The sequence below is a fragment of the Cervus canadensis genome, chromosome 13 (assembly GCF_019320065.1).
Source record: "Cervus canadensis isolate Bull #8, Minnesota chromosome 13, ASM1932006v1, whole genome shotgun sequence".
Taxonomy (NCBI): Eukaryota; Metazoa; Chordata; class Mammalia; order Artiodactyla; family Cervidae; genus Cervus; species Cervus canadensis.
Window position 1 is genome coordinate 54,617,338 of NC_057398.1, and position 275,935 is coordinate 54,893,272.

The window sequence follows — 275,935 nt, forward strand, 5'->3', positions numbered from 1 at the left end:
CAGAGCATATGAGTCCTCTGGGAGATAATTCAGACCACAGAGGGACACGTCTCCAGGTCTGGGTTTACAGGTCCATCTCCTGTATCCTCCTGGCCTCCACTTTGGGGTCTGGAGCTTTCAGAAGTCTCAAATCTTTCAGCGCTCCTGGATGGTACAGGTACAAAAATGGGCTGTTCTCTTCATCTTTTCTTCCCTGTAGCTATCTCTGAGCTATGATTATAAATACACTCTAGCCTAGTCCCATTCTTGTTGTTACTCAATTTGACTCTTTGCAACCCCATGGACTGTAGCCCACAAGTCTTCTCTGTGCAAGTAATTTCCCAGGCAAGAATACTAGAGAGAGTTGCAAATTTTTTCTCCAGGGGATCTTCCCCACCCAGAGATGAAACCTGCCTCTCCTGCGTTGCAGGCGAATTCTTTATCGCTGACCCACCAGGAACGTCCCAGTCTAGACCCAGGCTTGCTACAATTTGGGAGTTCCGATTGCTGGCTTGGGGGCCAGAGCAGTAAAGGGTGAGAAGCGCCCCCCTGAGGCCAGAGAGGAGATAGCGGCAGCAATAAGTGAACCACTGCACGCAAGACGCAGGCGAGTCTTTCAAACCACCAACCTGGCCATCCTCGGAGGGTCCGACTTGGCGCTGACTCGGGAGCACCTCCCCATTACAGTATTCTTGCCTGGAAAATCCCATGGACGGTGGAGCCTGGTAGGCTACCTTCCACGGGGTCGCAAAGAGTCGGACACGACTGAGCGAGACCTCCTCCTCCTCCTCCTCGGGAGCACCTCCAGACATCATGCATAAAAGCAGAGAGCCACTTACCTCCTCAAAAGCATTGCAGCCTGTCACCACGATATTTGGCCTGAAATTGTTTATTTTCACTTTCTTCTCCACCCTGGTATTCAGATCTGCCAGGGAGGCTTCCGACAGGATCATGACCGGGCTGCAGTCCGGGTACGCCACCTGCGCCAAGGACACGGCACCATCAGGCCTCGCCGCCCGGAGAACGGGCTCAGCCCAGCAGCCAGCCCGCCAGAGTGCAGAAGGGGACAGCTGTGTTCAGGCGGGAGAGGTGACTCCGCGGGCTTGGAAACGGCCAGGTCAGCGCCGGAGCAGGGTTCCTGCCCCCAGCCCCCACCCCGGGGCGCAGATGGGGCTCCCTGTCCACACACAGAAAGCAGCGGGGCCAAGGCTACCCTGCAGCCTCATCTCTCGTTCCTCACGCCCACCCAGCAGTGAGTCCCCTGCCGCATCCCCACCGCCATCACCAGACAGGGGAAGGGTCTGCTGCCAATCAGCTCTGCTCTAGCCCTGATTTTCTTTAGCTGCGCCATTCACTCCCGTGCATTTATTACGCACCACCTATGCATCAGACACTGTTCTAGGAGGGGAAATAGCATGAATACAGCAGATAAAATCCCCTGCATTCAAGGAGCTTGTAGTTCAGGGATCGTGGGGAGAGACACCCCGAGATGGATTTTGAGCCTCATCTCACTGCAGAATCAAAACCTTTGGTTTGGGGGCTGTAGCTGACTCAGGGGAGGTGAGGTGCCTTTTAAACACCAGAAATGATCACACCCCACTGGTTGTGAAGGGTGGACTTGGATAAACTCTGCTTCTGTGACTTTAGAAGACTTGGATTTAGAAAACTTCATGGACAGAGGAGCCTGATGGGCTACAGTCCATGGGGTCACAGAGTCGGGCGTGACTGAATGCGCACATAAGCACATAAACCTCACTTTGGCCTGCCAGCTCATCTTCTCTGTCCTCGACACCTGTCCAGGTAGCGCCCTCAGTACCCCCTGGGTCATCCCTTAGTTCTGTTCAGTTCAGTCGCTCAGTCGTGTCCAACTCCTTGCAACCCCATGGACTGCAGCACGGCAGGCCTCCCTGTCCATCACCACCTCCCGGAGCTTGCTCAAACTCATGTCCATCGAGTTGGTGATGCCATCCAACCATCTCATCCTTTGTCATCCCCCTTCACCTTCTGCCTTCAATCTTTCCCAGCATCAGCGTCTTTTCCAGTGAGTCAGTTCTTCGAATCAAGTGGCCAAAGGATTGGAGCTTCAGCTTCAGAATCAGTCCTTCCTAACTGGGGCCCCAAGGGAGGCTCTTTGTGGGCCCAGAAGGAAGCTGGAAGGGAAGGGCAGGTCCCTGCAAGCTCACCTGGTAATTCTGGTCCAAAGAAGGGAAAATTTCATTTGCCGCTCTTCCCCTCATGTTCTTTTCAAACTGAACCAGCCTGAAAGCGTCCGTTTTCAAGAAGTTGGTGAACCACTGAGCGGCCTCGTCGCCACAGTCCCTGCCCTGGATGTCGAGACCAAACACCCTGGAGAGGTCACGGAGAGCAGGGGGTTACGTTCATACATCAACACACAGAGTGGTGGGGTCAAGGTGGAAGCGCTGGGCTGCTGGGGTCTGACTATCCTGGGGGACCAGGGAGTGGTCCGCGGGCCAAAACTGGGCAGAGGCAGAGCGGGAGGGAGCAGGGAAGAACTCGGCAGATGCTCCTAACTCATGCAGTTACCAGCTGAAATACCGATTTTGTTTCAAGAGGCAGGGCTGGAGCCTGCTGCTCTGCATTCCTAACAAGCTTGGGGATGCCTAGGCTGCTGGTCCATGGACCACAAGTTGAGTTGCAAGGATTTAAGATGCTTCAGAAAGGGAGAGGGACCATAGTGTGGTAGAGGCACCCTGAACTTGGATTCTGACAGACCTGGTTCAAGCTGGAACTCTGCCATCTCTAATCTTATGACGTTTAGCAAATCATTAAACTCCTCTGACCTTCTGTCTCAGTTACAAATTGGAAATAATAATATATTACCTGCTTCACAAGGTGGACACAGGCTCCACCAGATAATGAAGTGGTCTTCGAGGATTTTTTGCTTGAGCGACCTCAAAAGATAAAAGCTATATACCCCCCCAAAAAAGCTATGTACCCCTCACAGAACTGCTAGTTGACATGTGATTTCTTCTTTTTTTTTAACTGAAATATAGTTGATTGACAATATTGTGTTAGTTTCAGATATAAGTGATTGAGTTATAGATATACTTTTTCAGGTTATTTTCCACTACAAGTTATACAAGATATTAAATAAAGTTCCCTGTTTTATGGGCTTCCCAAGTAGCCATAAGGAATCCACCTGCCAATGCAGGGAGAGTTGGGTTCAATCCCTGGGTAAGAAAGATCCCCTGGAGGAGAAAATGGCAACCCAATTCAGTATTGTCATCTGGATAAGCCCATAGACAGAGAAGCCTCACGGGCTACAGTCCAGCGGGTCACAAAGAGTCAGACATGCCTGAGCAGCCATGCACTGTGTGTGTCCCTGTTCTATGCAGCAAATCCTTGCTGTTTATCTATTTTATGTATTGTAGTTCACATCTGTTCCTCTCATACTCTTAATTTTTCCCTCTCTCCCTCACTTTCCCCTTGGGAAACAAGAAGTTTGTTTTCTATGTCTGTGATTCTGTTTCTGTTTTGTATATAGATTCATTTGTATTATTTTTTAGATTTCACATATATGTGATAGCATATGATATTTGTCTTCCTCTGTCTGTGGTTCATGGGGTCACAAAGAGTCGGGCACGACTGAGCGATTGAACTGAACTGTCTGACTTTATTTAGTATGATTTTCTCTAGGTCCATCTGTATTTTTTATAAGTTTAATTTGTTATGAAAGATTAAATTTCCATTGAATTGTAAATATTAACATTTAAAGTAAAATTATATCATGATTTATGTGTTATACCTTAATATTATTAATGCATATAAATTATGCTTTTAAAAGCATGCAATGGAATTCAAATGTCAGGGTAGTTTGATAGCTATTTTTAAAAACTATTTTTAATAATACATGGTTAGGGACTTCTTTTATGGCCCACATTTTAAAAATTATTTTCAAATTTTTTCCCAATCTAAGACTCCCCCAGTGGTCCAGTGGTTAAGATGCCATGCTTCTGCTGTAGGAGGCATGGGTTCCAACCCTGGTTAAGGAAGTTTCACATGCCACCTGGGGCAGCCAGAGGGGAAAAAATGCTTTCTTAGTTTTACTGAGACATAATTGACATACAGCACCGCCTAAGTTCAGGGTATAAAGCATAACGACTTGACTTACATGTACTGTGAAATGATTACAAGTTTAGTTAGCAGTCCTCATCTCATATTTTTTTAAGTTCCTTTTTTCTCATGCTGAGAACTCTTAGGATTCACTATCTGCACAGATGGAATGAAAGAAGTTGATTTATAATAATTCCACTCATCCTTTGAATTCTTCTGTGATCTTTGGCACTTAGTAATCTTTCATTAAAAGTGTTTTTAATAATTTATCAGCAACAATTTGACTAGAGGTGCTTTCATTTTAGTGTAAGACAAAGACTTTGAACCACCATCTTGTGGAATGACTTTACCCCTGTCATTAGAAACATTCTCCTTTATCAATACCAGCAGGTTTTTCCCTCCCAGGGCAGTGCTGTCTACTAAGACAAGGGATGGGCAAGCCTTTCATCTGTACCAAGGAGAGGTGGAGAAGAGAACTTGCCCCCTGCAGGTAGCATCACAGCTGGAGAGAGAACCAATAAGATTCAGGGATCTGGAAACTGATTCCCTTAAAGGGATCCCAGCCCTCAGGTACCACGGGAGGTGTTTGCACTTCCCTGTGAGTGCCTCCTCCAGTCTGAAGGCCCCTGGGGTGATGTATGTGAGGGAATCCGAGGTGGACCATGAGATGCTCCCTGAGGCCCACAGACCTTGTCTGACGGCTAGACTCACCCCACCTCCTGTCAAATCTCCATGCAGTTCTGAAGTTTCTTGGACCTTTGCCTTCTCTCTAAACCCTCTTCTTGGAGCCACGGTTCGGCCTCTGACTAACCCCTGGCTCCAACCCCACGGTCCTCTCATGGTCCTCTCCCTCACCGCCCTCAGCCTTTCCCCTAAAATCTCCTCCACCAGTCTGCTACTCCATACAGATCTGCTCCCTGGGCTGAGCGCTTCCTTCAAGCCCTTCGGGACAGCCCTCCTGTGTAAGTGCACACACTTCCACCCACTCAGGTCAGCTTAGTGCGGGCTCTTTGAGAAGTAGAGAACACCCAGCGGGGCAGGGGAAAACTACTTATCCAGTGCCCCTGAAAGTTACTCCCCTCCTAATCCTCCCTCCCTCCCCTCCCTACTGCAGGCTCTACCCTTCTGTCATTCCACCTCCTGCAGTTCTCTCCAAATTTTATGAAAAGTTCACTTTCTTCCATATTTCTACATGAAATGTTCTATCATCAACACCCCACAGGAAAGAACCGCATCTCCCTGAGTGAGCATAACAGAACTACATTAGTTAGTAATCTAATTTAGTTCAGGGTTGAAGGACATCAACTCTGAATATTCACTGGAAGGACTGATACTGAAGCTGAAGCCCCAATACTTTGGTCACTTGATGCAAAGAGCTAACTCACTGGAAAAGGCCCTGATGCTGGGAAAGATTGAAGGCAGGAAGAGAAGGGGACAACAGAGGATGAGATGGTTGGATGGCATCCTTGACTCAATGGACATGAGTTTGAGCAAACTCTGGGAGGTAGTGAAAGACAGGGAAGCCTGGTGTGCTGCAGTCCATGGGGTCACAAAGAGTCAGACACGACCGAGGGACTGAACAACAACAAAGTTAGTGATCTACTAATTCACAAAGCAAAATAACTCACTAAAAATACTTGAGAAGACATAAAAGCTTGAACGGACTTTTACAAAGAAAATCTAGGCAGTTTAACTGGAAAGTTTCACTAATGATCAAAGAATAAAAACTATCAAATATAAATAGAAAAAAATTTAATTGTCATTTAAAATAGGACAAAGAGATAAGATGTCTCGGACTCAATCTAACAAGAGATGTACAATTCTATTATAGAGAAAATTATGAAATTTTGTTAAAGAAATAAAATAAGACACAAATAAGGGAGAAAAGATAACACATTCATGGATAGGGAGGCTATCGACAATAAAGATGATAACTATGTGAGACCTATCATTTATAAGGGCCTGCTATGAATCAGGAACTCTTTAAATAAATACATAAATTCATTTCAATTTTCTCTAAATGGAGCCTCAAATTCAATGCAATTCCAATCAAAATCCCAAAAGGATTTTACATGGAATTGGACAAGCTGATTCTCAAATTTGTAGGAAGCAATTCCTTGGCAGTCCAGTGGCTGGGACTCTGCACTTTCACTGCAGTGGGAATGGGTTTGATCCCTGGTTGGAGAACCAAGATCCTGCCTGCCACACAGTGAGGCCAAAAAAATAAAATAAAAACAATAACAATGTCCCATTGATTAAAAAATAAAATAAAGTGTGAAGTCCAAAGATGGTCAAGACACTCGAAAGATAAAATAATGAGGAGACTCACTCGATATCAAGATATAAAGTTAAAGAAATTAAGACAGTGATGAATAGGATCAGGAATGGATACAGAATCCAGTGCAAAGGACAGAGAGCTCAGAAAATAACTGATACTTCCTAAAGAAGCAAGTGGCTCAGTGGTAAAGAAGCAGGAGATGCAGGTTCAATCCCTGGGTCAGGAAGATCCCCTGGACACAGAAATGGCAACCCACTCCAATATTCTTGCCTGGGAAATCCCACGGACAAAGGAGCCTGGCGGGCTGCAGTCCATGGGGTTGCAAGAGTCGGACATTACTTTGCACCTGGACAACAACAACAAAGATCTTAAGATGCCACGATGCAGGTGGCATTATAGATCACTGAAAAACAAATGGGTTGTTCAGTAAAATATTGGAACACTTGATAATTGTATAAGAAAATCAAACTGAATTTCCACCTCAAATCACTATCAAAAATAAACTCTAAAAAATAAATAAATAAACTCGAGATGCAGAAACATAAGTGGAAAAGGCAAAACTTCAATAGTTTTAGAAAAAGAATAGTAGGAGAATTTTTTATAACTTTGGAATGGAGTATATTTATTAAGACACAAAAAAAGGGCTAATTTCCCCCACAAAAGATTAATTAATTTGAATATCATAAAATGTAAAATGTCTATTTTTCAGAAGATACCATAAAAAAGATTAAAAAAATAAATCACAAAGAAGGATTTTGCATCTCTTATAATTGACCAAAGATCTGATCCAACCTAAAGAACTCCGCATCAATAGGGAAAACTTGGGCATGAAAAATAAAAAATAATTTCATAGACAAAAAGAACACAAGGAACCAATAACTATAAAGAAAAAATATTTAGCCTCCAGATTTCAATGAAATGCCTAGGAATGCAAATTAAAACTACAAAGAGATACCACCTAATTCATTTTAAAGATACTTGCAGAATTAAAAATATAAGAAAAGCCAGAGGATGAGGACTGGTAACAAATCTAATTGATGAGGACAAGAGGCAATGAACCCTTACTCTGGTGAGGTATAAATTGCTACAATTTTGGGAACCGATTAGGCATTTCCTTATCAAAATTAACATGCAGATACCCAATGACTCAGTAATTCTATTCCTAAATTAATGCTCTAAAGAATTAAAGATACGTAAAAAAATGTTCTTAGGACATTTTTCATATTAGAAAAAAACTGCAAAATGACATGAGTTAATGGAGAAGAGCATAAAGAAGTTGTAGCAAAGTCATATAGTGGAAACTAGACAGCAGTGAAAAAACTCAACTACAGCTTCCAGCCACAAGGCACAGATGAATCTTACAAGGTTGAAAAGAACAAGCAGCTACAGAAAAATACATATTGTGTAATGACATTTTGTAAACTTGAAGCAAAACTTAACCATATATTATCTAGGAGCACATCCATATATAAAAAGAAGAGTAGCAGGAACCAGGAAAAAAAGAAATTGGGGACCCTGGTTTCTCTGAGGGGCAGGACATCATGAAGGTACTTGAAATAAATCTATTCATGTTGTATTTCCTAAGTTGGGTATGGTGCTACAGGTGTTTGTCTCAATGTCGTGTTTTATAACTTACATATGCTTTATGTAGGGCTTCCCTGATAGCTCCGTTGGTAAAAAATCTGCCTGCAATGCAGGAAGGAGACCCTGGTTCGATTTCTGGGTCAGGAAGATCCACTGGAGAAGGGATAGGCTACCCACTCCAGTATTCTTGGGCTTCCCTTGTGGCTCAGCTGGTAAAGAATCCATCTGCAATGCTGGAGACCTGGGTTCAATCCCTGAGTTGGGAAGATCCCCTGGAGAAGGGAAAGGCTACCCACTCCAGTATTCACACCTTGAGAATTCCACGGACTGTGTAGTCCATGGGGTCACAAAGAGTCGGACACAACTGAGCGACTTTCATTTTCATACTTTATGTAGATTCCTCACATATCAAATATTTAATTATATTATATTGTCAGTAGTCAATATATCTCATAACGGAATGAAACCCAGCTAGAGAAATTTCTTCTTCAAAGGAAACTATTACTTCAATTATAAAGAAAAAAAAAACTGTTGGACTGTCCAGGTTTGAAGTCATTTCTTTCTCCCACCTAAAAATACGTTTAGACTTTTTAGACATCAATCGTTCATAAATCCTTATGATAATTAAGAAGCCCTACTGCTCTACAATCGCTCTCAAAAAAATAAAATAACACCACACAGGGTGAATAGGGAAAGCTGGTTAAAGAAACTAACAATGAAAGTTAATCAAATCCATGACACAGCATCCCTGTCTCTATGGCTGTGTTAAGGAATCTCCTTCACTTTTTCTGAGCTTGGTCTCCTCATTTGTAAATTGTACTGATATCTGCCTCATAAACTTACCGAGATAATTAACTGAAATACTATAGTCAATGAATGATTGCTTCAGGCTTTCAAAACTGTAGAACCTCGAGTGATGGGTTTCACTTCAGACACTGCTAATAAAAGCACACCATGAGGGTACAGGGGGCATTCTGAGGCTCTCCAATTTCCACATGCTGAGAATTCTCAGGTTGTTACAAAGGGAGCACCTATGACAAGTGTCTAAGCCTCTAGGATGCCCTGCTAGCACAGGACAAGACCTTGAAAAGTCATGCAACTGGATGGCCCTGCAAGGGTCCCACAGACTGAAAGGAAACCTGGGCTTGAGGTGCATGTCTGGCCAGAGGTCAAATCTCATACCTCCTGATGGAGGTGCCTAAGTCTCAATCTCAGGCCTCAGGGGCCACGGAGTCAGCAAGAAAAGCCTCAGCATCCGTATCATTCAACCCAGAGATACAGGCGGGAACATCTGCACTAATGAACGCCCTTGTCTGCTTGGCAATTCTGAATAGAAGTCCATTCCTACGTGAACAAAAGGAGACAAATCCTAAAGACTGGCCCTCTGTATCCTCTCTATATTTGTATTACTTTTCCTATTTTTAATGCGTTTGATATCTTGGGACTTGGTGATTCTGAAGGAATGCCCCCTTCCAGGGCTAACCAATTCAGAGAGATAGTAAAACACTGGGCTTTCATATGCAAACCAGCCAATCCAAAGTCCTCACTCCAACCACCTCCCCCATTGCATTTTACACTCCGGCCACAGTTCCCTGCTCTAATCACCAGGGTCAGATACCAGACAACCAAGGACAGCCTCTGTGCCGCAGGACCAATTTTCCCAGAGCCTGCAGAAAGCAGAATAAAGACTCTTGGAGGTTCCCCTGCACCCTCTGCCTCCTGGCAGACTCCGGTATTTCCCCATGTGGTCCTGCATGGTTTCTATGTGGCCTCTGGTTTCTAAGCATGTGTGAATATAAAAAAAACCTTCTTTCTTCATGACAGTCATTTCTGTGTCTGCATGTCTTGCCATATCTAATGAAAACAAATCTAAATATCCTTAACGCAGTATTCTATTTCACCCACTCACACTTGACCACTGGCTTGATCCCAAAATGGAATAGACTTCTCTTAAATATTTCTGTACCAGTCTCATCATCTACTGGACAAAGTGTAGCAAGGTGGAGCACAGGGAGAGCCTAGATGGAAATGAGTCCTGGCACAGGTCCCCGGAGCCCCAGAGTAGAGCACCTGCAGTCATGGAGCTTGTTTGAAGAATGCAGCTTGGTCGGCAGAACCAGCTGGTCCACGCCTGGAGCCCTGAGGATCAGGCGGTCATCCTCAGAGGTGATGGAGATCAACACAAGGCGAGGCTCCTGCCGGCCAGTCACCATGTGTCCGTCTTCCTTTATCACCAGCCAAAACCTGCCAAGGAACCAACAAGGGCACACTCAGAAAAGCCTTTGCCACCCACTCCAAAGCTCCCCTCTAGCCTTCTATTTCATTGAAACCCTCCCTCTCTGGGACTTCCCTGGTGGTCCAGAGGCTGAGACTTCAAGCTCCTAATGCAAAAGACCTGGGTTCGATCCCTAGTCAGGGAACTAGATCGCACACGCCGCAACTAAGAGTTCACATGCAGCAACTAAAGATCCCAGGTGCTGCAACTAAGACTCAGAGCAACGAAATAAACATTAAAACAAAACAAAACAAAACAAAAACTCCCTCTACCCCCACTCAGGACCCAACAATTTCTAGACAATATCCAAATCTAGCCAAATTCTTCCGGTCCAAGAGATAGTGCTACCCCCGACCCCAAAAGGAGTTTGTTTGGTACAAAGAACACTGGGAAAGAGCATCTGGCCAATGTATGAAAATCCCCAGTCCCCCGAATCCTGGTGAGGCTGGTGTAGGAACCTCCTCATACATTGCTCACTTTGGGCCTTTGTTTTGGTCAGAGACTTCCCCTGGTTAAAGCAAAAGGTCTTCCAGGTCTTTCTGCTGTGGAACAAGAGGGCACTGACCAAATGACGGCTGGTCCAGGGGGACTGAAACTCTAGACAAAGGTCTTGAATGTGTGTGACTCCAGTGGATGCAAACCAGCCTCTGCTGGGTTTACCTTGCTGGGACACGTGGACCTTGATCAGGAAACCCGTAAACAGCCTTTCTTCTTCATGCACACATTAAAACTTACATAACATTATAAACCAATGCCATGTCTGTATGTGTGTACTCAGTTACTCAGTTGTGTCCAATTCTTTGAGACCCCATGGACCATTTTTAAAAAGAAAGAAAATGTGGTATGTCTATATGGTGGAATATTATTTAGCCATAAAAAGAAGGAAATTCTGCAATTTTTGACAACATCTATGAAATTTGAGGGTATTAATAGTAAGTGAAGTAAGTCAGACAGAGAAAGATAAATACTGTATAATCTCACTTTTAAGTGAAATCTAATAAGCTGGGAATTGCTGGAAACAGAAAGTAGGGCATTTCCCTGACAGTCCAGTGGCTAAGACTCCACTTTCCCAATGTGAGGGGCCCAGGTTTGCTCACTAGAAGGGGAACCAGATCCCACATGCCGCAGCTAAGACCTGGTGCAGCCAAATAAGTAAATATTTTTAAAAGAAAGTAACGGAGAGGAGATTGGTGGCTGCCATGGGTTGGGGGTGGGGGAAATATGTGACCACCTTCAGGTGGTCAAAGGGTACAAACTTTGAGCTCTAAGGGGAAAAGATGTCTGTAATGTACATTATGACATCTACAGTTAATAATACAGTATTTACACTTGAAAATTGTTAGGAGAGAAAATCTCAAATGCTCTCACAATAACAACAGCAACAAAATGGAAATTATGTGTAGTGAAGGATATGTTCATTAGCCTAATTACGGCAATCATTTCACAATATATGTGTGTATCTAATCATCACATTGTACACCTGAAACTTACTCAATGTTATATTTCAGTTATCTCAGTAAAGCTGGAGAAAATAAATGACTTAGGCAAATCATGTGTTAGATAAGAACTCACCTTCTACACAGTCCCCACCCCCCACCTCCAGTTCTGGGCTCAGCTTTCACTCTGTGTATCACATCCAGGGAGAGAGTGGGGTGCAGAGTGAGCTGAAGAATGGAATGTTAGGCTGGTTATGCTCTTATCTATAGGAATGCATATACTGACATTTTGGGTTATACCACACATATGATGTGATTACTAAGTGTGCCGCCCCTTGGGAAAATGAGTTTCAACATCACTGTTTTAGACAGAACAAGAGCAGTGGGTGAGGAACTCTGCAGACTCGGATGAGTGAACCACCACTGAAAGCTGAGGCCTCCCACACGTGAGCAGGATAAAAAGGACAGCCCCTGCTAGAATGAGGGAGATATTTCAAAATATGCCTGGAGCCAGATGGAATGGTGAGATAACCTGGTGAGGCAGGTCTCTGCCCTCTCTGCCTCTGGCAGGGAGTCTCCTCTCTGGAACCTCCCCTTCAGACAGCCTATCCCTGTCCAAGTGCTGGAGAACCCGCCTCCAAGCTGGCAGACCCGGGCTGGATCCCGAGCCCAGCTCCCTGGCATGCATGCTGCTGCGAGGGTACCACGGTGGCAGTGGCGATGGTGACAGAGCAAAGGCATTTTGGGAATTGCTGTGGCTACTCTCCCCGGAGCTGAGGATGCTGGGCAGTACTAGGTCCCCGACCCTCTGAGGAGGCCTCCTTTTTTTTTTCCCAGGCATCTTTGGCTTTCAGGGTTCCCTAGCCCATTCACCTGCAGGGTGAGAGTGGGTTCTGTGACCCAGGGCTTTCCTGCCTACCTTGTCACAGCCCTGAGATGCTGGGAAAGATTGAGGGCAGGAGGAGAAGGGGGCGAGAGAGACTGAAGTGATTGGATGGCATCAATGACTCAATGGACATGAGTTTGAGCAAACTCCAAGGGATGGTGAAGGACAGGGAAGCCTGGTGTGCTACAGTCCATGGGGTTGCAAAGAGTCGGGCATCATTAGCAGCTGAACAACAACAAGTCCCTCAGGGCTGGGCCGTTCCTTATTTCCAGCTTCATCCTTGCACACAGAGTCCTGGGTGGCCCTGCTCTGAGGAACCCCACCAAAGCCTGCACCTGAACTTCCAACATGGCCAGTCCTGCTCTGAAACGAGCCTCTCTCTGAGAGCCTCATACGACCAGGCTTATCCAGACAGGAGTCACACACCCCCACGGACCATTATTTCTAAAAGTCAGCCCTTCCCTGGGCCAAGTCTTCTCACCTCCCATCTTTCTCTTCACTTGAAACCCTGCAGTCAAGTGTCACCCTCAGCTTATTATATAATCACCTGGGTGTTAATCCCTGGGAGGAGGCAGAAGTGGTTGCTGGAAGTTCTGTGCTAACTTGCAATGGATGGAGCAAGAGGCAACTTGCAAGCAGCCTGTCACTGGGGCAGGATGATCACAACAGAGGATGCAAAGTGCTGTCAACAACACACATCAGCTACCCCCGTTACCCTGTAGCCGAAGTGATGTTATTTTTCACCTCTGGCACACAAATGATGCCCAGGAGTGAATAATGACCTCTGCTCTGCCAGACGGGCAAGAAAGGATCTGTCTGCAGTGTGGATTTGATCATGACCCACTTCTTCTCACCTGCAACCCTGAAAGCCAGCACCTTCGTTTTACACAGAAAACACGAGTGTGTGGCATGAAGAGCATTGCAGAGCCCAGAACTAAGTCTCCAAAGGAACAGCGATGCCCTGAACGACCCACAGCAGTGTTCAGGGAGCAGAGTGCAAGACAGATGGAAAGTGTCATTTCTAAACGGACAGACTGGCCTGGGAAGCGGGAAGGACTGAGCCAGCAAAGGCAGGAAAACAGGAGCCCCACCACAAGAGGGAATAGTCCGTGCAGAAGAAATGAAGGGCTGGCTTCGTAAAGGGCTGGGGTGGATTTATCAATGGGTGAGACATACAGTCAAGGAGGACAGCCCAGAATCTGTGCCAAACAGCCAGTGTGAGCGTTTTGCTGGACAGTCTTGAAACCAGCTCAAAGCTCAGGGCGCTCAGGCCCAGTGCTCACAGATATGTTAAAGGCTTTGACTAGAACAGCTCTAGAAATTGAAGGCCCAGAGCACTTATAGAGGAAGCAGTCAGCGTCTGAGAACAGTTCCAAAGACACGGGTTCAAAGTGGAAATAAATCAAGGCGGCCTTTTCCTACCTTCGTAGACTCTTCATAGTTTCATGATGGAAATCTCAAGTTGGGAGAATAACAGTGTTATAGCAAAGTTCTTTCCAGTTTGTTTTCCAGTTTCAGTTATCTCTTCATAAATAAAATATAGATTAGACAGGGACTTGGAGATCATCAAATTCAACCTCTTTAGCCAATAAAAAACAAGCTCGGAAGAGGTTAAGTGACTTCTCTGTAGGTCTCCTGAGACTTGGTGTGATCCTTGCCCTTGTAAATCACATACTGGCTTCACAGCAAGGGCATGAATGTTGCCCTCAGAGATCTGAGTTCAAATCCCTCCAGCATACAGTGGTCTTGTTGTTGTAGGAGACAGATGGGCTCCAGGTTAAATAGTTACAACTGGCCTCCTGTTTGCATTTCACAGGGGCCCAAAGAAGTGGGCTTCAGGCTGGATACTTACAACTGTTAGCATTTTCTGAGAGAAGAGATAGATGGGCTCCTGCTCATTAAGAGGGCTGCCTACACCCTTTCTCTCCACATTGCTAATAATAAACTTTGTATCAGCATTTACAATTTCTACCTCTGTGATAAGTGTGTTTTTCACTGGGGGTAAAGATCCAGGGGAAAAATAGCTTCTAGCCTCCAGCCCTTGCTGGCCTGGTGGCTAAGATCCTTGATTCTCATCCAGGCTACCCAGGTTCAATTCCTGGGCAGGGAATTAAGATCTCACTTTACTGCTGCCTCACCGAGATCACTGTGATCTCAGGTAAGATACTCATCCTTTCTGATACCATTTCTTTATTTGCAAAGTGGACACAATATCTAGCCCGCAAGATTGCTATGAGGCTTAAATTATATTATCTGTTGAAAGGTCTTAGTTCAGTGTCTGCTGAGTATGAACCACCAAATAAAAGTATTCCATTGCTTTCCCCTGCCTCACCCCAGTCTCCACACCACGCTATCCCATCTCAAGTATATATTGTTCAAAACAAGGGAACGCTGATACAGTTCCATCTATTTTCAGACGTCCACAGAGGCAGAAAAGCGAAGGAAAAATATTATCTTTCCATAGAAGCCAGTCACAGCAAAGTAGTGGCAACATGCAGTGGGAAACAATAGTTATTCCTGATGAAAAGCGGACACACAGGCAAGCACTGAATCTCTGTGAAATAGCATCAGTGCTTCATGTGAAGAAGGAAGCACAAGTGCTTTTTCTCTGGATGTGCGGCATGAGAATTTATGTCTTCACTCTGGCTCAAGTCTTCCCAGCAATCAGGAGGCTTTTCTAATCCTTCACACTTGAGGAGCTGTTTAGCTCAGATTCTTCTTAATGGTCCCAGAGAAAACCCTCTAATGATAGCATCAGAATCACCTGGGGAGACTTTCACACCTGAGAAGTGGAGTATTTCCTGCCATATCAGCAAACAAGGATGTCACGTGAGTGCTAAGTCGCTTCAATCATGTCCGGCTCTTTGCGACCCTATGGACTCTAGCAGACCAGGCTCCTCTGTCCAGGGGATTCTCCAGCCAAGAATATTGGAGTGGGTTGTCTGCCCTTTTCTAGGGGATCTTCCCAACCCAGGAGTGGAACCCGTATCTCTTACATCTCCTGTATTGGCAGGTAGGTTCTTTATCAGTCAGCAGCAATTTCAGCCCTCCATTGCGAGCTGGTGAACCCTGAGGGAACTCAGGAAGAATACCTGCCACTCCCTTGGTGAGCCCTGAGAAACTCAGGCTGTGAAAATAGGATGCTGGCCCCAGACAGGTATGGTGCATATCAGAGGAATGATTTCAGTGAGCTCAGACGCTTGCATCTTCCCATTATAGAAAAGCGCTAAATTCCTTAACGTGGGATATCTAGTTTTTTTTTAATTTACAAAAAACTTTTGACAATCGGACTGACTACCTGCCCTCTGTTGCAAAACTCCTATATAACCTGGCTCCTCTCTTCTGCCTCTTCAGAGCAGTTCTCTCAGGGTCACTTGAGATGCTATCTCCTGGGTTTGAGGTCCTAAAAATTCCCGCCAAATAGAACTCAACTTAGAACTCAACTTGTAGGTTGTGACTATTTTTTAAGTCGACACACCCTACACAAGCTTGTTTCACTCCTACTCCATAGGCCTGGGATGGGAAACTCAGGATATTACAGTCTTAAAAAACTCTCCAGGGACTCCCCTGGTGGTACAGTGGATAGGAATCCACCTGCCAATGCAGGGGCCAAGGGTTCGTTCCAGCCCTGGTCCAGGAAGATTCCACAGGGTGCGGGGCAACTGAAGTCCATGTGCCATAACTGCTGAGCCTGCACACCCAGAGCCTGCGCTCCTCAAGAGAAGGCATCGCAACGAGAACCCTACGTACAGCAAGGAAGGGCAGCCCCGCTCACCGTAACTAGAGAAAGCACGTGCAGGAAGGAAGACCCCAGCACAGCCAAAACTAAATAACTCTCCAGGATTAGACATCTGGGTGAAAGGGGTGGAAAATCCCCTGTGAGCTTCACACAACACTTTCCTAAAACAACCGGAAGTTTTTCCATGCCGTGGGAGCCCACATTTCTTTAAGGGAAGAGCAATCTTCAGCAAAGAGAGAATACACGCATCCCGGGAGTGAACTCAGGACAGCAGACATCCTCTGCTAGAAGGCTCCCTCAATGACCAGTCTGCAAACCTCCCTCCTCTAGACCCAGGACCACAGCTAACCCATCCCAGCCAGACAGCAAAGTGTCTTCATCCTAAGGAAGCAAAAAAGGAGGTTCCGTTCTTCCTTGATCACTCTTTCTAGGGTTTGGAATCCTCCCCTGTCTCAACTACCGATCGGCACATGCCAAGGGACTGGCCATCTCCCTCTACAAGGATTAAACCACGTGTTGCTGCAGCTGCTGACCTTCAACACCTCCTGAAAGGGGTCAGGGTGGAGAGCGGAGAGGCGCTCTGGGAAAAACTGCGAACACAGGTCCTCAGATGGTTAGACGTTTTCAGGGGCCAATTTTGTGAGCCCAATTTTTGTATCTCCTCACATTTGGAAAAGCACTAAAATCCTTGGAGGTGATGACTGTTCCTCATGACAAGCAAAGCTTCATGAGACTAGTAGAAATCTTCTGGAAAAATATGGGCTTGATTGCATGTATTCCCTCTTCCCGAAATCACATGCGTACTGACCTTTCCCCTCTGTCTCTTTGGAACAGTTTCTCAGAGCTATCTGAGGTTCTGGCTCCTGGGCAGCAGTCCTCATTTTGCCCCAAGTAAAACTTAACACTCACGTTGTGCATTTTTTTTTTTTTAAGTTGACACTTGCCAGGATGGCCTTCCCCTTATGCACCTGGCACCATTCTGTGTCCACGAGTATGTCTGTGGGCTCACCTCTAGGGGGAGAAAAATGACAGGGCACCTTTTCTGAGGCAGGAGGATGAAATTCTGATGTGTCAGGTCCTATGTAGATCAGGACTTTACCTAAAGTTCTTTGCTGAAGACCACTCTGCCTCTGGGGGAGGGGACACACTATTCTTTTAGTGGCAAGTATTACACGCACGGTCCACCTGCCATCTCCTCTCCCCCACAGAAGACTGCCCTCTGCTCATTACGTATTACAATGGGTCAGGGCCCCAACCTCCAGCATGTCTCAGGAACCTTCGCCAGGGATTGGAAATGGTGAGGGACCAGCCCTGGCAAGGCCAATGTGCTTGAACAAGCATTGGTTTCAGCATTGCTCCCGTCTACCCACGAGTGCCAAGAACATTTTATTTTTCTACTATTGTGTTCATACTAAGAATCAGAAAATTTAGAACAGCAACCTTGGAGATAAGCAATCAGACCCCATGTTTTTATACAGCCTCTCCTCCAGGGAGGGACAGAGACTTTGTAAGCAAGCAGGACCCTGTGGGACTTTCCCAGGACACTCCCTCCCCCATCTCTGCTCTAGGTCCTCTCTGAAGTACCCTGTTGTTCAATGGCTAAGTACAGACTCTTTGCAAATCCATGGACTACAGCACACCTAGATAACAGTATTTGATACATATTTCCTGGGCTGTTTTACAGATATAAAAACCCTCACCAAATGGAAGATATTAACTACTAGACGACCATGAGTACACAGCTCCAGGCCTCCTGGAGCCTGAGGAATGAAAACATTAACTCCTGTGACCCTCCCATGATACTTCACTGTAAGCCAGTCAAGAGAATTGTGCAGGATCTTATTTCTGACCCTGCGACACCCCCTCACCTGGCGTTAAAAATGCTCTGTCAGGGGACTTCCCTGGTGGTTCAGTGGCTGGGACTCTGATCCCAGTGCAGGGGCCGGGGTCTGATCACTGGTCAGGGAGGTGTATCCCACGTGCTGCAACTAGTAGTTCACCGGTCACAACCAGAGATCCCAGTGCAGACCAACAAATAAATAAAGATAAATTTAAAAAAAAAAAAAGCTTTGTCAAAACCTTTCCAGGAGAGGTTTGGGGGAGGCCTGTGACACCAGTCTCCTTGCATGGCCCTGCAATGAAGTTTTCTCTGCTCCAAACTCCAGCCTTTCGGGTTGTCTGGCCTCACCGAGCCCTACAGGTACAGAAACTCGCAGCTAACAGCTGCAATCCACTAGCTTTCCAAATCTGAACCAGACAAGAACTTGACCTTTACAGCTACAAAATCAGAGGCAGATGACCCAACAAGCAGCCCAGGAGAGCCACGCGGCAAACCTCTGTTCTCCTTCCCCGGGACAAGCCCCAGCTCCCCCAACCCGCCCCCTCCCCGGCAGGCCCCGCGCTGTTCCCGCGCCCGGCCCTACCTGTCCCGCAGGTGGCCGCTGCGCAGCCCCAGGGCCGTGCACTCGGCCGTGTCCACCGACACCCCCTTGCAGGACTTGACCGGGTAGATCCACAGCTCGCTCACCGTGCCCACCTGCTGCAGCCGCCGGCGCCGACCGGGCCGCGCGCGGCGCCAGGCGACGGCTCCCAGCGCCACCGCGGCCAGTCCCAGGGCGGCCACCCCCAGCCAGCGGGGCCCGGGCGGCGCGGGGAGGCCCAGGCGGGCCAGAGCCGAGGAGCCGGCGGCGCCCATGACCCAGCGATCGCGGGCGGCGGCCTGAGCGCACACGGGGCAGCGTTGGAGTGAGGAGGGCGCCGGGCGCTCAGGGCTCCGGGCGAGAGGGCGGAGCCAGGGCTAGTCCAGTCACCCGCCCCGGCACTCTCCGCGCGCCGAGGCGGCGGGACTGGCTGTGCGCAAGGAGGGGACCCCTAACTGCAGCGCCGAGGACCCGGCGGTAACCGAGGGACAGGAGACAGAGCGGGCCGGGATACTCAGACGCCCCTGGGGGAAGCAGGGATCAGGAAACCGAAGCCGGAGGCCTGGCTGCCCACTCTCTCTCTCTGACCGGTCACTGTCGCTTTATTGCTCCGTCTTCCTGGTGGCCTGCGACGCAACCCCTCACCCGCCCACATTCCACCCGCTCTCCACGGCCTCTTGGCTTCCTGCACACGGCCCACTTAACTGCGTGACTGGAGCCCAGCGAACAGGGAAAGCGGACGTCGAAGGGAGCATTTTAAATGTTTAGCAGCTCCTACTGGCAGATGGCTCTGAGAACTGCAGAACTTTGGACCCATAACCCGCTCCGTGGAAAAGTCTGTGCTGTGGGTAAACGCCACCATGGCTTCTTGCTGCATAAGGCTAAGCCCCGAGGATGACCCCAGCTTCTAGTTCAAATGCCTACTTGAGAAAACTCACTGCTGCCGGGAGGTTTCAGTGTTCTGTTCCTGCCAATATCTGAGGGCTGGCCCCTGGATCCCCACCTCCTTACCTTGTTTATAGACTTTTGCTCTGGGCCTCCTTAATCAATAGAAACCAGTAAGAGGCAGAGGGGAGACAAGAAATTCAGGCAAGGCTATGTTGGAACTTGAACTGCAGCACCAGGAAGCAAAAATAAGAAACAGATTCCCTCCCTTTGCTCTCTGAGGGGGTGGGGAGTGGGGGACTGCTGACCCCTTATGTGGGGTGAGGGCAGGGGTGGATCCAGGGGTAGAGCTGGAAGGGTAGCTTAAGTGGGTTGCCCGCCCTTCGGTGGTCCTAGGTGCGGGGTGCATGAGCAGTGCAAAAGCAGGGTGCAAAAGTAGACCCCTGCTTTTGCTGGGTTTGGGGTCTTTTTGTATCTTCTTGTTCCTAATTTTCCCCCACTGCACATGCACACAACTATTTTTAGTCCCTTGTAGTTTCTTTGTATTTTGTTGCTGCAGGAGACCTTTGTCCAGGAGCAAGCATTGCAGCAAAGGGTCCCAGGTCACAACCTGTCTCACTTTCAGAGCCCTTACTCGAAAGGCTTCACCACTGCGAATCCTCCCTCTGTCCTTTACAGATGTGTACGAATCTCCTACAACTCAGAAGTGTCTTTCTCAAGGGCCTGAGAACCATTCCTTTGAACTGTAATCATTACCGCCTGCCCAACACCATCTCATTGCCCCCATCCTTGTCAGTTTCACCTGAGACCCATTTCCTCTTATTCACCCTTTAAAACCCAGTCACCTCTGCATTCATGGGGATGGAGTTCAGTTCTTTCCCCTCTGTTCAGTCAGTTCAGTTGCTCAGTCATGTCCAACTCTTTGCAACACCATGGACTGCAGCAAACCAGGCCTCCCTGTCCATCACCAACTCCTGGAGTTTACTCAAACTCATGTCCATTGAGTCGGTGATGCCATCCAACCATCTCATTCTCTGTTCCCCTTCTCCTCTTGTCTTCAATCTTTCCCAGCATCAGGGTCTTTTCAAATCAGTTAGTTCTTCACATCAGGTGGCCAAAGTATTGGAGTTTCAGCTTCAGCATCAGTCCTTCCAATGAATATTCAGGACTGATTTCCTTTAGGATGGACTGGTTGGATCTCCTTGCAGTCCAAGGGACTCTGAGTCTTCTCCAACACCACAGTTCAAAAGCATCAATTCTTCGGCACTCAGCTTTCTTTATAGTCCAAATCTCACATCCATACATGATTACTGGAAAAATTCATAGCTTTGACTAGATGGACCTTTGTTGGCAAAGTAATGTCTCTGCTTTTTAATATGCTGTCTAGGTTGCTCATAACTTTTCTTCCAAGGAGCAAGTGTCTTTTAATTTCATGGCTGCAATCACTATCTGCAGTGATTTTGAAGCCCAAAAAAGTCTGTCACTGTTTCCATTGTTTCCCCATCTATTTGCCATGAAGTGATGGGACCAGATGCCATGATCTTAGTTTTCTGAATGTTGAGTTTTAAGCCAACTTTTTCGCTCTCCTCTTTCACTTTCATCAAGAGGCTCTAGTTCTTCTTTGCTTTCTGCCATAAGGGTGGTGTCATCTGCATAACTGAGGTTCTTCATTCCAGCTTGTGCTTCATCCAGCGCAGCGTTTCTCATGATGTACTCTGCATATAATTTAAATAAGCAGGGTGACAATATACAGCCTTGACATACTCCTTTCCTGATTTGGAACCAGTCTGTTGTTCCATGTCCAGTCCTAACTGTTGCTTCCTGACCTGCATACAGATTTCTCAAGAGGCAGGTCAGGTGGTCTGGTATTCCCATCACTTGAAGAATTTTCCACAGTTTGTTGTGATCCACACAGTCAAAGGCTTTGGCATAGTCAGTAAAGCAGGAGTAGATGTTTCCCACTGGTCCCATAAAATTCCTTTTTACTGCTTTAACTGAAGTCCAGGTTTGTTACTCCTTACCAGCTCCATTCACACAAGCTCTTGGGTAAACAGTGGATTTTCTTAGAGAAGTTAAGGTTTGAGGCCATTTGTTTATTTTTCAAAGACTGTCCTTTAATCTGCTGCCAGGTTCTGAAGAGTTACCAGCAGGCCACCTCCCACCATCAGGATTGGTCATTCACAGGAGAAAAAGGCTGCCCTCCAGGCTGGGAGGAGAGCAGAGGAGGGCAGGGTGCACAGGAGCCAAGCTCCCTTCCAGGGTTCCTCCTGCAAAGTGAAAGTCAATATCTCCCTGTAAACAGACCCTGTTGGAAACTCCAGGCCAGTGCACTCTCTCTCTTCAAAGAGCACATATTCTCATCATGCTCAGAGACCAAGACTTGGATTTCTTTTTCTAGTGCGGTGTTGTGAATGAGGTGTGTGTTTCAGCTTGCACCTGATCCCCTTTGCCTCTCCAGATACCAGACCCCCGAGTCTACCATCAGCACGAGGTCCTTATGAACCCATCCCCCACACTGCCCTGAGCTCCCAGACATGAGAAACTGTCTTGTTGATTGAGCATCTGTTCCTTTCCACACACACTTATTGCTCATTCCCCCTAGATTGGCCCTGGGGATTTAATATTTAGAAGAAGCTGCCCCACCATCCAGGAGCTTACAGAGCCCCTGGAAGACAGACTGGGAGGATAATGTCAGAGGGTAGGCAAGGTCAGGGTGCAATGCAAGTGAGCAGGAGAAGCAAGGAAATCTCAGGGCAAGTTGTGTCTTCAGAGGAAGGAGCTTTTGAGCTGTGACTTGAACAAAAAGGAGGGCTTTGGAGAGCGACCTGAGAGGGGATTCTGAGCCAAAGGAGCAAACTGAGAAAGGAGCAACGTGGAGAAACTGAAGGAAAAAGAGCCTATGGCGTGTTTGAACAGCCACTAGAAACCCTACCTGTGTCTGCAGCCAGGGAGTTGAGGTAGGACAGGTGGGCGGGGCCAGGCCACAATACACTTGTCTCATCTTTTTTTTTTTTTTTACTTGTCTCATCTTAACGTGAAGACCCCTCAGGATTCAGAACAGCAGTGAGGCGCCATGAGGCTCCAGTGTTTGAAGGTCACTCTGGCTTCTCTGGGAAGGAAAAGTGCCAAAGGTGGTTAAATGAGAGGCGCCCTAGTTCAGGCTGAAATAATCCCAAATCAGGGAAAAACAATGGAGGTGGAGATGGGGGGTGGGGGGCTCCTTGGCGGTCCTGTGGCTTAGGGTTTTGTGCTTCTCCTGACGGGAGCCTGGATTCCACCCCCTCGTCAGGGAACTAAGATCCCACAAGCCTCACTGTGTGGCAAAACCCAAAAAAGTTGGAGATGGGGCTGTGGATAGGAGAGATAGACAGACGGCAATTAGCAAGAGGTGGAGACAGATGGATCAGTGAGATTGAGGGAGAGGGTCCATGGTGACTCCCAGCTCTCTGGCGTAGCTATCTGGGTGTGGGTGGGAGGTGCCATTCTTCAAGATAAAGAATTCCAGAAAAGCTCGTATGGGGAGAAAGGTGATGAGCTCTGTTGGGAACAGTGAGTGTGAGTTATATGTGGAACATCAAAGGAGAAATAGTTACCTGGACAGGTAACTGACCTTCCTGTGCCATCTGTAAAATGATGACTAGAGATCTCTGAGATATCAGCTCAGAATTCTGTATTTCCTAGATCCATACTGGTTGGCATCAGTTCCAACAGCCAAATAAGAGAGGAACTTTGCCATAATGAGCATGAAGTCTCTGCTACCCTCACCCACCATCACCCAGCACCTAGGCTGCCCCAACTACCATTTCACCAGAGCTCAGGGTTGGGGTGATTTCAGGGACCAAGGGTATTCCTTAGTAGTAATGTGCACACTAGCAGCCCTAGTATCTTCATTGCTAGAATTTATGAGAAGCAATGGGAGGTTGAGGATCTATTCATTTTATTGGTTATTTGCTTTTCTTTTCCCTTTTGATTTGGAAGATTGCCTTGTCTGTCTTTTTCTTGTTGATTTATAAGAGATTTTTGTAAGTTTAGAAAAATACCCTTTTATCATAGGTGACTCAGAGTTGTTGACCTTTCCCCTAATTGGTCAGTTTGGGGGCAACTTCTGCTTATTGAGACATCACTGTCTGCCTTGAGGCGCTGATACATCTAAATAAAACTCAGATGATTAGAGTACCAAGCCAGGAAGCAGTGAAAAAGTCTAAAAGACAAATATTGCTCTTGCTTAGCCAGGCCTTTATCAGGAGTGTGGGTCCCCACCAGCCAACAAAATTATTAAGTAGGGCCACTCAGCAGTGTATCTCTCATGGGCAGATGTACAAATTAGATTATCAGAATGTGATGATAATCAACCTTCAGCTCACATAAGAAATCTTATGAGTCACATAGGCTAAAATATTTTAACTATCTCAAAATCGCAACAATCTGGCAAAGTAAAAGTTTATTTTTAACTCATATCCCAATTCAAGGCATATGGACAATGGAACCAGTAATTTATTGACCCAGACTTCTTCTAGGTGGTTGCTCTCCCTTCTATTCAGTTAATGAGAGGAGAAAGCAAGCAATGCTCTAGTGTGGGAGGTTTTATAGTGGGTTGATCTGGGAAGTGGTGCCAATGCTTCTAATCTCAGAGAGACAGCAGTGAGCAGTCCTGAAGAGAGATTGTAGTTCCCTGCCCAGGAATTGAACCCGGGTGGCCTGGATCAAAACCAGGAATCCTAGCCACCAGACCACCAGGGGATAGAGGTCAGAAGCAAAGAGGCCCTAGCTCTTTCCTCCATTTGAGATCAAGAATGTTTCAAAGAGGCCAAAACTCTAAAAAACAGGTACAAAGTTTATTATTAGAGACACAGCATAACTTGTGGAAGAGCACACACAGAATAAGTTTATTTATTTAAGACAGAAGCAAGGCAGAAATACAATCCCAGAGAGAAAGGGTGTGGGCATCCTCTCTAAGGAGGAAGAGTGCAGGAAGTCAGAAACTAGACAGAAATACACACTCAGAAAGGAGTGAGAGCGTCCTGAATGAGGAACACAGTTTAGAGGTGATTTAAATCACTTACATAGGACGGTCCTTCTGGGCTTACCTTTGTCCAATTATCTTGTTTGTTTTTTCACACCTGACTCGTCCTAGGACCCTCCCCAATATCCTTGGGCAACATTTTTTTTACTAAGATGAATCCCACTTCAGAGGCCTGTGGATACATGTCCAAACTTACTATGGGGAGGCACCCCTTCTTTTTTGGCTCCCCAAGGAGCCTTCCTGTGCAAGGGCAAAAAGGAAAGTTCTCCTTGACCTCAGGAGTAGTCATCTTACTTCATTTTACTCTTGACTTCAGCAGAGCTCAGCTTCTGCCACTAGCTTTGACCTTGGAGTGTCTGGGTGAGAACAAAGCTTGTTTTACTCCACCTGACAAATACCAGCTGTCCAACCCCCCTCTATACCTCACTTCTACTCCATCCAGAAGCCAGAAGCCAGTCCCTCAGTCACGTGGGTAGAGAGGTAGAGAGACTTGAGAGTGTGCAGGCTGTTGGGGACAGGAGGAAATGTAGTCTTTCTGTTCCCAGCAAACAGGGACTTTGGAACTGAAGCTAGTGAGCTCTACCACTGCTGGTGCCAGCTCCACAGCCCCTTTCTAAGAAAAGCCCCCTTGGGGTTATTTCCGTACAAATTTGTCCCCTGGGTTGAAGGAATCACCTTTACCACCCTGAGCACTAAACCAAAAGTTAACCATAAGGGAACCAACCATCTATGAAGTGACTTGACCCAAAACCTTATTTAATAAGAAAAATCCATATTGTGTAGCAACAAAGCGACCCAACTAGATCTTCTGAGAAGTTGGAATTGGGAGACACCCACAGGAACGGAGGCTCGCTGAGCGGTTGCCAGCGACGCCATGTTTTCTCCTCGGTGATTTTTCCGGCTCGTTACTTTGCTCACGTCCTCCTCCCTCTGCCTGCCTGTCTCACTCTGAGTGGGTGGCCTGGCCTCTGAATTCACAGCAGTAGAAGGCATCAGACACGGCTCCCTCAATCCAGCCCCTGAGTGTACACACTCTCCCGCCACCCATTTGCCCACCTTCTCCCTCTCCTCCTGTTCGGTGGGTTGCAGGCCTCCCCTGCTGCCGGAGGGCTTCCCTTATAGCTCAGCTGGTAAAGAATCTTCCTGCAATACGGAAGACCTGCGTTCGACCTCTGGGTTGGGAAGATTCCCCGGAGAAGGGAAAGGCATTCTGGCCTGGAGAATTCCATGGACTAAAGAGTCGGACACGACTGAGAGACATTCCCTTTCTTCCTTCCCGCTGCCGGAGGCTCATTCAGCCTCTGTGCATGGGGTCCTGTTTCTACCCTGGGATCTACAGAATCTTCCTTTTCGCCCTTTAAAGCAGAACCTCTGACTTTTCAGTGTCCACGAGCTTACTGGACTCAGGGAAGAGACTGATGATGAAAGCATTCTGCCATGTTATCTACTCCCAAAGAGGAACAGCTCTGCCGGCCCACAAGCTTGGGCCTCTGCGTGACTAACACTCGCCGTCCTCCCAACCGGCACTGAACTGGGAGACAGCCCTCACCGGGTTACTGCCTGTCAGTCCGGCGCCTCCTTCAGGCCGCGCGGAGGAAACACATCCAGCTTGCGTTCGAGTTGGGGGGCACCGTGGGGTGGGGCATTGTGGTAGAGACACCCTTGGAAGTTAGGCCTCAGCTGGCAAACGTGAATCCCAGAACTTCCAGAGGCTGAGGGCTCAGAAATCCCCGAGAACGAGTCCAGTGAGAGGAGAGCCGCTTTCATTCCCGCCCTGCTGTGGGCTAGACGCTGGTCACTAGTCTTTAGTAATGAGTAGTCTCAGATCTCAAGAGGTCCAGAGCCTGTGAAGGGTAAACATCGGTAAACAGGGAATTAGGTTCAAGGGGAGAAGAATTAAATGAGGGGAGGAGAGTCTTGGAACCCACTGGACCCTAGCATCACAGACCTGCTGAAGCCAGCCTGATGAGAAACATTTTGCTAAATAAAAACAGGGTGAGGGAAGAAGGTGACAGAGAGCAGGGCATTTTGAGGAGCTAAATTCAGCAGAGCCTGGAAAGTAGAGGGCCAAGGCTGAAGGTAGAGAGAGGACTGGACTTTATCCAGAAGATATGAACAGTGAGTAACATCATTTACTCAAAGAGATACTGGGTGGCTGGATACATGAGAGAGAGGAAAAGTTTTCAACTTGAACACACCTTTATACCCTTTGCATTTTGAACAGTGAAAATGATGACCTATTCAAAAAATTTAAAAATAAAACCATTTTAAAATGTATTTTAAATTATCCTACTTACAATAAATCTAGCTTCGTCCAGGCCTTGGGTGAGCAAAACCTACCCTATCAGCTTCTAATCTATGAGGTGTTTTCAACATTTTACATTCCGTCAGAGACACAGCCCCACCTCTGGGTAGATTCCAATGCCCAAGATGTATAGATAAATAATTATAATATAAGCAAAATGATTGTTATCTTAGAGATATGGCCTTAGAACTTTGAAAGCAGAGATTGGGAGTGGGCAGTTTACTATGCCTGAAGGCTTGAGGAGGTATCCTGTAAATGGGGTTTTGGTAGGAGAGAGCATGAAAACAGGAGTTGTCTTTTTTTTTTAAAGGATTATTATTATTACTTATTTGCTTATTTGGCTGCATCGGGTCTTTGTTGTGGCATTGGAGATCTTTAGTTGTGGAATGTGAGAACTAGTTCCCTGACCAGGGATTGAACCTGTGTCTCCTGCATTTGGCAGGTGTGGATTCCTATCCACTGTACCACCAGAGAAGTTCGAAATATGCTTTTCCGAAAAGGCCTGAAATGCTCTTGGAGGAAGATAGTTTGGTATGATGATCAGGACACTGTGTGAAATAGTAGGCGGTAAGGCCAGTAGGCAGGATGAGGCTAAATTGTGCAGGCTTTGTATGTGGTACTGGGGAGTATGGATTTCTTTCCTAAAATATTCAAATATACCCTCATGGGCATTGGTACTCTGGAAGCTGGTGAATAGGTACCTTTAAGATCATTTTTTTTTCCATAGAACAGAAAAAATGACAAGAATTTTTTCTACTTTGTGTTTTCCTCTCAAATTTTTCTAATGACGTCTCTGAGTTTCCCCTGGTGAATATAAGAAATTTAAAAAATCAGTGTAATAAGTAAATATGAATGGGAAACCTCAGAAGCAAGTGAATAAACCTGTTCTTTTTCTTCCTTGTCAAATATTTTCATAGTTGTGATTTTTACATTTTATATAAGATTTTCTGTTACCAAGACTGTTCCTTGTTTATATGTCGGGATTAACTAATATCCATGCTTTTCATCTTTTCCACGGAAATCAAAGCTTCCTGACGGTTTGCAGGCCCAAACTCTTGCCTACCGCTTGATTTCTTTGGCTTCTACAATTGGTTTTGGTTTTGGTTTTTTCAATAAGAAGTTTCTAGCTTGTCTTGGAAATCCAAAATAACTGGTAATGTGCGGTCTATATTCTGCATGACAATAATCAGTAGGACCTGACTGGAGCCTGTTCTTTGTAGGCATCGCCCCCCTCCCACCATGTAGCCCCCCAGTTCCAGCCTGCCCTAAGTTCCAACCTACTCCTCTGAGCCTTTGGGCTTGCCCTGGGTCTATAGGGCAATTGCTCTACATTTCCACCAGAGGGCGCTGTGATCAGCGTTTGGGCGAGGAGGGCGGGGAGGAAGTGCTGGGAGCTGGTTCCACAGGCTTTAGGAAAGGAAGCCCTCCTTTCCTTCCTGGAGAGAAGTCCTAAGGCACAACTTCCCTTGACCCAGCTCAGCGAAAAGTCAGGACCAAGAGCTACTTGCAAACCACGTGTTTTGAAATAAAAGGTGGAGAAACAAAGCGCCCTTTCTATTAGCCCTGACACTTGAATACTGCTTTGCAGTCAATACAACTCTTAGAGACACCTTGTTACTCTGTCCTCTGAGCGGTCCTCTGTCAGAAATAGGGTACGCTGTCCACCCCTGTACCGGTGACACTGGATCCCGTGTCTCGCCTAAGAGCACCTAGCCAGCAAGAAAGGGGCAGGTCCCCCAACACAGCTGCTTCCTCACACTTTCTCTTTGATGGAGAGACAAGGACCCTGGAAGAAGTCAGGAAAACAAGGCTACGTGGCTGAAGGAAGGAAGCGAGGACCGGGACCTGAGAAAGAAGCTGAGATTGTCTGTCATGGCTGACTTCCTCACTGTGAGACTGGCTGCCATCGCTGGGCTTGGGTGCCTACCTGTGTATCTTGGGCACAGTAGAATCTCAGTTTATATTTGGTGAATAAGTAGATTATCAAAGGAACTCACTGGGCCTCTTCATACTGGAAGGGCACTGATATCCCTTTGATGTCGAAGGCAAAGCTGGAGGGGGTTGGGCCGATGACCCTGAGGGCCAGGGACTGTCTCTCTGTCTCTCCTCTGGACAACCTGGTCCTGGGTGTCCCCCGGCCTCCTATAATGGCCATGACCATGCGTCTTGGAGGGTTTGATTCTGAGGATGTTATCAGCCAGGATGCAGAATCCTGCTTCCTCTCTCAGTTTTCAGTTGCTTTTTCTGTGTTTGTTTTCTTTGGCGGCTGCAGGGAGATTTGCTTTTCATCTGAGCAGCATGTGCTGTGCTTGGAGCGAAGGATGAAGCTGAAGCAGGATATGTGTGTCTGGAAGGGAAGAGAATCTCCTTGCTTGGGGTTGTCCTTGCCCAAACACAGCTGCTTTGCTGTATAGTAAGGGCTTGTCGCCGTGTCTCTCCAAAGTTCCTTTCTCCCGTTAATCCCCCGAGAAAATAAATATGCAAGATGTCTCCTCACTCCCAATTGGTCACACAATAACCTGTTTGCCAGGCTCCCATTCATTCTACTTTTTTAAAAAATTTAAACTGCCAAAGTCTTGAACACTTTAGTGTGTATCATATGCTCAGTCATGTCTGACTCTCTGCAACCCCGTGGATTTCCTGCAACCTCCCCAGGCTCCTTTGTCCATGGGATTCTCCAGGCAAGAATACTGGAGTGGGGTTGCCATTTCCTCTTCCAGAAGATCTTCCTGACCCAGAGATCGAACCCGAGTCTCCTGTGTCTCCTGCATTGCAGGCAAATTCTTTACTGCTGAGACACAGGAGAAGCCCAAACACCTTTAGTGAGTATGACCAGAAAATAATGACATAGGTATGATCTACTCTGCAACACTTGAGCTGCAAGTATTGTCAGTTTCTCTTTTGAAACTGAGGTGCAACTCATATACCATGAAGTTCACCTTGTTAAAGTGTACAATTCAGTAGGCTTCAGTAATGCCATCATCACCTCTAACTCATTCCAGAACATTTCCATCACCACAGCAAGAAACCCCATACCTGTCAGGAGTCAGTTCCAACTTCCTCCCCTGCTCCCTCTCCCTTGACAACCACTAATCTGCTGTCTACATGGATTTGCTTATTCTGCATATTGCATGTAAATGAAATCATATAGCATGTGACTTTTTGTGTTTGCTGTCTTTCACTTGGTGTAATGTTCTCATATTGCAGCATATTGTATCCATATTGCAGCCTGTGTCAGCCCTTCATTCCTTTTTTTTTCTTTTAATCTCCTATGCACAGGTAAGAGTGTTGGGTGTCTGGTTGGGGAAGGCTGTTAGAACCACTGAGACCATCCTACCAGGAAGCAGCACAGAGGGTTACAGCCTGGAGTTTGCCTACTCAGCACCCAGCTAGGGCTCTGGGGGCCTTCTTGGAGGGGGCAGGGGTGGGAGACAGCAATGAGGCTTGGGCAGCATTCAGGTCACAGGTAGAGTACTTGGGCCAGGGTGGGGCAGTGTGTGTGAGGCACTACTAAAGGTAGGGTCCTCTTAGGAGGGGCAAGTTTGAGGGTTCACAGGAGGTGATTAAGCTGTTTCTTTTTTTTTTTTAGTTCTACCACTTTATTGCTACCAACCCATCTCCCTCCACCCTCGTGCACACATGCTCTGTCATGTAATCCCATGGACTGCAGCCCGCCAGGCTCCTCTGTCCATGGACTTTTCCAGGCAAGAATACTGGAGTGGGTTGCCATTTCCTTCTCCATATTCCTTTTTTAAAAAATAGTTTTATTTATTTATTTTTGGCTGTGCCAGGTCTTCACTGATGCCCAGTCTCTTCTCTAGTCGTGGTGAGCAGGGGTTACTCACAAGTTGCAGTGTGCAGACTTCTCACTACAGTGGCTTCTCTCGTTGTGGAGCACAGGCTCTAGGACACGTGGACTTCAGTAGTTGTGGTTTCCGGGCTCAACAGTTGTAGCATATGGACTCAGTTGCTCCACGGCATATGGCATATGGGATCTATCGTCCCAGATCAGGGACTGAACTCCTGTCTCCTGCATTGGGAGGGAGATTTTTACCACTGAGCCACCAGGGAAGCCCCTTTTTTTCCTTTTTTTTTTTTTGGCCATGCCACTCAACAAGTGGGATCTTGGTTCCCTGACCTGGAATCAAACCCATGCCCCCTGGATTGGAAGTGAGGAATCTTAACCACTGGATCACCAGGAATTCTCCGTTCCTTCTTGTATAAATGTATGTACTACATTTTGTTTATCTATGCGTAACTTTTCACTTTGGGCTGTTATTAATAATGCTTCTTTGAATATTCTTGCACAAATTTTCTGAGGCAATTTTCAATTCACTTGTGTATATATTGAGATGGAATTGGGAGAGTCATATGGTAATTATAGTTTGACTTTTTGAAGGACTACTAAACCATTTTCCACAGTGGCTGTATCATTTTACATTTCCCACCAGTGATATATAAATTTCCTTTCCACTTTTCCCCAGTTTTCTTGAGATATAACTGACTATAACATTTTATTAAAGTGTACAACATAATGATTTGATATGTGTATATTGTTAAATACATTTAATTACCATCCATCACCTCACATAGTTACATTTTTTGTTTCTTTCTTGTGGTGAGAACTTTTAAGATCTACTTTCTTAGCAACTTCCAAAATACAATACAGTATGGGGTTTTTTTTATCTTTTTTATTGGAGGATAATTGCTTTACAATGTTGTGGTGGTCTCTGCCATACATCAACTCAAATCAGTCATAATTATATGTATGTGTGTATATATATATATCTCCCTTCCCTCTGGAGCCTCCCTCTTCCTACTATTTCACCCCTCTAGATAATCACAGACTGCCAGGCTGGTCCCCCTGTGTTATATAGCAGCTTCCTGCTAGCTATCTATTTTACACATGGTAGTGTATGCATATCAGTGCTACTTTCTCAATTTGTCCTACCTTCTCCCTCCCCTGCTGTGTCTGCCAGACCATCCTGTACGTCTGCGTCTCCATTTCTTCTCTGTTAAGAGGTTCATCAGTATTATTTTTCTAGATTCCATATATATGCATTAATATACAATATTTTCCTTTTTCTGATGTACAGTATTGTTAACTATAGTCACCATCCAGTATGTTATATCCCCAGACTTATTTATCTTATGACTGAAAGTTTGTATTTTTTTAAACGTTTATTTTCATTTATTTATTTGGTTGTGCTGAGCCTTAGTTGCAGCTCATGGGATCTAGTTCTCTGTTCAAGGATCAAACCTGGGCCCTTTGCATTGGGAACTCAGAGTCTTATCCATTGGATCACCAGGGAAATCCCAGAAGTTTGTATTTTTTAACCATTTTCATTCTTACCTCTTATTGTCCAATACCCGTTTCATTCTTAAACAAAACCATTAAGGGACTGTCTAGATAATCTTAGGTAAACTTTTGTTGTCAAAGGGGTTAAACAAAGCCAGACACCAGTTAAAATGGTAAGGACAGATTTTAATCCATAATAGATGTTGCAATAAGGCAGAGTCCAACCTGAACTGAATCCAGCTTTGATTTCTACAGAGGTGACTGGGCATCGTAGAAGGAGACTGAGAAAGAAGGGAAGGGAGTGAGCTTGGTCTTGGAAGAGCCATAGAAGTAAAAAACTACAAAAAGTGAGCCTGGTCTGTGTGGCAATCATTTGGGCTGCCCACTGTCTGCCTCCCACAGAGACTGGGACACAGAGATTGTATCTTTAGCTGTTGGCTGGAATGGACAGTAAATTCTTTCTTTCAGTAGCCTTGAGTTTCTCAGGCAGGCACGTGAATGGGGAGCTGGGATCACGCTTGCTATGTAGCCTTGAGCTGTTAGAAACTATGTTTTAGTGTTTGCTTCAGTCTTTACAGGCCAAGGTTAAGGTCTCCTCAAGTCAGAGGCACCTGGCTAGAGTTTGATCAAAAAGAAAATGAAGAAATGAGAGAGGATCTTTCTCTATTCATGTTCCCCTTAAAGTCTGCAATGAAACCTAACACTGATATCATCACTGAAAGTGAAAGTGAAGTTGCTCAGTCGTGTCCAACTCTTTGTAACCCCATGGACTGTAGCCCACCAGGTTCCTCCATCCATGGGATTTTCCAGGCAAGAATAGTAGAGTGGGTTGCCATTTCCTTCTCCAGGGGATCTTCCCCACCCAGGGATTGAACCAGGTCTCCAGCATTGCAGGCAGACACTTTACCATCTGAGCCACAAGGAAAGCTGATATCATAGCTAGTTTTTGTTAAAATGGGCTCAATGCATCCTGCTATGGAAATTCCATCAGCTTCATAGACAGCTCATATACAGCATAGCTCATCCATTGAGAAGTAGCCGGAGTTGCGTGTTTTCATGGATGTGGAATGAGAGGACAGAACTGAAATGTTAACACTGTGGGTAAGGTGTCCATCCGAGATCATCCTGGTGAAACACAACAGGAAGTACATTTGCCTGCACGATGTGCTAAAACATTGACAGGAGGAGTCCTTGCTGATTTTAGATTAAAACTTCTGACAAAGGAGCTTTGGAGAATGAATGTTCTTGGGCAGAGAATGCTACTTTAAAACTAACTCCACAATTGATACCTTTGAAAGAATCTTTCATGACAAACAGAAAGACAAATAAACTCTCACTTTGGACAACAGCCTCTGACAGCTTGAAAATGTGTATCTCACCCTCTCTCTCAGAATGAGAATAGAGAACCAGTAGGTTTAGTAAAGTGTCCCCTCCACCCCAACCCATCTCTGTCTTCCCTGTGTGAATCTCTTTTAGTCTTGTTTGTGCATCACAATCTTTAATATTGATATGCATGAATTATGGTTGAACATTTATTATGTTGGGCTTCCCAGGTGGCTCAGTGGATAAAGAATCTGCCTGCAGTGCAGGAGACGAAGGAGACACCGGTTCGATCCCCAGGTTGGGAAGATCCCCTGGTGGAGGGCATGGCAACCCATTCTAGTATTCTTACCTGGAGAATCCCATGGACAGAGGAGCCTGGCGGGCTACAGTCCATAGGGTTGCAAAGATTCAGACACAACTGAAGCTACCGAGCATGCAAGCGCACATTCATTATATGTAAGATTCAGTAGGGTTACAAAGTGAGTTTGGAGGCATTCTTCTCCTAGAAACTTACAATCAAGTGTATAAAATAAATGCATAAATAAAGTAATAAATAAATAAAATACAAGGTGAAAATCAGTAAAGTTATGTGGGAGTTTGGAATCTAGTTATTCAAGTGTTAGTTGCTAAGACATGTCCAACTCTTTGGGAATCTGTGGACTGTAGCCCACCCAGCTCCTCGGTCCATGGAATTCTCCAGGCAAGAATACTGGAGTGGGTAGGCATCCCTTCTCTAGGGGATCTTCCCAACCCAGGGATCAAACCCAGGTCTCCTGCATTGTAGGCAGATTCCTTACCATCTGAGCCACCAGGGAAGCCCCTATTGATTCAAAGGGAGGAGAAATAATTCTGGCTAGATTTGAAAGAGAGTCCTTCCTTGTTGAAAAAAGGCCAAAAAGTACCCGTGTGTGTGTGTGTGTCTGTGTGTCTGTGTGTGTCTGTGTCTGTGTTTCTTTTGGCTGTGCCACATAAGTTACAGGATCTTAGTTTTCCAACCAGGGATTGAGCCTTGGCCCTCAGCAGTGAAAGCAGAGTCCTCACCACTGGACTACCAGGGGATTCCCCTCGAAAGCACCCTTTTGAATGGGGGACTGACCATAGCATCATAGTACTAGCTATTTAGAGAAGTTTAAAAAGGAAATGCACAATCCCATAGTCAAATTTGGGATGACTGCGGCTAGAGGAAGAGAGCATTTTTACACCCGTCACAGGTAGGGATGTTTCCCCTCTTTTGTGGCTTGACTAATTCTTTTTTAAGGCCTAAAGCCTACCTTTTGTCCAACTGTTCCCCTAGTTAAAAGCTTCATAATGACAAACGCTTGCTCTCATACCCTACATTTTTCCTAATCTAATTACACTGCTTCTAGATAGTTTCTTCCAGTTCAAAGTATTTGCAACTTGGTTTTTTCTCTTTTTTTAATTTTTAATTGGAGGATAATAGCTTTACAATTTTGCGTTGGTTTCTGCCATACAACAGTGTGAATCAGCCATATGTGTTCATGTGTTCCCTCCGTTGTGAACCTCCCTCCAACTCTTCAACTTGTTTTAATATTGAAGAACAATGAAGAAAGGACCAGCTTTCCCCAATTATATGTGTAGGAATGTGTGTGCTTTTGGATGTTTATATTCTATGGGGAAGGTCTTATGGATTTCAAGTGTTACAGAGGTCTTATGACCTCTGTCGAGGTTACAGAAGGTCTTATGGATTTCAAGTGTCACAAGGCTAGAGCCTAGAACTTTTCTAGCTAGTTATTAGGATATCATTTTAAAAAATTTTAGGACTCAAAGGACTCAAAATATAAGTGTCAAAATATCCCCACACTGGCTGTTTTTATCAAGACTGGTTGGACGGTTTGTGGGTTCATGACACAGAGTGGGTTAATTAGGAGAAGATACTACAATAAGGAAACATAAGCTTCATCTTTAAAAACTTCAGGAAAGTTTCATTACTTTGTCTTGACTTGACATGGTATGGAACCCACTTCCACACCAATTATATCTGGTAGATGCTAAGCATCTAATGATAAACAGAAACGATCCTGCCTTCAAGGTGACCATGATGAGATCAATAACATTTCTCAAGTTCCTGTAGACCAAACTGATCACTCCCTTTTTTTTCCAATATCTTGAAGATCTGAGAGATCGATGACTCAAAGTAGAGTCTCTGACAGTTGTAACATCAGTTACTATAAAAACAGCAGTTTGGTTTATAGTAGACTAGTAATCTGCTGCTGTCGCTTCAGTCATGTCCGACTCTGTGCGACCCCATAGACGGCAGCCCATCAGGCTCCTCTGTCCCTGGGAGTCTCCAGGCAAGAATACTGGAGTGGGTTGCCATTTCTGTCTCCAATGCACGCATGCATGCTAAGTCGCTTCAGTCATGTCCAACTTTGCGTGACCCTATGGACCACAGCCCACCAGGCTTCTCTAGGTGAGAATACTGGAGTGGGCTGCCAGTTCCTTCTCCAGGACTAGTAGTCTACTATAGTTAATAGCAGACTAGAAAACTCAGACACGTACAAGCATGTTTTTGGAAACATTATTGGTAATAGCTTATAACAATCCCCCAAATGTCCATCAGTGGTGAAAAAGATACATAAATTGTGTGGATGTGTGTCAGTATCCAGAGTTGGTACAATATTTTTTTTTTTCATTTTAAATCATTTTATTGTTTATACCATAGTCACATGTGAATTCACAGAACTGTTCCCATGACAGACAAAACTGAGGCCTGTTAATCAAGGAAAAATAAGTGAAGGTTTTCATGAAGCTTGAGGAGAGACATCCCACAGTAACTAACACAAGGATGGCTGTAGCAATCTCAGGCAGTGGTGCCAAAATGTGCGCGTAGGTAGGAAGAAAGAGTGCTCCAGCAGTTGCTGGCCTGTGTGTGTTGGCCTGAGACCACTGCTGTTTTCTGAGGGGAATTTCTTAATATGTTTGGTAAGCAAATCAGTTCTAACAGATTGGTAAGTGAAGTAGGGTGACACTTCTGCAGAATAAATTCTACAAGTTTCTGGGCAAGTTCTACAAATCTCACTGGTGATAAATGGTTGTTGAATTATGATCCTGCAAAGGTAATTCCATAAATGGACATCCAGGGAAATTGTAAAGCCTTAGGCCAAAAATAAATATTCACACATACCTAACCTACACACCATGATTAAGATGGTGTCATGTTAGGCCTTCTGAAAGAGTCAGAGCAGGAAAGCTTATTCAAACAGAAGGTCCTTGTCTTTTTCTTTCAGCCAAGAGATTAGTAGGCTCCATCACCTCTCAGCTGCACTTCAATGCTCCAAGTCCTTCTCAGATTTTTCCTTAAGAATATTTTTCTTCTTCTGTATTTTTGCACTAGTGGTAAATAACCCACCTGCCAATGCAGGAGATGTAAGAGATACTGGTTCAATCCCTGGGTTGGGAAGATCCCCTGGAGGAGGGCATGGCAACCCACTCCAGTATTCTTGCCTGGAGAATCCCCATGGACAGCGGAGCCTGGCAGGCTATAGTCCATAGGGTTGCACAGAGTTGGACATGACTGAAGCGACTTACCACGTATGTGCATTTTCTTTAACCTGCAGAACTCTTCTCTCTCTCTCTCATCCAGTTCTGTGATGATATAAGCAATGGTACATTTAATCTGGGGAATGATGACACGTTCAATGGCATTTACACACCTATTGATTATCTTAATAGCTTCATCCAAAGGAACAAAGGAAGTCTGCAGTGAAGCCAGTTCCAGCAGTAGTTCTTTGGCATAATTCCTCTTCAGTTTAGCCAACTGTTCCCCACGTCTGGCTAAACCAGTCAGTTCATAGCTGTCATTTCTTTCAGGGTGATGTTCAAATACTGGCAAAAGTCAGTATTTTTGCTACATTATCTTTCTTTGCTCTAATCTTCACTTGGGTTTTATTTACATTTTGGATAACTGTGATGCTGAAGTCCACATGTTTTGTGTGGACATACATTTTCACTTTTTTTAAGGTATATACTTGTGAGTGAAATTGCTGGGTCACGTGGTAACTCCATGTATAACATTTCAAAGAGTCACCAAAGTGTTTTGTATAGTGTCTGTACCATTTTGCATTCCCACCAAAAATGTATAAGGGTTTCCGTTTCTCCACATTTTCAACAATATTTGTTATTATCTACCTTTTTGGTTATAGCCACTGGTGGTTCTGACATGATATCTCATTGTGGAGACTCTATTCAATGTTCCGTAATGACTTACATTGGAAAAGAATATAAAAGTGGAGTGGCTCAGGCGGTAAAGAATCTCCTTATGATGCAGGAGACCCAGCTTCAATCCCTGGGTCAGGAAGATCCCCTGGAGAAGGAAATGGCAACCCACTCCAATATTCCGGCCTGAAGAATTCCATGGACAAACCCTAGTGAGCTACAGTCCAAGGGGTCACAAAGAGTAGGACATGACTGAGCATATATGTATATAAATACCAAATTGCCCCAGCATCATTTATCAAGCAATGCATCCTCTCTACAGGGGTTGAAAAATGCCTCCATCATCACATAAACAGTAGCTCCAAGGAAATATGTCCCCTTGCTGCTGCTGCTAAGTCTCTTCAATCGTGGTTGATTCTGTGTGACCCCATAGATGGCAGCCCACCAGGCTGCCCCGTCCCTGGGATTCTCCAGGCAAGAACACTGGAGTGGGTTATGTGTCCCCTTAGTCTGTGGTTTTTCACGCTTCATGGCACACCACAGTGTCATGCCATTTGGAAAACACCTTGCAAACATTTTTCTCAAAGAGATAGTTGGAAACCTCCTAAATAAGTGATAATAATAGATTATGGTGCAAGCCGTACAATCACTTCACACAATGCTGCTGAAGACTTGACCTAGAGTGATCGGGCAAAAGCCCGCTCTAGTTTCCCTGGCTCGCGGAATTGCCAACGTTTTTCATTTTCCTCTTTTCTTCCATTCAAATCTTCAGTGACTAAAATATTCAGAAGACAAGCAATAAATGTTAATAAAACAAAAGCCCTTTCAAGAATTTAAATCGTTGACGGTTTAAAAGAACTCATGCACGGTACATCTGGGTCCAGCACACAGAGTTATGCTGGGTTCAGCAGCTGCTGGAGGTGTTGGTGCCAAAGTCCACATGCCAGGCTCCCCAAGGGACATCCTCTCTTAGACCCCTGGAGCCCTCCCATCCTGACCCATCAAACCCTACTTCCCACAGCTGGCTCTCCCCTCCCTCCTCCTCTTGAGACAACACCAGGGGAAGCATCCCTTAATTGCATAACACAGGCAATGGGGTGGGAAGAAAGCAGGACACCCCTTTCTCCAAGGAGCAGGAAGTCCACACACTCCCCTCTCCGTGAGGGCCAGTTGTCTTGGAAGCCACACAAAAGAGCTTCTACCTGAGCTTGGGGAGAGCCAACACGGCGACCCAGATCCCCTCCAATGAGAAGGTGCTGGAGGGGAGGGAGTTGTAGACTGTAAAGACCACTTGGATTTCCAGCATAAGGTATGTGGGAGGGTGGGGAAGAAAGGGTACAGGGCAAAAAGAGTGGTTCAGTCTCCACCTGGAAGGAAAACATGACCAAGAAGGTGGGGTTTGGATTTATGGGAATTAAGCAGTTTCGTGTAGGACTTTGCACACTCGTGAGGCCTCTCTGCCTCCGTTTCCTTGTTTTGATAATGGAGATAATAACATCTATATCATTAGCACAAGTTCATGTGCCTGAGGTACAGTGAGGTCAAACACACCAAAACATCCGAGTTTGGAGCGGAGAAAGGTTTATTGTGGGGCCATGCAAGGAGAAGGGTAGCTCATGCTCTAAAAAGCCCCAAGCTTCTCAAAGGGTTTCTGCAAAGCATTTTTTAAAAAACCCAGGTGAGGGCAGGGGCCACAGGGTATGTGAGTAGATCCTGCACAGTTGGCTGATGATGAGGGAATAGGGCGGGGTCACAGGGGTTAACATTATCAGTCCTGGGGCTGTGTACTCACGGTCATCATGTAGTTAGCATCTTCCATTTGGTGGGGGTTTTCACATCCGAGAAACAACTCAGGAAATGTGCATCAAATACTGTTCTCTTCAGAGAGGAGCTAAAGCAGAGGACAAAGGGGGAAGATGTGTTCTGGGAAGGCCCCATGGGGTGGTGCTCGGTTATAAGATCATTAAGTGACACGTGATATCAAGCACCCAGCAGGGCCCGGACTTTACTGAGTCGCATGTGTTCCTTCCCTCCACACGGCCCTCCTCACGTGCATGCACACAAGCAACCCTCCCTGCCCTCCGTCCCACCCCCGGGCATGGAATGCGCCTTTAAGCAAACCCGGTGCCAGCAGAGACCGGCAGGAAGAGTGTACACTGAGTCCTGGTCTCCCTTTGGGAGGCCAAGGGCAGGGACTGGGCCAGTCACGCGACTGCCCAGGCTCCAAGGTAAAAAAAAAGACCTCAGCCGTGCAGGAAATACTGTGGCTGCAGCAGAAAAACCGAGGCTGGTTTGTGTATATTGTATTTCTGGCCCAGCACATAGGCATTGTACAAATTAAACAAACAAACGGCGTTTTTGGCCTTGAACTCAAAAGACTTTTGGCATTCTTCTGTTTCTACCCCCCACCCCTACCCCCAGCTGGTACTTCCCCTGTTGTTGGGGCCAGAAGCCAGAGAATTCTTCAATTCCTCTCTCTACCTCTCCCCTCCCACCCTGGCAAGTCCCGCCACTTCTGTTTTCTAAAAATCCACATGTATCAAATCTAGAAAAAGGGTACTGACGAACCTATTTGCAGGGCAGGAATAAAGACGAAGACGTAGAGAATGGACATGGGACACAGAGCCGGAACGGGAGTGTGGGACGAATTGGGAGAGTGGCATTGACATATACACGCTACCTTGAGCAGCATTAGAGATGAAGACGGTGGAGAGCTGACTCGCGGATACAATGGGGAAAGGGGTGGGGGGGGACGGATGAATTGAAAGAGCAACGCTGAAACATATACATTACCATATGGAAAGTAGGTAGCCAGTGGGAATTTGCAGTGTGAGGAAGGGAGCTCAAACCTGGTGCTCTGGGACGACCTAGAGGGGTGGGATGGGGTTGGAGGTGGGAGGGAGGATGGAGAGGGAGAGGACATAGGTCTACCTACGGCTGACTCGGGCTGAGGCGTGGTAGAAACTAGCACAATATTGTAAAGCAATTATCCTCCAATGAAAAATAAAATAAATAAACGAATGAGAAACAATTCATTTTAAAAAATGATAGATAACTAGTGGGAAGCTGTGGCAGAGCACAGAGCCTAGCTTGGTGCTCTGTGATGACCTGGGGGGTGGGGGCAGGGGGAGACCGAGAGAGAGGATACAAGGACACAGGCAGCTGGTTCACTTTGTCGTATAGCAGAAACTAACACAACATTGTAAGGCAATTAAACACATACACAAAAAAGAAAAAGAAATTTAAAAAAAAAAATAGGACTCCAGTGAGCACTGTCCTTCCAGGACCCTGGCCACAGGCTCAGTCTGCAGAACAACCCAGAAGCCCCCCCAGGGCGGGGTCCACCCGGGCCCAGTCAGTCCCCATGGCAGCTAAGGGGGGGGGGGGGTCTTTCCAAACCATGGATCCCACAGCCACACCCCCACCCCTTCTGAGGACCAGCCCCTCCACTCACCCTCTCTACTGAGGCCCAGGGGCCCTTGGCTGCCGGCCTCTCACCTCTCCCCGGAACTCCCCTCCCACCCTCTCCCTTTCTGGATGCTCCAGCCACACTGGCTCCCCTTTCTCTGAGCCCCCTACCTCCTGCAGGTTGCCCTGCTTCTGACAGCTTTGCAAAGCTTTCTCCCTGGTGGGAATCCCCTGCCCCAAGGCTGTCCTGTCCTCCTACAGGCCTGGCCGCCCACCCACTCAAGGCCCCTCACTTCCTTCTCTCGTAGCATCACTTGTTTTTCCCTTTGGTCTGTCCCCGCAAGGATGCAAGGGGCAGACACTTGAACCTGGTTACTCGCAGGCTCTCCTATCTCAGTGTCTGGCCTAGAGTAGGTGTGAAGGTAAGGCTTAGTGGACAGCTGAGTGACTGAATACGTGAAAGATGGAAGAAACTGATCAGTCAATGACAGCAGACAGCCAAGCCCCCTTCTCTGACTCTCCGAGGGGCAATGCCATGGCGGGGTGGGGAGAAGTCCCAGGCAGACACCCACACACCAGACCACAGACTGGCTTAGAGCCCCAGGAACTCCCGTGGGAGCCTTGAGTACTGAGCCTTGGCGAGAACTCAGTATCAGGTGCTCCACACCCCCTCTCCAGACTGACTGCACTCTCTCTCCTTGTCCCCTCATCAGCAAAGCCTCATTGAACTCCTCCTGCACACCAGGCGTCTTCAAGGCACTGAGGATGCCGCAGGGAAGCAAACTGCCCCAGCTCTCATGGAGCTTGACTCAAGTGCAGGAAGGAGACCCCCCCTAAAGAGGGAGCAGCTGAGAGTGAAGCAAATGCCTTTTGGGGTGGCCCGGAGCAGGGCCCTGGGATGGAGGTGACACCCTCTGATGGCGGTGGGGGAGGGAGAGGGGTCAGGCAAGTCTCCCACCATCTCTGCTGCAGTATTTTCATCCATGAAACGGGCTGATGACAGCCCCTCTTCATAGGGACTTTATCACAGAAGTCAGGTCCCACCCTCACCCGTTCAAAGCCAGGAGCCATGCCTTCTGTCACTAAGAATCCCGCAGGATGTCCCATCGCCAGCTCCATGGCCCCCAGCCCACCTCCCTGAGCTCATCCGCTCCTATTGCACCCCCAACTCCCTCTGGGCATCCTGCTGCTCGTCAGTCAGGCCAGGAAGCGCGTGGAACAAACTCCACTCCCTTCCAGGTCATACCTAGGGCAGGCCCGTGACCAGACCCCTGAACTGAAGCTCAGGGCCTCACCCTCCCCGCCACTCACACACACAGTCCGCACGCTCAGCATGAGGGGCAGCTGAGGGCAGCCGCAGGTTCGTTTCGATGATTCTTCTAGAGCTGTCAGGAGTTACACAAGAACTTCATGTTCTTGTTCCTCCTTGTTCCTGAGCAGGGCTATCCCATGGAGGTGTCTGGAGACCATGCACTCTGCACAGATTGTTCTGGGTTGGCCAGAAAGCAATAAACAGGGACCAGTTTTGTCCCAGATGCACTGCCAGGCTTCCTGTAGAGCTTTGTGCTGTATCTATCCCTGCCTTTCCCACCACTAACATTCATCCAGCGCGTTTGTATGTGTGTACTAAGTCGCTTCAGTCGTGTCCAACTCTGTGCTACTCCATGGACTGTAGCCCACCAAGCTCCTCTGTCCATGGGATTCTCCAGGCAAGAATACTGGAGTGGGTTGCCATTCCCTTTTCTAGGGGACCTTGCCGACCCAGGGATCGAACCTGCATCTTTTATGTCTCCTGTGTTAGCAGGCTTCACTTGGGAGCCTCCCTCTCTCTCTCCCTTAAGTTGTTAAGTCGTGTCCGACTCTTGCGACCCCATGGATTGTAGCCCGCCAGGCTCCTCTGTCCATGGATATTCTCCAGGCAAGGATACTGGAGTGGGTTGCCATTTGTATGCAAGCATAAGGCTATGGGATCACCTGTATTAACAGCTAACTCTAACAGAGAGCAGAAAAAAACAGGGTGAAGACTTGCTGCTGTGTCCGGAAGAACCAATTCATTCAGCAGAGCTCAGGGAAGGCTGCATGGAGGAGGAGGCCTTGAGCTGAGCCTTGGGAAAAATAAGATAACTCCCAGTGCAGGACTGGGAGGCGGCTGCTGGAATGGGGCGAAGGCCAGAAGGTGGCCTCTCCTGGCCAATCCTGACCAATCCTGGCAGTCCTGGCCATGGGGAACCTCAGCCTAGAGGGAGAGGGGGCAGAGGGTGTGGTGGGGTTGGGGAGAACAGCCGTAGTTCCAGATAAACATCTTGGACACCTCTCATTGGCAGGGGACCCGGGCTGCTAGAGAAGCAATTCCCATTGTTTCTGTTTCCTCCGTGGGGGGCTGTTTGAAAGGAGGCAGCAGGCCTCTGATTGTCAGTGGCCTTGAGAGCTTCTTAAGAGCTCAAGAGGAAGGCAGAATAGGAAACGACCCCCTTGAAGAAATAAAAGCTGAACAAGGATCAAACGACAGTGCCCGTGGTTTTGTAAGAAGCAGGCTCTGAGAAAATTCCTCTGACTCAGATACCAGTGCAAAGAGGGACCATCCATTTCAAACTTATAATTTTACAGAAAAGGATGCCCAGTTTCCGGAAAGTGACGTGACTGGTTCAAGGCCACGCAGGCGATTGCTTTCCTGACCCCCTGTGCGGGGCTCGGGTTACTTCCTGAGGTTGAGAGCAGGCGAAAGGGAAAACCCAGGTCCCTTCTCCCTCCCTCCTGTGTTAGCAGAGGAGGGACAATTCCCAGCCAAGCCGGACAACCCCTGCCCAGGTGCCCACGAAGACTCAGGTCACAGGAAGGGCCTCAGCCGACTCTCAGGTGGGGTGGCTCCCTCACCCGCTTCCTGCCCACTGGCCTCCCCGGCTCTAAGGCCTAGGGTGTCTGCGATACCAGGTTCCAGCCCCGCCAATCAGGAGAGTGAAGGGCAGTGGTTGCACTCACAGCAGAAGGCACACCCTTGGCAAAGGCCTTCAATTGCCAGAGTCAGTGACCCAGGCAGGGGCCTTTACCCACTCCCCGCGCCCTCCCAGCGGCCTCTCTCCAGCCACCCGGGAGCACTCAGCCTTCTCTCACCTCTGGGCCTTTGCACGGGGCTCCCATCGCCTGAAGCCCCTCCTTCCTCCTCTGCCTGGGCAGCTCTGCTCACCCTGCAGGCCCCAGCTCTGTCATCCCTGCCTTTTGGAAAGCCTTCTCAAGATGGGTGGAGGGGTCCTCCTTTTGAGTCCCTGGGTCCCCACAGGCACACGCTTATCACATGGGATCCTCTGAAACCCTTTGATCAACTGCAAGTTCCCTCAGGGCCAAACTTTCCTTTGTTTATTCTAAAAATAGGAACACCACAATGACATGATATTGAGCTCTTTCTGTGGGTTTCACTGTGGTGAGAAGCAACTCACTCTCTCCTCCTGATGGGCTTCTCATGTGGCTCAGTGGTAAAGAATCTGCCTGCCAAGCTGAGGATAGGATGATTTCAGAGAAGAGCACTGAAACAGGTATATTGCAAGTTTGATGCATGAAATAGAGCACCTGAAGCCGCTGCTCTGGGACAACCCAGAGGGATGGGGTGGGGAGGGAAGTAGAAGGAAGGTGGGGGGTTGAGGATGGGGGGGACACATGTGTATCCATGGCTGATTCATGTCTATGTATGGCAAAAATCATCACACTATTGTAAAGTAATTATCCTCCAATTAAAATTAATTATTAAAAAAAAAAAAAAATCTGCCTGCTAAGCAGGAGACTCACAGTCATTCCCTGGGTCGGGAAGATACCCTGGAGAAGGAAATGGCAACCTACTCCAGGATTCTCCCCTGGAGAATCCCATGGACAGAGGAGCCTGGTGGACTACAAAGAGTGCCTGAACGATAGCGAGGACAACTCCTTCGAATAACTCCACAATGTGGGTAGTGGGAGGTGTCGGGGGCTGTGGAAACAGCAATGTACCACCCACATGTGCCTGCTGGGAGCACTGCGTGCAGACAGCTTTTCAGTGAAGAGCCCTTTCAGGATTGCCTCAGCTCCTGAGAGCAGCTTCAACTAAAGGTATATGCCCCTTTCTTCTTGGGGGTTGACCCCAAGGCGGCCCCAATAACCACCCTGCCCATGAATCTGCAACAGTCTGTCTGCCACCAGGGTACAGAGCAGAACCCCTCGTCCCGATGCCTCCAGGGGAGCAGTCCTACCACCTAGCACGGTGCCAGCTGCTGACTAGAAACTGGCACTCGCCATCTGCTTCTACAATGATGAAGTCACCAGCCCCTGCAGTCACTGACCTTCATCACTTCGCCTGAAAGGAGTTCAGGGAGGAGATCAGGAATGAAGCATGCTATACTCTTGGGAAAATGGGCAGAACAGACCTCAGATAATTAGATATACTCAGGAGATTTTATGAACCCAAATTCTTGCATCTTGTCCCATCTAGAAAACCACAAAAGACATCTGCTCCAGGTGACTAGCAGCAACCTGTGAAAATGTGAGCTTGCGTGCATCTTCCTTCATCAAAATCACATGTATACTGACCTCCCCCATCTCTTTGGAGCAGTTCCCAGAGCTATCTGAGAGGCCATCTCCTGGGTTAGAGTCCTCATTCTGCCCCAAATAAAACTTAACTCACAGGTCTCATGCATTTTCTTTTTTCAGTCAACCCAGAACACAGCACGCACTCGAAATGTATTTGTAATAAAGAAGACGTGATATCCACATACAATGGACTATTCATTCAGCCATGACAAAGAAGGAAATCCTGCTACTTGTGACAACACGACGGATCTTGAGAATATCATGCTGAGTGAAATAAGTCAGACAGAGATAAACAGATACTGTATGATCTCACTTATATGTGGAATCTAAAAAAGAAGCTAACCTTGTAAAAACAGAAAGCAAGATGGTGATTTCCAGAGCCTGGGGGCAAAAGAATGGGAGCGATGTTGTTTAAGGGCATATGTGCTTAGCGGCACAGTCATGTCCAACTCTTTGTGACCACATGGACTGTAGCTCTGTTGGAGGGAAAGAAAAAAATCCATGAGATTTTTCTAGGCAAGAATACTGGAGCGGGTTGCCATTTCCTTCTCCAGGGGATCTTCCCGACCCAGGGATTAAACCTGCATCTCCCGTGTGTCCTGCATTGGCAGGATTCTTTACCACTAGTGCCACCTGTTTAGGGGCACAGACTTGCAACTAGTAGATAACTAAGTCCTGGAGATCTAATGCACAGTCTAATGAATATAGACAGCAACATTGTACTGTTAAAAATATATATATTGTACTGTAATGATCCAACTTAGAGACTAAGTCTTAATTGCTCCCAACACACACACACATGCACACACACACACAAAGATAATTATGTGACAGGTGACAGAGATGCTAACTATGGCTGCAATGGCAATCATACTCCAGTATATAAATGTATCACACCAGCACAGTGTACACCATAAATTTACACAATATATCAGGTATATTTCAATCAAAAATATGTTTTGAACAAATGAATGAACATAAGCAAAGAGACTCCTTGGATGATTTAACAAAAGTGTGTATTTGCCTCCCCTGTCCTCACAGTTCATAATACCTAGACAGTAGTTCCCCTGCAGCTCTATGGTGGGAGGGAAGTGTCTCCAACCCTCCCGCACGCTCCTAAGCTTTCCCACTGATGTTCAGGCTGCCTGTTTGTCTTCTGAACACTTTGTGCCCCGGGGGATTGTCAGAACTTCTGGATCCCCGTGTTTCCCCGTGTTACAGATGAGGCCAGTCTGGGTGTTTGGAAACAAGGCCACTGGCAAACCAAATTGAAAAGAAAACATTCAGGGTGAAAGTCCAGAGTCCTTCCTCGTGGCTGGAAGAGACTAAAAACTGTAAACAGACCCTTTCCTATCCTTGTCCGTCCTCTGCAGCCCGTGACCCTGTCCCTCCTACTGCTCTTGCAGTCACAGCCCCAGCCCAGCCCAGCTCTCCTGCAGCCTGGGCTTGTTTTCCAGCAAAGGGAAAGTTGGGGCTCTCATGTGATCTGCAGGACCCTGGAAGCCACTCAAAGCAGATAAAGGATATATTTCGGGGCAATAGAGAAAAACATTAAGGGAGAATGGGGCGGCAGGCTGTCTCCCCTCCCCTCCCCATCCACGCTGCCGGGTTTCCTCCGTTGTAGTCTTCCCCTGCCTCCCCTCCGCCTCCTCCATCTCTCAGGCCTTCTTTTCCTTCCCTCCCACAGGTCAGGACACATGGAGAGCTGAGCTGAGGAACTTGCCCAGGGTCACAGGGCTGGAGGATGCTAGCGCTGTTCCTGTCCTACAGGGTGGCTTTCTGCTACCCTTGGGGCTTTGGCACGTGGCCCAGGGACCCAGGGACAAAGAAGGGAGGACTGGGTCAATGGATGCGCAGTTGCCAGTCAATGAGAATAGTAGCTGTGGTTGCAGAAATCATGGCAAGCAAGTATATGGGAAAATAAATTCAACCGCACTGGCTTGGGCTCACAGATCCCTCCTTGTCCGCACTCTATGCCTTGACCATGGCAGAGAGGCAACTCAGCCAGCACAGCATCTTGAGAATCCAGTGTGATGGGAGGGTAAGCACCTCAAGGTGGGTTTTTTTTTTAAATATTTGTTTATTAATTTGGCTGTACTGGGTCTTAGTCATGGCATGCAGGATCTTTAGCTGCAGCGTGGGAACTTGATCTAGTTCCCTGACCAGGAATCGAACCTGGGCCTCCTGCGTTGGAAGCTCAGAGTCTTAGCCACTGGACCACCAGGGAAAGTCTCCTTCATGGTTTTTTTTTTTTGTGGGGGGAGGGTTTTTACCTACTTGGATCCATAATGTCGGAACCAGGAATGCACATTGGATGTAATTCCGTTTAAAGCATCACTCTTCCTCATGGTTGCTGGTGGTAACAGGAGCCTGAGAGGAAAGGAAACGAGAGGCCGCTGAAACTGGCAAAAAAAAGGGAAGCTGTGGGTCCTGGTTTTAGAGCAGAATTCCCTACCTTCTCTGAGCTTCAGTTTCATTATCCATAAAGTTCAGATAATAATAATAGCTATCATGTTGATTTTGTTAATGAGAAGGAGATGAAATGGAGAATTAAATGGATGTCATGAAGCCATGGGCTTCTCGGGTGGCTCAGTGGTAAAGAATCCACCTGTCAATGCAGGAGGCGCATTTTCAATCCCTGGGTTGGGAAGATCCCCTGGAGGAGGAAATGGCAACCCACTCCAGTATTCTTGCCTGGAGAATCCCCACGGACAGAGGAGCCTGGTGGGCTACAGTTCTTGGAGTCACAGAGTTGGACGTGACTTGGTGACTAAACAATAATAACATGAAGCCACCCAGCACAATACCTTATTGACTGAAAGAAAAATGCAAAAAGCAGAAGTTATGAGTTAAGTTTTATTCATGGATCTTACTGAGGACTATGACCCAGGAGACAGCTTTTCAGCAAGCACTGAGGAACTGCTCTGAAGAGGTGTATGGTCACGCCACTCAAGAGGGCTTTTCTCATGCTCTCTGTACATCACACCCCTGCCACCCCACCTTCTGCTGGACCAAGGCCTGCTTCACCTACAGCCTACTCACATGACTGAGCTTCCTACATACTTGTCTCAGGCCCCAGGTAATGATTGTTCCCAATCACTTATGAAAGGGGCAGTGAAGGGCATGCTCCCTTGCAGATTTCCCTGGTAACCATGGTGCCATGCTGACCTAACTCCCCCTGTAACTGCTAACCTTCCTCTGCCCATGAGAGCAAAGGGTGTCATGACAGGACCTTGCTTCAGACATTCCCCCAGCCTTCAAACCATTGACATCTCTGTCACTGACTCCGGGCTCAGTCTTTGATCTCAGGGCAGCCCACCAAGAGGTCAGGGAGGTGGCAGGAACATTATACTGGGTTTCCTTGCTATCTGGAGTGATCCCATACCACAAGTGAGCTAACCACCTGGAGATAAAGTATAAACCTTAGAACTCCTCATTCTCCTGTTGCTATTGATGTACGTAATTAAAATTCCAAGTTAAAAGACACAAATGTATGCTGTTTTCTTTTTGCTGGGGAAAACATGCAATCAAGCATAAAAATATGATTGATAATCACAAAGATCAGATGTTTCAAGTTAATGGTTTTAGCGCTTTTCTATGCATGAGAAGATGGGAGAATCTCAGGTCATTGAAATTTTTCCTTAGATATGCATGTTAACTGTTGAAGCCAGTATATCTAAAGCATGGGCTGCTTCCTGCTTTTCTCCATCCTGAACTCCCCTCAGGGGCAGTGCACTATAGGTGGGCATCTGCAGTGGTTGGTGGCTTAATCCTTGCAGGACTGGAATGACAGGCGACAATTTTTTCTTTACAGCCTAGTATCTAGTACGTGTTTGCTGCATCTTGGTTCCCCTCTCTGATCCTACTGACAACAAAGCCATGACCGGGGGAGTAGGTAGCATGGAGTCCAACCACAGGAGGAGCTCACTGATTTACTGAAATGAAAATGAAGAAAGATAAATTCAAGTCTGATTTTGTTTGGAAAAACAATGGTGGTGACGAAAAGTGCATAAATCATCTATGCCCTTTTCTCTTCAATGCCAAAGACCTCAAAATACACAAACCATTGCCCACAATATAAAATGTCTCTGCTTCCTAGCTCCTTGCCTGTGGGTGTGATAATCCCTAACTTGTGCATGCTTGCTCAGTTGCTAGGTCATGTCTGACTCTTGTGACTCCAGAGACTATAGCCTGCCAGGTTCCTCTGTCATGGAATTTTCGTGGCAAGAATACTGCAGCAGATTGCCATTTCCTACTCCAGGGGATCTTTTCGACCTGGGGATCAAACCCACATCTCCTGTGTCTCCTGCATTGGCAGGCAGATTCTTTACCACTGAGCCACCTGGAAAGCCAAATACCTGACTCAAGACTCTTTAAATGATTAATGAAGTTGAACAAGTAAAGGGTTTTTCTGATGGATGGGACTTTCTGGGGAAAGGACGGAAGGAAAAGAAAGGTTATACCACCACCACGTTCTACTTCTGCAGCAATTCTAAACATCTTCCATAGGAACCCAAACAAAAACGATACAAGTGATCTCCCCTTCACTTTCAGTGAGGAAAGCTAGTCTGCATGGAAGTGGTTCACTCTGGAATTACAGGACAAGCAAGGGAAGAAAGCGTGCCCTCTCAGCTTTGTGTCTGTCAGCACGTTTGCCCTGATTCTTCCACCTGCTTTGAACCAGATACATTTATTTAGAGCCTTGTCAACAGATGCTGCAGAAGGAATCACCTGAGAAACACCTTTAAAAAAAAAGCAAAGCCAGTGCTTGAAGGCGCTGAGTTTCTGGTCCTAATGCCTGACTCTAGATGGACCTGCAGGGTGCATGGTCCCAGGCACCCCTGGGGGGTTGGGCAGGCAAGCTCTGCTTTTACCTCCAGGCCTCTTCCCTTGGCCTGTGCTCCTGTGTGGCTTATGTGCCCGCTGGGTTCCAGCACAGCACATTCTAGAAATTCTGAAGAGACCTTCTTTCTCTTTGGCTATGATGGAGTGGCTTGGCTCGAAAACAACTTTGCTTCTTAAAAACAATATCCCGTGTATTATTTTTTTGTAGTTTGCTTTTATTTTTTAAACTTATTTTTAATTGGAGGATAATTTTGATGTACAATATTGTCTTGCTTACCGCAGTGTGAATCAACCATAATATACAGATGTCCCTTACCTCTTGAACCTCCCCCCGCCACCTCCCACCCCATCCCTCCCCTTTAGGTTGTCACAGAGCGCTGGACTGAGCTCCCTATGTTATACAGTGACTTCCCATTAGCTATCTATTTTACGCGTGATAATGTATATGTTTCAATGCTACTCTCTCAATTCGATCCACCCTCTCCTTCCCCTGCTGTGTCCAAAGTCCATTCTCTATATCTAAGTCTCCATTCTTGCCCAGTAAATAGGTTTATCAGCACCATTTTTCCAGATTCCATACAGAAGAGTTAATACACAAAATTTGTTTTTCTCTTTCTGACTTCACTCTGTATAACAGGCTCTAGGTTCATTGACCTCATTAGAACTGACTCAGATGTGTTCCTTTTTATGTCTGAATAATACTCCATTGTATATATGTACCGCAACTTTGTCTGTTCATCTGTTGATGGACATCTAGGTTGCTTTCATGCCCTAGCTATTGTAAACAGTGCTGCTATGAACCTTGGGAGACATATGTGTTTTTCAATTATGATTTTCTCAAGCTATATGCCCAGTAGTGGGATTGTTGGGCCATGCATTATTAATTTTTCCCCATTTCCACTGTGAGTGGTCAGGGAGTTTGAGCTTTTCTTATTTAGGAGCTGCAAGAGACACTGGCTTGACTCCCTGGGTTGGGAAGACCCCCTGGAGGAGGGCATGGCATTATAAAATAAGTTTACAGGAACATCTATAACCATTTCACAACATTTTGGGGGATGCTGGCATCACAAAGTTAAATTCAGTTCATCTCTGCTCTTGCAGCGGGGTGGGGGAGGCATGACAGGTGCAAAACCTGTCAGAGTGGCTGCCTGCATCTAAAATTGCACTGATGGCTTCCCAGCCCCACAACCGCCTTCTGCTGAGGGCATTGCATGCCCAGGAGGAAAACTGGTGGATGCACAGGGAAGTGGGAGTTCAAGTCCTGCTTCAGGGCGCTTCTTGGTCACGGAAACCAGCGGGAGCTTCTCTGACAAAGCCCAGGTGCTGGGCAGGGGGCCAGTACGGGTGAGTCCAAGGCGACGGAAGACCTCGGGGATCTGGCTTCTGCTTTGTCCTAAGCCTCAAAGTGGGTTGACACGCGTGGCCCCTACCCTGCCTGGATGGGTAATGACAGCTCATCCAGACGCTCCGGTAGGGCTGAGTGAGTGTGCATGCTTCCTGGGCTCATCAAGCACTGGCACCTGACTGACCCCAGGTCCCATCTTGGAGCCCACTGGCCCATGCCACCTGCAGCTGTCCCTGGCGCCAGCATCTCCCAGTTCAGCCACAGCAGTGGCTGCTTCAGAGTCTTCTAGACCGTGGTAGAAAATGCAGATTCCTGGCCCCACTCTAGACTCCCTAAATCCAAACCGGAGGTTCTGGAAATCTTCATTTTTAACAAATGCATGAGCTGAGGCTCCTACACAGACACCACCTCTTCTACTGAGCTTCTGGGGAACTCACCCCCCCGTCTCACCTCGTGTCCAGGGAGTCAGGGTCCCTACCCCTCCCCTTGGTCTTGGGGAGAAGCCACGGGCTCCTGCCAGGGGCCCCAGGGAGGTGTCCCTCACTCTCCGGGGTGGAGGAGAAAAACCTCACACACAGAAACATTAGACAAATCAGGTCTTTTATTTACAGACTATGACGAGAAAAGCATACAAAAGAAGCCTCTTGGTCAATTATGTAAAGAGAAAGCTCTAAAATTCAATTTTCAGTAGAATGTGGATGCTGACATTAAAAAACAAAAAGCTGAAGCGAAAGAAAAGGCAGAAAGGTACGCTGCAGCATGGGTATCCTGTCTCGGAGGAAATGACAACTCAGCTGAGTGACTGTTGAGAGTGGTTCATCTTCTGTGCACAGACCTTCACAGGGATGGCCCTGGGAAGTTTCGACTTTTGAAATTTCTGGGTTAATTCTTAACCAGAATTCCAAAACGTCGGGGCCAAATGTATTTGGCCTTACTGTGTCTCTAACTTGGGGCTGGGGTGGGAGGTTCGCTCTTGGATGGGCCTTGGCCACTCTTGTCCCTCCCAGGTCACACTCGAGGTCCCCCGAGAAACTCAACAGGGTTCTCTGGGACAAGTCAGCAGCGCTGGGCCACCAGGAAGGCGTGCTCCCAACCCACACAGGCTCCTTCCCGCCATCTGCCTTTCCTGTGATCAGCAGTCCTGACTCTCTTTCCCACTAAACGAAGCTGTGCTTTTCTTTCCACTGATGTCTCCTTCTCCATGACTCCCAGTGTGGCCAGGCATGCTATAATTATCTTACGTGTGTGAAAATGTGCCATTGGCGCTTACACAGAGCCATTTCTAGTCTCTTCTCTGCACAAATATGAATGATGCAGGAGTTAGCTCCCAGCTCATCTTCAATGATGAGCCTCCAGGACGTGAAGCAGAATCTAGCTTCACAGCTACAACGCTCTCCCCTCCACTCATTCCTTTCTGTCCATCTGTCTGTCTGTCTTCCAACCTTCTCCACTTCCTGGTGCCACCTGGCTGGGTTTGACGGGTGAAGCGTGGACACTGAGCCTTCATTCCCCGGGAAAACTTCACGGGGCAACAAGTAGGTGTTGTCACCAAGCCTGCAGACTGGTTCGTAATAACTATTTCAAACTGGAAATTATTATTCTGGAAACCAGGTCCAAACAGGGGCCTGTGGTGGGGGTTGGCAGTGGGCACCTCCCTATCCGATGACTCAGTAGCAGTCCACAGATCATCCTCCAGGTCGAGGACTCTCACCCACCCCAGCTTTTTGAATCCAGCTGAGATGATGTCAAATTGGGCAACACAGGAGAGGAAAGGCTACTCCAAGGGCAGCCAATGTGAGCTCACGGGCCTCAGAGGGTCTGGAAGCATCAGCATGGTACCTCTGACCACCTAGCCTCCCCTCGCCCACATCCAGAGCCTAAGACTTTCCAACACTGATAACCCAGACCTGGTCCCAGTGCTTCCACTTCTCTCGTCCAGCATCCTTCTTCTGCTTCCTTCATACCTCCTCCTACTTTCTGGTTCCTTTTCTAAATCATACACTTTCCTTTCCAGCTGTTTCTCTCCCAAGACAGAGCACCTGCTGTCGGTTTGATGCCAAGGATGACGGGGCTGATAGTACCTTGTAGCTGGGTCAGGAAGCCCATGACCTCAGCTGGCTATCTGCCTGCAGGCGGGTCTGGCCAGCCCCACATGTGGCCGGGCCAGAATGGGCTGGACTGGGCCCGGCAGTGCTTAGGAGCCCTCCCTCCCTCAAACAACCTGCACTTGAACTTGCTGATCCTCCTTCCCTCATCACCACCTGCACATTCATGTCAGAGAAGGTGAAAGTGACAAGCCTTCATCTACTTGAAACAGTCATGACACAGTGTCAACATGGTTTTCAAAGCATCGGAGCCTTCAAAGAGATTTTTCTTTCTTCCTTCTTCTCAAGCCTGTAATTAAACTTCTGGTGGCAAAGGAGTGCAGAAAGGAGATGGGGGGAATGACTTTAGGAATAAACAGTTCCTTGGGTGCTCTCAGAACCGAGGCAGCCAGGGGCTGGGAGCTCTGTCTGCCTGAGAACTTTCCAGAATTGAACAAATTGGCTCACTTCAAATCAAAATCCCCCACCCCCCACCCCACCCCTAATCACCACTCTGCTGCCCACCCAGAGCACTTGCCAAGTATTTGCCTCTCAGCCACCCCCTGCAGCTCTGGGTTTGCTAATCCCAAACCTGACCTCAGCCTAATTCTCTGCAGGATTGTCCACCAGGGCCACCTGTGTCCGAGAGATGTGGAAGCTCAGCAGGTGGATGGGGATGACTCATCCATAACATTCATCTGATTCAACCAAGACAGTTTTTTCTCTTCTGAGTATTTTGTGGGTTCAAGTCTGAAATGCTCCTGGGTTCGCACTGTTCCCAGAACAGAGGCTTCCGATTATTTTTGCAGGGTCCGCCCAGGCAGCTCCCACTAGCGGACGAACGACACCACGCTGGTGGCCACGCCGAACGGGGCGGAGTAGGCAGCGGCAAATCCCTGCAGGCCAATCACGATGTAGCGGCATCCTTTGGTGATAAACTTCCCAACGTTCTATTTTTAGGAACAGAGGAGAAAAGCAAAGGGTGAGATGAGGCAACTTTGTAATCTTTCATGCACAACGGTGCCATACATACAGAGTCATCTTGCCTCACTTTCCCAGGGCAAACGAGCAAGTCAGCAATTTCCCACCTCTCTGCCACCCCACATGGAAGCCCATCAGAACACACATTAGCACCTTGTCAAGGGCTTTCCAGCCCCACAAGTTTCCAGATAATTCAAAGATCTTGGAGACAGCCGTGAAGCTGCTAGTTCTAGAACCAAACCAGGGGACTTCCCTGGTGGTCCAGTGGCTGAGACTCCATCCTCCCAATGCTGGAGGCCTGGGTTCAATCCCTGGTCAGGGAACTAGGTCCCACACGTCACAACAAATACCTGGCACAGCCAAATAAATATTTTAAAAAATTTAAACCAAACCAATAGTGTTGTATTATTCAAAACAAAGCCCACTCTCCTCTGTCCAAGTGAAGTCACTAGATCGGAGGAGGGCTGGGTCAAGTTTTCCTTCACTCATCTGACCTGAAAGTCCACCCAGTCCTCCCTCTAACCCCAGGACACGCCCCACCTGACCCACATTTTAGGTCTTTAAAGTCTCCCACAGCTCTGTCATTGTTGCGCCCGTGGTTTGGAGTTCCTAATACAATTCTACACTCTTTAAAGGTAAGGACTGGGCCTTCCTTTCTTGGTATCCATTCTTCATCCTCCTTGTCTTCAAGGCTTGGGGCTGGTCAGAGGGCATCCCAGGGATTCAAGTGGAGTCGCAAGAGAGAAATGAAGACCACCACCACAGACTAACACTGACTGTGCTGTTGCCCCTCCCCGCTTCTCCTGCCACCCCCAACTTATGTCTCCATGACAACAGCATGGAGACCTGGTAGGTGACCTGGACATCATCACACATCTTGTCTCTCCGTCCTCAGTGTTTCCAGCTCCAATGACGACTTAAAATCCCTGATGACAACTGCAAGCTTCACTTTGACACCAACACTGCCTGACCAGCCTGGTCTGTCGGTCCAGTAGGCTGCCTGTCTCTCTCTCCCAGGTGGGATTTCTTACTGCTTCCTTTCTCCACAAGCCCCCAGTGCACACAAACACACACTGTGTCCATACCCTATTAGATGACCCCACTTTACCTCTCACTGAAAGGCTCAGAAGTCACTGGGGAACCCAGTCATCCTCTACCACTGTCTACACCTGCCCTGACTTCTCCTCCCGCCTTGCCGTGTCCCAGTGGGAAAAAGTACCCCTGAGGCCATTCCCTTGACACTTGCTGTTGGCACACTCTTCCCCCTTCCCTCAGCTTTCCCTTCTCCAACATCATCACCCTCTTCCTCCCCACTGGATCATCCCCCTTAGCTTACACACATGCTCAGCTGTCCCCTTGACTCCACGGCCTTCTCTAGGTCCTGCCCGGGTCACGCCAAACCAATGGAAAGAGTCATCTGCACACACTGCCTCCATGTGCCCCCCTCTTATTCCTTCCTCCTCTACTCTGACCCATCCAGGACGGCTTGGTCATCTCCATCTGCCACTGCCATGTGGCCTGAGCCAATGAGCACCTTTCTGTCTTCCCCCGACTCTTGCCCACTTTGGATACTTCATGAAACAGTCATTGTGATTTTTCCCTTACCTCACATAAAGCGTTCTTCAGCTCTCTTTTCTATTTTTAAAAATTTTTAAAATTGAAGTATAGTTGATTTACAGTGTTTCAGATATCCAGCAAGGTGATTCAGTTCTATATATAAATAGATATATGTGTGTGCCCTGCTTAGTCACTCAGTTGTGTCCAACTCTTTGCGACCCTCTGGACTGTAGCTGGCCAGGCTCCTCTGTCCATGGGGATTGTCCAGGCCATATATATATATACACACACACACATATGTATACATATATACGTATACATAAAACAGAATCATTTGCTGTATGTCTGAAACACTGTAAAAAAGATATATATATCTATCTATCCATCTATATAGATAGATATAGTCTTTTTCAGATTTTTTTCCATTATAGGTCATTATAAGATATTGAATATGGTTCCCTGTGTTATAGGGTAGGTTGTTGTTGTTTATCTATTTTATGTACAGTAGTGTATATGCTAATTCAAAATTTCTAACTTATCCCTCCTCCTCCCTTGGTAACCATAAGCTTGTTTTCTATGCCTGTGAATTTATTTCTGTTTTGTAAATAAGTTCATTTGTTATCTTTTTTTTTTTAGTTTCCACATACGAAAGTGAAAGTCACTCTGCCTTGTCGGACTCTTTTCAGGCCAGAATACTGGAGTGGGCAGCCTTTCCCTTCTCCAGGGGATCTTCCCAACCCAGGGATCGAACCCAGGTCTCCTGAATTGCAGGCAGATTCTTTACCAGCTGAGCCACAAGGGAAGCCCCACATATAGGTGGCATCATATGATATTTGTCTCTGACTTATTTCACTTAGTATGATAATCTCTAGGTCCACACGTGTTGCTGCAAATGGCATTAGTTTGTTCTTTTTTTATGGCCCTCCTCAGGTTTCTTCATGGGATTATTCTTTCAACCAAACTTTAAAAATGTTATTCTTCAGTACTGTTCCTTATTTTTTATTTTAAAACATGTTTTGGCCTAGAATTTCTCCACAGGCGGTGTCATCCATTTCCATTGACTTTGAGTATTTCCTGTATAAATTCCAAATTTATATCTTTGGCTCCTACTCAAATATTTACCTCTCTACTTGAGGTCTCTACTTTTTGAGGCCTCCTGATTCCTCTGGCAAACACTCTTCCTTGCTGCAACAAATAGGCAAATCTAACTTGGACTGGCTACTCATATGTTCCTAGAGGCCTTTGGTTATTAGGCTTCAACAAGAAGGAAGCATCAAGGAGTTGAGTTTATTTGTGATTATACAGCTGGTAAGAGGCAGAGCTGAACTTCAATCCCAAAGAAATCTCATCTCAGGGTCTGTGTCCTTCACCCCCACATACACTTCCCTTCTTTCAGGAAGGCAGATGTAACCTTGCGGTTGCTTGTAGCCTGGGCTTAAAGTCCACCCCATCACTTACTTAACCTTCCTTGGCCTCAGTGTCTTCACCTATAAAATGGGAATATTTGGTAACCACCTCACTGGGTAAAGAAGATTAAACGGGTTTATGCAAGGAAAGTACTTAGAACAGTTGTTGCTTACTTGCTAAGCTGTGTCTGACTCTCTTGAGACCCCCATGGACTGCAGCCCACCAGGCTCCTCTGTCCATGCGATTTCCCAGACAAGAATACTGAAGTGGGTAGCCATTTCCTTCTCCAGCGGATTTTCCCAACCCAGGGATTGAATCCTTGTCTTTTGCATTGGCAGGCGGGTTCTTTACGAGCGAAGCCCACTAGAACAGTGCCTGGCACCAAATCAGGCAGGACAAATGCCCCCAAAGATCAGCTAGTTTTATTGGGAAATAACCTCTGCCTCTTTTTACTTTATAGTAGTTTAGGTTTGTGGTAGTAATTTTAAAATCTAAGATATTTCGTTATCTGTTCAGGGAAGTTTCTTAAGACTGTACTTTCCAAAAAAAAAAAGATTGTACTTTCCTATGATTTCTGGCTTATTTTGGCTTTCATCGGCCTCGGGATAACAGAAGGAGGTCCTGCTCAATGCTGTATGCCCAGCACCCAGAAAGGGCCTGGGTATTTCCTTTGCTTGCTCTCAGGCCAAAGGAGGAATTCTGGGAGATGACGGTAATTTTGATGGCTTCTTTAGACACTGATTCCTGGGACACTGTGTCATCAACTTCTCAATGGGACATTAGGGTGTATGTCAGGGGTAGGGAGGTGATGCTGCTAAAAGATACATCTCTACAAATGTGTGATAAGATTCAGTGGGAGAATTTTACTTACCTGTTTGAAATAACAACAAAAACTGTCCTCTAACAGTCCAGAGCACCCTTTAGAAGCAAAGCCCCTAGAATCATGGACAGCCTACATTAAACTTGACATTATGGGTATTTGTACATCCACTTCCTTCTGCCTGCTATTTTTAAAAAACTGCTTGTCACTTCATCTTTGCCAATGAGAAAAAGATGTTACTAAAATAGCTCATTAGCTAGAACATAGTCAAAACACAGAACTTGAGAAATGTGATGCAAAGAAATGCAAAATATTACCATCGACCAATTCAGTGTCACTGGATGGAGCAGATTTTGCAATCTTTGGTCCAAGTAGAGCTTTTTTAAACCAAATGATCTTTCAGAAGGGCAGAGGGGCCTGGAGGAATCATAGGACAGTGTGGAGGGTTGGATAATGCCTTCTTCAGGATAATGCCTGAGTCCTAATGCCCAGAATTTGTGTATAGGCCACCTCATTTGGCAAAAGGGACTTTGCAGACGTCAATTAATGAAGGATCTTGAATTGGAGGGACTACCATGGATTATGGATTATCTTGGGGAGCCCGATCATTATAAGGATTCTTATATCTTTATTAATAAAAGGATCCAAATAAGAACAGCCAGTCTTATAAAAGTGATTCTGGAGGACTCAGAGAGAAGGCACTCTAGTGACAGAAGCAGAAGGACAGAGAGAAAGAGGTCTGCAGATGCCATGCCAGTGGCCTTGAAGGTGGAGTGGGGTGGCGGGGAGGGGGTGCACCTTTAGAAACTGAAAAGAACAAAGAAACGGTTTTCCCCTGGAGTCTCCTGAAGGAATCAGCCTGCCGACGGTAGCTCAGAAAGGCCGATTTTGGACTTCTGGTCTCCAGGACTGTAGGAGAGCAAGTTTGTGTCGTCTTAAATCACTGTATTTGTGGTACTCTGTTACGGGAAATCTAATACAGGGAATGTGACTTTTCTAGGGGCTTCCAGGCATTCAACTAATCCCCAAAGATGTCACGGATTCCCTGCCACCTCCATTTTCCAAAAGGAAACCAGTTCTCAACAAAGGTCCTTTTCCCTGGAATATAAAATCCAGCCTTCACATCCCAGGCACAAAGCTGAGGTGGCTTGTCAGCTAAGTGTCAATCGCTCAGTCGTGTCCAACTCTTTGCGATCCCGTGGACTGACTGTATGTAGCGTCAGGCTCCACTGTCCATGGGATTCTGCAGGCAAGAATACTGGAGTGGGTTGCCATCTCCTTCTCCAGGGAGCTGACTTTTTCCCCCTGAGATACAGCTCATTAAACAAAATCAGAAAAGAACCAGTCGTACGGGGCCTCTCCTCCATCTCTTAGAAAACAGCCAACAACAGTCACAGAACCGTCATCACGTTCCAGGTGCATTCTAAGACCTCTGCGTGGATGAACTCATTCACTCCTTACCACAGCCCATGTGACAGAAGAGGAAACCAAGGCAGAAGGAGAGCAGGGCCCAAGGTCACACAACCAGCAGGAGGCGGGGCACAGCTTGTACCTGGCAGTCCGGCTCAAAGGCCCATGTCCTAACCCCCTACTTAGATGCGGGGACAAGACCCTCTTGAGCTCAAGGTCATTCCACACCCTGTGTTTTCCCCTTCCAACTCCCTGCAAGCAGCCCGATTAACAAAATTTAGTAACTTTCTTTACCCAGACCTCTCCCTGTGGCTCTCAGAGGTGCCTGGGCAAGGTGACCTCCTATTTGAACCTAAGTTTGGGGTTTGGTGCCCTTACCCCCCTCCTGCCTCCATCCTAACTGCTTCCGCACAGGCAGAGGCCAGGGAGGGTCCTGATGCCCAGCTTGGCTTCTCTCAAGCTGTGCGGCCTTGAACAACGAGCTGAACTTCCTGAAACTCCAGTTTCCTTCACTGCATAATGGGAGTCTGTGGGCTTTCCAAGGTCGTTAAGAAGAGTCAGAGCCATGGCACGTTGTGTGCGCCACGGAGCACCGGGCAGACAGTAAGAGCAGAGAAGTACTTCCGCCTCCCACACTCAGAAAACAGGCACTTTCCCAGCAACCCAGGCTCCATCTGAATATTCTGTTACTTCGAAATCAACTGGGGCCCCTGACCACCAAGAGTCCCAGGCACCCAGCCTTCGGAGCCCAGAGCTTCCTGCCAGAGGCTGGACCCAGAACAGCCCTGGGGTGACCCTACTCGGGGCCACGGGTTAGCAGAGGGTGGGGGTGCCTATCCTAGGACAGTTCACAAAAGCCAAACAAACACCTTTCTGTACATAGAAGCAGGGGGCCTTCCTTGGCGGTCCAGTGGTTAAGAATCTGCCTTGCAATGCAGGGGACATCGGTTTGATCCCCAGTCCAGGAAGATAACACATGCCGCAGGGCAATAAGCCGGTACACCACAACTGCTGAAGCCCAACTGCCTTAGAGCCCATGCTCTGCAACAAGAGAAGTCACTGCAGTGAGAAGGCTTCAGACCATGACTAGAGAGCAGTTCCTTCTCGCCAAGTCTAGAGAGAAGCCTGAGCACAGCAACAAAGATCCATCACAGCCAATAACAAATACTTTTTTTTTTTTTTTCAAAAAAGAGAAGCAGGAAAGCACCTGGATAAGTGCCTAAAAGATAGAAAGGAACTTTCTTCGCCCTTCCATGGAGCTATCTGCAGGTCACTTCTTACTCCCCTGACCCAAGTGAGATAAAATTTTGCCTGGTGTACCTCCCTACATTTCTAGCTGAGCCTTGGCTAGTCTCATGGATTTTCAACAAAGAGTGGTGGCTCATTTGCACCCTGGGAGTTGAGGGGCAGAAAGGGCATATCTACCTCTAACATGACAGCGTCCTCACCTGGCTTCCTGGTCTATTGAACCAGCGTGTGACCCTGCAGAGCTGTCACTGCCTCGCTTCTGCTAGCACTCTGCCATGTACCCCATCCTTTTTCTATCTGGTGGAATTCTTTCTTGGTTTTTTTTTGTTTTTTGTTTTTTTTTAGGTGAGGTGAAATTCACATAATGTAAAAGTTGACCATTGTCAAGTGAACAACTCAGTGGCATTGAGCACATTCACAACAGTACACAACCACCACTTCTATCTACTTCTAAATATTTTCATCATCCCCAAAGGCAAACCCATACACATTAAGCAAGCAGTCGCTCTGCATTTCTCCTTCCCTCCAGTCCCTGGCAAGCAACCATCTGCCTTCTGTCTCTCTGGATTTACCTATTCTGGATATTTTATACAAATGGAATCATATACATGATATGTGACCTTGGGTGTCTGGCTGCTTTCAACTAGCACCGTGTTTTATCCATGTACTTGATTCCTTTTTATGGCTGAATAATATTTCACTGTGTATGTGTACTACATGTTGTTTATCCACTTATCAGTTGATGGACATTTCAGTAGTTGCCACTCTTCAGCTATTGTGATGTGAACATGTATACATATATATCGCTTTGAGTACCTATTTTCAGTGCTTTTGGAATTACTGTAAGTACCATTGCGTATGGTGCGTGTGTGTGTTCATGAGTGTATGAGTGCTCAGTTGTGTTCAACTCTTTGTAACTCCATGGACTTGTAGCCTGCCTGCTGCCTCTGTCCATGGAATTTTCCAGGCAAGCACACTGGAGCAGGTTGCCATTTCCTCCTCCAGGGGATCTTCCCGACTCAGGGATCGAACCCAAGTCTCCTTCATCTCTTGCACTGGCAGGCAGATTCTTTAGCACAGTGCTACCTATATATATACATATATATATATACACACACACACATACTCTTTTTCAGATCCTTTTCCATTATAGGTCATTACAAGATATTGAATATAGTTCCCTGTGCTATACAGTAGGTCCTTGTGTATTTATACAGTAGCCATATGTGAGTTCTGTGTTTAATTTTTTGAGGAAATGCTAAATTGTTTTCCACAGCAGCTGCCCCATTTTACATTTCCACCAGCAACCCACAAGAAATCAAATTTTCCACATCCTCACCAACACTTGCTAGTTTCTGTTGTTTTTTTTTTTCTAATAATAATCACTCTAGTGAATGTGAACTAGTACCTCATCATTAACCTGTGAAGCCCTGACTCATCCTTCTGTGACCAGTTTCCATGTCACCACTAATCTGAGAAACTTGACTTTACAACCTCGTTCCTGAAGATAAAATGCCGAGGCTCTTGCCATGTAGCTCCAGGGCAGTGACCCATAGGCCAGCATCTCCCAGGAAGACTCTGCTAGGGCATGACTACATCATACCCATTTTAGATCTCTAATGCTCAGCACTACGTCTGGCACATCGTTAGAACTCCCAAAGCATCTTCAGCTCAGCCAGCCTCTGAGCTGGGATTCACACATGTATCAGTTCAGCAACGAGGCAAACAATGACTTTTTTGGTGCTCAACTGGTAAAAAAGGAAAAAGGATGATTCATCCTTGCATGACTCTAAGCCTGAAAGTTCCAATTCTATACTTTTTACTAACATACATTTATTAATATACTTTACCACTGCCTGCTTGTTTACTGGTCCCAAAGCTGCTGACACACCTTAAAAGAAGATGACAGAGCTCAGTTGCTAGGTGTGGAGACTGGTCAGTTTCAGGGATGATAAGAGATTGCCGGAGGACACAGATAACTGGAGGGACAGTAATGAGGTGGAGCCCCTGCCCTTTGGCCAAGACAGAGTGAGTTCTCTGATTTTTTTCTGGGTTGTCTTGTCCAACTCCAGGGGCCAGGGGCAGCAGTATCTTTAAGGGTTTCCAGGCAGAAGAACTTGGGAGCAGATTTGTGGCTTTTATCTCTGAGAAAGAAACTGCCGTTGTATCCCATATTCATATTCTCTCTCTGTCACCCCCACCCCCCACCCCCCATGCAAGTGACAGTATGTTTGCAGAGAAACACACAGGGAGAAAAGTAGATTCAACGAGTAGAATACTTAGGGACTGTTGCGCTCCAAGGCCCTGGAAATCACCTTGAGAATATTTAGGGGGAATAACGCCAACAATTCTCAGCTAGTGGGATGTCCTTGAGAGGATGTTGCTGGAAAACAGATAAAGTGGGCTGTAACTCCCTGCTTTCCAACTGGGCCATCTTCTACAAGTCACCGAAACACGCTAATTCTTCAGTGTTCCCATCTGTAAAACAGGGACACTGATTCCTGTCCTCCCGACTACCCCGGGGAGTGGGAAGACACCCCTAGGACAAGAACCACCTGGTAATCGACCCTTGAGAACGTTATTCACCCGCCAGCATGGGGGAAGCCGGGGAGCTGTGCGCAAGGAAACCTCTCGTTTAGTTCCGATCCCTCTCCGCAGTCACCTTCGCCCCACTGCCCAGTTCACGGAGCCGTTTTGGGGCTCCAGGAGGGAATGGCGGGGGCGGGCGCGGGAGCAGGGCAGAGAGGCTGAGAGCGTCCGGCTGTAGGGATCGGACTCCGGCTCTCCGTCGGGATGCCCGACCCAGGGCACTGGGGGCGGCGGAATGCCTACCTTGCCACACTTCTTCAGCTTCTTCCGGTACCTCTTCTTGGGCTTCTCGCTCGGCACCTGCTCCTCCAGCGGCTCGTAGCGCTCTGGGAGGACGGCGAGGTGCACCCTGCGCGCGCCCCGGGACCCCGTTCGCCGGGCGCTCGCCTCGCTCTCCGCCGCCTCCGCCCCGCTCTCCAGATGCTCCAGGATAGCGGCCGCCTCCTCGTCCCCCTCCGTCCGCCCTAGCCCCCGGGCCAGCGGCCCGCAGCGCGGGAGGCTGCCCGCCGCCTTGCTTCGGAGCCTGGCTCCCACCGTCATGATGCCGCGGGCCCTCCGGCTGAGGTCGGGGCGTAAAGACACCAACCTTTGCTCTCAGCCCGCACCTCCAGCCGAGCCGCCCGCCCCTGCCCAGCGCGACTCGGCCCAGCCCAGCCCAGGCCAGGCCAACCCGGACGGGGCGGGAGGACTTGGCGTCGCAGCGCCCCCTGGCCGTGGGGTCCGGGATGGCCGTGGCTCCACCGGGCCTGGCCTGCGGCTGGTCGCCCCAGCAGCCAGGGTCCCAGCCACTGGGTGAGGGATATCTCGAAAGGTCAACGCACAATTAACACGCAAAGCACGTTCAACCGCACTTAAAACGGAAGAAGTGAACTCCAACTACTGAGACTTCCTTTGCCCACGTGCAGACCGGCAGAGATGATGATGATGAAAAAAATGATAGTAATAAAGATCGTGGGCTTCCCGGGTAGCTCAGACGGTAGAGTCCGCCTGCAATGCAGGAGACCTGGGCTCGATCCCTGGGTCGGGAAGATCCCCTGGAGAAGGAAATGGCAACCCACTCCAGTATCCCTGCTTGGGAAATCCCATGGACAGAGGAGCCTGGCGAGTTACAGTTCCATGGGATTGCAAAGAGTCCGACACGACTGAACGATATTCAGTGCTGGTGAGGATATGGTGAAATGATGGTTATAATACAGTATTCAATGGGATGCAAACTAGAGGTAGGCTATTGGAAAGGCAATCAGAAAATATTTATTGAGTTCTGAAAAACAGTTGTAACTTTCCAGGTGTCTATGCTAAGGAAACATTCAGAAACACAAAGCAGTGAGTGGATGGTGTTCATCACAGTCTGACTCCAGTGAAAACGGGAGGCAAACCAACAGGGATGGATAAGTTAATTCTGGTGTGGGCATATGACATCATATGAAGTAATCTTTAAAATCACAATTTTCAAGAATATCACTCTGGTATACCTGCATTCTGAGATTACTGTGCATCTCAATCTGTTTGGGATATTTTACTTTCTTATGTAGGTGAATACCTGTTAATTATTGGAAATTTAGCATTAAATATAAAAACAATGTATTATTTCATTAATATTTTAATACTATCAAAATGTGTGATATGTTTAAGAACTGTTTGGATCTACTGCTTTAAGTATATAAAATAGTCATAATTTAACATAGAATATAAAAAATTAGTTTTGTGATTTCAACTTAAATTGTAAAATCAAATAAATTATTTAGACTTATAAGTTTAACTTGAAAGGAATATAAAAATAAGTTAATTTACTATATTTATGAGTTACATAGTCCTGTACATAGTTGAAGGACTTGAAAAGAAAATCACGTATATTAAGTTTATAAAAGTCACTTAAAATGTTTAAGATAATTAAATAAAGTGAATGATAAAAACCCATTACAGTGACTGTTAAATTTTATTAGGTTTGTAAATGAAATAAAACAGTACAGAAGGTTAAAAGATTATGGGAAACTTGATCTCTGGATTTGTAACTTTGCTAAGGTAACTATCAATTTACAAACAAAACTAGACTCTAATCGTCCCTTTTCTATTTGAAAAATGGACTTCAGGGACCCTCCCACTCCCAACTACATAACAAATGAAGACATAGGTGAAATGTCCGTGGGATGTGTTTTGTTTGTTTCCTATGGGTTTTTTTTTTTTTTTGGCTGTACTGGGTCTCTGCTGCAGTACACGAGCTTCTCATTGCCTCATAGCATGTGGGATCTTCATTCCCAAACCAGAGATCAAACCCACAACCCCTGCATTGGAAAGTGGATTCTTAGCCACTGGACCACTAGGGAAGTCCCCATATGGTGTGTTTTTGTCCAAACAAAATAACTTTCAAATATCACAACAACATTTAGCTTGCCTGTTAAAAGTAAAACACTTGAGCAATTGAAAATTGATCCCCAGATTAAGTCTCTATAATAAGTGAGCAAACAGGACTCAAGGAAGGAGATGTAATCAGAACCCATGTTATGTTGCTCACTATCATCTCTTTAGAAGTTATTCATAGTGCGGTGTGGTTCCCTTGTTTCTACATGACTACTTCATTTGCTCAGTCGTGTCCGACTCTTTGCGACTCCGTGAATCGCAGCACACCAGGCCTCCCTGTCCATCACAAACTCCCAGAGTTTACTCAAACTCAGGCCCATCAAGTTGGTGATGCCATCCAGCCATCTAATCCTCTGTTGTCCCCTTCTCCTCCTGCCCCCAATCCCTCAATGAGTTAACTCTTCCCCTGAGGTGGCCAAAGTATTGGAGTTTCAGCTTCAGCATCAGTCCTTCCAATGAACACCCAGGACTGATCTCCTTCAGGATGGACTGGTTGGATCTCCTTGCAGTCCAAGGGACTCTCCAGAGTCTTCTCCAACACCACAGTTCAAAAGCATCAATTTTTCAGCGCTCTGTTTCTTCCAGCCGCCAACTCTCACATCCATACATGAACTATGGAAAAAACCATAGGCTTGACTAGATGGACCTTTGTTGGCAAAGTAATGTCTCTGCTTTTTAATATGCTATCTAAGTTGGCCATAAGTTTCCTTCCAAGGAGTAACCATCTTTTAATTTCATGGCTGCAATCACCATCTGCAGTGATTTTGGAGCCCCAAAAATAAAGTCAGCCACTGTTTCCACTGTTTCCCTATCTATTTCCCATGAAGTGATGGAACCAGATGCCATGATCTTAGTTTTCTGAATGTTGAGCTTTAAGCCAACTTTTTCACTCTCCTCTTTCACCTTCATCAAGAGGCTTTTTTAGTTCCTCTGCACTTTCTGCCATAAGGGTGGTTGTCATCTGCCATTCTGAAAGGTTATTGATATTTCTCCCCGGCAGTCTTATTCCAGCTTGTGCTTCTTCCAGCCCAGCATTTCTCATGATGTACTCTGCATATAAGTTAAATAAGCAGGGTGACAATATACAGCCTTGATGTACTCCTTTTCCTATTTGGAACCAGTCTGTTGTTCCATGTCCAGTTCTAACTGTTGCTTCCTGACCTGCATACAGGTTTCTCAAGAGGCAGGTCAGTGGTCTGGTATTCCCATCTCCTTCAGAATTTTCCACAGTTTATTGTGATCCACACAGTCGAAGACTTTGACGTAGTCAATAGAGCAGAAATAGGTGTTTTTCTTGAACTCTCTTGCTTTTTCAATGATCCAGCGGATATTGGCAATCTGATCTCTGGTTCCTCTGCCTTCTCTAAAACCAGCTTGAACATCTGGAAGTTCTCGGTTCACGTATTGCTGAAGCCTGGCTTGGAGAATTTTGAGCATTACTTTACTAGTGTGTGAGATGAGTACAATTGTGCGGTAGTCTGAGCATTCTTTGGCATTGCCTTTCTTAGGGATTGGAATGAAAACTGACCTTTTCCAGTCCTGTGGCCACTGCTGAGTTTTCCAAATTTGCTGGCATATTGAGTGCAGCACTTTCACAGCATCATCTTTCAGGATTTGAAATAGCTCAATTGGAATTCCATCACCTCCACTAGCTCTGTTCATAGTGATGCTTTCTAAGGCCCATCTGACTTCACATTCCAGGATCTCTGGCTCTAGGTGAGTGATCACACTATTGTGATTATCATGACTACTTAGGCAGTCCTATATATATATATAGGACTAATTATTAGCAGGTTCCAAATTATTACCAGGAAGGAAAGATTCCTAAGGATGGGCTCTCAGGCCATTCCACTCCCTTTCCTGGGAGCAGAGGCTAGGAGATTATATATATATATATACATATATATACATATATATATATATATTCTGATCTCATAATCAAAACCCAAAGTTGCAAATATGTCCTCAATTTACATAATTTTAAATCTTACAATATCCAATTCCATGTAATACCCAGAGACTTGAACTTGATTTAAAATTAGTCCTCTCTCCTCCCTCAGAGAAATTCAACACCTGCAGGGCTGTGCTTACTAGCAGAAGCAGCTAAAACAGCAGAAACAGGGCTTTCATTCTAATCTGCCTTTTTTTTTTTTTTCTTTCTTTTTTTTTTTTTTTTCTTAAAAATATGGAACGCTTCACGAATTTGCGTGTCATCCTTGCGCAGGGGCCATGCTAATCTTCTCTGTATCGTTCCAATTTTAGTATATGTGCTGCCGAAGCGAGCACCTAATCTGCCTTTTAAAAACTCTCAGGAGTGCCCCTGATTATAAGTTAAGTTGTTAAATTCCCTTCAGTACTCAAAGGACTCTGGAGGATGCTCACCTCCTAGCCTCTGCTCCCAGGAAAGGGAGTGGAATGGCCTGAGAGCCCATCCTTAGGAATCTTTCCTTCCTGGTAATAATTTGGAACCTGCTAATAATTAGTCCAAGGGATAGCATGTTCCCAGGCAAGAATACTGGAGTGGGTAGCCATTCCCTTCTCCAGGGGAACTTCCTGACCCAGGGATTGAACCTGGGTCTCCTGAGTCGCAGGCAGATTCATGAAAATATATCATCAGTTATTGAGTTAAAAAAAATGCTTAAGATATCTCAGAGTCTTAAAAATAATTGTTTATTTGAATTAACTTGCATAAGATAGTTACAGATATCTAATTGAAAATAAAATTTCCATCTGTAGACCTATAAAGGCTTTATATCTTTTGTTTTGCAATAAATATATGAATTTGGAAAGAAAGAGGGGCTTCCCTGGTGACTCAGACAGTAAAGAATCTACCTGCAACAAGGGAGACCTGGGTTCGATCCCTGGGTGGGGAAGATGCCCTGGAGAAGGGAATGGCTGCCCACTCCAGTGTTCTGACCTGGGGAATCCCACAGAGAGAGGAGCCTGGTGGGCTACAGCATGGGGTTGCAGAGTCAGACCCGACTGAGTGACTGAACAGCAACAATAACACTTCCGATTAGCCCAAACCTCAAACTTCGGGGTCACCAGCGTCAAGAGCCCAAGGTGCTTGATCTTACAGGCCCCGGGGCTGGAAGGGAACTGGAGCACAGCGTCAGCATTTGTTCACCCCTGGCTTCAACTCCAGCAGGGCTCTGGCATCCACCACGGTTGGAAAGTTCGAGAAAGCCCACGTGCTTCCCAGCGCAGCCCCTTTGCCGCTTTCTCAGCACAATTCTGGGGATAAGGGAACCATCGCAGGGCCAAGTGATTTGTTTATTTTCTATCTGGGGCGTTTCCAGACTCCAGTCTAGCTTGACAGCCCCACGTAGCTAAGAGCTTGGCTCTTTCCTCCTCACCCGCAGGCATCGCCTCAGGGCCAAGCAGGCCCCCTCCTCTGGTCCCCACACACAGCTCAGCAACTTGCCCAGAAAATGCAGGCCGCACGCCTGCCTGCCCGTCCATGAGAGCTTGTCACTCTCTGGAGTCCATTCACCAAGACTGCCCTGTACCACCACCAGTACATCATTCTACATCAGAATTCACCTGCGGACAAAGCCTTAAAGGAGAACACGGAATAGTCAAAATCATCCTTCAACACTGTAATAAAATTGGATCTTATTTGGTTGGATTTATTCAAAAGCCACTGATGACTTGGAAAACTCCCAAGCTATTTGCACTGAATATTGATAACAGAAAAATGTATGTGTAGAGAAAAAAGTCAGAATTATGACCTTATGAGTAAAAAGAATATTTCTGATCAAACCTGAAAAACCTGCACTTATATGCACTCTCCTTTGCCAACAGTGCATCATTCAAATATTTTTATGTATAAATATAATATACATAATAAAAACATATGTATATACATTCTAATATCATAAATAACAACATTTTTCCTGAATGTGTGTTAAGACATCTTAATAACTGGTACTGTATTTAGAAAACGGCAACACAGAAAACTATTTTGGCTTGTATATAGTAAAACCAAATAATTATTTAGTTTGATATAATAATACTTAGCACGAATGATGCATTGATTAGAAAGGAGGAAGAGGTAAGAAATATGAATTTGGTAGGGGTAGGGAGCAGAGATTATCAAAAACTCTCATATTAGGATAGAATTTAGTAAATGAAAATTTAATTAGAGACATGAAACTGTAGATTCTAAACATATTAAGAGAAATTGAATAGGGTGAATTTGTCATCATGGGCTTGTCTGGGTTTGTTCAGAATGCACATATATAAATCTTACACCTTTAGCTATGCCTAGAGTCATTGTCGGTGAGCCGTAAAACGACTATATGAAATTCTTGGTCAATACTCAGAAGACTGAAATATTATGGTATTTCTACTTATCTTAATGATATGAAGTTATAAAACTGACTTACTCTTTGCCAGTGACTGAATATAGCCCAAAGTAAAAAGCAGGAACTAAAATATTAAGAACTCAGAAATGTCAAATGCTGACCCTTTCAAACTGAAAATGAATGGAAACATTTGGACAGAACTCCGCTAAACCACAGAATGAGGAATTATTTCAGAGTTCTCTAAACCAAAGGAATTTTACTCTATAACCTCTGGTGCACTCTAAGTACAAAAGCAAGTACAAATACAAATTTTACTTTCATTTAGCAGTTTAATAATTACTATTCATACTGTATTGCTATTTTGGATCTTTTTCCTTTTATTGGCAAGTAAAATAAATTAGTAATTCTGTTAGCTTCATTATAAATCAAGAGCTTCACAGTGACAATTATATGTGTCATTAATGATAAAAGAAAAGAAGGCATAATTATAGTTTAAATATAGAATTAAAAATTTAAACATTATGGTTGTGAAGTAATATAAGGACTAAACTGAAAATACCTATGAATGTATTACACACTTGTGTTTGTGGAGAGATAGATTGGGAGGTGGACATTTTTTTTCTGTCTACTGAAATGGCCCATAGGTCATATCATCCTAGTAGCATAAAATCAGATAAGCACCTCTCATGCTAATAGTTTGGTCTCATATCAATTTCCAAGGAAAGGTAATGGGGTTTGGGAAAAACTGACTGATTGCATGCCTGGGATGAGGAAGGTGTAAGATGACCTTGGGATATCTGTTTACTAGAAAGCAAAGACACATTTAAAAACTGTGCATTGTGGCTGGTGGCTCTGTGGACGAGAATCTGCCTGCCAGTGCAGGAGACACGGGCTCATTCCCTGATCCAGGAAGATCCCACATGCCGCAGGCCTGTGCTCCACAGAAAGAGAAGCCGCAGCGATGAGAGGCCTACACAGCACAACTAGAGAGTCGGCCTCACTTGCTGCAAGCAGAGAAAAGCCCGTGAAACAACAAAGTCCCAGTACAGCCAATATTAAATAAATATTATTTTTAAAATTGTGCATTTTAGGTTACATGGGCTAGTAGGCTACAAAGCCAGATTGCTTTTTAACCTCAACATGCACACACACACACAAAACTAATGACCACAAATAATTGAAACCAATTGAGTCAATGAAAAACCATTGGCTCATCACAATATTCTAAGAGGAAAAATATGTGCAGTATAAAAGAATGTAGTTATAAAAGATATGGGTATTTTAAAAATGTTATTTTAATATTCCTAGGGGTTTGACTCTGTTAGACTCACAAAATGTGAAAAGAATGCAGAATTCTATGAAGTTCCAGAAAATTTATGAAAGCATTACATTTTGAAATGAGGGATCCAATGGAATGAAACTGAGGTGTCTTTGTAGCCAGATTAAACAACCTGAGTAAATCAAAGGGCAAAATTCAACTGAAGCAGCAAAGGACTTTAGTCTCAAATCCATGAGAAGGCAGAAGAAATAAATATGTTCTTCATTAAATCTAGAGAACGTGAGCCATGAGAACAAGCACTTTTCAAGGGCAATGGGGTATCTTGTGCGGGCAGGTCCCTAGGATTCCAACCATTGTGGGTGGTAGGGTACAAATACTGCATCCCAGACAGGGGGTTTCTCTGCCCTCTAGTGGTTCTCTCTAGTAATAACTGGAAAGTGAAAGTCCTACCCGATGCATTGTGAACCCATGGACTTCTCGGTGCCATGGAATTCTCCAGGCCAAAATAGTGGAGTGGGTAGTCTTTCCCTTCTCCAGAGGATTCCCAACCCAGGAATCGAACCCAGGTCTCCCACATTGCAGGCAGATTCTTTTTACCAGCTGAGCCACAAGGGAAGCCCAAGAATACTGGAGTGGGTAGCCTATCCCTTCTCCAATGGATCTTCCTGACCCAGGAATCGAACCAGGGTCTCCTGCATTGCAGGCGGATTCTTTACCAGCTGAGCTGTGAGAGAAGCCCAAATAACTGGAACTAACAATTTCAATATATCAAAATTTTTAAAGAAATGGTCTGGCATTTCTGTGCTTTGGGCTGGGAATATTCATTCAATATGGGGGCAGGGGTTAATATCACCCTGACCTGAATCTTTGACTGACAAATGCATTATTAGTCCAATGCAGCTCAATAGAACAAACTTCTAAAGTTGGTTCCACCCTCTTACACTGTTGGTGGGAATGCAAACTAGTACAGCCACTATGGAGAACAGTGTGGAGATTTCTTAAAAAACTGGAAATAGAACTGCCATATGACCCAGCAATCCCACTCCTGGGCATACACACCAAGGAAACCAGATCTGAAAGAGACACGTGCACCCCAGTGTTCATTGCAGCACTGTTTATAATAGCCAGGACATGAAAGCAACCTAGATGCCCATCAGCAGACAAATGGATAAGAAAGCTGTGGTACATATACACAAATGGAATATTACTCAGCCATTAAAAAGAATACATTTGAATCAGTTCTAATGAGATGGATAAAACTGGAGCCCATTATACAGAGTGAAGTAAGCCAGAAAGATAAACACCAATACAGTATACTAACGCATATATATGGAATTTAAAAAGATGGTAACAATAACCCTATATGCAAGACAGAAAAAGAGACACAGATATATAGAACAGACTTTTGGACTCTATGGGAGAAGGCGAGGGAGGGATGATCTGGAGAACAGCATTGAAACATGTATATTATCAAGTGTGAAACTGATCGCCAGTCCAGGTTGGATGCATGAGACAAGTGCTTGGGGCTGGTGCACTGGGATGACCCAGAGGGATGGGATGGGGAGGGAGGTGGGAGAGGGGTTCAGGATGGGGAACACATGTAAATCCATGGGTGATTCATGTCAGTGTATGGCAAAAACCACTACAATATTGTAAAGTAATTAGCCTCCAACTAATAAAAATAATTGGGGGAAAAAAATAAAGTTGGTTCCACAAAGAGGAATATAAAGGGGGACTATAGTCTGTGGGGTCACAAAGAACTGGACACCATGGAATGACTAACTTTATTTGGGTTTCCTTGCTTGCTCAGATGGTAAAGAATCGGTCTGCAATGCAGGAGACCTGGGTTTGATCCCTGGGTGAGGAATATCCCCTGGAGAAGGGAATGGCTACCCACTCCAGTATTCTTGCCTGGAGAATTCTGTGGACAGGGGAGCCTTGTGGGCTACAGTCCAAAAGAGTAGGACACGACTGAAGCGACTAACACTTTCACTTTTTTCAACTTGTTGGTGAAGAATTTAGAAAGTACTGGCAAAACAGCAAGCTGGGATTCCAGAGCCCAGCGTGCAAAATCTTCCTGGACCAGACTGGATAAAACCACTTACAAAAAACATCTTTGATCTCTGTTTCCTCATCAGAGAAATGAGGGTGTGAATGAAATTATTTCTCAGGCCACATCTGTCCACGATATTCTGGGAATACAATGTTTACAAGAGTTTAAAAATCTGAACCAATTTCTCAGTCTGGATTTCTTTTTTAATAATTGCAAGAAAATAAATGTTTATTAAATCTCTGGATTGGAGATTTTTTTATGGTTGAGTGATGAAAGAAATTGTAAAGGATAGGCTAGTAATTCAGAAGACAGCAGAAGGAAAGTGAAAGGCAAACAGCTGAGAAATACTGGCAACAAATAAGAAAAATAATGACAGCAAACTTTCATTGTGTCTAACATTTATTAGGGTCTTACAAAGAGCCAGGCATAGTCTAAGAGCTCTATATGGAATGTGAATTCTCAATCACTGGGTCACCAGGGAAGTATTGGGGGAATGCCTTTTTTTAAAAAAAAATTGTAATTGAAGGGTAACTGCTTTACAGAATTTTGTGGTTTTCTGTCATACATCAATAAGAATCGGTGCTGTCTTTTTAAAGAGAGAACAGAAACCTTTTAGATGCTAGTAAATTTGAAATGCCATTAGGGAAGAATCTCCAGCATCATGTTTTCTAGTACTTGCCAGGTATTCTTGTCACAAATCAGTACACTTAAAGAGGGGACAAAAGGTGATTTTAAGATGCAAAGTTACCTGAAAGTATACAAAATTGGAATTACCTGCCTTGAAAAGGAAACAATGGAAGAGGCCTGCTAAATGAAGCCAATGGCATTAAATTATATATGCTGACTTTAGAAAACAATAGTAATTAAGAACTGTAAGCCTACAGTGAAGACATGACTCCTATGAGCTAAGTTTATTTCTGCCCTTTTTGTTGTTGCTGCTCTTCTTTTTGCTTAGTTGTGGTAAGATATGCATATACAACTGACTATCTCAATCATTTATAAGTCTAGAGTTCAATGTTGTTGAGTACATTCATGTTGCGCAACCCAATCTCCAGAATTACTTTCATCTTACAGAAGTGAAACTTTATACCCACTGAGCAACTCTCCACTTCCCCTTTCCCCAGCCCCTGGCGATCACAATTTCATTTTCTGTCCCTATGAAACTGACAGTGAGCTACATCACGTAAGTGGAATCAAGCAGTGTTTGTCTTTTTGTGACTGGTTCATTTCACTTTAGAGCATGCTGCCTGTGTTTTCTTCTGGGACCTTTATGGTTTCAGGTCTTAACATTTAAGTCTTTAATCAATTTTGAGTTTATTTTTGTATATAGTATTAAGAAAAGTAGTCCAGTTTGATTCTTTTGCATGTAGCTGTATAATGTTCTCAACACCATTTATGGAAGAGGCTGTTTTTTACCCACTGGCATGCCTCCTTAGTCATAAATCGACCACAAATACGTGGCTTTATTTCTGGGCTTTCTATTCTGTTCCACTGAGCTGTGTGTTTGTTCCTGTGCCAATACCATACAGTTTGATTACTGTAGATCTATAATATAGTTTGAAATCAGGGAGCATGATACATCTAGTTTTGTTGTTCTCTCTCAAGATTGTTTTGGCTATTTGGGGTCTTTTGTGTCCCCATACAGATTTTGGAATTATTTATTCTAGTTCTGTGAAAAATGTCATTGGTATTTTGATAGGGATTGCACTGAATCTGTAGATTGCCTTGGATAGCATGGTCATTTTAGCAACATTAATTCTGCCAATCCATGAGCACAGCACACCTGTTAGTTTGTGTCATCGTCTGTTTCTTTCCATAAGGTCTTATAGTCCTTGATGTGTAGGTCTTTACCTTCTTGCTTAGATTTATTCCTATTTTATTTTTACTGATGTAATTGTGAATGGGATAGTTTTCTTCTCTGATAAGTTTGCTGTTAAGTGTATAGAGATGCAAAAAAATTTATGTATGTTAATTTTGTACCCTGCAACTTCACTGAATTCATTTATTAGTTAAAATCGTTTTTGGTGACATTTTTAGGATTTTCTACGTATAGTATAATGCCATTTGCAAACAGTGAGAGGGGGCTTCCTTTCTCGTTCCTTAGAGAAAAAAAGTCAGGTTTTCACTGTAAAGTATGGTGTTAACTGTGAGCTTGTCATATATGACATTTATTGTGTTGAGGTATGTTTCCCTCTGTGCACTTTCAGGAGAATTTTTACCATAAATTGAAGTTGAATTTTGTCAAAAGCATTTTCTTCATATATTGAGCACATGAGTTTTGTTCTTCAGTTTGTTAATATGGTGTATCACATTGATTGATTTGTGGATATCAAGCCATTCTTGCATCTTTGGGACAAAACTCACTTCATCATGGTGTATTAGCCCTTTAATGTATTGCTGAATTCAGTTTGCTAATATTTTACTGAGGATTTTGCATCTATGTTAATCATTGATTCATGCCTGTACTTTTCTTCTTCTGTGGTGTTTTGTCTGGGTTTGGTATCAGGGTGATGCTGGCTTTATAGAACGAGTTCTGAAAATGTTCCTTCCTCTTCAGTACATTGGAATGGTCTGAGGATAGGTGTTAACTGTTCTTGAGATGTTTGCTAGAATTCACCCATGAGGCCCTCTTGTCCTGGACCTTAGTTTTTTGGGAGGTATTTTTTTAAAATTATTGATTCAGTTTCAACACTGGTAATTCTGGTCATATTTCTATTTCTTCCCAATTCAGTCTTGGGAGATGGTGTTTCTAAAAATTTATCTTTTTATTCTAGGTTGCACATTTTTATTGGCATATATTTGTAGTAATTTTGGGATATTTTGTGTTTCTGTAGTGTTAGTTTTAATTTGTTTTTCATTCCTGATTTTATTCAGGTCTCAATTTTTCTTGATGAGTCTGATGAAAGGCTTATCAATCTTGTTTGTCTTTTCAAAGAACCAGCTCTTTGTTTCATTCTTTTCTATTTTTTTTTTTTTTTTTAGCCTCTTTTATTTTTTGCTCTTATTTCCTTCTACTGTCTTTGGGATTGTTGTTGTTCAATTTTTCCTAGTTCTTTTAGGTGTAAGATTCAGTTCAGTTCAGTTGCTCAGCCGTGTCCAACTCTTTGCAACCCCATGGACGGCAGCACACCAGGCCTCCCTGTCCATCACCAACTCCTGGAGTTTACTCAAACTCATGTCCATTGAGTCAGTGATGCCATCCAACCATCTCATCCTCTGTCGTCCCCTTCTCCTTCTGCCTTCAACATTTCCCAGCATCAGGGTCTTTTCAAATGAGTCAGTTCTTCGCATCAGGTGGCCAAAGTATTGGAGTATTCAGCTTCAGTCCTTCCAATGGTTGGTTGAAATTTTTCTTGTTCCGTTAGAACTGGTTTTGCTGTGCTCCATAGATTTTGGATTGTTACGTTTCCATTTCTGTCTCCAGGTATTTTTAAATTTCCTTTTTCTTCAGTGACCCATTGATTACTTAGTAGCATTTCTTTTTAGCCTCCACATATTTGTGTTTTTTGCAGTTTTTTTCTTGTAGTTTATTTCCAGTCTGACAGTTGTGGTTGGAAAAGACCACCTATGTTTTCTTCTAGGAGTTTTATAATTTCAGGCCTGAGGTTCAATCTCTTTGCTCCTCAGGAGTAGCTAGGAGTTCAGTTAATGCTTGATTGCGACTCACAGAGTCACAGAGTGGGACTTATTGGGGGTTGGGTTACATATTTAGTTGTAGATTCAGTTTATCCATGGAAGTAGCCAAGTTCAGGATCCTCCCACATCACCATTTTAAACAAGAACCAGCTTATCCATGCTTTCTAAAATTTTGAACACATGCTGCTTTTTTAAGAATAAAAGTCTTTACCAACAGGATAGTGTATATGACTATTTTCATTGCTATTAAAAATTATTTTATAACTCCTGGATGGAGAAGTAACATTCAAGGGAACAGAAACAGTTCAACAGGTGAGATTTCCAAATTGCTGTAAATGTCCTTTGCAAAACTGAGCCAAGAAATAAGTGAGGCACCAAGACACTACCAAAACAGGTAAATGTTGGTCTCTAGAAAAATCTTTTGAGTAATGTAGGAAGTAATTACATTAAGATGGAAAATGAAAGATAACTATTATCAATTAGCATGGGTTCACTAAGGAAACCTTGTATCAGATAACCTTTCCCTTCTTCCTTTCGTTGTTTTGTTGTTATTACTACTAAAGCGTGTCATGGGAAGTATGTCTAAATTTAAGCTAAACATTTTGGAAAATCAAAGCATGAGTAAGCTGAATAAGAGACTACTCATGATTGTTAAATGAAATACATGCATATTCATTTCTCCATGTGCTTGTGCTTCAAGCCCATACCAGCAAAGGATGCAGCTGGGGGAGATAAGGATGGGAAAGAAGAGGGCTGTGCTTTGGGACATGGTCTTTTTTGCACTTTGCATCTGGCCCTGCAAATATTTAGAGCAGGCTAGCCTTGTCTTTGGAGCAGCAGCAGTAGCATGAGCAGTTTTGGGGGACAGCTTAGAGTAGATTCAGCATTGTAAGAGCCTTTCAATCCAGGATATTTTGATTCTTTGACCAAGTTTATTATCAGTTAATCTAGACATGGTAACAATTTTCTATACAAATTTCCATTAGAGTTGAAAATTTCATATAAAGTGTATGGTGGTATCAAATTTTAAAATATCTCATACAGAATTAGCTACAGATGGCATAAAGAGAAAACAATAAACCCAATATAACTCAGGTTCCACCTTAATAAAATAAAATTTTGAGAATCCATAGTTAACTTTAGTTGGTTTTGTTTATATGTAAGTAGACATGAGTTGGACATTTTATGTTTTAAAGTTTTTGATTTCTCACAATAAACAGGTATTAATTGATGCTTTTCTATCATTTTACTTGCTTTACTATTTCTATGACATCATCTAAGATAAAACATGACTTACCTAGAGATGATCTTAGTCTTCCTCAGCTTTTTTCAATTTCATATTTCAAAGTGAATATCATTAAAATTTAACATTTTTTTCCTTAGAAAATTAAGATCAAGATTGAAATATCATTTTCCATACATTTGGTCTATATTATCAAATGTAGTACCATCAAACCACTAAGGGTAAGCTAAGCAAGCAGCAATTATTTAGGAAATTTTACAGAACATGTCTATTTGCAATGATAATACAGTACAGCAATAGTTATCTAAGTTTCTTTTTCTTAAAAGATGATGTCTCTTGCATATGATATTCCATATCTACAAATGGTTTTGGGGGATTTATTTCCAAAACATACAGTATGTGCCAAGAGCATTGAAAAAATTGAAATATGCACTGGCTGTATTATAAATTTTTTTTTCAGATAATTCCTCATCATATACCCTTCTCCTTTACACATCTCTTGCTTTATACTCATGAACATGTACTGTTCTGTTACATGTACAGAAAAATGCAATGATGTTACAGCCCAACGAGATGAACGAAAAAAATTTAATTTTTAACCATGCTGACTTTAAAAAATTAAAAATGTGATATAGACAAGTTTCTACATAAATGTGTGATCTAATTTTTTTTTTTAAACAATAGTTCAGTTAGAACATTATTTGCATGCAGGAAAACTTTTGAATGGAGGCTAAATATTATGAATATTACCATGTCAGGTAATGCATCCTTTGTATTCCCATTAATATTCTTGAGCTCTGTTCTGGAACATAGTTACTTAGAAACAGTTCTTCCGGATATTGCTTCCTAAACTTTGTTAAGCAGTACTTAATCTAGGGTTAACTGGTTCCCACTACTGAGGCAAAACTTCTGAGTACTCTCCCCATGACCCATGAGTTATGAGGTTTTTCACTGTGGCTGGCTGGAGCAGGCACTACTTCTGTATGAGGTTTGAGGATCATTCCAATATTTCAGGTGGTCCTTTCACTGGTTTCATGTAGTTTTCTCCACGTGTGTGCTGATCTCTGCCTATCTCTGGAGTTTTGGTATAGCTGTCTCCCTCCAGACTTCAGCTGCCTCGGTCTCCCTGGTCTCCCAGCTCCAACTCCTTAATGAAGGTGTACTTCATTAAGTGGACTTCCACGTGGACTTCCCCTCCATGTGTCACAGCCTGGAAACTCTCTCCAGGCAGACAGCTGGGTCAGTCACAAGGTTCATGTCACTTGTTTCCTCTTAGGGATCACTGTCCTTCATTGGCTGATATACAATGTTTTGAAAACATTCCATCAAAATGACAACGCCGTTCGGATCTGTTGTTTCATGTTTTGTCTTTGTTTTCTTGTTTTATATAGAAGGATAACTCTAGTACTTATCCATGTTGGATGAAAGCAGAAGTCTTCATGTACCAGCTGACAACGCGAATCATTATGCCAGGAAGCTCTCCCTGCATTCCACTCAGTAGAATATGGGCCACATCCTACTCATGCTATCCTGTTGATACAGCTTTAGAAATGTCTCTCAAATATACCCTCCTTTCAATCCTATGCTAATCATCTCTATCTAGACTATTTCATCCACGCTTTGCAGCTAATAGCCTCTGAAAAGATCTTCCTGGCTCTACCTAGCCTTCAATCATCCCACAGATTTCTATTAAATACAGTTTTTTTTTTTTTTTTTAAACTGCTGTTTCCTCAGAACCTAGAATCTGATGTATATTGGTACTTGAAAAAATTGCCGAATTAATGAATTGTTCATTTACAATCAATTTATTAGGTATCTCCTGGGCTTGAAAAGGCCAAATTTCTTCCCTCTAATCATAGGTCAAGTTCAAGCTGAGGTTGCCAATCAATGCTTTACATAATCTTCTATCCATCAACCTAGGTAAACCCTGTCACATCACAGAATAAGTGGTTCATTTCTAAAATGTGTCTTACAGTCTTACTAACTTCCAGCCTTTTCTCACATGTTCCTTCCATTCACCTTCTTGAATTTTATCCATCCTCAAATCCCTCAAATGCCCTTCTTTTCTCATGCTGATACAGAACCCACCTCCTCTGAATTCTTACAGCATCTATTCTTTTGTGCTTATTTGAGCACTTTCACTGTTTTCTATTTGGGTATGTATTTTCGGTCGGGGTGTATTTATATTTTGTTTTCCCAAATGGACCAAAATCTTGCAGAAGTAGGAAAACCTCTTTTACAATTCCTTTATATATTTTAAGACACAGGAGGTCCCTCCAGGAGGTCCCTCAATAGATATTTTTAAAGTGAAAGCAGAGATCTTGATGGACAGACACATGCATTAAATCACTTATTTACAGTAAATTGGCATTTCACTCCATCACATGTCCTTTTTTTACCCACATTGTGAAATGGTACTGTTGGTGAAAATCACCTCACAATAAAGTATTTTGGGTTTTAAATAAAATCCCTTCTTAGATTATATTATTGGGTCAGGATTTTGGAGCATATTTCATCTTATTATTTATCAAATTAATACTGTCTCTACAAAATAATTTAATATTAGCAATGTTATATAAAATAATACTTAAACAGAAATGAAGGAAATCCTGATATTGCATAGTCAGTGAACATAATCTGGTATTTATTTATGCAAACATACTATAAAACGTCTCTAAATCTTCAAAAAAAGTTATGTTGCCATATAAAATGGAAAAACCTAAAGTGAATACTAATATTCATTTTTAGCTCATTAAAAAGTACTGAAGTAAAATTCCTTGCTACAAACGCAGAAGAGATAACCAGAGTGAGAAAATGTAAAAAGAAAAAAATCATTCAGCTTCTACTTTGGAAAAAGCATGTCTATTTTTCAAAAAATGTTTTAATTGATAGGAATTCCAATAAAAAGATTAATTTTTTTCTTGTCATGCCATAATGACATCTCAAATACCTACATAGATTTTACCCTGTTAACTAAACTTAGCACACACAAAAGAAACTCCCCATACAGAAGACTTCTGCACTGGAAAACAGGTAATTCACATTCTGACAAAGAGCAAAAGACAAGTGCTTTATTACGAGAACTGTTCAAGTAAAATTTCAGTGTGCACCAGTGAAAGTGAATAAAGATTTGCATCATTTTTTTTTTTGAATGAACACTAGGTTAAAAGGGGGCTACACAGTTGTTTTTTGTTTTTTGTTTCCAAACACCATCCTCTGCTAAGGCAAAAATACACTTCATTTTAGAACACAGCTGTTACAGAAGAAAGCTACATCACAGTACAGTACAGATCACCCTAGTCTGGAAGCCATCATGGAATGGCACATCACCTACGCTTAGAGCTTTCTAATGCAGGCTAGAATTACAGTATTTTGTCACAGCTTTATTTCTCTTTAAACTGATGAAATTGGAATACACTTTCTATTTCTCAGGAGTGTGCAGATGGGGCCCATATGCTGATATTACAGTAATTACAACATTAAATAACATTGCACAGTCAACCTCCAAGGCTAATTCAGTAGAAAATAACAAGTATTAAAATGTACCTTTACTAGTGGTTTTACATCGCATATATCACTAATTATGAAAGAAAAGTAGGCAAATGCCCAATTACAAAGCTGCACACTATAGGTATAATGATGTGGAATAAATACAAGAAATCTGGCAAAATATTAAAAACAAAACAGGTCACATGGGAACCAACTGAACAACCACATAAGCGTAAATCAATAATATACTATTATAAATAGCATGTTTTGCTCCAAAGTCTCTTATGTAATGACAGATAGTACTATGTCAGGGGTGGATGGAGAGGCTTGGGGGGAGCATGAGGCAAACGTTCCCAATGCCCATTAATTCCTGAGGTGGCATTATTTCTTAACTGATGCATTGTTCAACACTGTAAAGATGAGTTTGTGCTATGAAACGGTCCCAACATTATTATATTATACTTTCACAATTAATGTCATGGGATTTGGAAGGCAGCAAACCTAAGTGACACTTATATTATAATAGCCAGATAAAATATTGACTCTCTTTAATTTTGCCACTCCGATTAGTAGTGGGCCAGGAAACACTTTCAAGTTCAAAAGAAATTTGATGTAGATTTAACTTCTTCCCCAGGACTTCTTAGTTAGCTCAAGGCAAAGCTATTATTATTTTCATGTACTTTATTTTAAAACCTCTAAGTGCCAACACTGTAAACATTTTGTATCTTCTCAACTAAACCTTGTCTGATAACAAGGATAAGAGCAAAGATAAGCAGGAGTAATTCTGTGTATAACAAAGCTGATCTATTTATCAGCTTCTGGTTCAAATTTAAATATGGTTTAAAAATAACTTTTAAAAGTCCATGCTACAATTGTAAAGACTAGTTTTCTGTGCACTTTTTTTAACTCTGGACACAATTTTCAAAATTGCATGATGGAGGTAAGAATTTTAAAAACCCACCAGAATGTAAATAACAGAAAGAACATTTTCAACTCAAAGCATCAAACGTACATTTACGTGCAGAAATCTAGACAACTATACAAGTTTTTAAGCAATCATCTGTTTTATTATACAACTCTATAAACAGAAGATGAACAGAAATACACAATATACTTACCTGTACATGTGAACCTACTTTTTTAGCTACAGATATTTATTATAGTTCATACTGACTTTAATTTTATAGTTCATAACTATGTATAACCTTATTGCAATAAGGGCAAATTCTACATGGGGAGATTCACAGGCCAATCACATTAGGCATCACCAGTACATTCAAAAACTGTACCTCATATACGGGTGTATCTTCCCTGATCCTGTAAATTCAAGTGTCTTTACAGCTTCAGCTCATTTGCTACTTTAGATGCAATGTTTTTAAAGGCGATGGACGTCCCGGATATTCGTTTGAAGCGGACCCCATTGAGGGACAGTCGTGGCAACTTGCAGACTTCCATTTCCCACTGCACAAGGCTATCCTGCCTGGCATCACCATGGACGCAGAAAAGCAAAAACCTCTCTTTCTGTTCATAATCACAGTTATTTGCATCTAACACTTTGCGGATTTCTCTCATCATGTCATTGGGGTCCATTGAACTAGTGGTCTTCATGCTCCACGTGAACCGCAGAGAACGTGGCTTGGAATCTTTACCCTCCTCCTTTTCTCTTTCTTTTGGTTCCCCTGTTGTACTTCTGGAATAAGAGGACAGAGGGGGGAGGGGGGAAAATGAAGACAAAAACTCCTGTCAGCAAAGACATCAAAACACACAAAAAATATAAGCAGTCACAATCCAGGGGCTAATAAAATGACTGTTTGTAGACTACCTTCAAGTAGATACAAAGATTTGTATCATCTTGCTGTTACAAAAAGGAGATTCCAGGATGCCATCTGTTTTGACTCTTATTAATACCTTCCATTTAAAACAGCTTATTTTCTTAAATATATTAGTTTGTGGGAAATGTTTGCATCCAAAAGCAAACAACTTGATATTTTTCCTCCATATTTGTTTGAAAATGCAGATTCTCCATTTTCTATACATTTATACAAAATGGAGACCACAAGCAAGTTGCTTATAAACACACATTTTTGAAATATAAAGAAAAATTTTCTTTTTTTTCTACTTTTTTTTTTTTTGCACAGGAGGTCTGGGGACCAGAAGAACAGTAATGGCTACTGTGGGATTATTTGTACCTGATGATGTGGAGAAAGAATGTGGTTCTGCAGTGGGGTAACATGCAGGAGTGCAGACATCAGATTTCAATGTTCTGCTAAACATATCCTTCAAATAGTCTACAGGGCTCCAAGTGACCTATTATACTCCAACTCCCACCCCTAACCCTCCATCTATTATTTTCCTCCTTGCTCACACCCATCAAGACACTGGTTTCCATACTGTTCTCTGAACACACGGGGTGCGTTTTTGCCTTAAGGCTTTTACATAGGCTGTTCCCTCTGCCGTAAATGCCTTTTCCTCAGATGGCTGCCCACCTTCTCCCTGTGGTCTCTAGTAACTCTGCCTACTCTGGCAGGGCCAATTCCTTACCTTGCTCTATTTTTCCTCGACAGTACTTATCACATTCTTATATACTATTTAGTTCACTTATTATATTTATCGTCTGTCTTCATCACTAGATTGTAAATTCCAATAGGGCGAGGAGTTTTGTTGGTTTTGTTGACTAATGTATCTCATACATCTAGAACTGTGCTAAGCAAATAGCAGGAGATTAACGCACAACCTGTTAAATGAGTCAACGTTACTGGATTTTCCTTATAGGAGGTCTCCCCATAAATAATATAGTATCAGAAAACCTACTTCAAATAATCAAAGAATGGTAAAATTAATAATTATTTATGATTCAGAAGATGCTGTAATTAAATTTGTTGAGTAGTTATCCAAACAGGTGTTACAATTTTAACTTCTTAATCTAACTAACTTGCGTGTGATTTAAAGAAAAAAAAAGGATACAATTTGAAAGGAATTTATATTCTACTATATAAATATTTTATGCCTGTATGTACATTTTACATCAATATTATCATATAATGTATATTCATGTATATGTTTATATTTATACATTTTTATGTATTCATTTACATATCTGTTTTCCTCCTCATTCTTAGATATTTCAACAGACAAACCTCTGCCAACTATGCAAACTTGAAAAAATTGGGAAAAGAGTAAGTGTAGAAGACAAATTTCCAAAGACTATCAAGCAACTATGGAGAGCACTTATCTCAGTGTCTTCTCTATTAATCTCTCTTATTTGTTCACTAAATCTAAGCTATGACATCACAGGTCTCTGGGTGTGTGTGCAGATCCAACCAGAGTCATTCACCAGGACCATATGCAGAACATGGGCCATGGGGTCAGTGTGCTAGGGTGGGGAGGTACCCAGGAGACCATGTGATTGAACACAAATTTTAAAAACAGAACTGACAACTGGGAAACTTAAATCACTTCTCCACAGTGAAAAGCGAAGACTAGAAATCAGATGTTTTACTCCAAGTCTAGTTTTCTTTCCATTCCATCAAGGAAACCTGGTGACCTTAAGACAACAGGCACGTACAAGGTACTTTTCTACCTGTATCTCAAAGGCATCACCACTGTTGTAACATTAACTGTACAAAGTGCCTGGACATACTGACATCAAAAGTAACAGCTAACACTGACTTAGGAGTACTTACTGTGAAGTGAAGTGAAAGTCGCTCAGTCATGTCCAACTCTTTGCGACCCCATGGACTATACAGTCCATGGAATTCTCCAGGCCAGAATACTGGAGTGGGTAGCCTTCCCCTTCTCCAGGGGATCTTCCCCACCCAGGGACTGAACCAAAGTCTTCTGCATTGCAAGTGGATTCTTTACCAGCTGAGCCACAAGGGAAGCCTAGGTACCAGGGCTTGTTCTAGGTGCCTAACATGTATTAATTACTCATCTACCCCTTACAACAACCCTAGGAGGCAGTCAGAGTGAGGAAGCATGGGTGCAAAGGGTTAAAGTAACTTTCTTAAAGGTATACAGCGAGGTAAGTGGCACAGCATAGCTCACACCCATGAGGTCTGGCTCAAAGCCAGCACTATTCACCACCATGAATAGGACAAAACCTCACTGTAACAGGTTCGGTCCCACCGGTGCTCGTTACTGCTTCTTCATCTGTAAAATGTCTACTTTTCACTTGGCTGTCATGAGGATTAAACGACCAGCTGGTACCTTACTGATAGTAGGTATCTGATAAGTTTGTTCAAAAGCAAAAAAAAAAAAAAAAAAAGAGAGAGAGAGACATGTAGTCACATTAAAAAGATAAATGCATGCAGATTAACTGCAGTATCGGCAGCCACTTGTGACCTTACATGCTGTTAAATGTCTCAGAGGAAAACTGAGTAGAAAGATAGGATGAGTTGCAAGAAGGGGGCTCAAGACTAAGTGACTCAGCGAGGGAGGGGCTAACAGCAAGAGTCGTGCGTGTTTATTTAACAGGCAGACGGAGGCTGAAAATTGTTCTGCCTCCCTCTGGCTTCCTACTATGGTGACTTGGGTACCTAACCCCAAAAAAGAAACATTTCAACTATTATGATTAAACACATACACAGCAGAGTTTGTGAAAGAAACTACACAGGGACACTCAATAAAGCTTTTCCAAAGCTGACGGTGGTTTTTTATTTTGGCCGCATGGCAGGTGGGATCTCAGTTCCCCAACCAGGGACTGAATCTGCGACATGTGCACTGAAAGTGCAGTCTTAACTACTGAACCACCAGGGTTTCCAAAGCTCATGGTGTCTATTTTACAAGTAATTTTAAAAGGAGAAATTAAATTGAGGCGTGCTTAGCTGGTCAAATATAATCCCTGAATCCCAGGCCTCTGTTCTACTGAGGAACTGCTTGTCAAGGTTCTAAGGTTTATGCTGTACCCCTTAATGCTGGTGTACGTTCAAAATAATTAAACGTCTTCATTTCTTAAATTTCCCATTTATAAATACAACACAAGCACTAACATGTCACTAATGTGGTCCACACCAGTGGCATCAATGCCCCTCCCTGCCAATCACAAACCCTAGGGGTAGGGCCCAGCCACCTGGTTCATCCAGCCCTCCACCCTATTCTGACTGTGCTCAAGTTTGCAATCCATCACCAAAATGAATACACAAGCAGTATTAAGTGTCAAATAAAATATGGCAGGGTGAGAGTTTTGAAATGTGGTCCACCAATGAATAGTCCCCTAAAATATATTTTCTAATATCACAGCTTCCTATGTATTTGGTTACCTCCATGTTCTGGGTTATTTGACTAATTTTATTTACATCATTTTTGTGAGAAAAGGATCAGTATATTTTAATCTATTAATTCTTCTGCATGTTTAAGACATGTTTTTTAATAGGACAGAAAGGCTCTAAGGCATACAATTCAAAATAATGTTTAGAAAACACAAACAAAGCTAATAATAAATACTGGGCAACATTAGGAAAACCCATGCCAATATAAAACTATAAACGCACATTCTGTCTAGTTATCAGTTCTCTCCATGTTTATTAAGTGCTGTTAAGTATTTCAAAAGAGCGTCTTCACACACGGGGACCTAGCAGCGAAGTATTAATAGTGGCTCCTCACCTTGAGGTGTCGGCTCTGCCACTGGCTTCGCCTTCACTTGGATCCCTCAAAACAAAGTGAAGGTTGAGATTTAATGATAAAAGTGAAAAAAATTACCAAGAAAACCTGTATCTAAAATGATTTTAAAATTAACTTGTTGAGCAAATTTCTAGCATGACAGATCTCTATTACTAGTCAGTCTAATATCATTTATGTTTCTCATCATAACCACACTTGACTATCATTTATTGAGCGTCTACTGGGTATTGTCAGAGAGGACATGCTAAGTGATGGCTTAGGATTTTTACGTGATCTTCCAATTTCCAGCCATGACTTTAAAGTCATAATTTATCTTTTCACTTTTAGTTCAATCTAAAGTTAAAACTATTTAATAATTATAGCAGCAAGATTTAACTTCATAATGGTTATTAACCATAACTGGAGTAGTCGCTCAATTTAGAAAAATATAAATTAATCCTGCAGTGAGAAATAAAGCTCAACATGTAAGTATTTCTGAAAATAAATACTAGTTTTTAAATACGCAAGTAACTTATTTCAGAAATTATGCTAATGATTCATGCACATGATAAAATATTACAGCACACCAAACAGCCTATCCAAGCAGGTGAGTCTAAAAACATGAATTCAATCTTAAAAAGAAACACTGATCTTACCTGGATATCCACCTGTGAAATAAAACCAGGAAAACTCCACTAACTGTTCTTTTGTTGAATGTAATTAATAATTTTAAAGTCTACCAAAATTTTAACTATTTGTCATATTCAAAGGTAATTAAGTATCTACATAAGAGTATCAAGTTATAAACCAGCTGAAATATACTGAGATGACTTGTGGTAGCAAAACAGTACTAAACAGCTGGGAAAAATCAACAACTTGAATCCTTAAGTTAACATTTTCTTAATGTTTTAATCATTCCAGAAACATTATTTATGTAAAATGAATGCAACAGGAGTAAAATCAGTACCACTTTCCTCATCCCTCAAATTAATAACAATGCTGTATATCAGTACAACAAGCTCTAAAACTTCAACCAGTTAAAATGTGAATGCCTTATATACTTCTCAGGGTTTTTAACTGTAGGAAGTTCGTGACAGACGTATTAGGTAAAAACCATTTACCTATCTGAATTAAAAAGGAAAATAAGATAGATTCTCACATCCATATAGGTTTTCTTAAATTTATATTTTTAGTAAGTGGCATCTTCCTTGGGAAGTATAGTAAAAGTTCAAAGCCATTTACACAAACCCTTTTTTACTACAGCACACTGAAATACACATTTTTCAGGAGGCTCAAATGAAGCGTGCATTTTGAGTTACATGTAGATATACTGATAGATACTGAGGGGCAGTCTTTTGATTGGGCAAGAAAGATAATAATGCCGCTGATTCCTGCTGCTAAGATAAAATTCCTCTAACAGGAAGGGACCTACGTTGCACTGGACTTTTCTACGGCTGGCAGACTGCTGCCCACCTGTAAGCATTAGGAATGAAACACACCTTAGGCCCTACTTCCCTTGTGGTAACTATTTGCAACTGATTTGTCACATCGTTCCCCATATCCTGTTCGTGCCTGCCTGGATGCCACGAAGACATTGGCTGAAAGAATTTCTGCTATTTGGCAACGGTTTCAAACAGTGCATAAGTCAGCTCCAAGCAGCCGCGGAGGGAGGCACCTGGGGACAGGGAAGTGCAGCTGGCTGTAACAGCACATGTGGTGCGTGCGGCACGGTTCTCCAATATTGAAAAGTTTAAAAAAGCCACATATCTTATATATAATCAGCTGAACTAATCAGGTTATTCCCTATATAAGAACTATGAGGTTTGATATAATCTCCAGTCTATACAGGTGGTATACAGAACTCCTCCAAAACACATCATTCTAAACACTATTTAAGACTTTGGAAATAGAATGTCTACATCCTCCCCTGATGGATTATTCTAGTGTAAATCACTTTACTAATTAGAAAGTTCTTTCTTAAGCCCAGAAAACAACTCTTTCATGTGGTCATTCTGGCGTCCAGCTTCTTACTGGCCAAGGAGAACTACTAGCTGGCTTCTTTGTGATAATGGTTTTCAAATACATGAATGATTAACTCTGAACTATTCTGTATCCTTCTTTTCTTAAAGCTTAATAATCCAAATTCCTTTACTTTTTCCCTATAAAATCCTATTCCCCCCCACCCCCCGCCATCTTTTAAAGCCTTCAGTAGCACATTGACTGAGTTGGTTCCTGAACCTGTGAGGTGTCTTGGCCTGCAAGTTGGGTTTGAGCCAGCCCTGCCCCCAGCGCATGGGGTGTGGTGTGGATCCCGCGGAGGCATCAGCGTGTCGCTCCATATCTTCCAGCTTTAGGTAGAGTGAGGTGAGGAAGCCAAAGGGAACACAGAGAAAGGCTGGGCTTGAGCCCAGGACAAGCTTAAGAAGACAAGTGGGAAGGATGATAACTTGACAGTTGAGTTGAGAATATTAAATAAGGCACTGAAAAAGTTCTCTACTTTATCGCCAAGTCTCCAACACCCTAAAGCTCAACAGGCTGCAAATGCATAAAGATCAGCTACATGTCCAATCTGCCTGTTGCTAGAGAGTTCAGTGGGTTCATCCCTGGGATGGAAACTCAGGCTTGCCTGTCTTCCTGCATTCCTGTCTTCCTGAAGCAGAATCAGACGGCCCCGCCTCGAGCCACAAAATGCTACCCTTATGGCACTGCTGTGAACACAAACACATTTGTAAAGCCAAAGCTGTTCACAGCGTGACAAGTGACCTCCGAACAGAACTGAATTTCTTCTCTTCTCTAACCAAATCCAGAATTAATTAAAATATGCTAAAAATCAAGACATTAAAAAACCCTATTGGACTTCCCTAGAGGTTAAGTGGATAAGAATCCACTTGCCAATGCAAGGGACATGGGCTCAGTCCCTGGTCCGGGAAAATTTCACATGCCTTGGAGCAACTAAGCTGGTGTACCACAAGTAACAAGCTGCAACTCTACAGCCCGTGAGCCACAACTGCTGAGCCCACTTGCTGTAACTACTGAAGCTGAGGTGCCCTAGAGCCTGTGCTCTGCAACAAGAGAAGCCACTGCAATGAGAAGCCTGCACACAGCAAAGAATCGTCGTCCCCACTAGCCCCAACTAGAGAAAGCCTGCACAAAGTAACAAGGACCCAGCACAGCAGAAAAAACAAAAACAAAAACCCTCTAGTTTCTGACAAACAACAGCAAACAACCTCCTCCCTCAGATCTTTCTTTCTGCCCCCTCAAGCCCTCTACTAAATGACATTGTTCAAAGGGGAATAAGGGCATGGTGGAACTCGAGAAACTTTCATACTAGCACCCACAGAGGCTGGCTCTGAAACTTTTATTCCCTCAACCTTGTCCTCTCAGGACCTGTTTCCTTCAGCGCACTTATCAGAATGCTTAATAACTTTCTTTACTTTTTAAACTGTCCTCCACATTATTCATCTACTCATGGGATAAAAATTTACTGAATGCCACACTGCACGTCAGAGGAAGCATTCACTGTTCAGCAGGAGATTCAGCATAGAACAGAGCAAGCCAACCACAAGCCCCTGTTCTCACAGAGAGCATCTTCTCCTTGGGAGAGATACAAGACGAACAAGTCAGTCAAGGAAATCCACTATTTCAGGTAGTGTCAAGTGCTGTGGTGAAAAATAAAGCAGGAAGAGGGGGTGTGGAGGAAGAGGTGGTGAGGTTCAACAGGGAGTTGAGGAAGACCTCCCTGAGGAAGTGCCAGTCCAGCAAAGACCCGAATGAGGTGTAGAGCCAGCCACGCAGGTGTCAGGGGAGTACGAAATCCTGAACGGGTACGCCTGGGGTGTTCGAGGATGGTCAGGTGCCCTGAAAGGCTGGTGGGGGAAGGGGAGGAGTGGAGAAGATGGAGTCAGAGCAGGAAAGGGTGGCCAGACTACGGAGGCCACTGGGAGGGCTCTGAACTGTGTTCTGAATGAGACAAAAAGCAAGCTGAGGATTTTAAATCAAGGACTCACATTGCTGGGGACAGAACAGAACAAGGGCAGAAGCTAGGGCACCTGTGAGGAGGTGGAAGATGTACAGTGATTGAGACCGTGAAGGCAGTGGTAGGAGGGCTGGAAGCCACTAAATCCTGGAAATGCTGTGAAGGCAGCGCCAACACAACTGCTCATGGAATGACGTGTGGTACGAAGAAAGGAGGAGGTGGCAAGGATAATCCAGGCTCAGGGTCCGCAGCAACCGAAGGACGGTGTCACCATGACCTGAAACGGCACAGGCTGAGGGAGGGACAGGTTTGGGGAAGAGAAGCAAGGGCTGAGATCCGGACAGGTTCTGTTGGAGAGTCTATTTCACAACCAGGTGGAGAGGCCGAGTAGACAATTGGATACAAGTCTGTCTTTCAGAAGAGCAGTCTGGGTTAAAAATATAAACTGAGACTGTTAACATATGATGGAATTTAATGGCATGGGCCTGAGTGAGATCACCAAGGAGAACCAGATAAGACAATGTGTCCAAAAATCATGCCCTGAGGCAGGCTGGTATTTAGAGGTCAGGGAAGGGCAGGGGGACCCACAAGAACCAGCAAAGGAGCCTGAGAAGGGACAGGGAGCCCTTGAAGGCCAAGTGAGGAAAAGGTTTCAGCAGTGTTAGGGGGGTCACAAGACAATCAGGAACTGGCAGGAAGGGAGGGGCTATATCAAGAGCACCTGAAAGAGAGCCTGGCACATGGGAGGTGTTCACCTTTGTTGAACGCCTACATGGCGATCTTCCATCCTAACCTCCCAATGATGATCTCTAAGGCATGTTCTTGCTCTGACATCTGGTCCTGACTTCTTGTCCGGTGCTCCTTCGTATGTTCTTTCTATGATCTAAATTTTATTGCAAATAGAAATATTTTGCACGATGCTTAATGTACAATTAGTAATCAAGCATTAAACTCAAAATCTATTTTCCTTCACCTTAAAATCAATTCTGGCTTAACCATAAGAAAGTACTGGCTTTTAAAAATGGATTTAAATTGCCAGTCAAATGCCAACTACTGATAATCTAACTGGTGCCCAGCAGAGGGTCACCTAGCACTACTTTCCACAGCCATGGTGACAGTGCGGCAGCTTTCAGGTCTTTATCACTGTGACGTGGTAACTGCTCAAATGGTATCAAATCACTGTCTGGTATGGTTAGAAATTGACTTTGCATGAGGGTATTTAAAGTTATAAATTTAGCTGCGTGACCTTGGGCAAACCAATCCATGAACAGAGTCTATATACAGCTCCACAAAAAGGGAAGAGGCTACAGACACTGCTTCTCTTTTCTACACCCACTCTCCGAAACCCTAGGAACACTAATAACATTGCAAATTAAGTATTTAAGCAATATTTTTTAATAATAAGTATAATACTTTCTTACCCATAATTTCTTATTTGCTCAAATAACTACCCGGTATGGAGACTTAACTTCTTCCCTAGTGGGAGCCCTCAGGGCCTTGCCCACACGCCTCTTGCCATTCACGGTTCATTCTGTACTGTGGCCAGTGGTAGACAGTCTGCTCCTTTTGGGGCTGAATCTTGAGGCCACAGATGCCGTCTCTTCAGCTTTGAAACTTGCTCAGCACTGAGCACAAAGCTTTGTACATGCAGGACTTTCGTGGGCCTTTAGCAGGACCTGATAGTGGACCAAACTTACATCAACCTGCACTACGTTCGGCACTTGTATAATCAACGGGTATTATATACTTATGTTACTTTTTAGAAAGGAGTACAATTTCACAATATTACTGAATTAGAATACTATACTTGTATTCCTTTTGTGTTTACTGTGTTTTGATGTTAAGATTTTATGATGCTAAATTACATAAGCAACATCTGTGACTCCAGCACATAATAGGCTTTCCAAAAGTCAGAATAAAAGGTGGACTACATGTGTGTATATGTGTCATTAGTGAGCGATTTAAAAGTATTCTTAAGTACCAGTTGATGGACAAATGTCACATTTAATTCTCTTTTCTAAACAGAGGCTTTTAAGTAGGGAATATTTTTTGTTAGAACATACAGTTTTTTATGTCAAGTTATGTTCCTCCCGCTCTATTTTACAGAATTTAAAAATTCTCATTTTGTTCTTTTTTTTTTTTTAAGGAAAAATACTTTATGTCCTCCTCGATCTTTTTCTTCAAGCTTCTGTAAAAAGAGCATGTCTTAATGAAATGTCATAAACCCATTTTGGAAAAAAAAATTACTGTAGAGAAGGAAAAAAAAAAAAGCAAATATCCGTTAATCCCTAGAGGAAATGAAACACGGCAGTGCGTTGGTACTGACCTGCGGACGAATTTGGACGTTATTTTGCTTATTATACCAGTGGACGTGCCCCTCCTGGCGTGCGTGAAGGCCCCCGGCTCGTGGGATGGGGAGGCGGGCGGCCCGTTGTAGGCGGCGCTGCGGCGCTCGCGGAGCTGCTCCCCGTGGAAGGTGCTGCGGCTGGAGCTGCCGCGGGGGAAGCGGGTGCGGTCGGGGGTCGAGGCGCTGATACTGTGAGCAGACGGCGACGCAGCGGGCACGCGCTGGGTGGTGCTGCTGAGACACGGGAAGATGCGTTACACAGGTAACCACGGAGAACGGTTTTGCTCATGCTAAAAACTGGTAGAAAGTTGCCATGGCTACTTTCATGCGGCCCTGTTCTATTCGTTCTGGTGACAGATATGATGTTCTGTGTGTGATTACATGTGTTCACTGTAATTACCAAGACACTATCATTTCAGACTAAATGCCTTTTATAAAAATTTAGTTACTAAAGATTAAGAAAGTGCTGAAACAATTTCTCCATCTCTTTTTTGATGTTCTTTCTCAAGCCTTCATCAAGCATGGTAGAAAAGCTTTTGCATACCTATATAAAAATAATATGTACAATACATATATTTAAAAAAACCTATCGAATTTTTGCCTAACTAAAAAATTTATTGTATTTTGATTCAATTTGTTTGACTTAGTATGAATAGAATGTTAGATTTCGAATTTAAAAAATAGATATGCAACAAGCAACAAAGGTTTATTGCATAGCAGAAGAAACTATAGCAGTATCTTGTAATAACCTATAATGGAAAATAATTTCAAAAATATGTGTATATGTATAACTGAATCATCTTGCCATGCACCTGAAACATTTTAAGTCAACTATACTTCAATAAAATATATGTATTAAGGAAAAAAAAAGAAATTACTGAAACAGGGATATAAAGATATATATCACATATACATATATTCCTGATACTGGAATTCAGTATCAGGAATGCCAAACATGGGGCACTGCATGCAATTTTTTGTCCCCTCATTGTTCTCTTAAACCAGTCAGCAATGTGGAACACAAATTTTATTGTTTATCAAAGGGCTTTGAATTGAAGGCTTATTTCCTATTTACAATTCACTCCTGAGTGACAGTAAATGCTACCAGATACCAACAATATGATTAACAAACCTATCAAACATGTTTCTGAATTTGAGAATTCTTAACATGCAGAAATACCAGAAAATAATTTAACTTTATAACTGAAAGGGATCTTTGAGATTATCTGTTTCACTGATAAGAAAATTAAAAGTTCTTCTTAAGGATAAGTGACTGGCCAGAGCCAAGAAGATTAATCAGGTCTCAACCCCCAGTCTTGTGGGTTGGAATGTTTGTTTTTAAACCATAAAAACTCAATTTATTTAAATGATAAATTAGGAACAACCCTTTATTTCATGGATGGGTTTGGATGGGTTTAAAACAAAATCCTTGAAGAAAATTCCTCTAGAAAATGACTTAAATTATAAGCAACATTTCTGGTAACAGCTGGAGGATGTAGTAAGTTTATGTTACAATTTAACTTTACCTCTGCCATAAACACTGAGTCTTTCAAAAAAGCTCTTAAAATGTGATGGCTATCAGGTATTTTTATATAGTGCTATATTTTTTAAAAACTCTTAATGACAAACGAAATGCAACCAGCATGTTACCCGGGCCTGTAAGCTTCAGAGCTGTCTTTAATGGTTGGCAGTGTGACTTTAATAGGATGGCCGGAAGCAGACATGGACTTCTGGTGCCGGGGTCGTGCTGAGGGCACAGCAGAGGCCACGGCGGAGCCTGCAGAGGACATGCTGCTCGCGGACATCTCTGTAAGGCTTTCAACATAAGCCGGTTGAGAAGATCATGGAGATATAAAAAAGAAGAAAAGCTGTAGTTTACTAAAATTTAAAAATTAGATTTTAAAAAGTCTAATATCTTTCATGACAAACACTTAAAAGAAATCAACAACAGTGGTATTATTACTGACTAACAACAATACAATATTGTTAACAGTGTACAGGGTGAATTTATCACCACCTTCCATGGAAAAGATTTCACACACTCTTGTTCTATACATGTGAATCTGAAATCTATAACATTATTTTTATGGGTAAAACGATTATGACCAGAGACACTTCACAGTTTCCAAAAAAGAAAAAAAAAATCACAGTTTGGTGTGATTTATTAATGTGGCTCATCGCCCACTAATCAATAAGAATTCATAACTGTAGCAAAAATCCTCTCTCTTGAAACATCATCAAAATGCTTTTAGCTCAGTTTTAGGTTAAACTGCTACAGATTAAAGGAGCTGCAGATTAGGATTTAGTAAAGGGAAAAGAATAAAACAGAAATCAATTCCCGATAACCTCTCTAGCCTAAAGGCTCTTATGTCCAAGGAAGATTCATTTACCTTTCTATGACTCCTAGTAACATTTACTTTAAGTACCTATTAACTGAGAGGAAATAAGTATAAGAATGGTCTGCCAAGTCTACTAAAATGACTAGGGATGGAACTAAACAGAATTTATTACAATAAACTCCATCATTTGGTGATCTACTGATGAGCAGTCCTTACAACTCAGGATGAAAAGAAGTCAAATTTTTTAAATAATAAAACATGATTTATCATTATTTGAAATAAAACACTCTGAGAACTGTGTGGTCTCAATGATCAGTTGAGATGGCCACATTTCTTTAGAAGAAGGAAAACACAGTCTTATATACTTGTATATAATGATGATTAGACAGGGTGGGTGGGAAGGGAGAAGGTAAGAAGGAAGCAGCAGAGGTATAATAGAATAAGATTCAGGACTTCCTGGTGATCCAGTGGCTAAGATTCCAAACTCCCAATGCTGGGATCTCAGGTTCAATCCTTGGTCAGGGAACTAAGATCCTACATGCCACAACTAGGACCCGGTATGGTCAAATAAATAAATAAATACTTTTTTAAAAAGAACAAGATTCAAATAATGAAGATAAGATTAGGACACTGTGATAGGTTTTGCTATAGGGAATTATTTACTATCAGATTTTATTTAGACAATCATAGATTAAGAGATTTACCTCCTATTTTCCCTAAATATTCTTCCATTGCTCCATTCTGCTACACATGAGGAGGTGCCTTAGGAAGCATGGCTGCTTGCCACCTAACTAGTGATTCTGTTTCCTTTCCTCTTCACCTGTTCAGCTACAGGAGTTGTACCAAGAGCACAAACGCAAAGCAATGGCAACGGCAGCCCCACCGGGCGTGGTGACAGTTACCTGCTGTCTTTTCCGTTCTGCAATGCCGTGTATCGATCTGTGGTTCTTTCACAGACATACGTGTTCCTTCTTGCCATGCTACCTCCAGGATACACATTGTTCTTTGAGGAGGGAAAAAAAAAATGACACACATTAAAAAATTCTAGCTGTAGTTGTGGAAAGCCAAAGAAATGAATTCAAGCAGCAAGTAACTCTGGAAAACTCCATGGTGGACTTTTAACTTATCAGAATCTTATACTAAAAGCTCTCTCTCCCACCTCTCTCTTGAAGGAGTAAAAGGCAGAGCATAGCAAGTGCCTCACCATGTTTTTAGCTGACTGTCCTGCAGCAGCAGTTGTTTGGAAGCAACAAAAAAGCTGGGCTTTATTCACGCCTCTGTATGCTGGCGATGGGGTGGTACACAGGTAGCTTGAGGGGGCCATGCACCAGAGACAGCCCCACGCTAAGTATCGCTTAGCTCCACACTAAGGGTCATCACAGACAGGAACCCTGGGGCCCTGACAGTGGAAGGCCACTCTGAAGCCTGTGGGTGTCCATTCTGCACCTGCTTGGGAAACTCTCACAGCCCTGGCAACGTAAAGAGACCAAAACGTGTGCCATGCCACCCAGGGGAATATTTCCTCTTTTCAACTACATAGATATACAGTGTTTTAACTAATAAATCCCTAATTTTTGAACATGTAATTATTCCTTACTTTGCTTTTAGAGATTACTGAGGAGGTTTAACTGGAGATTAAAATTTAAGAGGAAATTAACTGGAAATTTTAAAAGTTAGAGGGAAAAATCCTGGAAATAAATAATAGAAAGAGGGAAAAAATCCTGGAAAACTATAAAACTACAAAGAGATTACTAGAAGTCTGTAAAATTATCCCATGGGATAATGTAGCAACATATGAATCCATCTTTGATCATTTCACTGTCTTGGCTGAACTGTCACACGAGTAACCTAATTTTAAACAAAAAATCTAATTTTGAATAAACTCATTGTCAGATATGCTACCATACCTCCCCTTTAGAGACCTCTTAAACGTTTCTGGCTGCTTTCAGTTAAGACTGCTTTCCTTCTCCAAGTGTGATGGGTGAAGCGCTTCTTCAAAACGGGGCCTTCTGAGTCTGTGCTGCTCACAGGCCGCCTCCCTGGCCTTGTCCCTTTCATGCCATTGACGCTAATACTAAGTGGCCAAGAGAAAAATTTCTCAACCAGAATCTTTTGGCTTATGTTAAAAAAAAATAAGTGTGGCATAATAAATCTGAATTTAAGCCAATGCCTTCTTTAAATGAAAAAAATGTGCTTTGGACACCCACTATGCACGTGACCACTAGTGATTCTGAGGAAGCAAGTGTGCTGGTATATAACAGGAGGACATAAATGTGGGGAAACAACAGTGAACAATGCAAGGCAGCATACAGCTAAGAGCTACATAATGTGGTCCGGTGATCAGAAAGGCCGATAAGGTAATTTTAGAGGATTCAGTTACGGGTGGCTCCAGTAAGAAGCAGGACTCGAAATGATCTACAGAAGTGGGATTTTCATAATGTGAGGGGGAACTTTAAGCAAGAGCACCACATAGAGACAGTGGAAACCGCTGAGTATATTTATGGGAAAATAAGACCATGCTGAGTTGAAATGACTGGTAAACAGCAGAATGGCATGCAATAAAAGGTGAAATTATTTCTTTCTGTTATATGCGGTGATGACACTCTGGCAACCGTCCTCTAGTCGATATGTAAGTAAGAGGAAGTGATCTGTCTAAAAAACTGTTTATAAAAATATATTAAACCCTATTGCAGTCAAATCATTTCCAAATAGATCAGATGGAATGTAAGTGGTCATATCTATTAATTCTTAAAGTGGTTATATACAGCTATTTCATAGACCAAGAGGTAATGATCACATCACATATTTTTAAAACATATGGTTTCCATTATGTGTATAAAACAATAGGTACTGGGGAGTTTAACCCATTTACAATTAAGATTATGTTAGGCTTTCTGGTACCTTATTTCATGTTTCCATTTAAACTGTTTTTTTCTTTTTTCTCTCCTTCCCTACTTTCCATAAGCTAGATCACTTTTTTTTCTTCTATTGGCTTAAAAGTTATACATTTTATTTTTGTTCTTATATTTTTTGTCCTTAAGTTTCTGAACTCATTTTTGCTTACTGCTACAGGTGTCCCTTGTTATAAAATCAGGATTAGCTCCAGGACCCTTGCAGATTCCATGATCTGTGGAGGCTCAACTCCTTCACATAAAATGACTGAGTCCAGTCAGCCCTCCGTGTATCCACAGGTCCCCTGTCCACAGCTTCAACCAGCCATGGATGGAAATCAAGGGCTGACTGTACTGATTTCCTAAACCTCCCTCCCATCTTCCCTTTTAAGGCATATGCTTTTTCCTTTAATTTCTATCCCTATCCTCACTTCCTGGATATCGTCCAGAATTTTGGTTCTGAACTTCCACTGTTTTTTTCTTTTTTTGTGTATGTTATCACCATACATACTGTAATAAGTTAGCTGATTGCTTTCAAATTCCATATATTTCACAGAGTATTGTAGATACCTTTCTCTTCCTATGAGTATAGTTCCTGAGACAGCAGTGTTTTCAAGTGGATCATTGTATCACAAGAGTTGAAATACTTTACTCATAAGAATATTCTTCTTTACATATGTGGTCACAAAGAGTCAGACACGACTGAGCAACTGAACTGAACTGATACTTTTTTTTTTTCCCTCCCTGCCCCCTGGCTGACATTTATATGACAGTCTGGTTGGGTATAAAATTCTGGATTCAACGTGCTTTTGATACTTTAGAAAAAATAATATTTTTTATCCATTTATCTTCTGCATCCATGTTGAGAAATCTGATGTCAGTTTGCATCTTGTTCCTTTTTAGGTCACCTTCTGTCTCATTCTGAAACCTTTAAAATTTTTCCTCTTTGTTTTTGGAAAGCCATATATCCCACTTTAATGAGCCCAGGAATAAGTTTTCCTTCTATCTTCTGTATGCCCTTTTGAGTCCTTTTAATATGAAGTTTTCCACCTTTTTTTTTTATTGTTATTACTTCTTCAAATATTTCTTCCCCTTCATTTTGCCCCTTTTTCTTTCTAAACTCACACTTACTAAATGCTACTAATTCTGCTTCTATCCTTTGTATGTCTTGGCTTTCCTTTATATTTTCTCTTCATTCTTTGCTGCTGCCTTAAGGTAGATGTCTCAATCTATCTTACAGCTCTCATTATCTAATTTCTATAGTTTTCTGTTTTAAGTAGATAATGTGAGTTAACTCTGTAAATAAATTATTGCTATAGTCTGCCTTCACTGAACAGTTTATTTGTAAACATAAAATTAAATGCACCAATGAAATATACTATCAAGTAAATATCACAAACATGAAAACTGAGGCAGGAAAGTTTAATGTACTTTCCTTGTGATAAGGTAAATGTTATTTTAAGAATTCATATTTTTTTGTTCTTAAACTACATTTATTAAAAGCTTGGCCCTCTTTGCATGTTCTTTAAATGTATGATTTACTTTAAATTTTGAAACTTAAAAAAACAATTTTAAACCTTTAAATAAAAAAATTTCAACAACAAATAACTACAGCATATTGCAATATGCCAGAATAATTACTCACACTTGGAATAGTTGAAGACTTTTTCCTTTCTGGCCCTACAAGAGGGCTTGCAGTCATCTCACTTTTTGATCCAACTGTTGTGCTGCCAAGTTTACGAGCCACATCTTTGTCCCACTCCTCTTTCTGTTCACTTTCCACGCTGTTAGCCTGAGGCCTTTTGGTATATGATACAGCAGGAGGAATGGATGGACCAGCTGTAATTTTTAAAAAAGCGTAATTAACTGAAAAGCAACTGACATGTTTTCTTCTCACAAACAGAAACTTTTTTATTAAAAATAATCTTTATTTGCATACTTTACACTTTGAGCTAAGATTAAACTGTTTGATTACAAAAATTAGGTCAGCCCCTGAAAACAGTATTATATTAATCATTCAGTAATATAAATCTGTGAGAGGAGGAGCCAAGATGGCGGAGGAATAGGATGGGGAGACCACTTTCTCCCCTACAAATTCATTGGAAGAACATCTGAACGCTGAGCAAACTTCACAGAACAACTTCTGACCGCTAGCAGAAGACATCAGGTGCCCAGAAAAGCAGCCCATTGTCTTTGAAAGGAGGTAGGACAAAATATAAAAGATAAAAAGAGAGACAAAAGAGCTAGGGACGGAGACCCATCCCGGGAAGGGAGTCATAATAGAGGAAGTTTCCAAACACCAGGAAACCCTCTCACGGGCGGGTCTGGGGGGAAGTTTTCGAATCTCGGAGGGCAACCTAACTGGGAGGAAAAATAAATAAAACCCACAGATTACATGCCTAAAAGAAACTCCTAGCAGAAAAGTACCCCTGATGCCTGCATCCGCCACCAGCAAGTGGGAGTGGAACGGAGAGGAGCGGGAGGCATTGCTTAGGGTAGACCGGGCCCAAATGCCCTGAGGACAATCGGAGGGAGCTAACGTGAGATAGCAACTTAAAGGGGGGATAGCAAGAGAGAGAGAGAAAATTAACTGGCCCGAACACACTGCCAGCCATTCACAGAACAAAGGGACTGAGCAATTCCAGAGAAGAGCTAGCTGGCTGCAGACCAGCCCATCCCCACCGGAGGCAAGAGGCAGGGGGGAGGGGAAAGGGGCAAATTCGGCCCCAGAGTCGGCACACCCTACCAAACTGCAAACAGGCCTCCAGTTTCTAACCAAAGATGCCTCCAGTTTCTAACCAAAGACTTCCTCAGATTCTAGATGGTCGACATCCGCCGGGGGGGTCGCGGCTAGAGGCCAGCTCCCAAGAATAGACACAAGGAGCACACAGGTGCTTGGAAACTGAGGCTGGGACCGCGGAGGGGAGAAGGTGCACCGCACCCGGGGAGAGTGTGCCCGTCAAGCTCCTGGCTGCCTGAGCTGAAAACTGGAACCGCACGCAACGCAGGGCCCGCTCCATGTAAAGCAGCCGGGAGCCTGAGCAGTGTAGATGGGGAAAGCACACACCCATGAGTGGGGCAAACCCAGTGTGGCTGGAACACTGCAAGTGCTCCCCACACACAGTGATATCTGCCTGCAGCACCCCTCCCTCCCCGCAGCACGACTGAACAAGCAAACCTAAACAAGAGTCCACGTCCGCCCGCCTGTGTCAGGGCGGAAATGAGGCTCTGAAGAGACCGGCAAACAGAAGCCAAATAAACAAAGGGACCCGCTTCAGAAGGGACTGGTGTAACAGATTAAAATCCCTGTAGATAACACTGACTACAATGGAAGGGGCCTATAGATATCGAGAAGTGTAAGCTGGAATGAGGAGCTATCTGAAACTGAACCGAACCCACACTGACCGCAACAGCTCCAAATTCCTAGATATATCTTTACTTTTTTTTTTAAATTAAAAAAAATTTTTTTTGTTCTTTACTTTTTTTATTTTTTCTCTTTTCTTTTAAAATTCCCTATTACTCCTTAAATTTCATTTTCATATAGTTTTACTATTTTTTTTAATTAGGAAAAAAAAATTTTTTTCTCTTCTTTTCTTTTAAAGTCCTCTATTACTCCTCTATTACTCCTTAATTTTAATTTTCATTTCACTATAACCTTGCAAAAAAAGAAAAAAAAGGAGAAGCCATATTTTTAAACCTAACTTCATATATATTTCTAAAATTTTTTGTGTTTTTAATATTGTATTTTTAAGAGTCTAACCTCTACTCTAGATTTTTAATCTTTGCTTTTCAGTATTTGATATCAATTTTGGACATTTAAGAATCCAATATTCAGTACCCATTTTTACTCAGGAGTGTGTTGATTACTCTCTCCCACTTTTGACTCTCCGTTTTCTACCTCAGAACACCTCTATTTCCTCCCTTCCCCTTCTCTTCCCAATCCAATTCTGTGAATTTCTGTGGGTGTCTGAGCTACGGAGAACACTTTGGGAACAGAGAACTGCGTAGATCTGTCTCTCTCCTCTTGAGTCCCCCTTTTTCTCCTGCTCATCTCTATCTCCCTCCTCCCTCTCCTCTTCTTCATGTAACTCTGTGAACCTCTCTGGGTGTCCCTCACGGTGGAGAACCTTTTCACCATTAACCTAGAAGTTTTATTATCAGTGCTGTATAGTTGGAGAAGTCTTGAGACTACTGGAAGAATAAAACTGAAATCCAGAGGCAGGAGACTTAAGCCCAAAACCTGAGAACACCACAAAACTCCTGACTACACAGAACATTAAGTAATAAGAGATCATCCAAAAGCCTCCATACCTACACTGAAACCAACCACCACCCAAGAGCCAATAAGTTCCAGAGCAAGACATACCACGCAAATTCTCTAGCAACGCAGGAACATGGCCCTGAGTGTCAACATACAGGCTGCCCAAAATCACACCAAACACATAGACCCATCTCAAAACTCATTACTGGACACTCCATTGCACTCCAGAGAGAAGAAATCCAGTTCCACGCACCAGAACACCGACGCAAGCTTCCCTAACCAGGAAACCTTGACAAGCCAATCGTCCAACCCCACTCGCTGGGTAAAACCTCCACATTAAAAAGGAACCACAGACCTCCAGAATACAGAAAGCCCACTCCAGACACAGCAATCTAAACAAGATGAAAAGGCAGAGAAATACCCAACAGGCAAAGGAACATGAAAAATGCCCACCAAGTCAAATAAAAGAGGAGATAGGGAATCTACCTGAAAAAGAATTTAGAATAATGATAATAAAAATGATCCAAAATCTTGAAAACAAAATGGAGTTACAGATAAATAGCCTGGAGACAAAGATTGAGAAGATGCAAGAAATGTTTAATAAAGACCTAGAAGAAATAAAAGAGAGTCAATTAAAAATGAATAATGCAATAAATGAGATCAAAAACACTCTGGAGGGAACCAACAGTAGAATAACAGAGACGTAAGATAGGATAGTGAGGTAGAAGATAAAATGGCGGAAATAAATGAAGCAGAGAAGAAAAAAGAAAAAAGAATTAAAAGAAATGAGGACAACCTCAGGGACCTCTGGGACAATGTGAAATACCCCAACATTCGAATCATAGGAGTCCCAGAAGAAGAAGACAAAAAGAAAGGCCATGAGAAAATACTCGAGGAGATAACAGCTGAAAACTTCCCTAAAATGGGGAAGGAAATAGCTACCCAAGTCCAAGAAACCCAGAGAGTCCCAAACAGGATAAACCCAAGGTGAAACACCCCAAGACACATGTTAATCAAATTAACAAAGATCAAACACAGAGAACAAATATTAAAAGCAGCAAGGGAGAAACAACAAACAACACACAAAGGGATTCCCATAAGGATAACAGCTGATCTATCAATAGAAACCCTTCAGGCCAGAAAGGAATGGCAGGACATACTTCAAGTAATGAAAGAGAATAACCTACAACCTAGATTACTGTACCCAGCAAGGATCTCACTCAGATATGAAGGAGAATTCAAAAGCTTTACAGACAAGCAAAAGCTGAGAGAATTCAGCATCACCAAACCAGCTCTTCAACAAATGCTAAAGGATCTTCTCTAGACAGGAAACACAGAAAGGTTGTATAAAGGTGAACCCAAAACAACAAAGTAAATGGCAACGGGACCATACCTATCAATAATTACCTTAAATGTAAATGGGTTGAATGCCCCAACCAAAAGACAAAGACTGGCTGAATGGATACAAAAACGAGACATCTATATATGCTGTCTACAAGAGACCCACCTCAAAACAAGGGACACATACAGACTGAAAGTGAAGGGCTGGAAAAAAATATTTCACGCAAACGGAGACCAAAAGAAAGCAGGAGTCGCAATACTCATATCAGATAAAATAGACTTTCAAATAAAGGCTGTGAAAAGAGACAAAGAGGGACACTACATAATGATCAAAGGATCAATCCAAGAAGAAGACATAGCAATTATAAATATATATGCACCCAACATAGGAGCACCACAATATGGAAGGCAAATGCTAACGAGTATGAAAGAGGAAATTAATAGTAACACAATAATAGTGGGAGACTTTAATACCCCACTCACAACTATGGATAGATCAACTAAACAGAAAATTAACAAGGAAACACAAACTTTAAATGACACAATGGACCAGCTAGACTTAATTGATATCTATAGGACATTTCACCCCAAAACAATCAACTTAACCTTTTTCTCAAGTGCACATGGAACCTTCTCCAGAATAGATCACATCCTGGGCCATAAATCTAGCCTTGGTAAATTCAAAAAAATTGAAATCATTCCAGTCATCTTTTCTGACCACAGTGCAGTAAGATTAGATCTCAATTACAGGAAAAAAATTGTTAAAAATTCAAACATATGGAGGCTAAATAACACTGAATAACCAACAAATCATAGAAGAAATCAAAAAAGAAATCAAAATATGCATAGAAATGAATGAAAATGAAAACACAACAACCCAAAACCTATGGGACACTGTAAAAACAGTGCTAAGGGGAAGGTTCATAGCAGTACAGGCTTACCTCAAGAAACAAGAAAAAAGTCAAATAAATAACCTAACTCTACACCTAAAGCAACTAGAGAAGGAAGAAATGAAGAACCCTAGGGTTAGTAGAAGGAAAGAAATCTTAAAAATTAGGGCAGAAACAAATGCAAAAGAAACTAAAGAGACCATAGCAAAAATCAACAAAGCTAAAAGCTGTTTTTTTGAAAAAATAAGCAAAATTGACAACCCGTTAGCAAGACTCAGTAAGAAACAAAAGGAGAAGAACCAAATTAACAAAATTAGAAATGAAAAGAGAGATATCACAACAGACAACACTGAAACACAAAGGATCATAAGAGGCTACTACCAGCAGCTCTATGCCAATAAAATGGACAACTTGGAAGAAATGGACAAATTCTTAGAAAAGTATAACTTTCCAAAACTGAGCCACAAAGAAATAGAAGATCTTAACAGACCCATCACAAGCAAGGAAATCGAAACTGTAATCAGAAATCTTCCAGCAAACAAAAGCCCAGGACCAGATGGCTTCACAGCTGAATTCTACCAAAAATTTAGAGATGAGCTAACACCTATCTTACTCAAACTCTTCCAGAAAATTGCAAAAGAAGGTAAACCTCCAAACTCATTCTGTGAGGCCACCATCACCCTAATTCCAAAACCAGACAAAGAGGCCCCCCAAAAAGAAAACTACAGGCCAATATCACTGATGAACATATATGCAAAAATCCTTAACAAAATTCTAGCAAACAGAATCCAACAACATATTAAAAAAAATCATACATCATGACCAAGTGGGCTTTATCCCAGGAAAGCAAGGATTCTTTAATATCCACAAATCAATCAATGTAATACACCACATTAACAAATTGAAAGATAAAAACCATATGATTATCTCAACAGATGCAGAAAAAGCCTTTGACAAAATTCAACATCCTTTTATGATTAAAACTCTCCAGAAAGCAGGAATAGAAGGAACATACCTCAACATAATAAAAGCTATATACGACAAACCCACAGCAAGCGTTACCCTCAATGGTAAAAATTGAAAGCATTTCCCCTAAAATCAGGGAACAAGACAAGGGTGCCCACTCTCACCACTACTATTCAACATAGTGTTGGAAGTTTTGGCCACAGCAATCAGAGCAGAAAAAGAAGTAAAAGGAATCCAGATAGGAGAAGAAGAAGTGAAACTCTCGCTGTTTGCAGACGACATGATCCTCTACATAGAAAACCCTAAAGACTCTACCAGAAAATTACTAGAGCTAATCAATGAATATAGTGAAGTTGCAAGATATAAAATTAACACACAGAAATCCCTTGCATTCCTATACACTAACAATGAGGAAACAGAAAGAGAAATTAAGGAAACAATACCATTCACCATTGCAACAAAAAGGATAAAATACTTAGGAGTGTATCTACCTAAAGAAACAAAAGACCTATACATAGAAAACTATAAAACACTGATGAAAGAAATCAAAGAGGACACAAACAGATGGAGAAACATACCATGCTCATGGATTAGAAGAATCAATATTGTCAAAATGGCTATTCTACCCAAAGCAATCTATAGATTCAATGCAATCCCTATCAAGCTACCAACGGTATTTTTCACAGATCTAGAACAAATAATTTCACAATTTGTATGGAAATACAAAAAACCTCAAATAGCCAAAGTAATCTTGAGAAAGAAGAATGGAACTGGAGGAATCAACCTGCCTGACTTCAGGCTCTACTACAAAGCCACAGTCATCAAGACAGTATGGTACTGGCACAAAGACAGAAATATAGATCAATGGAACAGAATAGAAAGCCCAGAGATAAATCCACAACCTATGGACACCTTATCTTTGACAAAGGAGGCAAGGATATACAATGGAAAAAAGACAACCTCTTTAACAAGTGGTGCTGGGAAAACTGGTCAACCACTTGTAAAAGAATGAAACTAGAACACTTTCTAACACCATACACAAAAATAAACTCAAAATGGATTAAAGATCTAAATGTAAGACCAGAAACTATAAAACTCCTAGAGGAGAACACAGGCAAAACACTCTCCGACATAAATCACAGCAGGATCCTCTATGACCCACCTCCCAGAATATTGGAAATAAAAACAAAACTAAACAAATGGGACCTAATGAAACTTAAAAGCTTTTGCACTACAAAGGAAACTATAAGCAAGGTGAAAAGACAGCCCTCAGATTGGGAGAAAATAATAGCAAATGAAGAAACAGACAAAGGATTAATCTCAAAAATATACAAGCAACTCCTGAAGCTCAATTCCAGGAAAATAAATGACCCAATCAAAAAATGGGCCAAAGAACTAAACAGACATTTCTCCAAAGAAGACATACAGATGGCTAACAAACACATGAAAAGATGCTCAACATCACTCATTATCAGAGAAATGCAAATCAAAACCACAATGAGGTACCATTACACGCCAGTCAGGATGCCTGCTATCCAAAAGTCTACAAGCAATAAATGCTGGAGAGGGTGTGGAGAAAAGGGAACCCTCTTACACTGTTGGTGGGAATGCAAACTAGTACAGCCACTATGGAGAACAGTATGGAGATTTCTTAAAAAACTGGAAATAGAACTGCCATATGACCCAGCAATCCCACTTCTGGGCATACACACTGAGGAAACCAGATCTGAAAGAGACACGTGCACCCCAATGTTCATCGCAGCACTGTTTATAATAGCCAGGACATGGAAGCAACCTAGATGCCCATCAGCAGGTGAATGGATAAGGAAGCTGTGGTACATATACACCATGGAATATTACTCAGCCATTAAAAAGAATTCATTTGAATCAGTTCTAATGAGACGGATGAAACTGGAGCCCATCATACAGAGTGAAGTAAGCCAGAAAGATAAAGACCAATACAGTATACTAACGCATATATATGGAATTTAGAAAGATGGTAACGATAACCCTATATGCAAAACAGAAAAAGAGACACAGATGTACAGAAAAGACTTTTGGACTCTGCAGAAGAAGGCGAGGGTGCGATGTTTCGAGAGAATAGCATCAAAACATGTATATTATCTAGGGTGAAACAGATCACCAGCCCAGGGGGGATGCATGAGACAAGTGCTCGGGCCTGGTGCACTGGGAAGACCCAGAGGGATCAAGTAGAGAGGGAGGTGGGAGGGGGGATCAGGATGGGGAAATCATGTAAATCCATGGCTGATTCATGTCAATGTATGACAAAAACCACTACAATATTGTAAAGTAATTAGCCTCCAACTAATAAAAATAAATGGAAAAAAAAATCTGTGATAACTGGGGATGACACAAGGACATAAAAATGTGAACAACATAATGCTTAACAAAAAATGCAAGTTTGGGCAGACTTGGTCTGTCTTTGAACTTATTTGACTCTCCCCCACCATGATCACTAAAGCGTCGCTGCTTCTGGTTTGCTGAGATGCTCCGCTGGACCTTCAGGTGAGCAGGGGACTGTAGGGTGCTGTTGTTTAAGTCACTGCTGGGCCGGGACCTCTGACACAAGTTTCCACTGGATAACGATTCGCCACCTTCAAACTATAAGAAGAAGAAAGACAGCCAGCATTTTAAAACAAAAAAAGTTCATAGAAACATAATACACTCTCAGTCTTCCAATTTATCCCAAGTCATACAAGGAGCAATCAGAAATAAGAAAATGAAGTTTGGATACAGGACTGAAACTTGGCAAACAGGAAGGGAGAGGACCAGCTAGAACATCCTTCCACAAGAATGTGTCATCTTCTGTTATCTTGAGCAAATGGCTTTGGGTCTTCTGGGTCCAAATAACAGCTACCAATTCTTGAATTGTTATTATATACTAGCTGCCATGCTGGAGGACTTCCCTGGTGGCTCAGATGGTAAGACTGGGTTTGATCACTAGGTCAGGAAGATTCCCTGGAGAAGGAAATGGCAACCCACTCCAGTACTCTTGCCTGGAAAATCCCATGGACTGAGGAGCCTGGTAGGCTACAGTCCATGGGGTCGCAAAGAGCTGGACACAACTGAGCGACTTCACTCACTCAGCTACCATGCTAAACTTTCTATATGTGTTACTTTCTTTAATCATTACAGCAAACCTATGATCTATTAACCTTTACTTTTTAGATGTAAAAATTGAGGTTAAGAGATTTAAGAGACATCTTTGGGATTTGAATTCAGGTATTGCTGGGATTCAAACTTGGGATGAGACCTAAAATTTTTACTTCATACACACACACATTTTTTGTTTTGTTTGGCTTTCTCCACCACATTCACAAAACAAAAATGAGTTTTACTGGCTGTGACTCAGAAATTATATCAACTTAGAACTAAGCATGGTAAACTGGGGATTGATACACTATCCTCTCTGTAACACAAAAGTATTTTGTTGCCAGTAACTTCTTACTGAATCACTGGCTTTCTAATGGGAAATCTAATACGCAAAGCTGCTAACGATAAAGAGCAGAGTAGTACTGATAATGAACACTTTAAAAGACAACAGCTAACACAAAGGACATAGTAATGTGCCAGAAAGTGTTCTGAGGACTTGAGAAGTATTGATTCATTTAAACTCTTTCAGTGACGCTAAGAGGTAGGTACAATTACATCCTCGTTTTATAGACCAGGAAATTGAAGCACAGAGAAATTAAGTAAATTGCCTAAGTCACACAGCTTGTTAGTGGCTGTGCTAGGGGAGGGGACGGGTGGGAGTTCAAATCCAATGACTCTGGCTCCAAAGCTCAGGCTCTTACTACTTATAGTAGTTTTACTAATTTATATCAATGCAATTCAAACTTCATTTTAATTCATGCATGGGCTAGGTTGTATGCTTATAAAATTTAAATTAATAGGAAAATTAAAGATCTCAGGAGTAAAATCTAAAATACAAGTAAAAACAGGTCAAGGTCTTTAGAAATAATCATTTATACTATTTCCCACTTCTTAAAATTCTCTTGGCTTGGCTTCTCTGACACCATTGCCCCGGCTCTTAGCATTTCTACTGAAGACCCCTTTCCTCTGCTATGACAGTACCTACCTGGTAGGGTTGTTGAGAGGATTAGATGAATTAAAAAAGTAAAGCCCTTAAAACAGTTCCTGGCACATTACTGGGAATTAATGCTATTCAACTCATTCCCTTCAGATCCAGATCTTTATATCCAAATGACTACTGAAAAGCTCCAACCAACAGGAAGTTCAAATTCAACCACCCCAAACTGAACAAACCTCCCATCGTCCCCGAGATTCACTCTTTTCCTGTCTTGACAAATACGTCTTACATAACCAGTCACCTACGCTACAAGTCATTTCCAACAGGTTATCAAATACTGTTAATTCTACCTCTTACATGCCTTGGCTTGTTGTGGGCGTCTGTCCTCTTACATCCCAGAGTTTCCTGTGCACCCTCTCCTCAGAGCATTTCCCACACCGTACCACACTATGGACTGATTCCCTCCCCTCCACACTGAGAGCAACCTGCGAGCAGAGACCTTCTAATCTTTCTATTCCAGTATGTAGCATGATTTCTGGTACAAAGCAGGTTCAATAAATGTCAGCTGAATGTACTGATTCACTAATAGTTATTATCTACTTATAAATAATTTAATCCTATTTTACAAAATGCCTCCCACCAACTGTCAAAGCTCTGGGCTATTCTTGACTCTCAATTTATACCTTAGTATTTGCTGGCCCAAAGGATCATTTGCTTTTATGGTTCAATAACCACTGGCATAGTGACTTCTTTACTCTCTCTCTACCTACTATAGATCTCGACTTGCCTTGAGAATTCCCAGTTGATGTATAAAAACACTTGACACTCTACAAGGCAAAACATATCACAAAATGACCCTTTCCTGGGTTCCCACCTGTATTTTGTTTTAAACACTGTTATGTCCCTTTGTTTCAGTTACTGGTGTTCTGTGCACCGGGAATAACCATGCTGCCTTTGGAAGGCTCTTCCTTTTGGGGGATGCTGTTCTCAAGGACCAGACTGAACGGGGCCTCTCAGAGCTAAGCAAGACACTGCCTACTCTTTCCAAACAATCGCTTCGTGTTCAGAGAAATAAGATTAGTTCGTAACTTAGCACTGTGAATTTTGAATTCTAATAAATAAGAATGTTAGTGTTTTTATATTTTTTTTCATACCACCTAGAATATATTTGCTAATATTATATCTATACTTAAGCTGTAACTTAGCTTAAAAAATAATTCACATTAATCTGAAAAGGTGAAAAACTTACTTCAGGAGGTTTTCTACCTAGCAGAATATAAGTAGCCATGACTTCATCATATTTCTGATTTATTAAGGCATCATTTATCTCATCTCGTACAAAACCCATGGTGATCATGATATCTAGAAATAAAAAACAAAATGCAAAATTTCTGAAAATGAGTGTATTTTATTAAACAAACCAACAAAAATGGGCAAGTTTGTCCACATTAGATATGAAAACTAAGTTCTAACATTTTAAAGTGTAACTTTAATGTAAAAACTTCTGATCTACTAATATACAGATTCTATGTAGTTAGATACTGTACATCCCCAGTTTTTCAGGCAGAAACTCTCTCATGAGTCAATATATTCCCAAGCCTACTCCATTTCTGCCTAGCACATTCTTGAGCTGAGTTCCTTTGTCCAGATAGACATAGCATCTGTCTGTGACATACACAGAGTATCTTCTCTCTCTTGCAACACATACTCAGGCACTCATGGAGCGGTTTCTCTCAACACTTGACAAATTTGGTTTCTGAACTGTAGGCAGGTTGATTCTTTGGAAGGCTTGAATTCCACAGTTCTGATCAGATTTCTAACTCCCTCAAATGCTCCTCCTTTGCTGTTCTGCCCTCAAGCAAGACAGGAGCATAGCCGAGATCACTCAGCTCTGAGTTTCTGATGGCTTTGAGAAGGAAGAGGGAGTAGGCTGGAAGCGGCACTCACTGACTGGGTGTGGAGGATGGACCCTGCTGAATTAGTGGGAAACCAAGAGGGGACCAAAGTGCTCCTCCCGCTAACTCACTGCCTCTATATTTTTGGTTAAAATACGTGCTATATTTTGCTGATATTTATCAGTCTGAACAGTGCTGATTCTTAAATCAGTCATTCCTCTTGTTAGGAACTGTTGAAAGAAAAGGATGAGGCTTATTTACATTGTTTCCATTTTTATATCACTGTTGCCAACAATTGCTTTAGATTACAATACATGAGAACAAAATAAGGAACTTGAATTTTGCAATGTTTGGTGTGTATCTGCAGAAAGAAAAGATGATAATGTAAGCATTTTTCAAATAAAAACTCCTTCCAATTTACATTTTAAACACAATTTTGGTAGACTAAAGGACTCTGACTTATAGCCTAGGGACAGCACCTCTCACAATACTTAAATGCTTACCTATTCTTTTTGTGTCATTGAAATCTGGTTCAGGCTCAGCATATGGCTTTAGTTCTTCTTCTTCATGACCAACATTCATCCACCGATCTTTCATTATTTGCTAGGAAATAAACTCTACATTATGTTTGGCCAATCAGGACATTCAACCACTTATATTAGCTCTTTTTTCAGTATGTGTGAAATTTGCTAGTTTAATTAACAAGAATCATGTGACATTTTCAAACTAAAGTTACTGTTTCTAGTTTAATTAGCAGGCCAACAGAAGGTATAGGCCTGAGACATACTTGTATTAATACATCTTATGACAACTATATCCATCATCCTGCACACTCACCAAATGAACTGACTCAAAATACACTGCCTGCTGCCTATATTCCTCTAAAAGGAGTATTTTCTCATTTGAAAATTTTAACACAAAAACCTACTGATTTTAACTTCTGTGTCGTATTTTTACAGTTAAGAATGATGGAGATATTTTTCTCTTGGTCTTCTACCAAATATATACCGCGCTGATTTTAAAATCATCTGCTATATTTTAGAATTCTCACTAAAACATTAGGAAAGAAGAGATCATAGGAAATGGAAATCAGGGTTAGTCAATGATGATAGCTTAGAGAATATGGGAAGAGAGGACAGTTAAGATTTAAGTCTAGAACTAGGAATTATTAAGAATCAGTGTGAAAACAGGCACTGGTGTGCATTACCAGAGTCAAATTTAAGCCAACACTGAAACAACTGTCAACCCTGGGCTATTAAAAGGCAACCTGGGAGAGGCAGTCTATGGAACAAGGAAACTATTGGCAAACCATACATCACATAAGGGGTTAATATCCAGAACATATAAACAACTCCTATAACTCCATAACAACAAAAAATTGCTCAAAATAAAAAATGGGCAAAGGACCTGTATAGGTATATCTCCAAAGCATATATTCAAGTAGCCAATAAGCATGTGATAAGAGGCTCAACATTACTGATCATCAGGAAAATCAAAATCACAGTGAGATATCACCTCATATTTGTTAGGATGACAACTGTCAAAAAAAAAAAAAGAAAGAAAATAACAAGTGTTGGTGAGAATATGAAGACACTGAAACCCTTGTGCACTGTTGGTATGACTGTAAAATGGTATTGTTACTATAGTAAACAGTATGGAGGCTCCTTAATATACTAAAAATGGAACAACTATCTGATCCAGCAATCCCATTTCTAGGTATATATCCAAAATAACTGAAAACAGGATCTTGAAGAGATATTTCATACCCATATTCACTGCAACATTATTCACAATAGCCAAGATGTAGAAATAATCTAAACGTCTGATGGATAAAGAAAATGTGATATGCACATACAGTGAAGTGTTAGCCTTAGAAAAGAAGGGAATTCTGCCATATGCTATAATGTGGATGAACTCTGAGGAGACTGTTAAGAAAAAATAGCCAATCACAGGAAAGCAAACACTGCATGATTCTACTTATATAAAGGATCTACTTATAAGATCCTTTAAATAAAGGATCTACTTATATAAAGGATTGTTTTAAACAAAACTCATAGTAACAGGAAGTAGAACGTTGTTTGCCTGCGTTAGGAGGAAGGAGCAACAGGGAGCTACTGTTCAATGGCCAATACACTGCACTAGACCAGGTGAACAAACTAATCCATTTCAGATTTCATTTGAGATACCTCAACACAAGAAACAAGAGGACAAACAAGACTCCAAAACTGAACAAAGTTTACTTTAGCCATCACTGCCAGTGAACAGAGATGACTACTTGATGAGAAACTCTAGCAAAATAATGGACACAGATGAATTATGAAGAATTAAACAAATTAACAATAGAAATAAAAACCCTACACATAGGTCCACACATTAAAAGACTACAGACTTTAGATTGGCCAGATGACAATACTTTTTCTTAAATCGTTTTAGCCTTTGTAAAGTATACCCCATATGCATCTGAATTTGTACTCAGAAATTTTCATTTCAAAAATGGTTATTATTGTTGTTTTTTGCTTTACTACCATTTGTACTAGGCAAACACAAGCAAAATTTTTAAGATTATCTTAGCAGCAGCTGAAAAAGATGTTAAAAGTAGGAAAATACTTCTTGAGGACTAAAAATGACAGAGAAAAAGCAGTAAGGAAGGGCTTTGCTTTAGGCTCAAACTGTTATTATTTTAAACATTTTGGTTAAGGACTGGAAAAATTAAAGAAAATATACAAAGATGAGACAGCAGATGAGTTTTTCGGCTTCTTTCTAAGAAAAAAAAAAATTCAGACATACCAATATTCTAATAGGGGGAAAAAAACAGTGCACAGCATGAAACACAAATCCTTTTAAAATCACGTGTGATCCTGTCTCTCCCATTATGGTCCCAATTAGGAAGAGCTGAAAGCATTCATATACACAGCCCAAGAAAGGTATATAACTATTCAGATCTAGAAACAACCAAAGGTCAAGCAAGGATAATATGAAATCAGTTTCATTAATTTTTTTCTCATGGAGGATTAAGGCACATAACTTATAAGGCCCTGAGAAATACATAGTCATATCTAAGAAGCAACAGGAAGGTGTGTAAGTTAAATAAGAAGTTTAATAAGACAATAAGCAGATTACTTGAATCAAGATTCTTTAAATCAAATTTTAATATTAGCAAATTATATAGTCAGGAAAGACTAGAGTTTACTCAGTAATTCATGATACTCAAATAACACTGAAAAAAAAATCAAGTTCCATTAAAAAAAATGGGACTTGGGAAATATTTAATATCAAAATGTACAAAGTTGATATAAGTCTACAAAGCTGATTAACCAGACTCTTTTAGTCAAGCAGCTAAAGGGACACAGAGAGCTTAGACGCGAATAAGCACCCTTAACCTATTCATTAAAAACACTGAGCGTTATCTCTAATGAAAGAAACACAAATTAAGGCGATTATGACCGTATTACTACCACAAAGACATCAATTACTAGAAATTATTCTATCCAATACAGAAACAAGCTGTGGAGAACAGATACCCTCAAGTGCTTTAGGTCACATACAATCCTTTGGCAATGATACAAAGGACCTGGCAGACTGCTTTACCTTCCGACTCAGTAACTATGGGCTTGGAGTGTCTATCTAAGCATAGATCCCAAAGGAAAAAAGTTTATTACATTAATTCTAGCAAAAACAATGAAAACAGTTAAAATATGCAACAAGCAAGAAAACAGTTAAACTTTGATACATAAAGGGAAGGAGGTCATTCTCATGATAAAGCAAAGAGTACAAACTATAAATGTTTAAGTTAAAAATAAAAAAGAATGCAATATGACATGAAAACATTACTGTATAAAAATTTGTTTACCTACTGTAGACTGGTGTTTTGAAAATGGCTGTTTTTAAAAGTTCATAGATTTTAAATAGCAAAGTTGACAATAAAGTTCATATGAAAATAAAAGTGAAGACTAATACAATTTTTAACATCCTTGTTATTTCTAAGGGAGTTTCTTAAGATTTTGTATAAAAAATCTTTTATTTAAGTTGGTATCAGGTTTCTCTGGAAAGTCAGCTCTGCGAATTGTGAAGCAGAACAGCCTTTGTATAGTGATATTTGCAATATTATGGTAGCATTTCCAATGTAGACTCCTGGTTCCATGGCTGGAAAACAGTTTTGATAACCTGAAACAGGAGGTTCCAGACTATACTCAAATACATCAAGTTGAACTTCTGATGAGCAAATGTTTTCATAATAATAATTTAATTCTACTCAGAGAATTCTAATACTTTAATCCTTCACATTTTAATGTTAAGGATAAAAGAGTTAAATATTTGACTATTATTGCAAATGAATCATCGTTAAGACATCAAGTACATCTTATCAACTGTACATAGAGATTTTAACATCTATTCCCCTTAAATAAATTTTGCTGGTCTTTTTGCTCTGCTGATTAGCTGAACTGATGCCTCAACTCTGGAGATTTTTTTATTTAGTGACATGCATATAAACTTGACTCCAGTGATAAAAACGGGTCACAGAGCAGGATTAAGAGAAGTTTTTGTCCCTATAAAATTTTAGAACTGATGAGTGTCCACAATTTTAACTATTTCACTTAATTTTGTATTATAATGTTTGAAAGTAAGTTTAGAAGAGCAGTAATATGAAAAGTGGGCTTTTTTACAGCATTGATTTATCTATTAAAACATTATTAACATGTCATTTGACCCCCAAAGGGAAAAAAAAAAAACAAAAAAATTATAGGAACTGATCACATTTAAATAATTCAGTAAAAAACATCTGATGATTGATTCACTGATATAAAGCATTTAACTTCCCAGTGGAAGTCACCATCCCTTAACTTCCATCCAGACATACTGCATCTTTCAGTGAATAGTACTGTGGTAATAAAGTCACAAAGCCCAAACTAACCTGAGAGCTCTGTACACAGGGATGCTCACTATAAGGCTGCCTCCTAACCAGCATGGAGTCCGTGCCAGAAAGCCCCATTGCTACACTAAAAAAGTACAGTTTACATGAGGTTAATTCTCTGAATTTCCTACCCTATCTACTAAGGCAAATAAATGAAGACAAAAAAGTACTAGAGAACAACACACGCTGAATCTCTGAAATTACTTTAGTACAGGTGAAAATATTCTTAAAAACAGATGGGCAAAATACTTAATAAGTTGTTCAGATTACAGCACCAGAAGGAAAAGATGTTATACCTTTTTGGTTACATGAGCCTCTGACATCAGTGGGTGCAATATACTTAATACTTTTATACTAGCATCTATTATTATAAATATCTCACATATGTGGAATGTATATAGGCAACAAAACAGTGTGGTAAGAAATGAAATACTTGTTTTCCAACATGTTCTAGTTATTAAATATATGAAATTTTTTGTACTGACATTGAGAGGGTTCTACGGAATTTTTTACTATCAGATACAGTCGTGGAGTATTCACTGGATTCAAATTTCACTATCTTCTTTCATCCTTGAAATATTTGTACTTCGTAAATACAAGGTTTCTATATTGGACCAAGCAATTTCTGACAGAGGCTAGGTTTTCCTTCTTCAACTAAGTCAATCTTATCCCTATTTTGATGTTGTTTGAATACTTCATTGCAGGATGAAGAAGAAATAAGAGTCTCTAGAGAAACCCACTGCACAACTTTTGAGTAGTGAAAGCATCATGTGACCTTCTCTAGTTTGAACAAAAGACAAATGAGATGATCTGGCAATTTTCCTAAAAAAACACGGGTCAGTTTCTCAAATATTTTAATTGTCAAATTTTAAACATAGGGTGGAAAAAATTACTTACCTCTAAGCTGCCTCTCTTAATTGGATTCAGCACTAATAATTTCTTCAAAAGGTTTTCACAGTCTGTGGACATGTAGAAGGGAATACGATACTTCCCTCGTAAGACCCGCTCCCGCAGTTCCTTAGAAAGCAAAAGAAAGCATTTATTGCTGGCTGATGAAATCATCGTGATTGGGGATAGAACATTAATAGCGAATTTAGCCAATACCTTTAAATTTTGGCCATCAAAAGGCAAGGAGCCACTGACTAACGTGTAGAGAATGACGCCGAGGCTCCACACGTCTACTTCAGGCCCGTCATACTTCTTCCCTTGGAAAAGCTCAGGAGCGGCATAAGGTGGGCTTCCACAAAATGTGTCCAACTTGTTCCCGACTGTAAATTCATTACTAAAACCAAAGTCAGCAATTTTAATATTCATATCAGCATCAAGGAGAAGGTTTTCAGCCTAAGAAGAAAATAATAAAAAGGACAATGTAAAGAGCCTACACAAAATAAAATGTTCATTATAATTGTTCAGATCTTAAACATGTATTCTTGTCTCTCTTTTTAAGGTTATGTGAATTTTTTATTACTTAAAAACTTTTTCCAAGCTTCACTGAGGTATGACCGACAAAAACTGAATATATTTAGGCTTTACAGCATTACTCTTTAAAAGGGTATACAAAGTGATAATTTAATAAACCTATACATTGTGAAATGATGACCATAATCTAGTTAATTAACACATCTATTACCACACAGTTACTTTTTCTTTTTTAAAGTTTGTTATTAATTCTCACTGGAGTTTAGTTGCTTTACAGTTCTGTGTCAGCGTTGCTGTAGAGCAAAGTGACTCGTTTACACGCATACACCTGTCTGCCCTTTTCCGGATTTCCACCCCAGTCAGGCCCACAGAGCACTCAGGAGGCGTCTCTGCGCGGCGCGGGAGGCTCTCTTTAGTCACCTATTCTACACGCAGTAGCGTATATACGTCGGTCTCAGTCTCCCATTTCTTGTCTTTCGTTTTTAAATATAACGTCCAACTGAGAAGCCGAGCAGAGTACTCCAACGTCTGATTGTTCAGAATTACATCTATACGACTGAATTTTAACACTATCACTTCATGGCAAACAGACGGTGTATAAAAATGGAAACCACGACAGACTTTATTTTCTTGGACTGCAAAATCACTGCAGACGGTGACTGCAGCCATGAAAGTAAAAGATGCCTGGAAGGAAAGCTATGACAAACCCAGAGTGAGTATTAAAAAGCAAAGACATCACTTTGCCAACAAAGGTCCATAGAGTCAAAGCTATGGCTTTTCCAGTAATCATGGACAGATGTGAGAGTTGGACCAGAGAGAAGGCTGAGTGCTGAAGAACTGATGCTTTCAAACTGTGGTGCTGGAGAAGACTCTTCAAAGTCCCTTCTACTGTAAGGAGGTCAAACCAGTCAATTCTAAAGGAAATCAACCCTGAATATTCACTGGAAGGACTGATGCTAAAGCTGAAACTCCAATACTTGGGCCACCTGACACAAAGAACTGATTCATTGGAAAAGACCCTGATGGTAGGAAAGACTGAAAACAGGAGGAGAAGGGGACGACAGAGGATGAGATGGTTGAATAGCATCGCTGACTCGATGGTCATGAGTTTGAGTAAGCTCCAGGAGTTGCTAATGGACAGGAAGCCTGGCGTGCTGCAGTCCATGGGGTTGCAAAGAGTCAGACATGACTGAACAACTGAACAACCAGGACAAAGACTGAATTTTAACACTATACAGGAAGGTTTCATTTATATGCATATATGTAACTCTTTGGGCTTCCCAGGTGGTGCTAGTTGTAAAGAACCCACTTGCCAATGCAGGAGATGTAAGAGATGCAGGTTCAATCCCTGGGTTGGGAAGATCCCCTGGAGGAAGGCATGGCAACCCACTCCAGTATCCTTGCCTGGAGAATCCCATGGACAGAGAAGCCGGGCAGGCTACAGTCCATAGGGTTGCAAAGAGTTGGATACAACTGAAGCAACTCAGTATGCACATGTGTGTAACTGTTTAAGAAAGGTTATTTAAAAACTGTTTTCTCCCAGAGATCATTTTAAGCCTAATTTTCTTCCTTATGGTAAGAAACATCCTGGAATTGTACCTTAATATGACCTATTCTAAAGAACATAAGTCAACAAAACACTAATATGCTATGGGGTTAAACCAACCAATTTACCCAAATATGCTCTGTTTGAATAGAGTATCACTGGTTAGAGCAAGTCAGGGGTTCCATGACTAATGAATTCATTCCTTGTCCTCTCTTGCAAAATGCATCCTCAACAAAGTTCTATCCTTCCAGTAAAGGAAAGCAATACAACATTAGCCTCCATTAGGTCTTACCTGTTTTAAGCCTCTTTTTAATTTTCTAAAACTAGATTCTTTTACTGGAGGTTTATTATGATAGAAAGAAGAGATTTCTCCCTATGTTTTGAAAAACAGGTTTTCTAAAATATTCCTGAATTAAAACCATTTAATGAAAAACATTTAAATGTACCTTTTATACATGCAAATAATTTAATAAAGGACTTGCTTTTGTACACATTTTGTTTCATTCTATGCTAAACTGACAGACTAACAAAGTTATCACTTAGTTTGTAGACGTGTTTTATCAGGTTACAAAATGGAGTAAAACTTGACTAAAACAAATCCAGAGTTCTCTACACCACTTAAGGGTCTAACAGTCAGCAGAGCTCAGCAGTCAGCCCATCATATATCTTCCTTCCCTTACCTCCTTCTTTTCTTAAGAAATACTAGTTTAGGATATTTGTTTTCATCCTGTTTCAGAAAATAAAGATACAGATAATTCCAAAAATATGCAAAAAATGTGGTATATTTTAACAGCACACAGATTTGTAAGATTTATATTAGATCAAAACTTTATGGACTGTGTCACAAAACCAGGTTGCTTTGATGTTCTGATGTAAGGGTCTGGTGATTGTAAATTTCTGTGGCATTCTGGGAGCAAGCTAGACTTAGCTCAGTCTCTCTAAAGATGTCTGGATAGACAGCAAAGTACCCAAGGCTGCCCCAGAAGAGGAGAGCTGGAGAGGGTTTTGAGGTTTCCTTCCAAGTGCACACAGGAAACTCCCTCCACAGGACTGGAGAATCACAAGGTGATGAATTTTTTTTTTTTTTTTGGCAGATATATTCCATTTAAGAAATGAGACAACAAACTAGGAATCAAACACACAGGCAGGGAAATAAATAGCTCTCCTCTTTCTCTTTCTTTGCAGCAGTGATTTCCCTTTAAAAGGCTGAGGGAAGCAACTGAGAAATAGAAATATTTGAAGCAGGAGAAACTCTATAACCTCAGAAAAATGGAGCAAAATACAGTGCTAGACTTCAAACAACTATTTAGGACAGTATATTCAAATATAACACAAATTACTGTGAGTAACTGACATAGGCAATGGGAAAAGAAGTTTAAAAAAAAAAAGACTCCGAGATAAGGAACATGCAAATTAAATTTGGAAAAAAAGAGAAAAGGGGGGAAAAAAACTTTTTTAGACGATGAACTTTTTACTTTTATTTTTAAAAAAATCAATTTGGCCACAACCATTTCTTTCTTTTTTTAAAATTATTTTTAATAAAAAAACATAATTTAAGAGAAGTATCAATAACCTCAGATATGCAGATGACACCACCCTTATGGCAGAAAGTGAAGAAGAGCTAAAGAGCCTCTTGATGAAAGTGAAAGAGGAGAGTGAAAAAGTTGGCTTAAAGCTCAACATTCAGAAAACTAAGACCATGGCATCTGGTCCCATCACTTCATGGCAAATAGATAGGGAAAAAGTGGAAATAGTGGCTGACTTTATTTTTCTGGGCTCCAAAATCACTGCAGATATTGACTGCAGCCATGAAATTAAAAGATGCTTACTCCTTGGAAGGAAAATTATGACCAACCTAGACAGCATATTAAAAAGCAGAGACATTACTTTGCCAACAAAGGTCCGTCTAGTCTAGGCTATGGTTTTTCCAGTGGTCACATATGGATGTAAGCTGGACTATAAAGAAAGCTGAGTGCCGAAGAATTGATGCTTTTGAACTGTGGTGCTGGAGAAGACTCTAGAGAGTCCCTTGGACTGCAAGGAGATCCAACCAGTCCACCCTAAAGATCAGTCCTGGGTGTTCACTGGAGGGACTGATGGCTGAAGTTGAAACTCCAATACTTTGGCCACCTGATGTGAAAAGCTGACTCATTTGAAAAGACCCTGATGCTGGGAAAGATTGAGGGCAGGAGAAGGGGATGACAGAGGATGAGATGGTTGGATGACATCACTGACTCAATGGACATGGGTTTGGGTGGACTCCTGGAGTTGGTGATGGACAGGGAGGCCTGGTGTGCTGCAGTTCATGAGGTCGCAGAGAGTCGGACACGACTGAGTGACTGAACTGAACATGATAATTTGATATACATACACATAGTGAAATGATTACTAAAGTTAATTAACATATTTCCTCACAGTTACCTTTTTTTGGGGTATTAATGATGGGAACACCTGAAATCTACTCTCTAAGCAAACTTCCAGTACTTAATACAGTATTACTAACTTTCGGGGGGTGGGGTCATACTGCACAGCATGTGAGATCTTAGTTCCCTGACTAGGGATCCAACCTGTGCCCCTTGCATTGGAACCTTGGAGTTTTAACCACTGGACCACCAGGGAAGTTACCAATTATTAACTTTTTGGATTATATATCAAAAGCTCAGGCAACCAAAGCAAACATAAACAAGTGAGACTATATCAAACTAAGAAGCTTCTGCACAGCAAAGGAAACCATCAACAAAATGAAAAGAAAACATACAGAATAAGAGAAAATATTTGCAAACCACATATTTGAAAGGGGTTAATATTTAAAATATGTAAGAGACTCATGTGACTCAATAACTAAAAAACCAAACAACCAGATTAAAAAATTGGCAAAACATCTACATAGACATTTTACCAAAGAAGACATACAGTCAACAGGTATATGAAGTTGCTCAACATCACTAATCATCAGAGAAATGCAAATCAAAACCACAATGAGGTATTATCTCACAACTGGATATAGCTATATGAAAAAAATAAAAGATAAGTGTCACCAATAATGTGAGGAGCTAGAACACTGTGTTCTGTTGGGAAGGCTGTAAATAGGCATAGCAATTCTATGAAACAGTATAGAGGTTCTTCGAAAGCTGAAACTAGCACTACCACATGACCCAGCCATCTGTCTTCTCGGTCTACCTAAAGAAAATGAAATCAGTTCCTCCAAGAGGTATCTGCCCTCCCATGTTCATTGCACCATCATTTCTTGACTATCACACATACCTTAGTCTAAAGTATGCCAGTTTATACTAATCACATGCATTTGATATTCATAGTAGTAATAGTGTTAGTCGCTCAGTCGTGTCTGACTCTTTTGAGACCGCATGCACTGTAGTCTGCCAAGGTCCTCTGTCCATGTAATTCTGGACAAGAATACTAGAGCAGGTAGTCATTGCCTTCTCCAGTGAATCTTCCCAAATCAGGGATCAAACCCAGGCCCTCCTGCATTGCAGGCGTATTATTTACCAACTAAGTCACCAGGGATTCATAAAAACATTTAAAATTTTCCTAATATTTCTCTGAATTTCAATGTAAGGATGAGCACTGGCTCTTACATCAGACAAAGCTGGATTTGTACCCTGACCTTACTTCTGATGGAATGGGGCCTCAGGCATTTTTAATTAGGGACAAAGTTTCACATTTATGTATTAAGAGAAGCTAATTAACAGAATCAAATCCTCTGCTAGAAAACCTCTCATCCACATTATCTTCATTTGCTCAGTGAAAATACTGCCTTTTAAGAAAATAGTCCTATGATTTATGTCAGAGTATTTTGCCTCAGTTCTCTTCTAGGAGTTTTATGGTGTCATGCCTTGTATTTAGATCTTCAAACCATTTGGAGTTTGTTTTTGTATATAGTGTGAGAGAGTGGTCTAATTTCATTGACTTAAATGTAGCTGTCAAGCTTTCCCAACACCACTTGATGAAGAGACTGTCTTTTCTCCACTGTATACTCTTGCCTCCTTTGTCTTTGACATAGATTAATTGGTTATAGGCTGGGCTCTTGATTCTGTTCCACTGATCTATGTGTCTGCTTTTATGCCAATACTAAGCTGTTTTGATTACTGTAACTTTGTGGTTATCATCTGAAGTCTGGGAGGGCTGTGTCTCCAGCTTTGTTCTTTAGTCTCAAGATTGCTTTGGCAATTCTAGGTCTTCTGTGGTACCATATAAATTTGAGGATTATTTGTTCTAGTTCTGTGAAAACTGTCATGGAAGTTTTCCTAGAAATTACGTTACATTTGTAGATTGCTTTGAGGAGTGTGGCATTTTACCAATATTAATTCTTCCAATCCAAGATATGGGGTATCTTTCCATTTCTTTGGATCATCTTCAATTTCCTTTATCAATATTTTACAGTTTTCAGTGTTGTAGATGCATATAGGTCTTTTACCTCCTTTAGTTAAGTTTATTCCCTCAGGCAAAAGATATAAAAGCAAAAATAAATAAAAGAGACCTTATCAAACTTCAAAGCTTTTGCACAGCAAAGGAAACCATGAAGAAAACGAAAAGAGAATCAAGGAATGGGAGAAACTATTTGCAAATTTTTTAACTTTTTATTAACAAGGGGTTAACACTCAAAATATATCAACAGCTCATACAACTCAATAATACAAAAAACCAACAGGTCAATCAAAAAATGGGCAGACAACCTAAACAGTCACTTCTCCAAAGACATACACGATGGCCAACAAGCACATGAAAAGATGCTCAACAATGCTAATTATTAGAAAAATGTATATAAATATATAGCAAAAGCACAATGAGGTTACTACTTCACTATGGGCAGAATGGCTATTATCAAAAAGTCTACAATTAATAAATGCTTAAAAGGGTGTGAAGAAAAGAGAACCCTCCTACACTGTTGGTGGGAATGTAAATTGGTGCACCGGCTATGGAGAAGAGTAAGGAGGTTCCTTAAAAAACTAAAAAATAGAGCTACCACATTACCCAGCAATCCCACTCTTGGGCATATATCCAGAAAACACAAGAACTCAATTTGAAAAGATACACGCACACCAATGTTCATAACAGCACTATTTACAACAGCCAAGACACAGAAACAATTCATGTGCCCATCAACAGATAACTGGCTTAAGAAGATGCAGGGTGTCTGTGTGTGTACATGCACAATGGAATATTACTTCACCATAAAAAGGATCAAAATAATGCCATTTGCAGCAATATGGATGGACTAGAGAATATCATACTAACTGAAGGAAGTCAGACAAAGAAACCCAAATATTATATAATATCATTTATATGTGGAATCTAAAAATAATACAAATGAATCTATATACAAAATAGAAACAGACCCATAGACACAGAAAACAAACAAATGGTTACCAAAGGGAAGAGGAAGAGGGGAGGGATAAATTAGGAGTATGGGATTACCAGGTACAAAGTACCATAGATAAAACAGATAAGCAAAAAGGATTTCCTGTATAGCACAGGTAACTACATTCGATGTCTTGTAATAACCTATAATGGGAAAGAACCTGAAAAAAAAAATATGTATAATATATAACTGAATCACTGTATACCTCAAACATGATACTGTAAACCAACTATACTTCAATTTTAAAAAAAGAAAGAAAATACTGCCTTTTATTAAAAAGCTGCTGTAAAAATTAAATAAAAACTAATTTTCTTCTATAATGTCTGGCACAATCATGCAATCAAAAAGATAGCTCTGACAGTATCAAATATCTGTTAATAATAAGAAATTTTTGTTATAAAACCAGTTGCTTACCTTAAGATCACGGTGAACAATGCACTTTTGATGACAATATTGTACAGCAGATACAATCTGAAATAAATATTTGGATAAAAGATTCAAAATTATTATAGTAAAAGCATCCATTTTTCCCAATTATTATTCCAATTAGAGAACTTACTAGCTTGGATTTCAAAGTTACATTTAGTAATTTCACTACTCCTTTAGTTCAGAAAACCATATGTACTAAAGTGATAAAATTTTCACTTTTAAATTCAGACAATGTGGAAAAGTAGTGTTCTCTTGCTAAAATATACTAAATATTTATCAGAGTGCCTGAAGATTTTTCCTATAGGTTGTTATATTTCTCTGTTTACACAATCAAATGTATACTTCATAGTTTTGGGTCAAATGATTTACTCCACTGTTGGAATAAGAATTTTGGCACACATGAATCAGCATTTCAAGATAGTTGGCTCAAGTTCAAAATGCAAAACTCTTATTTTAGGAATTACATTAAATGTGCTCAAGGCATGTTTCTCAGGGAGGTCAACTGACTTAAGAATTTATCAACAGGGCATTTAGCAATACTGTATTTTTGTCTGTTCATATATTACAAAGCAAAGGGAAAATTTTTGAGCCTTAAAAGGAAACCTAAGTTTCAAAACAAAAGGGATAAAAATGAAATTTAATTTTTAACCTGTCACTAATTCAGCTGGGCAAAGTATTCTACCCTTGTAACCAGATTCTGTATGCAGTCTTAATTTCTATTACCTAGGGCTCTTTGGGGATAACTGCTAACCAGGAAAGAACCCAATGGCTTAAGGGCCAAAGATACAAGTGAGAAATAGGTTATAAGCAATTCTATGATAGTTATATACTTTTATTACATAAAATACAGAAATGGAAACTATCTGATAGCAATCAGGTAAGAGTTACTTTATACATATATGTATGGTCATTTTAGCGCAGCAGAACATTCAGGTCTGTGGAGTCAGTTAAATGTAAACACGGTCTGAATGTTGAGTATTGGTTAGGCATTTACAAATGGGAACAGAAATGAGATTTTTAAAGTCTAAGGGTGATGTGAAGTATGACCACGCTAATAGGATATTGGTTAGGAAAAAAAAACAAACTTTGAAGTAGTACAAGTGAAGCTGATATTTCAGTATTATAAAATTATTCTAACGCATATTAAAATGGTTCAAAGACAGAGAAGACATGAATTCAAAACAAAATCAACATACAATGAGTAAGATGTAATTCTATTAAACTCAGTTTGATCCAACAGTTTATTGAGTACCTGCTATGTGCAAGAAAATGTGCTAGTTGCAAGGGGAACACAAAAATGAACACTATATGTGCACCCTGCCCTTAAGGAGTTTACAGTCTGATTAGGAGGAAAAAATATGTATATGAGTAACTATATATATAACAAGGCAGAATCATAGAAGCAGAGGTACAAAGAAGCAAGGGAATCATAAAAATAAAGAATAATTTCCAATTGATTGGTGATACTAACATTTGATCTAAGCCAACATGAAGGACAAATATTTTAAAATGTGGAGGCTTGGAGATGGGGATGTAGGGGGTAAGGGGGTGAAATGCCTACTGTGGAGGCAACACAATGTATCTGAAAAGTAGGTTGGAAGATGCTAATACTGGGAGTTAAACCTCGATAGACAAGTTGGTAAAAGTCTCTGAATTCCAAACTAAGCAGGTGCTACAGAACCATGAAATATTTTTGAGCAGAACAACTATGAATGATCATAATCAATTTGAAGTGTGAGTCCCCCAAATACAGCAGAACCCTACAAGTAATATGCAGCATTCATTTTCTTAAGCAATATGCTTCAAATTGTAATATCCAATTTTCACCAAAATATGTTCATTAGTTAAGATATGCATTTATATGTAAATATTAATTCAACTTACTGACTATATCATATAGGCCATAGGACATTCATACTATAAGGCTATTTTTATATCACAGATGACAGAACTGTGCTGATAGCATTATGTTTTTCAAGTCACCTTCTCTTGATACAGCAAAGAAGGCATGCTACAGAGAATGATTTGGTTACCAAACATGAACTTCACCTTAGGATAGTTTCTATGAAAGTAGTTCTATAGGCACTTCTGGAATAACAATCTCCTGCGTCTTAAAGACTTAAGAAGGGAAAGATAATTTATAATACCACCACACTGATCTAGTAGGATACAATTTCTACAATGAAAGAAGCTCTGGCTTCTGACTCACTCACATTAAGAATCCCCATCCACAAATCCAAGTTTTACTGCATTAATCTATGGCCAGACCTTCCCATCTCAAAACCTTCTGTACCTCCACAAATGCAATGTACGAACTTCTTTATGATCCTTTTGTTACAGATCTCAAAAACATGACTGACAATCAGTCCCGCACTGACCCTAAAATAAGACATGTCAACGTTTTGCCATGAGGTGCAATTGTGGGGTTTGCTTTGCAATTATTTATAAGTGGGTCAGGAATTCCCAAGCTTCAAGTCGTAGCTTTGATATTGGGAAGGCTAAATCAACATTGTGATTTTCTTGTAGGCCTTCAACTCTTAAGGGAATGCAGAGGTACTGTAGGAGCAATCGCTGCTAAATTGGTCCTCAACTGTCGTAGTATTTTTGCTATACTTCATGGTAGAGTCAAGGACATACATGTATAGGTGTGTATACACCCTTACTAATATAGTATGTTCCCCCTCACTGTTAAACTCTTAAAAGTAATTGCATGAAATACAGAGCAAATAAAAATAAAATAAATATACATTAACTAGAGTTTTAATTAAACCTATAAAGAAAAATAAACTTGGCAAAAATAAATATAAAAACAAAAACAACTTTTTGACAAATAACTACAAAATTGTGTGTGTGTTTTCATTGTTTTTAAAAATGTGAGTTGGTTACCTATTTAATTTGGGGGGAACACATATAGATAGTAAAATATATTTAATATTTATAATAGAGAATTATTTTTTAAACTTCCATTGTTTTACATTTTAAATAGAATTCATTTCATATTCAACCTCTGATCTCATTTCAAAGTAATCCAGATTGCATTAAAAAAAAAAAAGAGCCACTTAATAATTACTTGGATCTTTATGAAAATATCTGTGTCCCAGCCTCCTATCCTGCTTACACCTGTCAGTAAAGAGGAGTAAGCTCTTTAAAACAACAGGCTTTTTCACATTCTCTAATTCCATATAGTACCTAGTAAAATTTTCGACCAGTGTGTTTTTAATAATAAATAAATAAATAAAACCAACCAACTAAAAAGAAGAGTAAGCAGTGACAGTCCTTCAAATACCGATTTAGATTTCAATGGAAATATCTAATGTCAATTGGAATTTTCTTCCTAGTTGGCTACTAAAGCTAGAGTGACTGAGATGGAGAGAACAACGACATTTGAAGTGATGATTGTGGTTCTTTACTTAAGTAAACCTGGACTTGCAACCCAGCATAGAAAAGAATTTAACAGTATGTGGCTGATCGCTGTTCAGCTTCTCAATGTTGCTTCCTCATTACCACCTGTCTTTAGATTCAGCTATTTTAAGTCAAATGCTTCTAAGATCCATTTCAAATATAATGAATGGCTGTATATATCTTTGGTCTAAAGCATTTTATATATTGTGTTCCAAAAAGTAATGATTCTGTCAGATATTAATAATAGATGTTTCCCAAAATAAACTCACTCCATGATCAATTCAGAGAGTGCTATGTCAAAGAAATAGTCAAAAAGGTATTTTCCTCCCGTCTTCTTCAGGACTTCTATAATTGTTTACATGTTAACATATATGCAAAAATCTCACAGTGGAACATTTCATATTAGTATGACCCAATCTTACTGATTACAGGATCACTTTAATTGCAGAATCACGCTTACAGAAGAGATACTGAACTATTTTTAAATGAATATTTTAAATTCACTAAGGCAAAGTTTGGCATATAGTAAGTTATCTGTTGAAACTTTACTTCAGTAAATTTTATGAACAATTTACAATTTATTAATCTGACATTGCTACAGTAATTTTTAAAGTGTGCTAATTTTAATTACTTCATTCCTAAAAATTAGAAACAAAAGCTTAGATGAACTTAAATTGCTTTTTCTTACTTTATCATTTATGTAACAAATCATAATCAAGTCGACCTGGAAATACCAATATCTTACCATATTCTTCACACTGGCAAGGTTCCTTCCCTACTCGACTAAATAAAATTGATCATAGTCTTTAAACCTACAAAAATAGGAGTTCCAAAAGCAAGATATCTTTAATTACTTAAAAAAATACAAAAACCTTTTTAAACAGTACACAGTTATGTTGTACACATAAAGCTAATAATACTAAATAATAATTCCTGGATAAATGTTTAAGTATTTATTTTCTATCTCACTCTAGGTCTCTACTTCCAAGACTATCAAAGAGTTATTAATAAGAGTCTCAACTATAAACATTTTACTATTTATGATGATCTGAAAATAACCAATTATAACTACTTTACAAATTTCTTTTTCAGTTTTCCATCTTAAAAAAGAAAGTATGAATTTTTCTTTTTAAAGTACCATGTACTCTGAATTCTGGTTTGTGATACTGTCCATTGTACATCACTAAAAATATCAGCAAATAAAAGTTGAAAACTACTTTCCATACCTGCCTAAATTTTGCACGGGCCTCTTTTTCTTTCATTCTTCCATGGGCAACTAAGTAATCAAATACTTCACCTGAATCAGAAAGGTAAAGCAGGCAGTAAAATATACACAGATTTTCAGTTAACAATATATGCAATGTCAAGTTTTTGCCTTGTTTTTAAAGAAGCTTTTGGCCCACACTTTTCTGATAGTTCTATATAAATTAAAACCTATTACATGATAGAAAAAAAGGGAAAAAGACATATAAAACCGAATATTGGTAGCAGCTTATGAATCAGCAAAACTCCTTTAATAAAAAAATCATAAAAACATTAAGAAAACTTTCTTTCTTCTTTCCAGTACTATGTGAAAATACAGTCAACTCTTTATTATCCATTCAAATAAAGGGAAGCCACAGCACGGGCAACCAAAAATTACATTTGGCTCTGTATTTGGGGCTTACATTTCAAATAAAATACCAAAAGCCATATTATGTTGGCTCACTCTCTTAAAGTCTACTGATCATATAATCTTGGTCAAATCCCATCTATCTCCATCCACAATGATTTCATTCTTATCCTTCATATTTTGATCACGTTCATTCTCATGATACTCATTTCACCTGCACTGGTACTTAACTCCTTACTATACAGAATGAAACCACCCTGTGTGCATCTCCTGTTACCCTAGAGGAGCTGCAACCTTCGTGAATGCTGCCATCACACCCATACTTTACCTGCATGACCATCCCCATGACAGGACACAAAGTGGATAGACAATACAAATTTGTTGAAATAATTTAAAGATACTAGAAACTAAAAATTTTCTAATAGATCCTTTACATGTAAGTTTTTTTCATTTTTCTCTAATTAATAATAATAAACCTAATGTTCAGTTACATTATGAAAGATAAAATACTTCAGTGTAAGGGATTAAAATTTTATATCCTTATAATTGGTACCATATAGACAAACATGTATACTAAAACTCACCAAGTGCCTTAAAGAGTTCTTATAAAGTACAGCAAAGTGGTTAAAAACTCAGGTTTTAGAATCAGACTAATTTTGGTATGAATCCTGATTTAGCCCTTAGTTGCTACGGGGAGATATTAGGAAGATTTCTTAACTATGTTAAGACCCCTTTTCTCCCTATTGCCTATCTCACATGGCTGTTGTGAGGATTAATGAAATAATGCACGTGCTTAGCACAGTGACTGGCATATAGTAAGCACTCAATAAATTATATATTTGTATCTAGGTATACAGATATATTACATATACATATATGCAATATCAATCCTAGGACATAAGTAAAATGTTAAAAATCAAAATGCAATGATGTATGTATGTCAGATGAAACTAATACATCTACAATGTTAGCAGATTATATAAAGCATACTTCAATGATTAAATGGGATGATAAAAACAGAGAAATGAATAGATGCTCTAGCTGACCCATCATAGCAGTTAACTCTAGATATGCGAATTTAGGCTGGGAAAGATATAATATATACGGCAGGGGTTCAAATACCTGGACTGCCCTTAAGTTCTGCCTGGAACGTTCATACCCCAGATGTTTACATGACCCAGTCCTTTACTGATTATATATTACTTGTTTATGATACGCTTCCCCAACTAGAATGTCATCTTTTTGATGGCAATGACCTTGTATCTGTTCATCCATGTGTTGCTCACACCTCGAATACCACCTAGTATGTAGTAAACATTTAATAAACAATGTTTGCATGAACAACAGGAGAAATAAACACACCATTGTGGATTAGCCCTGATGCCTACTTTTAATAGGTTCCCTTGAACAAAACATGGTTCATATAGGAGCTGCCTGCCCTTCTAATCACTGAAGATCTTTTGCCCCAGGAATGAACCAGAGTCAAGAGATGTACTCCTCAAAGAGGCCGTTTTTCATGCTAAGTTTCCAGTGTGCATGTCTGATTCAATCCTAAAATATCTATAAATTTTAGAGGAAACATATTGTTTTATTTACCAGAGTCACCTTGTCATTTATGGGTTTAAAAGGTAAAAGAAGAGGTCGATTCTAGATTTACTGCTACGGAACTGTGACGGTTTTGTTACAGGATCACTGACTGGCAAGACTCAAAGGAAACCTATCACCAGGAATCAGAATTAAGTAAGAGACCACCTGGTTCGGGATGAGCTAAAGTACACACCCCTCTAGCCTACCCTACACCCCACTGCCCCCCAGTGCTACTGAAGGAGAGCAGTGAGGCCCCCGGGTGCTGTCTATCACTCCAGCTCTTGCTCCCGTTCATCAGCACCAATAGAGCTGACTGTACTTACCATTAACTGCTAAAGCAGTACCTCATTAGCACTAACCCAGCCTTGCGGTGGGCCTTCATAAAAACAGAACAACGCCCAGAGATCTGTAGCTGTCCATGAGTTCTCATATTAAAGTCATGTCTAGCCCTTCTCTTGAGACTTTAGATCACTAAAAAAAGTTTAACTGAACTATAAACACACAGGATTCCCATACTGATGAACTGTTCATTTTCCTTTAAACTAAAGAAGAGTTAAGTGAAGAAAGAATTCATTATGTGGTATTTGAAGGTTCATTAATTTTATTATAGACTAACATTTTATGCAAGTTTGCATGACTATTAATATTTTTTAAAATCTAATGATAATAAAAAACATTAATGATTTAGGTTTTGGGGTTAAGTAAAAAACTTACATGAAGTATTTTTAGGGTTTTAAAAAAGTGATGCAAAAACCCAAATCTATTAAAATTCTAAAAAAACAATTAAAATATTTAATATTTGTGGTAATTTTTTTAAAAAACCTAAGAGACAGTATAAAAATACATAGTCTAGATGTTGTAGACTAAAATAAATCGTCTTTATTCAAGTTACAGAAAATCAGAACATCATAAAAATCTACATCCTTTTTTAGCTAAAAGGACTCAAAACTAGACTCAACACTGTTTTCCTATTGATTAGCAAAAAAAAGGTTAATTAGACAAGTTGGTTTAAATAATTTCCAATGCCCTCCTTCTTTAATTGCTTAAATTCTATGAGTCCTTAAAACCTTCAAGATCCTCTTTTACTTATTAAATTATTTAACTTCATAAATTTTAAACCTCTTTCTGAAAAAGTTAAGGCTTATGCCTAAAAGAATTGTGATTCTATGGCAATGTATCTCTCATTTGAGGAAAGTGCAGGAAATGAAAATGATTTTCTATATCAGTGTTTAAAAATAAATCCTATTTTTGATGCTAGACAGTCAAAATAAACATTGTATTCTACTAGAAGTGTATCTTACCATTTCCCTGTCAACTCAGTATTCTAATTTATGAAATATATACATCAATACTTGTTTAAATTGAAACATTTTATAGATTATCTTGAAGATGTATGTATAGTGAGAATCTGTAATACGTGATCAGTGAAACAAAAATGTGACCTAGAACAGGCTATAAACATTACTAAAAACATTCTGGGTTTGAGATTTCCTATTTATAGCCAAGAGAAAATAGTATTAGAAGATAATAATAATAATATAATATTAAGACGAGTGGTGAAACATTCATAGGTAACAATGCAAATTTAATTTTGAAAAACGTCCTTAAATAATTTTTAAATAAGCCAAAGTCCAATTTTTAAATGTAGGATCAACAGGTCTTGAAACCAAACACTGAATTTTCCTAAAGACACCATTGAAAGGCATTTTCATAAAATTCTACAGATTCATTAACAACAATAAAGACATAGATATTATAATGAGCTTTCAGGTATTAATAATTCTACATGTCTCATCAAAGATAACTTTTCATTCCCCTCATCCTTACCCCCACTCGCGTATTCCATGACTAAATAGAGAGTCTTCTCTGTTTCAATAACTTCAAACAATTTTACTGAAAAAAGAAATTAGAGATATAACTCTGTAATTGTGAGCATACTACATATGCTTTAAGAAAATTTAAGGTAACACTAAACCAAAGGAAAAGTTGAGCATTTACTAATAAAAATTACTACTTATAATTTAAAGTTTAAAACTTTTCCCAAGGATTATTACTACCATGGAAGATAACTATCACAAAATGATTTGGAACCAACTGTTGGCTCAAAAGAGAGTTAAGTTTCTAGGATTAAAAACCTTATCCCCTTACAAATTAGAATAAGGTAATAAAAAGGAAAATCTTAGAATAAGAAAATTTTAGTGAAAGCTTAAAAAGATACTATTATCATAATGATTCAATCAAAAATGTTAAATAATCTTTGGTACAGAAATAAAAAATTTTATAATTATGTGATATTTTAAGTTTCTGATTAAAATCTACTAAATTATCAGACTTATGTAGTTGAAATTATATAGCACAGGGAATTACATTTGTATCTCTAATATACAAGATTTTTTTAGTGCATAAGAAACACATTTCAAGAATAAACAGATTAAAAGGAGAATTGCTTTTTTACTTCTTATAATCCAATGACTTTGAGTAGTATGTAAATTAATTTACAAATAAATTTATCTGTAAATATGGGGGAAAATAGAACTTATGAAAATAAGTTCACTAAAATTGAAATAAAATCTTTATTTCCTTTAAAATTCAAACTAGTTATTTTGCCTATAGACTATGAACAAACCCAAGTCCATATTGCCAAAATATCTGGAATTATTTCTTATCAATACCTAATTGGCATGCAATCTCTATTTAGAGAGATTTAGTAAGGAGATACAAGAAACATCTGTATACAGCAACTCCAAGTCAAATGTATTATTTTAGTGAAGAGTAGAAGATAGCAAGGTAGTAGAAAAATACAATTTGTAGCCTTCAGTTAACTTCTTTATAATATTTTTACCCAAAGTAACACTTTCTGAGATTATCATTTAGGTTATCACTTTTCTTCTTTTTATATAGAACATCCTTAAAACTGTATCATTTCAAATAGCCTCAATAGTATTTAAGGAAAATATTTTATCATTAATTGTGAAATATAAATTTCATACCTATGTTAGGGTGATTCAATATCTTCATTATTCGTACTTCTCGAAACAACTGTGAAAGAAAACAGGAAACATTTCTGCTAAAAAAGAACACTCAAGCAGAGGACCAATCAAAACACCTGTTTGAAGAAATTTATCTTCTTATAAGACACTACAGGATTCTGGTCAAATAAGAGATTTATTTCACAATGCCAATTCTACTAAGACTTGGCTTCTAGGACAATGTTAATTAATTGAACTCAAATGGTTCTGTGTGTGTGTGTGAATATACCATATACAATAAAAAAACAATCAAATACTCACTACTAGGAATAAAAGAAAAATACTATGGAAATGAAACTAAACGTACATTCTTATGATTTTTATCCAAAAACAACATTCTCAGGAGGTGGGGGGCCTGACTCTTTAGTTATCTCTACTGGTTGATCACACTATAAGCAATTATGAATAAAGGTATATAAACCATTAAGCTTTTGTGTGGACATAAATTTTCAATTCACTTGGGTAAATATCAAAGAGGATGATTGCTGAGTGGTACAGTGGAGTATGTTTAGTTTTGTAAGAATCCAGCAAACTACCCTCCAAAGTGGCTGCACCATTCTGCATCCCCATCAGCGGCTGAGAGTTCCTGTTGTTTCACATCCTTGCCCCCATTCAGTGTTGTCACTGTTCTGGACTTTCACCATTTTAAAGGAGTGCAGGAAGCCCCAATGGCTCAAGAGGTAAAGAATCCACCTGCAATGCAGGAGATGCAGGAGACTTGGGTTTGACCTCTGGCTCAGGAAGATCCCCTGGAGAAGGAAACGGCAACTCACTCCAGTATTCTTGCCTGGGAAATCTCATGGACAGAGGAGCCTGGCAGGTTGTAGCTCATAGGGTCACAGAGTTGGACACGCCTGAGCACACACATGCAATGCAATGGGTGTGAAGTGGTATCTGTTGTTTTAATTTATCCCAGTTAGAGCAATAATATACAGCCATTGGGTTCCTATATCTCAAAGATGTCTAGAATATATCGTTCTATGCATAGTTTCCTCTTTTTCAGGTGGATTTCTTTTTTTTTCTTCTTTTTTTTTCAGGTGTACAGCAGTGATTCAGTTACACATATATATATCCTATATGCTATATGTTCTTTTTTAGACTCTTTTCCATTATAGGTTATTACAAGATATCGAGTATAGTTCTCTGTGCTATACAGTCAGTCCTTGTTGGTTATCTATTTTATCCTTTAGTAGTTTTTGACAAGAAGTGAGGAAAAAAACAAAAACAAGCAACAGCATAAATGTGTGTATAAGCTGGGTAGGTGCTGGCTTAAAGTGACAGGCAGTGGTGGACAGAAGAGCAGCTGCTGCTGGAAGAAGTGATGACGGGGCTTTTAAGTGCTTAATTGACTTGGAACAATGAAGTTCCAGAATCATGCCCTGCCAATCACCCTTATTCCTAAAGAAACACTTAAATTGTCAGCTAGATTTGTCATCAACCTTCCAAACCTAGAGAATTTGGGTCAACTGAACAGTAATAGCACATGGATTCAGTAAAGGTTTATGATGTCTCTTCTACATGACTCCCCATAATCCCTTCTTAAACTCTAATATTCCAGTTGGCCGCACAGAGGAGAGACTGAACAATGTCAAAGTCTTCTGCACCAGTCACTTGAGTCAAAGGGAGCAGAAGAGGGAGAGACAGTGAGTTCCTTATGCATATGTGATTTTTTCACCCAGAACACATCCTTACTAGCAAAGATGCCTATCTTATCCATGCTTGCTCTTCCTTAGTAAAGGGGGAGAGAGAGAGGTGAGGGAGAAAGGAGAGTTGAACATTTAGACCAACTTAAGAAGGTTACCCTGACATGGAGAAATGTAAAAATCACTGCATGCCTGTGTACTACAAGAGACACAGGAGATGTGGGTTCGATTCCTGGGTTGGGAAGACCCCCTGGAGAAGGAAATGGCAACCCACTAGTCAAAACTATGGTTTTTCCCAGCAGTCATGTACAGATGTGAGAGTTGAACCATAAAGAAGGCTGAGCACTGAAAAATTGATGCTTTTGATCTGTGGTGTTGGAGAAGACTCTTGAGAGTCCCTTGGACTGCAAGGAGATCCAACCAGTCAATCCTAAAGGAAATCAGTCCTGAAGATTCATTGAAAGGACTGATGCTGAAGCAGAAGCACCAATACTTTGGCCACCCGACGTGAAGAACTGATTCACTGGAAGAGACTCTGATACTAGGAAAGATTGAAGGTGGGAGGAGAAGGAAGCAACAGAGGAAGACATGGCTGGATGGCACTGCCAACTCAATGGACATGAGTTTGAACAAACTCCAGGAGAAAGTGGAGGACAGGAAGGCCTAGCATGCTGCAGTACATGGGGTCTCAAAGAGTCAGACAGGAAAGAGAGAACAACAACAATCAGTATTCTTGCCTGCAAAACACCATGGACCCATAGAGGAGCCTGGTGGGCTATACAGTCCGTGAAGTTGCAAAGAATCGGACATGACTGAGCGAACTAACCATCATATATCCAGGCCAAGTCAGGGCAACAAGTTTTCCATTGTTTTAGACCAACATTTATATGAGCTTCCCCCAATTTTAAAATTTCAGTGTGATTAAAACGCACATAAGAATTAACCAGGAAAAAAACAGAAGTTCATGAACATATTAAATAATCTCACATTATTATTTGACTTTCTGATTCTAATTTCTAGTCCAAGTTTTCCTCTTAAAACTGTGACATCATGATGTTCCTGGCATACACAAATTTAGCAGGAGAGCTCTGGATTCACTAATACCTTCCAAACTATTGTTTCAACTTTTCTGTTGGCTGGGAATTAAGGCCAGGGTTTTAAGACTGGGTATTGAATTAGAGAATAAATGCTGAGAGAAGGCTTGAGATGGATGGGTCTATGACTGAAGGGCAGGGACTTCACTGTCTGGACTTTGTGACAGCTGTTCTGGTTGTTCAGAGGCTTTTACGGTTTCCTCCTTGATTCTTGACTGTTTTAGATAACTGAGGTTAGTGAACAAGCCTCAGTTCTGTGGAGAGGTGTTCACTTTTCAGTTCAGTCCTTCCTGGTTAGAGGTAAGGATCAGGATTAGGCAAACTCCAGTGAAGAACTAAAGAGTCTCTTGATGAAAGTGAAAGAGGAGAGTGAAAAAGTTGGCTTAAAGCTTAACATTCAGAAAACTAAGATCATGGCATCTGGTCCCATCACTTCATGGCAAACAGACTGGGGAAACAGTGGAAACAGTGGCTGACTTTATTTTTCTGGGCTCCAAAATCACTGCAGATATTGACTGCAGCCATGAAATTAAAAGATGCTTACTGCTTGGAAGGAAACTTATGACCAAGCCAGACAGCATATTAAAAAGCAGAGACATTACTTTGCCAACAAAGGTCCGTCTAGTCAAGGCTATGGTTTTTCCAGTGGTCATGTATGGATGTGAGAGTTGGACTATAAAGAAAGCTGAGAGCCAAAGAATTGATGCTTTTGAACTGTGGTGTTGGAGAAGACTCTTGAGAGTCCCTTGGACTGTGAGGAGATCCAACCAGTCCATCCTAAAGGAGATCAGTCCTGGGTGTTCATTGGAAGGACTGATGTTGAAGCTGAAACTCCAATACTTTGGCCACCTGATGCGAAGAGTTGACTCATTTGAAAAGACCCTGATGGTGGGAAAGATTGAGGGCAGGAGGAGAAGGGGATGACAGAGAATGAGATGGTTGGATGGCATCACCAACTCGATGAACATGGGTTTGGGTGAACTACAGGAGTTGGTGATGGACTGGGGGGCCTGGTGTGCTGTAGTTCATGGGGTCACAAAGAGTCAGACATGACTGAGCAAATGAACTGAACTGAACTGATTAGTGTTAATCAATACGTATTTGCCTTATTTATTTCTTCTTTGAACTACTCTGTTCCTTCCAACCTCTTCCATTCCTTCTGCTTACTACTTTTTTGATGGTGGAAAAGTCTATTCTATTTATTAGTAGTCAAGTGGACATGGCCAAGACTATGCCCATCTTATTTACTCTCAAAGCATCACAGTCAGGGACCAGTCAAACGCCCATCATCACCTCTACCAGACCTGCTCACTGTGCTGTCCTGGGACCTGTCAGTGTTAAAGGACTTCTTCATCATCTCCGTGTTCTTGGGCATATAGAGAAGAACTCTGGCCATGGAGAAATCGACAAAGGCAGTGGTCAACCTTGTTCCCCACAAGGAGAGCTCTTCTGGGCTGTCATCAGAGTCACAGTATGCTCGGCTCATCAGAGGAGGCTGACATTCATATCTTCTTGGGCCCTTTAACACAGCCTTCTTGGCCTTTCAAGTATTTTGCTCTTATTTGGGTTTGAGGAGGGGCAGAAGCTCTTCTTTGTCTCCACTGCAAACCTTGTAAAAATTCAACTGTTTCTTTCACAGCAGTTTACTGGCCTATTAATGTGAAGTGCAGGTGCTGCTGTACCCTGCAGGTGATGTTCAGTTCTAAGAGGAAGGGCTTTGTACACACTTTCTCAGAGACACCAGTCACTGAGGAATTTTATGTACAATTTGCCTATATTAACAGAACCCTACAGATTAAACTCCCAGCTTTTTAATTTCTAGCATTACCATTTCATTCCTCTTTTACTTCAGACATTATTATTAAGACATCAAATATTTTATGAAGTTATTGCTAGTACCAGTATAAAAACTTAGGCTAACTTCTTAAGTTCTTCCCATTAAATAGTTCAGAAAAAGAAATCTGAATATATTTAAATTAGTATATATTAGATGATTTCTAACTAAAAAACATAAAATGCTTAGTATTACTTCTAAACTTGACAACTTGTAGTCAATTATTAAATGCAAAATAATAGGTTCTGCCACTTTGCCTAAATTTTATCTTCATATATGAATGATAATTTTTTTTTTTATGAACTGGTACTAATTTTATAGTGCTACAGTCTTTCCAAGGGCTTGTATGGATACAACTGTGGGCTCAAGTTGTTAAGTAAATACAATTGTTTGAGATATCAAGTCAAATAACTTCAGAAAGAAGATACTAAACACTAAATAGATTAAATTTGAAAAAATGTCCAATCTCACTAGGCAGAAATCATGAAAACCAACACAAGATACCTTCTACAAGATTACGAAAAATTAAGAAATCTGATAATACAAAGTGCTGACAACAATGTGGAGCAAAAGTAAATTTCATACAAAGTTAGCAGAAGTAGATATTGGTGCAGTCACTTAAGAGCAATTTGACATTATTTAATAAATTTGAGGATATGCATGCCCTTCAACCTTGCAATTCTACTTGGAGAGACATATACGCTTCTATATTTCTTTAGAAAAATATGTACACAACAATAAATATTGCTGCATTGTCTGTAACAGCAAAAACAAAAAGCTAACTAGAAAAAAAAAGGAAACACTAAAACAACAGGAACAATCTAAATATAAACAGAAAGATGGACTAACTAGTAGCTATCTACTAACAGAATGGGTAAACTGGCTTATTTGTACAATGACATATAATAATAGTGCAAATAAATGAACTAGACTATACACACTAACATGAATAAAACTAAATGGAAAAAAGTAAGTAGCAGAAGAATAAAAAGCTTAAAAATAAATAATATATAGTATTTTATGTAAAGATACACATGTGAAAAATTTTTAAACAAATGAATGGGAATAAGAAAGACCAAATTCAGAATAGAAGTTATTTCAAGGTAGAAAGAGAAGAATAGAATCAAGAAATGACACACAGGGCTTCAACTGTATGTGTAGTTTTATCTTATAAAAAAAGATTAGAAATGAAACATTTTAGTCAAATAAATAAACATCACGAGAAAGCAACTTTTTTAAAATGGGAAAGATAAAAAAAAAAAAATGGGAAAGATATTTTGAAGTCTCCATCCAAAAATTAAAAATAGACTAGTGTACTATATCAACAAACTTCCCAACTTAGAAAAGCCAGGAGTATGACTCTTAAAATAACTAAATGTGAAAATATTGCATAGTTCTTGAGAATACAGAAATAGATGTACGCTTTTCAGCCAAACAAGACTGAGAAATCAGAACAGAGGTCTTCAGAGTCAGAGGCAGAAACACAAGCATCGAAAGCAAAACCCAAATAGTCCTACTCAAGCAAAAGAGCTAAAGACTAAAGCGATGGTTTATGAATAACTCTTGGTTCTGGGCGCTTGATTTTAAGAAGGGCAGGGGGATTTAACACCTGTTGTGGAGATGGGAAAGGTTTCCCCGAAGAAATTACTCTAAGGCTGAAATGTGAGAAGTGAGCAAGAATTAAGTGAAGTGAAAATCGCTCAGTTGTGTCCGACTCTTTGCAACCCCAGGGACTGTAGTCCATGGAATTCTCCAGAACAGAATACTGGAGTGGGTAGCCTTTCCCTTTTCCAGGAAATGTTTTTTCCAGGGGATCTTCCCAACCCAGGGATGGAACCCAGGTCTCCCACATTGCAGGAGGATTCTTTACCGGCTGAGTCACAAGGGAAGCCCAAGAATACTGGAGTGAGTATCCTATCCGTTCTCCAGAGGATTTTCCCAACCCAGGAATCAAACTGGGGTGTCCTGCATTGCAGGCAGATTCTTTACTAATTAAGCTATCAGGGAAGTCCAGAAGGAGTGGTAAAAGGTTAACAATAGGGTGGGGTGAAAACCTGCAAAGGCCTGATGGCTGAAACAGTATGAACAGGAGCAGATTAAAGAAAGGCAGTGGAATTGGAGGAGGAGGGGATGAAGAGAGCGGGGAGAAGCTGGGGAGAGTTGGGGGACCATGAGATGAAAAAAGAAGGTAGGATCCATACACCATGTTAATAAACTTGATTTCCAGACTACAAAAAATGGAATGTCATCTAAAAGTTTAAATAGAAAGACGATATAATAAGGTTCTGCATCCCTGATGACTTTTTAAAGGGTATATATAAGTGTGAGTGAGTGAGTGAGTATATGCGTGTGGGGGGGTGGTGTTGGGGGGATGCAAAGTGCAGAAAAACTGGGTGGAAGGCTATTGGGGTAGTCCAAGGAAGAGATAACAGCAGCGGTGTCCAGAAGTTCGGGATGAGAAAGACATGTAAGAAATAAAATCAGAACAATCCCAGGACTGAGATGTGAGGAGGAGGGAGAGGGAGGAGCCAAGGACAGTTCTGAGGCTTCTGGCCTGCACTGCTGGGGACAGTGTCGTTCGCTGAGACGGGACACTGGAAGAGCAGCAGGCGGGCAACACCCCAAGAAGGTGGGGGAGGTCACAAGCTCGGCTTTGGACATAAGTTTGGGTTATCTTTGAGGGATTACAAGCAAATGTAGGAGGCGTTCTGAGTTGAAGAAATAAATCTGTGTTTGCTTATAGGTGATCATTTAAACCAGAGGTACCCTTGAGACAGCCTAGGAAGAAAACATTGAGAGTCCTAGGACCATGCCTTGTGAAACTCCAACATTGAGTGGCCAACAAAAAGGAATATGACTCCATTTAAAGGAAATAGAAAAAGGGGAGCAAAAAACACAGAGGAAAGCGTAAGGGGAAACATAATCTTCGTTCAATAAATATTTGCTAAATTAAGAATTAATTAACACATGCATTGGACTCAATGACATGCAGCTTTAATCACAAGGCAGTTTCCATTTCTAGCTTTACTTTTTTTTTCCTTCTTATTTCTACTCAATTTAAAAAATCCTAAATTATAATCCAGATTGACCAGTGAAAGGAACGAAGGAAGCAGTGGGAGGTATGTTAAAGACATTCAGATTAATTAGTACATCCAACCTTACAAAAGCAATTCTTTAAAAAGATTATGCACAGCTCTCAGACAGATTCTAGGCTACTGATCTAATCACACTAAAAAGTCAGAAGACTAGAAATTTCAATCTGAAGGATAACAGCAAATGGGTTCTTAATATACTCTTTGGATATGCTTACTCTGGAAAGTAGTCTTCATATTTGCATGTAACATTTGTATGTTAAACCTGCCTAAAACATGTTATTGAACTCTTTGTCCAATAACTGAGGGCTAAAACAGGGTTTAGAAAAGTCAGAGTTTTGGTCAGTGAACTGCCTGAAATACAGTTTGGTCTTTCCAAAAAGGGGTTGCCCCAGTGGTTCAGCAGTAAAGAATCAGCCTGCAAGGCAGGAGATGCGGGTCTGGTCCCTGGATCGGGAAAATCCCCTGGAGAAGGAAATGGCAACCCACTCCAATATTCTTGCCTAGGAAATTCCATGGACAGAGAAGCCATCCATGGGGTCGCAAAAGAGTTAGATACTACCTCGTGATTAAACAAGAGCAGCTCCAGAAAATCTGGTTATCTTTAACATTTAAACCGTTGATATTTTAGTTAGATATTAACATTATTGGTGTCACCTTTTAAAAGAAACCTGTTTAGAAACTAACACAATATTGTGAAGTAATTATCCTTCAATTAAAAATAAGTTTTAAAAGAAATTTGTTTGAACACCTCCCTCAAATTCATCATATTTCAGTGTGAAAGATACACTTCCCAATTCTCCACACTGTGCTACAGAGACATCTCCCAATAGCGAAGATTTTATGATAGTCCCTGCTTCCAGCATTCCTTTAAAATCAAATCGAGGTCAGAGATATGTTACCAACCAAAAATTTCATGGAGAATGAGAGATGAGTGACTTGGCACTGGATATGATCCTATGTATTCACACATCAGTATCATTCCTTGTAGGTGTGTGAATTCAGTAATGATTCAAAGACAACTTTTGCAGTCTACAACCAGCTAAATGCTAATTCTTCTCTTATGACTTAGGTTTTCATTTATCCACGAAAGAACTGGTCAAGACTTTTCCTTCAAATGACCTACACACATGAAAAGAGCTGTACACAGAAGTACTCAGCACATAAGTGGCTTTTTGCAGCTACAACGTGAATACGTGAGAGAGCAGGCACATGTGAGAGTAATGGTTTCCAACCTATGTTCCACAGGGAGATTTGTTAAGGAGTACTGCCAAGGAGCTTCTGCTTTCTTCTTGATACAAGTTTGGTTTTTTGATGTGTTAAAACAAATGTTAATTCTGAATTGCTTCCATGATTCTGTCTTCCTCTCTACTTTAACTGACCAAATTCACCAACATGATACAGATTATTTTGAAGATATTCTGGAAAACTTAACTATCTTACCAGAGAGGTCTTTGGGTTTCATTTGAAAACTCGCTGAAGTATAAATGGCTTAGGTGACCATTTGACCACGTTTTTACACACCAGATAACACACTAGCAGTAAATGAATTATGCACTCAGTAAGTCTAACTCCTAGATGTCAATTATCGAAGCTTTTTATACTTGCCCCGCTTATGCAAAATCACTGTCATAGGGATTCCTGTTCTGTGTAACTGGGATGCTGCACTTCTCGTTATTAATGAGTTTTAGTAGTCTTGTTTCTGTTTTCATTGCAGGCTTTACTACTCAGCAGATGACTTCTGAACCACTGTGCTACTTTTGTGATTTTGAAATATAACGCAACACAGTAAAATACTAAAAGATGCAAATTAATAAGTAATATACAGAAGATAAACTGCACCTTGATGATTGTAAGCGGAGACAAACTAACACAAACTTTGTCAATCTGTGTATAAACTAACATGTCCAAGTTTCAAAACTTGGTGGAATTTCAGAGAAAACAACAACTAATCTTACATTTCAAGTTAGTGAACTATGAATAAAACTGCTTCATCATTCTGCTTTTTCTCCATCAGTAATAAGCTGCTTAAAAGATCCCCAGGGAATCACTAGTATAGTTCATAGACCCTACTCTAAAAAATCACTAATATGTGAGGTGGGAATCATGCTCCAAAGAGGAACAAGTAAATAAAACATCTATGCTAAACAGTCTTAAACTATGAAAATGTATTAAATTGGATTCCATTAATTTAAAATATGTAATACAAATAATACAAGCATATTACATGAGCAATGCTGAAACTAAAGATGCTAACAATGCCAAAGACCAAACTGTTTTTAAGACCTCTATATTTCAGAAGTTTGGAACAGTTGGGGTATCAAATTTAGATTACTTTCATCTATCACTAATGCTGGCAAAGGAAAGTAATATTCCCTATTAATAGGCTATACAGAAAAGAATAAACAAGAAGGACCAGCTTAAATTCAGATCAAGTCCAGAGCAAGACTTAACCAAACACTTTTGGGCTGAGATGAGATTAAAATGAATCCTTACTGCAAATATGTGCTGTCATAATCTGCCTCTTAACAAGCACACCTAAGGCACGGAAAGCCATTTTGCTATTTTTTACTATTACTTGACTGTCAGTGCTAAGGAGGGAAAATGATTACTTTTAATTCCATGTTTTATATTTTTATTTCTTAGATATGACTGACTGGCATATGAGATGCTCCTAGCATTCAATGAGTAATGCCAAATGTTGAATATTCTACAATGCATGAAAACTAAGCAAGCCTTGATCTGTTCTTTTCTAAATCTTTTAACAAAAAGCAAAGCTATGAACATAAATAAAAATTATTCTGAAAACAACAAAATACACATGGTGTACTGGCTACATTTAGTAAATTTCAATCTTTGCTTTTATTTTCACAGATTTAAGAAAACAAAATTGCCATTATGTTTTATATGCCTGTTTGGAAAAGCAACCCTTTATCAGCAAGATTAGCAGAATTTAGCAGAATCTGTAACAGAAATTACATCAGCAAGCATATCTTTTATCTGAATAACAGTTCAGCTTCACATCTGCATGTCTGTATGTTTCAACAAGCATGACTTTGGTTCCACAACTTTCTCTGGGCCCCTCTGGGAAAGACAAAGTGGGGGTCACATTACCCTGCATCCAACAAGCACAACAGGCCTAGACTAGTTCTACATGTCACTCAAAATCACTTAATTTACCAGAGTATCACACAGATTAACCTCAGAAAAGAGGAGAGGCTAGCTGGGTCATGAATGGGGCCTCTGGGCTGTTATGCAGTCTCTGTGTTTTAAAGGGATTCCCAGGAGAGAGGTGGGCAAAAATTTGCCCCACTGTGGCTCTAACACAGGAAGAAACAGCATCTTTGGATAATTCGTCTGCCCAAGGAAGATGCCTTTTTATAACTCATACCACTAAGTCATGATTAGCTGAGAGACAGGTACTGGAAGTTTCTCCCAAAAAACATCCAACAAGGCATATATCATCTCACACTCACAGAGAAAAAAAAAAAAAAAAATCCAGCAAACCTTTCATGTTCATACAGATGAGAAATACCAATACTATGAAAAGCTATACTGGTTGGCAAATTTAAAAGGAATCTCAGTAAGTACAAGGACAGATTCAAATTTCTTAAGTAGAAATATATAAAATAAACTGAGTTTTCTGGTACTGAGACAAGTGGGAAGTCTTGATTATCACTGACCCAAATTTTTCATTTAATGTCAGAATCACAGAAGGTGTAGTTACATACACCACACTAAAACTTTCTTATAGAATTCTGTTTTAGAAACCCAGTTATTTATACCATACTTACATATGTAACCACGATCCATGATATTCTCATAAAAATAATAATGTACTTATGTATAATTACACATATATATATATATTATATATTACACAGTGAGCTATATATAAACAACATATATGGCACAAATGCTAAAGTATTTGCTTCGTTTTTAAAGAACCAAAATGTGTATCTGAGAAAGTCTTCCCAAATAAATAATTAATGAAGCAACATGAACCAGCTTTACTAAATCTACCAGGTCAATTCCCATCCTACTTGCTTTTTTTGGTCCCTATGCTGTTTTATATATTCACCCTTTGAAGAAATGTTTATATCTTCTACTGTAAGTTAGCATACAGTAACTTCTACAGTAATTGTCTACTGTAGTTTTTGTGGAGGAAGGAAGAAAAGCAACTGAAGCAATAGGAAACCCATTGCTGCTAACAGTATCTCATAAGTTGATTAGAATGAAGCAGAATCCTAAGTACTTCAAAATACCTGATACAAAAAGTTTTATTCTACTGTATTAAAAGACATAAGTTCCTTTGACATGGTACATGCATTTGAGGAGTAGATATTTTTCAAACATTTGATAAATACTTAAATATTAACAAATGTAAATATTATGTTTATATCAAGTCTTTTCTTCATATATACTGATGAAATGTAGAATTGTACCTAACGGGAAATTAAGAATAACTGATTCTACAGAGTATCATATATTGACTATAAATCACATTATAATTACTTACTATTAAAATAATTAAATACCTTTTGTAGACTGGTAGGATTTAGCTGAGTTTTGTCTATTATTTTCACAGCAACCTGAAAAAGAGAACCATTAAATTTTGAGAATACATATCTTAAGGAATAAAATTTATAAAGAAAACATCTTTTGTTTCATCCTAACGAGATATAGCTATACTGGGGGTTAACATAATTGGATGGTAAAGTTTTGATAACTAGACAGCCTTAGAATATATTCTATTGACCCAAGTCTGTAATCTATTTGATTCTGAGTCAGTGAAATTACACCTTTGTCAAAGTTCTTCCAAGTTTCCCCTTTTAAAGTAAAAATCATTTGTACCTTAATATTTGACTCATGATCTTGATAAGTCATAATTATCAGAAGGGAGAGGCTTATAAACTTTTAGTAAGTTAAGTAATATGTGGGGAGAGAGACTGGACACCCAAACTTACAGCAAACTAACAAAATAGGTTTAAATGTCCTCTAAGTCTCTATCTAATATAGCCTGTGTCCTAATAGCTCCTGGGGTCAAAATGGACAGAGAAGACTAAATTTAACCATAAGTGACAATAATATTATGTACAAAACAAAATGGCAACTTAGCAAAAATGATTTATGACAGACTTTTCATAATGTCCTAATTGGATCCAATCATGTAATGTAGAGTGTTAGATGTTTAACTATTTTGAGTCTTTAACACATAAATTATTAAATATATTATTATTATTAAAACATACATTTTACTATGTAAATATACCTACTTTGAAACACACAGGATTTTAGAAATCTGATTCTCTTATTATCTGAGAAAAACATCTGTATAACTTGCTCAACGTAATCTCTAAATAGATTAAAAATTAGTGGCTAATTTCCTACACATTTATACCTAATTTACTTCAAGTAGTAATTTTTAAAATTTATTTTTTATTCAGGTAACAGTGGCTTTTAACATTATGTAAGTTTCACATGTACAACCTCAGATTTCTTTCCTATAAATAGTACAGCTTAAGCAGTAATGAATCAGAAGTTATCCTAGCTTCTGGGAAGTTATCCTAGTTCCTGGGGTTGGGTAGCAAGGGTAATCTGAAATGTTTATGGAAACCATATAATGAAAGACAGAAGTCTGAAAAAGCCTCATGTGCAGCACATCTGATTTATAAGAGATGCTAATATGTACGGACAATTTTTCTGTGCCAGGTATAACTACCTATGGACATTTCATTCACACATACCCCATTGTTTACCGTATTACAACTGTTAATTTATTCCCAGAATCAGCTATAGGAAAGCTTTTTTAATAAGACTCTGGAGAGGTCTAAGTAAGTATTAAAAGGCATCATGAAAACTTACCTCTCTACCAGTTAGAACATGCCTTGCCAATTTCACTTTGGCAAAATTTCCTTTTCCTATTGTCTTTTGTAAACGGTAATTTCCAATGTGAGGCTGTTCATCTGTTGCTGACGTAATGGAGTTTCTACACCGAGGGATGTTCTGTCTGCTACTTGATTTGGTCGGCTGGATATGGGGTTCAGTATATCCATCCACAGATGTATGCTAGGAAAAAGATTAGAAGATTTCATCATTAATTAAACTATATAATTAAAGGACAGTTCAAAAAACACTACAAACAATTTTCATTAATAATTCATCTCTAACCTAGAGGGGTAGGATGGGGTAGGAGGTGGGAGGGAGGCTCCAAACGGAGGGGACATACATAAACCTATGGCTGATACATGTAGATGTATGGCAGAAACCAGCACAGTAATCTAATTATCTTCAATTAAAAATAAAGAAGAAAAAAATAATTCATCTCTAATGAAAATAGATTCCACTATACCATTTCTGAGCATTCTGTCTGCAATTTCTACTTGACTTTAGTTCCCTTTGCCAGGGGGAATATAATCATTTAAAATGAAATGTTCTGCATAGCTTTAGGCATGTGCTTTTGCTTTTAAAAAGATATAAACGGTTAGATAGCCAGGAGCCCCACAGATGATTACTATTCTAAGGGTGTTAGCCCTGTAGGCTGAGATGACGATCCAGATCCAGACTGCTTCAGTACAATGGCAGAATGTCTTCGGTGCCAAGACAACCTCGAGTACAGCTGTTTCTCTAAACCAGTCCAACTACTTGTCCTGGCCACTCTTTCATTTGCTGGGCACATAACTCTGGCCAACTAACCAAGTGGTTTCCCACTACAGGTATACCTTTCATCAACTCCTGCTCTGCCCCTCACCCAGTTTCCCACGCCCAAGTAGGAGCCATCAATAGCCCTGTCTGGATCCATGACTTTACGTCCACTGCCTTCCTCCTCCGTGCCCTTTTCAAGGAAGAGATATCACTCTGTCTCAGCATCTCACACTGGCTCACGATCACAGTAACTGACTGTGCTCCCCTGGGGCTCAGCACCTCAAGCCCCAGGTAAGGATGCCTAAGGAACCCTGTCTGCCCAGCTCTGAGTGTCCCTGCTCTTGGCTAGTTTTGTCTGCTTTCCGAAGTAAATATAATTTCTAGCATTTTCTGTAAAAATGTAGAATTATGCATGACAAACATAACATCATTATCTGACATCTTAAAAATAGCTGAAGATGAGTACAACAAATTAACAAAAGAAGGGGGCAGCTTTTTTATTTGCAAAGTAATTCAGACATATGTTGTCCAACCTATACCACCAAAAGCAGGTCTAAAAAATTTTGATCAGAAATTTCTTAAAGGCAACTTTGAAGATGACTCCATTTACTAATTTCATGCAAAGAAGGACTCAAGATCATTTTTCTATTTGTTTTTACTTTTGATATTTTTTGAAACTTGGCTCAGGATTAAAGGATTTTCTGTGTCTTACACACACTTGCAGCCATTTTGAGTTGAGTCACACTGGGGTATTTTCACAGCAAACTGTACTTCCATGTGATTTGACCCACTGCACTGTCATACACTGACTTCTTTGTGTCTGCCCCCCTTACCATGAGCAACTTGAGGACAGACATGTTCTTTCTACTTTTATATACTCACCACACTGCAGAGCGCCAGATATACAGGAAAAGCTCAATAAATCAATAGTTCTCCAAGTGCTGTCCTTGGACCAGCACCAAGAGCATCATCTGGGAACATGCCAGAAACGCAAATTCTGACCCTGCTCCAGACCTACCTAACAGAAAACTCTGGGGGTGGGACCCAGTAAGGAGTATTTTAGCCAGGCCTCCAGGTGATTCTGATGCAGGCAAATTTGAAAGCTACTGCAATAAATAATATAAGTAGGCAGTAATCACAAAGTTACTCACTGGTTCTTAGTGACTTTTCTATTATCTGAGCATAAACAAGAGATTTCAATTATAATCATTTTCTCAGACTCAACAGATCACTATAATAATTCCTACAAATAGTACTTCTCTACCTGAACTTGTCCAGCAGGGACTATGGACTTCTCTATCATTCAAAATTTAGTTTTATCTCCTCCTCAACAAAGTGCTCTATGTGTTTCACAAAGCAGAACTGATTACTCCTCTTTTCTGTTGCTATCTTTATATCCAGGAAAAATTTCTACTATTGGACTATCACACCATCTTCTTAAGTGTTGGTCTATGGTCAATTTTCATTGTTAGACCTTAATCTCCCTAAACTCCAGAAATTAATATGGATAGTTAGCGTGTGCTCAGTCGTGTCTGACTCTTTGCAACCCCATGGACTGCACCACGCCAGGCTTCCCTGTCCATCACCAACGCCTAGAGCTCACTCAAACTCATGTCCATCGAGTCGGTGATGCCATCCAACCATCTCATCCTCTGTCGTCCCCTTCTCCTCCCGCCTTCAGTCTTCTCCAGCATCAGGGTCTTTTCAAATCAAATCAGTTCTTCACATCAGGTGGCCAAAGGATTAGAGTTTCAGCTTTAGCATCAGTCCTTCCAATGAATATTCAGGACTGATTTCCTTTAGGATGGACTGGTTGGATCTCCGTGCAGTCCAAGGGACTCTCAAGAGTCTTCTCCAACACCACCGTTCAAAAGCATCAATTCTTCAGCACTCAGCTTTCTTCACAGTCCAACTCTCACATCCATACATGACTACTGGAAAAACCAAAGCTTTGACTAGACGATCCTTGGTTGGCAAAGTAATGTCTCTGCTTTTTAATATGCTGTCTAGGTTGGTCATAACTTTTCTTCCAAGGAGCAAGCATCTTTGAATTTCATGGCTACAGTCACCATCTGCAGTGATTTTGGAGCCCCAAAACATAAAGTCTGTCACTGTTTCCATTGTTTCCTCATCTATTTACCTGAAGTGATGGGACCGGATGCCATGATCCTGTTTTCTGAATGTTGAGTTTTAAGCCAACTTTTTCACTCTCCTCTTTCACTTTCATCAAGAGGCTCTTTGGTTCTTCTTCGCTTTCTGCCATAAATGTGGTGTCATATGCATATATGAGGTTATTAATATTTCTCCCAGAAACCTTGATTCCAGCTTGTGCTTCATCCAGTCCAGCATTTCTTATGATGTACTCTGCAAATAAGTTAAATAAGCAGGGTGACAATATACAGCCTTGACGTACTCTGTAGTCTGTTGTTCCATGTCCAGTTCTAATTGCTGCTTCTTGACTTGCACACAGATTTCTCAGGAGGCAGGTCAGCTGGTCTGGTATGCCCATCTCTTTCAGAATTCTCCAGTTTGTTGTGATCCACGCAGTCAAAGGCTTTGGCATAGTTAATAAAGCAGAAACAGATGTTTTTCTGAAATTCTCTTGCTTTTTTGATGATCCAATGGATGTTGGCAATTTGATCTCTGGTCCTCTGCCTTTTCTAAAACCAGCTTGAACATCTGGAGGTTCGCAGTTCACGTACTACTGAAGCCTGGCTTGGAGAATTTGGGGCATTACTTTGCTGGCACGTGAGATGAGCGCAATTTTGCGGCAGTTTGAGCATTCTTTGGCATTGCCTTTCTTTGGGATTGGAATGAAAACTGACCTTTTCCAGTCCTGTGGCCACTGCTGAGTTTTCCAAATTTGCTGACATATTGAGTGCAGCACTTTTACAACATCATCGTTGAGGATTTGAAACAGCTCGTCTGGAATTCTATCACCTCCAGTAGCTTTGTTGGTGGTGATACTTCCTAAGGCCCACTTAACTTCTCATTCCAGGATGTCTGGCTTCTAGGTGAGTGATCACACCACCGTGGTTATCTGGGTCATGAAGATCTTTTTTGTATAGTTCTTCTGTGTATACTTGTCACCTCTTCTTAATATCTTCTGCTTCTGTTAGGTCCCTACCATTTCTGTCCTTTATTGTGCCCATTTTTGCATGAAATGTTCCCTTGGTATCTCTCATTTTCTTGAAGAGATCTCTAGTCTTTCCCATTCTATTGTTTTCCTCTATTTCTTTGCATTGATCACTGAGGAAGGCTTTCTTATCACTCTTTGCTATTCTTTGGAACTTTGCATTCAAATAGGTAAATCCTTCCTTTTCTCCTTTGCCTTTTGCTTCTCTTCTATTCACAGCTAATTTGTAAGGCCCCCTCAGACAACCATTTTGCCTTTGTGCATTTCTTTTTCTTGGGGATGGTCTTGATCACTGCCTCCTGTACAATGTCATGAACCTCCGTCCATAATTCTTCAGGCACTCTATCAGATCTAATCCGTTGAATCTATTTGTCACTTCTATAATCATAATCATAAGGGGTTAGATTTAGGTCATACTTGAATGGTCAAGCGGTTTTCCCTCCTTTCTTCAATTTAAGTCTGAATTTGGCAATGCAATCTTAAAAATGACAAGAATGATCTCCATTTGTTTCCAAGGCAAACCATTCAATATCCAGTAATCCAACTCTATGCCCCGACCTGTAATGCTGAAGAAGTTGAATGGTTCTATGAAGACCTACAAGATCTTCTAGAACTAACATCCAAAAAAATGTCCTTTTCATTATAGGGAACTGGAATGCAAAAGTAGGAAGTCAAGAAACACCTAGAATAACAGGCAAATTTGGCCTTGGAGTACAGAATGAAGCAGAGCAAAGGCTAATATAGTTTTGCCAAGAGAACACACTGGTTATAGCAAACACACTCTTCCAACAACACAAGAGAAGACTCTACACATGGACATCACCAGATGGTCAATACCAAATATGGTATTAGGCACAAAAAAGACAATACAAATACAAATCAGCCAAGTAAAGAAACTTATGGTCCCTGTGCTCCTGACACCTATACTCGGGATGACTTATGAGGAATGATGTCTTGCTGTCCAGATCTCTTAAGAGCAGAATGAATTAAGATATTTGAGTCATATTTCAATGCTGGTTGCACAGCATATTCTGATTATAAACCAAACTGATAGACTGAATTATTAGCTCCAAATTTCCACATCCTTTGCCATGTAACTTTCCAATGTCCTCCCACTAAAGGCAGAATATAATTTTACACTCTTTGGGCATCCAGTCATATGATTTGCTTTGGCCAATAGAATGAGTTCAAAACGATGGTAGAAGCCCGTCCCACACTAGTCATCAAGAGGCCGTGCTGTGTTTCAACTTACTCGCTCACATGTCTGCCATCCCCATGAGATGGACGTGTCCAGGTTGACACCAGAAGGAAGATGAGAAACACATTGAGCAGAGCCGCTCCCAGCTGAGGTCAGATTAAATCAACTGATCCCCAGATAACCCTGTGACTCATAAGAAACAACATATGCTTGTGAGTTTGAACCACTCAGTGTTGGGATGACTTGTTACAGAGCAATACAATAAGAGTTATCACTACTCTCTAAATAAGAGGTCATATAGGAAAAATGAGTAATTAGGAGATTCTTATCAGACATGCTCAACTTTTAGCTAAGCTGCAAACAACAAAAAGAGAGGGCAATATAATCAGTTCCCTGAGGAGAAACTCTTGATCAGGTAACCTATCAATATTTAGGGGCAGCATTCTTGACTGTTCTGTGTCCCCAACAAGTATGGTGAGGCACAGAGGTCAGCCAAGTTTTCTATAAAAAGACAGACAATAAATATTTCAGGTTGTGCAGACTCCACTGTCCCTGTTGGGTATTCATTTTTAAAGGAACTTTCTTAGCTCAGGGACATATAAAAACACACCCAAAGGCTGCATTTGGCCTATAGGATGCAGCTGGCCAACCCCTACTGTAAAATGTCATGGTTTGAAAGGCAGGACTAAATTGCTTCTGGCCAATCCTACCAACAGAGAAGGAGATTCTAGGAAAATATAGGTATGGCAGTGTCTGTACTCAGGAGAGGAGGGGACAGAGGGCTCTTGCAAAAATACTATTCTTTCTTATCCCACTCCTAGAATTTCAAAAGGTAACATATTCTCCAAAATCCTTTTTAAAAATGAGATCTCCTAACTTTCAACATTAAGTATGACCATTTTTAGGAGCCATCCAACTTTCTCAGAATGAATTTAGAGTCTTAAATTAGAAATTATAATGGAATATAAAGCATGCTTTATATTATGATTCTAACTATAAAACACCCACCCAAACAAATATTCTTCCCCTCAAACCCCCATTTTTCTTTAGTACTGCCACAGCACCACTCAGCAGCAGAATCTTTCCCCAAAGGAACTTTTTGAAGAGTCATTTGGGATAACTGGTCTCACTCCATGCTGATCAATATATTAACTCTCAAACAGGAAGCCTAGGAAAAAGTGTTTATGCAGCATGGGCTGAAGTCATGCTGTGCTGTGCTTAGTCGCTCAGCCCTGTCCAACTCTTTGTGAACCCATGGACTGTAGCCTGCCAGGGTCCTCTGTCCATGGGGATTCTTCAGGCAAGAATACTGGAGTGGGCTGCAATGCTCTCTTACGGCTGAAATCATAGTTAAGTTTAATTAAGGCTTAATTAAACCTTAAGGCTTAATTAACCCTAAGGCTGATAGGTACAAGATATTATGCAAGCTCAATTATATAATGGCTGTAAACTCTAGTCCCTCATCTTTGGCTGAAAATACAAATTCAGATTTTATTTTCTTTCTTCAAGTTGTCCACTCAATCCAGTAGACACTGAATTCCTTCATTTTTCTGCAGCAGTGGCAACATGAACCTAAATCTGGGCTTGAGATGTAGTGTATTCAAAGTAATTACAGGTAGTGATTTCATTAGTTCTTCAAGGAACTAATCCCATGAATTATCAGACTTAGAATTCCTGAATCATAATAGATTATTCAGGTATTCCCTGAATAGAATATTCTATTCCCTGAATATTATAGGGAGTATTATAGGGAATAATATAGGGAATATTCTATTCCCTGAATAGAATATTCAGGTATTCCCTGCTTTCAACACCAACTGAAATGAAATTTTACTACTCACTAGCTACGCATCCCTGGGCAAGTTGTTTAATCTTTATGTGCATGTTTCCTTATCTGTTAAAGGAACTAAATAATAAAGCCTACCTCATAGCTATTCTGGGGATTAGATAAAATAATTTCTGTAAAGGTGCTCAGAAGAGCACATAGTAAGAACCATACAAGTGCTTGCTGTTTAAAACTATACTAACAAATAAAGAAACAAAAGTAACCCATCTCCTAGGCCAGAAAACCAATCCCAAATTTCTGCCACCTCCCTGAGTGTTGCCTGCGGTGACTTCTGGTTGTGGCAGTCAGGCGGCCTGTCACCTGATGTGTAGAACCTGTACTAGTTTCTGTATAGTCAGCTTTCTTGTCTCTAAGCAACAGAAACCAACTGAGGCTGAGTTTAAGAGAAAGAAAGGGGGGGATTTTTTTGAAGTCTACTGGTAGACTGAAAAAAATCCTGAAGGATACAACTTGTCTTCGAGTGAAAGAAGACAAGACTATGCACATAGCCAAAATAAAATAACTATACTTGGTAATATGGGGTAAAAAGGAAATAAAATGAGGTGATGTAACAAGAGTGTCTATGGAGGGAGTTGGGGTGAATGCTACTAATGGACTAGATGTAATAAATAATGCTTGCGCTGGACCCAACAGACAGCAATGAGCTAGATAAACATGAGAAGAGCATTTCAGGCAGTGAAATGAATAAACAGAAAAACCCCAAGGTGAGAGGACACTTTCTAAAGTCAAAGAAGAAAGGTACCTAAGAAAATGGTACATTAAATGGAGGATCTTTTTCAAAGACCTACAAGTTGAAAATTCAGTTGTCCAACTGAATACTACTGGAATTCAAACTGTTTAAGTTATGGATATATAACTCTGTACACTGGACCACACAGAATCAGATTTAGAAGGCAAAATATGGTGTAGCTGGGCTAACCTATTAGGTAATGAATGAATAAATGAATGCATGAATGAATCGAATGACAAATACATGATAAAGAAGGAATATTCCTGAGAAGTTATATACCATGTAGTAGACCTGAAGCTGGGGATGTCACGGCTCACTTCCCAGAACTCTAGAATATGTCACTTTGTACACCCTAACTACTCTTCAGTCAGTTGATATTACCACCAATACAGGTCATAACAATTTAGAAACAATAACCACACTTCTATTTCTCAAAGTCATTAAAAAAAAAAGTAGGGAAGTTATGGTTCTAATAATGGATAAATAGTTGTATCTGGATAATATACCAGTAAATAAGAATACAATCTCCAGACAAAATATTAAAACCAATTGTTTGGTGGCCCTGAAGAGCCACAGTAAGAAGCCAAAAACTGGAAGGAGATTGACCTTTGTAAAAAGGGAACCACATAAGGTGAAATTTTTAGTTTCCACCTGGGGTCAAACTCTTTATCCACCAAGCTCCCAGTGACTGAAATTCAAGCAGAGCAACAAGTCTTACTGGCTTAAGGAGTCAGAGGATGGAGCTGACGGCTAAAAAAAGAATTGATCTAAGAGTGAAAAGGAAACTCTGATGAAAATAAAAATACAAAGGATAAAACTCTTAAGACCTCACACAAACTACAGGTTCGTTGCTGAGCCCTAAACCAAACGTGAACAAGAAAACTCCAAAGAACATGTCAGAAGGAGACAGATGGAAGGATAGGGAAACAATATAGATTTGGCTGCTGCTCACTACTGGAAAGGCTGAATTTGAAGTCTGAGTTAAGCCAAATTAACTTCCTGTCAAATCAACACTTTTCAGAGGAAGATAAATAATCCAGAGACCCTGTTTAGTACTATCAACAATGTCCTGTATACAATCAAAATTTACTAGATACATGATGGAACAGAGGAATGAGACTGTCAAGAGAAACAGCAGTCAATAGAAACAGACACCAAGATATTCTAGAAGTTGGACTTAACAGGCAAGAACTTTAAGCAGTTATGATAACTGTTTCTAAAAGTAAAGGATAATATGATTAGAAAAAACAAACATGGGAAATATCAGCAGAGAAATGGAAACTATAAAGTTAAAAAGTAAATGGAAATTCTAGAACTGAATAGTATAATACAACCCAATTCACTGGACAGGTCTATAGTAGACTGCAAAAGAGAAAGGGTCAACAAACTTGAACACAGATGAATAAAAATTAGCCAATCTGAAGAACTGAGAATATCAATTAGTCAATCTAAAGAACTAGGAACATTAAATAAAAATGCAGAGAGCCCCATGATCTGTGGGTCAGTAACACACACTAATACATGTGTAAATGGGGTACTAGAGAAAGAATAAGAAGGAAACAAGGGAGAAAAAATTACTTGAAGCAATAATGGTCCTATAATTCCCCCAAACTATGAACTCCAAGCCAGATAAGCTTGAAGAAAAACAAAAGGAGGTACACCACAGTCTAACTACTAAAAACCAAGTATAGATGGGCAAAGGTGGGTGGAGAACCTGAAGAGGAGTTAGGAGAAAACACAATACATACAAAGGAATAACAATACAAATGGTAGCTCACTTCTTATCAGAAACAATGGCAGTCAGGTGACAATAAAAGATTTTTGATGTACTGCAGAAAAAAAATAAATGCAACCCCAAATCCTTTACCCAATGAAAAAATATTCTTTAAAAAAAAGACAATTATTGTAAATCAATAATACTTCAATAAAAATTGTAATAAAAAAATGAAGACAAAATAAAGATATTTTTAGATGAACGAGAACTGAAAGAATTTGCTGCCAGAAGACATATGCTATATGAAATGTTAAGGATAATTTTTCCAGCTGAAAGAAAGTGACCACAGATAGTAATCTGAACCTACAGAAAGGTAAAAAGAGCTCTGGAAATGATAAATATGTGAGAAATATAAATGATACATATTTTTTCATCTCTTTAAAAAGAAATATGACTATATAAAGCAAAAAAGGTAACATCATATTGTGGAGTTTATAACATAAGAAGTAATGTATGTTAAAAAAAAAAAAGATCAGGAGAATTAAAAAATTCTTTTAAGATTGTTAATTTTATCTGAACTGTTACAATATCACCCTATGTAGACTGCAATAATAAATACATGGGTGCATTCTGTAATCTCTAGAACAACCAATGGGGAGAAAACGCACTGAAAAAGATACCAAAGCATAGGTAAGTCAACAAAGGAATTAGAACGAAATACTAGGGCTTCTCTGGTGGCTCAGTGGTAAAGAATCTGCCTGCCAACACAGAAGACAGAGGTTCAATCCCTGGCCCAGAAAGATCCCACATGCCACGAAGCCCATGCATCAAAACTTTCCAGCAGCTACCAAGCTAATCACTGCATGAACCCAGCGGGCAAAAGTTACACAGGGTAGTGATCCTGCCTGTCTGTAACAAGTAACTGCATAATTTTACCAACTTTCTTACAATAAGAGATCTCTGATCTGATCTTTTTTTGGGAACCAGAAGTGGGTTTGATTTTTAAACACCTCAAATTTATGATGCTAATGAAGAAATGTGGCCGATACAGTTTACGGGCAGCCCTTGTTTCACCGTGCTCTGCTTCACTGTGCTTCATGGAGTCTGCATTTTTTTAAAAACTGAAGCTTTGTGGTAACTTTGCATTGAGTACGTCTACTGACACCATTTTTTTTCTCACAGTATTTGCTCATAATGTGTCTCTGTTTCACACTTTGGTAATTCTAGCAATATGTCAAACTTCATCATTATTATTATATTGACTGTACTGATCTGTGATAGTGATCTTTGATGTTATTACCACAAGAAAATTACCAACTCACTGAAGGCTCAGATGAGGGTTAGCATATTTTAGTAATGAAATTTTTTTTTTCCTTTTTTTTTTCTTTTTATTAGTTGGAGGCTAATTACTTCACAACATTTCAGTGGGTTTTGTCATACATTGACACGAATCAGCCATGGAGTTACATGTATTCCCCATCCCGATTCCCCCTCCCACCTCCCTCTCCACCCGAGCTTCCCTTGTGGCTCAGCTGGTAAAGAATTCGCCTGCAATGCGGGAGACCTGGGTTCGATCCCTTGTTTGGGAAGATCCCCTGGAGAAGGGAAAGGCTACCCACTCCAGTATTCTGACCTGGAGAATTCCACTGACTGTACAGTCCATGGTGCCACAAAGAGTCGGACGTGACTGAGCAATTTTCACTTTCACTTTTTCCCAGAGGAATCGGGTGGAGAGGGAGGTGGGAGGGGGAATCGGGATGGGGAATAGTATTACCCAGAGGAATCGGGTGAAATATTTTTTAAATAAGGTTTGCACAATTTTTTTAAGATTTAAGATAATGCCACTGCATACTTACAAGTCTACAGTGTAGTATAAACATAACTTTATATGCACTGGGAAACCAAAATCTTCACATGCTTAACTGCAGTGGCCTGGAACCAAACCTTCAATATCTCTGAAGTCTGCCTATACTATATAGAGGTCAAAGAAACCTAAAGAAAAGCTTCACCACTATTCAACAACATATTAAAGAATTATCATTACAATCATTTAGGTATATGACCTAAAAAGGCAAAGTTAATTCTATATAAGAAAAACATTACAACTTACCACTTCAATTTGAAAAAGAGTAGCTCTGAGTGATAATCCATAAAAACACAAACAAGACAAGATCTCATGAAAAACTCAATTTATAGTAGTGCTAGATAGACCAGTAATGCTTTTGAAGAAGAAAAAAACAGTGGAAAGATTTACTTGTATCATCTTTCCACTGTTGACCTGAATATAAACCTAAAAAATGCAAGTAAATAATAAAATATCTTCTGGAAGTACTACTTGAGTTCAACAAAGTCACAAGAGAGAAAGCATCCTTAACAATCAATTAGATTCTGAGTCATTTGGTGAACTCTGAACTCATCCTTTCATCTTCAGCTTATGCATTACCTCCCAGGAAAAGCCATACATCATATCAGAGCTTCTATTCCAAACCCCTCTACTTAGCTGAGTTCTGTGCCCATTTTTGGTCTTTCTACAGTTATTTCTAGCAATGCACTGCCCTAAATTTTAAAGTCAATTTTCACTAAAATGATACATGATGCTTCCCGAGTAGCTCAGCTGGTAAAGAATCCAACTGCCAATGCAAGAGGTATAAGAGATATGGGTTCAATATTGGGGTGGGGAAGATTCCCCTGGAGAAGGAAATAGCAAACTGGTCCAGTATTCCTGCCTAGAAAATTTAACAGAGAAGCCTGGAGGGCAACAGTCCATGAGTTGCAGAGCGGGACACAAGTCAGCATGTAAGCAAAATGATACAAGCATATGGTCAAAAATGTCAACTAACTCTTTAACAGGCTATGAACAAAAAACATCAGTCCCCTGTACCACCCTTTAAGATGTCAAGCCTGCTCCCCAGAACCTTCTCTTTTTGCTTTTTCTTCTAAAATTGGCTTAAATGTTTCAAAACAAACTGCTTTCATTGCTAATTCTTAGTTCATCACTAGAAACCAAGTAGTATACTATGATGTTTCTGCTAAACTTTCTTTCTATTGGCTTCATCATGGAATAAGTAACACACAATGAAATTCACCAAATGTAAGCATACGAATTGTGACAAATATGTAAAGTCATGAAACACAATAACTAATATGTAAAACATCTCGTCAAAATAAAAAGTTCCCTGTGCCCCTTTGCTGTCAATGCCCTCCTCTCACTGATCTGCTTTCTAACACTATACTCTTAACTTTTCTAGAATGCTAGATAAATAGATGAAACCATACAGAGGTTTTTTTTGTCTCTTTGTTTTACTTTTTAAAAATTTATGGGTAGAAGTCAAGGTGCAATGAGCTGGCAGAAGGTGGGAAGTGAGGAATGGAGGCTGCTGGGCAGTTAATGACCCTGATAAGTCTGTCTGTGAATCAGAGGCAGGAGTATGACAACTGGAGAAGAAAAAAAGGTGTGGAAATAAAGGAGGTTATTGTTCATTTGCTTGTTCTAAGATGGAGGAGACCTGAGCATGTTTAAATCCCAAAGGAAGGATCCAGTCGACAGGGAGGAACTGATGAGACAGGAGAGGGAAAAGATAAGGAAAGTTCCCGGGGAGGTGGACAGTGAGAAGATTCAGGGCACAGATGGAGAGATTGCCCTTATGCAGGAAGAAGGACATCACTTATCCTGCAAAAAGAAGAAAGGAAGAGAAGTTAGATCTAGATGTAGAAAGGTGCATACACTTGATGGCAGGAAGCTGAGGGAGTTCAAATCTGATAGTTCTTCCTTTCTCTGGGTGGTTGGAGGTAAGGTCACCTTCTAAGAGAGAAGGGAAGTTTGCAGAGAATAAAAAAAGACTGGAAATAATCTGTTTAGAAAAATGAAAAATGAGTTAACCAAAGCAACCTGGTGGGGCTGCTGAGCAATACTGACAGACTCATTGATATCGGTGACCATGAATTTACTATGGCTCTATTCTGTCCAGTTTTGTCTTTTTTTTTTCTCCCCAGCAATACTCAACGGCCCACAGACAGATTACTGAGGAAACAGATAAATGAGTTAATTCTGGCCTGGAGTTTGTCAAACAAGTACCACCAAAGAGAAAGTGGCAAGACAAGACAAGTTAGGTTACTGGCAAGTTACTGAGATGATGGGTCAAAAATCTAAGCTGGATAAAGAAGAAAATGCAGACAAAAACAAACACTGTTGGATAGGGAGTAGTAGCCAAAACAGCAGAGGGCCCAATGAGACCAGAGAACAAATGCACCAAGACTAGCTAAGAAAACCATGAGCTGGCCAAATACTTGTAGTCAGGTGATTAGACTAGTGATAACCGGAAGGACAGTAACCGGATGCTTTAAGTACAGAATGCCTTGTAAAAATCACCAGGAACTATTTTGCCTATTTTTCATTCTTTAACATAAAGAATTGTATTAGACATCATAGCTTCATTATTAGAAATTATTTTTAATTAGCTATAATCATTACTGGTTACATTATTCATGGTACTTTCTTACATCCTACAATTCCCTTTCTTTGGTTAACTTTTTCTAGTTGGTAAATTGTTTTCAGATAGGTGTGTAGGTGATACACTTTCAAAATTATTGTGGCTAATTTTTCTAATGTGGCTAATTTGATTTCTATAAATCATAACTCACTTGGATACAGAATAAGATAGAAAGAAACACTTTCCCAATTATTTCTGGATTTGTTCCAGAAGCTTATATTTTATAGAATCATGATTTACTAACAAGAAGAAGATCATTACAATTAAATGGTGATCCATGAATGATAAAATAAAAGTGACAAAATTTTTACAGAATTTTATCTAAGGAACAGATTAAAATCCAAAGGAGAAGTTGTCAGATGCCAACATCAATGTTCAGTTCAGTTCAGTTCAGTCACTCAATCATGTCCGACTCTCTGCGACCCCATGGACTAAAGCACGCCAGGCTTCCCTGTCCATCAACAACTCCTGGAGCTTACTCAAACTCATGTCCATTGAGTCAGTGATGCTATTCAACCACCTCATCTTCTGTTGTCCCCTTCTCCTCCTGTCTTCAATCTTTCCCAGCATCTGGGTCTTTTCAAATAAGTCAGTTTTTTGCATCAGGTGGCCAAAGTATTGGAGTTTCAGCTTCACCATCAGTCCTTCCAATGAATATTCAGGACTGATTTCCTTTACGATGGACTGGTTGGATCTCCTTGCTGTCCAAGGGACTCTCAAGAGTCTCTCCAACACCACAGTTCAAAAGCATCAATTCTTCAGTGCTGTTTTCTTTATGGTCCAACTCTCATATCCATATATGACTACTGGAAAAACCATAGTTTTGATTAGACAGACCTTTGTCAGCAAAGTGATGCCTCTGCTTTTTAATATGCTGTCTAGTTTTGTCACAGCTTTTCTTCCCAGGAGCAAGCGTCTTTGAATTTCATGGCTGCAGTCACCACCTGCAGTGATTTTGGAGCCCCAAAACATAAAGTCTGTCACTGTTTCCATTGCTTCCCCATCTACTTGCCATGAAGTGATGGGACCAGATGCCATGATCTTTGTTTTCTGAATGTTGAGTTTTAAGCCAGCTTTTTCACTCTTCTCTTGCACTTTCATCAAGAGGCTCTACAGTTCCTCTTCATTTTCTGCCATATGGGTGATGTTGTCTGCATGTCTGAGGTTATTGATATTTCTCCCGGCAATCTTGATTCCAGCTTGTGATTCATCCAGTCCAGCATTTCACATGACGTATTCTGCATATAAGTTAAATACGCAAGGTGACAATGTACAGCCTTGACCTACACCTTACCCAATTTGGAACCAGTGTGTTGTTCCATGTCCAGTTCTAACTGTTGCTTCTTGAGCTGCATACAGATTTTTCAGGAGGCAGATAGGGTGTTCTGGTATTCCCAGCTCTTTAAGAGTCCTCAACAGCTTGTGATCTACATAGTCAAAGGCTTTAGCATAGTCAGTGAAGCAGATGTTTTTCTGGAATTCCTTTTTTTTTCCCCCCATCTCTGGTTCCTCTGCCTTTTCTAAATCCAGCTTGTACATCTGGAAGTTCTCGGTTCATTACTGTTGAAGCTAGCATGTGAAATGACTGCAATTGTGTGGTAGTTTGAATATTCTTTGGCATTGCCCTTCTTCGGGACTGGAATGAAAGCTGGACTTTTCCAGTCTTGGAGCCACTGCTGAGTTTTCCAAATTTGCTGGTATATTGAGTGCAGCGCTTTCACAGCATCATCTTTTAGGGTTTGAAATAGCTCAGCTGGAATTTCATCACCTCTACTAGCTTTGTTCATAATGATACTTCCTAAAGCCCACTTGACTTCACGCTCCAGGACGTCTGGCTATCACACCACTGTGGTTATCTAGGTCATTAAGACTTTTTTTTGTATGGCTCTTCTGGGTTTCCTTGTCACCTCTTCTCAATATCTTCTGCTTCTGTTAGGTCCATAAGGTTTCTGTCCTTTATTTTACCCATCTTTGCATGAAATGTTCCTTGGTATCTCTAATTTTCTTGAAGAGCTCTCTAGTCTCTCCCATTCTATTGTTTTATTTCTTTGCATTGTTCACTTAAGAAGGCTTTCTTATCTCTCCTTGCTATTCTTGGAATTCTGCATTTAGATGGGTATCTTTCCTTTTCTCCTTTGCCTTTTGCTTCTCTTCTTTTCTCAGCTATTTGTAAGGCCCCCTCAGACAACCATTTTGCCTTTTTGCATTTCTTTTTTCTTAGGGATGGTTTTGATTACTACCTCCTATACAATGTTATGAACCTCTGTCCCTAGTTCTTCAGGCACTCTATCAGATCTAATCCCTTGAATCTGTTTGTCACTTCTACTGTGTAATCAATTGTAAAGGATCTGATTCAGGTTATACCAGAATGGCCCAGGGGTTTTCCCTACTTTCTTCAATTTAATTCTGAACTGTGCAATAAGGAGTTCGTGATCTGAGCCACAGTGAGCTCCTGGTCTTGTTTTTGCTACTCTATAGAGCTTTTCCACCTTCGGCTGCAAAGAATATTATCTATCTGATTCCGGTATTGACCATCTTTTGATGTTCACGTGTAGAGCTGTTTCTTGAGTTGTTGGAAGAGGGTATTTGCTATGACCAGTGCATTCGCTTGGAAAATCTCTGGTTTTGTGTGTGTTAGTTGCTCAGTCGTGTCCAACTCTTTGCAACCCCATGGACTATAGCCGGTCAGGCTCCTCTGTCCATGGAACTCTCCAGGCAAGAATACTGGAGGGGGTTGCCATTTCCTTCTCCAGGGGATCTTCCCAACCCAGGGATTGAACCTGGGGCTCCTGCATTACAGGCAGATTCTTTACTGTCTGAGCCACCAGGGAAGCCAAGTGGTCTTGGAGGGCACAAACAAAATCTTGCACTCACCAAGAGCAGCGGAAACAAGCAGTGACCCACAGAGACTGAATTAAAACTACCTGCTAGTGCTGGGGAGCCTGCTGTGGAGGCGTGGGTCAGCAGGGTCTCACCACAGAGATTGGGACACTGGCAGCAGCAGGCAGGGAAGGCCGCCCTGGTGTAAACCCTCTTGGAGCTCACCAGTAATCCTGCCATAGAACCTGGAGAGCCCAGGCCTGGATCACTTCAGGCCAAACCACTCCCAGGGAGGGAGTGCAACCCCACCCATCAGCAGATAATTGGATTAAAGCTTCACTGAGCAGGCCCTGCTCACCAGAGCAAGATCCAGTTTTCCCACCACCAGTCCCTTCCATAAGGAAGCTTACACAAGCCTCTTAGCCTCATCTATTAGGGGACAAACAGAAGAAGCAAAAAGAAGCACATTCCCACAGGTTAAAACAAAAATCACATTACAGACAGTTAATCAGGATGAAAAAGCAGAAAGTTATGTCCCAGATGAAGGGACAAGATAAAACCCCAGAAACACAACTAAATGAAGTGGAGATAGGCAACCTTCCAGGAAAAGAATTCACAATAATGATAGTGAAGATGATCCAGGATCTTGGGAAAACAATGGAAAAGATGCAAGAAATGTTTACCAATGACCTACAAGAACTAAAGAACAAACAAACAGAGATGAATAATACACTAGAAGGAATCAAAAGCAGAATAACTGAGGCAGAAGAACAGATAAATGACCTGGAAGACAGATGGTAGAAATCACTGTCACAGAACAGAATATAAAAAAAGAATGAAAAGAAATGAAGACAGTCTAAGAGACCTCTGGGACAACATTAAACACACCAACATTTGAATTACAGGGGGTCCCAGAAGGAGATGAGAGAGAGAGAAAGGGCCAGAAAAAATGTTTGAAGAGCTAATAGCTGAAAATTTCCCAAACACGGGAAAGGAAATAGTCAACCAAGTCCAGGAAGTACAGAGTCCCAAGCAGGATAAACCCAAGGAGGAACACACCAAGACACAGTCATCAAACTGACCAAAATTAAAGACAAAGATAAAATATTGAAAGCGACAAGGGAAAAATGACGATATACAAGGGAACTCCCATCAGGCTATCAGCTGATTTCTCAACAGAAACTCTACAAGCCAGAAGGGAATGGCATGATACATTTTAAGTGATGAAAGCGAAGAAATTTCAACCAAGAATACTCTATCCAGCAATAATAGTCTCATTCAGATTTGATGGAGAAATCAAAACCTTTCCAGATGGGTGAAAATTAAGAAAATTCAGCACCATCAAATCAGCTTTATGACAAATGCTAAAGGAACTACTCTAGGCAGGAAACACATGAGAAGGAAAAGACCTACAGAAAATAAACCCCAAACAAGTAAGAAAATGGTAATAGGATCGTACATATCAATAACTACCTTAAATGTAAACAGATTACCACCAACCAAAAGACACAGACTGTCTGGGCAAATGAAAACATGTGCATGCATGCACTTCCACTTAAATCACATCACTCTGCTTGACCACTCCACCAAATTGTATATAATTATTTTATATTGTTAGGTTAATCGTGTTCCCATTATGACTTGCAATTATCTTTTATTTTTTGTCTGGCTATTGATTGTGAAAACTGATAAACATCTATTAATAGCACGATTATGCAAATATTACTCACTTCACACCACTGTATCATGACTGGTCAGCAGAAAAATAATAGAACTCTGTATCACCAAAGCTACAATTTAATAGAAAAACTTGTAATCACTTTTTAAAATCCAGATGCATAACAGAAGTATCTTGAAATTTTTTGAAAAATACAAATGCTTACGTATTGCTTTTTTCCTCTGGAGCTTCAAATATGTTTCTAATGAGCATTCATGTTTAAAAACAACTGGACTATATGATGATCTTTTACTTCTATCTAGTTTGTTTCACTTTTTCCATTTCATATCAGTGCTCCCATTTCATTTAGTTTATATTTTCCAATTTCTCCATCTCTTCTTTTTTTTTTAATGTTTTCTCAAGCCCTTACCAAGTGTAGTAGAAATGCTTTCGTATACATATATATAAATAATATGTATAATATATATATTTTAGAAAACATGGATTTTTGCCTACCTAAAAAATTTATGACATTTTGATTCTACTTGTTTGACTTAGTATGAATAGAATGCTACATTCCTAATTAAAAAATAGATATGCCTCAAGCAACAAAGGTTTACTGTATAGCACAGGAAACTATAGTCAGTATCTTGTGATAACCTATGATGAAAAATCATTTCAAAAATAATATACATGTATGTGTATAACTGACTTACTGTGCTGTGCTGAAACACTGTAAGTCAACGATACTTCAATAAAATATATATATATTAAGAAAAAATAAATAAATAAAGGTACTACTAAAAAAAAAAAAAGATATTCTGCATTCGCAGGTTGGACGAATTAACATTGTTAAAATGCCCATGTTACTGAAAGCAATCTACAGATTCAATGCAATCCCTATCAAAATTCCAAGGACATTTTTCACATAACTAGTACAAAATGTTCTAAAATCTATATGGAACCTCAAAAGACCCCAAATAGCCAAAGCAAACTTAAGAAAAAGAATAAAGCTGGAGGTATGGCACTCCCTGATCTCACACTATATTACAAAGTCACAGTAATCAAAACAGCTTGCTGTTGGCAGAAAAAGAGATACGCAGATCAAAGTAACAGAAGCAAAACCAGAAATAAACCCACACATAGATGGACAATTAATTTATGACAAAGGAGCACAGAACATAGAGAAAGGACAGTCTCTGCAATAAGTGGTGCTGAGAAAATCAGAGAGCCACATGCAAAGAAAATGGAACTAGGCCATTATTGTACACCATACACAAAAATCAACTCAAAATGGATTAAAGACTTGAACTTAAGACCTGAAACCATAATACCCCTAGAAGAAAACATAGGCACTATGTTCTTTGACACTGGTCTTAGCAATATGTTTCTAGATATACCTCCTCAGGCAAGGAAAACAAAATGAAAAATAAACAAATGAGGATTATATCAAACTAAAAGCTTCTGAACAGTAAAGGAAACCACTCACAAAACAAAAGACAGCCTAATGAATGGGAGAAAATATCTGCAAACAATATATTCAATAATGGGTTATATCCAAAATATACAAAGAAATCATACAACACAAAAACAACCCCATTAAAAAGTGGGCAGAGGAGTTCAACAGTTTTCCAAAGAAGACATATAGATTGCCAACAGGCACTTGGAAAGATGGTCAAAGTCATTAATTATTAGGAAAATGCAAATCAACACAATGAGCTATCACCTCATGTCTGTCAGGATGGCTATTACCAAAAAGGCAAGAAATAGCAAGCATTGATAGGGATGTGGAGAAAAGGAAACCTTTGAGCACTATTGGTGGGACTGTAAACTGGTGCAGCTACTGTGGAAAACATGGAGATTCCTTTAAAAAAATTAAAAACTACTACATGATCCAGCAATTCCTCTCCTGGGAATATATCCAAAGAAACAAAACATTAACTCAAAAAAATATGTGCACATGTTTGTAACAGGATTATTTATAAGAGCCAAGACATGGAAACACCCTAAGAGTCCATCAGTAGATGAATGGATAAAGAAACTGTGGTATACATATATACACTGGGATAAGTATTCAGTCATAGAAAAGAATGAAAGCTTGCCATTTGTGGCAACATGGATGGATCTTGAGAGTATCATGAAATCGAAAGATAAATACAGTATGATTTTCACTTAAATGCGAAATATAAAAAATAAATGAACAAACAGAACCAAACAAAAACAAATACATAGACACAGAGAACAGAGTAGCTGTTACTGGAGGGGAAGGATGGGAAGGAGAGGGGAAAGTGGGTCAAGGGGATCAACTGTATGCTGACAGATGGAAACTAAACTTTGAGTGGTGAGCACATGGATGCTATACAGAAGTAGAACACTATACACATGAACCTTTCATGTTATAAACCAAAATTACCTCAATAAAAAATTAGTCTTAACAAAACAAAACCCTCTCCTCAAACCCAAGTAGAAAGAGAAATAATAAACCAAGAAGAAGATACTTGTAACATGTGACAGGCAAACGGTTCATTTTTTAAATACTAAAACCTTTGGCAAATCATTAAAAAAAATTCAAAGAGAAAATGAAAATAAACAAAGGATAGGTACAAACAGTTCATGGAAAGGACAAATACATCATTTTTGAATGCATTAATGTTTTTCATATAATAGTCGTAACAAGTCAAATACAGATTTGTTAAGCTACAATGAAACACTATTCCTCACTTCTCAGATTAGAATTTGACAGCATTAGCTGCTAAAGCTACAGTGGAAATAAGCACACTCACATGGCACAGATCAGAATGAAAACTAATACAGACTCGATGTAAAGGAACGTGGTCATACCTATCAAAGAAATTCCTACAATCAGACTAGAAATCTTACTTCTAGTAATTTATTCCATACACATGATCACTAATGAGTCAGAAAGATGAGGGCATATAAAGTAATGTATTGCAGCACTTTCTGTAATAGCAAAAGCTAAAACAAGCATCAGTGTTCATCAATAGGGAACTGGTTATGCATGTATGTATGGTAGGTGTGTTTTTTGTATGTGTGTGTGTACTCATGTACAACCATTCCCAAGCTTTGATAAGAAAAGATCTCCAGGAGATTACACATGTGACCTAAATGTAAGTAGTTCTCACTTCAGGTAGGAACTAGGGTATCAGGAAAAAGAAAGAGAGGGACCACTTTCTCTTTCTAATGTATCTTTTAAAATACTTGAAATGTTATTTTATAATATTATGTAAATACATTAACTCTTCAATATAATGAAACAAATGATTTTTTAAAGTTTATCTAAGAGAATGGGCCAGGGATGGGGGAACCAGCATCTGCTGAATGTCCACTAGGTACCATACATTAACTGGTTGAATAACTGACCTAAATTCAATTCAATAACAACTTCCACTATTGGTATTCAAAACTCAGGTGCAATAAACTATAAATGTAGTTAGAGACATTTTTTTAAATTATAATTTGAAGTAAAGCTTTTGGGGGCAAATGGTAAGTGACAGTACATCTGTATAACTTCTTCTGTATAACCCTTTGGTAGAAAATATGAAAGAACCAAGTTAGAGTGTAATAATGTAACCACAACCCCATTCCTCAAACTTTAGATTAAAAAACGGTAAGTGAATAGTTTCAGAAGGGCCTTATTAATAATCTCTAACTAGGAGGGCTGATGATCAGATGCATAGGCAGACTACAAAAGAAATGGCAGGTGCAGTAGTTGATACTGAAAAGAACCATGTGGTAAGATCATTTTAACTTTCTCCAACTCAGCTTCCTCTCTAGCAAAAATGGTTGTAAATCTGCTCATTCAGGACAGAATGACCAAAATCAAAGAAGTATTCCTTATGGGTTAGATATTACTCTAAAACCCTTAAAATTCAATAAAACTGTCCTAACAAAATACACCGTAACTGAGGTTACTTGACCCCGCTTGCCCCAGCCTCCACCACAACCTCAATCCCCTTACCACGTGCCACTTCTCTCAAGCTACTAAGAACTGAAAAGAGAATATGAACTGATGTATACTTAAACCCAGCTGTCAGCTCAAGTCCTACTTCCACTAAAGGAGAATTAAGTCAAGGAGAATCCACATACATTATTCTTGGGCAAACAGCAAGCCTAAATAAAATTCCCCATTTGGAGGATGAACTATTAAGTAAAAGATTCCCACACTGTCCCTATGTTTAGACACTGGAGGAAGGCGGGGGGTGGGGGGAAACTATGAAGAGATCATGAAGAATTACTCTAGGACACAGGGAAGGAAAAAAAAAAAAGCCAAACACGTTAATTAAACTTTCTCTACAACATATATACACATTTGCTTACATTTGCAAAAGAACACTAAGATAAACGGAAAATTAAAGAAAATGGTTACCTATAGGGGAGGGAGGGAACAACGAGAGGAAGTTAAGACGGTGCTGAATATACCTTGTTACACAGCTTCAATTTAGAAACCACGTGAATATTTTAAACACTGGACAAACAAAATCAAAACTAGAAGTAAAAAGTAATCTTGAAATATTTAAAACAAAACAAATGAACTTAACTATACGTCAAATTGGTAAAACAAACAAAATAAAAAACATTATTTTAAGGACTTTAGAACTCTGTTTTGACTATGTTCTTAGTGGAATAACATTTTTACACAAAGAACAGTTAAATATCATTTAGTAGTCTGATTAATAGTGATATTTTTTGGAGACTATATTTTATATATGAACATATGCATATATAAAGCAAGTAAGTAATTATGTATTCATGTTATTTTAAAATGTCATCATAAAATCAATGTAAAATCATGTAATATTAAATCTGAAGTGCTAATATCAGTATGAACTCATGCTTTTTTACTTTAGCAAAATGCCTACTTCCTGATAACCCAGATAACCGAGTTACAATGGCACTCTCATTAAAAAAAATTGGCTGATTCCAGGTCTGGGTGGGGTGGGCAGGAGATTTACAAGATAAACCCGGGACATCTTGTGCCAGAAGCAAAAAAGCCGGCAATTATTAAAATGAAGTTGTGTCAAAAGGACACAGGAGCCAGTCTGATCAGGTTCCCAGTGTTGCTCAGCTGTCTATTACATAGCAGAGCTGAGAGTGAAACCCAGGGAGTACACCTCCAGGAGTCACATTCTTAACCACTATTCTAGACCACCTCTCACACAAGAAAAATCTGATGAAGAGAGGAGGGGGAATGAGATGAAAATCAGAGACCAGAACAGAGGAAATATCTTGACTCACACATCTCTTGAACGAGTTGATCCCTCCTTCCTTCCCCCTTAAGTTCCTTCTTTACTTGGCTTTCACATATTCCTCCCGCCTGACTGCACCTTTTCAGAGTTTGCTGTTTGCTTTCCTTCTCCTCCACTTCCTAATACTGAAAGCTCCAGGAATTCAGATCTTAGTATTCCTGTCTTCTCTGTCCACACTATACCAATTCCCTTGGTGATCCTATTCAGCCTCATAGCTTGAAATAATTTGTATATGCAGACAGCTCCTAAATTTCTATCTCCATTTATCTCTCCCAACTCTAGACTGCCACCTCAACATGTCCATGTAGATGTTTATTGGTATCCCAGCCTCAGCTTGTCCCAAAATGATCTCCATCCTGCATACAAAACCTGCGCCAACACAGCCTTCTCCATCTCAGTGAAGACAAATCCACCCTTTCTGGCGCTCAGACCCAAAACTCTAGGGTCATCTTAGCTCGGACCCTTCCAACCCTCCCCAACTCTCTCATCCTACATTCACTCTGTCAGGAAATCCTATTGGTTCTACCCTAAAATATACCCAGAATCCAGCTACTCCCACCATCCCTACTGCAACCACTCAAGTCTGAAGCTACCTAGATTACTGCATTAGCTTCCTAACAGGTCAGTGTTTCTAAATTTACCCCATTCTACTCAGAGTAAAACTCCAAGTCCTTATAACGGCCCAACAAATTCTGGCCCCCTATTACCTCTCTGAATGCACTTGCTACCACCCCGCCTTTTCCACTCTCCTTGCGCAGCCAGTGTGGGCTCACAGCTGCTCCTCAACCATGGGGACACACCTGTATAGGATGGCCTTTGGTCTAGCTATTCCCTCTGCCCAGAACATTCTTCCCTCAGACACCTGTCTGATCAACTTCCTTAGCAATCTTTCCCCAAATCTCACCCTCTCAGTGAGGCTCATTCTGATCTATCTGATACCACATTTCCCCTGCTGCACTTACTTATTAATGTTTTAGCTTTCCCTCCACCCCCCCTCCGCCTACTCCAAGAAGAGAGGTATTTGTCTAGTTTGTTCACTGTTGTATCTAAAGTGCCTGACGATGTACAACATCAAGCTGCACTAAAAAGGTTCAAATAAAATAATGTAACAAAGCTAAATCTATCATATCATTGGCACATAAGTGGGTTATTTAAAATTAACTATTCAAAAGAAAGACTTTTACACTGGGGAAGTGTTAGGCACTCAATCGTGTCCAACTCTGTGAATCCATGGACTGTAGCCTACCAGACTCCTTTGTCCATGGGATTCTCCAGGGGTAGCCTAAATTCACCTCTATGCTGCCTGTAAGAGACACTTTTAACACAAATGGAGTAAAAAAAGTTAAAAGTAACAGAATGTACCAAAACACCAAGTAAATACAAATTGAGAGAAAGTAGGAGTCATGTGGACATTAAGAAGACAGCCCTTCAAAACTAGACAGGCCTAGGATCTAAGTGTCTACACCACTAAATAGTTCTGTGACCTTTGGGAAGTTACTTCACTAAGCCTCAGCTCACTCATCTATAAAATGGCAGTATTACCTATACCTCAAAGGGTTTTTAATGATAATTACATGAAACAAAGCATTTAACATGTTGTCTGGCATATAATCAACACTGGAAAATGCTGTAACGACCTTGTACTGTACCAGAATGGAACAAATATCTTTCAGTGTTTCTGATATCAAAAAATACAGTCTTTGTAAGAGTTGTTTTAAAATAGGAGGAAACACCAGAGCAACAATTCTAGCTTTTAGGCAGCTATTCAGGTTTCTGAAGAGGCCTAAAGAAGCATTCAATGTTAAAAGGCTTACTTTACAAGAGCCTACCCTAACTATCCTTCCTTCCCTCTCAGGTAAAGCACAAATATTTATTATGCCCTGTTAGAGGCTTCTTACAAACTTTCTCCATGAGGGAGCAACCCTACACTACTCAAAAAAACTTAGCGTACAAATAAACTCCCAAATGTGAGAAACGCAAGGTGACATTATTAGACAGACTTACTCACTGCAACATAACGTTTATAATAACAAAAGGCTAGAAACAACTTAAATAGCCATCAGTAGGAAACATGGCTAAACATACCCATATAGTAGAGTATTAAGCAATTTTTTATTTTTGTATCTTTTTTAAAATTTTTTTTTTAAGCAATTTTTTAAAGCAGACCTTTATGTAGAGATACGGGATAACCTCCAGGATATAGTCTCAAAACAAATCAAGGGCTGCCCTGTGTGTAAAGTCTGGGGGGAGGAGATCTATATTTGCTTATATTAATAAAATATCTCTGGAAAAAACTTATGATGATGAGGGACTAGACTAGGAAAAGGCATACTTTTTTGGACTTTTAAAAATTTTCACCTATTTGAACGCATCACCTGTCATAAAAAATATTTAAGTAAAAAGACTATTGAGTAAGTTAGTTTCTCTCAGTGACAAGCAAGGTAAATTCTGCCTGAATATTCACCAAACATTAATTGAATACCTCCTACATGTTGATGCTTTTATCTTCAATTTTAGGATCTGATATCAAAAGCAAAGGCAACAGAGCAAAAACAAATGAGCTGGACTACATCAAACTATAAACCATATTTACTGAGCAAGGCAAGCACAGTGTGTTTATCAACCTAACACTCGTATCACTTCCTCTTTCAAAATAAAATAAAATAAACCTCTAGCGATGGTTTGCAAGGAGTAATGTGCTTGATCAGTAACAGTTTTAAGCACAACTAGTTTGATGTACAGATGAAGATCCAGACTAGAAAATGCCAGTGGTTAGAGCTATCATGAAATGGTGTGCTCAAGATTATCCATTAACAGACCAATGAAGAATAAACAGCTTATATTTATGTTTTCAATGGTGGTTTTCTCCTCTGGCTGCTCTTTGCTCTTTTTGTCCTAACTCTACTATGACCAGAATACATTGGCACCTACTCATAATCCTTGAAAACAGGAATAACATCACTACCATTCCAATAATAGAAACAGTAGCCATCATTTATTCAACACTGACCATGTCCTCTGTGATGAGTGCTTAATTAGACATGATTTTATTTAATCCTTAGGGTAAACTTAAGAAGTGGATTATATTACCCACCTTATAGATAAGAAACTAGAAACTTAGCAAGCAAAACAAACAGCCAGGGGGCCACACACCCAGCAAATGGCAGCTGTAGGATTCAAGGCCAGGTCCAGCTTACACTAAAGCCTATGCTCTTCACTAGAAGGCTAAGTTACCTCCCTAAATGTTCCTCCAATCCCAACATTAACTGTATCTGAAAATAGCAAAAGCAGTCTTTCTGAACCCTTTCAGAGGTGAGCACTTACAGAGAACACACGTCCTTATCAGCTCTCGTTCATCTGCAGGGCAGGCTCTGCCAGAGGCCTATGATTGTCCAGTCTTGCCAATAGTTAAAAACAAGACAGAGAGAGGAAGAGAGCAAAGAATGAGAATTCTTAAGGGTGTGGACAAGGAGAAATCCCATCTGTACTGCTCACTGGCCACCAAGACCTGGGCAGTTTCCTCGACCAGAGCTTCTGGGCTGGGGAGGCCTTTCCTCCACCCACTCCCAGTATAATATGTTGCTCCAAATGCCCTTCTTTGCAGTAGACACAAGACCAAGGTCTCCCCATGTACCCAGCCCTCACAGAATAATGCAAGTAAAACAACACTTTCATCTTTCAGCACTTCCTTCTATACCTCCAAAACCCTGAGGAAAACGTCAACAACCTGAGATCAGGGACCAGTTTACCAAGTCAAAGTAGCACTCTCAACTTCATCATCAGAATTTTGGTGGTTCCCAGAATAACTTCTCTATTGTGGCAACACCGGAAATCAGTCATTAGCTAATCAAAGATATTCACAGGCTCCAAGTGATGGTCATGGCTAAGAAAACTGATCATCTATTTTACAGTTTAAATGCTCAGTTAGAAAAGAATGGGAAAATACCTGACAGATGTGATTAAAATGTAGTAATTAAATTTCCCCCTTAAATTCCAGTCATTTTTCACATCTACTATTCTATTGAAGAACTGCTGTAAACAATGTCTTACTGAGATATAAAAGTAGAATGGTACATACTTGGAATTTTATATCCTTTTACATAAAACAGGTTATCTTTGTACTGGCCTAAATTATAATAAGGAATGCTCCTCCCTCAAAAAATACAGAAAGAGAAAAAAAGAGAAGAGGTAATCTTGTAAAGAAGAGAATGAAAATTAAAAAAAAAAAAATAAAGAAGAAATTATTTTGGAGGATTCCCCCTTTAGAATTTGAATAAACTTTCTTAAAAATGAAAAAAATAGTATGACTTCGAGATGAAAAAATAGTATGACAGGATGAAATCTGTAAACCACAACTTTACATTGTTTAGTTTAACGAACTTTAATTGAAAACCTACAACTGCTGAAGGAACATGACGATAAGTGAAGTGAAGTGGAGGTAGCTCAGTCGTATCCAGCTCTTTGCGACCCCATATACAGTCCATGGAATCCTCTAGGCCAGAATACTGGAGTGGGTTGTCCCTTCTCCAGGGGATCTTCCCAGTCCAGGGATCGAACCCAGGTCTCCTGCTTGGCAGGCAGATTCTTTACCACTGAGCCACCTGGGAAGCCCCCATCATTATAAGAAATGACTCTAGATATAAGAAGTTAGTGGGAAAAACTAATACAAACAGTTTTGATATGAGACAGTAATTAATTAGTAACAGGTATACACAGGGTACCATTTTTCTACCCGCTAGAGCTGTTTCCCAGCATCAGACAGTTATTCTCGGGCCACCTGAGCTGTAATTCAGTAAATCTTCCTTCATCCCTCTTGTACCACATGAGACCTATTCAGAAAATATATATAGGAATAATTTGCATATACATCTGGTCTTTCACATTTCTAGCAATTACCACTATAATTAAATAATTAATTGTACATATCCAAGGAGATGCTGATAGGCTTCTCTCTCATCCAGCAAAATATCTTGTACGAGATACCTGGCCTACTCTCATGTGTGAAATGAACAAGCAAACACCCAAAAATATAAGACCTGAGACTGGGCTTCCTCCATGCAATCTCTGATCCTCGTTAGATTACACAGAGCCTTCAGTTAAACAGAGTTTCAACTCTACGCCACAAAAAGAAGTTACAGGCCAAAGAATCATAAACCAAAAGACTCTAAAGCACTTGTATTAAATGAAAATTACAGAGAACAGAGAGAAATTAAACCCATAGGCTACTTAAAAGCCATTTAATGCAATAGTTTCTACTCTGTTCCTCAGCAAACTAATGTTTTTAATGAATAAGCATGTAATCCATTTTCACTTAGCAACCCTTCTCTTTTCTACTGCTGTCCTCAAACAGACTTGCTGATTTACAATGAAATGGCCCAAAGGAAGACCCAAGGCAAATGGCCCAAGGCAGGTGAAGAAGGAGAGCAGTAAGTCTGGAGAAAGAGGACTATCAGTTTTTAAAGCAAAAAATGACTGAGTTCAAAGAAAATATTTCCATGGAAAACATGATTGATAATTCAGGTCCACAAACTTTAGCACAGTGATTAAGGGAAATGGGTCTGGAGTGGGGCTGCCTGGCTTGAATCGTGGCCTGTGCAACCTTGGGCAAGTACCTTGCCCTGGGAAACAGGGTGATAACAGGACCTGCTTCAAAGCGCTATGTTCAACCATCTCCCACCAGCACTGAGGGCCTTCTCCAACCACCATGTCTGAGATTCTCCCACCAGTTTCTCTCCATTCTTTAACTCCCCATTATTACCTTCATATGACTTACTACTATCTAAAATTATTTTAAAAGTTACTTGTTTTCATATGACCTCCCCATTAAAAGTAAAAAAAATCTTGTCTGTCTTACTTCCACAGCCCTGGTGCCTAGAAGCAGTGCACAGTACACAGAAGTAGGAACTTGATAAATATTTGTTGAGTCAATGGATGAATAACACACAACATAGGGAGATGTATGTTGTAAGCATTCAATAAATGGCAGCCAGTATTATCTAGGTAATAAATTCAGGTAAATAATTCAGGCTTCAGTGTTATATCTTGAAATAATTACCCTCATAGTCTTTGCAGATCTTATTTACCATTCACCAAAACCAAGAATTGTACTAATTTAGGCTTGAAAGGATTTTTTCCTTCCACTATTAGGTGTTGCCCTTGGGGTAGATTACTTCACTGAAATTCATCTCAGACATTTATTGAGCAATATGCTATGATCTGCATTCTGTAGATACAGCAAAGACAGACAGTCCTTCCCAGTCAAGAGGTTTGTGTCTAAGTTTTGTGCCTGTCTCTGGCCTGCTTAAATGCAGTATGAGGAGGAGATGAGGATTTGTGCAGAAAGTAATTGGATTGGGCAAAGTGGAAGTCTGTAAAGGTCCCAACCGTTTAATGGAAATCATCAGATGATTCTAATGTGGAACTTCAAATTCCTTAACTCATTATGCTAAAATTCTCCCTTAGCTACCGTTTTTGTTGATAACAATATCACCAAGAGACAAACTAGGTTACTGCCGAGATCCTCAAATGAGCAAGGCAGGTGTTTCTGAAATAGTCCCCAACAGATGGAAATTTACATAGGTCCTCAGCAAACTAAGGACTGCATACTTGTGTATGTATGTGAATGAATATACATTGTCAGTGTAAGACTGCCAAATGCTCTCTCTTAAAAGGACTATTCTCTATTTTGAGGCTCTGTCCTTCTACTCATTTATGGTTAGCTGTCCTTTCAAGTAATTATGTTGGTAACTCATGGTGAGTTTTTTCCCATTTACTTGACAAATTAAAAAGTTCTTATTTTTGCTTATTAAAAAAAAATTATCAGTGAAATTCTGAAATCTAGAACATCTAGAAGTAAACAGAACACAATTAACAGCTGCCTGGCCAAACTCCAAATGCAGAATTCGGGATCTTTCATTTGTTAACACACTGTCTCTTCACTCACCCAAGCCCAGTTTTCCTTAACCATTGTCTACAGCCATTGTCTATAGTTTGTCGAGGGACTTTCCAGGTGACACTACTGGTAAAGACCCAGCCCGCTGCCAATGCAGGAGACGTAAGAGACACAGGTTCCATTCCTGGGTCAGGGTGATCTCATGGAAAAGGGAACGGCAACTCACTCTAGTATTCTTGCATGGGGAAGCCCATGGACAGAGGAGCCTGGTGGGCTACAGGCCACAGGGTCACAGGGTCACAAAGAGTCGGACACGAATGAAGCAACTTGGCACAAACAGCACATGCCTTCTATGTTTTCAGGGTAAACAGAGGGGGGAAAACAGAAAATCACTGCAGATGGTAACTGCAGCCATGAAACCGAAAGACGCTTACTCCTTGAAAGGAAAGCTAAGATAAACCTAGACAGCAGATTAAAAAGCAAAGACATCACTTTGCAGACAAAGGTCTGTACAGTCAAAGCTATGGTTTTTCCAGTAGTCATGTATGAATGTAAGAGGTGAACCAAAAAGAACATTGAGCACCAAAGAATTGATGATTTCGAACTGTGGTGCTGGAGAAGACTTGCGAGTCCCGTGGACTGCAAGGAGATCAAGCCAGTCAATCCTAAAGGAAATCAAACCTGAGTATTCTTTGGAAGGACTGATGCTAAAGTTGAAGCTCCAATACTTTGGCCACTTGATGTGAAGAGCAGACTCACTGGAAAAGACCCTGATGCTGGGAAAGACTGAAGCCAAAAGGTGGCAGAGGATGAGATGGTTAGAACACATCACCAACTCAATGGACATGAGATTCAGTAGACTCCGGGAGATAGTAAAGGACAAGGAAACCTGGCATGCTGCAATTCAGTGGGTCGCAAAGAGTTGGACACGATTTAGCAAATGAACAACACTGTCTATACTATTTGAGCAGATCTAGATTATAACTCAACTTATAAACAACTTATAGACAATATAAACACAATTTTCCTCATCATTTATGCATCTAAGAGTAGAATGGCATGGACCTTCCTAGAAAATTCTTAAATCTTATGATGTACTGATATAAACACTATAATCAAACTATATTCTTGACTTTGTGACTTTCTAATTTTTCATGTATCCTAAGTAAGTCTTGTAATAGATGGGTTGAGAGCATTTAGAGCATTGATTTGAAATAATTAGCTCTTGTCCCCAGAATATTCAAATAGTCTTGCACTGGAATATTCAGTTTTCTTCAACCTCAAAACCTCTAATCCACTGACCCTTCCTCATTCACCACTATACATCCTGGTTGTGTCTTCATGTTATCTCCTCACCCAGGCAATACGCTATGATTCTCTACTGCAATTGCTCCTTTACAAAATTCCTTGACTCCTCTGCTTTTCAGTAACTCTTTCACATTTGCATGGCAAACCCTCATTGCTGTGAAATCCAATCATGCTCCAACTCAATACCCGCTCAACGTCATTCAACATCCTTAAGAGACACATTTACAAGTGGGGTCCCTAATTCACTTACATTTTGGGCTACAAATCCCAAATGAGGACTCAACATCATCTGACAATCCTTTGTACTTTGAGAACACTAATTTTACCCTTTAAAACCCTCATTTCACACTTTCTCCTCCCTCCTCTTCTATTCCCACTTGCCAAAGGATGTTTTGTTTTATAGTTCATTAATAATATGGAAACAATTAGAGAGCTACTCAGTGTTTTACCCACATCAAAACTGCGACCTATCCACAACCTTTATGAAATGTCCTTCCTGATACCAGAAAACCAACTCACCTTCCATACTATGGATCCCATTTAACCTTACCTTTTCAGGGGTCTTGTTCCTAAACTTACTCTTGTTCACTTGAGTCATCAGTTTTCAAACGGACTGCCCAATATCACATAAACATACTCCTGTATCTCATTTGAAAAGAGGAAATTGTCCTGTAACTATATGCCCCTTCTAACTCTACTTCCTATACATAAAAATGTTAAGTCATTCAGTTGTTTCTAACTCTTTGCGATCCCATGGACTGCAGCCATCAGGCTCCTCTGTCCATGGAATTCTCCACCAAGAATACTAGAGTGGGAAGTCATTCCCTTCTCCCGGGGATCTTCGTCACCCAGAGATCAAACCCAGATCTCCTGCATTATAGGCAGGCTCTTTACTATCTGAGCCACCAGGGAAGCCCTCTCTACACATAAAAATAGTTATCAAAAGAAACTTTTGTGACTGCTGGTAAATTACTTCCCCATCTTTGCTTCAACCCACTCCAAGCAGAACTGTCTCCACCATTTCACTGGGACTAGTTTTGTCAAGGGTACCAGTCACTTCTATGTCAAAAAACCCAACAGTTGCATTTGACACAGCTGCCTGCTCTTTCTTTATCCTCTTGGCTTCTCCAACACAACTCTCTCCAGATTTTCTGCCTAACCTCCTAACAGTTACCTCAGGGCCCTTTGTTCCTCTTCTCATGTACCACGGCCCCGTCCTAAACAGATTTTATTTATCTTTTCAAAGAACCAGCTTTTGGTGTCACTGATGTTTCTTGTTTTTGTTTTTCCATTTTCTTATCACCTGCTCTAATTTTCATTATTTTCTTCCTTCTATGTTCCTTATGTTTACCTGTTAAATTTTAAGTTGTAAAATTCAACTTACATTGGCCTTTTTTTTTTCTAATTAATTCTTAGTCCCTTGTTTTCTATTATGTGTATTCAGAGCAGCAAATTTACATCTTAACTGTACTTTAGCTGAACTACTCTACATACGTTCAAAAACAGCATATTCTGTTTTGAGTATACATTCTATACATGTTCACTGAATAAAACTTATTTTACTTGTTCCAATATTCCTTATCTTTATTTTTTAATTTTACTTATTTTATTACTTACTTATTATTCTTAACAGAGAAGCCAACATTGCTTCCAGTTGAGAGCAGCCTATGTTCATGTGGGCACACTCAGTTACTACGTCATGTTGGACTCTTGAGACCCCATAAGCTATATCCTGTCAGGCTTCTCTGCCCACGGAATTCTCCAGGCAAGAATACTGGAGTGGGTAGCCATTCCCTTCTCTAGGGTATCTTCCTGACCCAGGGATCAAATCCGGGTCTCCTGCATTGTAGGTAGATTATTTACCACTTGAGCCATGAGGTTTATCTGATATTAATCTTAATATGCCAGTTTAATTACCTTTTTCAACATTTCGCTCACATTAAACTTTAAAATTTTTCACTTTTTAATTGCTGGAGTTAGATTTTACTACTTTTTATACAAGAAGAGAAAAACCTTTTTTTTTTTTTTAAATAGGGAGCCTAACACCCTTGTATCTATCCTGTGAATATTCTATCAATTTTTTTCTTTTTCTTCCTTCTACTGGATTTAGTTTAACTTTCCTTCCCACTACAAGCTAGTACACATTCAATTTCTTTTATTTAAAATGCACAATACGCCTTAAATTTTTAAATAATCCATTTTAAATCCTCCTCCCCAGTAAAAAAAAGTCTCAGGAGTTTTCACTCCAATGATTCCCCTGTCACTGTTTATGTTATTCTTATCTAGCATTTATGTTTTTTCCCAGCATCCTAAAATAAACAATTACCCTTTGTTAGTGTTATAGTCCATGTTTATAGTGATCAACCTGAAATTCTTTGCTTATTGTAATTTCTTACATTTGTTGAGAAATACAACATATTTCTCTTAAATCTGTTGAGATATGCTTTGTGGACTAGCGTGTGATCTACCCTAGAGAACTCATCCATATGCACTTGAAAAGTATTTGTATTCTGCTGATTTGAGATGTTATATCTATCAAGTCCAACTGATCCATTGTGTCACTTAAGATCACTGTTTTCCTACCAGTTTTCTGCCTGGATGATCTCTCCCCCTTGATGTAAGTGTGATGTTAAAGTCTCACTATTACTGTATTATTGTCAGTTTTCCCCTTTATGCCTGTTAGTATTCGCTTTATATATTTAGGTGCTTGTGTACTGGGTGCATATATGTTAGTAAGTGTAATATCCTCTTGTATTGAGTGCTGTGCTGTGCCTATGTTCTTTTCTAGGAGTTTTATAATTTCAGGTCATACAGTTAGGTCTTTACCCCATTTTTAGTTTATTTTTATATAAAGTAGAAAGTGATGTTCAGATCTTCCTCATGTAGCTGTCCAGTATTCCCAGCACCACTAATTGAAGAGACTCCATTTTCACCATTGTATATTCTTGTCTCCTTTGTCACAGATTAACTGTCATAAATTAACATACAAGCATGGGTTTATTTCTGGGGGCTCTAGTCTGTTCCATTGATCTCTACATTGGGTTTTGTGTCAGTCAAAATATATAGGTAGAAAAATCTGCCTTTATTTGTCTGAAAATACCTTTATTTTGTCCTTGCTCTTAAAGGACTGTCTAAGAAGATCATTTGTGGTTTATAGTTATTCTGTCATATTAAAGAGACTATATCAATTTTATATATTTGCTACTGCTAATGAAAAACATACTGTTCATCTAAGTAACAACTTCAGAAATCATGTTTTCTCTTGACTGCTATTCAGATTTTCTATTTTGAGTTAGCAATTCCACTGGGTATGGATTTCTCTATTCTGCTAGGTATTCAGTGCGTACCAATCTAAAGACACATTATGTCCTCAACTGTGGATAACTCTCAACCATCATCTTTTCAACAATAGCTTCTCAAAGATTTCTTTATCTCCTTCTCAAATGTCTATTAAAGGTACAGTGTACTTTTTCATTCTATGCTCCACATTTGTTAATCACTCTTCAGCACTCTCAATGTCCATTTCTTCACGTTTCACTCTAAATAATTTCCTCAGATGTGTATTTGAGTCTTCAAGGCTATTTTCAGTTAGGTATATTCTGCTGCTGTTTTAAGGTGAAGTGTAGCTGACTGACAATATTATATAGTTCAGGTATACAGCAAAGTGATTCAGTATTTTGACACATTACACTCCATTAAAAGTTATTACAACATAATAGCTATAATCCCTGCACTATGCAATATATCCTTGCTGCTTATCTATTTTATATGTAGTAGCTTGTACCTCATAACCCCCTACTTCCAGTTTGCCCCTCCCCCTCCCCTCTCCCCTCCAGTAACCACTAGTTTGTTTTCTGAGTCTATTTCTGTTTTCCTAAATACATGTGTTTGTATCATATTTTAGATTTCATATATAAGTGACATCACATAGTACTTGTCTTTGTCTGTCCGACTTATTTCACTAACTGTAATATTCTCGAGGTCTAACCATGCTGTGGCAAATAGAATTTCCTTCTTTTTTAAGGCTGAGTAACATTACATACATATATGCCACATCTTCTTTATTCAGTCATTTCTTGATGGACACTAAGGTTAGTTCTGTATCTTGGCTATTGTAAACAGTACAGCTATGAACACTGCTGTACATGTCTCTTTTTGAATTAATGTTTTCTTTTTTTCTGGATATACACACAGGAATGGAATTACTGGGTCATACTGTAGCTCTATTTTTAGTTTTTTTGATGAATCTCTGTACTGTTCCAAAGTGGCTACATCAATTTACATTCCCACCATTCAGTGTACAAGGGTTTTCTTTTCTCTACATCCTCTCCAACATTTATTATTTGCTGGCTTTTTGATGACAATCACTCTGAAAGAAGTGAGGTGAGGTGATAATTCATTGTTCTGATTTGCATGACTCTGACAATTAGCAATGTCAAACATCTTTTCATGTGCCTCTTAGCTTTGTGTATTATTCTTTGGAAAAATGTCTATTCAGGTATTTTGCCCATTTTATAATTGGTTTCCTTTTGAGATATTGAGTTGTATGAGCAATTTATATATTTTGACCTATCAGTCATATCAAGAGCAAACATTTTTTCCCATCCAATAGATTGTCCTTTTTATTGGTGGTTTCCTTTGCCATGCCAAAGCTCTTAAGTTTAATTAGGCCTCATTTGTTTACTTTGTTTTCTTTTCCTTTGGGAACCAAATCCAAATAAAATTGCTATAATTTATGTCAAAGAGTGCTGTTACTATGTTTTTTTCTAGGAGCTTTATAGTTTCAGGTTGCACAGTTAGGTCTTTAATCCATTTTGAGTTTACTTTTATATAGAGTGGGAGGTGATGTTCTGATCTTTCACATGTAGCTGTTCTATATTCCCAGCACCACTTATTGAAGAGATTCCATTTTTGCCATTGTATATTTTTGTCTCCTTTGTCATAGATTAACTGTGATAGATTAACATACATGTATGGGTTTAGTTCCATTGATCTCTATGTCTGGTTTTGTGCCAGTACCAAGCTGTTTTGATTACTGTAGCTTTAGAGTATAGTTTGAAATCTGAGAGGGTGGTACCTCCAACTTTGCTCTCTTTTCTCAAGAATGCTTTAGCAATTCGTTTTCTTTATGGTTCCATATGAATTCTATGATTATCTGTTTAGTTCTGTGAAAAATGTCATGGGTACTTTTACAGAGACTGCATTAAATCTGCAGATTGCTTTGAGTAGTGTGGTCATTTTAACAATATTAATTCTTATAATTCAAAAGCATGGGATATCTTTCCACTTCTTTGTATCATCTTCAATTACCTTTATGAATGTTTCATACTTCCCAGAAGATAGGTCTTTCATCTCCTTGGTTAAGCTTATTCCTAGGTATTTTATTTTTTTTGATGTGATTTTTAAACAGAATTGTTCTTTACTTTCTCTTTTTAATAGCTTCCTATTATTGTATAGAAAAGCAGTATATTTCTATATATCAATATTGCCTCCTCCAACTTTGCTGAATTAGTTCTAAAAGTTTTGGGGTAGAGACTTTACAGAGTTTCCTATATATAGTTATCATGTCATCTGCAAATAGTGAATTTTACTTCTACCCTACCTTTTATTTTTTTTTCTCATGTGACTGCTGTAGCAAGTACTTCCAATACCATTTAAATAAAACTGGCAAGAGTGAGCATCCGCATCTTGTTCCTGAATTTACAGGAAAGGCCTTCAGCTTTTCGCTACTGAGTATGACATTGGCTGTGGCCTTTATTATGTTGAAATATGTTCCCTCTATACCCACTTTGATGCGAGTTTATTTTTATCATAAATGGATGTTGAATTTTGTCAAATGGTTTTTCCACATCTATTGAGAGGATCATGTGGCTTTTCACCATTCCTTTTGTTAATGGTGCATCACACTTAGGACTTGAAAATATTCAACTATCCTTGCATCTCTGGAGTAAAGCCACCTTGATCATGGCATATGATACTTTTTTGTACATTGGTGAACTAATATTATGTATTTTTATATTGATATGGCCTATAATTTTCTTTTTCTGTAGTGTTTTTGTCTGGTTTTGGTATCAGGTAATGGTGTTCTCATAAAATAAATTTGGGAGTATTTCCTCCTTTTCAGTGATTTTGGAATATTTTGAGAAGGATTGGTATTAACTCTTCTTTATACATTTGGGAGAATTTTCCAGTGAAGCCAGCCAGTCATGGACCTTAGTTAGCTGGTAGTTTTTTTCTTTTAATTACAAATTCTATTTTACTAGTAGTGATCATTCTCTTCAAATTGTCTGTATCTTCTTGATTCAGTCTTGGCAGGCTGTATGTTTCTAGAAACGTGTATGTTTCTTCTAGATTGTCCAACTTATTGGCATATAACTGTTCACTGTTCTTACGATATTTTGTATCTCTATGGTATCAGTTGTTAGCTTTCCTCTCATTTCTTATTATGTTTACTTGGGTCCCCTATCTTTTCAGTCTTGATTAGCCTGGCTAAAGATTTATCAGTTTTGTTTATCTTTTCAAAAAATCAACTCTTGGTTTCACTGAGGTTTCCTGTTTTGTTTGCTTTTTAATCTCTATCAAATTTTTTTCCTCTTTGATTTATTATTGACTCCCTTCTGCTAACTTTGGGTTTTGTTTAATTCTTCTTTTTCTAATTCCTTTAGGTAGCAGTTTAGGCCATTTGAGATTTTTTCTTGTTTCTTTAGAAAGACCTGTATCACTATAAATTTCCCTCTTAGAACTGCTTTTGCTGTATCCCATAGATTTGGAGTGCTGTGTCTTCAAGTCAAGTCATTTATCTTGAGATATTTCTGACTTCCTTGATTTCTTTTTTACCTTTTTAGTAACGTGCTGTTCAGTCTCCATGTGTTTGTGCTTCTCTCATTTTCCTTTAACTGTAATTGATTTGTGGTTTCATCCTGCTGTGGTTGGAAAAAATGCTTCATCTAATTTCTATCATCTTAGATTTGTTGAGATTTGCTTTGTGGCCTAGCATGTGATCTACCCTAGAGAATTCATCCACGTGCACTTGAAAAGAATTTATATTCTGCTGATTTGGGATGTTATATCCTATAGATATCTATCAAGTCCAACTGGTCCATTGTGTCATTTAAGATCACTGTTTCCTACCAGTTTTCTGCCTGGATGATCTCTCCCTTGGTGTAAATGGGATGTCAAATTCTCACTATTATTGCATTATTGTCAGCTTTTCCCTTAATGTCTGTTAGTATTTGCTTTATATATTTAGGTGCTTATGTACTGAGTGTATATATGTTAGTAAGTATAATATCTTCTTCTTGCATTGACTCCTTTACCATTATATAAAGTCCTTCTTTGTCTTTTGTTATAGCCTTTGCTTTAAAGTCTATTTTGTCTGATATGAGCATTGCTATCCCTGCTTTCTTGTCATTTGTTTGCATGAAATAACATTTTCCATCCCATCACTTTCAGCCTGTGTATGTATTTGACCTAAAGTAGATCACTTGAGGTAGCATATTGAAGTTTATTGTTTTTTCACCCCATCAGTCACCCTATGTCTTCTGTTTGGAGCATTTAATCCAGTAACATTTAAAGTAATGAGTAATAAATATGTGCCATCTTTTTACTTGTTTTCCAATTGTTTTTGTAGATCTCATCTGTTCGGCTCATTTATTTATTAGTTCGTTTACTAAACAAAAACTATTTTGTTTCTTCCCTTGTGGTTTAGTGGCTTTCTTTGTTTGTGTTCTGTCTCCTATCCATACAAAGGTGCTGGAATCACATTTCACAATGTGTACACTTTAAGGGCTGTCATGCTGTCAATCTGTGCTTTCCTTTTGGCTTTTGATTTCTTTTCATTCCTTCCTCCTTTAAAGCTCAGTTATGTAGTAAATACACTTAAAAAATTATATTTAAGCCAATTCATGTTTTTGTAGCAAGAAGGAAGGAACCATGTCAATTCCTTCCACCAGAGAATTAGTATTCCCCGTATTCATTTTTATGGGCTTCCTTGGTAGCTCAGATTACTGGTAAAGAATCTGCTTGCAATGAAGGAGACCTGGCTTCAAAAGATCCCCTGGAAGAAGAAATGGCAACCTACCCCAGTATACTTGCCTGGAGAATTCCATGGACAGAGGAGCCTGGTGGGCTACAAGTCCATGGGGTCACAAAGAGTCAGACACAACTGAGAGACTAACACTTTCTTTCTTCACTTTCTACACAATTTCCCTAGGTAAATTTACTGTCCTATGATTTTCAATATTAACTATACCACATGACTCCCAAACCTTTATCTCCAACAGTCCCCCTTTGAATTTTAGACATATTTTCTGACAAAGGACTTCTACAGAATATATTATTTTTTAAAAACTCCTATAAATCAAGAACAAAAACACAACTGACCCAAATTTTAAAATAATCAAAAGATGTGTACATACATATCATAAAAGAATATATACAAATGGACAATAAGAACACTAAAAAAGTATACATCATCACCAGTAATGAATTGTAAACTGAAAATCATAAGGAAATTCCACTAAACATCCACCAGAATGCCTAAAATAAAAACAACCGACAACATCAAGTGTTGGTGAAAAATCATCAGAATTCACACAATTGCTGGTAAGAGTGTAAAATGGTACAATCACTTTGGAAAATATCTTGTCAATTTCTTAAAAAGTTAAAAACATACCTTTGCTACAATTCAACAATTCCAATCCTATGTTTTTTCCCAGAAGAAATAAAAATAAAAGTTAAAAAAAGATGTGTACAAGATGTTCATAACAGCTTTGTTTTTAATAACCCCAAATGGAAACAATCCAAATGTTTGTCAATAGTGGAATGGATGAACAAATAGTGGTAGTTTCATACAAAAGAATACTATTTTGCAATGAAAATGGCTTACTGGCTTATATACACACAACGTGGATAAATCTCACAGATAAGTAAATGACATAAGGAAAAAGGCTGAAGTGAAATTTCTGGAATAATGGAAATGTTCTTTTATCTTGATTGAACTGGCTTATACTTTAATCAAAATTCACTAAACTGTACCCCCAAAAATCTGTGCATTTGTGTTTGCAAATATTACCTTAACTTAACCACCCGTCATCCTTTTACTTAACTATAACTTAAATGCCTGGGTTTCACTTGACCATTAGATGCTTATTCACTAATGAGAGCTAAAACACACCACAAAGTTGAATACTGAATATACATACCGAATTGTTCTAAGTAAACATATACTAAAATATTTAGATTTTCAGCCATGTTTTAGAAGGGGGGAAACTTTTTCAGAAGCATCTCACTTGCCAAAGCTGCCATTCTGAATACTGTCCAAAATTTAGAGTAAAACATTTCTTATGTGTTTTCTAAATAAACTGTATACTCTCACTTCCTTGCAAGTGTAGTCATCAAAAGCCACAATCTATCAAAAGCTATCACCAATTAACATTCTGATCAAAAAAAGCTCAGACCGTCAGAAGCTTTGTCGGTCTCACACAAAGCCACATACTAACCCTGGGCAGGGGGCTGTGCTGCACAAAGTCAGGGCACAAATTCCACATTCCAGTCCAGGCCAATGGTACCCATGGACTTGTACACAGCCACCCTCAACAGCCCTGACGTCAGCTGTTCCAAATAGGTAAATAAACTGAGGTAGCAATAGATATCACTATATATAAGCAGCATACATCAGCTCAAGGTCAATATCAGTAATAACAACTTTTCTGTACTCAACTTGTGGTGGTTTTGCACCATCATTTTAACTAAGCTGTGATGTTTCCCACAAATTCCCTTCCCTCTATGTTTCTGAGTTTTTATTTTCCATGAGAAACTTGTACAAGATTTGTAAAGCAGAAGTGTTACATTCTGGTTCTAAGTCAGGTGTTCTGTAGCTCACATTGTGACTTGAATTAAAATACAGTTACAGCCTTCAAACAATTCCGAGACTTGAGTACTTTCAAGACCTAAAGCCCCTCGAACAAAGGGAAAGCTAGGTCTGGAAGAAAGACAGTATTACTTATCCCCAAATGCATACTGTAAATCCTCCTCCTAACTTTCCCCCAAATGGAGCTGTGTCAGTTTATTAGTATGACTATGCACTGGTGATATGGAGTAAAAAAAAAATACAAACTGTCTCCAAATTAAGAATAACTCCTCAAAACCTAAAACTCCACCGCGTTCTACCAGTCAGAGCTGGGGCTTAAGGAAATCAGATGATCAATGACCTTCAGAACTGGGCTTACTTCACAGTGGAACCACTGGGTCCCCAGATGGGTCCTATGGTTATTTCCCCAGTTCTGGGATACACAGTTGGAATACACAAACTCAGCACCTGCCAGAACCTAAACACTGGCTCCCAGACCTGTGAATTAATATGAGGGCCATCAGTCTGAGGAAGGGCAGGTGGAAATTATTAGAATTATGCGGTCTTACCAAAACAGTAAACCAAAGCAATCCCGGCTCCTTGAGGGACTGCAGAGATCAGTGACAGCACAGAGATGTAGGGATAGTAATCCCCCAACACATCCATTCCCACCCCATATTCATTCAACTCAGGTATTTGGTCTCAGCAAAAAGCAGATACATTTTGAAAAATGACTAAGTTATCAAAACTTCATCATTTGGTAATTCCAATTAAAAATGCTATTCTAGATGTGATTTCCCTGCTGAATCAAATCAACATACCCTCTGGTACTGAGTGTGCAGCTACTGAGCTGATGAATGCTTTTTCCGCTATACATCTTAGAAAGAATATCTGAAGCAGTCTGTTGCTCCATTCACTATGCTACTTTGGAGATATTTCAAACCTCCAGCCTTATCTCGTAATCTAGTCCACACTTTCTCAATCTTGGCACTACAGACATTTGGGGCCAGATCATTCTTTGCTGTAGGGACTGTCCTGTGCATCACAGGATGCGTGACAGCATCCCTGGGTCTCTGCTCACGAGATGCCACTAGCGCCCCACACACACACACACTTGTGATAACCAAAACTGTGTGCGGGCACGGCCCAATGTCCTCTGCCAACTCTCCACAACTGAGAACCACTGACCTAGTCCACAGGAAACTCGTCTTTCCATAGGACATCTCACTGGTCTGTTACACCGATGATATCATGCTGACTGGATCTGGTAAGCAGGAATTAACTACTCTGATACTTCGATTAAGTTATGTGTATGCCAGAGAAAATAAATTCCACAAAAATCCAAGGGCCTGTCTCCTCGGTGAAACTCCTAAGAGTTTAATCATCTGGGATGTGTTGAGATATCTTCTTCAGGGTAAATAACAAATTGCTGCACCTGCCTCCCCAGATTCTAAGACAGGAAGGCCACAGACACGGAGTGAAGGCAGCACACACACCTCGTTCCCATTCCAGGCAATCCCAAAGCGTGCCAGTCGTGTCCTGGGGCCAGAAGAGCAGGACTGTGTAAGATACAAGGCTGTTGTCAAGCTGCCCTGCCACCTGAACTCAGAAGACTCAATGGTGCAAGAAGCATCTGTGGCCAAGAGAGACCAAGTACTGAGCGTTTGGAAGGCCCCTATATGTGATCACAGTGCAGACTTTTAAGACTTTGAAGCTAAACTATGCCAGCCTCAGCAAATAACTATTCTCTTTTGGGGAAACTGCTTCTAACTTGAAACTGGGCCCCAGGAGAGACTGAATAGTTGATCATTCAACATGAGCTTCCCATTATGACTTGGGTATTGTCCAACTCATCAAGGCAAAAATTTGGGCATGTACAGCAACATTCCACTATCAGATGGAAGTGGTGTATATTAGATAAGGCTTGAGAGGATGCTGAATGCACAAGCTGCATCCACATGGCTGAAATGTCCCTAGCCCATACTCCAGATTCCCTGCTTATTCTCTGTATTTATTCTAAACCCACACCTAAGGCCTCATGGGACACTTCCTACGGCCACATGATAGAGGAAGAAAAAAATCCAAATCTAGATCACACTCGCTTCTGCACAATATTCTGGTACCACCCAAAAGTGGACAGCTGTAGCACTGCAGCCCCACTTTGTGCTGGCACTGAAGGAAGAGTAGCAAAGAAAACTCCCCACGGGTGGAACTTTAAGCAGTGCGCCTAGTTGCTTACTCTGCCTAGAAAGAGAGTGTGTGGATTATCGATCTACAGAGATTGGCAGACTAGTGCTTGTGGTTTGGCTGAACGATCAAGGACTTGGAAGGAACATGATTTGAAAATTAATGACAAGGAAGAGGTATGCTAACAGATCTCCCTAAATGAGCACAGCATGTGGAGAGAGTTGTACCATGTGAAAAAGCTCACCAAGGATGACTCATGTGATTGATATCAGCCAGCCTCTTTCTCTGGTCACCCATCTTCCTAGCAACATGGACTAACATCCACCACGGCTGATCTGCCGAGTGCAAAGAATAACACTGAGGTCCTCAAATGATACCACCACTCCCAGAAGGAACAAGTAAGTGCAGCCTGGTGGCAGGCTGATTACATGGCTGATAATCATACACTATGTGATTGTACTCTCATCACAGAGGGGGCAGTGCTTCGCTCTCACTGGAATAAACATTCGTTGTAGATACGAATTTGCCTTCCTTGTCCATAATGCTTACGCCAAAACCTCCATTAGGAGGTTTACAGAATCTATTTTTTGCCATCATGGTATTCCACAAAGCATTGCTTCTAAGCAAAGAACTTGTTTTATAGCAAATGAAGCAAGACAATGGGCTCAAGTTTGAACAGTTTACTGGTCTTATTATGTTCCCAATATCGAGAAGCAGCTGGCTTGATAAACCAGTGGGATGGCCTTTTTTAAAGATTCTGTTATGACGCCAGATGGGTGACACTTTGCAGAGCTACCCTAACATCTTCTAGGATGCAATATGTACTCTGAATCAGTGACCATTATATGGTGCTATTTACTCCATAGTCAGAATTCATAGGTCCAGGAATCAAGAGACAGAAATGAGAGGAGCTCTTTTTTTCGTTACCCTTAGTGATCCACCTGTGAATTTTTTCTTTCCGGTCTCTACAACTTTGGGTTCTGCTACCAGAGAAGTCTTAGCACCTAAGGCAGGAATGCTTCCACCAGATGTCGTAGTAATGATCCATTAAACTGCAAGTTGAGACTGCTTCATGGCAGTGAATCAGTAGGCAAAGAAGGAGGTTATTATACTAGCTAGGGCGACTGATCCTGACTATCAAGGGGAAACTGGGTTGCTATTATGCAAAGGCTTAAAGAGGAGTATATCCAAATGCAGAAGCTCCTCTGGGGCACCTCTTATTACTCTCATGTCCTGAGATAAGTCAATGGAAAATTACAATAACCCAATACAAGTAAGGTTTCTGATGGCCCAGCCTCTTCAGGAATGAAGTCCTGGGTTACCTCACCAGGCAAAAAATTGTAATCAACTGAAGTGTTTACTGAGGGCAAAGGGAATATGGAATTAGTAGTAGAAGAAAGTAATTATAAACAACATCTATCCCCATGTGACTAGCTATAAAACAAGGACTGTAATACTTATGAATATTTCTTCCTTATTTTACTATAAATATATCTGCCTATATATCAACCAATTATTTCTTCCCTTATATTCCCCTCCCCCATCCCCCTAGCTTTTTATATGAATATTGAAATTACAAGGTATAAAAGGAGAATGTGACTCAGAAGAGGAGTGACCATTACCCGAAAAGGGATAAAGGTATTTCATGTCTTTCGTCTTTCAAGGAGAGGGTTAACATGTTTTTGGTCTACCTATGAGAGCTGTGTCATATTAGGCAAAAGCATAATTTGCTATTATCTTTATTTGGAAGTTAGGTATGGCTAAGATTGGTGTGGCCACATCCCATACTTAAAGGGGATGTCCAAGGTGACACGGGACAGGCTGTGGTGGCTTCTGGTATGTGAACTTAGCTAGGCTAGAGCTACAGTTCCCAGAGCTACATTTCCCTTCCCTCTATGGTCCTGGGTTAGTGTTCCGAGCATTTAGTTGCTAAGTCATGTCCAACTCTTTATAACAGTTTGCACTGTAGCCCACCTGGCTCCTCTGTCCATGGGATTTCCCAGGCAAGAATACTGAAGTGGGTTGCCATTTCCTTCTCCAGGGGATCTTTCCAACCTAGGGATCAAACTCGCATCTCCTGAATTTCCTGCATTGCAGGCAGATTCTTTACCCACTGAGCCACGATCTGGGTTAGTACTGGCACATTTATTTGCTCTGAAAGTCCATGCAGGGCCAGACACAGCTGCAGCTCATGCCTGACACAGAGAATCTGTTGGCATGTCTTGTGGACATGAAGCAGCAGCCAGGCTTCTGCAGCTCCTTCAGCCCCACGGGACCACTTGCCTCAGCTGCCCTGCATCCTGAGCCAGGTGAGTGCGCATCGCTACAGTGAAGGACATCAGCCTAGCCTGCAGGTCACCCTCCTGAGAGGCTGGAAAGCGATGACAGAGACAGACACTTAAGTGCCAATCTGTCCTCAGAGACTCCAATGTGTCTTGTTCCCCGCTACTTTCACATTCGTCTTTCCTTCCTGACTGGAAAGCCTTGTAATTTCAGCTTCTTAATACCAGACTCCAAAGCAGCAACCATATATAAAACACTTAGCCAGTTCTCACAACTCTGGAACTTTAATGCCATAGCAAAACCCTTAATCTATATCATTTATAGGATTCTGCTTCCCAGACTGAATTCAGATGTAATAATATAGATAAGATTGCCATGGTCTTACTTGTGGAAGGCAGTCAAACATGAAAATGTATTCCTAATTTAAGTCACTATTATGCAAACTTCACAAAGGTGAAATTAATTCCTCTGAAGAGAAAAACAGCTATCAAGCATTATTTCTAGAAAAATAAATGTTATTTCCTTATAAGAGAAGGAAGACAAACACAGAATTAGAAGAACTCACAACTTCACCAAAATTTTGCTCATCAAACCATTACCTATCATTTCTAAGGGGCAAAAATATAAGTATCACAATTCAAAAAAGACAACAGAAGAACATTATATTTCAGCATACATGATGTCACTACCAAAATTATCTTCAACTTGTAAATACCTGACTTAAAACCTGCCTTTAAATTTGGGTTCAATAAAATCAATGCGGTCTCAAGAGAGAGATTCCATTAGCATGTTTAAAGCAGTAATCGATGCGAGTACATTTGCACTCTGTCTGCAGAATGAGTGGACTGACATGAAGAAAATGGTAAGCATGGGAAAAAGGGAAGCATAAACACCGTTAAGTTTAATTGTGTATCTTCAACACTGTGGGGTAGAAGAAATGCATCCTAATGAGCAATGTGAATCTTCTTGTCACCTTGGTTTCGTTTCTTTGGTACCATTACTGAACACCTAACTATTGCCAAGTATGTTCGGTTCAGTTCAATCGCTCAGTCGTGTCTGACTCTTTGTGACCCCATGAACTGCAGCACGCCAGGCCTCCCTGTCCATCACCAACTCCCGGAGTCCTCCCAAACCCATGCCCATCGAGTCGGTGATGCCATCCAACCATCTCATCCTCTGTCATCCCCTTCTCCTCCTGCCCTCAATCTTTCCCCGCATCTGGGTCTTTTCAAATGAGTCAGCTGTCTGCATCAGGTGGCCAAAGTATTGGAGTTTCAGCTTTAGCATCAGTCCTTCCAATGAACACCCAGGTCTGATCTCCTTTAGGATGGACTGGTTGGATCTCCTTGCAGTCCAAGGGACTCTCAAGAGTCTTCTCCAACACCACAGTTCAAAAGCATCAATTTCTTCAGCACTTAGCTTTCTTTATAGTCCAACTCTCACATCCATACATGACCACCGGAAAAACCATAGCCTTGACTAGACGAACCTTTGTTGGCAAAGTAATGTCTCTGCTTTTTAATATGCTGCCAAGTATGTAATGTGTATCTATTAACTTAAACCTGACAATCTAACCAACCAGGTAAGTATTTTATTCATTTTAGATAAGAAAATATGCCTAATATTATACACCTCTGTTGTTGTTCTGTCGCTAAGTCATGTCCGACTCTGCAACTCCATGGACTGCAGCATGCCAGGCTTCCCTGTGCTTCGCTATCTCCCAGATTTTGCTCAAACTCAAGTCCACCGAGTTGATGATGCCAGGCAACACCTTATAAATGAGTTAAGTTGGGGATAAGCACCCCAAGGATGTCTTATCCACAAAATTTATGCTCTTAAGCATCACACCTATCACAGGTATGTCCCCTGCCACTGAGAACACTGATGTGACCACACATCTATCCTCCTCTGTGCCCTGCTCTAATCCTTGTTTACCAAGCCACCTCACACAATTCAGACTTCCATTTGGCTTTCTTGTACTTAATAGCAGCATTTCAATGAGCCAGAATATTATACTTCACACTGTAAATTTAATGTATTAAAATTTACCACAATTATTACTTTTTTGGTATAAAAAGGAATAAATCCATGACCTAAACTACAGAAATTCTAGTTAAAATCATGTGTAATCCAACAGTTCTAAGGTAAGAACTTAAAACTTTGGCATGCTCACTTCCTTTATTTCAATGTAATAGTAGTAGTGGCGGTGGTAGCAGTAGCAGCTACGTCACACAGCTTCTCCTGGGGGCTTGGCACTCTTCTAAGGGCACAATATACATCCAGTCATTTAAACCTCACGACAACCCTAAAAGATGGTCACTACTGCTATTCCATTTAACAGATAAAGAACCTGAAACATAAAGAAAGGAAGTGCCTTCCCAAGATCACAGAGCTAGTAAATGGCAAAGCTTGGCTTTGAATATGCCCTAAACTCTGGAGTGACACTGCTTTTGCATCAGAGCTGGGGTATACAAAGGGTGACTCCCCCTCTTCAGGAGGTGGACAGGGGTGGTTGGCCTGTGTCTTATTTCCAGAGACACTCCTCCCTGAGACACTCCCCTAAACCCCAGGCACTCCCCTGGGACGGCTCTCACTACAGCTTGCCAGAAGACCTTACAAGCTGACACAGCTGAGTCACCAGGGGATACAAGAAAACATGGGCCTAAATTATATCTAAAAATATGGTACACTGTTCTAGAAACTTCCGAGTTCTTTCAAGTACAAGTTCCCCCAAGTACTAAAATCACACGGCAAACTCGTCAGAAATTACAATGGATGTTTGTTCTTTAAAACATTAAAATACTCCAGTAGTCAATGCTTTAGTCTAAGACTTTCAGTTTAGATATAGTTACTAAGCTAACAAAATTCTGTAATTTTCCTGAATATAAAAAGCTAATAATCATATCAACTTAAATGTCAATATACTTTCTGAATAAATCTTTTAAATTATAGTAAAATTTTAATTGATGACCTATGAACATGAACATGAGGGGTAGAGGGAAATAATCTTCAAAACACCACAGAAGTTCATTTTAAAAATGACCAGAATTTAAAAGGCAAATACCTTATCTCCATAGCCAACGCCTCAGATTCTTAAAGCACTTCAACATTTTCCAGAGAGTGCCATCAAGTAGCTACTAGGTGTACAGGACTGTGTGCCAAAGGACTTCTGGAGAGGCTGTATTTTACTGACATATCCTTGCTATTTAATATGACACAGCAACAATTCTGAAAGGTTCTGAAAGCAAAAACTATACCAGCACCACTGGCTGGCTGACACGGCAATCAGGAACAGGGATCCAAGTCTCCAGGAGTTTGCAGCACGGTATATAGAACAGACTTAAGGAAATCTCAGTACAGTGTGAAAGGGCTGTCCTTTGAGGGCACACAAGCGAGAATCCACGGCATGATACTCAACTCCACCAGAAGAGACAGCACAGTCTCCTGCTTGACACACTCTTCCCTCCTTGGTTCTACCCCTCCTGGAGAGGAAGGGAAGGTAGGGAAAAAAGGTGGAAGTACTCAACCAAGGTGGCAGCAACCTTATCAAGGCTTTCCTCCTTAGCATGTTTTTTGGCCACTGGTCTTTAAGAACTTACTAAAGAATCAATCCCCATGTTTAAACACGTGGCCACTGTCACAGAACTTATTTCCCTCCAGCTTTGGTATTTAAGCAGTAAACAGAAAGAATCTAGAGTGGCCAGAAGGACCAATGGCATGACTCAGTAGTGCTCTTCAGTCAACAAATAATTTCTGTAGTGAAAAAGGAAGTACCAAAATTCATGTGCGTGCTCAGTTGCTAATTCATGTCTGGCTCTTGGAAACCCCACCAGGCCTCTCTGTCCATGGGATTTTCCAGGCAAGAATACTGGAGTGGGTTGCCATGCCCTCCTCCAGGGGATCTTCCTGGTATACCAATGAGTGTCAGAAGAAAGGGTAAATAACTTATCCAAGATAACTAGCTAGTGACTCATTAGAAGCTAAATAATGTTCCCCTTTAGTTCAACTCTATTCACTACTAATAAAAATCACAAAGACAGGGTGCCATGAACGGATAATGAGTTACCTACCTCAAGCATTTGCTAAATCCTTGTCCTAAGCCCTTTACATCACCCTATTCTTCTGCCCTAAGTCTAGAGAGGCTCTACTTTCTGACCTCATTTTTTTAAGGCTACTCTGGACTTCTTTAACCTTATTCTCAGTACCTACTACCACGGTGAAATGTGCATGGGATTTCACTACGAAATGTGAATCTTTTCTTAAATGGTGTCAAAGAAATAACTACCTTGATACTTGTTAAACAGTAGGAAGAGTTTATTGAAGATTACTGCACAGGGATATTACAACAGGGGTGAGAGATCACCTCTGAATGCAGCAAAGACATCTGGGGCTTTACAGCCAAGGGGCACAGGGAGGGTGTCAGTGGCAGAAAAATTACCAGGAGGAAACATCAAGGGTAGGGGGTTCTTGCTAAACTGGCCTAACAGGATTCTCACGGGTCAAGAACTTGGACATCAAAGACAGGGGATGAGAAACTTAATTAGATATCCAGGGTGGTCAGATAGCCAAGAGTTGGGAGTTCTCACTTAACTGACGTCGCTGAACTCTGCTGAGACTGGACTGTGCAGGCTCTGCAAGGACAGGACAGACAGGGAGGCCGAGGTCACAGCCGAGCTGAAAAGAAGGCTCAGAGGAGCCTAACTGAAGTTTGATCAAGGACCGAGATGGACAGGCATTCTCCTTTACCAAACCTTTCTCCAAGTAGGCCAAATTAAGTAAGTCTCCTATTATAAAATTTTTATAAGTCCCCTATTAAAAGCTCTTTCATGAGCCATGAGAAAGCAGGACACGGAATTTAAAAACTGGAATGTTTCTAAAACATGCCAGCATACCCAGAATACAAATCTAATCCTGCTGACCCTTTACTTGCATCGCCCAAGGGCCACCAGTGTCCCCAGGACCACTTCCTGCTGACGCAGGCTGCAGGGCCCTCACTAGACACGGCCATTCCCAGGCTACTGTTTGCCTCCTCTGACTCCACATGCATAATGCTCCTTTAGCCCAATATTCTCTTCCTCCCACCAACTCAATTTTCCAGAGAGCTGGCTGTTGGCAAAGGACGACTTATCCTTCAAGCCTTAGTTCAAAGGCTATTAACTTTTCTTAAGCACTACCTCCTGCGTCCCCCGACCCTCTTCAGTTTGTGTTCTGACCACTCAGACAAGGAGCTGTAACTTCCAACTGCACTCTCTATGACTATCTTCCTCTCCAGGCTCTGAGTCCCTCCAGAGCAGGGAACAGGTTTCATCTGCCTTTGTATCTTGACTGTCTACAGCTAAGGTGAAATAAATAGGAAAGGAAATAAAGGAACGCCTTCTTTTGAAACTGAAAGCAGCACTGCTGGTTCCCAGAGGACAGGTACTGATAGCACGGGCTCATTCACTCAGTCGTGTCCAGCTCTTTTCGACCCCATGGACTGTAGCCCGCCAGGCTCCTCTGTCCACGAATTTCCAGGCAAGAATACTGGAGTGGGTTGCCACTTCCTCCTCTGGGAGGTAGTCCCGACCCAGTGATCAAACCTGTCTCTTGCGTCTCCTGCACTGGCAGGCAGATTCTTTAGCACCTGAGAAGCCCAAAGGAAAGGCAGTCATGCTTCAAAGATTCAAAATAAACCTGACACTATATCCCTTACAGGTAGTTCATTAAGACTTTGGTCCATTTCTCAGTTTCCAACTTTTTACAGCCTGAACTAAACTCATAGAAGCCAAAACAATACTAACTAGCACCTCCTCAGAAGAAAGAGGCAGCCTACATCAGAGGCACTGTACGGGGAACTCCTTGATGTTGGCACCTTCCCTCGCAAACAGTTAACCACATAAAGCTGGGAGACAGGAGGAACACAAAATTCCTCATTACCCCCTTCTTCCATCTTCCACCTATAAGCGCCACACATGTACCTTATTATTGTCAAGCAAGACAATTCCAGTATTTTCTACTGCTGTCATCACCTACCAAAAGAACTGATTCATCATGTCTCTTATCCCACTTGCTTAGTAACCAAAGATAATTTTCTTTTCACTTTAATCAAAAGATGAGACTTATTACACTGTAACCATCATCATCATCATCATAGCTCAGTGTTTTACAAAGCCTAGGTGGTGGATATCCATATCAGAATTACTTGGGCTCTACCCTAGAGAAACTGAGTAGGAATACAGACTGGAGAGAGCAGGGAATAGGGAATGAGAATTTGAAATGGTCTCCTCAGCTGGTCTGAAAACTCACTATATTTGATAAAAAAAAAAACTCTGATTTATCAAAATGCTGAGGGCCAAAAACTGTGCCAAATACTATGGTAGGTAACATACAATATACACAAATAATTTGGAAGTAATCACTGACAAAATTTTCAGTTGAGTTAGGAAGGTAAAATTTATACACAGAGGAACTATAGAACAATCTTAACTTTTATGATATAGAACGGCCTTCAAAATTTAGATCAAGTGCCCAATCTTTAAAATCTTTAGGCACAGACCACTTGAGAATACTGACATAAATTGTATATGTATTACTTTACTCACAGATCTTGTACATAAAAAATAATAACATAAAACAGGTGAAAGGTTCTTGAAAATACACCAAAACTAGAGTAGAGCAAACTTTATAGTAATTAATAAACTATTACTAATACTATACAATATAAATATGCTTCCTGACTTTTAAAATTTTGATTTAACAATTGGTGATACAGAGATTGAAGGACTGATTATAAGTTAAGCATATGTCAATATTTAATTTCAATGACTATCATGGATTTTAAAAAAGTACCCCATATGAATAAAAGTAGTTCATTTCTGGTTACATTTATTTATTTATAATGTCCACATTTCAATCTATCCACCAATTATGTGAAAAATTTTTATAAAAGTAATTTAGGAGACACCTACCTGATGACAATCAGCTGTTCTTGAAAGGTAACTATTTTAACAATTGTAACAAATGGCTTCCACAGTCTACTAAGATTTTTTTTTTATCTACAAGACTTATAAACAGCTTGGAAAACTGTCCACATTTTAAAGTATACAGATATGAGTATTTCAGATATGACACACAGTTTAGGGTAATAAATTATATGAGTATAAAAACTTCTGAATTCCCATTTTCAAAAAACTTATTACAGCCTTTCTGTAGTATAGTAGGCAAGATACTGTAGTGGGTCCTCCAAGATAAAGCACACTTTTTAAAATGCATTGTTGAGCTTGAACGGAATAAGAGAAACATCGAAGAAAAAAACAAAACAAACAAATATATAAAAAACAAACTCCAGCTAAAAGCTACCACAGAAGCCATCATTGCCCTAGGGCCAAATACTAAGCCTTGGACCCGCTACAAGGAGGGAGACTGAACCTATAACACCCTCATTAAGCGAGGATCCCTATTAGGAGACTGAAGTGGACCAGGTCAGAAGGGGCTCCCATCAGGGGCAAAGACAAACACAAACCCTCTGCAGAGGAAATCATCCTCAATTTAGTCTCCCAACTTTCACACAGATAAAAGTCAGACAAATATGAGTTCATCAGCAAAGATCAGCAAATACAGAAGAAAAAAGTCACAGTGAGTAAGCAGGCCCAAACAAGAGCACTAAATCCCCAGGGCCTTGAGACAACGGAATATCCAGATTCAGAATGTAAGTAACTATGTATTAATGTTTAAGAAAATGTAGATTTTATCACAAAAGGAAGCAAAGATGAAAAAAATATTTAAAAAGCCAGACTGACCTAAGAGAAAACCTTAGAACTGGTAGAGATGAAAAGCTGAATTAACAAAACTAAAAATTCAACATATGGGGAAAGAGAAGAGTGGAGAATGCATCCAACACTCTGGCTTTTCAGGGAATCGCCCAAGGGACTGGTTTCCATCCAGCTCTGCTCAGGTGCTGATGGGAACTGGCATATGCTAGATGCCAAGTGGCCGCTGAGAACAAAAAGACTGGTTCAGGGTGTTGTGCTGCTTCAGAGAAACCACGGTACAGCAGACAGACACCAGAGGGAGCAAAAGATTGCAAGCTGCCACCCTTAAGGAAAAAAAATCCTAAAATTTCTCTAATCAGGAGTCTAGCCAGACAAGTGAAAAAGACAACTACAGAAAAGATTGGAGAGCTCTGAGAATCTCCAGTTGAGTTGAACAGTGAAAATCCTTCCTTGTATCAAGGCAGTACAGAAAGACCAGGAGAGGTAGCCATTTTTAAATTGTTTGGGTAACAACACAAAACTACAAGGAACATGAAAAGAAAATTAAGAAAACAAAAAACACTATGATCCAATCAAGGAAAGAAAGTAAGTTTCAAAAAAAAAAAAAGAAAGTAAGTTTCTAGAAATCGAGCCTAAAGAAACAGTCATATGCACTACCTGACAAAGGGTTCAAAATAACTAGCAGAAAGATGCTCAATGAGCTTATGAAAATGATGCATGAAGAAAATAAGAATTCCAACAAAGATGCAGAATCAAACAGAAGTGCTGCAGCTGAAGAATGCAATAGCTAAACTGAAAACCTCATTAAAGAGGTTCACCAATCCTTGATCAAACAGAATAAAGAATAGCAAACTTCAAGACAGGTTCCTTGCAGTTATCTAGTCAAAATAATTTCCCTGGTAGCTCAGTGGGAAACAATCCACCTGCAATTGGGTTTGATCCCTGGGTCAGGAAGATTCCCTGGAGAAGGAAATGGCAACCAACTCCAGCATTCTTGCCTGGGAAATCCCACGGACAAAGGAGCCTGGAGGACTGTAGTCCATGGACTTGCAAAAGAGTTGGACATGACTTAGCAACTAAACAACAAAACAAAATAACAACAAATAATGAAAACAGAATGAAGAAAGTCTAACATAAAAATGGAATGCCTATGGTATTTATAAGGACCAATATCTAGATTATGTGGCTTAGAGGTAAAAATTCCACCCACCAATGCAGGAGATACACGTTTGACCCCTGAGTCCTCCTGGAGGAGGAAATGGCAACCCACTCCAGTATTCTTGCCTGAAAAATCCCATGGACAGAGGAGACTGGTGGGCTCCACGGGTCAGAAAGAGTCAGACAGGACTGAGGGACTGAGCATACACACACATCTACACAGAAGATGAGAAAGAACAAAGTTTAATTTAAAGGAAGAAATGGCTGAAAAATCCCCAAATGTGGAGAAGGAAACAGATATCCAGATTCAAGAAATGCAAGAGAATTTAAATAGCGTGAACCCCAAACATGGTAAACCCACAGACGTCCATGCCAAGACACATTATAATCAAATTCTCAAAAGTCACAGACAGAAGTTTTAAAGCAGCACAAAAAAAGGGACTTGCCACATACAAATGAACACCCAAAAACCTAGTAGTAGATTTCCCAGAAGAAAGTTGGCAGACTAGGGGGAAAAAAGCAGTAATACATTCAAACAGGTAAAAGAGGAAAAAGAATAACCACCGGCCAACCAAGAATGCTGTATCCAGGAGAACTGTCCTTCAAAATGAAGGAAAGAGAAAAAAAATTTCAAAGATAAAAGCTAAGGGAGTTTATCACCACTAGACTTGTCTTACAATAAATGTTAAGGTAAATCATTCAAATTAAAACAAAAAAACACTAAACAGTAACAGGACAAGTATTATATATAAATGCATATACATGGAATCTAGAAAAGTGGTACTGATGAACCTAGTAGAGAATGTACTTGTGGACACAATGGGGAAAGGTGAAGGTGGGATGAACTGAGAAAGTAGCATTGAAAAATATATAATCTCTGTGTAAAACAGATAGTGGAAAGTTACTAGATAACACAGGGAGTCTGGCCTGCTGTTTTGTGCTGACCTAGAGGAGTGGGACTGGAGAAGGCACTGGCACCCCACTCCAGTACTCTTGCCTGGAGAATCCCATGGATGGAGGAGCCTGGTGGGCTGCAGTCCATGGGGTCGCTAAGAGTCAGACACAACTGAGCGACTTCACTTTCACTTCTCACTTTCATGCATTGGAGAAGGAAATGGCAACCCACTCCAGTGTTCTTGCTTGGAGAATCCCAGGGTCGGGGGAGCCTGGTGGGCTTACATTTATGGGGTCGCACAGAGTCGGACATGACCGAAGTGACTTAGCAACAGTAGCAGAGGAGTGGGACAAGGAAGGGAGGCAGTCTCAAGAAGGAGGGGATATGTATATATAATAAAGACAGATTCATGTTGCTCTATAGCAGAAACCAACACACTGTATTGCTATTTTCCACCAATTAAAATAAATAGTGACAGGAAAGCATATAAAAATATAATCTGTCAGTAAAGGGAAATACATAGATAAATACAAAATTCTGTAATACTGTAATGATGGTGCATAAGTCACTTTAATTCTGGTACATTAAAAAAGAAGTATGTTTAAAAACTAACTATAAATATATGTTAATGGACACACAATATAAAAAGACCTAATCTGCACAATCAATAGTATAAAGTATTGAGGAGGGGGAAATAAAAGTGCAGAATTTTTGTATTAAATTGCAATTATCAATTTAAAACAGACTGCTACAACTATGAAGTATTTTAAGGAAGTCCCATGATAACCACAAAGAAAATACAAAAGAGACACACACACAGAGAAAAAGAAACAAATGAATAAAGCATGTCACTACAAAAAATAAATCAGAATACACATAAAGACAGCAAGAGAGGCTGAGACCAAAAAAAGAAAAACAAGACAAAACACAACAAAATAGCAACAGCAAAGTCTTCCCTATCAATAACTATTTTAGATATAAATAGATTAAACTCCCTGATCAAGTCAGAGTGGCTGGAAGGATTTAAAAAAAAAAAAAAATCCCAACTAGATGCTGTCTAAAAGAGCCTCAACTTAGATTTAAGGACACACATGTGCTTAAAGTAAAAGTACGACAGAAGATATCCATGCTGGTAACCGGCAGGGGTGGCCATACTTATATCAGACAAAATAACTTTAAGTCAAAAACTGTCGCAAGAGACACAGAAGGACATTACATAATGATAAAACGGTCAATTCACCAGGAAGATGTAACAATTATTTATAGATTCAAAGACAGAGCACTTAAATACAAAGCAAACACTGACAGAAATGAGGGGAGAAATACACAGCAATACAATAACAATAGATTTTACCACCTCACTTTCAATAATGGATACAATCCCAACAGAAGATCAAGAAGGAAACAAAAGACTTAAACAACACTATACACTAGATGAAGCTAACTGAAATACACAGAACATTTTACTCAACAGCAGAATACACATTCTTCTCAAAAGCACATGTATGCCTCCAGGTGACAAAATGAGTCTTAACAAGCAGAAGAATATTAAAATCATACCAAATATCTTATCCAAATTGATGGTATAAAATTAGAAATTAATAACAGGAAGAAAAAAATGGAACACTCACATGTATGTGGAAATTAACACAGTCTTAAACAACCAATGGATCAAGAAGGAAATCGAAGAGGAAATTAGAAATATATCTTGAGACAAATGAAAATATACTATATAAAAAATGTATGGGACACAGAAATAACAGTACTAAGAGGGGCACTTATAGCAAAAAATGCCTGCATTTAAATATATATGTATATAATAATCTAACTATATTTCCAGGAACTAAAGAGAAAAAACCTAAGCCCAAAGTTAGCAGAAAGAAAGAAATTAAAACTAAAAGAGTAGCAGAAATAAATGAAATAGAGAATTAAAAAAAAATAGAAGAAGTCAACAAATGAGTTTTTTGCAAAGATCAACCAATGATTTTTTTTTTTAACCTTGGCTAACTAAAAAAAAGAAGATGCAAATAAAATTAGAAATGAAAAAGGAGACCATTCGACCGATACCACAGAAATATACAGGAACGTAAAAGACTGTTATGAACAATTACACACCGACAACAACCTAGAGGAGATGAAGAAATCCCTACAAACAAAATCTACCAAGACTGAATCATAATGAAACAAAATCTAGGGATATAGGTAACTAGAAAGGAGACTGAATCAGTAATCAAAAATTTGCCAACAAAGAAAAGCCTGGTACCAGATGGCTTTTCTGGTGAATTCCATAAAACATGTAAAGAACTTACACCCATTCTTCTCAAACTCTTCCAAAAACTGCAGAGGGTAACACCTCGTAACTCATTGTATGAGACCAGCATTACACTAACACCAAAGCCAGAAAAAGACACTACAATAAAGGGAAATTAAAGGCCAAGAACCCTGATGAATATAAATGCAAAAACCCTAAGCAACATATTAGCAAATCAAATTTAAAAACCTATTAAAAGATCATACACTATGACTAAGTTGGATTTATCCCCAAGATACAAAGATGAGTCAACATATGATAATCAGTATAATACACCACACAGGACAAAGGATAAAAACACATGATCATCTCTACTGATACAGAAAAGGCATTTGACAAAATTCAAAGTCCTTTCATGATAAAACTCTCAACTCTCTAGGAACAGGAAAATTACCTCAGCATTACATGGTGGCTCAGTGGTAAAGAATCCACTTGCGATGCAGGAGACATGGGGTCAATCCCTGGGTTGGGAAGATGCAATGAAGAGGATATGGCAACCCACCCCAGTTAGCTTGCCCGGAAAATCCCATGGACAGAGGAGACTGGAGGGCTACCGTCCACAGGGTCGCAAGGCTCAGACATGACCACTGAGTGACTGAACAAGAACAAATAAAAGCCACATATGAAAAGTCCACAGTTAATATCATGCTCAGTGAAAGTCCTCTAAAATCAGGAATAAGGCAAGGATACCCACTCTTGCCTCTTATATTCAACACCGTACACTTGTCTCTCAGTATGCTTAGGACACAGCTTCCAGGACCCCCCCTCTACGGCTACTTGGCTGCTCAAGTCCCTTACATAAAAGACAGAGGATTTGTATATAACCTACACACATTCTTCCATATATTTTTACCATTTCTAGATTAACTACTGTAACAGCATGATGTAAATAAAAACTACATAAATAGCTCAATGCATAGCAAATTCAACTTTTGCTTTATGAAAATCTGTAATTTTATTTTTAAAATATCCTTAAATCTACAATTGATTAAACCCATAGATGCAGAACCTGCAGATATAGAGGGCTACTGTACTGGAAGTCCTAGTCAAAGCAATTAGGCAAGAAAAATAAATACAGATAAGTAGGTGGGACTACTAAATACAAAAGTAAGTAAATGGGACTACATCAAATTAAGAAGCTTCTGTACAGCAACAGAAGCAATCAACAGAGTGAAAAGGCAGCCTATGGAATGAAAGGAAAGATCTGCAAACCATATATGTGAAAAGGGGTTAACAGCCAAAATATTTCAGAAACTGCTACAACAGCCAAAAAAAAAAAAGTGATTTTTTTTCTTAAAATTTGAGTAGATATTTCTCCAAAGATGTATAAATAGCCAACAGGTATATGAAAAGATGCTTGACATCATTAATCATTAGGATTAGGAAAATGCCATCAGGAAAATGCATGTCAAAACCACTGTGAAGAATCACTTCATGTGTTAGAATATGTTTATCAAAAAACAAAACCAGGACTTCCCTGGTCGTCCAATGTGAATGCCACTGTCTGCCAATGCAGGGAACACAAGTTCTATCTCTGGCCTGGGAAGATTCCACATGTCACAGGTCAGGTGAGCCCATGTGCCGTAACTACTGAAGCTCCCATACTCTAGAGCCCATGTTCTAAAGCAAGAGATGCCACCAAAACCAGAAGCCTGTGCACTGCAACTAGTGAGAAGCCCCCGCTACCCACAGCTACAGACAGCTGGCACACAGCAACAAAGACGCAGAGCGGCTAAGAAATAAATAATGTTTTAAAGTTTATTATTAAAAAAAAAGAAAAGAACAAGTAACGACAAGGATGTGAAGAAACTGGAACCCTTGTGCACTGTTAGAGGGACTGTAAAATGGTGCAGAAAACAGTGTAGACAGGCCTCTAAAAGTTAAAAATAGAACTACCACACGACCCAGCAGTCCCACTTTAAGGTATTTATTCAAAAGAATTGGAATTAGTATCTCAAAGAAATATTTGCAGCATTACTCACAATAACCAAGATATGAAAACGACCCAAACGTCCATCAGTATCTAAGTGTATAAAGAAAATGTGCGATACACATTCAGTGGAGTATTTTCGACCATAAAAAGGAAGGGAATTCTGTTATATGCTACAACATGGATGCACTTGGAGGACACTATTCTAAATTAGTCACAGAATGAATAATACTGCATGAGTTCAGTTGGGCCAAGACGGCAGAGTAGAAAGACCCTAAGCTCTACTCGTCTTAAGAACACACCGAGATCACAATGAACTGCACAACCACCATCATTGAGAAAGATCAGAAACCCACCAGGACACCTACAACTGAAGGCATAAAGGAGGAAACGCAACAAGACAGGCAGGGTCTGTGGACGCGAAACCTAGTTAAGTCCCATATTCCCAGATGGGTGACCCACAAATGACAATCAGTGCAGAAGTTCTTCCACAGGAGTTAGAGGCCTGTGTCACATGCTCCCAGCCCCAGGTCTCATACCAGGACAAGCCCCCAGAGAATTTGGCTTTGAAGGTCAGCAGGGCATAATTTCGGGAGCCCCACAGGACTGGGGGAAGTAGAGAATTCACCATTAAACGGCACAGACTAAAGTTCACACGCTTCAGGACCCAGGACAAAAGCAGTTATTTGATAGAAGCCTGGACTAGACCTACTTGCTGACCTAGGAGAGTCTCCCAGAGAGGCAGGGGGTAGCTGCAGCTCACACGAGTGATGGCTTTTACCTCATGAATGCTTGTGCTGGCAGGTGCCATTGTAAGATCCTCCCTCTAACTCATTAGTACCAAGGCTTGCCCCCACTCCCAACAGCCTGTAGGCACCAGTGCCAGAAGGCCTCTAAGTAACTAACTGGCGAGGAACACAGCCCCACTCAATAGCAGACAGACTACTAAAGAGACCTCCTGAGCCCACAACAGCTATAAGCACACCTCAAGACATGGCCCTGTCCACCCGAGGACCCAGGACCCAGATCTACCCACCAGCTCCAGAATCTCACATCCTAACTCCCCTGACTTCCAGGAAGCCTGCTTTAGCCTCTGGAGCAGCCTCACCAACTAGGAGGCAGACACTAGATGTAAGAAAACCATAATCCAATAGCCTATAGGTCCAGCCTGCCCACAGCAGTCCAGACCCTGACCAGTTGGACCACTGCCCTGCCCACTAATGGGCCAAGTTCAGGACATCCTGACCTCATATCCAACTCAGTCAGGAATCAGACCCTCAACCAGACACCACCTCTGGGATCCCTAGGCCTCTGCAACCAGACTCCAGGGTCCAATGCTGTCTGCCAGCAGTCCAGCATCAATCCCAGGACCTGGCTTCACCCACCAGTGGGCAAGCAACAGCCCCAGAATCTTCTGGATTATGACTCTGTCCAGCAATGAGCCAGGAAAAGCTCTGGGGAACCTAGGGATTCCACAAACAGCCACTTCACGACAGTGCCACTAACCTGCAGCCAGCAGCCTTTCTACGAGGCAGGGCCTAGCAAACTACTGGGCTGGGAGCCAACCAACCCTATGAGACTGCCCACACAGCCCACAACAACAGAAGATCCATGCAGCCCTCAGAGGAGGAACTCCTAGAGCACACAGCTTAGGTGATGAGGACTTCATTCCTGGGACACACAGGATGTCTTCAACAAAAGGCCACTTCTCCAAGACTGAAATATGGAGCCAACCTACCAGATACAAAAAATATAAAACAAAACTTAGGCAAAATGTGGTGACAGAGGAATGAGATAAAACTCTTAACAAAAGAACAAGACAAAACCAGAAGGACTACTAAGTGAATTAGAGGTAAGTAATCTACCCAAGAAGGTGTTCAGGATAGTGATCATAAAAATGATCGGAGAACTCAGGAAAGAATGGATGCACAGAGAGAAGTTAGAGGTTTTTAACAAAGAGTTATAAAACATAAAGAACAACCAAACAGCAATGAAAAACACAATAACAGAAATGAAAAATACAGTAAACAGAATCAACAGTAAACTAAATGATACAGAGGAGCAGATTAGCGAGCTATAAGACAAAGTAGGAGAAATCACTGATGCTGAAGAGAAAAAAAGTAAAAAGAACGAAAAGAAATGAGGATAGTTCAAGGGACTTCCAGGACAACATCAAGCACACTAATATTCACATTATTAGGGGCCCCAGAAGAGGAGAGAGAAAGGAGCAGAGAATTTATCTGAAAACAGCATCGCTGAAAACTTTGCTAACCTTGGAAAAGAAACATACACCCAAGTCCACAAGGCAGACACAGAGTTTCACAGGGGATTAACCCAAAGAAGAACACACAAAGATGCATACTAGTTAAAATGACAAAAATTAAAGAAAAAGAGTATTAAAGCAACAAGGGAAAAGCAACAAACAATATACAAGGGAACTCCCATAAAGCTATCAGCTGACTTCTCAGCAGAAACCCTGCAGCCAGAAGGGAGTGACACAATATATTTAAAGTAATGAAAAGGAAAAGCCCACAACCAAAAATACTCTACCCAACAAGGCTCTTGTTCAGATTTGATGGCAAGATTAAAAGCTTTACAGATAAGCAAAAGCTAAGAGTTTAGCATGACCAAACCACCTTTACAACAAATGTTAAAGGAATTTCTCCAGGCAAGAAAAGGCCACAACTAGGAACATGAAAATCACAAAAATGAAAAAGCTCATCAGTAGAGGCAAATATAAAGGTTGGAAATCATCCACACACAAAGCTAGTAGGAAGTTTAAAGTATGAAAGCAGTAAAACCATCTGTATTCACAATAATAAGTTAAGGGATACAGAAAATAACTAGATATACATTATGATATCAGAAACAGTACCTTTGAGGGAAGGAGTACAAAGACAGAGTTTTTAAAACTGCATTTACAATTAAGAGACGAGCAAATTAAAACAATCGTGTGTATGTGTGTGTTTTCATCTAAGACACATGAAAACCTCATGGTAACCACAAACCAAAAATTTTTAATAGATATACACACAAAAAAGAAAAAAAGATACTAAACATAACACTAAAGATAGTCATCAAATCACAAAAAGAAAAGACAGTGAGGGAAAGAGCTATAAAAACAACCCAAAACAAGCGACAAAATGGCAGTAAAAACATACACATCGATAACGGTCTTAAATTTAAATGGACTAAATGTTCCAATCAAAACAGAATAGCTAAATGGAAACAAAAACAAGACGTGTTTATATGCTGTCTGTAAGAGACTCACTTCAGATATAAAGACACTCACAGAATGAAAATGAAAGGATGTAAAAAGGTATTCCATGTAAATGGAAATTTAAAGAAAGCTAGGGTAGCAATGCTTACATCAGACAAACTAGAGTTTAAAATAGAGACTATAATAAGAGACAAAGGACACTGCACAATGATCAGGGGTCAATCCAATATGAAGATATAGTCGTTGTAAATATACATGCACTCAACATAGGAGAACCTAAATATTTTGAGCAAATATTAAATGACACAAAGGGAGAAATCAACTGTAACATAATAATAGTAGGGGACTTTAAAACTCCACTGACATTAATGGATAGATCATCCAGATAGAAAATCAATAAGGAAACATTGGCTTTAAATGACACAACAGACCAGATGTACTTACTTGGTATAGAGAGAGCATTCCATCCAAAAGCAGATCACATGTTAGGCTACAAAACAAGCCTTGGTAAATTTAAGAAAACTGAAATTCTATCAAGCATCTTTTCCGACCACATTATGAGACCGGAAATCAACTATGAGGGAAAAAAACTGCAAAAAACACAAACGGTGGAGGCTAACAATATGCTACTAAACAACCAACAGATCACTGAAGAAATCAAAAGGAAATAAAGCATCTCAGAAAACAATAAAAATCTCAAATAAGCAACCTAACCTTACACTAAAAGCAACTAGAGAAAGAACAAAGCCCAGAGTTAGTAGAAAGAAAGAAATCATAAAGAAAAGAGTAGAAATAAATGAGACACAAAGAAAATAACAGAAAAGATCCATGACACTAAAATCTGGTTCTTTGAGAAGATAAAAAAGTTGATAAACCTTTAGCTAGACTCATCGAGAAAAAAAGGGAGAGGACACAAATCCATCAAATTAGAAATGAAAATGGAAACATTACATCTGACACCACAGAAATACAAAGGAACGTGAGAGACTACTAAAGACAACTACACGCCAACAAAATGGAGGACCTAGAAGAAACGAACACATTTTTAGGAAGGTACAGCTTTCCAAGATGGAACCAGGAAGATACAGAAACATGAACAAATCAATCACGAGTAATGAAACTGAAACTGTGATTTAAAAGGAATATAAATGGGTAGAACCAGTATGGAGAACAGTATGAAGATTCTTAAAAAAAACTAAAAAGAATATCATATGCTCCAAATCACTGCAGAAGGTGACTGCAGCCATGAAACTAAAAGACGTTTACTCCTTGGAAGGAAGGTTATGACCAACCTAGACAGCATATTAAAAAGCAGAGACATCACTTTGTCAACAAAGGTCTGTCTAGTCAAGGCTATGGTTTTTCCAGTGGTCATGTATGGATGTGAGAGTTGGATTATAAAGAAAGCTGAGCGCCGAAGAATTGATGCTCTTGAACTGTGGTGTTGGAGAAGACTCTTGAGAGTCCCTTGGACTGCAAGGAGGTCCAACCAGTCCATTCTGAGGGAAATCAGTCCTGAGTGTTCACTGGAAGGACTGATGCTGAAGCTGAAACTCCAATACTTTGGCCACCTGATGCGAAGAGCTGACTCATTTGAAAAGACCCAGATGCTGGGAAAGATGGAGGGTGGGAGAAGAAGGGGATGACAAAGGATAAAATGGTTGGATGGCATCACCAACTCAATGGACATGAGTTTGGGTGGACTCCAGGAGTTGGTGATGGGCAGGGAAGCCTGGCGTGCTGCGGTCCATGGGGTCGCAAAGAGTCAGACATGACTGAGCGACTGAACTGACTGACTGATGATTCAGCAATCCCACTCCTGGGCACATATCCACAGAAAACCATAATCTGAAAAGATACATGCACCTCACTTTTCACTGCAGCACTATTTACAACAGCTAGGATATGGAAGCAACCTAAATATCCATCAATACAGAAATGGATAAAGAAGATGTGGTACATGTATACAATGAAATATTACTCAGTCATAAAATGGAATGAAATTGTGCCATTTGCAGAGACATGGATGGACCTAGAGACTGTCATACAGAATGAAGTAAGTCAGAAAAACAAAACCATATACTTGCATATGGAATCTAGAAAAATGATACAGAGGAACTTATTTGCAAAGCAGAAATAGAGACACTGATGTAAAGAACAAACATGGCTACCAAGGCAGGGATGGGGAGTGGTATGAACTTCTAGGTTGGGTTTAACGTGTATATATCTATGTGTGTGTATATATATACACACACACACTATGTATAAAACTGATAACTAGTGAGAATCTACCATATAGCTCAGGGAACTCTACTCAGTGCTCTGTGATGACCTAAATGGGAAGGAAATCCAAAAAAGAGAAGATATATATGTATAGCTGATTTACCCTGCTGTATAGCAAAAACTATTAATAACACAACATTGTAAAGTAATTATACTTCAATAAAGATTAATTACAGGAAAAAAACTAAAACTAGAGTTACCACATGATCCAGCAATCCCACTCTTTGGCATACATCCAAAGAAGATGCAAACTTTAATTCAAAAAGATACATGCAGCCCAATATTCACAGCAGCACTATTTACAACAGCCAAGATATGGAAGAAAACCTAAACAGCAATCAACAAATGAATGGCTAGAGAAGATGGAGTATATATGCACAATGGAACATTACTCAGGCATAAAAGAAGAATAAAATAATGCCATTTGCAGCAGCAACATGGATGAACCTAGAGATTATCACACCTAGTGAAGAAGTCAGAGAAAGACAAGTATCATACGGTATCATTTATATGTGGAATCTAAAAAAATGACCTAAGCAAACTTATTACAAAACAGAAATAGACTCACAGACACAGAAAACAAACTTATAGTCACCAAAGGAGAAAGCGGGGAAGGGAGAGATAAATTAGGAGTCTGGGACTAACAGATACATACTGCTATATACAAAACAGACAAACAAGGACTTACTGTATAGCACAGGAAACTATATTCAATATCTTGTAGTAACCTATCATGTAAAAGAATCTGGAAAATATATATGTGTATGTATCATATATGCACATACATATATAACTGAATCACTTTGGTATACACCTGAATCTAACACAATATTATAAATCAACTGTATTTCAATTTAAAAAATAAAAAGAAGTTAAGACATGGAAGAGTTAAGGTCCAATATAATCTAATCAGAGTACCAAAACAAAATTCTAAAGAGCCCAGAAGCAAGGCCATGTTCAAAAAAATAATAGTTAATAGTATCCTAGCTTTTAATTAAAAAAATAGGAATTCAAAGACAGGAGATACAAACAGGAAGAAAAGAAATCTATACTTAAATACACCGTTGTGAAAGTATGACACTCAAGAAAAAGAGAGAATCTTAAAAAAAGAGGGAGAGAGAAAAGACACCAACATACTGGCAGATGACTTCTGAACAGAAGCAATGGTAATAAGAAGACAATGGAAAAGCAACTCAGAATTGGAGACTGAGCAAGGCTACCTTTCAAGAAACGGGCAAAATATATTTTTATATTAAAAAAAAGTTTATGACAATTATCACCAAAAGATATCTATAAACAAAAGGGAAAATGACCTCCAAAGGAAAACCTGAGATGGAAAAGAAATGGCAAAAGAATAGTAATTTTAAAATATGTGGCTGATTCTAAACCACCTAAGATTTAGAGGAGGAGGGGAGGGAGAGGAGGAGGAGAGTTAATAATAGCCTTGAGGTCAGAAGGAAGAGGATAGAAGGCAAAGACATTTTTTTTCTCACAATGGATGGTCCTGCATACCCACTCTGGAAACCAATGGTATGGACTATACATACACAGATGTTCAGTTACAGCAGACAGCAATGTTGGCTACAATCATTTCAAAAGTCTTCTTAAAGAAACTTTGGGACAAGGGGAAAACAACAAAGGTTTCTTTGAGCAAAGGTTCAGGAATCAGATGAGCATGGCAGACCCTGTTCTTCCTCTAATTATCTCATATCATCATGAATGTTCTTTTAAAATCTCTGAGACAGAAACAAAACAAAAACCTGAAGAAGCAATAGCATGAGCGCAGCAATGGTAGAAGACATCAGAGACTGGTTATGACCTTGGGCAGGTCACTGCACTCTCTGAGGGCTTTGTAATATGTTCCCTTCCCAGTGTTACTAATATATTTTGATGACAAAGGAAAAAATTCAAACGGGAAATATTATACGACGGCTCTCTTATATATTACTGCCAGTCATTGTGCTGGCACTGGCAGTACAGAACAAAGGAGACAAAGTAAATTAGCAATTAGAAGGCAATATGATAGGTCCCGTGACACGTGATGTACGCACATGGTACTGATAAAACCCAACAGTAGTGGCAAAAGCATACTTCTCTCCTGCCTTTTCACATAATTAACAATTGTTCCCATGAGGCAAACTATTGACGTCCACCTTAGTAGTACCATTATGGTCACCATAGTGAATTTCGGATTTTTGAAAAGAATCATCATCAAGAGTTTTGTTATTAAAAGTTTCAAAAGTCCATTTTACAAGATCCTAAGACGGAATCAAGTCAATTTCCTTTGTACTGATCACAATTTCACCACAGAAAGCTAGCTGGGACACTTTGGATCCATAGTAATTAGCAAAATTAGTTTTCCTAAAACATGAGAAAAAATTGTTTCCTAAAACATATTTCAGGAAAATTGTTTAGAAAATTTATGTAGAAAAATTATTTCCTAAAACAGGAAAAAAAACTTTTATTTACAAGCACAAAAGGGTAATGGCAATATATTCTCTATATCCATGCTGGAATTATCCAAGTATAATCTAACAGAAGTAAAATAAGGAAATATCCATTCAAATACCCATTCTCTTTCTGGACTTATTTACAACCTAAAATCAAACACATTTTGCATAAATTAATTCTACGATACTCAACATATGTTTTCTACCTCACTAGGAAGTATTCATTGCCTTTAAAGTTAATCATCGGTTGTTCTATTGTATTTAGCCATTTGAGGCCTATTAAAAATGCACACACAAACCCTTCATCTAAGAAAATACTTTTGAAAAAACACACAGAATGTTCTCAAAGAAAAGCAATTCTTTCTCATTCTACTATACACCAGTAGTAAAGAGAAGAATATTTACTACTAATGTTACAGTGCTGTAACATCAGTCTTCTGAATTGTTTTATATATAATATTAATGTTTACTTATATACCCTCGATATATATTAGTGAAGGGTAGATACTACATATTTCCAAAGATACCAAATCCATTCATGTATCACTAAAATGTTTATAACAAGTGCAAATGACAGTAAAATTCAAAGGTTCTTTAATTATTTTGTTTAAATCATTTTTAGCAATCATAAAAGGTATTTAGTTATATCCTTAATATTCCAAAAGGCTTACCAGCATTTGATAGTCACACGAATGTAAATTTTTCACAATCATTTTTTTTTAAATGTCAATTTCACTGAGAACAGCTACAAACAAATGTTCATTTTGATTACCACACTGGTCTTTGTATATTAGCTAACAAGTAGATTTGTTGCTTTATCTCACTGATGAGAAGTAAGCAAGAATGAGTAATGACATTTACTACCAACCAGAGAATAGAGACACGAATGGTGATTCAATAGCCATCACTGGTGATCCCTCTAATTAAAAACCTATAGCACCTATAAAACAATTCAGCCATATTTATACATAGCTTTCTACTGTACACTATCTCTTTGAGACTCTATTTACCTTCCTTCTTAAGTTCCTTGAGGGGAGAGGCCTTGTCTTAAATGTTAATACTACCTCGGCATCCCTTGTAGCTCAAAAACAGAACTGAGTGCATACTTGCTGATAAATTAACAGCTATAGTACAACAGATACTTTTCATGGCAATCAGGAGAATATCAGGATGTGGGTAAAGACAGCCTAAGAGAGTATAGTTATGCACGACAGAACCAACAACAAGGGACAAGATCATAAAAGCAACTTAGAAAAACCATGTCCAGAAACAGAGCAGGTGAGTTTACATAGCATATTCATTTTCAGAAGCAAAATGTAGTACACTGCTATTGCTTAACTGAACTCCCCCCTTCTTCCTGGTTTACATGTGATGCTGCATTCTGTACTATTCCCTGATAGATATTTGTATAATGCTATCTCATGTCTGTATAAAGCAGACATCAGACGGTGGAAAAAGCCGTACTACTCATAATCCAAAAGAAAATAAAAACAATGTATTTTTCCACCTTTCTTAGGTTAAAAACGCAGTGTCTTGCTCATAAAAGCAAAGGTCATCATTTGCCTACTTTTCATTCATACTGAATGACACCGTTTTTCGAAGATTTTTTATTAGGAAAATCCTGTACCACCTTGGCTTTAAAATCAGCTTTAACCCAATTTTGCGTCTTTTCCCGTCATCTTCTTCAATCTCTCAACCAAAATTATGTATCAATTATATTTTTAAAAACAGGCTTTTAAAAAACAGTTATGTTGTAAACTAAGTTATAATTTATGGTGTCAGCAGCCTTGCACTGTATCTTTACCATGTGAAATGCAGGACACTAAACAGCACATAAGCATACTCTGAAATTTCTTGGACCTTCGACAGTCTCTTACCAGAATTTCGTCTCCCTTCTATCAAGTTTCTACGTTCCTCTATGCTCCAAGATTAAATAAACTGTTTATATACCTCCCTCCAACACTTTGGCGGTGAGTTTGTATGTCTTCTCTCTTGTATCTTTTGTCTAAGAATGCCAAAGCCCTTCATTATTTTATTTTACCAACCCTTGGAAGGCTCTCCAACCAAGAGCTGGAGAGTCAAGGAGTTGACTTGACAGAGATTGGACAGCAGACCAAAACTCAGTACCCCTCTAAGGGGTACTCAAAACCGGTCAGAAAAATCAGCCAAGGCCCTCTTTACAGGTCATGAGGACTTAAAAAAAAAAAATTTTTTTTTAAACCCTTTGCCACAAAGAAACTCATGCATTCACACACAATTGTACTTTTCAGAACATGGAAATAACAACTGATTTGGCTCTTTCGGTTTTCAGAAGTTTAAACACAGGGGACACCGGCAGCGAGATGAAAACTCCTGAGGGCAATTTGATCAAAGACACAGAAAATCCTTCCTTCAAAGAAATGCACCTTGTGACACTCCGAGGAGGAGGAGAGGTATTTAAAGTAAAACCTGCCCTGAATTATTACCACTGACTTGAGGAAGAGAAGCAAAAGCCGTTGGCTTCACTGGGCTTTTAAACATTTTGCTGTCACCCTGGAACCACAGAAACGGGTGATGAAATTCTTCCACTCATTTCTATGGAAGAGTATCACACAGCAGTATAAACTCACACCCCAACACACACACACATACACACACACCCGTCTCTAGTCCTCTTCTCGTCCCTTCCATCCCCGACCGTCCCTCTTTGGTGCCCAAGACCCAACTGTGGACCTAATGTGATAAAAAGCAAAGTCATGGGGCAATGCAGGGGGGTGGGGTGCGAAGGACCGAAAGAGCCAGAAAAGCAAGGGGAAGAAGAGGCAGTCGGCCGGCTCGTCTGTGATCATAGAGCAAACATTCGGGTGGGGAATACGGAATGCCGAGTGGAAATAAAAACCTCCGGGATGCCCACTCTGCCATCTCCTTGTGCCTCTCTGCCCTCCATCACCCCCATCCTTCTCCGGAGGACACCTCCGCGGGGAGGGCGCCACCGACGGCGCCCCCCAACCCTCACCCTTCAGAGGAAAGCAGCGAAATGGGGCTGGAAAGGAGGACAGGGGCTAAGCCGGGGGGCGAGGGTCACGCCGGGCTCCGGGTGGAGACCCTGCGGCGGGAGGTCGCCCTGGGGACCCCGGGCGGCCCACGCGGAAGGTGAAGCGGCGGTCGGGGGGCAGCGTCCGGCCCCACCGCTGCCGGGGAGGCTCCGGCTACTCACGTTCTCCGTGTCCCGCTCGTTCACCGTCGGCAATGGCGTCCGGGCCGACATTTTGTGCGGGCGGCGGGGTCGGGCCGGGGTCTCGCGGGCCGGGCAGGGCCCGGGCTTGCTGCGGGCCCCGGGGGCGAGAGGCAGGGGTTGCGGCCGCTTCGCGCGAAGCCGGGGCCGGGCCGCGGAGAGCGGCTCCCGCAGGCCGCGGGCGGTGCAACAAGCGGCCGCGGCGGGGGAACGGGGGGGACAGAAGACGCGGAGGAAGAGGAGGGGGAGCCGCTTCCCGCGGCGGCGCCGCCGGGGGGACGCGGGCCGGGCCGAGGGAGGGCTCCGGGCGAGGGCGGTTGCCCGGCGCGGGCCGGGCGGCGAGGCCGGCGGGACGCGACGCCGAGGCTGGGAGGCGGGGCTGGAGCCGGAGAGGGGCGGTGGGGGGGGGCGGTGTCCGGGCCCCGCTAGGCTCTCCGGGCCATGGCCGAAGGCGAAGCGGCGCCGCAAATCACTGCCTGGCTCGTCCCGCCGAGCGCAGCCGGGAGCCGGGAGCCGCGGCCCTGACAGCACCGCCCGCGCCGCGCCCCCACGCCCCGCCTCAGGTGAGCGGCGCCGCCCGGCCGAGCCGCAGCCACGCGCCCGGGGCCCAGCGCGGCGGCGTCCCCGCGCCCCCGGCGCGCCAACCCAGACTCAGAGTCCCGCGCGGTCTCCGCCGCCGCCGCCGCCGCGCCTGAACCGGGAGGAGCGGCCCGAGCCGGCTGCGCGAGGAGCGGCGGGCGCGGCACGCTGCGCCCGGAGGCACTTGGCGGCCGCCGCCGGGTGGGCGGGCGCCAGCCGAGGGGGGCCTCTCCATTCATTCCCTCATTAGGGATGCGGGGCCGCCTCCTCCTCCTCCTTCCGCGCTCCATCGCCCGTCTGTCCCCGTGTTTATTTTTGTTTCTCGCCCCCACCCGCGGAGTACGGTAGTCTCTCAGAGCTTCTGGTGGATTTAATTTTTGAATTGTGTTTGGGTTTTGCCGGGGCGGGGAGGCGGTGGGGAGGTGAGAGGGCGCTGATGCAATTGAGTGGTCCTTTTTGTCCGTTTCATGGGGGTGGGGGGGGAAGAATCGGTACGATCCTACGCTGGATCCTATCTGCTATCTCGGGACTTTTCCTATTCTTAAATTCATCGCCTCCTTCGCCGTTCCCCAGCTTTCTCAGTTTCTGTCCTCCCCCGAGCTCTCTCGGTCCCCCTCTCCCGGGAAGCCGTTGGGTTCAGGTCACCCTCATAGTTGGGGAGAGGGCATAAAAGCCCCCCTAAAAGTGCCAGCAGCCTCGGAGGCGGTGCTCCGGGACGCTGTGCGATGGGCTCCGGCCAGACGGCTCGCCGATATGCCGGGACAGGATGGCCTCCTAGGGAGCCCGGCCGGCGGAAGAGGTCGCCAGGCGCCCACCGCGGCACCCCCGGAGTGGCTGAGACCCGGGAGTGAGGACGTCTACTCTGGCTGATCGTCACTTCCTGGGACGCAAGGAAGTGTCACTTAGGCGAGCTTGTTTAGGGAGGGCGGAGAGCTGGCTCTGATTTGTCCTGTCCTACCTCCTCCAGGTGGTTTTATCACCCGGCCACCCACCTGCCACTTCTTACATCCTGCAGACCCACCTCTGTAACGCGTTACCCAGGGCCCATTGGCCCCCTAAAAAGCAATGCTGCTTCTTTTATCTAATTTGAAAGCTTACATTTTGCACAGTCAGCCTCTAGGACAAAAACCATACCATTTCCCTATTCCTCGTCTTTCCAGTATGTCTTTTTCACATTCTTTCATGACTGGAAGATAAAAGGAGCAGTAGATAGAAGGGGATAAATCCCATTTTTGAGCTACTTTCTCAAACCCATTGGGAATCTTAAGATGATGGGAAATTCCTCCTTTCTCCTGAAGTTCATCCATTTGCACCAGATGGCTTTTACCCTGACTCATTAAAGGTTGTTTCTGAAAACGTAACACTTGACCCTTAAAACATGGTACAAAAAACTTAAAAATAGCAGACACGGGGGTCCTCTGAGGAAAAAAATCTCACCCAGCATATAAATTGACTTCTAGACCATCATCTATGTATTTGTTTCTTTAACATTTTATTTGTAGACACATCTCAATTTCACAAAGCCAGTAAAAAATGTCACAAGATCCATTAGGCGTTCATCACCATTCCACAAACAGAATACAGGCATTAGAACTACAAGGCTGCATGCTAAAAAATGGTGTGCAATTGAGAATGCCAAGCTTTCTCAGTCCTTCTGCAGAGGTCCTGAATCATCAAGATGTACTGAAGTTGCCAAGGTAGAAGCTTGTACTTTTCTGATCAACTACAGCCACTGCTACAGTCCAGGGTGCAGCCACTCAAGAGTACCTTATGTGGCAATAGTACCCTGTTAACATGAGCAGAAACAAGCGTCTGTGAAAGGGTGTTCAGCCCCATTGGAATATGAATCAGTCCTTGAACTGGTAGCTTGGATGTTTTTTCTGTGTCCACTCACATGTTATCTATCCGTATGGTGACCCAGACAGGCATATTTCTTCCCATTTTACAAAATTCCACTCAACTGGCTTATTCAAAATCATGGATGCACCAGGTTAATGGTGTACAGAAAAAAAAATAACTGGAATATATGGTACAGTTCAATCTTGCAGTGGTCAAAAGATCAACAGCTCTCCCCTGACCCTGTAAGGTCATTATACCTCTGAGATGCGATGGCTAATTAGAGACAGAGCTCAAAGGAGCACCCAGGATTCTGGCCTAATAGCTTCTAAAATGTTGACGTACACATTCGAAGTCTTGGGTAATATTCCATTGTATGTATATGCTACACCTTCCTTCCAATGGGCTGTTACTCAGCCATAAAAAGGAATGAGATTGAGTCATTCATAGAGACCTGGATGGACCTAGAGTCTGTCATACAGAGTGAAGTAAGTCAGAAGGAGAAAAACAAATATCGTATATTAATGCATGCATGTGGAATCTGGGAAAATGGTACAGATGAACCTGGGTCAGGAATGGAGACGCAGATGTGGAGGGTGGATGTGTGAATATGGGTGGGGGGGTGAACTGGGAGATTGGGATGGACACATTCCCATGTGTGCTACTTAGTGGGAACGTCCTGCATAGTGCAGGGAACTCAGCTTGGTGCTCTGTAATGACCGAGGTGGGTGGGATAGAGAGGGGAGGGAGGGTCAACAGGAAAGGGATATATGTATACATATGGCTGATTCACTTCATTGTACAGCAGGAATTAACACGACAGTGTAAATCAACTATACTTCAATAAAAATTTTTTTAATTAAAAAACTGTTTTAAAAGTCTTCAGTAAATCCCTTAGCTATATTTCCTACACAGTGCTCACATGTTGAAACTTACTGAATATTCCATACTAATAATGAGGGATACCTATTTTTAAAATCAACCCATAAAGATGGCTTTATAGCAATGGAACTATATTCAAAGACAGTTGTTACTAGATGGATAACTCAAATCTGTAATTATGGTTAACAAAATAGACTAGAAACAACTCTATCCAAAAATGGCGTTCAAACAATCCTATTCATACCCACAATTTTAGGCTTGGTACATAAATTTCACTTTACTTGGGTTAGAAAAAAGTCATTTTGTCTTTTAAAAGACATCACTTTCCTGACAAAAGTCTGTATAGTCAAAGCTATGGTTTTTCCAGTAGTCATGTACAGATGTGAGAGTTGGATCATAAAGAAGGCTGAGCACCATAGAACTGATGTTTTTGAAGTGTGGTGTTGGATAAGACTCGAGAGTCACTTGGACTGCAAAGAAATCAAACCAGTCAATCATAAAGGAAATCAGTCCTGAATATTCACTGGGAGAACTGATGCTGAAGCTGAAGCTCCAATACTTTGGCCACCTGATGCGAAGAACTGACTCATTGGAAAAGACCCTGATGCTGGGAAAGATTGAGGGCAGGAGGAGAAGGGAATGACAGAGGATGAGATGGTTGGATGGCATCACCGACTCAATGGACATGAATTTGAGGAAACTCCCAGAGATAGTGTTGGACAGAGGAGCCTGGTGTGCTGCAGTCCATGGGGTCACAAAGAGTTAGTGACTGAAAAACAACTACAAAAGTGAGTGTGTACTACTATGTGAGCTCACCCCCCTAAAATGGCATGAGGCAGTACTGTGATTGAATGAAAACTGTTTAGCCATAGTCCTTAATAGTGAGAATGCTCATAAGCATATTTTTTTGTGTCACTATATATAGCTTCTTGTGCCAGTGACTATGAAGAAATGACCAAAGCAATATCTTAAGGATTTTAGTAATTTTCCTTTGGATTGTTAACTAAATGGGGCATGTTTAATATAGAGATTTCTAACCTCTAAGGTGTTAGGGTAATACAGGTTTCAGAAAAAAAATTGAAATAATGCAAAAACAAAGAAAATTTAAAATATATATGAGGTGCTAAACCTACACTGAAATGTGCTGAATAAGCACTGTTTTCCAGTAACTCTATGGAGCAGAATTCTCTAGAACTACACTGTTGTATACAGCAGGTACTAACTACAGGCAGCTACTGAGCTCTTGACTGGTTGCCCCTGTGACTGAGGAACTGACTTTTTCATTTGATATCACTGCAAATAATTTGAAAACTGACATTTGATTCAGTTATTGGAAAATTTTAAATTATGTTGGGTAAAACTTGGGTACATGAATCTATCTTTTCAACTATAAATATTCTGAAATCTAAATACAGATTTAGATAAACTTAGAAAATTTATCATCTGGATTGAGATGTGCTCTGAATATAAAATGCATGCTGATTTTTAAATACCTAGGGAAAAAAGTGTAAGGTATCACTTTAATAGATTTTATATTGATTATATATCAAAATCATAATATATTGACATGGGTTAAATAAAATATATTATTATATTAATTTCAGCTGTTTCTTTTTACTTTTTCAAATGTGGATACTGAAAAACATAAAATTACGTATGTGACTTAAATCATATTGGTCAGCATTTCTCTGTAAAGTAAAAAATGACAATAAAGAGATTTAATTGCTGAAGAATCAAAGGCCTTGATTAGAAGCCATTAATAATTTGTTCTTTGACTCAACAAACATTTATTAAGTGCTACTCTACCACATGCCAAGCACTGAACTGCTCAAAGGATGTATTCTTCACCTAATAGTTACTGGCAGTTAGCATTATCATACTTTTTTTACAGAGCTAAATAAAAAACATGGTGAATTCATACAAATGTTCACAGATAATAGTCATTTATAAACAATTTATCAAATGTGACAGATTCAGCAGAACTTATAACAAATTCAGAAAACTGTATATTTTTTATCATGTGCTTTAAATGTATCCAGTGTCTGATAGACTTGACTGTTGGGGGCATACTTTGTTTCAATAGCTGTCTCCAATCTCTCATTTAACCCACAACAAAGAAACTTACAAAATGAGAGGTTTTGTAAAGCACCCAAGAGTTATCCCAGCTAAAGAGAAACATGGTTAGTTCCTTTCAAAAAATAAACTGGATCCTGATTGCTCTCCTATGATTAACAAGGTAAGTTTTTATTTCGTGTTAACAATCACTACTCAAAATGGTGAATCACTGAAATGGAAAATGGTCTCAAAAGAAAAGATATAATTTATCTTATAAACTGTCTTTGTTATTTAGGTTGGGCCACTCTGCATGTTGCAAACACAATCACTGTCGAGGTGACATTTAATCTCCTTCCGTTCCCCACAAGGACTCTAGGCTCAGCAATATCTCACTGTTTGGAATTCCCCACATGTGGCATATTGCTTTATTCCTCTGCACCTTTGTCATCTGTTCTCACTTTTTGGAATATTCTCCCCTCTTTTCTGCCTGATGGAATTCAAGTTGATCTTTAAAAACCATCTTTTGGAAGGCTTCCCTGACATGCTTACTCCTTCCCATACCACAGAGTTAATTAATCTCCCCCAGTCCCACTATCTCCGGGATTCCCTGGTGGCTCAGATGGTAAAGAATCTGCCTGCAATGCAGGAGACTTAGGTTTGATCCCTGGGTGAGGAAGATCCCCTGGAGAAGGGAATGGCAACCCACTCCAGTATTCTTGCCTAGAGAATTCCATGAACAGAGGAGCCTGGCAGTCTACAGTCCATGGGATTGCAAAGAGTCAGACGTGACTGAGTGTCAGCCACTGTCTATACCTTGCCCAGTCTTCTACTGTTGGTCCGTTTGAGCTGTGTGTACCTGACTGGTCCCCCACCCTACTGTGAGTTGAGTCAAGGAGGGAAATATGTCCTGTTTAACTCTTTTCACCCAACACCTAGCAGGAGTACCTAGAAATTAGTCGATTTCCCAAATGACTTTTACTGAGTTGCCTCCTGTTGTAAATTTTCCGACACTTACACATTCTGAGTTTCTAAGAAGCATTACATGGGAATTGAAAAGATGTTATAGCAGAATCATTCAAACTTACAACCAGGGACTTCAGGAGTACATAAGAGTTCACACAGTATACAAAATATTTTCCTAAATAAATGTTACTAATTGCACAGCAAAGAGACTGTTCTGTCTCCTGTAGAGCAGTTGCTTAATGCAGTGCTGCTAATTTTACTATTTTGTGATTTTACTGTAATCATTCATTTTTATCCATATAGAAGAGTTGCTGCTCACTGATATTTCAATAAAACAGCCTTTTAAATGTATATCTGCATAAACCAAGGTGTACTAACAGTAAGTCTTAGTCAGGAGGAAGGACTTAAAGGTAGGCTGAAAAATTAAAAGTGGAATAACATGATGACAGAGCACTGAAAGCAATAAAGCTGGTAAATCAACTCCAGGGAGGAATCCTCAGCAATCAGGTGGCTCTTTCTAAGCAAAAACAGCAGACTGAGCACCACAGCATCACTCAACAGTGCAAATTGGAAGAGCAAAATGACTACTGGAGATGAGTGATGCATGAGTCTTTAGCAACATCAAAAAAAAAAAAAAAACACAGATGAAAATCAGCCTTAATAGCATCATCTTCAAATAAAGGGACATTGGTTATGTATAGACTCATAGAGGTGTGGATACACCCACACTATTGCACCTTTCAAATTGTAGTTTTATAATGTCACATAGGAAGCAAAGCAATCCTTTCAAAGTCTTATGGTAGCCACCCAAAAACAAGAGTTTGGTCATCTTTCACTTGGCCTTTACAACTGCAAACTGATGCATAATGTAATTCAACATCCATTTAAGCAACCTGTAATTTGATTAGCTGACTTCATAGATAGTATACTGGATGAATGGTTCCTTTAAATTCTTATACTTATTTTCTGAGTATAAAAATATCAGTTGTGTAGCTTCTTTCCATAATCTCTACTTAATTTACTCAATCCCTTCAAACTGCTTTTGCCATATTAAATGTTATGTTACTTACACTTTGATGATTTTCTTTCCTTCTTACTTAAATATGGACATCACTTGTTACTTCGCTTTTCTTTCATTCATTCATTCTTTAAAAAATATTGAGCCCTGCTAATGCCAGGCACTATATTAAGCTCTTCAGAAAGAGCAGTAGATAAAATAGACAAAAGACCCCAGCCACAGGAAGTTAAAATTTGGCTAGGCACTTTCAGTGTCTAGACAGTTCAAAAGCAGAGGCTTCCATAAAACAAATAGCATTTTCTGAAACTATGCATTGATTATCTTGCGCTTTTAGCAAACAGAAGCTCCCAGGTCTAATTTATTTTTTTAAGTAATGAATTGCAGTAGTTAGATCTTTTCTTCAATCCAAAGGTAATTGCTTTCTCTCTTAATACTTTGGCCTTTCTCCAGTAAGCTTTTGTATAAACGGCTTCAACTGGTTCCACAAGTAGCGTGGGTACTTTAAGATCATAATAAAGATGCCTTCATGACCAGGTGGCTTGTATTTGATCTACATTTTGTAATATTATCCTTTCTTATCTTGACACCAGCATATTTACCACATTTCATCATTAGGGACTGCTTTATCTTCTATCACTGGTAGTTTGTTTTTTTTTTTTCCTTTTTCTATTAGCCTCAGATAAACTGTCAATATTTTAGTAGTTCAGCAAGAATCATATAATAGATAGGAATCTGCATTTATAACCATTTTAGCAGAATTTTTTTCAGATGAAGAAATGGTTTTGGAAATTTCCTGTCAGTCCTAAGAAAAAAAGCCCCACTACTCATTTTAATGGAACATTTTATTTTCCTATGCAGCTCTTACGCTAATGATGATAAGGAGATTCTGTGGGTGTATTTTCCAGTGCCTAGAATATGGGGATAACTCAACAATGATTAGAGAAATGAATCATCAGTTTTATAACTTCTCTGAATTTAAACATATGTTTTCAGATCCTAGATTTCTTGCAGACAACCTTGGCATATTGCCACTCATACATGAAGGAACCACTTTAGGTTTCCCTCAATATTTTCAAACTATCTCTTCATAGTCACCCCTTAGGCCCTTCCATTGCTTAATAGGTCAGTTGCCAAGGATCCAGATGAAATTTTCCCACTCTTTGCCAGTATCTTTCTTTTCTAGTTCTAAAACAAGTATCCAAATTCCTAAAGTTAGAAATGCCTCTTTTTAAAGGCATCACAACCATGAAATATGCATCCTAGAAGACTACCACAGCTAGAATCCAAGTTTACTTTTATGTGAAAAAAAAAATGTATTTCCTTTGTAATATTTTTAGTCATTCTTGCTGCCTCCTTGTCTCATATTAAATCTTAATTCCACCTTAACACCATGCTACAAATCCATTGCACATTACCAAGTGTTAATGTCTACTATGTGCTCTGTGCTATATATGCTAAGAGGAGATATACCAAAGTCTGACACTGACATGTTACAAATAATTTTTACATGCATAGAGCAAGATTTACATGTCATGTGTTGAGCTGAGCATTCCAAGTGGTCACTCGGGAGAAGTCTGTAGTGCTGTGATGGCACACATCGGGAACCCCTCTTTTGTAATTGCCTCTGGAGCCTGTGACACAGCTATTGTGTATTCTCAGTGGTGGTAAGTCATCGCCTTTCAAGGGTTTATTTTAATGAAGAGTCGTTCAGAGCAAACCCCATCACATGGTATGGGTGATTCAATTGGATAATCTCACATTTGATCAAACATTAGAAATTTAATATTTGCAAAATATTTTCTTGTATTCGTCAAGCTGGATCATGTTTTAAAGAAGTATTTAAAGCATTGAAAGATGACAGCCTCTTTGGGGTAAGTATAGAACCTTAAAAAGTGACTATTTTAAGACATGTTCTCATTGTTTTATCATTGTTTTCAGAATCACTTCTGCTTGTGGTTATGTGGGTCTTAAAGTTAAGGAACATGAACACTTGATAGAATGACGTGAGAAGTTGAATAACAAAATACAGTGTTAATTGCTAAGTGCCCGATGGGTATGAGAGGCAGTGTTTACAGATGGCCAAGAAACATATGAAAAGGTACTCAGCACCACTAACCATCAGGGAAATGCACATCAAAATCGCAACAAGATATCACCTCACACCTGTTAGGATGTTTATTATCAAAAGACAAGAAATCACAAGTGCTGGTGAGGATATGGAGAAAAGGAAACCCTGTGCGTTGTTGGTGGGAATGGAAATTTGGTGACTATTGTGGAAAACAGTATGGAGATACCCCATAAAATCAAAAACAGAACTACCACATGATCCAGCAGTTTCACTTCTGTATATATATCAGAAGAAAATGAAAACACTAATGACATATATATATATATGCATATATATATATATATATATAAAAAATACACTACCATGTGTTAAATAGATAGGTAGTGGAAGCTGCTATAAAGCACAGGAAGCTCAGCTTAGCACTCTGTGATGACCTAGAAGGGTGGGGTGGGGTGGGGTAGGAGGGAGGTCCAAAAGAGAGCGGATATATGTGTACATATAGCTGATTTACTTAATTATATAACAGAAACTAATACAACATTGTAAAGCAATTATATTTGAATGAAAAATATATGTACCCCCCCCATATTTATTACAGCAGTATTTACAATAGACAAAACATGAAAACAATCTAAGTGTCCACCAATGGATGAATGGATAAAGAAACTGTGGGAAATATATATACATATATATAATGCAATATTATCCATCCATTAAAAAGAATGGAAACTTGCCATTTGCAATAACATGAATGGACCTTGAGGGCATTATGTTAAGTGAAAAAAGTCAGACAGAGAAAGACAAATACCATATGATCTCACTTACATGTGAAATCTTAAAAAAGAAAAAACTTCACATACACAGAGAACAGATTGGTTGTTGCCAGAGATGAGAGGTGACAGAAGGTAAAGTAGATAAAAGTGGTCAAAAGTTACAAACTCCCAGTTAAAAATAAATAAGTTATGGGAAAGTAAGTATAGCATGGTGACTGTAGTCAATAATACTATATTAACAATATGATTATCACATATATCATAGTTACTAAAAGAGTAGATTTTAAAAAATTTTTGTAACTCTGTATAGTGATAGATGTTAACTAGATTTATTGTGGTTATCATTTCTCAAGGTATGCAAATATCATATCATTATGGTATATACCTGAAACTAATATTATATGTCAACTATATCTCAATAAAAATAGAATAAGCCAATGTTTTTGTGTATTTTCTAAACTTGTTTCTTTGTGTTATCTCATGTAATCCACACTCAAATTCTGATAAGCAGACAAAAATTCTTAGTTCATTCCCCAAAGGAGAAAGCAAGTCTCCAAAGGTGAAATGACTGCCTGGTAGCATACATTTCACAACAAACATCTGAAAACCTGGATCCTCCAGCCCTAAACCCAGGCCTCTTTTCATTCATTTCTGGGCCTCTTGCTTGTACACCTGGGCATCTACATGAGGATTGCTGACCCACACCCATCTCCCTCATTTCCCTTCTGTTATACTCACCCTGAAAACCACTGTTAGCCTTCTGAAATTGAGAACATCAGTGCAGCTGAGACATGGAGGTGAGTGTTAGGGACAGGAATATATGTCAATAGCTGAGTTTACCTTCTTACACGTAAAGTAAAATCAAGTCTGGCCCTAGAGGTAGGATCCAGGCCAAAACTGTATTATGTAGCTTCTTTGATGTTCTTATATGGATGATATCAGATTAGAATGAAAACCAAGAGCAAACGAGAATTAGGAAAGAAACAATGAAAAGATATAACTTACAGCCTGGAGAGTATGTGTTTGTGTGTGAGGGGGTGTGATTATGGAGAGGACAGTTCAGTTCAGTTCAGTCTCTCAATCGTGTCCAGCTCTTTGCGATCCCATGGACTGCAGCACACCAGGCTTCACTGTCCATCACCAACTCCTGGAACCTGCTCAAACTCATGTCCGTTGAGTTGGCGATGCCATCCAATCATCTCATCTTCTGTTGTCCCCTTCTTCTCCTGCCTTCAATCTTTCTCTGCATCAGGGTCTTTTCTAATGAGTCAGCTCTTCACATCAGGTGGCCAAAGTATTGTAGTTTCAGCTTCAGCATCAGTCCTCCCAGTGAATATTCAGGAGTAATTTCCTGTGGTCTTCTCTTGTGGCTCAGTTAGTAAAGAATCCGCCTGCAACGCAGGATACCTGGGTTTGACCCCTGGGTTGGGAAGATCCCCTGGAGAAGGGAAAGGCTACCCACTCCAGTATTCTGGCCTAGAAAATTCCATGGACTGTATAGTCCAAGGGGTCACAAAGAGTCAAACACAACTGAGTGACTTTCACTCACTCCTTCAGGATTGGCTATTTTGATCTCCTTGCAGCCCAAGGAACTCTCAAGAGTCTCCAACACCACAGTTCAAAAGCATCGATTCTTCAGTGCTCAGCTTTCTTTATGGTCCAACTCTCACATCCATACATGACCACTGGAAAAACCACAGCCTTGACTAGACAGACCTTTGTTGGCAAAGTAATGTCTCTGGTTTGTAACATGCTGTCTAGGTTGGTCATAGCTTTTCTTCCAAGGAGCAAACATCTTTTAATTTCATTCCTGCAGTCACCATCTGCAGTGATTTTGGAGTCCAAGAAAATAAAGTCTGTCATTCTTTCCCCATCTCTTTGCCATGAAGTGATGGGACGGGAGGCCATGATCTTAGTTTTTTAATGTTGAATTTTAAGCCTGTGTGTAGAGGTGGACAGAGGAGTTGCCTGGGCGATGGTTGTGAGAGAGCTTGTGGACTAATTAAATAGTTAAAGGCATTAGATTTTTTTTAGTTTTATTTTATCTCAGAGTATACTTGATTTACAATGCTGTGTTAGTTTCAGGTGTTCAGTAAAGTGACTCAGTTATACGAACCCAAATGTCCTGCATTGCAGGCAGATTCTTTACTGTCTGAGCCACCAGGGAAGCTGTATACATATACATATAACCATTCTTTCTCAGATTCTTTTCCCATATAGGTTATTACAGAATATCAAGTAGAGTCCCCTGAGCTATACAGTAGGTCTTTGTTGGTTATCTTGTAGATTTATCTATTTTATACATAATAGTCTATATAGAGTAGTATGTGCTGTGCTGTGCTTAGCCACTCAGTCATGTCTGACTCTTTGCAACCCCATGGGCTGTAGCCTTCCAGGCTCCTCTGTCCATGGGGATTCTCCAGGAAAGAATACTGGAGTGGGTTGCCATGTTCTCCTCCAGGGGATCGTCCCAACCTAGAAATGAAACCAGGTCTCCTGCATTGCAGGCAGATTCTTTACCAGCTGAGCTACCAGGAAAACCCAGCTGTGTGTATATGTTAATCCCAAACTCCTAATTTATCCTCCTCCACCACCTTTCTGCTTTGGTAACAGTAAGTTTGTTTTCAAAGCCTGTGAGATCTTTACTGTTAGTGGGAGTAGGCAACTATCAAGCGTAAATAACTCCAAGTGCATTCAGTTGGTACACAGTTATGAATAGACAGGCTCCCACAGGGCAAAGGTTGTGGATGTGAAATCCCGTCTAGTAGTTACAATAGGTGGATGTTTGAGAAAATGTCTGGAACTGGTACAATGAAGAAAGGGTAGGCAGGATGGGCTGACTCTCAGAAGACTGAGGAAACTCAGTCCTCTTTGTCAATTGGACAAAAAGATATAAACTGCCAGAAATAAGAATAACAATAACTTGCTTGTAGGCAGGGCTGGCTTTTCGGGCACACAACCCAAGTAGTCACACAGGGCCCTACTCATGAGGACCTGAGCTTGAACCTGGGCTTAAGTTAATACTTTGCTCCCACCATCCTGAAATTCTGAATAATTTTAAATGAGGGACTTGCCCTGAGCCCACACTTCATGCATCCAGTCCTTCTTGCCAAGTTGTTCTGAGGATTAAGCGAATTAATACATGTAAGATACATTACATAGTTCTAAACACCATAACTGCCTCTCAGTAATGTTATTTATTGTTTCTTCTTCCTCTTCTTTTAGTTGAATGAAAGCCTCTTTAAGTTCTATAGTGCTTTACATTATTATCATTATTATTATTATTAATTACTATTATTAGCTATGCTCCAGAATACGGGGAAACCAGGCAATGACCTCAGTCCAGCAAGCGTCACTAAATTCATAACCACCTGCCTCAAAGGATAAGCCATAAATGGAAGACTGCTGCTGCTGCTGCTAAGTCGCTTCAGTCATGTCCGACTCTGTGCGACCCCATAGATGGCAGCCCACCAGGCTCCCCCGTCCCTGGGATTCTCCAGGCAAGAACACTGGAGTGGGTTGCCATTTCCTTCTCCAATGCGTGAAAGTGAAAAGTGAAAGTGAAGTCGCTCAGCCGTGTCCAACTCTTTGTGACCCCGTGGACTGCAGCCTACCAGGCTCCTCCATCCGTGGGATTTTCCAGGCAAGAGTACTGGAGTGCGGTGCCATTGCCTTCTCCGAAATGGAAGACTAGGTGTGTCCCAAATGCCAGTGTCAGACTAAATGACTAGCCATCCAGCCCAGGAGAGTAAATGTGGGCCATTTCTAGTAAGCAAACCACAACAGCAAGAAAACAGCCAGCCATCAGGAAGTGAGAGCTCCCATAGAGTGCCTTGTTACACTAGAATCTACACAAATAGAAGGCTCCTGTTATTCAACAACCTACTGAGCCCCCGGCAGTTTCCATTTATTATTTTGTCTAATCTCCACTGGAGCCCTATGGGACTTGTCCAGAGTCATGCACGCCATCACAGAATATGTCAGACTCCACTGTGCCCAGATGCCAGCAGAAGGAAGTGTCCCAACTCTCCAGGAGCTCACGCTCGAGTCAGTTAGGCCAAGACCCCTACTCTCATCTCCACTCACCCTGATCTACCACCAGGATCTGAACACACACACACACCCCCCCCCCACACACACACACCACAAAATCAAAAGCAGCTATAAAGGACAATAACTGCATAGGAAGATGGTACACAAGGCACCTGTTAGGGCCATGAAGAAACAACGAAGTGGGTCAGAGTTACATGGGGTTCATTAAAAATGTCTTTCTGGGGAGCAGAACTTTGAGCTGCATTTTCAAAGACAAAAAGACCAATACACAAGAAGAGGTGTGAATCAGGTATTCTCTGAAGAGCAAGTGATGGGCAACAGCTCGGAGACAAGAATGAGCATGCTGGGGACAGGAGATGACAAGTAGATGTGTTGGACAGCCATAGAGTTTTCAGCAGTCCGGAAAAATCATTCATGTGCAAAAATATTTAAGGACTCAACTCTGTGTGCTTATACGTGAATGTCAGTCTTTCCCTGAATAGAACCATGAGCTTCTACTGAGCCGGCTTTAAAATAATGCTGGGAACCATCGCTTGCTCTTTTTAATTCCTTAACAGTTTTGTCCCAGGGGGACCATTCAATCCTCCTTGTCTTTGGGCTGCTCTGAATTCTAACAGAACTCACTCCCTTGGGTCTATTAGACCCCAAAAAAGAAAAATCACAAAACTCTCTCTTTCCTTGAGTAAATACAATTTCAATTTAAAATTGAAATGTATTATTGTGTGTTTTCTGACATTCTTTCCCCAAATAAGACCACAACTATTTGTACTGCAAGGCTATTTTGCAGTTCGACATGTGGAAACTCATTTTGTTAAGATAGCTTCATGCATTACTGAAGAAATGTTTGCTTTCTCTGCTGCTTGTTATTTTTATAGACCATTTCTTTGTGATAGCAAGAGCTTTAAATGATAAACAATACATGAACACTGTCCTGACTCCCCAGAATCTCCTCTGGGGAGGAAGTGGGGTCTGGATGTGAAGCCATACCAGATGGATGGAATGATCAGAACTCTCGGTCTGATTTCTGGTTTGAGTGTGCCTCACTGATTTTTCTTCCCTGGGTCTCAGTTTTGCTACCTATTAAATGGAGAGAGCCATTTCCACTTCACAATAAATGCTTTTAAAATATGTTCAAAGCCCTAGTGAGGTACAAATAGAAAAAATACACACACGCACCCAAACATGCACACACAGGCTTTAAAGTACTCACTCCCTTCTATTTATGGTAAAAATTCAAAATCTCCATGACGTCATGTTCCCAGAATAGAGCACTCCCCATCCACCTCAACCCTCTCAGATGATGACCAAAGTGCCACTGGAAATCATATTCACGGAGACGAGGCCCGGTTCTGAGGGAGGTGTTCATAGCTCTGGTCTTTGCATCATTCTCCTAGGCTTCTGAACTTGTGTCTTACTGCTCTAGAACAGTGTTTTTCAAATGAATTACACTCAAGGGCCAGATTTCCCTCTCCCCCTGTTGTAGCCACGTGTTCTGGGAAACAAGCTCACTCAGAAGGACGATGCAGATAGTGGAGTGCAGTTTATTACACCAGTGGGCCCAAGGCAGAGTCTCCTCTTAGCCAAGGACCCCGACCAGCCTTTGTGAAAACCTTATATACCCTAAGTGTACGTGCACAAACCCGCCTCCCCCAAATTTCCTGAAACTGGTCTGAATAAAGGAAAAAGAAAGATACAACCAAAGTTAACCCGTGATTCATATGCCTTCCCAGGAAGTTAACAGTGGACAATTATCAATAGGCCTGTGGTCGTACCCCAATAAGCTTAATAGAATGTATGATTCTATTCGGTTACACAGATAATTAGTGTATTCTTTTAGGAGAAGGAGAGCCCTGGGGCTCTTCCTTCGGGGGGCCTGGTTTCCCAGTTGGTACGTCACTTCCATAGATACGGGGCATACAGCTCAAAGTCCACAGTCCGGCCCAAGATGGCGTCCTGCTTTCAAGATGGAGCCTGTTCTCTTTCCTCCTTCAGCCCAGTTCCAAATCTGCCCCAGCTGACACTTCTGTCAAAATACGCGTTATTCACAGCATACTAATATTTTAAAATTAGACACACACAGTAAAAGGTTAAGTTTATTATTAGACCCCACAGACATAAAATCACTGTAAAATTCTAGATGTTTCTAAGCATTCTCAACATGTACTTAGCGTGTTGCTCAGAGACAATGAACACTTCTGGGTGTGGCCCTGGTGAGAGGAACGACCGTGTTTTGAGTAGCGCTGTTCTAAAGCACCCTCCTGAGAACTAAAATATTGCCTGCCGTATCAGTAAATAGAGTGTCGCGACCATCAAGCCATCACATTAGAGCTGGCCCTCTGCCCTGAGGGAACTCAGGATGGAGGCAGGATTTGCCCCCCCACCTAGCAGTCAGCCATGGCAGCCACCTCCCAACGGTGCACCCAGAGGAGACTCAGGATGAGAAAACACGGGATCCCGGCTGCTCCGTAGCTGGAGTGCATATCAAACGAATGAGTTCAGTGAGTCTAGACTTTGTATCTTCCAACCTGTAGGAAAGGGCTAAATCCTTTTAACTTGAATTATCAGGTTTTATTAACAGTAATCCTTTGATGCACTGACTACCTGGTCTTTCGCTGCAAAAACTTCTATATATCCTGACATCCCTCCTTGCCTCTTCAGAATAGCTTTCTCAGCATTATCTGAGATGCTGTGTCCTGGGCTTGAAGTCCTCAGAAATTGCACCATATAGAACATGACTCTCAACTTTCAGGGTGTGCTTTTTTTTCAGTTGGCACTCCCCAAACTCTCTTTCCTCTACTCTCTCCTCTGCCCTCCCAGAAACTCTTCTTAACACTGAAGCTCGACTCTGCACAGAGGAGTTTTCAGTTAGTGCTGGGAGGGAGAGCATTTTCTCAGCTTTTGTCTCCATTTCAAGTGCAGAGATACATCTGAGTCATTCCTTAATTAAATAGCTGTTACCCAGTCCAAGCTCACTCTGCTTGCTGCACGAGAGGCCAATGAATCCGAGGGACAAGGTGTTGAGGCAAGGAATATAACCTTATTCATAAAGCCAGCTGACTGAGATTAATGTCTCAAATTATCTTCCCGGGATCTGGATGCCAGGTTCTTTTATGGATCTGAGATGTGGGGAGGTGAGGAAACCAAGTAAAAACTCACTTAATCTTGCAAGTATCTCTTAGAATGGCAAGCATCATACAAGGAATGTGTTAATTTCTTCCTTCTTGCCATCTAGAGCAGAACAGGGTTCTGAACAAAGGCACTTTAGCTTAACAGTCAGGCAGAGGGGCTGGATTCTCTGAGGCAGGCCTTTATGTGTGATTATAATAACAAAAGTGGACAAAGAAAAAAATCAAACATGGAAGAGTAAAAATTGACTCTTCCTTATTACATAGCCTTCTTGGAAAGAAAGCTAAATATTCTAGGCTTGCCCAAACAACTCCAAAGTCACACACCACTGCTAGGCTACCTCGGGGATTCCTGAGACGTGCCACGAAGGTGCTTAGTCACAGTCTAATGCTAGATCTTCCACATCCTAATTCCTGGCCCAGAGCCAGAGAGGCCCAAGTGAGTCAGACTCTGCAGAAGTCCTCCTCCTTCCTACCCTTTGTATTAATGACCTCTGCCACCTTTGGTGGGCTTCCCTCATAGCTCAGTTGTTACAGAATCCACCTGCAATGCAGCAGACCCTAGTTCTATTCCTAGGTTGGGAAGATTCACTGGAGAAGGGATGGGCTACCCACTTTAGTATTCTTGAGCTTCCCTTGTGGCTCAGCTGGTAAAGAATGCGCTTGCAATGCGGGAGACCTGGGTTTCATCCCTGGGTTGGGAAGATCACCTGGAGAAGGGAACGGCTACCCACTCCAGTATTCTGACCTTTGGTAATGACCTCTTCTCCAAAAAAAAATAGATTTTTCCCATCAGCCATTCTTATCCTCTGGCAGCATTTTTCTCTAATGACTACATTCCTGTGATATCAGATAATCATAAAAAAAAAAAGAAACACTGCCAATGGGTATCAGCCTTTATGACTGTAAGATGAAAAGACTTCAAGCCCTCCCCACCATGACATCATGACAGGAGGTTGCCCACTCTTTACTCTTGCTTCTGATAGAGCTGCGATTAAATGAACGGTTGTTTATCTAGAGTTCTGAGACAGAGGAAGATCCAAAAACTCCCTGAAAAGATATGAGAAAGTATGTGTGCATGTGACTTTTCCTGTAAAATGAAGCCTTTGTGTTAATCAGATTACAAGAGTTGCATTAAAAAAAGTTAAAACCTCTAACTTAAGGAAAATGATTTTCTACAGTATTAACCTCAAGCCTTATATAATATTTCCTCTCCATCTAGACACTGTATTTTCCAAAGTACAAGTTGTGATCTGTACCATGAATCACTGTGGACATTAAAAAATGAATTAGAATGAATGAAATAATCACCAGTCATAATCATCACCAGCCTCACATGTACTCAGGATCTGTACTATTTCATGACACTTTTATCCTGTGTGTGTATGAGAACTTGTAAAATATATTTCTTATATGGTGGGGCCAAAATGGGTTGAAAATTGCAGATGCAGAGATTCAGTTCTCAGACTCGTGCATATATAAGAATCACCCAGCAGTGAATTAAAATGCATATTCCCAGGCCCTTTCCACACAAGATCTGCTTACTATAAATCTGCCCGTGGGCAAGCACCTCAGGAGACCTTAATGGAGGTAGGTAGGTTATGAGCTTAAGGTAACTATTATGATGCTGATAGGAGTTTATTGGAAATTCCTTAATCAGGGTGATTTGTTCTATAGTTAGGTGGTTTGAAAGAAGAACCATTGTGCATATATTGGGTTGCAAAAAGTTCATTTAAGTTTTTCCGTAAGATAGTATGGAAACCTGAAGGAACATTTTGGCCAACCCAACAGAACCACTGGCTCACTTCAGGCCTGTCTTAGACATGGGGGAGGAGGGATCACAGACGGTCCTTTCAGCCGCAGCACCTGGCAGTGTGAGGGGAAAGCAATCTCTTGCCCTCTCGTCTCCAGGAACTTCTCAGCAGCAAGGTGAAAGCCCACCCCCTTGATCTGTCAGTACAAGTTCAGTAAAGCACTTTCAAGATCTAACTCTCAGAACTTCATGTGAAGTAGAAATCAAGTATGGTTAACATAGGTTTAGAGATGAAAAAATAACATGTAGAAAAACCTCACTTGTAACCTCTGGGTCAGTTATCTACATGCTTCTGTCATTATCTCTCTGTTTCTGACTCCCCAAGTGACATTCCCACCAAGGCCATTCATTTCTGACCTAGCTCCAGGGAAATTTAAGTATATTTCTACTGAAACACCTTAATCTCAAATGGGCTTGAAACCAAACTTTGCATGTTTGTTGTTCAGAATGGCTTCTATTTTGGACTTTCCAATTTGTTTCAATACCCTGTACCAGGACCTCAGGTTTCTCTCTAACTTATTCGTACATACACCTTTCACACATAATACACATTGTTTGTATTATAATTATGCATGTGCTCCTCTATTGACCCTACTGAATTCAAGTTTCCAGAGGGCAGCAACTGTGATTTATTCTTTTATAAATGCCCTATCAGCATAAAATAAGCCCATCCTCCATTTCCATAGAGATAGAGGGTGGAGGGCACACACAGTAAACCCTGCCTGGAGCATTTCCACCTCCTCTTCCTTGCTGCCTGTTCGGGTTGCCAAGTAAGGCTCCGGTTTTCCCGGTGACTGCAACAATTAAATGCTGCTTAAGTCTTGAGACTTAATCCAAATGTCACAATTTGCAATTCTTGTATTTCCATTAAGAAATATTTGCCTGGAGGGAAGATAAATTAGAAATTTGGGGTTAAAATATGTATGCACTACTATAGAAAATAGATAAACAGCAAGCACCTACTATATAGCACAGGGAACTATATTCAATATCTTGTCATAACCTATAGACATATATGGATAACTGAATCACTTTGCTGTAGACTTGAAGCTAACACAGCATCATAAATTAACGATACATCAATGTTTTTTAAAAAAGAATAGGCTGAATGACAGAGGAAAAAAGAAATATTTTCCTGGGATGGAGTTGAGATGTGTAGGACTTCTACTTATGTCATTGGGTAACAAAGTAACACAATTTGAAAGTACTTAAAATTTAAGCAAAGCTTCCCTGATAGCTCAGTTGGTAAAGAATCTGCTTGCAATGCAGGAGACCTCAGTTCAATTCCTGGGTTGGGAAGATCCACAGGAGAAGGGATAGGCTACCTACTCCAGTATTCTGGCCTGGAGAATTTCTTGCATGACTTTGGAGGATGTCTTGATACCTAGGACTACTCTGATATATCAATCAGTCCACAGACTGAAGAATAGTATGTCAATCAATCACCTGTTAGGTCAAGCTCTAGCACACTATTTCAAGGCATAGTTTTTCAAGCACCTTAAAATCAAGTTGAGAGAATTGTCTATGAAATTAGAAACATATTGGAGGGTACTGACATTGTATAACTGGCTATACATTTCAGCGATGGTTGCAAAGTAATAAGATTAATATGTGCACAAATGGCTGAAGGAAGGCTGCTTGTAGGTGGGCCTGGGATTGAGCTCTGAAGGATGAAAAGAGTTTACAAAGATAGAAGGGAGACAAGAAAAGACAGTTGGGGGAAATCACAAAGTAGAGTGCTTTCTAGGTGGCTCAGTGGTGAAGAATCTGCCTGCCAATGAAGGAGACATGAGTTTGATCTCTGGGTTGGGAAGATCTCTTGGAGGAGGAACTGGCAACCCACTTCAGAATTCTTGCCTGGAAAATCCCATGGACAGAGGAACCTGGTGGGCTATAGACCATGGGATTGCAAAGAGTCGGACACAACTGAGTGACAGAGAAAGCACACATAAATCATTAACAAGGTGAGCGTGAGTCCAGCACGTATGGAAGTTCAGTCCAGTGCTTAGTTGTGTCTGACTCTTTGGACCCCATTGACTGCAGCACGCCAGGCTTCCCTGTCCATTACCAACTCCTGGAGTTTACTCAAACTCATGTCCATTGAGTCGGTGATGCCATCCAACCATCTCATCCTCTGTTATCCACTTCTCCTTCTGCCTTCAATCTTTCCCAGCATCAGGGTCTTTTCCAATGAGTCGGTTCTTCTCATCAGGTGGCCAAAGTATTGGAGTTTCAGCATCAGCATCAATCCTTCCAATGAATATTCAGGACTGATTTCCTTTAGGATGGACTGGTTGGATCTTTTGCTGTCCAGGGACTCTCAAGTCTTCTCCAACACCACAGTTCAAAAGCATCAATTCTTCTGTTCTCAGCCTTCTTTATAGTCCAACTCTCACATCCATACATGACTACTGGAAAAACCATAGCTTTGACTAGACAGACCTTCGTTGGCAAAGCAATGTTTCTGCTTTTTAGTATGCTCTCTGAGTTGGTCATAACTTCTCTTCCAAGGAGCAAGCGTCTTTTCATTTCATGGCTGCAGTCACCATCTGCAGTGATTTTGGAGTCCAAAAGAATAAAGTCTGTCATTGTTTCCATTGTTTCCCCATCTATTTGCCATGAAGTGATGGGACCAGATGCCATGATCTTCTTTTTTTTTAATGTTGAGTATTAAGGGAGCTTTTTCACCCTCCTCTTTCACTTTCATCAAGAGGCTCTTTAGTTTTTCTTCACTTTCTGCCGTAAGTGTGGTGTCATCTGCATATCTAAGGTTATTGATATTTCTCCTGGCAATCTCGATTACAGCTTGTGCTTCATCCAGTCCAGCATTTCTCATGATGTACTCTGCATATAAGTTAAATAAGCAGGGTGACAACATACAGCCTTGACGTACTGCTTTCCCGATTTGGAACTAGTCTGTTGTTCCATGTCCAGTTCTAACTGTTGCTTCTTGACCTGCATACAGATTTCAGGTGGTCTGGTATTCCCATCTCTTGAAGAGTTTCCCACAGTTTGCTGTGATCCACACAGACAAAGGCTTTGGGATAGTCAATAAAGCAGAAGTAGATGTTTTTCTGGAAGTCTCTTGCTTTTTCAGTGATCCAACGGATGTTGGCAATTTGATCGGATGTATGGAAGATGAGTAAGAAAATCAGCTAGTCTGAAGATAGGAGTTTATATTTGGGAATAAAAAGCACCTTAGTTTGTATGTTTATGTTAGCCTGGAACATCGAAGTCTTGAAATGATGAATGGACTTTGAACTTAATCGAACAGGCAACAAAGAACAAACTCTTTTCAAGGATTGCAATAGCATAGGCGTAAGTATCTGTCATCTGTGCATATGATTATGGGGAAGATGAGAATGATGGAGTGATGAGGGGATGGAAGGTTTGTCATAATCTATATGGGAAGCAGTGAGAGGCTGGGCAGCAGTAGAGGCAGATACATGGAGGGGAAAAAAAAGGAAGGAATCTGAGTTGTTGAAATCCAGTATTCACTGAACGCCTGCTGAGTGCAACAGCTTCTGCTCTGCTCTAAGATATTAACGGCAAACAAAGTACGCACGGGTCTACTCGCCCAGAGTTTGCCTCCTAGTGAGGGAAGCAGACAATTCAAGAAGCAGACTATCACGGTACAGCATTACGAGATTCCGGTGGGAAGAGCAGAGGAATCATCTCCTTGAGCACCTACAGAACGACTCCCACCCCTAAGGGGCAGAAAGTCAGGGAAGACATCTAAATACAATAACACTTGGTATAGGAAAGTGCGAAGGGCATGGCAACCCACTGCAGTATTCTTGCCTGGAGAATCCCGTGAACAGAGGAGCCTGGTGGGCTACAGTCCACGGGGTCACAAAAAGTCAGGCATGGCTGAAGCAACTGAGCTATAGGAAAGTGAAAGTGAAGTCGCTCAGTTGTGTCCGACTCTTTGTGACCCTGTGGACTGTGGCTTGCCAGGTTCCTTCATCCATGGGATTTTCCGGGCAAGAATACTGGAGTGGGTTGCCATTTTCTTCTCCAGGGGATCTTCCCAACCCAGTGATCAAACTCAGGTCTCCCACATTGCAGTCAGATTCTTCACCCTCTGAGCCATCAGGGAATCCCTTGGTATAGGAGAAGAGGATTAAAGAAAGAAAGGTATTCCAGGTAAAGGAAATCATATGCAATAAAATGGAAAATAATGTCACACAAAATACACATGGAAGACAAACATGGATTAGAAGCCCCTTTCAGTCTTCAAATCATTTCTCCTTCATAAATGACAGAGTCCTGAATGTAAGTCTTCTTTTTGGACTTGAAGATAATGGAGATGGATAAGATTTGTATCCTTGTCTTTTTCTCCAGAAATATATGTTCTTGAAGTATAGCAGGAGGGTATCAAGAGCCTCGTTCTAGGCAGCTGCTGGCTGAAGCCAGAAAAGGTTACACTTCAAAATATGTTTAGAGGCAAACAAGGCTTTAGCGAACAATCACACCAGATTTTTATATCTACAATGATACTCTGTTATATGCTGACACCAAAAGCATTTCTACAGTTACAAAGACCCATGCACAAGGGGAAAGTGGAGCATGGAAGCACCAGCCTATGTATTCATGATGTGATTGGGGAAATAAACTTTAGTTCAGTTCATTTCAGTCGCTCAATCATTTCTGACTCTTTGCAACCCCATGGACTGCAGCACATCAAATTTCCCTATCCATCACCAACTCCCGGAGCTTCCTCAAACTCATATCCATCAAATTCGTGATGCCACCCAACCATCTCATCCTCTGTCATCCCCTTCTCCTCCTGCCTTCAATCTTTCCCAGCATCAGGGTCTTTTCCAAGGAGCCAGTTCTTTGCATCAGGTGGCCAAATTATTGGAGCTTCAGCTTCAGCATCAGTCCTTCCAGTGAGTTTTCAGGACTGATTTCCTTTAGGATTGACTGGTTGGATCTCCTTGTAGTCCAAGGGACTCTCAAGAGAATTCTCTAACTAAGAAGCTCAGGGACCACTGGAATTGTCGATGGCCTCGTTCTTTAATAAAGGGAATATACAGGAAGGAAGGGCTTCCCAGGTGGCACTAGTGGTAAAGAACCCACCTACCAGTGCTGGAGACTATCACAGGATTTATTACAGTGTCTTGTAACCATGGATTTCCTTGTTAGTCTCACCTACTGAACTGCATGTGTCTTAGGGGTTGTGATCGTGTCATTTTGGTATAGTAGTTTCTAGTCTAGTACATGGCACAAAAAGGCAGTACATGTAAATAATGAATTAGTAAATATGCCATAACAAGATAGAGGCTTTACGTCTGAAAAAAGGACCCTGATCTTGCTGCTAGAGAGCTACTGGCAGAAGAAATCTCACATGTGTCCAAAGTGTGAACAGCAATAGCCTGTGCAAGAGCCCAGTGCAATCAGAGAAACCCTCAACTTGCAAACCTTTATGGCTTTCTGGGTGGAAGACCTCAGAGAGCAATTGTTTCCACTTGCCACTTCAAACACACATACACAAAATGTCACCAGATTCCCAGGGCCCGGTGCTGTTGACAAGCCCCATAATGAAGACTTCCTCTCCGAGTCTTCTCAACTACCTACGAGGTCCAAAGACAGAACAGTTAAGAAAGGAACATGGCCTTGCTTTTCTCTGTGCTCTTACATAAGGTTTTCTGGCCATATGCATTTCCTGTCATGAGATTTTAGTCCAAGGTCACAGGAGGGACATTGCTGGATGCAGAACTCAGGTTTTCAACCCCCAGAGCAGCTGATTCTAACATTCTTCAAAATGAGCTCCAGCCTTTTCTCCTGCAAGAAGCATTTGAAGGCCTGCTGCACACTCACATTAAAATGCCCTCCTCCTTGTTCTCTGCAAAGTGCAGGCTTCTATAGTAGCATTTATCACAGTGGTCAGAAGAGGGACTGGCTGACTGGTCTGTTTTCCTCTCCCAAGCTGGGAGAAGTGGAAAGCCATTACACTATCTCATATCTAATGCCCAGTGCTGGGCTCCACAGACTTTACATCACTTATCTCCCTGTTCTTTCCTGGGGGGCAGGGGGTGGGGTGTAAATATCCTTTGAGGTCCCTCCTCCTCCTAATGGTCTACACTTTTGGTGAAATCCGTGATTGGATGTCCCACTGCTGCCGGTAGCAGAAACATTTTCATGTCATGTTTCCATGTTAAGATAAAGACAGATAAGGAAGATGGGCTTCCCAGGTGGCTCCATGGTAAAGAATCTGCCTGCCAACATAGGAAGTCAATATTTGGTTTCCTTTAATCATCGGGCAGCTTCCTGGATGGCTCAGACAGTAAAGAATCTGCCTGCAATGCGGGAGACCTGGGTTTGACCCCCTGGGTCGGGAAGATGCCCTGGAGAAGGAAATGGCAACTCACTCCAGTATTCTTGTCTGAAGAATTCCAGGGACAGAGGAGTCTGGTGGGCTAGAGTCAGTGGGGTTGCAAAAGAGCTGGACACGACTTAGCGACTAAACAACAACAAATGAAGAAGATTGCCTAAATAAACTCCAAGGGTCCCTCCAGCTCCAAAAATCGAAAATGTCATTTGATCCACCTTCCTTTCTCTCTTCTGTGCCAAGTTCTGCTCCTACACAAGAGAAGCCACAGGAGAGAAGGCAGAGCTGCCCTCAGCTCCGCAGACATCTGAAGGCTGATGTTATAAACGCTCTCTGGGACCTCCTAACAGCTGGGAGGGCTGAACTGCTGTCAATTTAGAGACAGTCCAGCTGCTATCCTGGGATGAAGGATCACGGGCAGAAGATGCTCAAACAACTGTTATAGATTTTACCGGCAGTGGCTTAGGAGAGACTAGAATCGAAATGATAATTGGTGAAGACGTCTCAGAGGTCACTAGTGAATAGGAGAAAGCTCTCTGGCTTTCTATAATAGCAGTCTCTGCCTGAGTGGAATAATAACCTTGAGGAGGGTGGCTTGAAAGATGAATTCATATGGGGACAACGTCTGGGAACACCTCTAAATAGCAGCTTCTAGCTTTTTAGAAACAGTGCTATAATGAGAGTGAATGTTTCTCTTTAAGAGGCTCTCTGCTACCCCATTAAGGTAGCCAAATAGCTGCACCCCCGTTTCATCAAGAAATAAACCTCCTAAATTAACAAATAAGCCCAAGTCATTAGCGGGTATTTTCAATAGTGAACGTATGTTTCTTAGCAGAGTAGAGAGGTTCTAGAAGGTAGCGTCTCCTTCCTGACTGCAAGTGACCTTAAAGGCACTGTTAAATAATAAATGTCCATTAAATAGTCTTGAAATAATTGCATTTAAACCAATTTTATGATCCTATAGAACCACATGTGATATCATAACGGAGCAAGAAGAAAGTGCTCTGTATTGCAGATATTAGCCAATAACAGAGGTGGTTTTGTGAGAAAGATTAACTTTCAGGGCATCAAAAGACCCCAAGTGTTCCCAAAATATGGCATCCCTACCCTGTGGCATCAGTCTCTTCTTCTCCCATCAAAAGAACTAGAAACCAGATCATACCTGTGACAAAGTTGTTCAAAATGTCACTCTTAAATGGCAGGTATGTGACTCAACAGAGAGTTTATCTAGCCTCCACCACAAATGCAGGCTTTTCCAACTACCTTGGAAGATAGAGGAAACCTGCTAATATTTATCAACACCCTAGAGCCCTAGAGTATCAAGGAAGTGAGGTGTAGAAACACAGGATATCATTTTATATTGATACATCTGTTAGTAGGTTTTCTTTGCACATTACTTATGTTTATCATCAATATGACCTGAGTTTTTAGGTACACATCCAAGCGTTCCAATGCAGTGATAAAAAAACTAGACAGAGAAGCAGCCCACTTTTTCAGGTCTAGACTCCAAATCAAGACAGAGAGAGAAAGAAACTTCTTCTCAAAATTAAAAATTCTAATATACATTCTTGGTATTCAGTAGGAGAGTTCCTATGCTTGTCTGGAAAAACAAGGAAATAAAATCTTTAGGGAGAAACCAAGTATGTCGTGACACTATAGAAAGTCCTGCAAAGGATTCAAAGTGAAGAACCTGTGGCAAGTATAACCAAACAAGAACACTATTGCAAATACACCAGTGGCCTTGGTGATAGCCTAGGTGGGTACAGACTACGTGATGCTAGATGAAGCTCCACCTTAAAGGATTAGGGTTAGGGCAAATGTGCCTGTATGCTCCTGCTTTGCCCTATGAGATAAAGTTACGCTATATGAAAAGAGTACATGTCCTTTGATAGAAAATCTGCCCCTTGCTTTCATGAGGATGGTCTTCCCACTCTAGTCAGTAATTCTGAATCTTCTGATACAGTTAGGGAAGGTGGGATGATCAGGCAGGGGTCAAGTCAAGAAAAGATGTCAGTAGCTTTTCCTTTCATGTTTTCAAGTTATCTCCACTTCAGCCCTACACACTTACAGGAGTCCGGAACACCTTGTGGACTTGGACTTATTAATATTGACTCTAATTTCAAGGCAGGGGCTCCCCAAAATGGCCGTGAAACACATATACCTGAATAATATGTCCAGCATTACTTGAAAGACAGGAGGAATGAGTGGGATTTAGACTGTGTCAGAGCCCGAGTTGATGAAAGAAAAGAATAGGAATGTCCCTATCCTCCAATCCCCAGGAGTGTGCCTCTACCATCTCCCCACAGAGGGAAGGGAGGGGGCAGTCAGCACCTCCCAGAAGCACTGCTCCTCCCAAACGGGTGGAAGTCCCCGTGGAGGCATTAGTCTATGTTGGAAGTAGCTAAAATGATGTGACCACAGAACAGCAGGCTGTTTTTATACATTAGCATGATTTGACAAGTCTGCGAGGTACCTTTTCTTCATTTTTTTTTACTTGACTTCTTAAAAAATAATCATTTTTATTGGAGTATAGTTGCTTTACAATGTTGTGGTTTCTGCTCTACAGCAAAGTGAATCAGCTATGTGAATATATGCGTGTGTGTGTGTGTAAATCAGCTATGTGAATATGTGTGTGTGTGTGAATCAGCTATGTGAATATATGTGTGTGTGTGTGTGTATTCCTTCGTTTTTGGATTTCCTTCCCATTTAGGTCACCACAGAGCACCAAGAAGTTTCCCTGAGCCAGCCAGTAGGTTCTCATTAGCCATCTATGTTATACATACTAATGTATATATGTTAATCCCAATCTCCTCATTCATTTCACCTTTGCTTTTCTTCCTGCAAACTACGGCTGACGGTTTGGTTGAAATCCATGTGGTTGTGGTCACCAGGCATGGAGATAGCCTCAGAATGCTAACTTCTAGTCCCACATCTACGGGACAAGAAACTCTGAGGGTGATTATTCAGTTTACCTAGGGAAACTTTTCAAAATACCCTTTTCACTGCATAGTCTCTGATGCAGTGTACTTTGAAAACCCAGGAGACTGTGATATCCACCCCAGATTAGTTATCATTCATCACCCAGGAAGACATTCTCAGTTTCGAGTAAGAAGTGACCCAGGATAGAGCCAGCCAGGACAGGAGTGAGGACTAGCAGTCATTTAACTTCATCTACCTCAGTCTTCACATCTGTAAAATGGAGATGGATGTGGGATTTGTTTCATGGGATAGCTATAAGCATTAAATGAATAAATCATGGTAATGCATATAATACGGTGCCTGGCTCCTGTATATTCTTGATAAATATTAGTTGTTGTTGCCTTTGTCTAGCTCTGAACCTGCCTAAGTAGAAATTGGAGATTGCAGCAAGGCTGTTTGAATGGGACTTGCCTGGAAAGGGTCCAGAGAAGACAGAAAAAAAAAAAAATCCAGTGCCTTTAAAAATCCAGAGAAGAGATGGTCATTCTCCTGTTGTCAATCTTTGAGGATTAGTATTTTATTAATCCACTTAGGGTACATCATGCGAAATGCCAGGCTGGAGGAAGCACAAGCTGGAATCAAGATTGCCGGGAGAAATATCAATAACCTCAGATACGCAGACGACACCACACTTATGGCAGAAAATGAAGAGCTAAAGAGCCTCTTGATGAAAGTGAAAGAGGAGAGTGAAAAAGTTGGCTTAAAGTTCAACATTCAGAAAACTAAGATCATGGCATCTGGTCCCATCACTTCGTGGCAAATAGATGGGGAAACAATGGAAACAGAGACTTTATTTTCTTGGACTCCAAAATCACTGCAGATGGTTACTGTAGCCATGAAACTAAAAGATGCTTGCTCCTTGGAAGAAAAGTTATGAACAACCTAGACAGCATATTAAAAAGCAGAGACATTACTTTGCCGACAAAGGTCTGTCTAGTCAAAGCTATGGTTTTTCCAGTAGTCATGTGTGGATGTGAGTGTTAGACTATAAAGAAAGCTGAGCACCGAAGAATTGATGCTTTTGAACTGTGGTGTTGGAGAAGACTCTTAAGAGTCCCGTGGACTGCAAGGAGATCCAACCAGTCAATCCTAAAGGAAATCAGTCCTGAATATTCATTGGAAGGACTGATGCTGAAGCTGAAACTCCAATACTTTGGCCACCTGATGCGAAGAACCGACTCATTGGAAAAGACCCTGATGCTGGGAAACATTGAAGGCAGAAAGAGAAGGGTAGACAGAAGATGAGATGGTTGGATGGCATCATCGAAGCGATGGACATGAGTTTGAGTAGGCTCCGGGAGTTGGTGATGAACAGGGAAGCCTGGCTTGCTGCAGTCCATGGGTTTGCAAAGAGTCAGACACAACTGAGTGACTGAACTGAACTGAACTGAACTGAAGCAAGATCATTATATATTCATAATTTATCAGTTCATGTCATCCCCAAAAAGTCAGCATTTGCTCAAAAAGAAAAAAGAAAAAGGAAAATAACTTACCTATAATTCAGATTTTGCTTGGTAACTCCTGACATACATTCCTAATAAAAAGTGAAACATTCTCAGCATTAGTATTTAAATTCTAACTCAGATCTCTTGTCAGGGCAGTGTATTTGTTACTTATAACTGTGTAACAAATAACCACAACCTTAGTGGCTTAAGACAATACACATCTATTACCTCAGGGTTGAATTCTCATGGGCTGATAATTCAGGCACAGCTTGCCTGGGTCCTCTGATTCTGAACCCCTCACTCTGAGATTGATTGAGATGCCTACCAGAGCCGAAGTTTATATGAAGGCTCTACTGGGGAAGGATGTGCTTCTAAGCTCATGTGGTTGTTGGTAGGATTTAGTTCCTTATTAGCTCAGGCCAAGGCCCCCGTCCTCATCCCTTGTCATTTGGGCTTCTTTAATATGTCAGCTTTCTTCATTAAAGCCAGCAAGAGAGAGATTCTGCTAGAAAGACAGAAGTCATGATCATATGTAACCTAATCATAGAAGTAGCATCCCATCACCTTTGTTATTCTCTGCTGGTTAGAAGTAAGCCACAAGACTTCCCTGGTGGCCTAATGGTTAAGAATTCCCCTTGCAGTGCAGGGAGCATGGGTTTGACTCCTAGTTGGGCAACTAAGATCCGACATGCCACGAGGTAAATAAGCCTGCCAGCCACAACTAGAGAAGCCCATACGCTGCACCAAGGCCTCAACACAGCCAAAATTAAAAAAAAAAAAAAGTGAGTCACAAGTCCCATCACACTTAAGGGGAGGGAGTTACACAAGAGTATGAATCCCAGGAGGTAGGGGTCATTGGCGTCCTTCTTAGAGTTGACCTGCCATAGACACATTCCCCAAACTAAGTTCCCTGAAACACTATTATGTCTCAAGACATTAACTATATTCTGGAACACAAAGTAAATTGAACCAAGGCTAATGATTATTTGTCATCTAGATGTTCTTAGGGGAATGCAAAATATACTTTTATATAATGACACCACATATTATCTGCCATACTCAAGAAAATTTTCCTTGAAATATTAACACTTGATACAAGAATGTAAAATGTACACCCTGTATGTTGATGCAAAACTGAAGCTCCACTGATTCCAGGTTGATCCATGCTGTTTGTTCAATGATGATGTATGCTATGTATCTTGTTTTACACTTTCAACGTTAATTAATATTTAATGTTTCTTATATATTAAATATTTATATTACACAAACTCATTCTCCACAGATCCGTGCTGAAGGGAAGGATGTTTTCAAACAAAAAGGAGAGTCTCAAGCGTCTCAGACTGTGCCACAATCAAATAATCAAAGGTAAGAGCACATAAAAATGAAGGTTACAGCTTTTCTTTCTAAAAATGCCTGGAACCAAGCTGTCTGAAATAAAACAATGGATTTTTCTGGAATAATCTGAGTCAAGAATACCAAGATCTTGCAAAACGTGCAATTCCTTTCTCCATAACACGTGTGCACAACAAGGAAATTTTGCAGTAAAAAGAAAATATAGATTTAATGCTGCACTTCACATTTGGATTTGAGTCAACAATATTCTTACAATTAAGGCAACTTATGAAAAAAAAACAATAAAAACGAAACACTATTTTCATTGAAAAAAGTGTGTAGTTTTAAGGTCACATTTTATATTGACATGTAAAATATGTTCTTAAATGTTCCCATTGTTTATGTATTCCATTTTTAAAATTTTTTTGTGACAATTTTATATAAGTAACAAAATATGTAATCTGACACACTCTTTCCCTTGTCAAACCTTCTGAAGAAAATCCTACACTTAATGTTTAGTTCCATGTACTTTTGTTGTATTGATGGGATAAAAAGGTGGTAGACACCATGAGAAGGTCAGTGAATTCCTAGAAAAAGATCACACAAAAAAAGAATGACACAGAAATTTAGAGGCAGAGAGAGGTCATCAGAACTTTCAAAGACAGAGAAGAGAGCTGGAGGCAGCATTTGTAAATAGTGGAGCTTTTGTATTGAGAAGGATGGACAAAAACCTTCTAGTTTTTCTCTTTGCTTTGCGGTATAATCCTCTCTTTTGCTATCCCCTCAAGGTAACCTTCAACAGGAATCATGATTAGTCTTTAAGACTTTTGAAGCCAGATTTATTAATGTGTTCCTTTTAGTTGTGTGACTGTGCTGGGGTGGGCTTCCAGTGGGCACACTGAAAGTGGCCTGTCTTCACAGCATCCTCTGTGTTTGCCCTGTGCCCTTATGGACAGCACTCCCAACTTCCCACTCAACAGGACATGAGTGTGCAAGGTGGACTTTACTGAAGATTTCACGGTGGAGACCAAGGAGATGTTTCCTTCGCATCATGGATAACTTCATTATGCAATGTCCCCTGGAACATCTCTCCCCAGGACTGTCTTCTTGCCTCTGTTTCTCCATCTGCTTTTTCCTCCTTCCTCTGCTGGTACACCCCTCTAGCTCTTCCAGACCTGCCTACCAGTACCCTACATGGCAAACAAAACACCCTCCTCAGAAGTCCATGTAGGACTATGTAGAAATGTTTTTCATTGTCACGTGAAGTTAAAATAAACACAGATCCTGTTTTACTCGTTTATTATAGCAACTGTTCTATCAGTCATTTTTATGATATGAATATAAACCCCAATTACAAGTCCCCATTACATCTCTTGACCTATCAATACATTCGAATTTGAAAGGGCTTTTGATGTCTCAGTGGTCTGGGAAAATTTATGGTATGATGTCCAATGGGAAGTGGCATCCTGAAATCCAGGTTAGACAGGAGGGTCTGGGCAAAACCTGGGTAAAGCTGTTTGCTCAGAAGGATAAGTCACTTGGAGAGGGAGTGGCTGAAAAGTTCATTCATTCAGTAAGCATTAGTTGTACACTTACCCTGAGTCAGATATGGAGTTGGGGCTATGAGAAGAACCAAGGTGGATGTGGTCGAGAAGCCTGTAGTCTAGTGACAGAGATGAGTAATTAAACAAACGACTTGAATATAATGTGGTAGGTGACAGGGGGAGTACAGCATGAAATGGACCAGCTGTCAACACCCCCTGACCATTTATCCACAATAAATAGAAAAGAGGTGGGGAGGGGAGGAGGCGGGGCCGTTGAGAGAGGTAACAGCAAGGACCGAGGTGAGGAAGCAAAGGAAGCTTGGGCGGCTTGAAGTGCGTCAGGAAAAGGGCTCCTCTTGGCTCTGACGTGGGCTCTGAGTGGGGCAGGCTAGGCAGAGTCCAAAAGATGCTGGAGAGTTTAACAAAAATACATGTATTATCTTTTTTTTTTTTTTATTTTGGGATATGTATTTTTTTTTTACCTTTCAAATTTTATTTTTGCTCATGGAATGAATTGAAATCTAGTGTGTAATTTCAGATTAGACACAATGACAAATGTATTATTTTTGTTTTAAGAAGTATAAATATATTACAAGCTATGAAATTAGCAATTAACCAATCGGTGAAATTGACCTATATATAAGAAAATGTATCTGATAGCTAATACTTTAATTTGTACCCATTTTATAGCAATATTTACTTCCAAAGACTTCTAAATTTGTTCCTGACTTTTAGATAATTATTTCTCATCTCTGAATGCCCTCCTGTAAATTCTGGAAACTGAAGAATGTATTTGTAGATTAGACATTAACTTGCGTTTACTAACTATAGCTTTTTTTTTTCCCTCTCTTTGTGGTATGCTATTTGAACTATTCTTTATAGGCTTTATATTCATGGGATTCTTCTTTCATATGCTGATTACAAGATTGACAGCTATTAAGTATGATGGTAAGTGAAAATAATTTACTTTGATGGAGTGTTCAAAAAGCAGAGTGCTGTGTTTACATCCACCTTTCCTTCTATGGTTTGACCAGTATTATCAAAATACATGTATTTTCTTGATACAAAAGAAATTAATTTCACGTTAAGAATTTTTTCTGAGAATATCTTGAGCAACCTTCAAATTAGTAGCAAGAAGCCTGGTATATTACAAGTTGATTTTGAAATTCTTTTCCTTAAACTGAATATTATGCTCTTTGGAAGTGAAAACACAGGACTAGCTGGATAACCAGGAATAGCCGCATCTTGGGGTTACATAAGAAAATATCTCTCCAGAGTGCCCACCATCCAGGAAACGTGCAAAAAACAGCACTAAAGATTCCTGTGATAAGAAGAGATGTAAAGGGCATTATTAGAACCTAGACATGAGGCATGGAGTTAAATGTGAATGGCTGGGTAAGGCTCACTGGGGAGGTGATGTTTCGCATCAAGGAAGACGGTTTCTCTTTGCCCTTTCTCCCTTTCCCCTATTGCCTGATTATTACTATTCACCCAGGATTTCTGGGACCATGTGCTCAATTACCACACCACTGTAGTAATTAGGTAAAAAGACTCTGAAATAAAAGCACTCTGGATATGAGTTTGGAGTTCAAAGAAGAGGAACTTGTTCTTTTTCATTTGGTTTTTAAATTTTTATTTTATTTAAATTTAGTTGATTTACAACTTTGTGTTAGTTTTAGATGTACAGCAAAGTGATTTAGTTATATATATACATATATATGTATATATATACACATGTTCTTTTAAATATTCTTTTCCATTATAGTTTATTACAGAATATTGAATATAGTTCCCTGTGCTATGTAGTAGGACCTTGTTGTTTATCCATTCTATGTACAATAGTTTGTATCTGCTAAACTCCTAAATCCAAACTTCCAATCCATCCCTCCCACCCTTTGTCAACCACAAGCCTGTTCTCCATGTCTGTGAGTCTGTTTCTCTTTTGTAGATAAATTCATTTGTGTCAGATTTTAGATTCCACTTATAAGTGATATCATATGGTATTTGTCTTCCTCATTCTTACTTCACTTAGTATGATAATGTCTGAGTCCATCCATGTTGCTACAAATGTCATTATTTCATTCTTTTTTTATGACTGAGTAATATTCCATTGTTTTTTGTACCACATCTTCTTTATCCATTTATCTGTTGATGGATAATTCCATGTCTTGCCTATTGTGAAGAGTGCTCTTGGAACACAAATGTGCATGTATTTTTTTGAATTATAGCCTTAAAGGAGATTTTTCTTGATCACAGTCACTTTCTCTGTCTCAAGCCCCTTTTCATTGCCATGTCTTCCCCTCTGACTTCTTGGATTCTTTGACCAGGAAGATATCCCCCAACCAACAGGCAATGAGATGGTAACCTAGATGGTTTCTAAAGACTCAGGCATTCCCCGCCCCAGCACAGGAATTAATATCCAGAGGAGACAGAGAGCAGCTAACCAGAAAAGACCCTCAGAAAGAGAGGGAGGGAGCTTCCCTGGTGGTCCAGTGGCTAAGACTCTGCACTCCCAGTGCAGGGGGCCCGGGTTTGATCTCTAGTCAGAGAACTAGATCCCACATGCTGCAACTAAGAGTTTGCATGCTGCAATTAAAGATCCTGCATGCCACAACCAAGACCCATTGCAACCAAATAAATGAATTAAAAAAAAAAAAAGACAAGGAGGCAGAGACCAAAAGATACAAGTTTAACTGACAGGGACAGAGATACCCACACAATTATATGAGGGAAAATGTACTATCTTGGACAGCATTTGTCCTAAACAACTTGATAAATTTTTTAAAACTTGATATCTAAATGGAAAATGACAATAAACATTTGAGGTAGAGAAGTCAAATCAAATGGTGCTTTTTTTCTTCTCATGCATCTTATAGTCACTCTGGGAACAGACAGCCCTTTGTTGAATAGGAAAATTTGGATATTCTAGGTAGGCTTAATTATCTGCAGTAGTTATCTTTTTCATTCATTTGTTCATTTATACAACAAAAATATATAGAACTCCTCCTACATGTCATACATTGTGAAACCAAAATATAGATAAAATGAGGTGAGTCTAATGAGGGAGTCAGCAAGTACAGTACAATGATTTAAATACAATGTAAGCTTCAGAATGGGCGGGCACCATATTTGTATTCAAAATTCCATCCTTAAAGCAACACCTGACGTATAACAGGTATGTGTCAAATGATGTGTGTATGTGTCTAATATACAGCATAGCATGGAAGCAGGACACATAATTAGACAGGGTAGGGGAATTAGGAATGTTCATCTGAGCTTGGAACCATGTCTAGAGTGGCACCATTCTGCTTGATTGTGTGTTTATGCAGCAGTATTCAGCTGCTTGATTTTGAATGGGATCATTGGATACTTTGGATGATAATAAAATAAGTTCCAGAAGGAAAAATATACAGGAGCAGAAAGGCAAAGGGCCCTCCTGGAAGCAGTTGAAGCATAAAGTCTAGAATGAAGAGAGAAGGAATGAAGCGCAAAGAGAATGAAAAAGTGGTCAGTGAACCAGAAGCTTCATGAGGTTTCAAGATTGGAGAATGGGGCTTAAAATGAAGAAACAGGACAAAAAGGGAAATGTGCATGTATAAAAATGGGAAATGGAGCCATGGAGGATTATGTCAGTTTCCAGTGGGTATGCAGAAGTAGCTGTAGTTCAGTTGCTCAGTCGTGTCTGATTCTGTGACCCCATGGACCGCAGTACACTAGGCTTCCCTGTCCTTCACTATCTCCTGAAGTTTACTCAAATTCATGTCCATTGAATCAGTGATGCCATCCAGCCATCTCATCCTCTGTCATCCCCTTCTCCTCCTGCTTTACAATCTTTCCCAGCATCAGGTGGCCGAAGTATTAGAACTTCAGCTTCCGCATCAGTCCTTCAAATGAATATTCAGGATTGATTTCCATTTAAGAAAAGAAGGTCAAAGCAATATGTAACACTTGGGTGGTGGTTGGGTCACCTTGGTTGTGTTGCACAATGGCAATAGTGGCAGGGGAGGGGAAGAGCCCCAGGCCAAAGACATCACGGGAGCACTGGCAGGAAAGTCAGAAAGTGGGCATCAGAGAGGGAGAGCCCAGGTGGACTGAGCCTCAGCGTGAGTCTCAGCCAGGGTTCCCCCAGAAAGCGGAGCCTGAGTTAGTTGAGCTTGCCTGTAGTTGATTGATTTTAGAAACAATCCTAAGGAAGAGGATGAGAGAATGGGGAGGGCAAGCAATGAACACCACTGTGAGTGAGGTGGGGGGCGGGCTCAGTCCTGCCCTCAAAATCTTCTGAGAAGCCATATGGAATAAACCTTAGAATTTATCCACTGGTGTCTTCTCCCCTTCGTCAAGTGTTTTGCTGGGCGGCTGAAACTTCCCATCAGTGAGGCGGCACTAGTGTGAGCGCCAAGCAAGTTTGTGCAGATGTCTTGTGCTAAAGCTTCTAAGATGCCCCAGGTAGAAGTCAAAAGATAACAGAGTGCAGCTGAGGCAATACGCCATCAGGTTTCCACCAGCCTGAAGCTGACTGGCACAGCAGTACTGGAGGAAAAGGTGGGCAGAGAGAATGTGAGGTGGAACGCAAGAGGTGCTCCTGTGACATTGGGTTAAAGAGTCATTGTCTATGAGCAGTAGGTGGGAGCAAGTAGAAAGCCTAGGCACTCAGGGTGCCACAGACGGATGGTCTGGGTGGCCAGAGTCTGATCGTTTTGGCCCAGGATGCCAAAGGGAAATGAATGAAAAGTCATTTTTGCCTGAGTAAGACCCAACCCTGAAGAGGAGACTGAGATTAGAAGCTCTAGGCTCATCGGGACTTTCAGATGTTTCCTAGAACTAAGCAGGTTTAACCAGATCTAGAAATCTAATCATGGAGAAGGCAATGGCACCCCACTCCAGTACTCTTGCCTGGAAAATCCCACGGACGGAGGAGCCTGGTAGGCTGCAGTCCATCAGGTCGCTAAGAGTCAGACACGACTGAGCGACTTCACTTTCACACATTGGAGAAGGAAATGGTGACCCACTCCAGTGTTCTTGCCTTGAGAATCCCAGGGACGGGGGAGCCTGGTGGGCTGCCATCTATGGGGTCACACAGGGTTGGACGACTGCAGTGACTTAGCAGTAGCAGAAATCTAATCACGGTATGGCTGATTGTGAAAGCAAGCTGTGACCTAATCAATAGTATCACGATTGAGATCAGAAGTGTGGTCTGAAAGTAGAAATGTGTAAGATTATCCATCTATATCTATCATCTATTTATAACTATATTTACCTATCATCTATATCCATATCTATCATTCTATCATCTATCTATACATTTATACGTATGTATGTGTGCATGTGCACTTTTTCTGGTAAAAGACGAATGGAGAAGAAGAAGGCATTAAGTTCAGTTCAGTCGATCAGTCGTGTCCAACTCTTTGCGATTCCATGAACTGCCTCCCTGTCCATCACCAACTCCTGGAGCTTGCTCAACCTCATGTCGATCAAGTCTGTGATGCCATCCAATCATCTCATCTTCTGTCACCTTCTTCTCCTGCCTTCAATATTTCTCAGCATCAGGGTCTTTTCTAATGAGTCGGCTCTTTGCATTAAAATATTGGAGCTTCAGCTTCAGCATCAGTCTTTCTAATGAATATTCAGGACTGATTTCCATTAGGATTCAATGGTTTGATCTCCTTGCTGTCCAAGGGACTCTCAAGAGTCTTCTCCAACACACAGTTCAAAAGCATCAGTTCTTCAGTGCTCAGCTTTCTTTATGGTCCAACTCTCACATCCATAAGTGACTACTGGAAAATCCAGTAGCTTTGACTATACGGATCTTGTTGGCAAAGTAATGTCTCTGCTTTTTAATATGCTGTCCAGGTTGGTCATAGCTTTTCTTCTGAGGAGGAAGCCTCTTTTAATTTCAAGACTGCAGCCACCATCTGCAGTGATTTTGGAGCCCAAGAAAACTGTTTCCATTGTTTCCCCATTTTTCCCGTGAAGTGATGGGACCGGATGCCATGATCTTAGTTTTCTGAATGTTGAGTTTTAAGCCAACTTTTTCACTCTCCTCTTTCACTTTCATCAAGAGGCTCTTTAGTTCTTCGCTTTCTGCCGTAAGGGTGGTGTCATCTGCATATCTGTGGTTATTGATATTTCTCCCGGCAATCTTGATTCCAGCGTGTGCTTCTTCCAGCCCAGCATTTCGCATGGTGTACTCTGCATATAAGTTAAATAAGCAGGGAGACAATATATAGCCTTGAAGTACTCCTTTCCTGACTTGAAATCAGTCTGTTGTTCTATGTCCAGTTCTGTTTCTTCTTGACTTGCATGTGGATTTCTGAGAAGGCAGGTGAGGTGGTCTGGTATTCCCATCTCTTGAAGAATTTTCCACAGTTTGTTGTGATCAACAGTCACACTCTTTAGCATAGTAAATGAAACAGAAGTAGATGTTTTTCTGGAATTCTCTTGCTTTTTCTGTGATCCAGTGGAAGTTGGCAATATGATCTCTGGTTCCTCTGCCTCTTCTAAATCCAGCTTGAACATCTGGAAATTCACAATTCATCTGCTGTTGAAGCCTAGCTTGGAGAATTTTGAGCATTACTTTACTAGAGTGTAACATGAGTGCAATTGTGCATTAGTTTGAACATTCTTTGGCATTGCCTTTCTTAGGGATTGGAATGAAAACTGACATATTCTAGTCCTGTGGCCACTGCTGAGTTTTCCAAATTTGTTGGCATATTGAATGCATTACTTAAACAGCATCATCTTTGAGGATTTGAAATAGCTCAATTGGAATTCCATCACCTCCGCTAGCTTTGTTCATAGTGATGCTTCCTAAGGCCCACTTGACTTCACATTCCAAAATGTCTGACTCTAGATGAGTGATCACACCATCGTGGTTATCTGGGTCATGAAGATCTTTTTTGTATAGTTTTTCTGTATATTCTTGCCACCTCTTCTTAATATCTTCTGCTTCTGCTAGGTCCATACCGTTTTTGTCCTTAATTGTGCCCCTTTTCTCATGAAATGTTCCTTTGGTATCTCTAATTTTCTTGAAAAGATCTCCAGCCTTTCCCATTCTATTGTTTTCCTCTATTTCTTTGCATTGATCTCTGAGGAAGGCTTTCTTATCTCTTCTTGCTGTTCTTTGGTACTCTGCATTCGAATGGATATATCTTTCTTTTTCCTTTGCCTTTAGCTTCTCTTCTTTTCTCAGCTATTTGTAAGGCCTCCCCAGACAACCATTTTGCCTTTTTGCATTTCTTTTTCTTGTGGATGGTCTTGATCACTGCCTCCTGTACAATATTACGAACTTCTGTCCATAGTTCTTCCTTCAGGCACCCTATCTATCAGGTCTAATCCCTTGAATCTATTTGTCACTTCCACTGTATAATCATAAGGGATTTGATTTAGGTCATACCTGAATGGTCTAGCGGTTTTCTCTACTTTCTTCAATTTAACTGAGCCTCAAAAAGCTCCAATTTATAAAGATATAAGTTATCTGATCCACTTGAAAGTTTTCTTCCTCGAAGTAAATTAACAAATTAACATTCTGATTTAGATAGAAGTCTTTTGAGAGTTTGTTTAGCCAGCTAAGCTCCCCTGAGCCTGAGCGACTCTGGGCTTACGAATAAATCAAGTCTGTGGACCCCAAAGCGGAGGGTCACACCTGAGAACTCAGTGACTGCGCCCTTTGCCCTATGAGTGTCTAGCTCACTTCCTCTGATATTTTAGAATTAATATTCTGTTGTCAATACACGATGTCTGTGACATACCATTGTGTGGAAGTAAAATTACATCTGTGTGGCATAGTTTACTGTTACTGCATAACAAATTAACACAAAGCTTGAACCAATACACACTTATCATCTCAGAGTCCCTGTGGGTCGGAAATCTGAGCATGGCTTTCCCAGTTCTAACACTACAGACCCTTTCACAGACAACAGTCAAGGTGTCAGCTGGGAGTGGCTGTCTTAGGGTCTTAAGGGAATCTATCTCCCATCCCCCAGCGTTGCTGGCAGAATTGAGGCCACTGTGGGCTGTTGGTGCTAGGTTCTCAGTTTCTCGCTGGCTGTTCCTCCAGTTCCATGCCCCATGGGCCTCTTCAACCTGGCAGCTTGCATCATCAAAACCAGTGAAAATCTGCTAGAGAAGTAATCATCTTTTGAAACTTAATCATGGACGTCCATCATATTTGCCAGATGCTATTGGCTAGAAGAGAGTCCATGTTCAACAGACAGGGTTTGCACAAAGGTGTACATAGATCATTGGCAATGAGCTTAGCGCATACCTAGCAAGCTGTGTATCATTCTAAAGGGGTGTGTAGCTCAATTAGGGTACAAGCTAGGCTGCTACAACAAAGAGGTGCATATACAGTGTCTTAAAGGCTAGAAACTGAGTACTCTCTTTCTCTCTCTCTCTTGTTATAGACCAGATGTCTGCAGTCAGTCCAAGGATGAGAAGTGGCTGTGCCTCTCCAAGGACCAAGGACCCAGGCTTCTTGTATCCTGTTGCTCAATCTTCCTGCAAGATGCTGTTCTAGTCTAATGATCAAAATTGGTTTATACTTCATCTTCAATCTAATTCCTAGAAATGAAAAACAGGAGATAAGGATGGAATCAAATTTATCTTAAGGGTGTGATACATCAGAGAAGTTGCACTGGTCCCTCCTAGTCACATCTCATGGGTGGGAACTGGGGCACATGGCCATAGCTACAAGGAGGCTGAGAAATGTAGTTTTCTGTTGGTCAACCATGTGCCTGTCAGAACTTGAGAGGAAGTTTCCTATTAAAGAAAGAGAAGAGAATGGACACTGGAGAGGAATAAGTGGTCTCCACCAAAGTGCCCAAGAATGACAGGAGGGTTGCACCTTTACCTTGCTACTTTCAGGTCACACAACAGATGTTTATTCCTCGCAACTCTGACATTCCCTTTGCAGCTGTGATGGTTACCTAGAAAATTCTGTATGTGAGTTGGCATAGCTGCCAATCCTAGGTGAGTAATTTCCTGCTTCACTAAAATAATAATTCCAGTCCAAATGAGGGTTACTTCAAATGTGGTGTTTTTGCAAAATAGAAAGAAAAATTAGGTGCTTTACAGATGACCTCAACATCGTATGGCTGTATTTTATTATTAAAATATCCTAAATGATAAAATCCAAACATATAACATATTAAAATTACTGGATAATTACTAATAAAGAGAAGGATTCTAAACTTTATATACATTTGATCACCATAGTCCTTTAAATCAAGAGGGCTCCTAGTACATTTCATTTATTGTAAAATATTACAATTTATTTAAAAAGAAAAACTCTGTATTCCCCTATTGACACAAAACAAGTTGGTGCCTGCTAAGTTCTATTAGAAATGCAAGCACTGATTAGGTTTTGATTGCCATATTGTTCATGTCATTTCCAGACACTGATAGTGGATGATTTCTAGCTGACATGATGAGACCCAGAACAATGCCTAGTGTTTCTGAATATTAATTAATTTAAAAACTTTCCTTTATTGCATTATTTGATAGTGCCAACTCTGTGGACAGAGGAGCCTGGTGGGCTACAGTCCATGGGGTAGCGAAGAGTTGGACATGACTGAGCGGCTAATACTTTCACTTTCATTTTCAAGCCTAATGAAGGGCTTGCCAGTGTAGGAGACATAAGAGACACAGGTTTGAGCCCTGGATCAGAAAAATCCCCTGCAGGAGGGCATGGCAACTTACTACAGTATTCTTGCCTGGAGAATCCCAAGGACAGAGGCGCCTTGTGGGCTACAGTCCATGGGGTCGCATAGAGTCAGACACAAGTGAAGCAGCTTAGCACATGCACATGGCTAATGAATTCTCATTGATTTATCCATCTTGAAAACTGTTAGGAGAACCACTAACCAGTGTCCAGAGAGGCAGAAAGGGTCCACTAGAAAGTTCCGAGAAGTCCCTGAGCTGCATTTTTGAAATCTATCAAGTTTTTCCTTCAAATAATTACGTTAGTCTGACAGCATTTTGCCAGAAGTATTAAGAAATGCAGATGCGTCTCTTGTCTTTCACTCAGTTTGACAGTTTACAGCTATGTTTCAGATTTTTTAAAGCAGAATACAGTTAGAAGAGTGCATCTGGTTTACTTTTCCACCTTCCAGTGACAGGAGTCTCAATGTGGATTCCACGGAACTGTTTGTGGAGTTTCTTGGCACTCTTGAAATTATAAGTAAAATTTGTGTTCATGTGCAAAGGCTCTTTGACACCAAAGACTAACAGGGTCTTTGACACTAAAAAGGTTAAGAGCAATTATTTCAGTGGTTGGATAACACAGTAATGCAATAAGACTGAAAAAATAATAGAAATAACAACCATCACTTATTGAGCAATTCCTACCTGTCAGGTATTATGTTTAACTCTTTATATAAAATATATCATTTCAAAAAAAGAAAAAAATATATATCATTTCATCCTCACAGCAATCCTATAAAGGATGCTGTAGTACCCCCACTTAACAGAAGGAGAGAGAAAGTCTGGCATGTTTTGGGAGCAGAAACTGAATAAGGAGTTGGACTGCACAATGGGAAGGGAGAGGAGTAAGATTATAAGGCTGTGCTGAAGTTAGTAGAAAAGAGAAGCTTATGCAGCTTGACTGTCACTAGGCTAATAAATGAGAGAAGCCAGATTTGAACTCAAGGTGGTCTCACTCCAAAGCCTGTGCCTCCAATTTCCATGTCTTAACCTCCTCTTGTGGAAACAGGAGTGGGTAAAACCTGCTTTATGCTAATGTACAATAATCTACACCAAGAGAACAGTTCAAAGACAGGGCAAAGATTTGGGCTTATTGTTTAGTTTTAGAGTTGGGGGTTATTTGTTATTTGTTTATCCATCTGTTCATTCATCTGTGTCTTGAATATTTACTAAGCACCTCATGGGTGCTAATCATGTTGTCAAATGCTAGGACCTCAAGATCAAAAGTCATGTCCCTCTTCTCAAGGGAGCTTATAAATCAATGGAAACATGGGTTTGCTAACCCTCCATGACAGAAGAATGTGAAGGAACTAAAATGAATTTATGAACAAACTACAATAAGAACACAAGAGAAGAGATACTTAAATCTCCCTGGAGGGGCCAGAGATCCTTTAAAAGGTGAGAAACCCTAGAAATGAGAATTGTAAAGAGAGTAGCTTTTAGGAAGATAAGCTGAGCAAAGTGCAGAGGAGAGAGAAGGAGGGGGAAAAGAAAACACAACATATTTGTGGAGTTTTGCGTGGTTTGACATTACAAAAGCACGAAGGGTGAAGAGGAGGCAGAGGTAGATTGAGGCACCATTATAAGGCTGACAATCAGGTCTGGCTATGTAGACCCTGGAATGGCAGGCTCCATCGAGGATGAAGTGTTGCTGGCATCGTTTGAGCAGCAGAGTGACAGGGTTCTATTTTTGCCTAAGAAGGTTCACTCTGACAGCCCTGGGCAGGAAGGACGGAGAGGGACTGAGACCAAAGCCTGCATAGATTCTAGCAAACTACGGAGCCATACAGGTAACCAGATGATGTCGTCCTGGACTAGAACAGAGGCAGGGGGAACGGATTCAAGAGACAGTTGGCGTGTAGATTCGGTAGGCCTTGAGGGTTGATGGATTACGGAGGTGGAGGGAGAGGACAAAGGCTAAGATCACTCCCAAGGGTGTGACTTGTACAACCGGAGGTGATGGTGCTGACAATCACAGGCTGGGAGCACAGCAAGAAAAGGTGAGAGTTCACGCTGGGACTTGTTGAGTGCGGGGGACCTGCGAGGCATCCCAGGGGAGATGTCCCAAAGGCAATTCCTTCCTGTGGCACAGGCAGCCTGTGGCTTCCCATGTGGCACTAGTGGTAAAGAATATGCCTACAATATAGGAGACACAGGCTCGATCTCTGGGTTGGGAAGATCCCCTGGAGAAGCAAATGACAACCTGCTCTAGTATTCTTGCCTAGGAAATCTTATGGACAGAGGAGTCTGGTGGGATATAATAGTCCATGGGTCTCAAAAGAGTCAGATATGCCTGAGCACACGATTGTTTACAGAAGGTGCGAACCTCAAGGCCGCCTAGTAGTCTGCAGTGGACTCAGGGAGAAAGGGCGTCCCCTGCATTCTGTGTCCTTTGCCAACGAGGCCACCAAGGTTGCTTTTGGTCTGAGTCCCAGGCTGTCCTGAGAATTAGCTCCTTCATGATCTGATTACATCTAACCCTTTTTATTCAGAGTGCCTCCAAACCACTCTATAGAACCCAGGAGAACCTCATCTCTTTCCCCCTAATCGATATGTGTATGTAATCCCTTCCCTCTTCCTTCATCCAGAACACTGGGATCCCTATGCATATGGGCAAGAAAAAACATGCATCTTTATCAGTTTTTCTGTTTTTTTTTAAGAATATTTTATTTGTTTATTTATTTGACAGATCTTAGTTATGGCATGTGGGACCTAGTTCCCTGACCAGGGGTTAAACCCAGGTCCCCTGCATTGGGACCTCGGAGTCTTAGCCACTGGACCACCCGGGAAGTCCCTTATATCAGATTCAAGGTGAGGAGATTACCACATCCCCAGTCTCCATTCATGGGCTCTCTTCTCTGCCACCCGTATGTATGAATAAAGTCTAGGATGAGAGTGAAAATGTTGACAATGACTAGCTCTGTGTGTTGGGATGATGGGTGGCTTTTACGTCTTTTTGGGCTCAGTCACTTCAGTCATGTCAGACTCTGCGACCTATGGACCGCAGCCCTCCAGGCTCCTCTGTCCATGGGATGCTCCAGGCAAGAATACTGGAGTGGGTATCTTTTTACTCACCTTGATTTGAAAAGTTTGCTACTGATGTCAAAATAAAACTTTCAGAAGCTGCAGACTTTGTAATCTTCCCTTCCTTCCTTTTACTGCCTGTGCCTGAGGCTCTCTCTGTGATAATGCACGGAGCCTGCACCTGGATGCCAACTGTGGATCCTGCCCATCCCAGTTTTCATCTCCGCTCAGCCCTGCCCTGTGATCAGCTGGAAATCACACGGCCAGTGAAAGACAGAACCCATGTGAAAGAGAACTGATTGCTGTGAGCATTAACTGAATTATAGGGCGTGTGACAAGGGAACTGTAGCAGGCTGTAATCAGAGGAGAGAGGGAGCTCTAGTTCTCATCGCTGTGACATCACCGCTCATTGAATGGAAACCATGGCAATGAGTTAACAGTGTGAAATGGTAGTCTCCTGAATGCTGCCACGAAGAGGAAGGTGGAACAATGGAAAGGTAGCTGGAAGGAACACGCCAGCCAGGACAAGTGTGAAACCCTGGATCCCGGTGTAATTTAAACTGGGCCGGGGGGGGGGGAGGTGACCCAGGGTACAGCGGTGCCACTGCCCAGGGCATTACTCACCTGGTGCCTGTCAGGTGACACCCTGGCCTCAACAGGAATATTCCCTGACTCCATAGAAGTGCCGTCCTCTGATTCAGTACTCATCCTCGGGGAGGTTAAAAATTAACCGGGACGTTTGCACAGCTCCCACGCACACCTTCAGACTTCAGAAATGTCTCCTCACGGAGGCCTCTTTGGCCTGCTGGCACCACACCCCCTGTGTAATTCTTTTTTATTGTTTCACAGCAAACAGCAACACTCCTTCTGAACGGGGACTGCGTCTACTGGAAAGGCCTCCAAGGGGGCCCGGGGCTGGCTTCAGCCCAGTGTCGCAGGGCTCTGGAGGGTTGTGACGGCCCTCGGAAGGGAGCAGCTCTTTAGTGACCTGACTTCTGGAATGTACCTGGACTGTCTCCAGCTTCCCAGACTCTCTCTGACTGGAGTTTGCTTCCTCGGGGTTATTATTTAAAATTTTTACTGAGGTAGAGTTGATTTACAGTGTTGTGTTAACGTCTGCCGTATGGCAACATGACTCATTTATACATACATATATATATTCCTTGGGACTTCCCTCGTGGCTCAGGCGGTAAAGCCATCTGCCTACAAAGCGGGAGACCCGGGTTGATACACTGCTCATCATATTCTTTTCCATTACGGTTTATCACAAGATGTTGAATATGGCTACCTGTGCTTACAGTAGGACCTTGTTGGTTATCCATTCCATATATAATAATTTGTGTCTGCTTGTCTCAAACTCCCAGTCCTTCCCTCCTCCCACCTGCTGCCTCCTCCCACCCTTTGGAAACCACAAGTCTGTTCTCACGAGTCTGTTTCATAGCTGAGTTCGTTTGTGTCCTGTTTCAGATTCCACATGTAAGTGATGTCCTGTGGTATCTGTCTTCCTCTTTCTGACTTACTTTGCTTAGCATGAGAATTTCTAGGCCCATCCATGTCACTGTGTTATTTCTTTCTTTTCATGGCTGAGTAGTAATCCCGAGGCACATTTTTACCTCTGGGAGAGTGCCAGGATTGGGGGAGTACAGAGAAAGCCTCTCCAGTTCTTCAAATACTTCAGCCACGAGTTAACTCAGGCCTAAAATGCTGTAGTTAGAGTCCTTCTTGTCCTTTGATCACCGTTAAAACTCAAATCACTCTATAAAGAGAGGTCAGATGGGTGCATGGAGACAGTAATACTCTCTGTGTCTTAATCCAGGCTATGTAGGTTCTGCCTCTTACATAAAGTTCTCCAGATTTCTTAGCCATAATGATCTTCTCCATTCCTCAATTTCTACAGGGTCTATCTTTGTGTACAAAGCACCCTAGCCCCTCCTGATACACATTTGGGGTTGTTTTCTAGACAGTGATTCTCAAGGCAGGGCAAGTTTGCCCTCCAGGGGATATTTGGCAATGTGGGGAGGCGCTGTTGATTGTTATAACCTGGGAGGGTGTTACTGTCATCTTGGGAGTAGATTATGCGAGTGATGCTGCTAAACTTCCTACAAGACCCAGGATGGCCCCTGCAGCAAAGAGTTACCCAGCCCAGCATGTCAACAGTGCCAAGGTCCAGAGACCCTGCTTCTGTCAATGGATGAAGTTACTAAGCCTTATTAGTTGTCTACATCGTAGTGTGAGTGACTTTAAGACCCTCCATGAGAGCAGTCTGAATGGGTTGAAGCTGAATTATCTGGGTACCAGTAGTGGTGGAGGGTGGTGAGAGTGGATGGAGAGACTTCAAACTTGCAAGAGGAAATTGAAAAAGAACTTCAGAATTTTCAGAGCATGGGCTCTAGTGATGCCACAACTGCATCACTAATAGTTGTGGCATACTGGCTTAGTTGCTCTACAGCATGTAGGATCTTCCTGGATCAGGGATCGAACATGTGTCTCCTATGTTGGCAGACAGATTCTTTACCACTGAGCCACCAGGGAAGCCCCCTCACTTGTTTCTTTAAATTTTTTTTTTTTTACAAAATTTGCTCCCTCATTCTATCAGTCAATAGCTGTATTTGAAACTGCTTGCCCATCATTTTTTATACCATGTGTGCTTGAGACAATGATGCTATAAAAATAGCTTTCTTGGGGAGATTATAATCTCTTACGGGCATAGACCAGAGCACAAACCATATAAGTATGAAAACCAAACAGAGTGAAAGAGAAAATATTTTGGACTCTGTCCACCAAGTCATTAATTTCCTTTTGGTCCCAATTTCCTTGTCTGTTTTAAATAGCCTTCAGAACCCCTACCAGCCTTCCAGTTATCTAAATCTGTCCTGCTGTGAGTAATCTGAGTGCCTGGGTCCTCAATGACAGAGCCATAGTCACAGAAGGATGTCACATTGTTGATCAGTTGCTCAGTCATGTCCAACTCTTTGCAAGCCCATGGACTACAGCACACCAGGCTTCCCTGTCCTTCACCATTTCCCGGAGCCTGCTCAAACTCATGTTTATTGAGCCAGTGATGCCATCCAACCATCTCATCCTCTGTCATCCCCTTCTCCTCCTGTCTCCAATCTTTCCCAGCATCAGGGTGTTTTCCAAAGAGCTGGTTCTTTGCATCAGATGGCCAAAGTATTAGGGCTTCAGCTTTAGCATCAGTCCTTCCAATGAATATTCAGGGTTGATTTCTTTTGGGATTGACTGCCTTCATCTCCCTGCAATCCAAGGGACTCTCAAGAGTTTTCTCCAACACCACAATTCAAAAGCATCAGTTCTTTGGCTCTAAGCCTTCTTTATGGTGCAACTTTCACGTCCATACATGACTACTGGAAAAACCGTAGCTTTGACTAGACCGACCTTTGTCAGCAAAGTAATGTCTCTGCTTTTTAATATGCTGTCTAGGTTTGTCATAGCTTTTCTTCCAAGGAGCAAGCATCTTTTAATTTCATGGCTGTAGTCACCATTTGTAGTGATTTTGGAGCCCAAGAAAATAGTCTGTCACTGTTTCCATTGTTTCCCCATCTATTTATCATGAAGAGATGGGACCAGATGCCATGATCTTAATTTTTTTTTTAATCTTGAGTTTTAAGCCAACTTTTTCACTCTCCTCTTTCACTTTCATCAAGAGGCTCTTTAGTTCCTTTTTGCTTTCTGCCATAAGAGTGGTGTCATCTGCATATCTGAGATTATTGATATTTCTCCCAGCAATCTTGATTCCAGCTTGTGCTTTATCCAGCCCGGCATTTCGCATGATGTACTCTGCATATAAGTTAAATAAGCAGGGTGACAATATACAGCCTTTACGTACTCCTTTCCCAGTTTTGAACCAGTCTGTTGTTTCATGTCTTGCTCTAACTGTTGCTTCTTGACCTGCATACAGGATGTCATATAAGAGAATGTCATATAAGAGAAGGATGTCATATAAGGGAATAAAACCTACTTTAGGGAGATCACCAGCAAGGCTCACCTGTAGATATCAACCTCTGTCAGCCCTTTAACCAAACGCCTTGACCCTGATGGTTCCTGAGTCAGTCATGTCATCGACAAGATATAGTCCTTCAACCTTAGTCCACCCACTAGTGGGGTTTGGACTTAATTCTTACAACTGCTTTGGAGCAGACCTGTGATCTTTATTTATCCTAAGCATCTGTGCTTCTAAACAATTCCGGCCTGCCTGCCCAGCCCAGTATTAACTCAGTCTGAATGTCTTGGCTTGCCTTTTGCTTTTTTTTTTTTTTTTCATTTTATCATTCAACAAATATTTATTAGGTACTTGTTCATATCAGGCACTGTCCTTCCTTCTGGATGCAGTGGTATAGGAAAGAAGGTCCTGCCTCTCAGACCCACAGTCCAGCTCTACCTGACTGTAGGCTTTAAGCCCCGCCCGAGGCACCCTGGGGTCCTGATACCATCCAGTCTCTGTCACTCCCTGTCTCTCAGACCCCTGCTTTGAGCTGGGATCTTGCAGTGAAGGAAGTAAAAGTTTAGAACCTGATGTCCTGAGCTCCGGTTGCCTCTCCTCACCTGTGAACCGGCCCTCTGCTGATGTGAATACTTGTCCGCATCTCGTACTTGTCTGCCCTTCTGTTTTCTTCTGGATCTTCTGCATGGGTCTCTCCATCCCCGTGTGGTCAGTTGACCTCCCTTCTCTGGTCTTGGCTTCTTCCATCAGCTGACCATGCTGTTCTTTATTGTTTTAATTTATTAGGTTGCACCTAGTCTTACTTGGGGCATGTGAGATCTTTAGCTGTGGCAGGGGAACACTTAGTTGTATTATGTGGGATCTAGTTTCCTGACCAGGGATCAAACCCAGGTCCCCTGCATTGGAAGCTCAGAGTCTTGGCCACTGGACCACCAGGGATGTCCCATGACGCTGTTCTTGAGGTGCCAGCTTTAACCAATTCCACCTGAATCATGACGGAATGGAAGAATCAAGTCACCCTCACTGTCTTGGTCATAATTGTTGAATATTTTTATTCAATACACTCTTAGAGCATCTTGCTTGAGACGTGTCACAATTAAAAACAGGAGCCGCTTAAACAGATGACTGTGCGGTTGGTACAGTAGTGGAGCCTTAATGGTATTGAAGTGATCAACTAAGAGAGTTTCCCACCAAACACCTGCATCTAGAGCCATATTTTGTGAAAACAGTAATGGAAAGCGTTCTGCCAAGACTCAGCAGTTTGCTCCTTCTCTGCAGTCGTTCTGCCAGTGCAAGGATGATGCTGCTGACAACCAAAGCCAGATTGCCTAGGAATCATCACTCCAGACAGTTCTCTGTCTTTCGGCATCCCCTCCCCCAGCCCCATCCCAGGAGGAGTTTATTAGGCAGCACATCTGTGCTTTTCTTTAGCTGGGGCTAGTACTCTACTCTGGAACCTGTAAGATGGTCTTGCAAACATATGAGCCAGTCATCCCTCTCCAGCCTTCTCTGTGCCCCACGTGCCCTAGAGCCAGGATCAGGAAGACTGGGCAAGCCGGGCCACAAGGTGGATGGGTTCACCTGGAGTCAGCCACCCAGCCATCAAATCTAATCCGCCAAACACACTGTCAGCAAAAGGACGGGCTCAGTTTTCTTTAAGGAGACTCTGAAGCTGCTGCATCCGAGCCCGAGGGATTCCAAAGGAAAGTTGCAATGGAAATTGTCCCGATCGATGCAGTGGGCTGTAAATAATGTGCTAAAGGCATTGAGCTTGCTGTCACCAGCTCGCCTTCTTGTGTCTTTCAATGCGCAATGGTCCTGCCCCCTCCCAGATGGGTAGAAGCTCAAGTCATATAGGCTGATAACCCATGTTTCCTTCTTTAATGCTGAAAATTACTCCAAAGACACAAGAAATTATTTAACAGTCTTTACAAAACCACCTCCCTCAACTCCCAAAGTATATTCTAAATTCCGACTCATCCCTGGGCATCCCAGAGGGTGAGGAAAGCAAGATGTAACTGTAACTAAATAGCCATTAGTTAATCATGTCTCTTTCTCCCTCGTAGACAAAATAAGACAAACTACACCAGCCTGTTGGTGCTGTTAAGTCACTTCAGTCGTGTCCGATTCTGCGCGACCCCATAGACGGCAGCCCATTAGGCTGCTCTGTCCCTGGGATTCTCCAGGCAAGAACACTGGAGTGGGTTGCCATTTCCTTCTCCAACGGGTGAAACTGAAAAGTGAAAGTGAAGTCACTCAGTTGTGTCCAACTCTGCGTAAGCCCATGGACTGTAGCCTACCAGGCTCCTCCGTCCATGGGATTTTCCAGGCAAGAGTACTGGAATGGGTTGCCATTTCCTTTTCCAACACCAGCCTATTACACATTAATAACTAAGAAGAGCTTTGAGATTCCCGATGGGTGGAAGCTGACCCTTCCCGAGCCTTCCCAGGGGATGCACTTGATGCAGGCCAGATATTTTGCCTGCATGACCCTCTAATCTTCATACCTGCTCTGTGAATTAGGTATCATCCCCAAATTTCAAACGAGGAAATTGAATTTCAAAGAGCCTAAGAATTTGTTCTGACTTCCTCAGTTGGTAAACTTAGCTGAAATTCTAACCCAGAAGCTTGTGACTTCAAAGACTAATAGTTAAAATAGTTAGATTCCCTCTAAAATCTGGATATGTACATTTGTAGATTCATATATTCAATGCATTATTCTTGAGCACCTACTATATGCCAGATGTTTGTGATAAACTAATGACCAAATTAAACAAAACTTCTGGGCCTCATAGAGTTTACAACTCCAGTGAGCGGGGTACAGAGAGAAGTGGGTACATAATTCTTTTTGCCTGAAATTCCAAAATGGGTATTGCTGGAGAAAACACAAATAGACAATATGAAAATTGCCTCAGGAAGAAGGCAATATTCCTAAATGTAGCTGAATTGATTGCAGTGATCAAAGTCAAGAAATTCTGCTGTGAAGATTAACTGTGTAAATAATGGATTTCCATTTGTGAAGGCATTTGTTGAAATTCTGTATCAGTCAGCTATGGAATGCTGTGCATACCTTAAATCTTATTAAAAGGGTTAGCTGTCTGTTGATGATCTTTTTTTGCAATAACATTCAAAGGTCTACTTTTCTATACCCATTTCATAGATGAGGAAACTAACTCTTCAGGGGATGAACTGCTATGAACCATTCAAAGGTAATTCTTGTAAGGACAAAATGCAGTCCTGAGTGGTAAGTAAAACAACAGATTTACCAGCAGAAGTGAGAGAAATGTGATAAATGGTGCAGGACATTTAAAAATATTTATTTGTTTGTTTTCGGCTGTGCTGGGTCTTCCTTGCCGCACACCGGGCTTTCTCTAGTTACGGGGAGCAGGGCCTACTCCTCCTGTCAGTGGTTTGGCTCCGGGCGCACATGCTCAGGCGTTGTGGTACACTGGCTCTGTTGCCCTGCAGCATGTGGGATCTTCCTAGACCATGGATCAAACCCATGTCCCCTCCATTGGCAGGTGGATTCTTAACCACTGGACCACCAGGGACGTCCCTACAGGACATGTTTGTAAACTTCTGTGCTTCAAGCAATTGGGATCAGCATCAGAGGTTATCTATATGAAAATCCGATAAAAGTTAGACTTGTCTTCTTTTTTTTTTTTTTTAATTTTATTTAAAACATCCCAGTCAAGCTTTATTTTTATCAATTTTGTTTAGATTGGGTGACTGGGTTGAATATGCATAGAGCACTTCTTTATCTAGACCTGGGTTGTGTTTGAAGTGCATCTTAGACCAAGGTAATGATGAATAAAGACTAACATTTATTGGGCCTTTCTGTGGGTGGAGAGTATGATATTTATTTTTCTCACTAACATTATTAGGAAGGTATTATTATTATCCCATTTTTTTAGCTGAGGAAAGTGAGGTAACCTAGAGGTTAAGTAAGTTGCTTAAGCTCCCATAACTGGCTAATAAATGTTGTCGTTTGACTTCAAATACAGGCAATCTGATTCTAAAAACCTCTCTGAACCTTGCACAATTTTTTTTTTCATTTTTTTATTAGTTGGAGGCTAATTACTTCACAACATTTCAGTGGGTTTTGTCATACATTGATATGAATCAGCCATAGATTTACACTTATTCCCCATCCCGATCCCCCCTCCCATCTCCCTCTCCACCCAATTCCTCTGGGTCTTCCCAGTGTACCAGGCCCGAGCACTTGTCTCATGCATCCCACCTGGGCTGGTGATCTGTTTCACCATAGATAGTATACATGCTGTTCTTTTGAAACATCCCACCCTCACCTTCTCCCACAGAGTTCAAAAGTCTGTTCTGTATTTCTGTGTCTCTTTTTCTGTTTTGCATATAGGGTTATCGTTACCATCTTTCTAAATTCCATATATATGTGTTAGTATGCTGTAATGTTCTTTATCTTTCTGGCTTACTTCACTCTGTATAAGGGGCTCCAGTTTCATCCATCTCATTAGGACTGATTCAAATGAATTCTTTTTAACGGCTGAGTAATATTCCATGGTGTATATGTACCACAGCTTCCTTATCCATTCATCTGCTGATGGGCATCTAGGTTGCTTCCATGTCCTGGCTATTATAAACAGTGCTGCGATGAACATTGGGGTGCACGTGTCTCTTTCAGATCTGGTTTCCTCAGTGTGTATGCCCAGAAGTGGGATTGCTGGGTCATATGGCAGTTCTATTTCCAGTTTTTTAAGGAATCTCCACACTGTTCTCCATAGCGGCTGTACTAGTTTGCATTCCCACCAACAGTGTAAGAGGGTTCCCTTTTCTCCACACCCTCTCCAGCATTTATTGCTTGTAGACTTTTGGATAGCAGCCATCCTGACTGGCGTGTAATGGTACCTCATTGTGGTTTTGATTTGCATTTCTCTGATAATGAGTGATGTTGAGCATCTTTTCATGTGTTTGTTAGCCATCTGTATGTCTTCTTTGGAGAAATGTCTGTTTAGTTCTTTGGCCCATTTTTTGATTGGGTCATTTATTTTTCTGGAATTGAGCTGCAGGAGTTGCTTGTATATTTTTGAGATTAATCCTTTGTCTTTCTCATTTCTATTATTTTCTACCCAATCCGAGGGCTGTCTTTCACTACTTATAGTTTCTTTATTAGTGCAAAAGCTTTTAGTTCATTAGATCCCATTGTTTAGTTTGCTTTTATTTCCAATATTCTGGGAGGTGGTTCATAGAGGATCTTGCTGTGATTTATGTCGGAGAGTGTTTTGCCTATGTTCTCCTCTAGGAGTTTTATAGTTTCTGGTCTTACATTTAGATCTTTAATCCATTTTTGAGTTTATTTTTGTGTATGGTGTTAGAAAGTGTTCTAGTTTCATTCTTTTACAAGTGGTTGACCAG

The 275,935-nt window shown here is 41.0% G+C and overlaps 3 protein-coding genes, 3 non-coding genes and 1 pseudogene across 10 annotated transcripts in view; all 7 read right to left on the minus strand.

The window, feature by feature from the left end:
* Window positions 1-19,316, minus strand: part of MTARC2 (mitochondrial amidoxime reducing component 2) — a 37,970-nt gene extending 18,654 nt beyond the window's left edge. Inside the window, exons 1-4 of the mRNA XM_043485441.1 lie at window positions 18,675-19,316; window positions 9,986-10,159; window positions 2,163-2,325; window positions 819-959 (exon numbers count right to left, since the gene is read on the minus strand). Of these exons, the coding sequence (XP_043341376.1) occupies window positions 819-959; window positions 2,163-2,325; window positions 9,986-10,159; window positions 18,675-18,946 (750 nt within the window). The 5' untranslated portion in view covers window positions 18,947-19,316. The remainder of the gene's footprint in view (window positions 1-818; window positions 960-2,162; window positions 2,326-9,985; window positions 10,160-18,674) is intronic.
* A 17,402-nt stretch (window positions 19,317-36,718) lies between these two features.
* LOC122452286 lies at window positions 36,719-37,720 on the minus strand (annotated as a pseudogene).
* Window positions 37,721-47,798: 10,078 nt separating this feature from the next.
* On the minus strand, window positions 47,799-47,871 carry TRNAG-UCC. The gene has a single exon. It is a non-coding gene; the product is annotated as a tRNA-Gly (tRNA).
* A 4,546-nt stretch (window positions 47,872-52,417) lies between these two features.
* Window positions 52,418-64,592, minus strand: C13H1orf115 (chromosome 13 C1orf115 homolog). The gene is made up of 2 exons (XM_043485799.1): window positions 64,174-64,592; window positions 52,418-54,868 (listed from the first exon to the last, which is right to left on the minus strand). Exons 1-2 carry the CDS (start codon window positions 64,468-64,470, stop codon window positions 54,749-54,751), a joined length of 417 nt encoding a protein of 138 aa, XP_043341734.1. The 5' UTR covers window positions 64,471-64,592; the 3' UTR covers window positions 52,418-54,748.
* Window positions 64,593-68,467: 3,875 nt separating this feature from the next.
* On the minus strand, window positions 68,468-68,574 carry LOC122452686. The gene has a single exon (XR_006272834.1). It is a non-coding gene; the product is annotated as a U6 spliceosomal RNA (small nuclear RNA).
* A 13,283-nt stretch (window positions 68,575-81,857) lies between these two features.
* MARK1 (microtubule affinity regulating kinase 1) lies at window positions 81,858-221,411 on the minus strand. 5 transcript variants are annotated; one of them, XM_043484584.1, is made up of 18 exons: window positions 221,047-221,411; window positions 149,695-149,898; window positions 148,368-148,421; window positions 136,128-136,176; window positions 134,965-135,030; window positions 131,165-131,235; window positions 126,522-126,578; window positions 118,867-119,103; window positions 118,660-118,779; window positions 113,354-113,453; window positions 112,205-112,317; window positions 109,373-109,526; window positions 101,092-101,285; window positions 97,458-97,558; window positions 95,867-96,031; window positions 94,196-94,450; window positions 87,897-87,941; window positions 81,858-83,985 (listed from the first exon to the last, which is right to left on the minus strand). In XM_043484584.1, the coding sequence occupies exons 1-18, from the start codon at window positions 221,095-221,097 to the stop codon at window positions 83,631-83,633; spliced, it is 2,391 nt and encodes a 796-aa protein (XP_043340519.1). In that variant the 5' UTR covers window positions 221,098-221,411; the 3' UTR covers window positions 81,858-83,630. The 5 variants fall into 5 exon arrangements, with proteins under 5 accessions (XP_043340519.1, XP_043340520.1, XP_043340521.1 ...); XM_043484585.1 differs by having other exon boundaries at window positions 94,196-94,447; window positions 221,047-221,382; XM_043484586.1 differs by lacking the exon at window positions 87,897-87,941 and having other exon boundaries at window positions 221,047-221,352.
* On the minus strand, window positions 177,869-177,939 carry TRNAG-GCC. Its single transcript has one exon. It is a non-coding gene; the product is annotated as a tRNA-Gly (tRNA).
* Window positions 221,412-275,935: the final 54,524 nt, after the last annotated feature.

Excerpts from the sequence above, each read along its gene's own strand:
- C13H1orf115 (XM_043485799.1), bottom strand. The coding sequence starts at position 64,470 with ATGACGGTGGGAGCCAGGCTCCGAAGCAAGGCGGCGGGCAGCCTCCCG. Across the intron at positions 54,869-64,173 it reads AGCTGAAGAAGTGTGGCAAG|AACGTTGGGAAGTTTATCAC; the intron begins GTAGGCATTCCG and ends TCCTAAAAATAG.
- MARK1 (XM_043484584.1), bottom strand. The coding sequence starts at position 221,097 with ATGTCGGCCCGGACGCCATTGCCGACGGTGAACGAGCGGGACACGGAG. Across the intron at positions 135,031-136,127 it reads ATTGAATCACCCTAACATAG|TAAAATTGTTTGAAGTTATT; the intron begins GTATGAAATTTA and ends TTCTTTTTTCAG. Across the intron at positions 83,986-87,896 it reads GGCAGAGCCGACACCTCAAG|AAGTACAACAGGGGAACCAA; the intron begins GTGAGGAGCCAC and ends CTCTTATTCCAG.